The sequence below is a fragment of the Aquarana catesbeiana genome, linkage group LG02, assembly GCF_042186555.1.
Source record: "Aquarana catesbeiana isolate 2022-GZ linkage group LG02, ASM4218655v1, whole genome shotgun sequence".
Taxonomy (NCBI): Eukaryota; Metazoa; Chordata; class Amphibia; order Anura; family Ranidae; genus Aquarana; species Aquarana catesbeiana.
The window spans coordinates 811,641,653-811,930,010 of NC_133325.1; the positions used below are offsets into that span (position 1 = coordinate 811,641,653).

The following is a 288,358-nucleotide window of genomic DNA, read 5'->3' on the forward strand; positions in this document are numbered from 1 at the left end:
AACAAAAAATACCCATCATGTCCGGAAGGCTTCCAAAGAGAGACAGACGCTCACAGGCCACTAAAAGAGGGTAATCAGCCTCTGAAATAATATTTAACAGCAGGGACCGTTCCTGCACTGAACAAGAGTAACTGTGAGGGGTTACTGTGTTCTGCCACCACCAACACCTAAGGCCCAATTTTTCAGCAGAGTATATGGTGCAATCCATATAGTATATATACTGCAATTCAATGTATATAGTGCAGTCCATATAGTATATATACTGCAGTTCAGAGTATATAGTGCAGTCCGTATAGTATATATACTGCAGTTCAGAGTATATAGTACAGTCCCTATAGTATATATACTGCAGTTCAGCATATATAGTGCAGTCTGTATAGTGTATATATACTGCAGTTCAGAGTATATAGTGCCCTCAGTGTAGTATATATAATACAGTGCAGGGTATATAGTGCAGTGTATAATATATAATATCGTGTATTGAAGTGGTTAAGGGGGGCCCTATGACAGAATTAAGAAAAAACAGCATGGATTCCCCCATCCATACCAGGCCTTTTGGGTCTGGTATGGATTTTAGGGGGGCCCACGCCATTTTTTAAAAAGAAAAATTGACGTGGAGTTCACCTTAATATCCATACCAGACCCAAAGGGCCTGGGGGGAATCCACGCTGTTTTTTAAAATGATTTTTTATGTATATCGCAGGGATCTGGCAATACATTAGAGCCTTGAGCAATTTTAAATTACATTTTTCCTTTAGAAATGTCATTTTGCTGCAGTACTTTTCTAAACATGGGAAAAATGTGCTACTTTACAGACAAACTAAGGGGAGCCCCCAGGCATGATATTTAAAGGAATATTGCATTTTTATTGTTTCACTTTAAGCATCATTAAAATCACTGCTCCTGAAAAAACGGCCTTTTTAAAAACTTTTTTAGCATTGATACATGTCCCCTGGGGCAGGATCCTTGCCCCCAAACACTTTTTTTGGCAATAACTTGCATATAAGCCTTTGAAATGAGCACTTTTGATTTTTCACGTTCGCGTCCCATAGACTTTAATGGTGTTCGCACAAATTTTTTGTCTGTTCACAAGTTCTGGTGCGAACCAAACCGGGGGGTGTTTGGCTCATCCCTACTGCACATTTCAAAGAAGTGAAATCAGTGGGCCATTAATGAGAAAGAATGTCCTACCTACTTACTTGACTGTTCTTGTCTGTGGTCATGTGAACCCCCTGCAGCTGACCACATGATCCAGCAACATGGAAAAATTATCTTCCACGTGATGGTGAAGGATAGCAATGGTTGGAAAACTGCCCCTGTGGTAAAACAAAAGTCACAAATTGATGGAAAAGGGCAATATCCACCAGCTGAAATGACAGAAGCTGTAAAGTTAAGTCAGCAATTTTACCAAGCTGGTATTGAGATGATGAGTATGAGGTGAGCTAGAGATGTACTTTTCCTTTTGTTCCAGTAGCTGGGACATAGAAACCTGCCTGCTCAAAGCTGGAAATGGCAGGGCATTGATGGCTGAATCTCAACATGGTTGTAGCCTACACTTGCCCCCTCCCTTCATGTACTGATACTGAGCTTCTACCCCCCCCCCCCCCCCCAAGAAGTGCTGTAAGGAAAACCTCTGACACTCCTTGAACTACTTTCATCCCTATCATTTGAGGTTGATGATAGTTAATCTTGTATAGGAGGAGGGGTGGAAATGGAGGAGCTTGAAGTAGCAGAAGAGTAGAGTGGTTCTTTTACTCTCTATCACTAGTCTTAGTAAATTGCAATCAGAACAAAATTTGGATACTTTACTCATCTCTCTTATCCTAGTAGAGATTGTGGTCTCCTCAGGTCAGTCAAAGCTCTTCATGTTTGTTAATGATTGTCAGGAAGGTGGGAGGATTATCAGGGTGGTATACCAATGAGTCCTAGGGGAAGGAAATAAGATGGAAAGGAGGTGGAACTGAAGCAGAAGTCGGTATTATTGGTATAAGAATATTTTATTGATAATACACAAGAAAAAAAAAATTATGTATGTTAATCAATAACCCCTTCCCGACCGGCGCACACCGATGTACGTCGGCAGAATGGCACGGCTGGGCAAACAGGTATGTCCATTTGAATTTCCCGCCATGCCATTGCGTGCGCGCCGCCGGCCGGGAGCTCCGTGAGTCGGGTGCTGAAGCATGAACTGGGAGATGCTGATGTAAACAAGCATCTCCCCATTCTGCCTAGTGACAGTGTCACTGGATCTCTGCTCCTTGTCATCGGGAGCAGAGATTGATCAGTGACTGTCACACGCAGCCCAACCCCCCACAGTTAGAAAACACTCCCAGTACTGATTTAACCCCTCCCCGCCCCCTAGTGGTTAACCCCTTCACTGCCAGTGTCATTTACACAGGAATCAATGCATTTTTATAGCACTGATTGCTGTATAAATGACAATGGTCTCAAATATGTGTCAAAAATGTCCGACATGTCCGCCATAATGTCGCAGTCACAATAAAAATTGCTGATCGCCGTCATTACTAGTAAAGAAAAAATTATGAATAAAACTGCCATAAATCTATCCCCTATTTTGTAGACGCTATAACTTTTGCGCAAACCAATCAATAAACACTTATTGCGATTTTTTTTACCAAAAATATGTAGAAGAATACGTATCAGCCTAAACTGAGGGTAAAAAAAGTTTTTTTATATATTTTTGGTGGATATTTATTATAGCAAAAAGTAAAAAATAATGCGTTTTGTTCAAAATTGTCGCTCTTATTTTGTTTATAGCGCAAAAAATAAAAATCGCAGAGGTGATAAAATACCACTAAAAGAAAGCTCTATTTGTGGGAAAAAAAGGACGTCAATTTTGTTTGGGAGCCACGTCGCATGACCGCGCAATTGTCAGTTAAAGCGACGCAGTGCCGAATCGCAAAAAGTGCTCTGGTCAGGAAGGGGGTAAATTCTTCCGGGGCTGAAGCGGTTAGTAAAGATCTACTGTATCTTCCAAGGTGGTTGTCAGATAAAAAATAATATATTGTATATAGAAAGTAAAAAAACTGTTGAATAATACGACTAAGCACAAATAAAAGCAGAAAACATTCAGATACAGCCACCAATGGTCACCAATCCTTCAAGTCACTTGTCAACCTTGAGCTAGAGATTTAAGCTGGCCCTAGATGGCTCAAATTTCAACCAATGCCTGCTGAATCAGCTGAAATTGGAGAAGTTGGTGGCCCTGAAAGTTCAACCAGTTTGAGTTTCTTTACATACTGTGTGCTTTGTTCTCATACAATTTCCAGGCTGACAATCTGGGGAGATGTTTCAATTCCTGTCATTATAGTAAGTTGGTTCCATTTCCATCTCCATCTGATCACTTCTCCTTGTCTTCCTCACACTCCCATTCTTCTCATTCTTCATCTTCCTCAGATCATTGACTATAAAGATGAGGAGAACAGTGTAGAGGACAAAGACCGCACTGGGTGACAGGAGGTGACGTATCCCAGACCAAACTTCTCCTAAATGGAGATAATGGGGTACAATGAGAGAGTTGTACAGAATAGTAAATATTATACATGAAATCCAGTCAGATCTTCAGTACAGCAGTGTCAGTATAACACGACAGAACAAAATATTAGAGGGCTGCACCATCTTTAATGCATCATTTAGGGTGTGCCCCCAAATCTTTGTTAGTATAACAGGACAGTCACAAAGGTAACAGGGCAGAGATTCTGGTTGTCTTGATAAGGACATAGCCGGCCATTTAATAACTCATCTAGTAAACATGGAGGATAGAAGAAGGTCAGATTATCATCACACAATGACAGGGGGCCAAGTGAGGACATGACTATGTGAGAGAATCGCCAGCCATTGTTCTATGTTTAACCAGTTGGCTCTGAGCGGCCGCATATTTTCATGTAATAGCGCCAGCAGTGCTGTGCTGAGAGCGCGTGCTGTGCGCACTTCTGGTACAGTAACCGGCGGCCACGGAAAGTTCCCAATCGCTCCTTGCAATCGGGAGTCTTCCGATCATGTGGCCGCCATGACAGCCAATCACAGTGGTCACATGGCCAAAAGCCCTGCCCCTACCAGAATAGCAAACCCCAGTGATAACTAGCAACATAGGGTTAAACCTTATAAGCCATAGCAGGGTCCCACATACAGCATGGTGGGTTATGTTTAGTGGGTTTGCTGATATCATGGTATGTTCTTTCCTTTAGTTTTCTATGTAAGGTGTTTTTTGACTATATGGCTGTGTGTTAATGGAATAGAATTATTTTTAGATAAGTGATATGTTTTTGTTCTAGGTTCTCAGTTGCAGTCTGTCCAGCTGTGTTTTCATATTTCTTTTGGATTACACCAGTGGTGGCATCCATAGGGGGCACAAGGGCGTCGCCCCCCCCCCCCTCCAGGCAGTCACAAAAAAAGTCAAACATTTTTTTTTTTAAACTGGCCCTTTAAAAAAAAATACAAAAAAAGTCCTTAAAGCGGAGTTCCACACAAAAATGGAACTTCCGCTTTTCGGAACCCTCCCCCCTCCGGTGTCACATTTGGCACCTTTCAGGGGGGAGGGGGTTGCAGATACCTGTCTAAGACAGGTATTTGCACCCATCTCCGGCATAGACTCCCATGGGAATCTATGCCTCTTCCTGTCCCTCCGCGCTGTCTCCTGGGAAACACACAGGTCCCAGGAGATAGCGGGGACCAGTTAAAATGCGCAGCGCGACTCGCGCATGCGCAGTAGGGAACCGGGAAGTGAAGCCGCAACGCTTCACTTCCTGATTCCCTCACCTAGGATGGCGGTGGCAGCTGCCGAGAACCGAGCGGATTCTCGGCGTCGGCTGCTGACATCGCTGGACTCTGGGACAGGTAAGTGGCCATTTATTAAAAGTCAGCAGCTGCAGTATTTGTAGCTGCTGGCTTTTAATATTTTTTTTTTTAGGCGGTTTAGGTGGACTCCCTCTTTAAGTGCACTGTGTTCGGACGCTGGACACAGTGCGACACCGGACTCTTATGGCACTTATGGGAAGCGCCACGTCAATGCAATCACGAGATTGCAGACGCCGCACTTCATTTGCAGGCATTTATTCTGCCTTGCGGCACTTTCCGAAACGCAGAGTAGCTTCCACCCAGCGCTCATAGTATCTATTACTACAGCTGGGTGGTTTGACTGACATCTGAGTTAGATGTCACTTCCTGTTTTCTCTCTCCCATTGAGCCCGGGAGAGAGAAAACCGGAAGTATGAGAGCGGACTCCTCCATCGCTGCTGCCAGTGCCCATGTGAAGGAGACACTGCGGGAGAGGACAACGCAGCTAGGTAAGTAAGAGAAGGGGGTTTAAATGGGACACACGCTGCATTTGGACACAGGATGCATTTAATGGGACACACTCTGCATTTGGACACAGGCTGGATTTAATGGGACACACTCTGCATTTGCACACAGGATGCATTTGGACACAGGATGCATTTAATGGGACACACTCTGCATTTGGACACAGGCTGGATTTAATGGGACACACTTTGCATTTGCACACAGGATGCATTTGGACACAGGATGCATTTAATGGGAAACACGCTGCATTTGGAAACAGGCTGCTTTTAATGGGACACAGGCTGCATTTGGACACAGGCTGCATTTAATGGGACACACTCTGCATTTGGACACAGGATGCATTTAATGGGACACACTCTGCATTTGGACACAGGATGCATTTAATGGGACACACTCTGCATTTGGACACAGGATGCATTTGGAAACAGGATGCATTTGGACACAGGATGCATTTAATGGGACACACTCTGCATTTGGACACAGCATGCATTTGGACATGGGATGCATTTAATGGGACACACTTGGACACAGGCTGCATTTGGACACAGAATGCATTTGGACACAGGATGCATTTGGACACAGGATGCATTTGGACACAGGCTGCATTTGGTGGGGCACACGCTGCATTTTATGGGACACAGGCTGCATTTGATCGGACACAGGCTGCATTTGATCGCACACAGGCTGCATTTGGTGGGACAGAGGCTGCATTTGATGTGACACAGGCTGCATTTTATCTGACACAGGCTGCATCTAAGGAGGGACTCCGCTGGGGGCACCTGATGGCATCTGGTGGCAGGCGATGTGGCTAGTGACACGCTCAGGACTCCCACTGATTCTGCATTATGGCAAGTTGAATGATTTCCTTTTATATTACAATGTAATAATAGAAATAATGCGCTTCAATCATCCTGACAATATAACAACCATGGTGCCGGGATGATTGAAGTGCCAACACCAGGTGTTTGGAGTATCTTTATCTGCTGATTGTTAAACTTTCTAGAATACACATTTCTATTGTTGTGTAGGATCTGGGCCTGCTGTCCCTCCATCCCTCTCTCCCTCTTCCTCCATCCCTTGTTCATCTCAGACGCTAACCACACCACCTTAGAGCCACGCCAACTATTTTGCTAAAACCACGCCCATTTTCACTAAGTGGCAGGGGTCAAAAAGGAAGCGTGGGGTCTGGGGTCCCCCATCCTAAAACTTCACCAGCCGCCACTGGATTACACACTTTTGTAGATACCGGAGACTCCAGAGTGAAAAGCATAATTGGTCGGCCCCTTTTTTTCAGGTATGTGAACTAAAGATGACTAGAATCCCCAGCCATGTAAACACTGGAGGGGGGATAGTTAAAAAAAACATTCCCACCATGGGAGGGTGCCTTGTCAGCAGGGACAACCCTAGCAAAGCACCTTGTCAAGATGTTAATGAGGGCAACAGTCTCTTCCCTGGCTTAGTTGTTATGGAGGTCTGCAGGCAGGAGGCTTATTCACATTTAGAAGCCCCAATAAAATTGAGGGGGCATCCAGATACCACCCTCCCTCTTTGTGAATAAGTAAGGGGTGTGTGATACCCTACTCATTAACAAACACATTGTAGAGTGTACTGGCCGCTCTGTTGGATAGCAGCTGATATATACAAAGGGGCGGGTCTTCTGGGTGATATAATTTACCATATATGGATATGACCTTATTTGGTCAATGACATCATGGGATCTGAGTTATTCCTGGGATCTGACAGATTTCTAATCTATAATGGATTAAATAAGAGTTGATAGATGGGACCCAGCAGGGAAAGGACACACATCACTCACCTGGACAAGCGTCTTGTGTCTGATTGGTAGATCTCTCACTGATGTCATTCATGGAAGAACATCTGATATTCCAGGAATCGGGCGGTGACACAGGAGGCACAGTGACACGGACTGTCCGCTCTGAGCTGGTGACATTATATACCTCCAATTCTCCACTCACAGTCAGGTAGATGGAGTTGTCAGTCCCCTTCTCCACCCAGCAGGAGATCTCAGCACTGCCATTCTGGAGACACCTCACATCCAGGACTGGATCTAATACCGGATCTAAGAGACACAGAGATGGAGAGATCTGTAACATGGCACTATAATGAAATATGATTTCCCCAATACCCCATCCACCCCAATCCAATACAGTCATAAAAAGTCACAGAAATCCTGAAATATCTTTGCTGCAGAAACTTTTATTGCAAGATCCTAAAGGGGCCAATTGTGTGATCGGGATTCCTAGGCTTTGGTTGATCTCTACAGGAGGGGACCACCAGCCAATAAAAATCTACTCCTTCCTTGGGGGCGTGGCTGGCCATGGAGCAAGATGGCTGCCTAACAACCCAGCTCTGCTCAGCCCCGGGACAAACAGCGGTTCCCAGCACTTACCAGCAGCAGCTCCCTCTCCCTGATAAACCGGAGGGAAGCTCTCGTCCTCAGCGACTGGGTTGTATGTCCAAGAAGAAATACCTCAGCCTCCACAAGCTGCACTGTCTCACCGACTATTTCCTACAGCCAGCCATACAATCATCCAAAGATGGCGCTGGCACTTCGCCTCATGATTCCTCACAGGACACAGGCGTCATGCAGTGACCTGCAGACAATTCGGAGCCCATGGAAAGTCTCACATCAGAGCCTGCCTCTCCCCAGCAATCACCTTCAGATAGAGGAAAGCGGGCTGCACTATCCCCAGCACTTTCCCCTGCTAAGGAATCTCTGCTTAAGAAGCAGCACTGGGATGTCCAGACATGCACAAATCCTGAGGAAAGTCACTCAGACTCCCTAGCAGCCCTCCCTGCCAGTGACCAGCCAACATCTGAGCACAAACTAAAGCTCATTCTGCTCTCTCTGCAAAGAGACTTTCGTAATGAACTGTGCTCCTCTATTTCTACCTTACACAAAAGGAAATGATTGGGTAGAGGAATGCACAACCGACCTGGAAAAAGTGGTGACAAAACATACCTCAGTTTATGATGAAATGGCAGACGCCTATGACCATCACACTGAAGAAATCCGATTCCTCCAAGTGATAGTGGCTGATTTCGAGGATCGCTCCAGGGGGAATAATATCAAATTTAGGGGCATACCAGAAACCATTAAACCTCCAGAACTAATTACTTACCTACATCACCTATTCCTCCTGCTCCTCCCTCAGCTAAGTCAAGCTGACATGACCATTGACCATGCACACAGAATCGCCAAACCCAACCATCTGCCTGCATCGTCCCACGAGATGTACTGGTGTGCATTCACTTTTTTCCAATTAAGGAACATATAATGGGGAAAACCCATTCCATCTCCTCATTACCTGAGCCCTACTCCTCAGTCTCCTTGTATACGGATATCTCTGCTGCTACAACTCAAAAGCGCAGAGAATTTGCACAAGTCACCGCAGTCCTTCGAAACCAAAATGTCCAATACAAATGGGGCTTTCCGGCGAAACTGATAGTGACTTTCCAGAATCAATCTATCGCTTTGTTTTTTTATAATCTTTATTTTATAAATTTTTCCATTTTACACAAAACATAAGAAAACAATTTGGAAAATCTGATAAAGACACCCATAAACCATTACCAAAACATATATTGATTCATAATTCTATATTCTTTATGTAGTCTATATTTGTGTCTTTTATTTTCTCAACCAACATGTATCCATCCAAGATCCCAAAATTGTTTGTTCAGACTCATACAAACTAAAAAAAAAACATTAACCCACATAACCCTACCAAAAAAAGTAAAAAGTAAAACCCTACAGTATTGCTTTATATATAATTTGATAATATTGTGTAGGGACATTTGGACACAGGCTGCATTTAATGGGACACACTCTGCATTTGGACACAGGCTGCATTTAATGGGACACACTCTGCATTTGGACACACGCTGCATTTGGACACAGGATGCATTTAATGGGACACAGGCTGCATTTGGACACAGGCTGAATTTAATGGGACACACTCTGCATTTGGATACAGGATGCATTTGGACACAGGATGCATTTAATGGAACACACTCTGCATTTGGACACAGGATGCATTTGGACACAGGATGCATTTGGACACAGGATGCATTTAATGGAACACACTCTGCATTTGGACACATGATGCATTTGGACACAGGATGCATTTGGACACAGGATGCATTTAATGGAACACACTCTGCATTTGGACACAGGATGCATTTGGACACAGGATGCATTTAATGGAACACACTCTGCATTTGGACACAGGCTGCATTTGGTCACAGGCTGCATTTGGTCAGAGACTGCATTTGGTCACAGGCTGCATTTGGTGGGACACAGGCTGCATTTTAATGGGACACAGGCTGCATTTGATCGGACACAAGCTGCATTTGATCGGACACAGGCTGCATTTGATCAGACACATGCTGCATTTTTTGTGACACAGGCTGCATTTTACCTGACATAGGCTGCATTTGGTGGGACAGAGGCTGCATTTTATGTGACACAGGCTGCATTTGATCGGACACAGGCTGCATTTGGTGGGACAGAGGCTGCATTTGGTGGGACAGAGGATGCATTTTATGTGACGCAGCCTGCATTTGATGTGATTCAGGCTGCATTTCATGGGACACAGGCTGCATTTGATGGGAAACAGGCTGCATCTAAGCAGGGACTCTGCTGGGGGCACCTGATGTAAGGACGGACTCCGCTGGGAACACCTGATGGCATCTGGTGGCAGGTGACATGGCTAGTAACACGCTCAGGGCCCCCACTGATTCTACATTATGGCAAGTTGAATGATTTCCTTTTATATTACAATGTAATAATAGAAATAATGTGCTTCAATCATCCTGACACCATAACAACCATGGTGCCGGGATGATTGAAGTGCTAACACCAGGTGTTTGGAATATCTTTATCTGCTGATTGTTCAACTTTCTAGAATACACATTTCTATTGTTGTGTAGGATCTGGGCCTGCTGTCCCTCCACCCCTCTCTCCCTCTCCCTCCATCCCTTGTTCATCCCAGACACTAGCCACACCACCTTAGAGCCATGCCAACTATTTTGCTAAAACCACGCCCATTTTCACTAAGTGGCAGGGGTCAAAAAGGAAGGGCGGGGTCTGGTGTCCCCCATCCTAAAACTTCACCAGCCGCCACTGGATTACACAATTTTGTAGATGCCGGAGACTCCAGAGTGAAAAGCATAGTTGGTGAGCCCCTTTTTTTCAGGTATGTGAGCTAAAGATGACTAGAATCCCCAGCCATGTAAACACTGGAGGGGGGATAGTTAAAAAAAACATTCCCACCATGGGAGGGTGCCTTGTCAGCAGGGACAACCCTAGCAAAGCACCTTGTCAAGATGTTAATGAGGACAACAGTCTCTTCCCTGGCTTAGTGGTTGTGGAGGTCTGCAGGCAGGAGGCTTATTCACATTTAGAAGCCCCCAATAAAATTGAGGGGGCACCCAGATACCACCCTTCATCTTTGTGAATAAGTAAGGGGTATCACATCATGGGATCTCAGTTATTCCTGGGATCTGACAGATTTCTAATCTATAATAGATTAAATAAGAGTTGATCGATGGGACCCAGCAGGGAAAGGACACACGTCACTCACCTGGACAAGCGTCTTGTGTCTGATTGGTAGATCTCTCACTTATGTTGTTCTTTGCTGAACATCTAATATTCCAGGAATCAGGCAGTGACACAGAAGGCACAGTGACACGGACTGTCCGCTCTGAGCTGGTGACATTATATACCTCCAATTCTCCACTCACAGTCAGGTAGATGGAGGGGTCAGTCCCCTTCTCCACCCAGCAGGAGATCTCAGCGCTGCCATTCTGGAGACACCTCACATCCAGGACTGGATCTGATACCGGAACTAAGAGACACAGAGATGGGGAGATCTGTAACATGGCACTATAATGAAATATGATTTCCCCAATACCCCGTCCACCCCAATCTATTACAGTCATAAAAAAGTTCCAGAAATCCTGAAATATCTTTGCTGCAGAAACTTTTATTGCAAGATCCTAAGGGGGCCAATTGTGTGATCGGAGTCCTAGGCTTTGGTTGATCTCTACAGTAGGGCACCACCAGCCAATAAAAATCTACTCCTTCTGGGTGGGCGTGGCCAGCCATGGAGCAAGATGGCTGTTTAACCACCCAGCTCTGCTCAGTCCCGGGACAAACAGAGGCTCCCAGCTCTTACCAGCAGCAGCTCCCTCTCCCTGATACACTGGAGGGGAGCCCTCATCCTCAGCGACTGGACGGTATGTCCAAGAAGAAATACCTCAGCCTCCACAAGCTGCGCCACCTCACTGACTATTTTCCACAGCCAACCATGCAATCATCCAAAGATGTCGCCGGCGCGATGCTTCATGATTCCTCACAGGACACAGGCCTCATGCAGGGACCTGCAGACAATTCTGAGTCCATGGAAAGTCTCACATCAGAGCCTGCCTCTCCCCAGCAATCACCTGCAGATAGAGGTAAGCGGGCTGCACTGTCCCCAGCATTTTCCCCTGCTAAGGGACCTCTGCTTAAGCAGAGCACTGGGATGTCCAGACATGCACAAACCCTGAGGAAAGTCACTCAGACTCTCTAGCAGCCCTCCCTGCCAGTGACCAGCCAGCATCTGAGCACAAACTAAAGTTCATTCTGCTCTCTCTGCAAAGAGACGTTTGTAATGAACTGCACTCCTCTATTTCTACCTTACACAAAATAAATGATTGGGTAGAGGAGCGCACAACCGACCTGGAAAAAGTAGTGACAAAACATACCTCAGTCTATAACAAAATAGCGGACGTCTATGACCATCACACTGAAGAAATACGATTCCTCCAAGTGAAAGTGGCTGATTTAGAGGATCGCTCCAGGAGGAATAATATCAAATTTAGGGGCATACCAGAAACCATTAAACCCCCAGAACTAATTACTTATCTACATCAGCTATTCCTCCTGCTCCTCCCTCAGCTAAGTCAAGCTGACATGACCATTGACCATGCACACAGAATCGCCAAACCCAACCATCTGCCTGCATTGTCCCACGAGACCTGAGCCCTACTCCGTAGTCTCCTTGTATACGGATATCTCTGCTGCTACAGCTCAAAAGCGCAGAGAATTCGCACAAGTCACCGCAGTCCTTCGAAACCATAATGTCCAATACAAATGGGGCTTTCTGGCTAAACTGATAGTGACTTCCCAGAATCAATCTATCGCTTTCTATTTTTTATAATCTTTATTTTATGAATTTTTTCATTTTACACACAACATAAGAAAAGAAAACAATTTTGAAAATCTGATAAAGACACCCATAAGCCATTACCAAAACATATATTGATTCATAGTTCTATATCCTTTATGTAGTCTATATTTGTGTCTTTTTTTTTTTTCAAAAAGTTTTTATTGGATTTTGCAGGTTAACAAGCAATACATAACATACATCTCAATAGTCAAGGGCACAAGCATGTAATCGGTATTCATATTGCAGTGTTACAAGCTAGTAAAACACGTATGGAGTGTAAATCTCCTAGTGAGAGGGGAGGAAATGCGTAAAGAGAGACATGTATATTAGCATTTACACATGGTCCGTTGCTGTGAGATGTTAGGGAGTGTCTATATAACTAATTTAAACTAGTAATAAAAATGTTGAACCTATCAATTAATAACGTAGATATCACCTGGTAAGACGATAGGCAGTAAGTGCTAAAATCGGGTAGAGCGTGAGGATTACATCCACACCGACAGGGGTCAATCCCGGTTCCATTCACCCCTAAAGGCACCTTCGCTGTGAATGGGCCGGGAAGCAGGAAGGGTAGGTAAGACAATCTAAAGTTGACTGTGTGGAGAGATTTAGTCTAGATTCCCGATAGGAAGTTAAATTGGTAGGGTGATAACGATGGTGGTAGTTAGAAGGACTTAGAGGACGTATACTATTATCTGCAAGGTGAGGATAATAAGAGTGAGTTGTGGGGGTAGGTATGGAGAGCGCTTGAAGTTAAGGTAATTATCAGGTCGAAACAGTTGAGGAAGAGTGAGGTGTGAGAGGGGAAAGGGGAATGCAAAGTGGGAAGACTCAGAGCGAAAGACAGCTGACTTCTGTCAGGGAGGGTGTGTCAGTATTGTAGGTGGTGTGGTCTGTGTTTGGGATTGTCTATAATGTGACCAGAATGCCCACCTGGTATGAAATTTGGTAGGGTTGTCGTTGGCTTGGCATATGAGTTTTTCCATGTCTGCTATCATGTCTACCCGACGGATCCAGTCATAGGGCAGGGTGAGGGTGTGGTAGGGAGCGATTTGCATGCCAGTTTGAAAATTGCTAGTGTGGCACCAATGAAGGGGTGTGATGCCAAGTCTGTGGGTACATTTCTGTGGTTAATCCAGGGCGAGTTAGGAATAGGGAGACTCAAAAAGGAGTCCTCCAGAGTAATCCAGTCTTTGGAAAGGCGGTGTACGTGCCAATCCACCAGTCTGGTCAGGTGACAGGCCCAATGGTATTTTTGAAGGTCTGGGAGACCCAGGCCCCCTAACCGTTTGGGTAGGACCAGCCTGTCCCAACTAAGTCGTGGATTTTTGGAGGCCCAAATGAAGGTCCTACAAATACGTTTATAGGACGAGAAGTAAGCAAGCCAGTATTTTAATCGGTATTGCTTGGAGAAGGTACAGGATTCTGGGCAAAATATTCATTTTTAGTATGGCGATCCTGCCCAGCCAAGAGAAAGAACCCAGATGCCATTTCATGAGGTCGTTTTGGATGGACAGGATCAGTGGCAAAAAGTTTTTGGCATATAGGTCACGTAGATTGGTTGTGATTTTGATTCCTAGATAAGAAATTTTGGATTTTGCCCATCCAAACGTGAAGTTATTTTTACATAATTTTACAGTTTCGTTCCTCAGGGTGAAATTGAGGGCCTTTGATTTCTAAAAATTGATTTGGAGGTTGGAGAGGGTTTTTAAAAGTGAAAAGTCAGCCAACAGGTTGGGGATGGTTGTGATGGGATCTGTCAGAAAAAGCAAAATGTCATAAGCGTAAGCTGCCATTTTATACTGACTACGATGGATGTCTATGCCTCTGATGGCGGGGTTTTCTCTCAATCTACGGAGCATGGGTTCCATGGTCAATATAAATATTAGGGGCGACAGGGGGCAGCCCTGACCGGTTCAATTGGATACAGAGAAGGCGTCCGACAGCCCGCCGTTGATCCTGAGTCTGGCCGTCGGGAAGGAGTATAAAGCTAAAATAATTTGTAGCATGTGGGGTGGTAGGCCTATGGCCTGCAACGTGGCTGTCATATAGTCCCAGGCTACCCTGTCGAACGCCTTCTCTGCATCCAAGGAGAGGAAGAAGCCCTGTGTAGATGTTTTGGTAAGCCAATGGTGGATGTTCAGGGCTTTGGTGGTGTTGTCTCTATCTTCGCGGCCAGGGATAAAACTGACCTGGTCAAGCGAGATCAGAGTGGGGATGAAGGGTAGAATACGATTGGCTAATGCTTTTGCATAGAGTTTTAGGTCCACAATCAAAAGTGAAATGGGGCGGTAATTGGTTACCAGTGTGGGGTCCTTGCCCTGCTTGGGAATAAGCGTTATATGGGCTTCGAGCATGTCTTTATTTGCAGCTGAGTCTGGTATAAGGTTGTTGAGGGCTTTGTCCAGATGTGGAATGAGAGTATTTGGGAAAGATTTGTAGTAGCTGACCGATAGACCATCTGTGCCAGGGCTTTTGCCCATCTTCATTTGTTTTAAAGCAGTGAGAAGTTCTTCCACTGAAAGGGGAAGATCCAGCGTTTGTGCGTCATCTAGAGATAGAGGGGTTGGGCCATATTGTGCTAAGAAGTCTGTGATGGTCATCAGGCGGTCTACTGTAGAGTCAGTAACTTGGGCCGATGGAAGGCTGTAAAGTTTGGAGAAATATTGGGTGAATTGTGACAAAATGCCCTCATTGGTAACAACAGCGTCACTGGCGGGATTATTGATTTTATGGATGGTGTGAGGCTTTTTTGGTTTGGAGAGCCCTCGCCAGGAGCTTACTGGCTTTGTTGCCAAATTCATAATATATTTTTTGCGTCATCACAAACTTGCGTTTTAGTGTGTTATTAAGGGTATCTAGGAGCTCTTCTCTGGCCTGAGTCAGTTCGTTCAGCAATGAAGTAGCGAGGGAAGCTTTGTATGTCTGTTTGAGCGTGCAAATACGCGCTGTCAGTTCCGCAATTTGAGCATTCTTGAGTTTGTTACGTTGTGCTGCTTTGGACAACAGTTCGCCATGAATGACACATTTCTGTGCGGCCCACGTGACCGTGCATGCGACGTCGTGTGTAGAATTGTTCGTAAAATAGTCTGAAAGGCACGTGGTTAATCTGCGAACGTTAGTCTCTTTGGTCAGCAGGGAACTGTCAAGGCGCCAGATACGCGTATTTGTGTGGAATGCGGGTAGTTGTAAGGTCATGGAGATGGAGCTGTGGTCAGATATTATGGAAGGGTCAATTGTTGCTGTGGTGAGATACGTCAGATCGTTCTGGGAGAGGAAAAACTGATCTAATCTGGAATACTTATTGTGTGGCGGGGAGAAGAAAGTAAAATCTTTTTCTTTGGGGTGTAACGTACGCCATGTGTCGTGGAGTAATAAGTTGCTAAGTTGCAGTTTAATCACCCGTAAGGCCCGGTAAGTTAGGGAAGATGATCCATTTGATGTGTCGATAGAAGGGGTTAGTGAAACATTAAAATCACCTCCAACAATGAGGGTTCCGGATTGGAAGCTGGAGAGTAACTGGAAAGTGTTGCGAAAAAAGGTGACCTGGCCGGAGTTGGGGGCGTAAATGTTTGCGATTGTAAGGTGCATCTGATGCAGGGTGCCTTTGATAAAAAGGAATCTGCCTAGTGGGTCCTTTTGTATGTCAGTTACCTGAAAGGGGCAGTGTTTAGAGATCAGGATGGTTACACCCTTAGATTTTGCCTCGGAATTGGAGGAGTGATAGGCTGTGGGGAAGTAGATGTTCTGTAGCTTGGGGATGGAAATGAGTTTCCTGTATGAGTGCTATTTGAGCTTTAGTTTGTTTTAAGGAGTAGAGGAGTTTAGACCGTTTTTCCGGAGTGTTGAGACCCCTAACATTGAGAGAGTATAGTTTGAGTGTGTGTGGTTGTGACTTTGTGGTACCTGGGAGAGAGCCGGAGTCTGATGTGGCCGCCATTGATGGAGGGTAGGGAAGTAGGTGAGGGGTGGGGGGCGAGGAGTGGGGTCAGTAGTGCTAGAAATACGTGCAAATTAAGTGCGTGGGTTGCAGGGAGGAAACCGAAGAGGTGTTGATCTATATGTCCAACAACCTCAAATATTAGGGATCGGTTTGGTACAGAACGTGTACGGAGTGTGAGTCTCTGGAAGGGGATACAGCACCCCGACACAAATCTGTGTGGGGGTCGAACAAAACCAGAACAGTGGAGGGAGAGTGAGATTAGGGGTCAGGCGAGAGAAGACGATCAGTCACCACAGGATAGTGTGTAGAAGTGATGGAGGTATTAAAGCCTATGATTGACCATTAGGGTCATATGTTGATGTCTTTGGTGAAGACGTAGTAAGATTCAATGATCCTAGGACAGTGGTGGGTGAGCAAGCACATAGCAAAATAATGGGGGTGGGTGTCATTAAGAGATATGTCGTGGGACCGACCACCCGCCTTGACCTGTAGGAGAGGGCAGACTACTGTCTATACCGTCTCCCCTAGGTCAGCAAGTGCCACTAGGCCAGGCGGGGGGTGACGGTGTAGGCAGGGAGCATGGTCCAGGGTACGATAAACAGGTACACTTGGAGCTGTTACCTTAAAACATTGAGTTCAAAACTCCATGGCGTCATACCTCAGGGTGTTACATTCAATTTTTAGGAATGTAGTGACAATAAGAGGATAGTGAGCAGTCCTATAATCAACAGTGAGTGTTCTGTTCTAAGACAAACATTACCACGAGTAAAAGAGATATGGAGTGGAGGCCGATATATCAAAGTAACATTACCGGTATAGTCCATCTGAAGTAGAAGGTGGGACACGGGCAGCCGAAGAGTGACGTCAGTAGCAGACCGCGGAGAGGCAACGAGTGTGTGTCACTCGTTGAGCATAGTCCTGTGTATTGTGGGTGAGTCTTTAGTTAACGGTGGGCTGCCCTTGGCGACTCCGGAATAGCGGGTGAGACGAGCGGAGCGATGCAACGTTGGTGTGTCACTGAGGCAAGGGGGTCCTTGTAGAGGCTTGAATGAAGGACGTCTCAGGAGTGTCCCAGTGGTCTGGCGGTGCTTGTGAGGCTTTGCGGATCGCGTGAGGCGGTGCAGTCTGGTAAATGCAGTTCCAGGTAGTGTAGTTCTGTAGATTCCGGCTGTTAACGAGTTGCGCCGGCTCCTATAGTGGGGAGTGGTAATGCGTAACGATGAGGCAATAGGCTGTGTCGTATGGATGAATTGATGTACTTCAGGCATTGTAAAGGTGGCCCGTAAGGGTGCAGGGAACATGTGAGAGAGGCTCTTCAGGAGATTCCCAGACCCTGGGTGAACTGAGACCAGAACAATGTAGAAAAAGTGATAAAATCTGAACACATAACAAGTCTAAAAACAGGAAAAGACCAAAAGGGGGTCTAACTGAGAAAACATGGTTGAATAGCAGGGACATTTCTAGTGGAGTTTAGCAGTCTCTGCGAGCTCTCCTGGACTGCGGCGAGGTAGTGGGGCTTGCATCTCGGGGTCCGGCACGGTAGATGGTGTGGTTCCTGAGGGTAGAAGGAGAGCGTCTCCTACGATATCTGGAGTTTTGGGTATCCATGGGTTCGTCCCTGAGCATATCACCTTTTGATGTTGAGGAGCGGAACGCCGCATAACAGTTGGGTACCGAGACCAGAGGGAGACCAAGCGTGGCACAGAAGTGAGGCAGGTCTTCGGGTATCTTGAGGACAGCTGAACGGCCATGGGCGGATGCCGCAAGGCAAAATGGGAACTTCCATTTGTAGATAATGTTTTTCTCTCAAAGGACATCTAGTAGGGGCTTCAAGTCACGTCTATGCTGCAGGGTAATGCCAGAGAGATCCTGGTAGATATGAATAGGAAATCCTTTGTGGAGGATTTGCTGTCTGCCCCTGGCTGGTTTAATGATCTCTTCTTTTAACTTGAAGTCCACGATGCAGCATATTATGTCCCGTGGGGGGTCACTCTCCCTGCCTTTGGGGCGCAATGCGCGGTGGATTCTTTCCATGGCAAAGGGAGTTTTAGGGGGTTGGTGAAGTAGGCTGTTGAAGAGGCTCACAACAGCCTGCGAGATTTGATCTCCCTCAATGGATTCCAGCATTCCTCTAATTCTTAAGTTGTGCCTCCGACCCCTGTTGTCGAGGTCTTCAAGGTGGCGCTGCATGTCTTGCATCTGCAGTGTGTGGGAGTCTATGGTTTCAGTGATCGAGTGCAGGGCTGTGTCATGGCGTTCTGTCACTCTCTCTACTACTTGCACTCGATCATTGAGGGCATGCAGATCCAGCCTCAGTTCAGAAATGGCGGCAGAAAGTGTATCTTTAATATCATCTGCTATTGAGCGTAAGTCTTGTATGTTTAAGGGGGGGTGAGGTCTGAGTTCAATCCCAGCGTCCCCCCTATTTGAATGAGTGGGCAGAGGAGTCGGTGGTGTTGGATTGTCCCGCTGTGGTGGCTGCGAATGAGAGTGAGTGGGTCAGTGGCGGGAAGGCGCCATGTTGCTTCTGCCGGCCCTGAACATCTACGGTATGTGCTGGCCTTGTGACCCTGTTAAATCCCTGAGGGATTGAGATCAGGAGGCAGAGGAGGTCCGTGATGCTGTCCCCATTATTTAAGGTTGGTTCGGGGTGAAGTTACCTCAGTTTTCAGGTAGTTATCTCCTGTGGCAGACGGAGCTCCGGGATTACACGTCTGTCTCCATGCCAGGTCAGGCCACGTCCCCCTATATTTGTGTCTTTTATTTTCTCAACCAACATGTATCCATCCAAGATCCCAAAATTGTTTGTCCAGACTCATACAAACTAAAAAAAAAACATTAACCCACATAACCCTACCAAAAAAGTAAAAAGTAAAACCCTACAGTATTGCTCTACATATAATTTGATAATCTTGCGTAGGTTCTGAACTCCTCCCATTGTTGCCATGTCTTTAAGGTTTGTTCTCTGAGACCTGCTTCTGACTTTATCATCATCTCCAGAGACTGCATCTCGCTCATCTCACACATCCATTCCCCGATTGAGGAATCTACCCCCTTCCTCCAATTTCGAGCTATGACTGTACGCGCTGCTGTTAACTAGAGATGAGCTCGATGTTCGGGTCGAACGTACGTTAGACTCGAACATCGGGTGTCCGCTTGTTCGCGGAAGAACGAACATTATGGGGCCTGCTTATATGCATGCTTTGGCCAATCCCAGCACCCTCTGCTAAGAGAATCATAATTGGCCAAAGGCAGAGTGCCTTTGGCCAATCATGGCTCAGGGGGACGTAAGTCCAAGCCCACACTAAATAAGGCTGCCTACACAGCGGCCCTGTGTAGTGTTGTTGGTGTGGACTGAGATATAGTGTGATTTAGATTAACAACTTGCCGACCGCCTCATGCACATATACTGCAGCAGAATGGCATGGGCAGGCAGAGTAACGTATGGGTATTTTAATCCCCTCCCGCGGGCAAGGGCGTGACTGTGCCCCCCGGTGCCCGTGGCGGTCGGCATTGTTCCAGGAGGGATCCGTGCAGAGAGGGAGGCCACTGATTCATGGCCACAATATCGCGATCGCTCTTGATGAATGAGAAGCTTCCTCTTCTAATGAAATGTAAACAGAAGCAGAGGAAGTGATGTCATCTCGCCTCGTGCAGCCTTTTCGTTCCGGCGCCCGAGGAGAGAAGACATCAATGTGAGTTTGCACCAATACTACACTAACACTAGTACACATAGGCACATAAACCCCCCCGATCACCCCCCCTGCACCCCCTGTCACAGTGACACCAATAGCAGTTTTTATTTTTTTACTGATCACTACACTAGTGGTAGGCCCCTTTAGGTCTAGGGTACCCCCCTATCCCCCCTAATAAGGTTTAACCCCTTGATCACCCCCCGTCGCCAGTGTCACTAAGCAATCTTTTTTCTGGTTGCCGTATTAGTGTCACAGGTGATGCTAGGTAGCCAGGTAAGTATTTAGGTTCACCGTCAGCTTTTTATAGCATCAGGTACCCCCATATACTACCTAATAAAGGTTTTAACCCCCTGATTGCCCCCTAGTTAACCCTTTCACCAGTGATCACCGTATAACTGTTACGGGTGACGCTGGTTAGTTAGTTAGTTTGTTTTTTATACCCGCCGCTCATTACCTAAAAAAAGTTTAACCCCCTGATCACCCGGCGGGTGATATCAGTTAGGTTTTAGGGTCAGATAGGGTCTGCGTAGCCACAGGCAGCGTCAGGTTAGCGCCAGTACTGCTAACACCCACGCACGCAGCATACACCTCCCTTAGTGGTATAGTGTCTGAACGGATCGATATCTGATCCGATCAGATCTATACTAGCGTCCCCAGCAGTTTAGGGTTCCCAAAAACGCAGTGTTAGCGGGATCAGCCCAGATACCTGGGCTGATCCCAGGTATCCTGAATAATAATAATACCTGCTAGCACCTGCGTTTTGCCCCTCTGCCCAGCCCACCCAAGTGCAGTATCGATCGATCACTGTCACTTACAAAACACTAAACACATAACTGCAGCATTCGCAGAGTCAGGCCTGATCCCTGCGATCACTAACAGTTTTTTTGGTAGCGTTTAATACAGTTGCTGACAGTCAGGAGCTTTTTTACCTGTGAGTCTCATTACTGTACCAGTAAATTTAGAGCCCCAAATGGCAAATCGAAGGTACACTAGTGAAGAGGCCTACACGTTTCTGAGCATGACAGATAGTGAAGAGGAAGTCACTCATCTGTCAGATTCAGGCTCAGAATACGATCCTGTAGACAACAGCGGCTCCATGACAGATAGCTCTGACGATGGAGTTGTGGTCCCTGCCAAGGTCAGGCATACCAGACCCCGATCTTCTTCTGCTGTTGAGGTGCAAGAATCGCAGGTCCCTCGTATAGAGCAGAGCAGTACTAGCGCCGCTATTCCTTCTGGCGAACTGGCAGGCACCAGCGGCCTAGTACACCCTGGTCGTACATCCAGCACTGCAGTAACACTTGGTGACGTGGCGAGTCCCATAAGTGCAGTTCAAGCTGGCGAGGTGGCAAGCACAAGTAGTGTCCCGCTGCCACCAAGAAGACGAACACAGGCCCGTCGTGCCCATAGTGCCCTTCCTGCTGCATTCGCCATTCCTAATTGGGAACCGACCACTTCTGCAGCACCCGTACTTCCCCCATTCACTGGCCAACTCGGAATTCAGGTGGAAACAGTTGATTTTACGTCACTTTATTTTTATTCACTGTTTTTCACGAAAGATCTCTATAGATCTATTGTGGACCAAAGCAATTTGTATGCTGGTCAACACATCGCCACTATTCCCCAGTCCTCCCTTGCCAGAGATTGGAAACCAATTACTGTTTCCGAATTTAAGACCTTTCTGGGCCTTTCCCTCAACCTGGGCATAGTTAAAATGACTAAGTTGCAGTCATATTGGTCCACTGACCCAATTCACCAGACGCCCATGTTCTCTGCCTCAAAGAAACAAGGAAAAGGGGCGATTCTGAATATGTATCAATAAAACATTTATTATGAAAAACAATATCCACTCACATGGAAGACTGCACATCTGCGTTAAAGCATGTCTCTGGATGGGAGGAGAGGAGAGGGACTGCAAGCCTCAGAATGTCCATAAACCGCTGGCAACACGTCAAATCCGATGAGGATGATGTGAGGTGGTGGGGCACAGCGGTTTTCTCCTTGGCCTCATAAGAGCAGCACACAGAGCTGAGATGAGATGGCTGGTACGATCATCCAGGCACGTGTGTGTTCCAGGAGAGGGGGAAAGAATACACCAGGTCCTGTCACAGGCAGTGCTGTGATGAGTAATCCTCCCGTCTGGTATCTGAGGTGTAAGGATAACACGGCCGTGAGAGGGGAACCAGAACGAGGCTTGGCAAGCACAGCAGAGCATGGTGTGGAGCCGTGATGTCACAAATGTGCGATGCGTTTCCAAGTATACACGCTATGGATGGTAAACATAGCAGCACTCCTTTATCAAGCATGGGGTGTGTGGATCTGGGCACAATCTTATAGTCTCAACAGGGGGAGGGGCCAGATAAAAACACACTTGGTTTAAAACATTGTAAGGCACAAAAGCTGGAGTACAAACAGCATATTAAGAAACATTGAAAATGAACATGGCAGAAAAATACTCAGTAAAACAATGCATAGAAGAAATGGAAATAAAAAAAAATATATATATACAAATTAATAAAATAAAATAATGAAAAATAAATTAATAGACCACCAGATACATAGGTGAGTATAAGTAATAGGGTTTAAATATAAGCGGTACGGGGTACATATATTAAGTAAGAGGAGGTAAAAAGGCCCATATAAATATGAAGAATGGGGTTCATTTGAATAAGAGAACCCGTATATTAGCCATTAAAGTTTAAAAGAAGGGGGGGCTCGGATAAAAACAAGGTAATGAATGAATATATTATATACTATATTATATAGTATACATGAAAAATGTAGGGAATGTAAAAAAAAAAGAATATATATATATATTGATAATGGTCACTATATAATATGAGAGAAGGGGGGGGAGAGGAAAAACGGGGGTGAGGGGGAGGGGTGGGAAAAAGGGGAGGGTTAGAGGGGGGGTTGGGGAAAGAGAACAAAGGGAAAGAGAAAAGGAGGGGGGAGGGAAAGGAGGGGGTGAAAGGGGGAGGGGGATTGTAGGCTGATACTTACTGAAAGAGACCGAACCAAGCACCCCCATATATTTAAAGAGAAAGACACAATGTGTGAAAAAAAGATACCTGTAGTTAAAAATGACAAAAAATGAGTGAATAAAAGCTCCATAAAGACATCCAAGCTAATAATGATAACTATGGCACAGTAAAAAGTTATAAAACCGTGGTAATTTCAATAGCCTCATTTAAACCACCGGGCGAGAGGACATCAAGAGTGTAGATCCAGAATGTCCCCCTTGCGCACAGTTTTTTAAAATGTTCTGCTGCAGTAAGTGATTTGGAAATTTGCTCGATCACCCAAACTTTTAGGCCAATGGTGGATTTTTTATGGTGCTCAGCGAAATGTCGTGGAACGCTGTGCATATCCTTGCCACCCTCAATGAGCCTACAGTGTTGGCCGAAATGTTGTCTAAGGGGGCAGATCGTTTGACCAACATAAATTAGACCACAGGGGCATGTGAGGCCATATACCACAAAGTCAGAAGAGCAATTGTAAAACTGATCTAACATTTAGGTTTTTCCTTTTGAGAGAAATAATTTTTGACCATGTTCAATGAAAGAACAGGTTTTGCAATGTTTTTTTTACACTGGTACATACCAACTAGAGGTATGAGAACTGTGGGATTGATACATGTATTAGTGGTTTTAATTTTGCTGGGGGCAATTTTATTTTTAAGGTTGGGGGCTTTTCAGTATGTAACTCTTGGTGCTAGGGGAAGGGTAGTTTTGAGGAGGGGATCTTGTAACAAGATATCCCAATGTTTGTTCAGAATGTTCTCCATTTTTTTATATTGGAGGTGGAAAGTGGTAATGAATCTGGTAGAGTGATCTATTTTATCTTTTTCTTTTGTGGTGGGTTTTCCTTTTGCATGCAAAGCACATGCTTAATCTACCAACCCCTTTGGTATTCTTTGTCAGCAAACTTTTGTTTAAGTGAGATACTAGATATAGCATAGTCGCTATCCAGAGTGCAGTTGTTTCTTAAGCGAAAATTGTCCTTTGGGTATATTTTTAGTCCATTTTGGGTAATGGCAGCTGGCAAAATGTAAAAAGGAGTTACCTGCCGTAGGTTTGGTGTAATTCTTTGCTATTATATTCTCGCCTACGTGGCCTAATTCCAAATCGAGGAAGGCCAGGTTGGTTGGATCAGAGACATGGGTGAATGTTAGTCCGTACGGGTTGTGGTTGCAATGATCCACAAAAGAGGCAATGAGGTTGCGGGGACCATCCCAGATGACTATTATATCATCGATATAAAGTCCAAAAAAACAAGATTAGATGAGTTGGGGTTGTTGTGCCAAATTAAGTTTTTTTCCCAGTAACCCATGGCTAGATTAGCATAGGATGGAGTGAAATTGGCTCCCATAGCAGTCCCTTGGATCTGTAGGAAACATTCATCGTCAAAAGTAAAATAATTGTGGGTTAAACAGAAATTAGTGGCCTCCAAAATAAAGGCAACTTGTCTGGGGTTAATATTTAAACCCTACACTCAAATATGTATCTGGTGGTCTATTAATTTATTTTTCATTATTTTATTTTATTAATTTGTATTATATATTTATATATATATATATATATATATATATATATATATATATATATATATATATATTTCCATTTCTTCTATGCATTGTTTTACTGAGTATTTTTCTGCCATGTTCATTTTCAATGTTTCTTAATATGCTGTTTGTACTCCAGCTTTTGTGCCTTACAGTGTTTTAAACCAGGTGTGTTTTTATCTGGCCCCTCCCCCTGTTGAGACTATAAGATTGTGCCCAGATCCACACACCCCATGCTTGATAAAGGAGTGCTGCTCTGTTTACCATCCATAGCGTGTATACTCGGAAACGCGTCGCACATTTGTGACATCACGGCTCCACACCATGCTCTGCTGTGCTTGCCAAGCCTCGTTCTGGTTCCCCTCTCACAGGCCGTGTTATCCTTACATCTCAGATACCAGACGGGACGATTACTCATCACAGTACTGCCTGTGACAGGACCCGGTGTCTTCTTTCCCCTCTCCTGGAACCCACACGTGCCTGGATGATCGTACCAGCCATCTATGTGCTGCTCTTATGAGGCCAAGGAGAAAACCGCTGTGCCCCACAACCTCACATCATCCTCATCGGATTTGACGTGTTGCCAGCCGTTTATGGACATGCTGAGGCTTGCAGTCCCTCTCCTCTCCTCCCATCCAGAGACATGCTTTAACGCAGATGTGCAGTCTTCCATGTGAGTGGACATTGTTTTTTATAATAAATGTTTTATTAATACATATTCAGAAGCGCCCCTTTTCCTTGTTTCTTCTCAGCTTTTTTTGGACCTTGCTATTAGTCCCTTCGGTGGCAGCCCTGACAGACCCGTTTTTATATATATATATATATTATTTTGTTTACTCCCCATCAAGTTGTCTGCGTTGATGAGTCCCTGATTAAGTTTTCTGGCCGCTTGTCTTTCAAACATTATCTTCCCAGCAAGCATGCCAGATACGGGGTCAAGATGTATAAGCTCTGTGACAGGGCCACAGGCTATACATGTAGTTTTATGGTTTACGAGGGAAGAGAGTCACGTAGAGCTGGAGAACTGTCCAGATTACATGGGGAGCGCTGGTAAGATTGTGTGGGACTTGGTGTCATCCTTATTTGGAAAGGGGTACCACTTGTATGTGGACAATTATTACACAAGCGTGCCACTTTTTAGTCACTTGTTTGATCTTCAGATTGGAGCATGTGGCACCATGCGACATAATCACCAGGGCTTTCCCCAGCGGCTTGTAGATTCCCGTCTTAGGCTGGGGGAGAGAGCCTGCTTGAGATGTAATAACTTGCTCGCTATGAAGAATGTTTTCATTCTTACCTCCCTTCATGCAGACACGACGGTCCAAATTCCTACGGCGACTGGTGTTGTGGAGAAACCCCTCTGTGTCCACGAATATAACCAAAATATGGGAGGGGTGGACCTCAACGACCAGTTGTTGGCGCCTTACCTAGTTGCCCACAAGGCCAGACGCTGATATAAAAAAGTGTCTGTTTATTTATTTCAATTGGCTTTGCTGAACGCTCATGTGCTATACAGAGCTTCAGGACAGACTGGATCCTTCCTTAAATTCCAGGAAGAGATCGTCAGAGCCCTTCTGTTTTCAGACGGTGCTCCACCTCACCTTCCCCAACCAAATGCAGTAAGCTGGCTGCATGAGAGGCATTTTCCTTATGTCCTCCCGAGTACCTCTACCCAATGAGCCCCCCAAAGAAGATGTTGTGTCTGTAGAAAGCGTGGATATAGGCGTGACACCCGCTATTATTGTCCCTCCTGTCCTGACAATCCTGGTCTTTGCATTGGTGAATGTTTTGAACGCTACCATACACTAGTTAAGTATTAGCGTAGGGTACAGCACTGCACAGACTAGGCACACTTTCACAGGGTCTCCCAAGATGCCATCGCATTTTGAGAGACCCGAACCTGGGACCATTACAGTTACAACAGTTATGCCCTGTACACACGGTCGGACATTCCGACGGAATATGTGCGATCGGAGCTTGTTGTCGGAAATTCCGACCGTGTGTGGGCTCCAACTGACTTTTTCCATCGGAATTTCCAACACACAAAGTTTGAGAGCTTGCTACAAAATTTTCCGACAACAAAATCCGATCCTTTAAATTCCGATTGTGTGTAGACAAATCGACGGACAAAGTGCCACGCATGCTCAGAATAAATTAAGGGACGAAAGATATTGGCTACTGCCCCGTTTATAGTACCGACGTACGTGTGTTACGCCACCGCGTTCAGAACGATCAGATTTTCCAACAACTTTGTGTGACCGTGTGTATGCAAGACAAGTTTGAGCCAACATCCGTCGGAAAAAATCCGATGGATTTTGTTGTCATAATGTCCGATCAATGTCCGACTGTGTGTACAGGGCATTACAGTTATAAAAAAAAAAGTAAAAACACAATAAAATATATAAAATAAAAAAAACAAAAATAGTTGTTGTTTTATTGTTCTCTCTCTATTCTCTCTCTTCTCTCTCTATTGTTCTGCTTTTTTACTGTTTCTATCCTATTCTGCAATGTTTTATTGTTATTATGTTTTATCATGTTTGCTTTTTAGGTATGTAATTTTTTATACTTTACTGTTTACTGTGTTTTATTGTTAACCATTTTTTTGTTTTCAGGTACGCCATTCAGCTGCAGCGCAGATTTATTTATCTTGACAACAACAGCGTTTGCTCCCACGATACATAAAGCTGTGACTCCAGCGCTGTCGGAGGTGATTTCACCACCACAGTAAAAAAAAAGCATGTATGCCGAAGCATGGGGGACAGCAGGGGTGGAGGAGCAATTTGCTCCTAACTTTTGGGGCGGTGTCCCTATGCTTCGGCATATATATATATATATATTTTAGGCACAGATTGCGTTAAAAAATGTTTTATTTTTTACTATGGTTTTTTTGTATTTGCTTTGCAGGTATGGTAAGTCTTACTGTTATACTGTAATGTTACTTTGTTTTATTGTTATACATCATTTGCTTAGCAGGTACGCCATTCAGTTGCAGCACGGATTTGTTTATTTTGATAGCAACGGCGTTTGCTCCCACGATACATAAAGCCGTGACTCCAGCGCTGTAGGAGGTGATTTCACCACCACAGTTAAAAACAATAAAGTAAAAAGTGCGCTAAAGCGCTGATATGAACTAGTAAATAAATACTGTAAGTGACAAATACTAGAAGATGACCAAATAATATAGCTGCAATTATTGTGTATGTGAACTGATATCACACAAAAAGTGTTGTATATATTCAGAATGTATAATGCGCTAATATTAACCTCCCAATATACCACGGTGTAATCTCCTATTAGTTAATCAGTGAATCTTGTGCAAAATAATAAAATGGAGCCTATTATAAATAACATAACATCCTTCACCATAACAAAATCCTATAACTAAATATCAATGTGATAATAAATTATTGAACATAATAAAAAAGAAAGAAAGATGAGATATATTAATGTGATGAACCACACTGCACAGATATCTCAATAGGACAGCATACCGCTGTGAAGAAATGTAACGTCTTTGGTGATTGATGAATATAGACAGGTTTCATTGAGTAATCCCCAGTGATAGATGGCTTGCTCATATATTCAGCTGCTCATTAGCATGGGCTGGCTTCTGGCTTTCAAAGAACTTCTGCAGTATGAAACAACAAAAAAAGAAACCATTGCACAGGTAGTATAATATATATTCTCTACACTTTTCAGCAGAATAAATCGCATATGGTAAGGTCAGTTGCATACAGCTAAGAGCTGGAATTTACTCACACACCAACAGTGCACACACAGCACTGCTCGTCACTGGCTCCTCCCACATTGGTGCGGAAAAGTGTGAGTGAAGTTTACTCTTAGCTTATAGAGAATATATATTATACTACCTGCGCAATGGTCTCGTTTTTTGTTGTTTCATACTGCAGAAGTTCTTTGAAAGCCAGAAGCCAGCCCATGCTAATGAGCAGCTGAATATATGAGCAAGCCATCTATCACTGGGGATTACTAAATGAAACCCGTCTATATTCATCAATCACCAAAGACGTTACATTTCTTCACAGCGGTATGCTGTCCTATTGAGATATATTAATGTGGTGAACCACAGTGCACAGATATCTCATCTTTCTTTCTTTCTTTTTTATTGTGTTCAATAATGAAGGATGTTATGTTATTTATCCCTTTCATGACTAAGCCTATTTTTGAAATTTGTTGTTTACAAGTTAAAATCCGTATTTTTTGCTAGAAAATGACTTAGAGTTCCCAAACATTATATATATTGTTTTAGCAGAGAATCTAGAGAATAAAATGGCGATTGTTGCAATATTTTTTATCACACGGTATTTGTGCAGCGGTGTTTTAAACGCAAATTTTTGGAAAAGGGACACATTCATGAATTTTAAAAAATCCAAACAGTAAAGTTACCCCAATTTTTTTGTATAATGTGAAAGATGATATTACGCCGAGTAAATAGATACCAAACATGTCACCCTTTATAATTGCACGCACTCGTGGAATGGCGACAAACTACGGTACCTATGAATTTCCATAGGCGACGCATTCAAAATTTTTTACGGTTACCAGGTTTGAGCTACAGAGGAGGTCTAGTACTAGAATTATTGCTCTCGCTCTGACGATCGCAGCGATACCTCACATGTGTGGTTTGAATACCGTTTACATATGCGGGTGCGACTTCCGTATGCGTTTTCTTCGCTGCGCGAGCTCGCGGGGACAGGGGCACTTTAAACATTTTTATTTATTTATTTATTTATTTATTTATTTTATTTATTTTTTTACTTTAAAATTGTGTTTAAAAAAATTTTTTTTTTTTTTTTACTTTTATTGCTGTCACAAGGAATGTAAACATCCCTTGTGACAGTAATAGGTGGTGACAGGTACTCTTTATGGAGGGATGGGGGGTCTAAAAGACCCCCCATCCCTCCTTTACACTTCAAAGTATTCAGATCGCCGAAAACGGCGATTCTGAACACTGTGTACTTTTTTAAATTCGGCGCCATTGGCAGCCGAGTAAACGGGAAGTGACGTCATGACGTCACTTCCGCGTTTACAACAAGAAGGCTGGAACGAAGCTGCTCACAGCTTCGTTCCAGCCCGCCCCCAGCCGCCGAAGATTCCCGATTGGACAACGGGGCTCCCGATCGCACAGGAGTCCCGGTAACAGCGGCGGGAGGCGGCGGGAGGGGGGGATGTCCCCTCCCGCTCCTCCGGTATAACAACCGAGCGGCTTTTAGCCGCATCGGTTGTTATACACGGGTAGCCGATCGCCCGCTGGAAACAACGGTACTGGGATGATGCCTGCAGCTGCGGGTATCATCCCAGTATAACCCCGGAAAGCCGAGTACGCATATGTGCGTACGGTCAACGGGAAGGGGTTAAAATAGGTTCCATTTGATTATTTTGCACATGATTCACTGATTAACTATTAGGAGGTTACACCGTAGTATATTGGGAGGTTAATATTAGTACAGTTAAAAACAAAGTGGTGCATGTATGCCCATCATTAGAAGTGGGTGGATGAAGGGAGGTATTCTAATGGTGGGCATACCCACCGATCAATCTCTTTTTTTCGTTCAGCCCACAGGCTGCATGAAAAAAAGATTACAATATATGCCCAAAAAGGACCAGCAACGTACTGGTATGTTGCTGGACTATGAGTGGTTATACCAGAATGATGCCTGCGGGTTGAGGTATCATCTTTTTTCAGCCAGCGGTCGGCTTTCATGTAAAAGCAATCTAGACTGCTTTTACAAGCACTGGGAGGGAATGTCCCCCCTCCCACCGTCTTCCATGGTTTTCTCTGGCTCTCCTGTCCCAACAGTAGGGATGAGCTTCAAAGTGCTGTTGTTCTTCTTCTGATCCTATTAATACCACAGGCAGGCAGATTGAAGTATTTACAGTTAGTATACTGTGTACCCTGCACAGTTCCACCTATAACTACCTGAAGACAAGTGCTGGTGTTCTTCTTCTAAACTTATTTATACCACAGGTAGGCATTCTGCTAGCTGCAGTATAATCAGTATATATATATATATACATCCCAGTTTTGTGCAGCTACATCTCGCTGCAGGCCATTAGTATGTCTGGAAGGCCAACAAGGAGAGGCAGACAGTCACAAGCCAATAAAACAGGGCAAGCAGGCTCTGTGTCTAGAGGCAACAGTGCTAGTCGTGGACACGGTGCATCCCCATTAGCATGTGGCTGTGGGACATGCTTGTCCTTTTTTTCGGCAGCTGGCCGTGTTGAGCCGCAACATGCGGAAGACTTGGTAGAGTGGATGATCAAGACTCATCCTCCTCATCCTCTCTCACCCAGGCTCAGTGTACTTTGTCTGGCAAAGCAGCTACCAACGCAGCCTCTTCCCTCGGCTTAATGGCATCAGTCACTGTTTGACCACAGTGTTGGGTACATGCTCTAGGTGGATGCCCAGCGTTTTGAAGGCTCTGATGATGGTACTCAGCTATAAGAAGGCAGTAACGTGAGCCCAGACAGAGTGGGTGCCCAAAAAGGACAGCAATCTGGCAGTCATGTTTCCCCAGCTGCAGCATACTGCCAGGTTTGCTCCAGTGATGAGGAGGGAGGGGATGATGAGGTCACTGACTCCACGTGGGTGCCTGATAGGAGAGAGGAGGAGGAGGAGGCACATCACCAACGAGGCAGGATGCCCTCCAGGGGCCAGCCTAAGGGCAGCACACTGACTGCATCACACCGCACAGCTCCGCATGTGCAGGGTGCTGCTGTCTCTGCACGTTATTCCAAAAGTTCTTTGGTGTGGGCCTTTTTTGAGATGAGTGCATCAGATGCCACCGCTTCTATTTGCAACATATGTCTCAAAGCGTATCTCCCATGGCCAAAACATCACCCGCTTGGGCACCACATGCTTGACATATGTTGACATGCTATGCAGTTCATTGGCAAGCGTACCTAAAAGACCCACACCAAAGAACAAAGAGGACCTCTCCTTGCTCCTCATCAGCTGGGATCTCCAACCCCACTATACCTTCAGTCCTCTCTGAGACCTGCACTGAGAGGAATGAAGGTGTAGAATTAGGTGTGTCACAGCCAAGTACTTGCGGGCAATCTGCTATCAGTACACCGACGTCAGATTGTACCAGACAAATTTCCCTGCCCCAGCTGCTAGACCGCCGAAAGAAGTTCGCTCCCAGCCATCCACATGCCCAGCGGTTGAATGCTAGCTTGGCTAAATTGCTAGCACTTCAACTGCTGCCTTTTCAGTTGGTGGACTCTGCCCCCTTCCGTGAGTTTGTGAAATGTGCGGTTCCCTCAGTGGCAGGTTTCCAAACACCACTTTTTCTCATGGAAGGATATTCCGGCTCTCTACCGGCATGTGGAAGGCAATGTCTTGACCTTGCTGGACAGGGTGGTCAGCGGTAAGGTGCATATTACCGCTGACTCATGGTCCAGCAGGCATGGACAGGGATGTTACCTATCTTTCACGGATCATTGGGTGACTCTGCTGGCAGCTGGGAAGGATGCAGGAAAAGGTGCATTTGTGTTGGAGGTTGTTCCGCCACCACGCCTCCAAAATGCTACGACTGGTGATTCTGACACACCTCTCTCCTCCACCCCCTCCTCCTCTTCTTCCTCCATGGCCTCTTCCTATGCTTTGTCCTCAGAACCAGTGGTGCTCCGTAGGCGTTCAAGGTGCTACACAAGTACGCAGGCCAAAAGATGCCATGCGGTGCTTGAGCTGGGTTGCTTGGGGGACAGGAGCAACACTGGGGCAGAGATTCTGTCAGCTCTGTAGGGGCAGGCTCAGAGGTGGTTGACACCATGTCAGCTTAAGGCAGGAATGGTGGTTTACAACAATGGCACCAACCTCCTCTCCGCTGTCCTACAGGGACAACCGACCCATGTGCTTTGTTTGGCTCATGTCCTTAACTTGGTGGTGCAGCGGTTCTTGGGCAGGTACCCGGGCTTACAGGATGTTCTGAGGCAGGCCAGGAAAGTCTGTATGCATTTCATATAATGCCAGTGCTCGGCTGGTGGACCTCCAAAAGGAATTTAACCTTCCCAAGAACCGCCTAATCTGTGACATGCTCACCAGGTGGAACTCAACGTTGGCTATGATGCAGCGGCTGCTCACGCAGCAGAGGGCCATCAATGAGTACCTGTGTGACTATGGCACCAGGACAGGGTCAGGGGAGCTTGGTATTTTTTCCCCACGCCAGTGATCAGGGATGCATGCACTGTCCTGTCACCATTTGAGGAGGCCACGAGGATGGTGAGCAGTGACAGTGCATGTATCAGTGACACTGTCCCCCTTGTCCACCTGTTGGAGCACACGCTGCGTGGAATAATGGACAGGGCACTTGAGGCAGAACAGAGGCAGGAAGAGAAGGACTTCCTTAGCTCTCAAGGCCCCCTTTATCCAGACAGTGTTCCTGCATGCCCGCCGATCACACAGGAAGAGGAGGAGGAGAAGGATTGTGTCAGCATAGAGGTGGAGCCTGGCACTCAGCATCAGCAGCAGTCCATAAGGGATCATTTACAGTCTCAAGAAACCCATGGACTTGTACGTGGCTGGGAGGAGGTGGCTGTGGATCATGTCCTCCTTCGTGATCCAGAGGACTCCGGACCAAATGCCTCAGCAAACCTACGCTACATGGCCTCCCTGATCCTGCAAAGCGTGTGGGAGGATCCTCATATTTGTGGTATCAAGGAGAGGGATCAGTACTGGCTGGCCACCCTCCTTGATCCATGTTACAAGGGTAAGGTTGCAGACCTTATCTTGCCGTCGCAGAGGGAGCAGAGGATAAAACATCTTTGGGAGGCCTTGCAGAAAGGTCTGTGCAACGTGTTTCCACAGACTGGGAGGTTACAAACTCCTGTTTCTGGACAACATGGTGCTGAGGCTTCGGTCAGTCAAAGAAGGAGCGGTGGAGAAGGTGGCTATCAGACTTCTCTCTTACCAGACCAGTGCGTCCACTTGGGCAGAGGGTAGGCTCTCTTACGCGTCCAACTTGCGCCCCCTGGTAGAGTATACAGGAAGCACAGGAGTACGGAGTGGTATGGGAGCCTGATAACAGAGTCCAGATGCAGGTGGATGAGCAATCCTTAAGCAGCAAGGTGCAGGCTGGAACACAGGCAACAAGACTGAACAGGGTGGTCAGGAGACAGGCTGGGTTCGGCAATAGGCAGGCAACGAGGTACAATGGAACAGGCAGAAGAATAGTCAGACAGGCCAGCGGTCAGGTGCAGGCAGAGTTCAGAGGAGTCCAGGAGACAAGCTGGGTTAGTCAGGAGATCTTGGTTTACAGGTACAGGAAACAGGTACAAGGAATGGCAGAGCTGTTGATCAGGCAGCACTGATCAGAGAGTGAGGCCAGCTTAAATAGACAGATTGGCGCCAAACGGCGCTTGCGCGCATGCACCGGCACGCACAGGCACACGCACCCACCCGCACGCGCACCCGCACACCGGCACACACACCAGGCCTGACCGGAAGATGCATACCAGTGCCACAAGGAGCACGCGCAATAGGACCAACAGGAATGCACGCGCCAACGCACCCCGACGCACACCACCGTGAGCACCCTGCCTACCGAGGTGGGCTCTCTGACAGTGGCCGTCTGACCGATGCGTTCAGACAATTTTTTAGTCCTCAGCCCCAAGGTATGATCGGTTCCAGCAACCATCGCCAGCATCTGTTTTACATGGTGCAGGAATACCTAGGGGCAAGATCTGACTTGGGCACCTTTCCCACCGAAAATCCTCTGGGTTACTGGGTCTTGAGGATGGATCACTGGCCAGAGCTTGCACAGTATGCAATTGAGCTACTGGACTGAGCTGCATCCAGCGTTCTTTCGGAACGCACATTCAGTGCTGCTGGAGGCTTTGTAACCGATCACAGGGTGCGTCTGTCCACCGACTCGGTCGATCGACTGACCTTCATAAAAATGAATCAGTCTTGGATCACCACCAGCTACCAAGCACGTGATGCTGATGTAACGAATAATTTTTTTTGAAATGTCAGATCCCTTCAAGACTGCCCATGCTGATGCTGAGTGACTATCCTGTTATGCTGAGTAATTATCCTCTTCCTCCTCAATGATCATGCTGAGAGCTTGTAAGAACATTTTTGGTTCTGGGCACCGCCACCAGTGCCTAATGCCTAAATTTTCAGCCCCTGTTTAACAGTGGCGTGTAATTACAATTTTTGATGCAATATTTTGCAAAGAGTGTTTATTGCTGTGCTCAATTAGAGTATCTGTGAGGGGTTGCAGTGTTTTGGCACCAGCACCAGTGCCTAAGGCCCAATTTTTCAGCCCGTTTAACAGGGGCGTGTAATTACAATTTATGATGCAATACTTTGCAGGAGGGTTCGTTCCTGCGCTCCAACTAGAGTATCTGTGAGGGGTTGCAGTGTTGTGGCACCAGTGCTTAAGGCCCAATTTTTCTGCCCCTGTTCAACAATGGCATGTAATTACAATTCTTGATCTAATATTTCACAGCAGAGCACGTTCCTGCGCCCACCAAGAGTAACTGTGAGGACTTACAATGTTGTGGCAACACCAACACCTAAGGCCCCAATTTCTGCTGAGTATAAAGGGCAGGCCCCTACTTTCAAACATCCAACTTACAAACGACTCCTACTTGCAAACGGAAGGAGACAACAGGAAGTGAGATGAAATCTACCCCTAGGAAGGAAAATTCTCTCCTGTAAGAGTTAATATGGGAAAAATGTGTCTCCTCTAGGGATGAGCCGAACACCCCCCTGTTCGGTTCACACCAGAACATGCGAACAGGCAAAAAATTTGTTCGAACACGCAGACACCGTTACAGTCTATGGGACTCGAACATGAATAATCAAAAGTGCTAATTTTAAAGGCCTATATGCAAGTTATTGTCATAAAAAGTGTTTGGGGACTCGGGTCCTGCCCCAGGGGACATGGATCAATGCAAAAAGAAGTTTTAAAAACTGCCGTTTTTTCGGGAGCAGTGATTTTAATAATGCTTAAAGTGAAACAATAAAAGTGTAATATTACTTTAAATTTCGTACCTGGGGGGTGTCTATAGTATGCCTGTAAAGGGGCGCATGTTTCCTGTGTTTAGAACAGTCTGACAGCAAAATGACATTTCAAAGGAAAAAAAGTCATTTAAAATACTCGCGGCTATTAATGAATTGCCGGTCCGACAATACACATAAAAGTTCATTGATAAAAACTGCATGGGAATTCCCCACAGGGTAAGCCCAAACCAAAATTTTAAAAAAAATGGTGTGGGGGTCCCCCTAATTTTCATACCTGGCCCTTCAGGTCTTTTATGGATATTAAGGGGAACCCCACGCCAAAATTTAAAAAAAGAAATAAAAAAAAATGGCGTGGGGGTCCCCCTAATTTCCATACCTGGCCCTTCAGGTCTTTTATGGATATTAAGGGGAACCCCGCGCCAAAAATTAAAAAAAAATGGTGTGGGGGTCCCCCTCAAAATCCATACCAAACCCTTCAGGTCTGGTATGGATTTTATGGGGAACCCCACACCAAAATTTTAAAAAAAATGGCGTGGGGTCCCCCCATAAATTCACACCAGACCCTTACTTATCCGAGCACGCAACCTGGCAGGCCGCAGGAAAAGAGGGGGGGATGCGAGAGCGCCCCCCCTCCTGAACTGTACCAGTCCACATGCCCTCAACATTGGGAGGGTGCTTTGGGATCCCTCCCAAAGCACCTTGTCCCCATGTTGATGGGGACAGGAGCCTCATCCCCACAACCCTTGCCCTGTGGTTGTGGGGGTCTGCGGGCGGGGGGCTTATCGTAATCTGGAAGCCCCCTTTAATAAGGGGACCCCCAGATCCTGCCTCCCCATGTGAAATGTTAAAATGTTAAAAATGACAAGAGACAGTTTTTGACAGTTCCTTTATTTCAAGTCTTCTTCTTTCCATCTTCTTTCTTCTTCCTTCTATCTTCCTCCATCTTCTTCTTCCTCTGGTTCTTCCTCCGATCCTCTGCTTCTTGCTCCAGTGTTCTCGTCCGGCATCTTCCTCTGTGGCGTCTTCTTCCCTTGTTCGTTCTCGAGCCGCTCCACATCCACTGTGTGGCGCTTCTCGTCTTCTGACACTTCTTAAATAACAGAGGGTGGGGCCACCCGGTGACCCCGCCCCCTCTGATGGGTGGGGACTTCTCTGCGGCATTCCCAGGGGAATAGGCGGTGACATGGATATATCTGGGGATAAATCTGGGGATATGGATAGATCTGGGGTCTATTATGAATGTAAACATCCCATGTGACGGTAATAGGGGGTGACAGTTCCTCTTTATGGAGAGATCTGGGGTCTATAATGAATGTAAACCTCCCATGTGACAGTAATAGGAGGTGACAGGTCCTCTTTATGGAGAGATCTGGGGTCTATAATGAATGTAAACATCCCATGTGACAGTAATAGGAGGTGACAGGTCCTCTTTATGGAGAGATCTGGGTCTATAATGAATGTAAACATCCCATGTGACAGTAATAGGAGGTGACAGGTCCTCTTTATGGAGAGATCTGGGGTCTATAATGAATGTAAACATCCCATGTGACTGTAATAGGAGGTGACGGGTCCTCTTTATGGAGAGATCTGGGGTCTATAATGAATGTAAACATCCCATGTGACAGTAATAAGAGGTGACAGGTCCTCTTTATGGAGAGATCTGGGGTCTATAATGAATGTAAACATCCCATGTGACAGTAATAGGAGGTGACAGGTCCTCTTTATGGAGAGATCTGGGGTCTATAATGAATGTAAACATCCCATGTGACAGTAATAGGGGGTGACAGGTCCTCTTTATGGAGAGATCTGTGGTCTATAATGAATGTAAACATCCCATGTGACAGTAATAGGAGGTGACAGGTCCTCTTTATGGAGAGATCTGGGGTCTATAAAGAATGTAAACATCCCATGTGACAGTAATAGGAGGTGACGGGTCCTCTTTATGGAGAGATCTGGGGTCTATAATGAATGTAAACATCCCATGTGACAGTAATAGGAGGTGACAGGTCCTCTTTATGGAGAGATCTGGGGTCTATAATGAATGTAAACATCCCATGTGACAGTAATAGGAGGTGACAGGTCCTCTTTATGGAGAGATCTGGGGTCTATAATGAATGTAAACATCCCATGTGACAGTAATAGGAGGTGACGGGTCCTCTTTATGGAGAGATCTGGGGTCTATAATGAATGTAAACATCCCATGTGACAGTAATAGGAGGTGACAGGTCCTCTTTATGGAGAGATCTGGGGTCTATAATGAATGTAAACATCCCATGTGACAGTAATAGGAGGTGACAGGTCCTCTTTATGGAGAGATCTGGGGTCTATAATGAATGTAAACATCCCATGTGACAGTAATAGGAGGTGACAGGTCCTCTTTATGGAGAGATCTGGGGTCTATAATGAATGTAAACATCCCATGTGACAGTAATAGGAGGTGACGGGTCCTCTTTATGGAGAGATCTGGGGTCTATAATGAATGTAAACATCCCATGTGACAGTAATAGGAGGTGACAGGTCCTCTTTATGGAGAGATCTGGGGTCTATAATGAATGTAAACATCCCATGTGACAGTAATAGGAGGTGACAGGTCCTCTTTATGGAGACATCTGGGGTCTATAATGAATGTAAACATCCCATGTGACAGTAATAGGAGGTGACAGGTCCTCTTTATGGAGAGATCTGGGGTCTATAATGAATGTAAACATCCCATGTGACAGTAATAGGAGGTGACGGGTCCTCTTTATGGAGAGATCTGGGGTCTATAATGAATGCAAACATCCCATGTGACAGTAATAAATAGATATAAAGACACAGGGAGGACACTGCTAGGACTGGGGGTGGGGGTTGGATGGACTTACCTTCTACATGGACGATGTAATCATCTCTCTGTATATAGCGTCCTCTACTGTATATATTCACACTGTATCTCCCGTCATTCTCCGGAGTCACATTGGATATGATCAGACTTCCATTCTCTGATATTCTTGTATTGGGGAAATATCTGAGATCAGACACGTCACAATTTCTGTGTTCAGCTATTTTAATCCAGAGTTCAGAAGATTTCTTATAGTGCCAGGTAATCCAGTCACATCTCTCTGTATCTGTATGGTTGAGGGTGAGATGACGTCTGATGGGGATGAGAAGGTCAGATCCCGGCCGGGTGAATATTTTCTCCTCATCACCATTTCCTGTACAGACAGAATACAGATCCCAGTCAGGTCACAGTGTACACTCCCCTCCCCCCTCATATAACATATATCCCTCTGTAAGGATCCCAGAAATATTCAGATTAGATCTGTCAGATTCCTCCGGGTCTTCCTGGGATTCCTCTGTTTTATTACCATCTCAGATCATTGAGGAATCTCCTCTGACACCCCAATACTCTCTGTTCCCAAACCAAAGACTAGGTTGGATGGTAAAGTAAGGGCTCAGCTTAGAGCAAGGACGGAGGTATCCTGTATCACTACACAGTGGCATATACTGTGGATGTGTGAGACCCCAAGAGGGGGTGAAGGATCTGGTGAGTGCAGACACTTTAGGAGAACAGATAAGGCACACACTCAATGTTTATTCATTGAAAAGCCCACCACAAAGGATCTCTTCACTGGAACTACATCATCTTATTACAGTCACATGTTCACCTGTTTATTCACACTAGCACTTTATATTTGTATATTGATTAAACTTTGTATATATGGGATTGCATATGTTTATTAATACTTAGACATATTGCACTTTATTCACAGATTTATTATAATACAAGTGGTATTGAGTCAGGTATATTGCCGGACACTCATCCACACTCAGGAGTTTATATATTAGGTTCATATTGGATTAACAGTTGTATCTGTTTTGGGCTAGAAAACACCCATTGACTATATATTATTGTTTGTTTGAGTCAGGGAACAGCACACACCTGAACTCAATCAGGTCTGCAACGGCGCCATTTCTAAACATTTTCTTGGGGCCCCCCAACCGATCTTCTACAAATACCAAATAGCAGAAAGACTCAAATCTGTTTACTGCAGCAGATCAGCAGCAATTGGTTGTCAGAGGATCCATCATATTATTACCGATCACTGATTGGTTGTTAGAGGTTACAACACATCATTACTGCTCACTGAGAGACGTAATTCAGGAGATGACCAGAGACTGCGGATCTAATACAGGAGATGACCAGAGACTGCAGATCTAATACAGGAGATGACCAGAGACTGCAAATCTAATACAGGAGATGACCAGAGACTGCAAATCTAATACAGGAGATGACCAGAGACTACGGATCTAATACAGGAGATGACCAGAGACTGCAAATCTAATACAAGAGATGACCAGGGACTGCAAATCTTATACAGGAGATGACCAGAGACTGCAGATCTAATACAGGAGATGACCAGAGACTGCAAATCTAATACAGGAGATGATCAGAGACTGCAGATCTAATACAGGAGATGACCAGAGACTGCAAATCTAATACAGGAGATGACCAGAGACTGCAAATCTAATACAGGAGATGACCAGAGACTGCAGATCTAATACAGGAGATGACCAGAGACTGCAAATCTAATACAGGAGATGATCAGAGACTGCAAATCTAATACAGGAGATGACCAGAGACTGCGGATCTAATACAGGCGATGACCAGAGACTGCAGATCTAATACAGGAGATGACCAGAGACTGCAAATCTAATACAGGAGATGATCAGAGACTGCAAATCTAATACAGGAGATGATCAGAGACTGCGGATCTAATTCAGGCGATGACCAGAGACTGCAGATCTAATACAGGAGATGACCAGAGACTGCAAATCTAATACAGGAGATGATCAGAGACTGCGGATCTAATACAGGAGATGACCAGAGACTGCAAATCTAATACAAGAGATGACCAGAGACTGCAAATCTAATACAGAAGATGATCAGAGGCTGCGGATCTAATACAGGAGATGACCAGAGTACAGGAGGTGATCAACTAAGTAACCATTTTTATATTTTACCTATCAGCAGTTTACAGCTATACTGTTCATTAGGGATGAGCTTTGAGTTCGAGTTGAACATCGGCTGTTCGCCAATTCGCCGAACAGCGAACAATTTGGGGTGTTCGCTGCAAATTCGAATGCCGCGGAACACCCTTTAAAAGTCTATGGGAGAAATCAAAAGTGCTAATTTTAAAGGCTTATATGCATGGTATTGTCCTAAAAAGTGTTTGGGGACCTGGGTCCTGCCCCAGGGGACATGGATCAATGCAAAAAAAAGTTTTAAAAATGCAGTTTTTTCGGGAGCAGTGATTTTAATAATGCTTAAAATTAAACAATACAAGTGTAATATCCCTTTAAATTTAATACCAGTGGGGTGTCTATAGTATGCCTGTAAAGGGGCGCATGTTTCCCGTGTTTAGAACAGTCTGACAACAAAGTGACATTTCAAAGGAAAAAAGTCATTTAAAACTACTTGCGGCTATTAATGAATTGCCGCTCCGACAATACATATAAAAGTTCATTGATGAAAACGGCATGGGAATTCCCCACAGGGGAACCCCGAACCAAAATTAAACAAATGACGTGGGGGTCCCCCTAAATTCCATACCAGGCCCTTCAGGTCTGGTATGGATATTAAGGGGAACCCCAGCCAAAATTTAAAAAAAAATGACGTGGGGGTCCCCCTAAATTCCATACCAGGCCCTTCAGGTCTGGTATGCATATTAAGGGGAACCCTGTGGCAAAATTTTTAAAAAAACGGCGTGGGGTCCACCCAAAAATCCATACCAGAACCTTATTCGAGCACACAACCTGGCAAGCCACAGGAAAAGAGGGGTAACGAGAGAGCGCCCCCACTCCTGAACCATACCAGGCCACATGCCCTCAACATTGGGAGGGTGCTTTGGGGTAGCCCCCCAAAACACCTTGTCCCCATGTTGATGAGGACAAGGGCCTCATCCCCACAACCCTGGCCAGTGGTTGTGGGGGTCTGCGGGCGGGGGGGCTTATCGGAATCTGGAAGCCCCCTTTAACAAGGGGACCCCCAGATCCTGGCCCTCCCCCTGTGTGAAATGATAAGGGGGTACCCCTACCATTTCACTAAAAAAGTGTCAAAAATGTTAAAAATGACAAGAGACAGTTTTTGACAATTCCTTTATTTACTGTAAATGCTTCTTCTTTCTTCTAACTTCTTTCTTCCTTCATCTTCTTCTTCTTCTTCTGGTTCTTCTGGCTCTTCTGGTTCTTCCTCCGGTGTTCTCGTCCAGCATCTCCTCTGCGGCGTCTTCTTCCCTTCTTCTCCTCGGGCCACTCCGCATCCATAGCATGGAGGGAGGCTCCCGCTCTTCTCTTCATCTTCTTCTCTTCTTCATCTTCTTCTCTCCATCTTCTTCTCCGGGCCTCTCCGCATCCATGCTGGCATGGAGGGAGGCTCCCGCTGTGTGACGCTTCTCTTCTTCTGATGGTTCTTAAATAATGGGGGGGGCACCCGGTGACCCCGCCCCCTCTGATGCACAGGGACATGACAGGACTTCCCTTTGGCATTCCCTGTGACGCCACAGGGAAGTCCCGTCAAGTCACCGCGTGTCTGAGGGGGCGGGATCACCCGGTGGCCCCGCCCCCGTTATTTAAGAACCGTCAGAAGAGGAGAAGCGTCACACAGCAGGAGCCTCCCACCATGCCAGCATGGATGCGGAGCTGCCCGGAGAAGAAGATGAAGAAGAGAAGAAGATGAAGAAGAGAAGAAGATGAAGAGAAGAGCGGGAGCCTTCCTCCATGCCATGGATGCGGAGTGGCCCAAGGAGAAGAAGGGAAGAAGACGCCGCGGAGGAGATGCTGGACGAGAACACCGGAGGAAGAACCAGAAGAGCCAGAAGAACCAGAAGAAGAAGAAGAAGGAGGAAGAAACCAAAGGAAGATAGAAGAAAGAAGAAGCATTTAAATAAAGGAATTGTCAAAAACTGACAGTTTTTTAGTGAAATGGTATTTCACACAGGGGGAGGGCCAGGATCTGGGGGTCCAGATTCCGATAAGCCCCCCGCCCGCAGACCCCCACAACCACCGGCCAAGGGTTGTGGGGATGAGGCCCTTGTCCTCATCAACATGGGGACAAGGTGTTTTGGGGGGCTACCCCAAAGCACCCTCCCAATGTTGAGGGCATGTGACCTGGTACGGTTCAGGAGGAGGGGCGCTCTCTCGTCCCTCTCTTTTCCTGCGGCCTGCCAGGTTGTGTGCTCGGATAAGGGTCTGGTATGGATCTTTGGGGGGACCCCACGCCGTTTTTTTTTTTTTTTTATTTGGCACGGGGTTCCCCTTAATATCCATACCAGACCTGAAGGGCCTGGTATGGAATTTAGGGGGACCCCCACGTCATTTTTTTTTCTAATTTTGGTTCGGGGTTCCCTGTGGGGAATTCCCATGCCATTTTTATCAATGAACTTTTATGTGTATTGTTGGACCGGCAATTCATTAATAGCCGCGAGTAGTTTTAAATGACTTTTTTTCCTTTGAAATGTCATTTTGCTGTCAGACTGTTCTAAACACGGGAAACATGCGCCCCTTTACAGGCATACTATAGACACCCCCACAGGTACGAAATTTAAAGGGATATTACACTTTTATTGTTTCAGTTTAAGCATTATTAAAATCACTGCTCCTGAAAAAACAGCCGTTTTTAAAACTTTTTTTTGCATTGATCCATGTCCCCTGGGGCAGGACCCGGGTCCCCAAACATGTTTTATGACAATAACTTGCATATAAGCCTTTAAAATTAGCACTTTTGATTATTTATGTTCGTGTCCCATAGACTATAACGGTGTTCGCATGTTCGAACAAACTTTTTTCCTGTTCGCATGTTCTGGTGCGAACTGAACAAGGGGGTGTCCGGCTCATCCCTACTGTTCATAAACAGGTCAGTGTTAGGATAACAGTCAACAAGCAGTCTATTGGGAGAAGGACCTACCTAGCCAGCCAGGCTCACCACCAGCTCCCATTGATTCAGGGATGGTGCTCTCAGAGGTCCAGGTGCGGGGCCCCCAGGCATCAAGGTGCGGGGCCCTCAGGGGTCCAGGTTCGGGGCCCTCAGACATCAATGTGCTGGGCCCTCAGACATCAAGGTGAAGGGGCCCTCAGGGGTCCAGGTTCGGGGCCTTCAGGGGTCCAGGTGCGGGGCCCTCAGACATCAATGTATGGGGCCCTCAAACATCAAAGTGCGGGGCCCTCAGGGGTCCAGGTTCAGGGCCCAGGGCAGCTTCCCCTTTTGCTCTGCATTAAAGACGGCCCTGCATAGCTCCCAACTGTCCCTGAATTTGAGGCACTGTACCTGATTTGGAGCAATGTCCTTCTGTCCCTCTTTCCTCCTCATTTGTCCCTCATTTTGGTCTGTTCTATATAATTGTATATAAAATGTACTATTTAACTTTCTAAAAGTGTTTCTCAGGGCTAAACCTTTCATCCAAATCCTAAATTGCTGCATTTGTAAATTTGAATCGCCCATATAAAAGAATAGTAGTGGTAAAAGAAGCCCTTGTGGGTTTAACTAATCTATTTTTGGGGGTCAATTCTTCTTTAACCATTTCAGCCCCAGAAGGATTTGCCCCCTTAGAGACCAGAGCATTTTTTGCGATATGGCATTGCGTCGCTTTAACTGACAATTGCGCGGTTGTGCGACGTTGTACCCAAACAAATTGACGTCCTTTTTTTCCCACAAATAGAGCTTTCTTTTGGTGGTATTTGATCACCTCTGTGGTTTTTATTTTTTGCGCTATAAACAAAAAAAGACCGACAATTTAAAAAAAATATATATATTTTACTTTTTACTATAATAAATATCCAATAAAATGTATAAAAAAAACATATTTCTTCCAGTTTAGGCTGATATATATTCTTCTACATATTTTTGGTAAAGAAATTGCAATAAGTGTATATTGATTGGTTTGTGCAAAAGTTATTGCATCTACAAAATAGGGAATAGATTTATGGCATTTTTATTATTTTTTTTTTTTACTAGTAATGTCGGTGATCAGCGATTTTTTGTGTAACTGAATGTAGTTTACCCCGCCCTGTGTCATTATGCAAAGAAGGGGGATTGTCTCCTGAGTGTTTATCGCTTTGTACCTGTATTTGAATAAACAGTTTTATGCTTCTCCTCACCCTACACTGATGTCTCGACAAGTGACTGGGTGGGCTAAGGGACCTTGGATCATGCTGGTACCAGGCAAAGGAAGCTCTTCTTGAGTATGAGGTCTGTCACATTGGTTGCAGTGGTGGGATTGTGCTTCCTTGCAGTGAACACGTCCAAATCAACACCTGGACCCAAGGTCCAGATTGCAGGAGAGCCATGGGACTGTTGTACTGGAGGCTGATCACAGACCCTGGCTTTGGGAGTGATCTGGAGTGGCGATTGGAGGAAATAATGGAGTACAGTGACCGAAGCCTGAATGTCTCGGAAGTGCTCTGGGTACAGGAAGATTTTGAGTTTCTGGTCGTTCAGGAATGGGAGCTGGAGATCACCTACAGACGGCTGCTAGACTCTGCTTAGCAGCAGGGCGGGGCTCCCTTTGCCTGGGACTATCCAGAAGTACCAGCTGACAGTCCTGAAATCACGGCTGAAGTGTCGACAATGGAGCAGAGTAACAGATTGCTTTGCTCACCTCCACCTCCAGCTTTGGAAGAGGAGGTCTTCTGGTGGATCCACTAAGTTTTAACTCATCTGGACAAACCTGTTTTCACATAGGATGAGCTTGGATGGAGAAATATGTTTGTCCAGCAGTTGGATAAGGGTACGGGAGATGGAGCAGCTGGCTCATCTTCCCATTTGCAGTTCAAGGGCTCAGGAAAAGAGGAAGCTGTCCTCATTCCCCAGCCACAGATCACAGAAAGTATGGCTTTAATTGACTTTTCATTGAATGATGTAACATTCACTGATATTCAAACTGAAGTGCTAACAACTAGAGATGGGCCGAACGAGCCCCTGTTCAGTTCACACCAGAACTTTCAAACATCGCAAAAGTTCAGAACCGAATAACGAACCCCATTGAAATCTATGGGACCCGAACATGAAAAATCAAAAGTGCCCATTTTGAAGGCTTCTATGCAAGTAATTGGGCATACAATGGTTATGGGGGTCCGGGTCCTGCCCTGTGGGACATGTATTGATAAAAAAAGTTTTTACATTTTTTATTTTTAAATGAGCAGTGATTTATTGATGCTTAAAGTGAAGCATAAAAATGAAAAATTCCTTTCAATATAGTGCCTGGGGGGTCCCCATAGTCTACCTGTAAAGTTTCACATCTGTATCATGTATAGAACCTGCTGCAGCAATAATTGCATTTATAAAGCCTAATAAATGACTAGGGATGAGCTTGATGTTCGGGTCGAACATACGTTCAGCTCGAACATCGGGTGTTTGCCCATTCGCCGAAGAGTGAACATTACGGGGTGTTAGCGGCAAATTTTAGCGCTGCGGAGCACCCCATGATGCACTGCGAGATCGCAGTGCATTTCTGTATGATGATTGGGAAAAGCATGCACCTGACCTGCATGCTTTGGCCAATCCCAGCGCCCTCTGCTAAGAGAGCCATAATTGGCCTTTGGCCAATCATGGCTCAGGGGGACTAAGTCCACATCCCACGCTATATAAGGCTGCCTACACGGTGGCCCTGTGTAGTGTTGGTGTGGATGCAGAGATAGCTTGATTTAGATTAAACAGGCAGGTTATTCAGTTAGTGTATTTGATATATATATATATATATATATAATATATATATATATATATATATATATATATATATATATATATATATATATATATACCCTGTGTCCCCGAAAATATTACCTAGCGTGATGGTCAGTGATGGCTGCAATATAAGCCCTACCCCCCAAATAAGCCCTACCCTGATCCCCGAAAATAAGCCCTACCCTGAAAATAAGACCTACAAGGACTTTAACTAGGGCTTATTTGGGGAGTAGGGCTTATATTGCAGCCATCACTGACAATCACGCTAGGTCTTATTTTCGGGGAAAAAGGGTATATATATACATATATATATATATATATATATATATATATATATATATATATATATATATACTCTGCATTAGGGATGAGCCGAACACCCCCCTGTTCGGTTCGCACCAGAACATGCGAACAGGAAAAAAGTTCGTTCGAACACGCGAACACCGTTAAAGTCTATGGGACACGAACATGAATAATCAAAAGTGCTAATTTTAAAGGCTAATATGCAAGTTATTGTCATAAAAAGTGTTTGGGGACCTGGGTCCTGCCCCAGGGGACATGGATCAATGCAAAAAAAGTTTTAAAAATGGCCGTTTTTTCGGGAGCAGTGATTTTAATAATGCTTAAAGTCAAACAATAAAAGTGTAATATCCCTTTAAATTTCGTACCTGGGGGGTGTCTATAGTATGGCTGTAAAGGGGCGCATGTTTCCTGTGTTTAGAACAGTCTGACAGCAAAATGACATTTTGAAGGAAAAAACTCATTTAAAACTACCCGCGGCTATTGCATTGCCGACAATACACATATAAGTTCATTGATAAAAACGGCATGGGAATTCCCCAAAGGGGAACCCCGAACCAAAATTAAAAAAAAAAAATTACCTGGGGGTCACCCTAAATTCCATATCAGGCCGTTCAGGTCTGGTATGGATATTAAGGGGAACCCCGGCCAAAATTAAAAAAAAAAAATGACGTGGGGTTCCCCCTAAATTCCATACCAGACCCTTCAGGTCTGGTATGGATTTTAAGGGGAACCCCGCGCCAAAAAAAAAAAAAAAAAACGGCGTGGGGTCCCCCCAAAAATCCATACCAGACCCTTATCCGAGCACGCAACCTGGCAGGCCGCAGGAAAAGAGGGGGGGATGAGAGTGCGGCCCCCCTCCCTCCTGAACCGTACCAGGCCACATGCCCTCAACATTGGGAGGGTGCTTTGGGGTAGCCCCCCAAAACACCTTGTCCCCATGTTGATGAGGACAAGGGCCTCATCCCCACAACCCTGGCCGGTGGTTGTGGGGGTCTGCGGGCGGGGGGCTTATCGGAATCTGGAAGCCCCCTTTAACAAGGTGACCCCCAGATCCCGGCCCCCCCCCTGTGTGAAATGGTAAGGGGGTACATAAGTACCCCTACCATTTCACGAAAAAAGTGTCAAAAATGTTAAAAATGACAAGAGACAGTTTTTGACAATTCCTTTATTTAAATGCTTCTTCTTTCTTCTATCTTCCTTCATCTTCTGGTTCTTCTGGTTCTTCTGGTTCTTCTGGCTCTTCTGGTTCTTCCTCCGGCATTCTCGTCCAGCATCTCCTCCGTGGCGTCTTCTATCTTCTTCTCCTCAGGTCGCTCCGCACCCATGGCATGGGGGAGGGCTCCCGCTCTTCTCTTCTTCTTTTCTTCTCCTCTTCTCTTCTTCATTTTCTTCTCTGGGCCGCTCCGCAATCCATGCTGGCATGGAGGGAGGCTCCCGCTGTGTGACGGCGCTCCTCGTCTGACAGTTCTTAAATAACGGGGGGGGGGGGGCCTCCCGGTGACCCCGCCCCCCTCTGACACACGGTGACTTGACGGGACTTCCCTGTGACGTCACGGGGAATGCCACAGGGAAATCCCGTCATGTCCCGTGCGTCAGAGGGGGGCGGGGTCACCGGGTGGCCCCGCCCCCCGTTATTTAAGAAATGTCAGACGAGGAGTGCCATCACACAGCGGGAGCCTCCCTCCATGCCAGCATGGGTTGCGGAGCGGCCCGGAGAAGAAAATGAAGAAGAGAAGAAGATGAAGAAGATGAAGAGAAGAGCGGGAGCCTCCCCCCATGCCATGGGTGCGGAGCGGCCCGAGGAGAAGAAGATAGAAGACGCCGCGGAGGAGATGCTGGACGAGAACGCCGGAGGAAGAACCAGAAGAGCCAGAAGAACCAGAAGATGAAGGAAGATAGAAGAAAGAAGAAGCATTTAAATAAAGGAATTGTCAAAAACTGTCTCTTGTCATTTTTAACATTTTTGACAGTTTTTTAGTGAAATGGTAGGGGTAAGAACCCCCTTACCATTTCACACAGGGGGGGGGCCGGGATCTGGGGGTCCCCTTGTTAAAGGGGGCTTCCAGATTCCGATAAGCCCCCCACCCACAGACCCCCACAACCACCGGCCAGGGTTGTGGGGATGAGGCCCTTGTCCTCATCAACATGGGGACAAGGTGTTTTGGGGGGCTACCCCAAAGCACCCTCCCAATGTTGAGGGCATGTGGCCTGGTACGGTTCAGGAGGGGGGGGGCCGCACTCTTGTCCCCCCCTCTTTTCCTGCGGCCTGCCAGGTTGCGTGCTCGGATAAGGGTCTGGTATGGATTTTTGGGGGGACCCCACGCCGTTTTTTTGTTTTTTTTTGGCGCGGGGTTCCCCTTAAAATCCATACCAGACCTGAAGGGCCTGGTATGGAATTTAGGGGGACTCCCACGTCATTTTTTTTTTTTTAATTTTGGTTCGGGGTTCCCCTTTGGGGAATTCCCATGCCGTTTTTATCAATGAACTTCTATGTGTATTGTCGGCAATGCAATAGCCGCGGGTAGTTTTAAATGAGTTTTTTCCTTCAAAATGTCATTTTGCTGTCAGACTGTTCTAAACACAGGAAACATGCGCCCCTTTACAGGCATACTATAGACACCCCCCAGGTACGAAATTTAAAGGGATATTACACTTTTATTGTTTGACTTTAAGCATTATTAAAATCACTGCTCCTGAAAAAACGGCCGTTTTTAAAACTTTTTTTTGCATTGATCCATGTCCCCTGGGGCAGGACCCAGGTCCCCAAACACTTTTTATGACAATAACTTGCATATTAGCCTTTAAAATTAGCACTTTTGATTTCTCCCATAGACTTTTAAAGGGTGTTCCGTGGCATTCGAATTTGCCGCGAACACCCCAAATTGTTCGCTGTTCGGCGAACTTGCGAACAGCCAATGTTCGAGTCGAACATGAGTTCGACTCGAACTCGAAGCTCATCCCTACTCTGCATCCAGTGTAGCCTATATCTACAGTGCATTCTATGGTGTACTGTCTCTAATACAGTGTGTACAGTGTCTACTACACTTCTGGTGGTGTACACAGTACACAATACAGTGCATCCCTAATAGGGAGGAGCCGAACACCCCCCCGGTTCGGTTCGCAGCAGGACCTGCGAACGGACCGAAAGTTCGCGCAAACTTTAGGACCCCATTAAAGTCTATGGGACTCGAATGTTCGAAATCAAAAGTGCTAATTTTAAAGGCTAATATGCAAGTTATTGTCCTAAAAAGGGTTTGGGGACCCGGGTCCTGCCCCAGGGCACATATATTAATGCAAAAAAAAGTTTTTAAAACGGCCGTTTTTTCGGGAGCAGTGATTTTAATGATGCTTAAAGTGAAAAAAGAGTGAAATATTTCTTTAAATATCGTACCTGGAGGGTGTCTATAGTATGCCTGTAAAGTGGCGCGTGTTTCGCGTATTTAGAACAGTCCCTGCACAAAATGACATTTCTAAAGGAATAAAAGTCATTTAAAACTGCTTACGGGTTTAATGTAATGTCGGGTCCTGGCAATATGGATGAAAATCAGTGAGACAAACGGCATGGGTACCCCCCAGTCCATTACCAGGCCCTTTGGGTCTTGTATGGATATTAAGGGGAACCCCGCACCCAAATTAAAAAAAGGAAAGGTGTGTGGCCCCCAGGCCCTATATACTCTGAACAGCAGTATACTGGCGGTGCAAACAAGACAGGGACTGTAGATTTGTTCTTATGTAGAATCTGTTTGTAATTTGGAACAGGTACATTTTTAAAGTGTAGCTCCAGCCAAAAAATCTATTTTAAGCTTTTTGGATAACATAGGGAAGGGTTATCACCCCTGTGACATTTGTTTTGCTGTCTGTGCTCCTCTTCAGAAGATTTCACCTCACTTTTTGTCCCAATGACAAATGTTTTTTGAAAATTTGGGGTTTTTAGTGAAACAAGGATTGGTGATAAAGCATCAGTGAAGAGGAGACACGTTTTTCCCATATTAACTCTTACAGGAGAGAATTTCCCTTCCTAGGGGTAGATTTCATCTCACTTCCTGTTGTCTCCTTCCGTTTGCAAGTAGGAGTCGTTTGTAAGTTGGATATTTGAAAGTAGGGGCCTGCCCTATATACTCTGCAGAAATTGGGGCCTTAGGTGTTGGTGTTGCCAAAACACTGTAAGCCTTCACAGTTACTCTTGGTGAGTGCAGGAACGTGCCCTGCTGTGAAATATTAGATGAAGAATTGTAATTACATCCCCCTGTTGAACAGGGTCAGAAAAATTGGGCCTTTGGTGGTGGTGGTGGTGCCACAACACTGTAAGTCCTCACAGTTACTCTTGGTGGGCGCAGGAATGGGCCCTGCTGTGAAATATTAGATGAAGAATTGTAATGACATCCCCCTGTTGAACAGGGTCAGAAAAATTGGGCCTTTGGTGGTGGTGGTGGTGCCACAACACTGTAAGTCCTCACAGTTACTCTTGGTGGGCGCAGGAATGGGCCCTGCTGTGAAATATTAGATCAAGAATTGTAATTACATGTCCCTGTTGAACAGGGACAGAAAAATTGGGCCTTAGGCACTGGTGCCACGACACTGCAACCCCTCATAGATACTATAGTTGGTGTGCAGGAATGAGCCCTGCTGCAAAGTATTGCATCAAATATTGTAATTATATGCCCCTGTTAAATAGGGGCTGAAAATTTGGGCCTTGGGCATTGGTGCTGGTGCCACAACACTGCAACCCCTCACAGATACTCTAGTTGGAGCGCAGGAATGAGCCCTGCTGCAAAGTATTGCATCAAAAATTGTAATTACATGCCCCTGTTTAACAGGGGCTGACAAATTGGGCCTTGGCCACTGGTGCTGGTGCCCAGAACCAAAAATGTTCCTACAAGCTATCAGCCGGATCATTAAGGAGGTAGAGGATAGTCACTCAGCATAACAGGATAGTCACTCAGCATCAGCATAGGCAGTCTTGAAGGGATCTCACATTTAAAAAAAACCAAACGGTTACATCAGCATCAGGTGCTTGGTAGCTGGTTATCCAAGACTGATTCATTTTTTTAAGGTCAGCCGATCGACCGATTCGGTGGACAAGCGCACCCTGTGATCGGTTACAAAGCCGATTACAAAGCTGTTACTTGTTGGGCCTCTTGGGAGCTGGACTCCAGACATTTTTGTGTTGGCCTGCTGATACTAACTGCAATATGTTTTACTTATTAATAAAAGCCTAAACAAGCTAATGGCAGCGCTAATAAAATGATTGATCATAAACAGAGCAATCTAAAGAAATATAAATATATAACTTATAAGTAATAAAGTCCGTGTACACTTTATATTGCTAGCGTGGATGATTCTGAATGAGTCCTTTAAACAGCTTATGAAGTGTATTAATCAAGGATAGCTGCATTCATTCTATACTGTGTTTCACATCACACGTGTTTGGAAGAAAGAGTGTGTAGCTCCACTCTAACGCGTTTCATCACTGATGACATCATCAGAGTGATAATGATGATGTCATGAGTGATGAAACGCGTCAAGGTGGAGCTACACGATGTACATACACCAGGTTATCCAAGGAAAATCAGAAGGCTCCTATCATAAGCAGCAGGAGACGCTTTTGTTAGCCTGATGTATACTGTGAACACCGCTTGTCTAATATTTTAATCTTGTAAGTGTACACCCTGAAGGGGGGTATTCCCTTCCTTTTTTTATCGTTTAATAACATTTTAGAAATGGGATTACGCTATGTTTGCCCCTCTTTTCTGTTTTGGTTTGAAACACTGAATCATTTGTAAGTTGATCGTCCACTGAGGGAGAACATTGACGGTGATTCCCATGGTTTATGACTACATGCCAAAATCAAGTTTGGATCTGGTAAGAGTTTCTACAAGAGGCGGTGTTTTTGCACACCCCCCCTCTTTCTTCCGAGCACGTGTGATGTGAAACACAGTATAGAATGAATGCAGCTATCCTTGATTAATACACTTCATAAGCTGTTTAAAGGACTCATTCAGAATCATCCACGCTAGCAATATAAAGTGTACACTGACTTTATTACTTATAAGTTATATATTTATATTTCTTTAGATTGCTCTGTTTATGATCAATCATTTTATTAGCGCTGCCATTAGCTTGTTTAGGCTTTTATTAATATTTCAGCAGTGTTATTTCTAGTTTTAGAGGTATGATTTTAGGCAGCTGCTGTTTCCATTAATTTTGGGTTATTTACATTTACTCTGCCTGCAACTCATTTCCTCAAGCGCTTGTTGTTGAATATGACATTGGGCCTTGTCATATTCAGGTTTATCATGTTTTACTTATTGTACAGCAATGATCATGAGGTTGGTTGGTTTCTATGTGTCTGTGGCCGAAAGAACGCTGGATGCAGGACAGGCCAGTAGCTCAATTGCATACTGTGCAATCTCTGGCCAGTGATCCATCCTCAAGACCCAGTAACCCAGAGGATTTTCAGTGGAGAAAAAAAATTGTCTGAACACATCGGTCAGACGGCCACTTTCTCCACCGCTCCTTCTGCGACTGACCAAAGCCTCAGCAACACGTTGTCCAGGAGGAAGGGGAATTGCAACCTCCCAGTCTCTGGGAACGCGTTGCACAGACCTTTCTGCAAGGCCTCCCGAAGATGTTTCATCCTCTGCTCCCTCTGCGATGGCAAGATAAGGTCCGCAACCTTACCCTTGTAACGTGGATCAAGGAGGGTGGCCAGCCAGTAATCATCCATCCCCTTGATACCACGAACACGAGGATCCTTCCGCAGGCTTTGCAGGATCAGGGAGGCCATGCAGCGTAGGTTTGCTGAGGCATTCGGTCCAGAGTCCTCTTGGTCACTAAGGACGACATGATCCGCAGCCACCTCCTCCCAGCCACGTACAAGTCCATGGGTTTCTTCGGACTGTAAATGATCCCTTGAAGACTGCTGCTGAGTGCCAGGCTCCACCTCCATGCTGGCACAATCCTCCTCCTCCTCGTTCTCTTCCTGTGTGATCGGCGGGCACGCAGGAACACTGTCTGGATAAAGGGGGCCTTGAGAGGTATAGAAGTCCTCCTCTTCCTCCCTCTGTTCTGCCTCAAGTCCCCTGTCCATTATTCCACGCAGCGTGTGCTCCAACAGATGGACAAGAGGGACAGTGTCCCTAATGCATGTACTGTCACTGCTGACCATCTTCATGGCCTCCTTATGGTGACAGGACAGTGCATGCATCCCTGATCATAGCTCACTGGCGTGGGGAAAAAAAAACAAGGTCCCCTGACCCTGTCCTGGTGCCATAGTCGCATAGGTACTCATTGATGGCCCTCTGCTGCGTGTGCAGCCGCTGCAGCATGGCCAACGTTGAGTTCCACCTGGTGGTCATGTCACAGATTAGGCGTTTCTTTGGCAGGTTAAATTCTTTTTGGAGGTCAGCCACCTGAGCACTGGCATTATATGATCTGCGGAAATCTACACAGATTTTACTGGCCTGCCTCAGGACATCCTGTAAGCCCGGGTACCTGCCGAAGAACCGCTGCACGACCGAGTTAAGGACATGAGCCAAACAGGGCACTTGAGTCAGTTGTCCCTGTCAGAGGGCAGAGAGGAGGTTGGTGCCATTGTTGCAAACCACCATTCCTGCCTTAAGTTGGCGTGGCATCAACCCCTCTGAACCTGCCTCTGCAGAGCTGACAGAATCTCTGCCCCAGTGAGACTCCTGTCCCCCAAGCACACCAGCTCAAGCACCGCATGGCATCTTTTTGCCTGCATGCTTGCGTAGCCCCTTGAACGCCTACGGAGCACCGCTGGTTCCGAGGACAAATCAGCACAGGAAGAGGCCATGGAGGAAGATGAAGAGGGGTGGAGGAGAGAGGTGTGGCAGAATCACCACTAGTAGAATTTTGGAGTCATGGTGGCGGAACAACCTCCAACACTACTGCACTCTGTCCTGCATCCTTCCCAGTTGCCAGAAGAGTCACCCAGTGCGCAGTGAAAGATAGGTAACGTCCCTGTTTATGCCTGCTGGACCATAAGTCAGCAGTAATATGCACCTTACCGCTGACCGCCCTGTCCAGCGAGGCCAAGACATTGCCTTCCACATGCCGGTAGACAGCCGGAATCGCCTTCCATGAGAAAAAGTGGCGTTTGGGAACCTGCCACTGAGGAACCACACATTCCACAAACTGGGTCTTTTAGGTACGCTTGCCAATGAACTGCATGGCAGGTCGACATATGTCTAGTCAAGCATGTGGTGCCCAAGCGGGTGATGTTTTGGCCACGTGAGATACGATTGAGACATATGTTGCAAATAGCAGCGGTGGGATCTGATGCACTTGTCTCAAAAAAGGCCCACACCAAAGAACTTTTGGAATAACGCGCAGAGACAGCAGTGCCCTGCACATGCGGAGCTCTACGGTGTGATGCAGTCGGTGTGCTTCCCTTTAGCTGGCCCCTGAAGGGCATCCTGCCTCATTGGAGATGTGCCTCCTCCTCCTCCTCTCTCCCATCAGGCACCCACGTGCAGTCAGTGACCTTATCATCCCCTCCCTCCTCATCACTGGAGCAAACCTGGCAGTATGCTGCAGCTGGGGGAACATGACTGCCAGATTGCTGTCCTTCTTGGGCACCCCCTCTCTCTGGGTTCACGTTACTGCCTTCCTCTAGCTGGGTATCATCATTGGAGCCTTCAAAACGCTGGGCATCCTCCTGGAGCATGTACCCAACACTGTGGTCAAACAGTTCGGGGGACTCCTCAGGAGGACATGGTGGGGCTAGGGAAGGAGTGACTGATGCCATTGAGCCGAGGGAAGAGGCCGCGTTGGCAGCTGATTTGCCAGACAAAGTACCCTGAGCCTGGGTGAGAGAGGATGAGGACTCTACCAAGTTTTCTGCATGTTGTGGCTCAGCATGGCCAGCTGCCGAAAAAAAGGGCAAAAATGTCCTATGACCACGTGCTGATGAAGATGCACCGTGTCCATGACCAGCACTGTTGCCTCTAGACACAGAGCCTGCTTGCCCTGTTTTATTGGCTTGTGACTGTCTGCCTCTCCTTGTTGGCCTTCCAGACATACTAATGGCCTGCAGTGAGATGTAGCTGCACTAAGCTGGGATATATATATATATATATATATATATATACTGAAGCTAGCAAAATCACCTGCCTGCCTGTAGTATGAGAACAGCACCAATCTTCTACAGGTAGCTTTAGCTGAACACTGTGCAGAGGTCGCACTACACTAACTTGTAGCTATAGCTGAAGACTGTGCAGAGGTCGCACTACACTAACTTGTAGCTTTAGCTGAACACTGTGCAGAGGTCGCAGTACATTAACTTGTAGTTTTAGCTGAACACTGTGCAGAGGACACACTACACTAACTGTAAATTCTGCAGCTGCCTGTGGTACTAATACGATTAGAAGAACACCACCAATTTTCTTCAGGTAGCTTTAGGTGCACACTGTGCAGAGGACGCACTACGCTAACTATAAATACTGCAGCTGCCTGCGGTACTAATAGGATCAGAAGAACACCACCAATTTTCTTCAGGTAGCTGTAAATACTGTAAAAAACACCTGCCTGCCTGTCAGTAGGAAGAGAATAACAGGAACGGATCTAGCTAAACTGAATACAGTGTATAATTTTATATATATATATATATATATATATATATATATATATATATATATATATATATACACACATACATACATACAACACCTAGGATGCATATATATATAACTGACTCGCCTGACTACTCTATCTAGCTTAAATCAAATGACACTGTCTCTCTGTCTCTCTCCGCCGTCGCTGCAACACACTACACAAAGCCGCCACACAGGCGGCCTTATATAGTGTGGGGCGTGTACTAAACTCCCTGAGCCATAATTGGCCAAAGCCACCCTGGCTTTGGCCAATTACGGCCCTCTGTGCAGACGGCGCTGTTATTGACCAAGCATGCGGCTCATAGTGCATGCTTGGCCAATCATCAGCCAGCAATGCACTACGATACCGCAGTGAATTATGGGCCGTGACGCGCCACTCAAATTTGGCGTGAACGGCCCATAACGCTCAAAATTCGATGAATGGTCGAACATGGATTCAACTCAAACTCGAAGCTCATCCCTAATCCCTAGTACAATTGCTAATACAGTGCAGGCTGTGTACACAGTATCTAATACAGTGTGTACAGTTTTTACTACACTTTTGGTGGTGTACACAGTACACAATACAGTGCAACCGTAGTACAGTTTCTAATACAGTGCAGGCTGTGTACACAGCATCTAATACAGTGTGTAGAGTTTCTACTACACTTCTGGTGGTGTACACAGTATCTATTACAGTGTAGTGTGGTGTTGCAAAACAAAATATACATCATGTCCGGAAGGCCACCAAGGAGAGGCAGACGCTCACAGGCCACTAAAAGAGGGCAAGCAGGCTCTGTGTCTACAGTCAACAGTGCTGGTCGCAGACACGGTGCATCCTCTGCAGGTGGCCGTGGGGCACGCTTGTCCTTTTTTTCTGCTGCTGGCGGTGTTATTGAGCCAGAACATGCAGAAGAGTTGGTGGAGTGGATAACAAAGCTGTCCTCATCCTCTGTCACCCAGGCTCAGAGTAGTTTGCCTTCCAATGCAACTGCCAAAGCGGCCTATTCCACCGGCTCCTTGTCCACAGTCACTCCTTCCATAGCCCCACCATCATGCACGGAGGAGTCCCCAAAACCATTCGACCACAGTGTCAGGTACATGCTGCTGGAGGATGCACAGCGATTTGAAGGCTCCTAAGTTGGTTCCCAGGTTGAGGAAGGGAGTAACATGAGCCTAGAGACAGGGGGTGCCCAAGAAGTACAAGAAACAGGCAGTCATGTTCCCTCAGCTGCAGCATACTGCAAGTTTGCTCCAGTGATGAGGAGGGGGGGATTATGAGGTCACTAACTCTACTTGGGTGCCTGATAGAAGAGAGGAGGAGGCACAACTCCAACGAGGAAGGATGTCCTCTAGGGGGCAGCTTAAGGGCAGCCACCCTATTGCATCACACCGCAGAGCAGGGCACTGCTGACTCCCTGCTGACTTTTAAAAATTCCTTGGTGTGGGCCTTTTTTGAAACGTGTGCAGCAGATCACACCATTGCTGTTTGCAACCTATGACTGAAGCGGATCAAACGTTGGCGCTTGGGCACCACATGCTTGACCAGACATTTGACGACCTGCCATGCAGTTAATTTGCAACAGCACTTGAAAGACCCACATCAAAGAAAAAAGGTGGACTTCTCCTTGCTCCTCATCTGGGATCTCCAACCCCACTATATCCTCAGTCCTCTCTGAAACCTGCACTGAGAGGAATGAAGGTGGAAGGTAGACTCTGCCCCCTTTTGTGAATTTGTGGAATGCGCTGTACCTCAATGGCAGGTTTCAAAATGCCATTTATTTTCACGGAAGGCCATTCTGGCTCTCTACCAGCATGTGGAAGACAATGTTTTGGCCTCGTTGGACAGGGCGGTCAGCAGTAAGGACCATATTACTCATGGTCCAGCAGGCATGGACAGGGATGTTACCTTTCCTTCACGGCACACTGGGTAACTCTGCTGGCAGCTGGGAAGGATGGAGGACAGGGTTCAGTAATGTTGGAGCTTGTTTCGTCACCACGCCTCCAAAATGTTAGTGGTGATTCTGCCACAGCTCTCTCCTCCACCCTCCTCTTCTCCTTCCTCTATGGCCTCTTCTGCAGATTTGTCCTCTGAACCAGTGGTGCTCCGTAAGCGTTCAAGGGGCTGCACAAGCACGCAGGCAAAAAAGATGCCATGCGGTGCTTGAGTTGGTCTGCTTAGGGGACAGGAGCCACACTGGGGCAGAGATTCTTTCAGCTCTGCAGGAGCAGGCTCAGAGGAGATTGATGCCACGCCAGCTTCAGCCGCCAGGAATGGTTGTATGTGAAAATGGCACCAACCTTCCCTCCGCCCTCCGACAAGCACACTTGACCCATGTTTGGCACTGAATTTGGTGGTGCAGCAGTTCTTGAGCAGGTACCCAGGCTTACAGAATCTCCTGAGGCAGGCCAGAAAAGTCTGTGGTCATTTCCGCCGGTCATACAATGCCAGTGCTCGGCTGGCTGACATTCAAAGGGAATGCAACCTGCCCACCAACCGCCTCATTTGTGACATGCCCACCAGGTGGAACTCAACGTTGGCAATGCTGCAGCGGCTGCACACGCAGCAGAGGGCCATCAATGAGTATCTGTGTGAGTATGGCACCAGGACAGGGTCAGGGGAGCTTGGCTGTTTTTCGCCACGCCAGTGGCCACTAATCAAGGATGCATGCACTGTCCTGTCACCATTGGAGGAGGCCACAAGGATGTGAGCAGCAACAATGCATGCATCGGTGATACTGTCCCTCTTGTCTTCATGTTGAAGCACACGCTTCGTGGAATAATGGACAGGGCACTTGAGCCAGAACAGCGGGAGGAAGAGGAGGACTTCCTTACCGGAGGAGGAGGAGGAAGAGGAGGACTTCCTTACCAGAGGAGGAGGAGGAGGAGGAAGACTTCCGAGGAGGCGACTCAACAGCAGTCTTCAAGGGATGTTTTTCAGTCCCCAGAAATCCAAGGAGTTGTACATGGCTGGGGGAGGTTGTTACGGATCTTGTGACCCAGAGAACTCAGAATCGAATACCTCTTCAAACTTACGCTGCATGGCCTCCCTGATTCTGCAAAGCCTATGAAAGGACCCTAGGATTCGTGGTATAAAGGAGAGGGATCATTACTGGCTGGCAACCCTTCTTGATCCACGTTACAAGGGTAAAATTGCAGAACTCATCCTGCCTTCGCAGAGGGAGCAGAGGATGAAACATCTTCAGGAGGCCTTGAAGAAAGGTTTGTGCAATGCATTTTCAGACCCTGGGAGGTTACAACTTCCTGGTGCTGGACAACATGTTTCTGAGGCATTGTTCAGTCAGAGAAAAGAGTGGTGGAGAAGGTGGCCGGCTGACTGATGCCTTTAAACAATTTTTCAGTCCTCAGTGCCAAGGTCTGATCGGTTCAAGCAACCATCGCCAGCATCTGCATTACATGGTGCAGGAATATCTAGGGGCAAGAGCAGACTTAGAGAACTTTCCAACAGAGCATCCATAGGGTTACTGGGTCTTAAGGATGGACCACTGGCCAGAACTTGCACAGTATGCAATTGAGCTACTGGCCTGTCCTGCATCCAGCATTCTTTCGGAACGCACATTCAGTGCTGCTGGAGGGTTTGTAACGGATCATAGAGTGTGCCTGTTCACAGACTCTGTTGATTGGCTCGCATTTATAAAAATGAATCAGTCCTGGATCAGCAGCTATCAAGCACCCGATGCTGATGTAACTGAATGAATTTTCTATGGATGTGGGATCCCTTGAAGACTGCCTATGCTGAGTGACTATCCTATTCCTCCTCAATCTTGATGATTCTAGCTTCCAACAATATTTTTGGTTTAGGGCACCACCACTACCACCCAAGGCCCAATTTTTCTGCACCTGTTTATCAGGGGCGTGCAATTAAACTTTTTGATCTAATATTTCACAGCAGGGCCCATTCCTGCGCCCAACAAGAGAATCTGTAAGGGGTTACAGTGTTGAGGCACCACCACCATCCAAGGCCCAATTTTTCTGCCCCGTTTAACAGGGCCATGTAATTTCAGTTTTTGATATATTTTAACCCAGGGCCTGTTCCTGCGCCCAACAAGAGGATCTGGGAAGGGTTACAGTGTTGTGGCACCACCACCACCCAAGGCCCAGTTTTTCTGCCCCTGTTTAACAGGGCCATGTGATTCCAAATCTTGATCTAATATTTCACAGCAGGGCCCGTTCCTGCGCTAACCAAGAGTAACTGTGAGGGCTTACAATGTTCTGGTACCACCAACATATAAGGCCCAAATTTCTGCAGAGTATATAGGGCAGGCATATAGTATATATACTGCTGTTCAGAGTAAATAGTGCCTGGGGGCCCACACACCATTTTGAAAAAAAATTGGGTGCAGGGTTCCCCTTAATATCCATACCAGACCCAAAGGGCCTGGTAATGGACTGGGGGGGAACCCATGCCATTTTTTCAATGATTTTCACCTATATTGCCGAGACACGACAATACATTTCAGCCACGAGTAGTTTTAAATGACTTTTTTTCCTTTAGAAATGTTATTTTGCTGTGGTATTGTTCTAAACACGGGAAAAATGCACTACGTTACAGGCATACTATAGACACCCCCCAGGCACAATATTTAAAGTAAAAAGAAAAAACTGCGCTATTTCACCTAAAAACAACAAGCTGCAACTTAAAAGTGATATACACACCAACAGAATTAATAAACAAATAAAGCTGCGCTAATAGTAAAGGGTCAAATGTATCAACAAATGAAAACGAAAAAACAGTATTGATTAATATATAAAAAATGCAGTAAGTGAAAAATGTGGAAAGAAACCCTTTTCATAAAGGTTCTGAAAGGTTAAGTGCTATTACTCCCTATAACAGGCATGTCCAAAGTCCTGCCCGTGGGCCAATCGCGGCCCGCGTTCCGTTTTTGGACGACTAACCTGCTATTTTTGACATGTATATCTTTTGTGGCCCCCAACGAATCCCCAAGCGCCAGGGGCCATAAAAGATGTACATGCTGGTTGCCTTGGAGGGGACAGGGAGGGGGCGGGACCAGTGCTCTACAGGAGTATTTCCTGTTTACACGGTGACCTCTGTAAAAGGAAGTCCCGTCTCCTGCGCTGCCATTGGATGACTGTTCTGTCCATCACAGGAGGCGGGACTTTCTATTAAAGAGGCCACCGATAAAACAGGAGTTTCTCCTGTATGTCTGTCGGCGATTGTCCCGCCCCCTCCCTGTCTCCTCCAAGGCTGAAGATGTGCACGAATCAGGCTGCGCTGATGAGTCTGCATTGAGGGCAAGGGGGTGCTGCATTCAGGGCAACTGGGGTGCTGCACTCAGGGCAACGGGGGTGCTGCATTCAGGACAAGGGGGGTGCTGCATTCATGACAACGGGGGTGCTGCATTCATGACAAGGGGGGTGCTGCATTCAGGACAATGGGGGTGCTGCATTCATGACAACGCTTGTGCTGCATTCAGGGCAAGGGGGGTGCTGCATTCATGACAATGGGGGTGCTGCATTCATGACAATGGGGGTGCTGCATTCAGGGCAAGGAGGGTGCTGCATTCAGGACAACAGGGGTACTGCATTCAGGACAAGTGGTGTGCTGCATTCAGGAAAAGGGGGGTGCTGCATTCAGGACAAGGGGTGTGCTGCATTCAGGACAAGGGGGTGCTGCATTCAGGACAAGTGGTGTGCTGCATTCAGGACAATGGGGGGTGCTGCATTCAGGACAAGGGGGTTCTGCATTCAGGGCACGGGGGTACTGCATTCAGGACAAGGGATGTGCTGCATTCAGGACAAGGGGTGTGCTGCATTCAGGACAAGGGGTGTGCTGCATTCAGGACAAGGGGGTGCTGCATTCAGGGCATGGGGGGTGCTGCATTCAGGACAAGGGGGTGCTGCATTCAGGACAAGGGGGGTGCTGCATTCAGGACAAGGGGTGTGCTGCATTCAGGACAAGGGGGGTGCTGCATTCATGACAACGGGGGTGCTGCATTCATGACAATGGGGTAATGTATTCAGGACAACAGGGGTGCTGCATTCAGGACAATGGGGGTTCTGAATTCAGGGCACGAGGGTGCTGCATTCAGGACAAGGGGGTGCTGCATTCAGGACAAGGGGTGTGCTGCATTCAGGACAAGGGGTGTGCTGCATTCAGGACAAGGGGGGTGCTGCATTCAGGACATGGGGGTGCTGCATTCAGGACAAGGGGGGTGCTGCATTCAGGACAAGGGGGGTGCTCCATTCAGGACAAGGGGGGTGCTCCATTCAGGACAAGGGGGTTCTGCATTCAGGGCATGGGGGGTGCTGCAATCAGGACAAGGGGTGTGCTGCATTCAGGACAAGGGGTGTGCTGCAATCAGGACAAGGGGTGTGCTGCATTCAGGACAATGGGGGGTGCTGCATTCAGGACAAGGGATGTGCTGCATTCAGGACAAGGGGTGTGCTGCATTCAGGACAAGGGGGTGCTGCATTCAGGGCATGGGGGGTGCTGCATTCAGAACAAGGGGGTGCTGCATTCAGGACAAGGGGGATGCTGCATTCAGGACAAGGGGGGTGCTGCATTCAGGACAAGGGGGGTGCTGCATTCATGACAACGGGGGTGCTGCATTCATGACAATGGGGTGTTGTATTCAGGACAACAGGGGTGCTGCATTCAGGACAACGGGGGTTCTGAATTCAGGGCACGAGGGTGCTGCATTCAGGACAAGGGGGTGCTGCATTCAGGACAAGGGGGGTGCTGCATTCAGGACAAGGGGGTGCTGCATTCAGGACAAGGGGGTGCTGCATTCAGGACAAGGGGTGTGCTGCATTCAGGACAAGGGGGGTGCTGCATTCAGGACAAGGGGGTGCTGCATTCAGGACAAGGGGGTGCTGCATTCAGGACAAGGGGGGTGCTCCATTCAGGACAAGGGGGTGCTCCATTCAGGACAAGGGGGTTCCGCATTCAGGGCATGGGGGGTGCTGCAATCAGGACAAGGGGTGTGCTGCATTCAGGACAAGGGGTGTGCTGCAATCAGGACAAGGGGTGTGCTGCATTCAGGACAACGGGGGTGCTGCATTCATGACAATGGGGTGTTGTATTCAGGACAACAGGGGTGCTGCATTCAGGACAACGGGGGTTCTGAATTCAGGGCACGAGGGTGCTGCATTCAGGACAAGGGGGTGCTGCATTCAGGACAAGGGGGGTGCTGCATTCAGGACAAGGGGGTGCTGCATTCAGGACAAGGGGGTGCTGCATTCAGGACAAGGGGTGTGCTGCATTCAGGACAAGGGGTGTGCTGCATTCAGGACAAGGGGGGTGCTGCATTCAGGACAAGGGGGTGCTGCATTCAGGACAAGGGGGTGCTGCATTCAGGACAAGGGGGGTGCTCCATTCAGGACAAGGGGGTGCTCCATTCAGGACAAGGGGGTTCCGCATTCAGGGCATGGGGGGTGCTGCAATCAGGACAAGGGGTGTGCTGCATTCAGGACAAGGGGTGTGCTGCAATCAGGACAAGGGGTGTGCTGCATTCAGGACAAGGGGGGTGCTGCATTCAGGACAAGGGGGTGCTGCATTCAGGACAAGGGGGTGCTGCATTCAGGACAAGGGGGTTCTGCATTCAGGGCACGGGGGGTGCTGCATTCAGGACAAGGGGTGTGCTGCATTCAGGACAAGGGGGGTGCTGCATTCAGGACAAGGGGGGTGCTGCATTCAGGACAAGGGGGTTCTGCATTCAGGGCTCGGGGGGTGCTGCATTCAGGACAAGGGGTGTGCTGCATTCAGGACAAGGGGGGTGCTGCATTCAGGACAAGGGGGTGTTGCATTCAGGACAATGGGGGTGCTGCACTCAGGGCACGGAGGGTGCTGCATTCAGGACAAGGGGGTTGCTGCATTCAAGGCATGGGGGGTGATTCATTCAGGACAATGGGGGTGCTGCATTCAGGACACGGGGGGCGCTGCAATTATGGCACTTGTGAGGCTGCATTGATGGGCACTGACCCTTATTTTGCTTCACAGTTCTTTGTTTAAAATTTAAGATTTTTTCCTGAATCTTCCCTCTTAACCACTTGAGCCCCGGACCATTATGCTGTCTAAGGACCAGAGGTCTTTTTCCAATTTGGCACTGCGTCGCTTTAACTGCTAATTGCGCGGTCATGCAATGCTGTACCCAAACGAAATTTGCGTCCTTTTCTTCCCACAAATAGAGCTTTCTTTTGATGGTATTTGGTCACCTCTGCGGTTTTTATTTTTTGCGCTATAAACGGAAAAAGACCGAAAATTTTGAAAAAAAATGATATTTTCTACTTTTTGTTATAAAAAAATCCAATAAACTCAATTTTAGTCATACATTTAGGCCAAAATGTATTCGGCCACATGTCTTTGGTAAAAAAAATGTCAATAAGCGTATATTTATTGGTTTGCGCAAAAGTTATAGCGTCTACAAACTAGGGTACATTTTCTGGAATTTACACAGCTTTTAGTTTATGACTGCCTATGTCATTTCTTGAGGTGCTAAAATGGCAGGGCAGTACAACCCCCCCCCAAATGACCCCATTTTTGAAAGTAGACACCCCAAGGAAATTGCTGAGAGGCATGTTGAACCCATTGAATATTTTTTTTTTGTCCCAAGTGATTGAATAATGACAACAAAAAAAAAAAATATTTACAAAAAGTTGTCACTAAATGATATATTGCTCACACAGGCCATGGGTCTATGTGGAATTGCACCCCAAAATACATTCAGCTGCTTCTCCTGAGTACGGGGATACCACATGTGTGGGACTTTTTGGGAGCCTAGCTGCGTATGGGGCCCCGAAAACCAATCACCGCCTTCAGGATTTCTAAGGGTGTAAATTTTTGATTTCACTCTTCACTGCCTATCACAGTTTCGGAGGCCATGGAATGCCCAGGTGGCACAACCCCCCCCCCCCCAAATGACCCCATTTTAAAAAGTAGACACCCCAAGCTATTTGCTGAGAGGCATGTTGAGTCCGTGGAATATTTTATATTTTGACACAAGTTGCGGGAAAGTGACACTTTTTTTTTTTTTTTTTGCACAAAGTTGTCACTAAATGATATATTGCTCACACAGGCCATGGGCATATGTGGAATTGCACCCCAAAATACATTTAGCTGCTTCTCCTGAGTATGGGGATACCACATGTGTGGGACTTTTTGGGAGCCTAGCCACGTACGGGGCCCCGAAAACCAATCACCGCCTTCAGGATTTCTAAGGGTGTAAATTTTTGATTTCACTCTTCACTGCCTATCACAGTTTCAGAGGCCATGGAATGCCCAGGTGGCACAAACCCCCCCAAATGACCCCATTTTGGAAAGTAGACACCCCAAGCTATTTGTTGAGAGGCATGGTGAGTATTTTGCAGCTCTCATTTGTTTTTGAAAATTAAGAAAGACAAGAAAAAACTTTTTTTTTTTCTTTTTTCAATTTTTAAAACTTTGTGACAAAAAGTGAGGTCTGCAAAATACTCACTATACCTCTCAGCAAATAGCTTGGGGTGTCTACTTTCCAAAATGGGGTCATTTGGCGGGGTTTTGTGCCACCTGGGCATTCCATGGCCTCCGAAACTGTGATAGGCAGTGAAGAGTGAAATCAAAAATTTACACCCTTAGAAAGCCTGAAGGCGGTGCTTGGTTTTCAGGGTCCCGTACGTGGCTAGGCTCCAAAAAGTCTCACACATGTGGTATCCCCATACTCAGGAGAAGCAGCAGAATGTATTTTGGGGTGTAATTTCACATATTCCCATGGCCTGTGTGAGCAATATATCATTTAGTGACAACTTTGTGCAAAAAAAAATTGTCTCTTTCCCGCAACTTGTGTCACAATATAAAATATTCCATGGACTCGACATGCCTCTCAGCAAATAGCTTGGGGTGTCTACTTTCCAAAATGGGGTCATTTGGGGGGGATTTGAACTGTCCTGGCATTTTATGCACAACATCTAGAAGCTTATGTCACACATCACCCACTCTTCTAACCACTTGAAGACAAAGCCCTTTCTGACACTTTTTGTTTACATGAAAAAGTTTTTTTTTTTGCAAGAAAATTACTTTGAACCCCCAAACATTATATATTTTTTTAAAGCAAATGCCCTACAAATTAAAATGGTGGGTGTTTCATTTTTTTTTTCACACAGTATTTGCGCAGCGATATTTCAAACGCATTTTTTGGGGAAAAAACACACTTTTTTAAATTTTAATGCACAAAAACACACTATATTGCCCAAATGTTTGATGACATAAAAAAGATGATCTTAGGCCGAGTACATGGATACCAAACATGACATGTTTTACAATTGCGCACAAACGTGCAGTGGCAACAAAATAAATACATTTTTAAAAGCCTTTAAAAGCCTTTACAGGTTACCACTTTAGATTTACAGAGGAGGTCTACTGCTAAAATTACTGCCCTCGATCTGACCTTCGCGGTGATACCTCACATACATGGTGCAATTGCTGTTTATGTTTGACGACAGACCGCCGCTTGCGTTCGCCTTAGCGTGAGAGCAGGGGGCGACAGGGGTGCTTTTTTTTTCTTTATTTTTTTTTTGCTTTTTTATCTTATTTTGAAACTGTTCCTTTCATTTTTTTTTAATCATTTTTATTGTTATCTCAGGGAATGTAAATATCCCCTATGATAGCAATAGGTAGTGACAGGTACTCTTTTTTGAAAAAATTGGGGTCTATTAGACCCTAGATCTCTCCTCTGCCCTCAAAGCATCTGACCACACCAAGATCGGTGTGATAAAATGCTTTCCCAATTTCCCAATGGCGCTGTTTACATCCGGCGAAATCTAAGTCATGAAATGCTCGTAGCTTCCGGTTTCTTAGGCCATAGAGATGTTTGGAGCCACTCTGGTCTCTGATCAGCTCTATGGTCAGCTGGCTGAATCACCGGCTGCATTCTCAGGTTCCCTGTTGAGACAGGAGAGCCAGAGAAAAACATGGAAGACGGGGGGGGGGGGGCATTCCCTCCCACGGCTTGTAAAAGCAGTCTAGAGGCTAATTAGCCACTAGGATTGCTTTTACATGAAAGCTGACCGCTGGCTGAAAAGAATGATAGCAAGATGATACCTAAACCTGCAGGCATCATTCTGGTATAACCACTCAAAGTCGTGAATGGCGTACCTGAAGACAAAAAAATGGTTAACAATAAAACACAGTAAACGGTAAAGTATAAAAAATTGCATACCTGAAAAGCAAACATGGTAAAACATAATAACAATAAAACATTGCAGAATAGAATACAGTAAAAAAGAGCAGAACAATAGAGAGAGAGAATAGAGAGAGAGAGAACAATAAAACGACAACTATTATTTTTTATTTCATATATTTTTTTTTACACTTTTTTTGTAACTAACTTTTATAACTGTAACCGGTTCCAGGTTCGGGTCTCTCAAAATGCGATGGCATCTTGGGAGACCCTGTGAAAGTGTGCCTAGTCTGTGGAATGCTGTACCCTACGCTAATACTCAACTAGTGAATGGTAGCGTTCAAAACATTCACCAATGCAAAGACCAGGATTGTCAGGACAGGAGGGACAATAATAGCGGGTGTCACGCCTATATCCGCGCTTGCTGCAGACACGACATCTTTTTTGGGGGTTCGTTGGGTAGGAGTACTCGGGAGGACATAAAGAAAATGCCTCTCATGCAGCCGACTGCATTTGGTTGGGGATGTGAATGGGGGAAGTACGGGCGCTGCAGAAGTGGTGGGTTCCCAATTAGGATTGGCGAATGCAGCAGGAAGGGCACTATGGGCACGACGGGCCTGTGTTTGTCTTCTTGGTGGCAGCGGGACACTACTTGTGCTTGCCACCTCACCAGCTTGAACTGCACTTATGGGACTCGCCACGTCACCAAGTGTTACTGCAGTGCTGGTTTGACTACGACCGGGGTGTACTAGGCCGCTGGCGCTTGCCAGTTCACCAAAACGCTACCAAAAAAACTGTTAGCGATCGCAGGGATCAGGCCTGACTCTGCGAACGCTGCAGTTATGTGTTTAGTGTTTTGTAAGTGACAGTGATTAATCAATACTGCACTTGGGTGGGCTGGGCCAGGCGGAGGGGCAAAACGCAGGTGCTAGCAGGTATCTGGGCTGATCCCGCTAACACTGCGTTTTTGGGAACCCTAAACTGCTGGGGACGCTAGTATAGATCTGATTGGATCAGATATTGATCCGATCAGATACTATACCACTAAGGGAGGTGTACGGTGCGTGCATGGGTGTTAGCGGTACTGGTGCTAACCTGACGCTGCTTGGGGCTGGTGCTTGCCAGTTCACCAAAATGCTACCAAAAAAACTGTTAGCGATCGCAAGGATCAGGCCTGACTCTGCGAACGCTGCAGTTATGCGTTTAGTGTTTTGTAAGTGACAGTGATCGATCGATACTACACTTGGGTGGGCTGGGCTGGGCCGGGCGGAGGGGCAAAACGCAGGTGCTAGCAGGTATCTGGGCTGATCCCGCTAACACTGCGTTTTTGGGAACCCTAAACTGCTGGGGACGCTAGTATAGATCTGATCGGATCAGATATTGATCCGTTCAGATACTATACCACTAAGGGAGGCATATGCTGCGTGCGTGGGTGTTAGCGGTACTGGTGCTAATCTGACGCTGCCTGGGGTGACGCATATTACCGCCGGGTGATCAGGGGGCTAAACCTTTATTCGGTAATAAACGGCGGGTGCCCTGACACTATAAAAAATAAACGAACTAACCAGCGTCACCCGTAACAGTTATACGGTGATCAGTGGTGAAAGGGTTAACTAGGGGGCCATCAAAGGGTTAAAACATTTATTAGATAGTATATGGGGGTCCCTGTCGCTATAAAACGCTGACAGCGAACCTAAATATTTACGTCCCTAACTAGCGTCACCAGCGACACTAATACAGCGATCAGAAAAATGATCGCTTAGTGACACTGGTGATGGGGGGTGATCAAGGGGTTAAAACTTTATTAGGGTGGGTTAGGGGGTACCCTAGACCTAAAGGGGGCTAACAGTAACTGTCCCACCACAGTAACTGTCACAAACTGACACCAATGCAGTAATCAGAAAAAAAAAAACTGCTTGGTGTCAGTTTGTGACGGGGGGGTGATTGGGGGTGATCGGGGGGCGATCGGGGGGGGGATCGGGGTGTTTTGTGTGCCTGGCATGTTCTACTGTATGTGTGTGTGTTGTGCACTCACATTGATGTCTTCTCTGCTCAGCGCCGGACCATAAAATACCGAGCCGAGGAGAGATGACATCTTTTACTTTGCTGCTGTTTAGCATACAGCAGCAAAGGAATGTTCCCATTGGCCGGCGGCGATCGCGAGGGGGGGCCACGAACGGATGGCCTCCCCCTCACCTCCGATCGCCAGGGGACAAAAGAGGACCGCCTCGGGCACCGGGGGGGGGTCTGATCGGACCCCCCACCCGCGGAAAGGGAAATCACGTGTATGTACGTGACTTTGCCTGCCCGTGCAGCCTTGTCGATGTACATCGGCGTGAGGCGGTCCTTAAGTGTTTAAAGTGAAGGTGCGTGTTATACGCCAATAAATACGGTATATCCAAATAACACGCCCGAGATCATCTCTTCACCACACACAGTCACAAAAGCAAGAGAATTCTTGTTGGGCCGTGTATTGGTCGGACTAACACACTCAGACCGAATTTTAATGGTTCACAGAATGTCAGGCAAAATGGTCGGCCCTCACGCATGTTCACTTCACCAAATCTGGCCCCCCTTGAAAAAAGTTTGGACACCCCTGCCCTATAACCATTCAAAGTTAAACCATCAAATTGTGTTTACAAATAAATGTAACCAAATACATAAATTGGTAAAATACACAGCAAATAATAAAAAGTCTCTTCATGTGTGTCCAAGAGGCATGAATGCAGCAACACCCTGTGAAAAATCTTCCATAGACAAGGGACACTGTGAATCCACCACCATTCAGAATGAAGGCTTAGCAGCTTCTCAGAAAATAATAGCTTGTCACCCAGCCTGGGTAATTACGATCCTCCCACCACAGGGAATGGCTAGCAAGCCTAGCATTCCTGGGGCTCCAACCCAGATCCTGTATTATCACCTCCATATAATGTTCTTACATACCTTTGCCTGGATATAGAAGAGCCCACAGGAGGAGGACACGGAGGGAGAACATTGCTACAGTCGGGGTTTCTGGTCTGTGTGAAATAATGAAAAGTTATAGATTTACAGAAAACTCAAACAGGAAGAAGACTCTGTATTGCAAAACTTGTGTTTCCTTTATATATCTATATATATATATATATATCTTTATATATCGGGGACTTTCTTGGTAAGATATCTGTGCTGAGTTCCTGGCTACTCACACCTCTGAAATCTTATCAGTTTGTTCCTCTTGTGATGAACGGTCTTCTCACTTTAGATCCCACAGTAGGTCCATTTGTTTCTCCGGCTCCCCCAATCACATACAGGTGGATATCCTCCATGGGTGACCAGTTGGTACAGAGTAAATAAAGTACTTGGAACCTTTCCCTGTGGCTCCTGTTTGCGACTACCCAATGACCACATGTTTATCCCCAAACATTTTGGCAATTGTCAAACGTCAGGGGTAGTCTATTTGTTGCAGTGTGAATGTGGTTGCTACTATGTGGACAAGACTATTCAAAAATTCTGGAGGCATATATCTATCGCCACATACAAAGTATGAGACAAAGTGACCCTGAACATATGTCCATGCTGGCTGCTACCCTGAGTGTCATTCTTGGCCCTGGATCGAGTCCACCTCAGTCCACGGCGTGGGGACTTCAACAAGTCCCTCCTCCAAGGCTCCAACATGAACGGTGGTGGATCTCTGATCTGAATTCCACTTTGCCCCAGTCCTCAATGAGGCCTTTAACTTCAAGCCATTTCTTCAGGGTTTCATCTCTGGAGGTTTTGAAAAGGACCTCTGATCTACACATGTAGGACTTTTCACTGTGGTCTCTATATCTGGGATGTATATAAATTTTTAATTATATCTCAACACCAGAGTAAATTTAGGGCAGGCAGCCACTAAAATCCTCTTTGTGGCCCCCATATCCTTCTATATACAGAACAAACAACGAAGGAGGATAGCGCAAAGGTTGGTACAGAAGACACACCTTGGGGGGAGAAAGGAATGTCACAAAATATGCATAAAAATATATAGAATAAAGGTCCTGGATAATCAGATATGGAGTTCATAAAGTCCAATTGAGTGCTATGGCAACACTAGTGGCAGCTCACTTTAGAGTGAAGCAATTCTCTGGAAGACAAATGGAAAGACAACATGGTGCGCCAGACTAAGTGTAGCAGAAATATCAAAAGGGGCTTTATTAAGAACATCAGCCAATGTCAGGGAAATGGCCAAAGGAGGACTGGCAATTCCACCCAAGACAATCATGGCCACCATGGTGCACAGTGTGACTGATGTGGACAGTACTTCTGGGTCTATTTAACCACTTGCTGACCGCTGCACGCCGATATACGTCGGTAGAATGACAGTGGTGGGCAAATGGGCGTACCTGTATATCCCCTTTAATTCGCAGGCTAGTGGGTGTGCGCCACCGGCGGAGCGCACGCGTTCCCACCTCGTACCGCATGACCATGCTCGCCGGTCCCGCGGACTCAATGTCCGCCGGTGTCCCATGATTGTGGCACGGAGAGGCAGATCAGGGAGATGCCTATGTAAACAAGGCATTTCCCTGTTCTGCCTAGCAACATATCAGAGATCTACTGCCCCCTGTCATCGGAAGCAGTGATCTCTGTCATGTTGTTGTGAGACCATCCCCCCTACAGCTAGAATCACTCCCTAGGACACACTTAACCCCTTGATCACCCCCTAGTGTTTAACCCCTTCCCTGCCAGTGTTATTTACACAGTAATCAGTGCATTTTTATAGCACCGATCGCTGTATAAATGGACAATGTCACAGTCACGATAAAAATCGCAGATCGCCGCCATTACTAGTAAAGAAAAATAATAATAAAAATGCCATAAATCTATCCCCTATTTTGTAGACGCTATAACTTTTGCGCAAACCAATCAATATACCATATATACTCGAGTATAAGCTGAGTTTTTCAGCACATTTTTTTGTGCTGAAAATGTCCCCCTCAGCTTATACTCGAGTCTGTGTCCATCTGCAGCCTTGTGCGCCTGATCTCCCTGCGTTGTGACGTCAGTCTATTCGGCGGCCGTGCAGTGTAACAAAGCCCCGCCTCCTCCTCGTCCGTGATAGGCGGAACACTGACTCACTGCTGGGAAACTGAGTCAGCGTTCCGTCACGGGTGAGGATGAGGAGGAGGCGGGGCTTTGTTACACCACACGGCCTCAGATGGACACAGTGAGGCACAGAAAGGCACACAGAGGGACACAGTGAGGCACAGTGAGGCATGCAGATGGACACAGATGGACACAGTGAAGCATGCAGATGGACACAGTGAGGCACAGTGAGGCATGCAGATGGACACAGAGAGGCACACAGAGGGACACAGTGAGGCACAGAGAGGCAAGCAGATGGACACAGTGAGGCACAGAGAGGCACGCAGATGGACACAGTGAAGCATGCAGATGGACACAGGTGGACACAGGGAGGCATGCAGATGGACACAGTGAGGCACAGTGAGGCATGCAGATGGACACAGTGAGGCACGCATATGGACACAGTGAGGCATGCAGATGGACACAGATGGACACAGTGAGGCATGCAGATGGACACAGTGAGGCACGCATATGGACACAGTGAGGCATGCAGATGGACACAGATGGACACAGTGAGGCATGCAGATAGACACAGTGAGGCACAGTGAGGCACGCATTTGGACACTGTGAGGCATGCAGATGGACACAGATGGACACAGTGAAGCATGCAGATGGAAACAGTGAGGCACAGTGAGGCACGCATATGGACACAGTAAGGCATGCAGATGGACACAGTGAGGCTGCAGATGGGCATTGTTGACCCTCTTTTCCACTTACATTAGCTGCTGCATTTCTCACCCTAGGCTTATACTCGAGTCAAAAAGTTTTCCCAGTTTTTTGTGGTAAAATTAGGTGCCTCGGCTTATATTCAGGTCGGCTTATACTCGAGTATATACGGTACACTTATTACGATTTTTTTTTACCAAAAATATGTAAAAGAATACATATCAGCCTAAACTGAGAAATACATTTGTTTTTTATATATTTTTTGGGGATATTTATTATATCAAAAAGTAAAAAATAGAGCTTTTTTTCGAAATTGTCGCGATTTTTTTATTTATAGAGCCAAAAATAAAAACCGCAGAGGTGATCAAATACCATCAAAAGAAAGCTCTATTTGTGGGGAACAAAATACATCAATTTTTTTTGGGTGCAACATCACATGACCATGTAATTGTCAGTTAAAGCAACACAGTGCCGTTTCGGCAAAAGTGCTCTGGTCAGGAAGGGGGTAAATCCTTCCGGGGCTGAAGTGGTTAAGCCTGCTGTTGGAGCCACCCCTTTCTGGATTATTGTCAGTTCTCCAATGTTTCCTGTGCTCCTGTGTCTCAGTGATTCTGTTCCCTGTTACCGACCCGGCTTGTTTGACTTCTGCTTCTGATCCGCTCCTGATTGAACTCTGGCTTGCACCACCGACTACACTCCTGTTCACTCCTTCATCTGTACTTCGTCTCTGGCATTTCTGGACTCATCTCTTGTGTATGATCCTTGGCTTGTCTTCAGTTCCTGCTACTGGTTTGCCCCTACTGACATCTTCTGCCTGGCACCCCACGCTCAGTGGCTCTGTGGGTCATCCCAGCAACTACCAGTGCACTCCAAGTGACCGGCTTATCATCAACAACACCTGGCAAACCATGCACCTTTGGGCATTGCTCCCTCTGTACAACTCCCAGGGGAGCACTGCACTTAGCCACAAGGGGCGCCCTCTCAACAATCGGCCTCTTCCTTGGAACCTGACAGTATAATCCAGCCATATGTCTGAGGCCAATGGAAGCACGTCCCCTTTGGAGCCTCTATGCCAACAAGTTTCCACCCTAACACAAGCAGTGCAACAATTATAGGAGGGCTACTTTCAGTTGGAAGGTTGTCTGCAGCACCTGTCAGCACCATTTGTCAGCGCCACCTGCTCTGTCGGATCAAGGCTCACCCTCTGCCAGCGCTGTGTGAGCAGCTTCTGCTACGAAACGCACCACCTCTATCCATACAGTAGTGGTCCCACCACCCAAAACCCGGGTGCCAACCCCTGAGCGCTTTACTGGGGACCGAAAGAAGTTCCGCTCCTTTAAAAATGCCTGTTTACTGTATCTGGCCCTGCAACCGCACACCTTCTCCATCGAGTCCATCAAGGTGGGTTTCGTGGTGTCACTGTTGGTCGTTGAACCCCAGGCTTGGGCCCACGGCCTGTTGGAGCAAAAGATCCCTGTCATCAATTCCCTGGATGCATTCTTTGAGGCCATGGCTCAACTGTATGATGGCCCACAGCAGGTGGCCACCGCTGAATCCACCCTGCATACTCTGCAACAAGGGCGGCGGCCGGTGGAAGATTATACGGTGGACTTCCGCAAAGTGGTCCTCTGACACAGGCTGGAATAAGCCGGCATTGAGGTACCAGTACCGTCAGGGCCTGTCGGAGCCACTTAAGGACGAGCTAGCGAGATTAGAGACTCCCGCCACTTTGGAAGGTCTCATTTAAGTTGCCATCCAGCTTGACAGGTGTTTGCGGGAGCGACAGTCTGAAAGCGCTCAAGCTTTCAGGACCACCTGGATGCTACCAAAGGTCGCTCCTCCCCCAGCAGCAGTGCCCAAATCCCCAGCTTCTGCAGAGTTGGAGCCTATGCAGAGTGGCCTGGTCCGGTCAGCTCTGTCTGCTGAGGAGAAGCTCAGGCAAAGACAAGCTAATCTCGTCCTATACTGTGGGAGCTTCGGCCACTTCCTCCCCAATTGCCCTATCCGTCCCAATAAGCCATCTCCACACATCCCTGTTCTCTCCCAAGTGGCTGCAACTTCACCTACTCACCTGGTTCTCCTTGTTTCCCTGCAGGTGGCAATAAAGGTGATCCGACTTTTGGCAATAGTTGATTCGGGGGCCTGCAGTTGTTTCCTGGACCACGCACTGGCAACAAAATACAACATCCCCCTTCTTCTTAAGGAAAAGCACCTGATCGTCCACCTGGCTGACGGCTCCGAGCCCCGTTTTGGACCGGTCACCCAAGCCACTACTCCTCTCCTCGTGTCCACTGAGTCTGGCCAGCACGAGTTCCTCAGGTTTGATATTTTAAATTTACCCATGTTCCTGGTTATCCTGGGTATCCCATGGCTGCAGGCACACAATCCTCACATCAACTGGTCCAGCAGGGAGATCTGCTTCTCCTCTCCATACTGCCAGCAGAATTGCCTTCACCCCCATCATCGGGACCCCACCTGACTTCAGCCCAACGCCCACCAGGAGGTGCCTACAGTCTACCAGGAGTTCCTGGACATCTTTGACCCCAAGAGTGCAGATGCTCTTCCCCCACAATGGCCATACGACTGCCCCATTGAACTTTTGCCAGGCTCTGAGATACCCTTTGGTCGAATATTCCCCCTCTTGGAAAAGGAGCTTGAGACCCTGCGGCTGTGTCTGGATGACAACCCAAATAAGGGGTTCATCCATCCTTCTTCCTCTCCTGTGGGCGCTGGCATATTTTTTGTGGGAAAAAAGGACCACTCCCTCAGACCCTGCATAGACTAAATAGAGCTCAAAAAAATTACAATTAAGAATTGCTACCAGCTCCCTCTCATCCCAGAACTTTTCCAGAGATTCCTTAATGCCTGGGTCTTCACCAAACTGGACCTACAACCTGATCCGCATCCGAGAGGGTGATGAGTGGAAAACAGTGTTCCGAACTTGGTTCGGACACTTCGAATACCTGGTCATGCCCTTTAGTCTCTGCAACACACCTGCCACTTTCCAGCACCTGGTGAATTACATTTTCTGGGAGTTACTGGACCATTTTCTTATCGTTTACCTAGATGACATCCTTATCTTTTCGGATACTTTGGATTTCCATAGGTCTCATGTAAAAAAAGGTGCTAGCCACCCTGAGGATACACGGACTGTTCGCAAAAGCCGAAAAGTGCAATTTTGAGAAGGAATTTGTCCAGTTTTTAGGCCTCATTATTTTTACCAAAGGGATCGCCATGGACCCCCAAAAAGGTCAAAGCCATCGTGGACTGGCCAGCCCCAATGGATAAAAAGGGTGTGCAGAGGTTCGTTGTCATCGCCAACTTCTATAGGAAATTCATAAAGGACTTCTCCACCGTTATTTCACCAATTACCCAAGCAACCTGAAAGCATGTACGCTTCCAATGGTCCTTCGAGGCTCAGGTCGCCTTCGACACCCTGAAGTCCCTGTTCACTTCTGCTTCAACCCTTCAGCACCCTGACCCTGCACTACCCTATGTTCTGGAAGTTTATGCCTCAGAAATAGTTACAGGAGCCATTCTGTCACACCACCAGGGGCCCAAGGCACTTCTCCATCCCAAAGCTTTCTCCTCCCGCAAGATGAGCCAACCAGAAAAGAATTATAATGTGGGGGATCGAGAGCTTCTTGCTATAAAAACAGCCCTGGAAGAATGGAGGTTTGCACCAGAACTTGCGAACAGAGCAAAACTTTGCATGAACATTAGAACCCCATTGAAGTCTATGGGACTCGACCGTTCAAAATCAAAAGTGCTAATTTTAAAGGCTAATTTGCATGGTATTGTCCTACCATACATGCCCCAGGGGACATGTATCAATGCAAAAAAGTTTTAAAAACAGCCGTGATTTTAATAATGCTTAAAGTGAAACAATAATGCCCCGTACACATGGTCGGACATTGATCGGACATTCCAACAACAAAATCCTAGGATTTTTTCCAACGGATGTTGGCTCAAACTTGTCTTGTCGGTCATACAAAGCTGTCGGAAATTCGATCATTCTGAGCGCGGTGACGTAAAATGCGTATGTCGGGACTATGAACGGGGCAGTAGCCAATAGCTTTCATCTCTTTATTTATTCTGAGCATGCGTGGCACTTTGGGTGTCGGATTTGTGTACACACGATCGGAATTTCCGACAACGGATTTTGTTGTCAGAAAATTTTATAGCCTGCTCTCAAACTTTGTGTGTCGGAAAATCCGATGGAAAATGTGTGATGGAGCCCACACACGGTTGGAATTTCCGACAACAAGGTTCTATCACACATTTTCCGTTGGAAAATCGACCGTGTGTACGGGGCATTAAAGTGTAATATTCCTTTAAATTTCGTACCTGGGGGGTATCTATAGTATGCCTGTAAAGGGGCGTATGTTTCCCATGTTTAGAACAATTCCTGCACAAAATGACATTTCAAAGGAACAAAAGTAATTTAAAACTACTCGCAGCTATTAATGAATTGATAAAAAGTTCATTGATAAAAACGGCATGGGAATTCCCCACAGGGGAACCCCGAACCAAAATTTAAAAAAAAACTGGCGTTGGGGTCCCCCTAAATTCCATACCAGCCCCTTCAGGTCTGGTATGGATATTAAGGGGAACCCCGTGCCAAAATTTAACAAAAAATTGCGTGGGGGTCCCCCTCAAAATTCATACCAGACTTGGATTTTAAGGGGAACGCCACGCCAAAATTTAAAAACAAAATGGCTTGGGGTCCCCACAAAGATCCATATCAGACCCTTATCCGAGCACGCAACCTGGCAGGCCACAGGAAAAGAGGGGGGGACGAGAGAGCGCCCCCCCTCCTGAACCATACCAGGCTACATGCCCTCAGCATTGGGAGGGTGCTTTGGGGTAGCCCCCCAAAGCACCTTGTCCCCATGTTGATGAGGACAAGGGCCTCATCCTCACAACCCTTGGCTGGTAGTTGTGGGGGTCTTATTGGAATCTGAGAAGCCCCCTTTAACAAAGGGACCCCCAGATCCCAGCCCCCCTGTGTGGAATGGTACCATTTCACAAAAAAACTGTCAAAGATGGTAAAAATGACAAGAGACAGTTTTTGACAATTCCTTTATTTAAATGCTTCTTCTTTCCATTTTCTTTCTTCTATCTTCTTTCTTCTATCTTCCTCCGGTTGCTTCCTCCATCTTCTTCCTCCGATCCTCTTCTTCTTGCTCTGGTGTTCTCGTCCAGCTTCTTCCTCCGCGGCGTCTTCCTCCCTTCTTCGTTCTCGGGCCGCTCCGCATCCATGATGGGAGGCTCCCGCTGTGTGACGCTTCTTGTCTTCTGACACTTCTTAAATAACGGAGGGTGGGGCCACGGGAAACATGCGCCCCTTTACAGGCATACTATAGACACCCCCTAGGTATGAAATTTAAAGGGATATTACACTTTTATTGTTTCACTTTAAGCATTATAAAAATCACTGCTCCTGAAAAAATGGCCGTTTTTAAAACTTTTTTTTGCATTGATACATGTCCCCTGGGGCAGGACCCAGGTCCCCAAACCCTTTTTAGGACAATACCATGAAAATTAGCCTTTAAAATTAGCACTTTTGATTTCTCCCATAGACTTTTAATGGGTGTTCCGCGGCTTTCGAATTTGCCCAAAATTGTTTGCTGTTCGGCGAACTGGCGAACAGCCGATGTTTGAGTTGAACATGAGTTCGACTCGAACTCGAAGCTCATCCCTACACCTGATGCTAGCCTGACAAAACAGAACTTTCTATTTCTTTAACAGGATTTCCAATCTACTATGGAGCAAGCCGCAGCCCAATGCCCGGAGTTATAGACCTCTGTACTAAGAAGCTAGGAGGGGTTCATATGGCACAAGATCTTCGATCCACAACAGGCTAGGCCACAGGTCCTAAGAACCTTTCACAACCACCAGCTAGCCAGTCACTTCAGAGTTAAAAAGACTACCAAACTCATGTATTTTCAATTGGTTTTTATTGAACAAAAATGCAAGTTACAATAATGTAATCGTCATCACAAAGCAATGGTATTCAGAAGTAACAAGTGCTTTCTATTAACTTCAGGCATATAAAATACCAACAGTGAGATCAATACTATAACTCAAATCTCAATTGAAGGGTTATTTTTACATAATGCAGAGAGTACAAAAAGAAAGAAAAAAAAACACAAAGGGCTTTAAAAAGAAGGGAAAACTAAAGCGAACAAACAGACACCATAAAATACCAAGGACTTCTAATTCCGAGAGATGAGGTATTAGGTAGCCTCCGGACTAAATGTTCTTTAATAGGAATTCACAAAGCCAACGGCTCCAGTTATCATAAAAAATGTTAGTAGACTCCATGCCATAAGCTAATATTCATTTAAATTGGGCAGAATTCTGTACCTTTTTGATTGTTTCTGACACGTTAGGAGCTATGTTAGTGTGAGGTACCTGTGATAGGTAATGTCCGAAGTGGAGCTTGTGTGCTGAGGATTCGTGCAAAAACTTAGTCAGGCAGATCAGGTTGGCAACAGATCAGGCAAAGCGGTACACGATCGAAATCCAGAGACTGGTCAGGCAGGCAAAGGTCATACATGAGCTGGCGGTGAAGTACAAAATCAGCAGGCTAGAGAGTAGTCAGGAATTCAGGCAGAAGTTCATATACAGTATTCAGCGTCACAAAGCAATCGCAACATCCAGGGAGCTAGTCCACACAAACAGGCACTGAGAGATAGGAAGTGCTGCTATTTATGGGCTGCTTTGATTGTAGATTGTTCACAGCTGTCAGTGAGAGAATATAGCTATAACTCCAGAGCTCTTCTGTGGCACAATTAAGACTGCAGCTGTGGGTTTGAATATACCCAGGTACATAACAGTTAGATTTCCAAAGAGATGCTATGGTCATACGGGCTGCAGTGAGGATTTGGTTAATTAGAAAGCGAAATTGCTTTGGGATATTTCCCAGTTTTTGATGAAGGAGAGCCATCTCTGGTAATGGGGAGATGAAAAAGCCTGTAACCCTTGAGATCAGAGAAAACATTCCATTCCAGAAGCTGCGTAAACAGCTACATTTCCAGAATATATGGAATATAGTCCCTATGTCTCCACACCCTCTCCAACACTTAGCTTCAGAGTTAGGCCTCTTTCACACGGGGCAGATCAGTCATGATCCGCCCCGTGAACATCCGCTTGCTCAGCGGGGATAGCTCCGCCGATCCCCGCTGAGCAGGAAGATGACAGGTGCATCGCTGCACACTGTGCAGCGACGGACCTGTCAGAGCGCCGCTCTCCCCTATGGGGGGATCGGATGATGACGGTCCGTAGTGTCCGTCGTCATCCGATCCGATCCGAAAACGGAGGAAAAAGTAGGTTTTTCCTCCGTTACACTTTTCGGATCGGAGCGGGTCGGATGTCAGCGGACATGTCACCGCTGACATCCGACGCTCCATAGGGATGACTGTATGTCCGTTTTTCATCCGAAAACGGATGGATGAAAAACGGACATACGGATCATCCGTGTGAAAGAGGGAAGATTTTGGACAGCCTAAATGAAACAAGATAGCTTCTGTTTGTCATTTTTTAAAAGTTATCCCAATGATTGACACACCTGGAAGCCTTAAAGGTAGCTCAGGTAGCTCCCCTAGCTTGTTTCCATTCTATACTGCTGAACAAAATTCCTAGATCCCTTTCCCATGACAACATATGGGCTGTTTTGGTGCCTTCATCCTTAGTCTGTAAAAGGGCATAAAATCATGAGATGCCTCCTTTTTTATATGGTCTATCCTGTAGCTCATGCCATAGCTCTCTATTTACTGCAATGGACCTTATATCTCTGTCAGTGAGTAGGTGTTTTACCTGGAGGGTTTCGTAGTGGTTATATGTTGGGTTTGTTGCATTAATGTCTTTAATTGATGTTATCCCGCAAGAGAGCCAAGGTTGAATTTTTTATAGAGGGTATTATATATTCTAATATGGGGCAGTAATATGGAGCTGCATGTTTTTGTTATTTTTCTTATGGTGGATCAAGTTCCAGGCGTACATAGAAGCCTGGATAGCTGGGAGATCGGGCATGTGTATTGGAAGACCAGTTCTAGAGGCTAGTAGTAAGGAAGTAAGATCTGAAGAGGCCGTTGAGGCCTTTTCCAATGTGACTAGTGGCGGAACTACCGCCATAGCGACCCACGCGGGCCCGCAGCCGAGTGGGGCCCGGTGAATTGGTATGCAAGTGAGCGGGCGGCGGGTGAGCTGCCAAGCTGCCCATCCGCCCGGCGCTCATACAGTCACATTGACTGTGTGAGCGGATGCAGCTGGGCAGCTCGGCGGGTGGGTGAGAGAATGGATGGGAAGCTGCCATCTGAGAGGCTCGGTGGGTGGACTGGCCAATCAGCGTGTGGTGGAGCAGAGATATGACATCATCTCTCGCCGCCCGTTGCCCGCCCTGCATCCCGGCAGTTCTGCCCTCACTCACTGTGCAGGAGCAGAGAGATTATATCATCTCTCTGCTGCCTGACTCAGACTGGGACACAGGAAGTGACAATCCCCATTCCCCACCTTAGCAGGAAAGTGACAATCTGCAACTTGTGGCAGGTGATGTGGCTAGTGGGCAATCCGCAATGTGTGGCAGGTGATGTGGCAAGTGGACAATCCGCAATGTGTGGCAGGTGATGTGGCAAGTGGACAATCCGCAATGTGTGGCAGGTGACTTTGCAAGTGGACAATCCACAACTTGTGGCAAGTGGACAATCTGCAACTTGTGGCAGGTGACGTGGCAAGTGGACAATCTGCAACTTGTGACAAGTGAAAATCTGCATCTGGTGGCAGGCGACGGTGGCAAGTGACACGCTCAGGGCTCCCACTGATTCTGCATTATGGTGAGTTGAATTGTTTCATTTTATATAACAATGTAATAATAGAAATAATGTGTTCCAATCATCCTGACACCATACCAACCATGGTGCCATGATGATTGAAGCGCCAACATCAGCCATTGCCCCGATAAATTGCCCCCCCCGAGAATAGACTCTGGATCTGCCCCTGGGTGAGGATGAGGAATGTAAGTTTACTGTTAAGCCTCCCGGGCCACGCGAGTCCGGCCGTGTCCTGACACATGCAGCCGCATACAGAAGGAGGCAGGAGCAGAGTGGGCAGGAGCAGAGTGGGCGGGAGCAGAGTGGGCGGGAGCAGAGTGGGCGGGGCAGAACGCTCAAGCACGCCTGTGAAGGGACATGGTTTTCGGCACATGAGGAGGCTCCGGAGTCTGGACAGGAGGTAGAAAGGGGCGGGGAGGCTGTCATCTGTTTTGCACTGTTTTGCTATTTTTGTGAAGAAAATATTTGCTATATTTTTTCATTAGGATAATTTCGGCACAAAGAGAGGGGGAGCAATGCCAGGTTCAAGGGTGCAGAATGTTCCTAAGACCTTAAGAATAAACTTGTCTGTTGTCTTATTTCTCCCCTATTTGTCTTGTATTTACACAGAAGTTTAATCAGAACAGAAATTGGTTAGAAGGTATGGAGGTCAGCAATGTGTGTCCTTCAGGGGCTGCATATAGTATACTGCATACTTTGTTGTTCGAAATTAATATAAGCTGTTGCCTGGGTACTGTGCCACATGGGTGTGGTAATCTGTTGTTTAGTGGCATTACTTTATTTTTTTTGTGGTGGGGGAGCTTTTTGCAGGGGGGGGCATACAACATTTTGCTATGGGGCCCTGTGATTTCTAGTTACGCCCCTGAATGTGACCCAATGCTTATCAGAAGGGGGATCAAACCAAGCATGACGTTGTTCTAGTAGTACTGCTATATGATAGTTTTCCAATGCTGGGATTAAAAGTTGGACAACGTTGTCACAGGGGATATTAAAAACAAATGGGAGCCGCGGCTACACACCCGTCATACACATCATTCAAACAGTTTCCCTATATAGTAGGGTATAATAATATTGAGGGTGTCCAGCCCAGTTGGAATAGCGATTTAGTAGTGGGAGGTGTTCCTAATGCAGAGTATCCAATGGGACAAGGACAGTTCTTATACCGATGGTATTTTTGTAGTATAGAGGTGATGTAAGTGGGTGAGCGATCTGACTATCCGATAAATTATAATGATGTAAACCACAGATGGATCGATCTCTCAGGGAGGTTGTATAGACCACAGCTGATAAACAGATTGCAAGACAGGCGCTTTCCAAATTGCAGCAGGGGAAGTTGTAGATTCATCTACATAGGCAGCAAAGTAAATGTCCATGGAGACAACAATAAAGAAATACAGAGAAAACTAACATACGTTTTGAGAGTGCTGAGTGGAATGGAAGGATCTCACTAACCGCACTGTGTCCGTCGTCAGGCTGTGGTAATCCATTGTGTTTGAGTCTCTCTGTGGACATATGCCGCTTTATGGCTCAGTTGGAGTGTAGATTGATAAGGAGCCGTCCCTCGCTGTGGAGCTGCTGAAGAGCCATTGCCTCAGTATGGTGCGTGGCTGCAAGGGGAGACTGACATCAGCTGTTGGATCCGTGTTGGGATAAGTCAGATCGAATTGCGCGCGGCTCCCAATGACGTGCTGACGTCACACCACTGACGCGTTTCACCAGCCAATGGATGCTAGTTTCTTCAGAGCAAGGAGGGGTCAATTGTGGTGGGCTTAAATAGCTGGTAGAGGCTGCAGTTACTGCTTATATCCACTAGATGTCAACCTAAGCCCCTCGTGTGTAAATCATTCAGCAAAGGAAACATACACATTAAGTACATTGTTAGAATAATGATAATGACTAATATGAGATGAGGACAGGGACTTAAAGGGAAGGAATAGGGAGGAAAGGAAAGGATAAGAATGAAAAAGGGGGGGATGGGAAAAGAAAAAAAGAGGGGGGAAAGGGGGGAGGAGGAGGGAAAATAGAAAGGGGGAGGGGAAAGTAGGAAAATTGAATGGGGAAAGAGAGGGGGGGGTAATAAAAGGGTGGAGGGGAAAGTGGGAAAATTGGGAGGGAGGGAGAGGGAAAGGGGAGGGGTGAACAAATAGGGAGAGAATGGTATGATGACTTAAAAGCAGCCATGGAAAGAGTGAATATCTTAGTTGTTCAAGATAATGATCATATCGGGGATTTTACCCCCAAATTTAAGAAAAAATTTTTATGTTTCTAGAAAGGGTTGTAAACTACATTCGGTGTTCAACCCCTTAGGGATTAAAGAATCCAGATCATACGTCCACATTTTCTCCTTTTGCAAGAGGATAGTGTCAAAATCCCCCCTTCTAGGGGGCAGATTAAGCACATAAATCCCTTTAACTGTGAGACCCGCTGGGTTGCTATCGTGGAATTTGGCAAAATGTACTGGAATAGGTCTGTCATCATCCTTGTTCTTTTTCTTATTCCTAATGCCACTGATGTGTTCACCAATCCTAATTCGGAGTTGACGTTTGGCTTTTCCTATGTAGTTTTTATTACAAGGACACGTGAGCATATATATGACACGTGTCGTTGAACAATTAATAAATTGTGTAATTCGATAGTCATTACCTCCCCTTGGGTTAGCAAATACATCAGTGTGGTGCACATATTTGCATATGTTGCAGTGTCCGCATGCATGCATGCCTGGAGGGGGTCTTCTCTCGGTAAGCCAGTTTTTATTAATCGTTCTTGTATACTTTGAGTGGACCAGAACATCGCCCAGATTCCGTGCCCTTTTGGCTGTAAGTAGTGGTCTAGGGCTGATTATGTTAGTGATGAGGGGTGCCGATTTAAGAATATGCCAGTGTCTGTTTAGGATCTCCTGGACTTTAGTCCATTGCGAACCAAACCTAGTAATGATTCTAGGGAAATCACACTCTAGTTTGTCAGTTTCTTGGGGGTTCTTCTGTATAGTTAGGAGGTCTTCACGTTTCGTTTTGAATGCATTATTTTTAGCTTTTTTAAGGGAATTATGTGAGTACCCTCTTTTCCTAAATCTTTTATACATCTCATGTGCTTCAATTAGGAATTGATCCTCCTCCGAGCAGTTTCGCCTGATCCTTAAAAATTGTCCCGTGGGTATTCCCCTGATCAGCGATTTTGGATGATGACTCTGTGCCAGGAGGAGGGTATTGGCTGCTGTTTCCTTTCGGAAAGTACTTGTTACTATCCTATTTCCACATCTGGTGATTTGTAAATCAAGGAACGAGAGGGCATCAGCAGAGTAGGAATAGGTTAAATGAATGTTCCTTTCGTTAGTATTTAATTGGGACAGAAATTCCAAAAGTTGTTCTGCTGTGCCCTCCCATACCATGAGCACGTCGTCGATGTACCTTAACCACAATGCACAGTGGTCAAGGTACATCGAGGACTTATACACAACCTCCTCCTCCCATAGTCCGAGGTGGAGACAGGCGTATGAAGGAGCCCAAGGGGCACCCATGCTGGTGCCTCTTATTTGTTGATAAAACCTCCCAAGAAATTGAAAGAAGTTATTGCCCAACATGAATTCAAGTAATTCAATAATGAATTCATTATGGGCTCCCAGTGATGGATGGTGGGTGTCTAGAAAAGTTTTAGTAGCTTGGATACCCCACTGGTGGGGGATTGATGTGTATAGACTTTCCACATCTATCCCCACCAGTAGGGCATTTGGAGACAAGGAGAAATGGGACAGTTTAGAGAGTATGTCTCTATTGTCCCGGACAAAAGATAGTAATTCAGTCACCATGCCTTTGATCATCGAATCCACAAATTTACCCACTCTTTCAAGGGGACCCTTGATAGCTGAAACAATGGGTCTCCCTGGGGGGTTGGTTAAAGATTTATGCAATTTGGGGATTATATAGAATGTTGGGATTGTTATGTCTTCCACTCTGAGGTATAGGTATTCCTTTTTGGTAAGTAGGCCGGTTTCCATAGCTAATTTTAGTTTGGTGTTCAAAGTGTCAACTAGGGCAGGAAAGGGGGTCCCAGTCAGTTTTTGATAGGTCGAGGTATCATTCAGCAGTCTAAGTGCTTCACCCTCATAGATTTTTTCACTAAGTAGGACCACATTACCGTGCATAGACAAGTGTAGCGCTATAGATTTTAAGAAGCTCTCTCGCGGGAGACTCCACTGCCTGCCATAATTTTACTTGAAGCGCTTTTTTTTACTACTGAAATGTAAGTTGTTTACTTATTTTAATAAATTTGCTTTACAAAACGGTATTATGCTATGTGGCCCCCCTTCCTTTATTTTCATATGGGCTATCCCTCTGAGATGATCTACGGGAAGGTTTGCCATCCATTTTAAAGATAGTTCCGTCAGGAGTCTGGATATGTTTGGAGTTTTGTCGCCATCCAGTTAAGAGGTCCTTCTTTTTGATTGCCTGTTGGTGATACAAGCTAGATTGACTCATTGAACGTACGTTCCTATGAGTTCAATCCTTCTGGTAAGCCTTCACTTTTCTCTATGTGGAGGGTCCATCACACATACATCTTTGCATGCGTTATCCACGTAGTGAATAAGGAATTATATACCTTTTGGACTAACATCAGTCTTTTGCAGTCTAAGAAACACCCGAGGAACATCAGAGACTTTACTTGTTAATTTGTCACACTTTGAATTTATTGTTGATCGACATAGACTTTTTTTCATTTTCATAAATTTATATAAGTTACATCATTAAGCTTCTTAAAACATATAGCGCTACACTTGTCTATGCACTTAAATTTTGACAAAATCCTTGTTTGTTGTGTGAGCTGCTGTCCTGTTGGGTAAGCGCAGGGTTAAACTTTTCTCTTCTTTGTTTATAAGGACCACATTACCGCCCTTATCACTTCTTTTTATCACCAAATTGGGGGCTTCCTGTAATTCCCGTAGTGCTTTTCGCTCAGGGCCAGTTAAGTTGTTAGGTCCCAACCATTCCCAATTTATCCTCTCAAGATCATGTTTAACTTGATCAAGAAATAGTTGAAGCCATTTATGCTTGGATAAGGCTGGAATTTTTGTGGATTTGATTCTCAAATTTGATTTCCTTCTGATTGGGTGACTAGTTTCGGTTTCCGAGTCGCTATTGGGGTTTTCCTCCAATAGAGATATTAGGTTGTTAATGGCCTCTCTTTCCTCTTTATCTAGATTGGATTCTGGGGTAGACGTATTATCGGAGTCTTTTTGATGCCAGAGTTTGAAGAGGACTTTTCTAAGGAATAAGTTAATATCCTTAAACACTTCAAATTCATTCATGGGCGCGGTGGGGGAAAAAAGATAGTCCCTTTTGGAGAAGTTCAATATGATTGGAATCCAATTGGAAGTCAGATAAATTGATTATGTTCATATCCATAGAGGCTGAGCTAGGAATTTTATTCAATGTCTTTTCTGACTCTTTAGTCTCCCACTGCGCCGATTCTGAGCTGTGTTTCGGTCCCCTCCTCTTCCTTCTGTGTTTCCCCTTCCTACTCCCCTGGGATGACTCTTTTCCACTAGTTGCTTTGGGAAATCCACTGCTATGTTGCCCTGAAGTTCCTCTAAAAAAGTGACAGATTTTTTAGAAATTTCTTTATCCAGGTCACTATCTGAGGAGGAACCTGTTCTATTCCTACTAGTACGTTGTGGATGTCTAGAGTTTCTTGAGGAGGATCTACTTCTATTTGGCAAAGTAGGGTTAAAGATATCTCCCCCCTCCCAATCAGTGATATTTTGTCTAAATTTTTCTTGTTTGGTATGTTTAAGATTTTTTTGTATTCTTTCTATTTCTTTCTTAATGAACTCATTGTTTTTTTCAAAGTCAGGTTCATCCTTAAGGGGTTCAAGGGCCTTTGCACTAATCTCTAATTCTCCTCTAACCTCCTGGAGTTGTATTTCTTCTTCAGACACTATGATTTTCATTAATGCTAAGCCTCTATTCAGACATTCCTCTTTCCACACTTCCAAGAATCTAGGGGTGTGGAGATGTTCGGCGGGAGTTATTCTCTCCCTCAATCCTCTAGGGATGATGTTGTGAGAGATGTGCGATTTTAAAGAGGAAATATCCCATTTACGATTCAAAAATTTAATCATAAGTTTCTTATGATTTTTGAAAAGTTTACGTGTTGATTCCCCCTCTGTTTCATCACTCTTTCCATCAATAGAGAAGGCTGTATCAATCTCATCATCTAAATCTCGATCAATCATATATGCCATATGTGTACTTATGTGTAAGGTTTGTGTAATAAAACCGTCTGTCACTCAGCTAAATCACTGATATTAGTGCAGTGATGGTGGGATCCCCAAGGCAAAGAAAGGGCAAAAAACGCCCCAAAATTACAGACAAGAAAACAGAGGTTTTGCCTGGATCAACCAGTTAATTTTAAGAGTAAATGGCCAATTTTAGCGGGTAAGTATAAACCAATCATACAGACCAAAGCCTGGGTGCAGTTCAGGTTGCCCTTTTATGCATATAGGGAAAAAAAGAGAAAAAAAGGAATTTCTCTGAAGAGGGTCAACAAAGAACACTAATGTAAATACAAAACCAGCTTTATTAATTACCAAAAAATAATAAACCAATTATCAATACAAAAAGTGAAAAACAGCAATATGGACAGACGGTTACCACAAACCAATTAAAAGTTGGACAACGTTGTCACAGGGGATATTAAAAACAGATGGGAGCCACGGCTACACACCCGTCATACACATCATTCAAACGGTTTCCCTATATAGTAGGGTATAATAATATTGAGGGGGTCCAGCCCAGTTGGAATAGCGATTTAGTAGTGGGAGGTGTTCCTAATGCAGAGTATCCAATGGGACAGGGACAGTTCTTATACCGATGGTATATTTGTAGTATAGCGGTGATGTAAGTGGGTGAGCGATCTGACTATCCGATAAATTATAATGATGTAAACCACAGATGGATCGATCTCTCAGGGAATCAGTGCACACAGAGGTTGTATAGACCACAGCTGATAAACAGATTGCAAGACAGGCGCTTTCCAAATTGCATCAGGGGAAGTTGTAGATTCATCTACATAGGCAGCAAAGTAAATGTCCATGGAGACCATGAAGGAACATTCATTTAACCTATTCCTACTCTGCTGATGCCCTCTCGTTCCTTGATTTACAAATCACCAGATGTGGAAATAGGATAGTAACAAGTACTTTCCGAAAGGAAACAGCAGCCAATACCCTCCTCCTGGCACAGAGTCATCATCCAAAATCGCTGATCAGGGGAATACCCACGGGACAATTTTTAAGGATCAGGCGAAACTGCTCGGAGGAGGATCAATTCCTAATTGAAGCACATGAGATGTATAAAAGATTTAGGAAAAGAGGGTACTCACATAATTCCCTTAAAAAAGCTAAAAATAATGCATTCAAAACGAAACGTGAAGACCTCCTAACTATACAGAAGAACCCCCAAGAAACTGACAAACTAGAGTGTGATTTCCCTAGAATCATTACTAGGTTTGGTTCGCAATGGACTAAAGTCCAGGAGATCCTAAACAGACACTGGCATATTCTTAAATCGGCACCCCTCATCACTAACATAATCAGCCCTAGACCACTACTTACAGCCAAAAGGGCACGGAATCTGGGCGATGTTCTGGTCCACTCAAAGTATACAAGAACGATTAATAAAAACTGGCTTACCGAGAGAAGACCCCCTCCAGGCATGCATGCATGCGGACACTGCAACATATGCAAATATGTGCACCACACTGATGTATTTGCTAACCCAAGGGGAGGTAATGACTATCGAATTAAACAATTTATTAATTGTTCAACGACACGTGTCATATATATGCTCACGTGTCCTTGGAATAAAAACTACATAGGAAAAGCCAAACGTCAACTCCGAATTAGGATTGGTGAACACATCAGTGGCATTAGGAATAAGAAAAAGAACAAGGATGATGACAGACCTATTCCAGTACATTTTGCCAAATTCCACGATAGCAACCCAGCGGGTCTCACAGTTAAAGGGATTTATGTGCTTAATCTGCCCCCTAGAAGGGGGGATTTTGACACTATCCTCCTGCAAAAGGAGAAAATGTGGATGTATTATCTGGATTCTTTAATCCCTAAGGGGTTGAACACCGAATGTAGTTTACAACCCTTTCTAGAAACAGAAAAATGTTTTCTTAAATTTGGGGGTAAAATCCCCAATATGATCATTATCTTGAACAACTAAGATATTCACTCTTTCCATGGCTGCTTTTAAGTCATCATACCATTCTCTCCCTATTTGTTCACCCCTCCCCTTTCCCTCTCCCTCCCTCCCAATTTTCCCACTTTCCCCTCCCCCTTTTATTTTCCCTCCTCTCCCCTCCCCCCCTTCTCTTTCCCCATTCAATTTTCCTACTTTCCCCCCCTTCTATTTTCCCTCCCCCCCTCCCCCCTCCCCCCTTTTTTCTTTTCCCACCCCCCCCCTTTTTCATTCTTATCCTTTCCTTTCCTCCCTATTCCTTCCCTTTAAGTCCCTGTCCTCATCTCGTAATAGTCATTATCATTATTCTAACAATGTACTTAATGTGTATGTTTCCTTTGCTGAATGATTTACACACGAGGGGCTTAGGTTGACATCTAGTGGATATAAGCAGTAACTGCAGCCTCTACCAGCTATTTAAGCCCACCACAATTGACCCCTCCTTGCTCTGAAGAAACTAGCATCCATTGGCTGGTGAAACGCGTCAGTGGTGTGACGTCAGCACGTCATTGGGAGCCGCGCGCAATTCGATCTGACTTATCCCAACACGGATCCAACAGCTGATGTCAGTCTCCCCTTGCAGCCACGCACCATACTGAGGCAATGGCTCTTCAGCGGCTCCACAGCGAGGGACGGCTCCTTATCAATCTACACTCCAACTGAGCCATAAAGCGGCATATGTCCACAGAGAGACTCAAACACAATGGATTACCACAGCCTGACAACGGACACAGTGCGGTTAGTGAGATCCTTCCATTCCACTCAGCACTCTCAAAACGTATGTTAGTTTTCTCTGTATTTCTTTATTGTTGTCTCCATGGACATTTACTTTGCTGCCTATGTAGATGAATCTACAACTTCCCCTGCTGCAATTTGGAAAGCGCCTGTCTTGCAATCTGTTTATCAGCTGTGGTCTATACAACCTCTGTGTGCACTGATTCCCTGAGAGATCGATCCATCTGTGGTTTACATCATTATAATTTATCGGATAGTCAGATCGCTCACCCACTTACATCACCTCTATACTACAAATATACCATCGGTATAAGAACTGTCCCTGTCCCATTGGATACTCTGCATTAGGAACACCTCCCACTACTAAATCGCTATTCCAACTGGGCTGGACACCCTCAATATTATTATACCCTACTATATAGGGAAACAGTTTGAATGATGTGTATGACGGGTGTGTAGCCGCGGCTCCCTTTTGTTTTTAATATCCCCTGTGACAACGTTGTCCAACTTTTAATTGGTTTGTGGTAACCGTCTGTCCATATTGCTGTTTTTCACTTTTTGTATTGCTAATTGGTTTATTATTTTTTGGTAATTAATAAAGCTGGTTTTGTATTTACATTAGTGTTCTTTGTTGACCCTCTTCAGAGAAATTCCTTTTTTTCTCTTTTTTTCCCTATATGCATAAAAGGGCAACCTGAACTGCACCCAGGCTTTGGTCTGTATGATTGGTTTATACTTACCCGCTAAAATTGGCCATTTACTCTTAAAATTAACTGGTTGATCCAGGCAAAACCTCTGCTTTCTAGCCCTCATAGACAGCTTCGGAGAACCAGCCATTGAAACAGCGCTTACCTGGGGATGAATAAGAAGGAGAAAGCGCTACAGAAACCGGGGGTACAGCCGGAGATAGAGCACTTCTTCCCCCGCACAAGAGCCGCAGTGTCTAGGAGACAGACAACGGAGTAACGTGACACGATAGCAGGCGGGGAGAGACACAACAAGGGGGTATTGGAGCAGACCAGCGGGGAGACTGGTGAGACGCTGGAGCACGCTCCTCCTATTCCACTAGCTCAACTAGGCATGGATCAGGGAACGCAGAGTGAGACTGAGGTGGGGAACACTTGAACCCCCAGGAACAACAAGGAAAAAGTCTTCTGCCCTCCAGAGATCCGGACTTAAAAGCGATATTTCAGGCTCTCCCCACTCGAGCAGATATAGAGACTATGGTGACTCGCTTTGAGGAAATACTCCAGCGGGAGATGAAGCTGGTTCAAACAGAGGTAAAGCATCTATCTGAGAAACTTAAGGCCTCTTTCACACGGGGCGGATCAGTGATGATCCGCCCCGTGAACATCCGCTGGCTCAGCGGGGATCACTCCGCCGATCCCCGCTGAGCAGGAAGATGACAGGTGCATCGCTGCACGCTGTGCAGCGACGGACCTGTCAGAGCGCCACTCTCCCCTATGGGGGATCGGATGATGACGGACCGTAGTGTCCGTCGTCACCCGATCCGATCCGAAAACGGATGGAAAAGTAGGTTTTTCCTCCGTTACACTTTTCGGATCGGAGCAGGGTCGGATGTCAGCGGACATGTCACCGCTGACATCCGACGCTCCATAGGGATGAATGTATGTCCGTTTTTCATCCGAAAACGGAAGGATGAAAAACGGACATACGGATCGTCCGTGTGAAAGAGCCCTAAGTGTGAAGAATATTCTATGATTTCCATAGAGAAGCATGTCCTGCACCTGGAACAGGTACAAAATGAACAAATTCTCCATGTTTCTAGTATGCAGTTACAGTTGGAGAAATTTGAGGACCGTAGTTGCTGCCAAAACTTGCAGTTCAGGGGGATCCCTGAAGCCATAGGACGGGACGTAATGCAGACTACGGTCCTAGCAATATGCCAAAAGTTAGCGGTCCCTGCTCCCCCCCCAGGCTTTGGAATTTGAGAGAGTTCATAGAGTTTTGGGTCCCCCCTCAGTAAATGTGAATAGACCAAGAGATGTCATATGCCGTTTCCATCGTTTTGCGCATAAATAGCTAATTAGCCGTAAGGCGTGAGAGGCAGGAGACAAAGAACAAGATGGAGCCATAGTGAAAGTATTACCTGACTTATCACGTGCTACCTTGCAGCGAAGGGCAATGTTGCACCCACTCTTGGACAAAATTAAATCAGTGGGGGGGACATATCGGTGGGGTTACCCAATTTCGTTGACTATAAAGAAAAACTCTCTGACCTTTACTTTGCGGCACCTGGTAGAGCTCCCAGATTTATTTCTCTTTCTAGGGGTGGAGGCCTTTGAGACCCCTAATTGGCTGCAACCAATATTAGCACCCCTGAGAAATAAGGACTCTTTAGGGGGAGGAGGATCTAAAGTACCAGAAGGGGATAGGGAAGCAAGATAGAACCCCCCTAAAACTACAGAGAAGACAAGGTGCAAGATTCCCCTCCCCCTGGACTGAATTGTTTTCTTTTTTTTTTTTTTCTCTCTGGGTATAAGCAGGCGCCCTCAGAAGAACAGAAGAACAGAGATGTCAGTTTTCTTAATTACCAGGGATTTAAGGGATGACTCTGGACTTTCTTCTCCCCCAGTTTTTTTAGGGTTTTTTTTTTTTGGGAGGTTGGGGGGTTTCACGATTGGTGTGGTGATGTTGGGTTTGTGGTTATAAAAAGGGAGAAAATGTACAGAAAGGGTAATATGGTATAATAAGGTATAATGTATTTTGTATTTTGCACTCTAGGTCTGATTTACATTTTGAAGGATACACTCATATTGGTGCCACAAGTTAGATAGGCACCTATGAAAAGGCACGTTTTTTTTTTTTTTTTCTTTCTGGGAGGCGGGGGGGGGGGGGGGGTTTCATGATTGGTGTGGTGATACTTGGTTTTTGGTGATAAAAAGGGGGAAAATGTATAAAAAGTGTAATAATGTATACAGTATTATGTTTTTTTGAACTTTGGGTCTGATTTACATTTTGAAGGATACACTCATATTGGTGCCACAAGCTAGATAGGCACCTATGAAAAGGGAATTTTTTTTGGGGGGGGGTGGGGGTTGGGTCCAGATTATGATTATTAAGCTACATAAAGAGGCCTGAGGTTTAAAATAAAATAAAAATAATTGTAGATGTACCCTGGGGAGATGGAGGGGGATGGGGGACAAGGAGGGGGGGGAGGGAGACAACGGCAATGATAGGATACAGGGAGGGAGGGGACTTTGTGGGGGGTGGTTTGCCTCTCACCGAGATGGAGGGAGTTAGGGTAACCTCCATAAATGCAAAAGGACTTAATGCCCCAGAAAAATGGAAGAAGCTTCTTAATGAGCTGAAGCGATCCCGGACAGATGTGGCATTTGTGCAGGAAACGCATTTTAAGACGGGCAGACTCCTGTTTCTTCAAAATAGATTTTTTTCCTGTACATAGCATGCACAGAATCAGACATCAAAATCTAGAGGGGTGTCCATTTTGATTTCCAACCGGGTATCCTGGTCTCTTATAGATAAATGGTTGGATGTAAATGGATGCTTCTTATTCTTAAAGGGACACATTGGGGGCGTGAAGGTTACACTGGCCACTGTGTATGCACCAAATACGCACTAAGATATATGGATATATGGTGGGTGTTACATGCAGGAGAGAAAGATTACACGTTCTTTTTCAACCCGCATCAACGGTACTCCCGCATAGATCTTTTCCTGGTGCCGCACTATTTATTAGCGTCGGTATGTGAAGTGACTATAGGAAACATAACGTGGTCAGATCATGCGCCTGTGATGCTCCAGATCTCCCTGTCGGGCTCTCGGCTCCCTCCCCGGAGTGGCGATGGCGCTTGAATGAAAGTTTGCTGCACATCTCTGAGGTCCGAGAAGATGTAGCAAAAGAATTGGAAGCATATTTTAGGACGAATGACACCCCAGGGAGTGATCCGGGCATGATAATGGAGGCACAAAAGGTAGTAAAGAGGGGAGTGTTGATCAAACATGGCTCCCGACTTAAGAAAGCACGGGAGGCAAAAATAGTAAAGTTAGCAGAAGAAATTCAGATCTTGGAGTCACAACATAAGAAAGTCCAGACACTGCTTTTAGGGAAAGAGCTTTGTACATCTGAGGAGACAAATGACTGACCTCCTTCCATACAAAGCCAAAGCAGCAATACAGTCAGGTAAGAAAGTTCTGTATGAACTGGGAGATAAATGTAGTAAAATGTTGGCAGGCAAGCTTAAAGAAAAGGGAAGGTCAGCATACGTACCCCATATAAAGGGTGAGAATGGACAGATGATCTCCTTACCTAAAGACATAGCTCAGAGATTTAGAGAGTATTACTCTTCGCTCTATAATCTGACATCAATACCAGCATCTCGAGATAGTATGGAGGAGTATCTCTCCTCAGCACGTCTCCTTAGGTTGTCATCTCTGGACTGTAATAGCTTGGAGGCCCCCATAACGATTGAGGAATTAAACGTAGTGATAAAAACAGTCAAACATGGGAAGGCGCCAGGCCCCGGATGGATTTACAATCCAATACTATAAGAACTTTTTCCCATTACTGGGTAGATATATGACAAAGGCCTTCAATGAGATTGGACGGGCGGCCGCTCTCCCCATGGATGCACTTATGGCGCACATATCGGTTATTCCAAATAAAGGAAAGGATCCTGCAGAGTGCGGGAGCTACCGCCCAATCTCATTGTTGAATAAAGACTTCAAATGTTTCACCAAATTGCTCATCCCGCGTCTTCAGCCGCTATGGAACCAGTCGGTACATTTGGACCAGGTTGGGTTTATCCCTACCCGGGAGGCGAGGGATAATACCATTAAGGTACTCAACCTGGTCCATCATGCCAATAAGACAAAAAACCCCTCTATCTTTCTGAGCACGGACACAGAAAAAGCGTTTGATAGGGTCAGTTGGCGATTTATGTTTGGAGTGCTGAGGCTGATGGGACTGGGAGAGCATATGTTGCGTTGGATTGCCGGGGTGTATGCCTACCCCCAGGCCCGGGTTAAAGTGAATGGGGTATACTCAGAGCCGATTAAAATATCAAACGGAACGCGGCAGGGATGTCCACTTTCCCCTATGTTATTCGCCCTATCTTTAGAACCAATACTTAATAAAATCAGGCAAAACCCAGACATCCAGGGACTCCAAATAGGGGACCGTAATTATAAAATCTCAGCTTACGCAGATGATCTGTTGTTTTCTCTGTCTAGTCCACGCGTTTCACTGCTGAATCTGATGAAGGAAGTTGAAGGATATAGTGTATTAGCGAATTTAAAAATCAATTACGCGAAATCAGAGGCGATGGGCGTGGCTCTCCCCCTAGTGGTACAGCAAACCATACAACCTAATTTTAACTTTAAATGGGTTGGGACGGCATTAAAATATCTGGGCACATACATTCCGTCAAGAATAGAGAAGATATTTGAGGTAAATTTCCCTCCGTTATATAAGGCAGTTCGCTCCCTACTAGATAAATGGCAACATGGACTCCATTCATGGTTTGGCAGTTCTAACATTATTAAAATGAGTATTTTGCCAACATTTTTATATCTTTTTTCAAGCCTTACCGATAGACATTCCAACTGCCTTTTTCCACCGAGTCGACACGCTTTTTACAAAATTTATATGGGCAAATAAGCGACCGAGGATTAGTAGAAGTCGAATGACTATACCGAAACAATATGGCGGCCTGGCAGTCCCAGATGTAGCTAAATACTATCAGGCAGTACATGTCGGTAGGGTCATTGACTGGTGTAGACATACAGAATTTAAATTATGGACAGAATTGGAACAAGAATTTAGTGTGGTACCCTTACGAAGAGCGATTTGGTGCTATGCAGCACTACCGGTTTCCCTTAAAAAACACCCTTTTATAGGCCCGGCACTGCGAATAGGTTTTAAAATCTGTCAGAATCCCAAATATTCATCAATACATTCCCCACTGTTTCCAATATTGGGGAATAGGGATGATCTTGGAGTTCGAGTCGAACACATATTCGACTCGAACATTGGCTGTTCGCAAGTTCGCCGAACAGCGAACAATTTGGGGTGTTCGCGGCAAATTCGAATGCCACGGAACACCCTTTAAAAGTCTATGGGAGAAATCAAAAAAATTTTTAAAGGCTTATATGCAAGTTATTGTCATAAAAAGTGTTTGGGGACCTGGGTCCTGCCCCAGGGGACATGGATCAATGCAAAACAAAGTTTTAAAAACGGCCATTTTTTCAGGAGCAGTGATTTTAATAATGCTTAAAGTCAAACAATAAAAGTGTAATATCCCTTTAAATTTCGTAGCTGGGGGGTGTCTATAGTGTGCCTGTAAAGGGGCGCATGTTTCCTGTGTTTAGAACAGTCTGACAGCAAAATTACATTTGAAAGGAAAAAAGCCATTTAAAACTACCCGCGGCTATTGCATTGCCGACAATACACATAGAAGTTCATTGATAAAACGGCATGGGAATTCCCCACAGGGGGACCCCTAACCATAATTTAAAAAAAAAATGACATGGAGGTCCCCCTAAATTCCATACCAGACCCTTCAGGTCTGGGGGTCTGCGGGCAGGGGGCTTATCGGAATCTGGAAGCCCCCTTTAACAAGGGGACCCCCAGATCCCGCCCCCCCTGGGTGAAATGGTAAAGGGGTACTTACCCCTACCATTTCACTAAAAAACTGTCAAACTGTTAAAAATGACAAGAGACAGTTTTTGACAATTCCTTTATTTAAATGCTTCTTCTTTCTTCTTTTTTCTATCTTCCTTCATCTTCTTCTTCTGGCTCTTCTGGTTCTTCCTCCGGCGTTCTCGTCCAGCATCCCCTCCGCGGCATCTTCTATCTTCTTCTCCTCGGGCCGCTCCGCATCCATGGCATGGGGGGAGGCTCCCGCTCTTCTCTTCATCCTCTTCTTCATCTTCTTCTTTTCTTCTCTTCTTCATTTTCTTCTCTGGGCCGCTCCGCACCCATGCTGGCATGGAGGGAGGCTCCCGCTGTGTGACGATGTCTCCTCTTCTGACGGTTCTTAAATAACGGGGGGTGGGGCCACCCGGTGACCCCGCCCCCATCTGACGCACGGAGTATGACGGGACTTCCCTGTGGCATTCCCCGTGACGTCACAGGGAAGTCCCGTCAAGTCACCGTGCGTCAGAGGGGGCGGGGTCACCGGGTGGCCCCGCCCCCCCATTATTTAAGAACCGTCAGACGATGGGGGATGCCATCACACAGTGGGAGCCTCCCTCCATGCCAGCATGGGTGCGGAGTGGCCCAGAGAAGAAAATGAAGAAGAGAAGAAGAGAAGAAAAGAAGAAGATGAAGAAGAGAAGAGGATGAAGAGAAGAGCGGGAGCCTCCCCCCATGCCATGGATGCGGAGCGGCCCGAGGAGAAGAAGATAGAAGACGCCGCGGAGGGGATGCTGGACGAGAACGCCAGAGGAAGAGCCAGAAGAACCAGAAGAAGAAGATGAAGGAAGATAGAAGAAAGAAGAAAGAAGAAGCATTTAAATAAAGGAATTGTCAAAAACTGTCTCTTGTCATTTTTAACAGTTTGACAGTTTTTTAGTGAAATGGTAGGGGTAAGTACCCCTTTACCGGAGAAGAAAATGAAGAAGAGAAGAAGAGAAGAAGAGAAGAAGAAAGGAAGAAGAGAAGAAGATGAAGAGAAGAACGGGAGCCTCCCCCATGTCATGGGTGCGGAGCGGCCCAAGGAGAAGAAGATAGAAGACACCGCGGAGGAGATGCTGGACGAGAACGCCGGAGGAAGAACCAGAAGAGCCAGAAGAACCAGAAGAAGAAGAAGAAGATGAAGGAAGATAGAAGAAAGAAGAAGCATTTAAATAAAGGAATTGTCAAGAACTGTCTCTTGTCATTTTTAACATTTTTGATAGTTTTTTAGTGAAAAGGTAGGGGTACAAAAACCCCCTTACCATTTCACACAGGGGGGGGCCGGGATCTGGGGGTCCCCTTGTTAAAGGGGGCTTCCAGATTCCGATAAGCCCCCCGCCCGCAAACCCCCACAACCACCGGCCAGGGTTGTGGGGATGAGGCCCTTGTCCTCATCAACATGGGGACAAGGTGTTTTGGGGGGCTACCCCAAAGCACCCTCCCAATGTTGAGGGCATGTGGCCTGGTACGGTTCAGGAGGGGGGGGCGTTCTCTCTTGCATGCTCGGATAAGGGTCTGGTATGGATTCTTGGGGGACCCCACGCCGTTTTTTTTTTTTTTTTTTGGCGCGGGGTTCCCCTTAAAATCCATACCAGACCTGAAGGGCCTGGTATGGAAGTTAGGGGGACCCCCACGTCATTTTTTTAAAAAATTTTGGCCGGGGTTCCCCTTAATATCCATACCAGACCTGAAGGGCCTGGCATGGAATTTAGTGGGACCCCCACGTCATTTTTTTTTTTTTATTTTGGTTCGGGGTTTCCCTGTGGGGAATTCCCATGCCGTTTTTTATCAATGAACTTCTATATGTATTGTCGGACCGGCAATGCAATAGCCGCGGGTAGTTTTAAATGGCTTTTTTCCTTTCAAATGTCATTTTGCTGTCAGACTGTTCTAAACACGGGAAACATGCGCCCCTTTACAGGCATACTATACACACCCCCCAGCTATGAAATTTAAAGGGATATTACACTTTTATTGTTTGACTTTAAGCATTATTAAAATCACTGCTCCTGAAAAAACAGACGTTTTTAAAACTTTTTTTTGCATTGATCCATGTCCCCTGGGGTAGGACCCAGGTCCCCAAACACTTTTTATGACAATAACTTGCATATAAGCCTTTAAAATTAGCACTTTTGATTATTCATGTTCGTGTCCCATAGACTTTAACGGTGTTCGCGTGTTCGAACAAACTTTTTTCCTGTTCGCATGTTCTGGTGCGAACCGAACAGGGGGGTGTTCGGCTCATCCCTATTGGGGAACCCAAGTTTTGGGCCAGGAATGGAGAAAGGGGCATTCCAGGGTATTCGGGAGAGGGGATATACTCAGGTATCACTTTTTTTGCAATCTGACGCATGGCCTACAGTTGCCTCATTGACACAATTGGGGGGCCGATTTGAAATAAACTTTTGGCAGGCATTACAACTCCGCCACTTCTTTGAGTCATTGGGACCAGCGATAAATTATAGACGAGAACTGACAAGGTTCGAACTATACTGAGAAGAGAAAGAGCCCCTTGCCCGAACAATATCTAAGATATACACAATGTTAATTGCCCCCCCAGATAACTTTGAGATGCCAGGAATGGGAAAGTGGGAAAGGGACCTAAATAGGATTTTTACACCAGTTCAACGTCAGAAGATAACATATCTTTCGTTGAATTCATCAGTCTGTACGCGAACCCAAGAACTAAATTATAAGCTACTTACAAGGTGGTATTACACCCCAGTTAAGCTTCATAGGTTTTTCCCTGAAGCTTCAGATCAATGTAGGAGATGCAGCTGGGGACGGGGGACTCTATTCCAAATATTTTGGGCGTGTCCTAAGATTGGGCAATTTTTGGTTGGAAGTACAAAGGATTGCCCAAACATTTACAACTTTCCCACTTTCGGACGATCCTGCCTTTTTCCTGTTGCATCTCTCACAAATACCACTACAGACATATAAAAACTCGGTCTTATGTCATATGGTTAACGAGGCCAAGGCGTGTATCGCCCGATGCTGGAAAGACCCCAGGCCACCATCGATTACAGTATGGCTCAATAAAGTGAGAAATGTGGGGGCCATAGAAGATCTTGTGTTCTCGGCCCAGAATAGAAAAGAGCAATACATTAAAATTTGGACAACATGGAACTTATTTGTATATTCAGAAGAAGGAAAGAGATTGTTGGGGGATACCATAGGGCAATGAGTCCGCCTGTCTTGGAAGTTTACAATATTATGGAGGTTCCCTACCCTCCACGAGCAGAGGGGAGTAGGGAAGGATGGGTATAGGAGGGGGAAGGGGGAGGGTTTTTTTTTCCTTTTCTTTTTTCTTTGGGGTGGGGATATTCTATGAAAATTAAAAAATTAAAGGGAGGAATAAGTTATACCCTGGTGGCCAGGAGAGGAAGAAAAAGAGAACAAAAGGGGAAGAGGGTTTATAGGAGAGATGATAGGTGTGCTTAAAGTTTAATATGTATATTTTGAGAGTCATATGCAGAGAAATATGTCAATTGTATATATATTCATAGTTGACAAGAAAGGAACTATGTGTTCACGTAACTTACAGCATGTAATGTATTATTTGCTCCTCCCTTGGGTATAAATAAAGAATATTAAAAAAAATATATATATATTACTTCACGCATTGCACTACATTGTTGCACAGAGTCACTTTATTAATAATAAGTTGTGTCACTAAAGCATTTTATGTATGTGGTCTTCTACAGATATATTTCAGAGTGTGTATGGAAAGGCAGAGGGAATTATTAACTAGTAATTTACATGTTGCACCATATTGAGTCACTTTATTGTTAATTAGCGGTGTCACTAGAGAACCTTACATATGTGGTTTGCTACAGATATAGTCAACAGTGTGTATGAATATGTAGAAATACACAGGGAATCATTTATTGGTATAAGTTAGCACAGCACATTTTTCTTTTACTTACCATATATACTTGAGTATATACGGTATATGGTACAAAACACAGCCATGCACCTATAGCCTGGTCTGACCTCATTTTCCACATCTGAGTCCCTGGTCATCCAAGTAGTCAATCTATCCTCACGCGGAGTGCCATCATTCCATATCCCGACAATGAGGACGACACCCATCTCCAGGAACAAAAGACTTTTTATGGTGATCAAATTTTTTTTTAACACATGTGTGAAAATAATAAAAACAAGATATAGTTCTGCTCTTCACATTGAATGCAGAAGGTTTATAAGTCAAGTAAATCAGCATAGGTAATGAGATCCCATCCCAGACTGGGAGGACACAGAATACATTATACATGAAATGACCAATAGGACGGGGAGATTTTCAGTTCAGGAGCTAAACAGTTAACCATTTCTTTTCAGGAAAATTAGCAGAGATAGATACTATTTTGTGGCTTTCACTAATATCCAAAGAAGGTAAAAGGTCCATTAGTTTCATAAGTTACTGGCAGTTCTTATGACCATACAGTTGTTATTGAGTTTTATAAAGAGAAATTATCAATATGTGCTGGGAGAAGGTTAAGCAGCGGGCAAATTATATATATATATATATATATATATATATATATATATATATATATATATATACAAAATGTCACATAAATGTCTCTCACAAGATGAGGGCAAAGCCTTGCAAATCCACAAATCCAGCACAGTAGATGTTTCAGTAGCAGTCATCATAGTAAGTTGGTTCCATTTCCATCTCCATCTGATCTCTTCTTCTTGTGCTCCTCTCACTCCGATTCTTCTCATTCTTCATCTTCCTCAGGTCATTGACCATAAAGATGAGGAGCCCAGTGTAGAGGACAAAGACCACACCGGATGACAGGAAGTGACCCCAACCTGAAGACATCTCAGACTGACTTTCTTCTAAATGGAGATAATGGGGTACAATGAGAGAGTTGTACAGAATAGTAATATTATGTATCAAACCCGGTCAGATGTTCAGTACAGCAGTGTCAGTATAACAGGACAGTCACACTGGTAACAGGGCAGAGATTCTGGTTGTCTTGATAAGGACGTAGCCGGGCATTTAATAACTCATCCAGTAAACATGGAGAATAGAAGGAGGTCAGATTATCATCACACAATGACAGCGGGCCGGGTGAGGACATGACTATGTGAGAGAGTCACCAAACATCACATCACCCCAACAAACACTTCCAATAGTATATGAACCCTCTATAAAGCTGTGATGATAATGAGATCTGAGCACCCCAAAACGGTGCGGACAAACCCAGGACAGCCTTGTTGGAGAACAGTGAGAGTTTTTAGAGAAGACACCCAGCCAATGACCTTCCCCAAACCATATAACCCCAGGACCACATCTACACAGCCCTTAATGAACACATCTTACAGGGTTAATAAAATGATGCTTTTAGCGATAAGCCAGAGCACTATTAATCAAGGTATATCTTAAACACCTTTAAGAGGATTTCCACTTTTGCCACCAAATTGGTATAATATTATTATTCACGATTTATATAGCACCAACAGTTTACGCAGCGCTTTACAATGTAGAGGGGGGACAGCACAATTACAGTTCAATACAGAAGATACAGGAGGGCCCAGCTAATAGAGCTTACATTCTAAAGGGAGGGGGTGGTGGTACAAAAGGTAATAGATGTGGGGAATGATTTGATGGGGGTGGCTCGGGGACAGTTGTTATGTGGGTGTGGAATAGGCTTCCCTGAATAAATGAGTTTTCAGGGATGTCTTAAAGGTGGACAGGTTCGGGGCTGATCGGAGTTACCCGGGCAGGGAGTTCCAGAGGATGGGAGAAGCTCTGGAGAAGTCCTGAAGGCGAGCATGAGAGGAGGTAACAAGGGAGCTAGAGAGCAGGAGGTCCTGGCAGGAGCGGAGGGGATGATTTGGGCGATATCTGCAGATGAGGTTGGTGATGTAGCTGGGGCGATGTTGTGAATGGCCTTGTATGTTGTGGTTAGTATTTTGAAATTTACACGGTGGGGTAGGGGAAGCCAGTGAAAGGATTGGCAGAGAGGAGCAGCAGTCACGGATCCGTTAGTGAGGTGTATTAGTCTAGCAGCAGCATTCATAATAGACTGAAGGGGGAGGAGCCTGTGTAAGGGTCGGCTATTAAGGAGAGAGTTGCAGTAGTCAAGGCGGGAAATAACCAAGGAGTGAATAAGTTGCTTTGTGGTATCATTGGTCAGGAAGGGTGGAATTCTGGAGATGTTGCGGACTTTAAGGTGGCAGGATTTAGCCAGTGATTGGATATGGGGGCTGAAGGAGAGGTCAGAGTCAAAGATTACACCCAGGACCCTGGCATGTGTGGAGGGACCAATGGTTGTGTTGTTGATATTAATGGTGAAGTCACAGGAGGGGGACCGTGAAGGAGGAAATATAACAAGCTCAGTTTTAGAAAGATTGAGTTTGAGGAAGTGGTGTGACATCCATACCAATATGTAATTCAGTAAGGTTGAGATCCGTGAGGAGATCAAGGGGGTGAATTTAGGAGTGGAGAGAAAGATCTGGGTGTCATTGGCATAGAGGTGGTATTGAAAGCCATGGGAGGTTATCAACTGGCCCAGGGAAGAGGTATAGAGTTAGAATAGGAGGGGCCCAAGGACGGAGCCTTGGGGTACCCCAACAAAAAGAGGACTAGGAGCTGAGGAGCTGGAGTTGTAAGTGACACTGAAAGTGCGCTGAGATAGGTAGGAGAAGAACCAAGATAAAGCAGAATCACGGAGGCCAAGGGAGTGTAGTTTGCTGAGGAGAAGCAGGTGGTCAACTGTGTCAAAGCCAGCACAGAGTTCTAAGAGTATGAGTATGGAGTAATGGCCATTGGTTTTAGCAGTTAGTAGGTCATTGGTGAGTTTTAGTAGGGCAGTTTCAGTGGAATGTTGTGGATGGAAGCCAGACTGTAGGGGGTCGAGAAGGTTGTTGTCTGTGAGGTAGCGACTCATTCGGTCATGGACAAGGTGTTCGATTAGCTTGGAGGCAAATGGGAGCAGGGAGATGGGTCTTAAGTTATTCAAACAGGTGGGGTCTAGTGAAGGTTTTTTAAGTATGGGGGTAACCAGTGCATGTTTGAACAGGGAAGGAAAGGTTCTGGAGGAGAGGGAGAGGCTGAAGATGTGGGTTAGGGGGTTGAGGGCGGGAAGGTGGTCGCAGTAATTGAGAGGGGACAGGGTCCAGGGGACAGGTAGTGAGGTGGGCCATGGAGAGGAGTTTATCAACTTTATTGGTGGTAACTGGGCAAAGGAGGAGAGTATTGAGTGTGGTGTTGGACCTGATGTGTTGGGTAGGGGAGGAACTTGAATGCTGGATATCTCCTTGCGAATTGAAATGGATGGCAATCTATTGAGTGGTAAGCGTGTTGGGGGGGGGGGGTGAAGTAAGGAATTAAGGGTAGAAAAGAGTTAATGAGGTTTGGAAGAGAGGGTTTTGATGAGAGTGTTGTAGTAGGTTTTTTTAGCAGTGTAGAGGCAGGAGTTGTATTTGAGAAGGGCAGATTTGTAGAGGTTAAGAACTTGCAGGGATTTATATTGATGCCATGCTCGCTCAAGAGCATGGCTGCGTCTCTTGAGACTTCTGGTGTCGTCTGTTTGCCAGGGTTGTGGCAGATGGGGCCTGGTTCTGCATGTATAATACTGATGTTATACTTGTTACATGTCCTCATTCACACAGTAAACTAGTATTGGACAAACAGTTCAGGCCGAGCAAAAGTTGAGCACGATCTTTGCCCATTTGGGTTTTGCCACGTCCTTAACAACGGATGGGTCATCAGCTGTCAGTGGGCTTTCCCGATGACAGCTGAAAGAAAAAATGCCGGTAAGAAAAAAATGGCATGGTGTGTAAAAATGGTATGACTGTGTAAGGAAGTAGTCATCATTGGAAGACTAAAGTCACCTATATTATGGGGTACAGGGGGAGGATTGGACACATTTCTCTATCTGAGGGATCTACACATAAGGGAGACCTCATGATTCGTCTCCATCCACTCAGATCATAATTCTGTGTGAATCCCCCAGGAAAGCAGAAGTTGCAGATTACGGTCAGGTGAAGGAACACAAGATACTACGACCTGTAATATTTATATTAGTTCAGGTCCAGACTTCAAGGGGAGAGTCTTCCTATAGGAAGAGGAGCAGACATGGCACCGAGTGTGAGGAGGAGTGAAGTTTATACTTGATCACTTGTGGTGGAGAGGACTTTCTCTGAGGACTTTCTTCTATGTATTGATATTATTTGAGGGGAATGTTTATGTGGGATGTGCAGTGGGGAATATTGTACATAATTTTTTGGCAATGTTTTTTTTTTTTTTTTTTATTATGTTTGTTACAATTTGTGCTGTTTAGTTTATTATGTAAGTGAATGGTGACCTCACTCTTGGTTAAAGAGTTTACTACCACTTGTACCTACAGGTAAGTCTATAATAAGACGTACCTGTAGGTACTATGACTATCTCCTAAACTTGCACAGTTTAGGTGATATTTAAAATGCATGCAGCCGATGACATCACCGGCTTACAGTGCCGGACCTTTAGAGCCTGTGCCAAAAATGGTGGCTCCCACGCGCATGTGCGGGAGTGACGTCATTGAGCCCCCGGCCACTCATGTAGCCAAAGGCCACAAACCTGGAAGGAAGACCGGGGGGAGATCTCAGCCATCACAGCGGTGACATTGCAGCACTGGAGGGCTTCGTTCTAAGGTAAGTCTATCATAATGTGCAAGTATGCAATGCATACTTGCACATTATGACATTGCCTTATAGGAATTTTTATTTTTAATCACCTACAGTTTACTACTGATTTAAGGACTTTTCGGTGTCTGCACCCCATTGGCAGCTGTCCAGTGTAATAACTAGTGTTGGGCAAACTCATGCTTGGGCCGGACATTGGCTTTTTGCCTGTTCGGCAAACATCCAAATTATCAGGGCGTTCGATCGTTTGTTTGGCCTGCTGAGTGACCACAATGCACTGGGCCAATGCACAGTACATTGGAAGCCCTGATTGGCTGAAGCAATCAAAGTTTTGCCCAATCAGGGCACATAGCACTGTCAGAGACATGATTGGACACTGTCATGTTGACTGAATCCAATCATGGCTCATTGCTCTTAGTCCCGCCCCACTCTATAAAACTATTCTTCCCACAGTGGCCATTTGTAGTGTGATATCGGAGTGGAGAGAGATAGAACAGCACTAACTACTAGACAGTTATGCCCCGTACACACGATCGGAAATTCGTCCAGTAAAAGACTGATGAGAGCTTTTGGTCGGAAAATGCGTCCGTGTGTATGCTCCATCAGACTTTTGCTGGCCGAATTCCCACCAGCAAAAGATTGAAAGCAGGTTCTCTATTTTTCGGTTGGAAAAAGTTCCTATTCGAAAATGCGTTCTTCTGTAGCAATTCCGACGCGCAAAATTCCTACACATGCTCGGAAACAATTCGATGCATGCTCGGAAGCATTGAACTTCATTTTCTCAGCTCATCGTAGTGTTGTACATCACTGCGTTCTTGACGGTCAAAAGTTCAGAGAACTTTTGTGTGACCCGTGTGTATGCCATGTGGGAGGTTTCTATGCTTGTGGTAGATGTGTCCCCTGCAGGCACTCCAAGGGAAACATTAAAAAACGAAAAAATTTTTTAGCTTCGGCCACTAATAAAGAGTATGAGATCAAACAGCTAATCACATGCGATACTATTGGGGTGGTCTATTGGAGTGCAGTTGTGGGCTCCAGTATGTTGGTAGAACCTCAAGACCCTTACATGTTAGATTGGCCGAACATGTCAACAATATTAAGAAAGGCCTTAAGACCCACAATGTGTCCAGACATTTCAAGACCTTTCACCAACAAAACCCTAAGTGTCTGAAATTCTGGGGCATTGAAAGGGTCACAAAGCACTGGAGAGGGGGAAATTTTATCAGACAATTAAGTAAGAGAGAATCCCATTGGATTTATGAAACAAGAGTAATGTTCCCCGATGGGTTAAATGTAGAGTTCGACACTAATTGCTTTATCTCTGATCGGTAGGAATTTTTATATATTTTTATTAAATGATCATAATCTTATCTGATTTTTTATATATCTTTTTGATATTGTCTTTTTGGAGCAGTCGGTGGTCGTGGATGACGGATAGTGATAATAATAATTTTTAATTTTTTAATTTTGGAAATTGATTATTTTAAAATTAAAATTATTTTTTATGCGATCTAGGTGCTTTTGTCTGTTCTGTCAAGATTACACTTTGTATTGTGTGTCTTAATGTTTTCTATCACCAGATCATATATATACATTTTAAATCCTATTTTAATAGAGTATGTGCAGATATGAGCTTTTACAATCTGACTGGGTTCCGTTTACTCCAAATGATATGTGAGGAGACACTTCCGGAATCGGCTCCCATCAGATATACGTCATCCCCTGTTGTTTGTGTTGCCATAACAACTCACCTCTTTATAGCGCGGGTGCCCACGTAGTCACGATATCTGCTGAGGAAGTCCCCGCCCACTGGGACGCAACGCGTCCAGAACGTGACGTCGTGACGTCATCCGCGGCTACCGCGCATGCTCCACCGCTTGCACACACTCTGCTGTTTGTATTCACTGTTACCGTCCTGGCACTTGTGAAGTGCCTGCTATGTAAGTGTGTTTTTTTTTATTCCTATAATAAAGTATGTTATACGGAGAGCACTATGTCTGTCCCTTTTTGTTTATATGAATCACGCTGACCCCCTGCTACGTGGCTATCTGGAGGAGTCTCTTGTCATTGGACTGAACCTTCACTTTGTTGATCCCTATGGGAATGCTCGCTTGACTCTTTATTGAAGGGTCCTGGTTACCAGGTGAGAGGCCATTCGGTATATGGTGAAGGGTCCTTCTATCAGTCACACATCATTGCTGTGAAAATCACGTTTGCCTGGTGGATTCATATATAATATCTGGACACTATTTGTGCTCTGTATTTTTTAAAGGACAATACCCTATTGTTATCTTCTTCATCCCTGGATGTTTTTTATTTTTTGTTTTTGTTTTAGCGCTGCACCCATTTTACTTATCTGTCTAGAGGGATTTGATCATTTGACCCTGGTGTTCAGCTGCTTTCTGGCTTTTGCATACATGCGCTGATATATTTTGTTATACCGTGTGTATGCAAGCCAAGATTAAGGGAAATTCTGTTGGAAAAACCATCCAAGATTTTTCCGACTAAAAATCCATTCATGTGAACAGCATTAGTGTGATATTCTGATTCCATTGTCAGTGTAGAATATCAGTTTAGTGTGTATCTAGTGATAGTTCAGTCAATGTGAATGTAGTGGGTCCGTTCATTTTTACTTTATTGTCAGTTTATTTTGTCAGGGCAGATCTGCTGTAGTATATTGCAGTGCATCAATGCATGTTTAACACAGTATATTTCAGTGCGTTATTGCACGTTTACTGAAGAAAATTGCAGTACGTCAGTGCACATTTAATGCAGCATATTTCAGTGCATTGGTTTACGTTTTACTGCAGTATATTGCAGTGTGTTAGTGCACGTTTATCGCAATATATTTCAGTTCATTATTGCATGTTAATCATAGTCTATTGTAGTGCGTTAGTACATGTTTGATGCAGTATATGTCAGTGTGTTATTGCACATCTACCACAGTGCATTAGTGCATGTTTAACACAGTATATTTCAGTGCATTGCTGCGCTTTTACCACAGTATATTGTAGTGCGTTAGTGCACGTTTAATGCAGTATATTTTAGTGCATTGCTGCACGTTTATTGCAGTGCATCAGTGCACATTGAAATTGGAGTTCCACCTATTTCAAAATCAGCAGCTACAAAAAAGTGTAGCTGCTGACTTTTAATAACTGAACACTCACCTGTCCCATGGTCCAGCAATGTGGGCGAACGAAGCCCTGCTCCTCTCCCCCTGCTCTCTGCGGTGTCGGCATTGTAACTGTGGGCGCCCTGGCTGTGGCTTCACAGCCGGGTAAGCTCCCTGTGATGTGTCCAAGAGGATTGCAGGGAGGGAGGGGGGAGAGGTGAACTTCCTTCCAGCGCTGTGGAGCCCCGGGAGGAAGTGGGAGCTGGATGCCTCTAAAAAGAGTGTATCTGCTCCCCACCTAAAAAAAATTACATGTCAAATGTGGTAAGTCAGGGGGTCACCATCACTTAAAGCGGAAGTTCTATTTTTGGGTGGTATACACAGTATATTTCATCGCATTATTGCATGTGTAACGCAGTATATTTATTTGCAGTTTATTGCAGTGCATTAGTGCACGTTAGGGATGAGCCCGCGCTGGTTTGAGACGAACATAAGTTCAAATCGAACATCGGGTGTTCATTTGCTCACAAAAAAATTATTAAAAAGTCCTTCTGCTGACTGCTGTCTCTTGGCTGGGACAGCTGTTATATAGGCAAGGGCGGGGCAACCCGGTGATGTAACTGTATGACCCTGCCCCCTTCTGACGTCAGGGAAGCCTCCCATTTCCTTTTCTACTTTTCGGGTGTACCCCTACCCATTCACATAAGGGGGGGCAGGATCTGGGGGCCCTCTTGTTAAAGTAGGCTTCCAGATTCCAATAAGCCCCCTGCCCACAGACCCCCACAACCACCGGGCCAGGGTTGTGAAGATGAGGCCCTTGTCCCCATCAACATAGGGACAAGGTGCTTTGGGGGGACCCCAAGGCACCCTACCCATGTTGAGGGCATGTGGCCTGGTACGGTTCAGGAGGGGGGGTGGGGCGCTCGCTCGTCCCCCCTATCCTGACCTGCCAGGTTGCATGCTCGGATAAGGGTCTGGTATGGATTTTGGGGGAACCCCAACGCCATTTTTAAAAAAAAATTAGTTCCCCTTAATATCCATAACCAGACCAGAAAGTGGAGGGACCGCACACCTTTTTTTTAAAATGGTTTTTTATCTATATTGCCGGGAGCATTACAGCCGCAAGCAATTTTGAATTACATTTTTTCCTTTAGAAATGTCATTTTGCTGCGGTACTGTAATAAACATGGGAAAGATGCTCTACTTAATAGGCAGACTCAGGGGACCCCCCAGGCATGATATTTAAAGGAATATTTCATTTTTATTTTTTCACTTTAAAGCGGAGCTGCAGCTGCTGACTTTTAATAATCGGACACTTACCTGTTCCAGGGTCCAGCGATGCGGGGGATCGAAGCCCCGCTCGTCTCCCCCTCTGCTCTGTGGCACCGGCATTGTAACTGTGGGTGCCCAGCTGCGGCTTCACAGCCAGACACCCACTGTGCATGCGCGAGCCGTGCCGAGCGCCGTGACTGGCCGTGCAGTCACCTGGGACCTATGATGTGTCCCAGATGATTGCCTAGAGGGAGGGGGCAGAGCCGATTTCCCTTCCGGTGCCGAGGGAAGTGACGTAAGGAGCCGAGGTGAGTAAGGAGGTAGATTATGAGGGACCCCCTAGCAGCAGGCATTAAGAGGTGAGTAAAAGTAGGTGATGAGGAGGTCACTGATGTGACTTGGGTTCCGGATAGAGTAGAGGAGGATAGTGAGGGTGAGGCACAACCCCAAAGAGGCAGCCATCATGGAAGAGTAGAGAGCAGCCATCCTATTCCATCACATTGTGAAGCTGTTATCTCCCGGTCCACTTCCCACAGCTCAGCTGTCTGGGCCTTTTTTAGCACATGTGCAGACGATCACACTGTTGAAACTTGCAAACTTTGCCTCAAACAATTCAAGCTGGGCAAAATCACAAGCCATTTGGGTACCACATGCTTGACAAGGCATTTAACCTCCCACCACCCAGCCCAAGCTTGTCAAAGCTGCTGGCTTTACAACTCCTGCCTTTCCATCTGGTGGATTCTGCCCCTTTCTTGAATTTGCAGAATGTGCTGTAGCACAATGGCAGGTTCCCATTCACTATTTCTTTGCACGTAAGGCCATTCCAGCTCTGTACTATCACATGGAAGGCAATGTTGTGGCATCGTTGAGCAAGGCAGTCAGCAGCATGGTCCACGTTATTGCTGACACGTGGTCCAGCAAGCATGGTCAGGGACACTATATTTCATTCACAGCACAATGGTTAACTCTGCTTGCAACTCGGAAAGATGCAGGACAAGGCTTAGTGCTGCAGCTTGTTGTGCCGCCATGTCTCCATACAGCTAGTGGTGATGATGCAAGATTTGTCATTTCCAACCCCTCCTTCTCTCTCTCCTTCATGCCCTCCTCTGATGATTTGTCCTATGAACCACCAGTACCCCCTAAGCAGTCAAGGGGCCATTAAATGAGTCAGGTGCAATGCAGTGCCTCAGCTGATCTGTCTAGGGGACAGGAGCTACACCAGAGCATAGATTCTTGCAGCTCTGCATGGGCAGGCCCAGAGGTGGTTCATGCCATGTCAGCTGGAGCCAGGAATGGTGGTGTATGATAATGGCACAAACCTCCTGTCCGCCCTCAGACAGGGAAAATGGACACATGTGCCATGCCTGGCACATGTCCTCAATTTGGTGGTGCAGCATTTCTTAAGTAGGTACCCAGGGTTGGAAGATCTGCTAAAGCAGGCCAGAAGAATGTGCAGCCATTTCAGGCAGTTATACACAGGCAGTGCTTGGTTGGCTGAAATTCAGCGGGAATTCCACCTGCCCGTAAACTGTCTGTTTTGTGATATGCTCACCATGTTGAACTGAACTTTTCCACTGCTGCAGCGGCTGCACATGCAGCAAAGGGCCGTCAACAAGTACTTATGTAAGTATGGCACAATGACAGGCTCAGGCCAGCTCAGCTTTTTTTCCCCACGCCAATGGCTGTTGATAAAGGATGCATGCACTGTACTGCCACCATTTGAGGAGGCCACAAGGATGGTGAGCCTAGCATGGATAGAGGAAGGGCAGTGGGAGGAAGAGGTGGACTTCCTTTCCTATCAAGGCCCACTTTATGCAGACACCATTGTTCCTACACTACAGAATACACAGGAGGAGAGGGAGGAGGAGGAGTATTCTGGCAGTTTTGATGGCATTGAAGCAGAGGAAGACATACATCAACCCTTAACCACTTAAGCCCCGGACCATTTGGTTGGCCAAAGACCAGATCACATTTTGCGATTCGGCACTGCGTCGCTTTAACTGACAATTGTGCGGTTGTACGACGTGGCTCCCAAACAAAATTGACGTCCTTTTTTTCTTTACAAATAGAGCTTTCTTTTGGTGGTATTTGATCACCTCTGCGTTTTTTTTCTTGCTCTATAAACAAAAATAGAGCGACAATTTTGAAAAAAATGCATTTTTTACTTTTTGCTTTCATAAATATCCCCAAAAAATATATAAAAAAAATTGTTTTTCCTCAGTTTAGGCCAATATGTATTCTTCTACATATTTTGGTAAAAAAATCACAATAAGCGTTTATTAATTGGTTTGCGCAAAAGTTGTAGCGTCTACAAAATAGGCGTTTCTTTTATGGCATTTTTATTAATAATTTTTTTTTTACTAGTAATGATCTGCGATTTTTATCATGACTGTGACATTATGGCGCACACATCGGACAATTTTGGCACATTTTTGGGACCATTGTCATTTTTACAGCGATCAGTGCTATAAAATTGCACTTTACGTGGTTATGTGTGTCCTAGGGAGTGATTCTGTTAGGGGGCGTGGCTATCTGTGACACATCACTGATCATAGCTCCTGATTACAGGGGAAAATAATACTGGGAGTATGCTATAGGCCCCCAAACCTGAGGGAGGAAGTGGAGACGGATCTCCTATCACAAATTGGATTAGCAGCAAGAATGGGAAGTGTTATCATAATGGGGGATTTTAATTATCCAGACATAGACTGGGCGGAGGGAACCGCACATTCATTTAAGGCTCGCCAGTTCCTTAATGTCTTGCAGGACAATTTTATGGGTCAGATGGTAGACGCACCAACTAGAAATAAAACATTACTGGATCTACTGATTACCAACAATACAGACCTGATAACAGATGTGGAAATACGGGGCAATTTAGGTAACAGTGATCACAGGTCAATTCGTTTCAGTATAAATCACACAAATAGGAAACATGAAGGGAATACAAAGACACTGAATTTCAAAAGAGCCAACTTCCCTAAACTACAAACCTTGCTAAAAGGCATAAACTGGGATAAAATATTAGAAACAAAGAATACGGAGGAGAGATGGGTTTGCTTTAAGAGCATATTAAATAAGGGCATTAGCCAATGTATCCCATTGGGTAATAAATTTAAAAGAGCAAACAAAAGTCCTGGATGGCTTAACTCCAATGTAAAAATGCATATAAAAGCAAAGGAGAAGGCCTTCAAAAAATACAAGGTTGAGGGATCATCCTCAGCATTCAGACTTTATAAAGAATGCAACAGGATATGTAAAGGTGCAATTAGGACAGCTAAGATAGAACATGAAAGACACATAGCGGAGGAGAGCAAAAAAAATCCCAAGAAATTCTTTAAGTATGTAAACAGTAAAAAAGGGAGGACAGACCATATTGGCCCCATAAAGAATGAGGAAGGACATCTGGTTACAAAGGATGGGGAGATGGCGAAGGTATTGAATTTATTCTTCTCCTCAGTCTTCACGAGTGAATCGGGGGGCTTCAGTAACCAAAACTGCAGTGTTTATCCTCATGACACAACACAGGAAGCACCTCCATGGTTAACAGAGGACGGAATTAAAATTAGACTTGAGAAACTTAACATTAATAAATCACCGGGACCAGATGGCTTGCATCCGAGGGTACTTAGGGAACTCAGTCAAGTGATTGCCAGACCGTTGTTCCTAATTTTTACAGATAGTCTACTGACTGGAATGGTACCAGCTGATTGGAGAAAAGCCAATGTAGCACCTATATTTAAAAAGGGCCCAAAATACATCCCTGGGAATTACAGACCAGTTAGCCTAACATCGATAGTATGTAAACTCTTGGAGGGGATGATAAGGGACTATATACAGGATTTTAGTAATACGAACAATATCATTAGCAGTAATCAGCATGGATTCATGAAGAATCGTTCTTGCCAAACCAATCTATTAACCTTCTATGAGGAGGTGAGTTGCCATCTAGATAAAGGAAGGCCTGTAGACGTGGTGTATCTGGATTTTGCAAAAGCATTTGACACAGTTCCCCATAAACGTTTACTGTACAAAATAAGGTCTGTTGGCATGGACCATAGGGTGAGTACATGGATTGAAAACTGGCTACAAGGGCGAGTTCAGAGGGTGGTGATAAATGGGGAGTACTCAGAATGGTCAGGGGTGGGTAGTGGGGTGCCCCAGGGTTCTGTGCTGGGACCAATCCTATTTAATTTGTTCATAAACGATCTGGAGGATGGGATAAACAGTTCAATCTCTGTATTTGCAGACGATACTAAGCTAAGCAGGGCAATAACTTCTCCGCAGGACGTGGAAACCTTGCAAAAAGACCTGAACAAATTAATGGGGTGGGCGACTACATGGCAAATGAGGTTCAATGTAGAAAAATGTAAAATAATGCATTTGGGTGGCAAAAATATGAATGCAATCTATACACTGGGGGGAGAACCTCTGGGGGAATCTAGGATGGAAAAGGACCTGGGGGTCCTAGTGGATGATAGGCTCAGCAATGGCAGGCAATGCCAAGCTGCTGCTAACAAAGCAAACAGAATATTGGCATGCATTAAAAGGGGGATCAACTCCAGAGATAAAACGATAATTCTCCCGCTCTACAAGACTCTGGTCCGGCCGCACCTAGAGTATGCGGTCCAGTTCTGGGCACCAGTCCTCAGGAAGGATGTACTGGAAATGGAGCGAGTACAAAGAAGGGCAACAAAGCTAATAAAGGGTCTGGAGGATCTTAGTTATGAGGAAAGGTTGCGAGCACTGAACTTATTCTCTCTGGAGAAGAGACGCTTGAGAGGGGATATGATTTCAATTTACAAATACCGGACTGGTGACCCCTCAATAGGGATAAAACTTTTTCGCAGAAGAGAGTTTACCAAGACTCGTGGCCACTCATTAAAATTAGAAGAAAAGAGGTTTAATCTTAAACTACGTAGAGGGTTCTTTACTGTAAGAGCGGCAAGGATGTGGAATTCCCTTCCACAGGCGGTGGTCTCAGCGGGGAGCATTGATAGCTTCAAGAAACTATTAGATGAGCACCTGAATGACCACAACATACAGGGATATACAATGCAATACTGACACATAATCACACACATAGGTTGGACTTGATGGACTTGTGTCTTTTTTCAACCTCACCTACTATGTAACTATGTAACTATGATCAGTGACCGTGTCACTAGGCAGAACGGGGAGATGCTTGTTTACAGTAGCATCTCCCCGTTCTTCAGCTCTGTGAGATGATCGCGGGACCCACGATCCTACTCACGGAGCTCGCGGCGGGGTCGTGCGTGCGCTGCACGCACGTGACCACACGAAGGCAAATTTAGAGGGACGTACCTGTACGCCCATTTGACCAGCCGTGCCATTCTGCCGACGTAAATGTACATGCGACGGTCGGCAAGTGGTTAAAAGATGATTTTCCATCCCCAGAACCCTTGGGAGTAGTACGTGGCTGGGAGGAGGCAGTTCCAGATACTGTAATCCTCAGTGACCCCAAGGAGTCTGCTTCTCATGCCTCCCCAAACTTGAGGTGCATGGACTCCCTCATTCTTAAAAGCCTGCGAAAGGACCCAAGAATACATGGCATCAAGGAGAAGGATAACTATTGGTTGGCAACCCTCCTTGATCACCATTATAAGGGGAAAGTCTGGGAACTCATTTAGTCCCCACAAAGGGAGCAGAAGGTGAAATTTCTTGAGGACACCTTAAAGAGGAGTTTATGTAATGCCTTTCCAGACTCTGGTAGGTTACAGACTTGTGGAAATTTAGTTTTGAGGCTTCTGTTGGTCAAGTGAGGAGCGGTGGAGAAAGGGGCTGCCTCAGTGATGCTTTTTAAAACATTTTTAGGCCTCGGCGCCCATGGCTGTCAGCTTCCATATCCCATCGGCAGCGTCTGCATGATATGGTGGGAGATTATCTATCCACTGGGTTACTGGGTCATGAGATTAGACCACTGGCTAGAACTTGGCCATTATGCAATTGAGCTGCTGGAATGCACTGCATCCAGCATGCTTTCTGAATGGGCATTCAGTGCTGCCAGAGGTTTTGTAACAGATAAGAGAGTACATCTGTCTACAGACTCCGTGGGCCGGCTGATATTTATCAAAATGAATTAGTCCTGGATTAGCAGCAGCTATAAAGTCCCTGATGTCGATGTTGCCAATTAACCACTTGCCGACCGCCTAACGCAGATATACTGCGGCAGAATGGCACGGGCAGGCAAAATCACGTACCGGTGCACGAGGTGGTCAGCATCATTAGGGGAGCGATCCGTGCTGAAGGGGAGGCCACTCATTCATGGCCACCCCCTCGCGAGCACTCCCAACGAATGACAATCTTCCTCTGCTGCTGTATTGTAAACAGCGGCAGAGGAAGGGATGTCATCTCTCCTCGAGTCGGTCTTTTCGTTCCGGTGCCGAGGAGAGAAGACATCGAAGTAAGTCAGCACAACACTACACTAACAGTAGAACACTCTAGGCCAGTGATGGTGAACCTTGGCACTCCAGATGTTTTGGAACTACATTTCCCATGATGCTCAACTACACTGCAGAGTGCAAGAGCATCATGGGAAATGTAGTTCAAAAACATCTGGAGTGCCAAGGTTCGCCATCACTGCTCTAGGCACACTTTTCACACCCCAATCACCCCCCGATCACCCCCCTGTACCCCCTGTCACAGTGACACCAATAGCAGTTTTTTTTTTTGATTATTGCATTGGTGTCATTTTGTGACAGCCCCTTTAGGTCTAGGATACCCCCCTAACCCCCCTAATAAAGTTTTAACCCCTTGATCACCCCCGTCGCCAGTGTCACTAAGTGATCGTTTTTCTGATCGCTGTATTAGTGTCACAGGTGATGCTAGGTAGACAGGTAAGTATTTAGGTTCGTCGTCAGTGTTTTATAGTGACAGGGACCCCCATATACTACCTAATAAAGGTTTTAACCCCCTGATTGCCCCCTAGTTAACCCCTTCATCAGTGATCGCCGTATAACTGTTACGGGTGACGCTGGTTAGTTAGTTTATTTTTTATAGTGTCAGGGCACCCGCCGTTTATTACCTAATAAAGGTTTAACCCCCTGATCGCCCGGCGGTGATATAAGTTAGATTTTAGGGTCAGATAAGGTCTGCGTCGCCCCAGGCAGTGTCATGTTAGCGCCAGTACCGCTAACACCCATGCACGCAGCATACACCTCCCTTAGTGGAATAGTATCTGAACAGATCGATATCTGATCCGATCAGATCTGTACTAGTGTCCCCAGCAATTTAGGGTCCCCAAAAATGCAGTGTTAGCGGGATCAGCCCAGATACCTGCTAGCACCTGCGTTTTGCCCCTCCGCCCGGCCCAGCCCAGCCCACCCAAGTGCAGTATCGATCGATCACTGTCACTTACAAAACACTAAACACACATAACTGCAGCGTTCGCAGAGTCAGGCCTGATCCCTGCGAGGTGGCTGCGGACCATGTCGTCCTTAGTGACCCAGAGGACTCCGGACCGAATGCCTCAGCAAACCTACGCTGCATGGCCTCCCTTATCCTGCAAAGCCTGCGTAAGGATCCTCGTATTCGTGGTATCAAGGAGAAGGACCAATACTGGCTGGCAACCCTCCTTGATCTACGTTACAAGGGTAAGGTTGCGGACTTCATCTTGCCATCCCAAAGGGAGCAGAGGATGAAACATCTTCGGGTGACCTTGCAGAAAGTTCTGTGCAATGCGTTCCCAGAGACTGGGAGGTTACAAACTCCTGTTTCTGGACAACGTGTTTCTGAGGCTTCGGTCAGTCAAAGAAGGAGCGGTGGAGAAGGTGGCCGTCTGACCGATGCGTTCAGACAATTTTTTGGTCCGCAGCCCCAAGGTATGATCGGTTCCAGCAACCATCGCCAGCGTCTGTTTTACATGGAGCAGGAATACCTAGGGGCAAGATCTGACTTGGACACCTTTCCCACCGAAAATCCTCTGGGTTACTGGGTCTTGAGGATGGATCACTGGCCAGAGCTTGCACAGTATGCAATTGAGCTACTGGCCTGTCCTGCATCCAGCGTTCTTTCGGAACGCACATTCAGTGCTGCTGGAGGCGTGGTAACCGATCACAGGGTGCGTCTGTCCACCGACTCGGTCGATCGACTGACCTTCATAAAAATGAATCAGTCTTGGATCACCACCAGCTACCAAGCACCTGATGCTGATGTAACCGAATCATTTTTTTTGAAATCTCAGATCCCTTCAAAGACTGCCTATGCTGATGCTGAGTGACTATCCTGAGTAATTATCCTCTTCCTCCTCAATCATCACGCTGATAGCTTGTAAGAACATTTTTGGTTCTGGGCGCCACCACCAGTGCCTAAGGCCCAATTTTTCAGCCCCTGTTTAACAGGGACGTGTAATTACAATTTTTGATGCAATACTTTGCAGCAGGGCTCGTTTCTGCGTTACAACTAGAGTATCTGTGAGGGGTTGCAGTGTTGTGGCACCAGCACCACCACCACCACCAAAGGCCCAGTTTTTCTTCCCCTGTTCAACAGGGGCATGTAATTACAATTCTTGATCTAATATTTCACAGCAGGGCCCTGTGAGGGCTTACAGTGTTGTGGCCACAACAACACCTAAGGCCCAAATTTCTGCTGAGTATATAGGGCAGGACCCTACTTTCAAACATCTAACTAACAAACAACTCCTACTTGCAAACGGAAGGAGACAACAGGAAGTGAGATGAAATCTACCCCTAGGAAGGGAAATTCTCTCCTGTAAGAGTTAATATGGGAAAAACATTTCTCCTTTCCACTGATGCTTTCCAATCCTTGTCCACAAAAAACCCCAAATTTTCAAAAAACATTTGTCATTGGGACAAAAAGTGAGGTGAAATCTTCTGAAGAGGAGGACAGACAGCAAAACAAATGTCACAGGGGTGATAACCCCTCCCTATGTTTTCCAAAAAGCTTAAAAAAGATTTTTTGGCTGGAGCTAAACACGTTAAAAATGTACCCGTTCAAAATTACAAACAGATTCTACTTAACAACAAACCTACAGTCCCTGTCTTGTTTGCACCGCCTGTATACTGCTTTTCAGAGTATATAGGGCCTGGTGGCCCCACACCTTTCCTTATTTTAATTTGGGTGCGGGGTTCCCCTTAATATCCATACAAGACCCAAAGGGCCTGGTAATGGACTGGGGGGTACCCATGGTGTTTGTCTCACTGATTTTCATCCATATTGCCAGGACCCGACATTACATTAAACCCGCAAGCAGTTTTAAATGAGATTTTTTCCTTTAAAAATGACATTTTGTGCAGGGACTGTTCTAAACACAGGAAACACGCGCCACTTTACAGGCATACTATAGACACCCCCCAGGTACGATATTTAAAGGAATATTTCACTCTTTTTTTTTACTTTAAGCATCATTAAAATCACTGCTCCCGAAAAAAACGGCCGTTTTTAAAAGTTTTTTTTGCATTGATACATGTCCCCTGGGGTAGGACCCGGGTCCCCAAACCCTTTTTAGGACAATACCATGCAAATTAGCCTTTAAAATGAGCACTTTTGATTTCGAACGTTCGAGTCCCATAGACGTCAATGGGGTTCTAACGTTCGTGCGAATTTTCGGTCCGTTCGCAGGTTCTGGTGCGAACCGAACTGGGGGGTGTTCGGCTCATCCCTTGTTGTGAGTTTATGACCTCTGTTCTTAGACATATTGGACTTGGAAGGCATATGATACACTGGATCTCGAGCATTTATTCATTACCGACAGCCCGGGTCAAAGCGAATGGAGTCCTGTCCGACCCTTTCTCCATCTCCAATGGTACCAGGCAGGGTTGCCCTTTGTCACCCCTTCTCTTTGCCCTAGTACTTGAGCCCTTCCTATGCACGATACGCCGGAATTCGGATATTTCGGGAATTACTATTGGTAAGGCTCAGTACAAGATCTCGGCTTATGCAAACGATCTTTTATTTTCTCTGACTAACCCAGTCATATCCCTTCCTAATTTAATTAAAGAATTCTAGAACTATGGAATCATGTCTAATCTCAAAATAAATTTTGACAAGTCGACAGCGATGGGCGTTAACATGGCGACAGAGCCACTTTACCTACCTGGGAACCAATATGCCAAGAGATTTGAAGCGCACATTCAAATTAAATTTCCCTCCAGTGCTGGCCAAGGTAAAAGGGATGTTAGAGGAGTGGGACAAGGGTCTCCACTCCTGGTTCGGGAGATGCAATCTCCTTAAAATGTGCATTCTCCTGAAATTTCTTTACTTATTTCAAGCACTACCAATTAGGATACCCCCCTATATTTTAAACAAATACACTCATTGTTCATAAAATTTGTGTGGTCACAAACGAAACCCAGAATACACTGACGTTACTTGACCCTACCAAAACATTATGGAGGTTTGTCCCTCCCTGACGCGAAACACTACTACCAAGCAGTACATTTAGGGAGAATAATAGACTGGAACAGACATGAACAAACTAAGCTATGGGTACAAATGCAACGCACCCAGGTAAGTGTCCCACTAAAGGGAGCTATCTGGTGCTATGAGCAACTCCCCCATGACATGACTTTGCATCCTACTGTGGGCGCCACACTGTCTGTGGGTTCAACAGTAGTAAAGGCCACCACCCTATCCTCAAGACAATCTCCCTTATTCCCCATCCTGGGCAATCCGGCGTTCACACCGGGACTAGACCACTTAGAATATGAAACACTGTGGATGGCAGGTAAGGATTGCGCACTACATTATATAGAAGGGGACAAATGGACATCGATTCACTCACTGACAAGTGACACGGGTGGTTTTCAGTTATCATTCTGGAAGGCGATCCGTTTGCATCATTTCATTCACTCACTACCTGACCCTATACATTTTAAACGTGACCTGACAACCCTAGAAGACTATTGTAGGACTGAAGGTACATTACCCCAGGTACTCTCCAAAACATATTCTCTACTCAACACACCAGCGGAACAACCTGCTCTGCTGTATATGCAGAAATGGGAAGATGACCTACAGTGTAATTTCACAGATGTACAAAAACAAAACATACTTCAATTCTCTCTGAAGTCATCCATCTGCACAAAAATTCAGGAGACAAATGATAAGATTCTAACTAGATGGTATTATACATCCCAGTTGTTACACAGATTCTTCCCTAATACATCTGATAGGTGCTGGAGGTGTCAGACAGATAAAGAGACCCTTCTCCATATCTTCTGGAGTTGCCCATTGCTACAACACTTCTGGACGACAATTGCGACAATCACTCAGAAATTCACAGATCACACAATTCAAAAAGACCCTTATATGGAGCAAGACAGCAATAAAAAACTGCCAGAAGGTCTTAAGCCGCGTACACACGGTCGGACTTTTCAGCTACAAAAGTCCGACAGCCTGTCCGACAGACTTTCGACGGACTTTTGTCAGACTTTTTCCGGACTTTTGGCGGACTTGTGGCAGACTTTCTTACGAACGGACTTGCCTACATACGATCACACAAAAGTCCGACGGATTTGTACGTGATGACGTACACCGGACTAAAATAAGGAAGTTGCTAGCCAGTAGCCAATAGCTGCCCTAGCGTGGGTTTTTGTCCGTCGGACTAGCACACAGACGAACGATTTCTGGGTCTGGCGTAGTTAAGACGTAAAGATTTGAAGCATGTTTCAAATCTAAAGTCCGTCAGATTTGAGGCTGGAAAAGTCCACTGAAAGTCCGGAGAAGCACACACACGATCGGATTGTCAGCCAGCTTTAGTCCGTCGGCGTCCGTCGGACTTTTGTAGACGAAAAGTCCAACCGTGTGTACGCGGCATTACTCTTCTTATCTCTGTTATAATATTTTATAACAAGTCTTAGCTGGAATTGGGCTTCATCTACAAATGTCCTGGTAGATTTTCTAGGGAAAAATAGAACGTCTCACAATTATAAATTATGAGATTATAAAGCAGCTCATTCTGGTGTCCTCCTCACATTATGTACTTGTATGAGGTCTTCTACTGAATGTTGGGTCTCTGTTCAAGTTTTTTATCTCTGTCCCTCTGCATAAAAACTGTATTTTATATTAGGACTTGTTCTGTGGTGTGGTCAGTGGTGAAGGGTTGGTTGCCAGTGTCCAGGGTTCCCTCCTAGGTAGGGGTGACACAAGTCCAAAACCACCCAAGATATCCTGCCTGAAAGATATCAAAGCTGACAGCAAATCATAGGTGTTGGAGGCATTGCCCACCCCGCAACTGCATGTATGCAATGGTCATGCTGTGGGGTGGGGGATACCTCCACTACCCATTATTGGCTGTCAGCTTCTCTGTGCCCTCTAAGAACTTTTCACCCAGGGAAACCAACCCTGTGACCCCATCCATGATACACCTCTGGGTGGGACCTATATGGGAAGGGAAAAGGCTCTGATGGAAGCTGATCATTCTGTTATGTTATGCATTTTATGGATTGTAATCTTTGTGTCTGGAATATTTTATCTCTCAGTAAAATCTTTAGTAGTAAATTCAGCCTGGAGACATTTCTCTCATTCACCTGCACAGGAGATGTTGATGGATCTACTTAGATTATTGATCTGATTGGTGGCATCACAGCGGAGGGTTCCGGAGACCGGAGGAGGAGGAGTTACCCGGCTGTGTGAGGAGTTGCTCCCAACTGTCCCTGATTTGGAACAAAGTCCTTCTGTCCCCCTCATTTGTCCCTCATTTTGGTCTGATCTATATAATCTAAACCTTTCATCCAAATTCTAAATAGCTGCATTTGTAAATATCAAAAGCCAATATAAAGGAATAGTAGTGGTGAAAAAAGCACTTGTGGGTTTAACTAATATTTTTTTTTGTAGACTTCTCCATTAAGGGGGCGTGTCTTATGGCCACATACTTTTGCTAATAGGTGTCCCTCATTCCCATCTCAAAACGTTGATGTCTCCTCCACCATGTCTCCTCCAACATTGCTCCTCAACTGTGTCTCCTCCACTATGTCCTTCCATGTCAGATGTCAGGAACATGTTATCAGCCATCAGGCTAAGACCTGCTGTTATTTGCTGACAGAGAGCATCCATAGGCAAGGCCCTCCTTTCAGGCTCCATTTGGCTGAATGGTACTGTCACCTACCTGTATGCAGACCCTGAGATGATGAGGAAGGTCTCTTGTACAGTTCCCATCTGAGAACTTCTGGATGTTGAGACAGGGTCTACAGGGTTGAAGGAAAGGCACAAGTGTCAAGGTGTAGACACTGTGAGCAGGAACTTGGGAGCGCTGATATCTGATGAATCGGATGTAAAGCTGACAATTCACTGTGGAGATGCCAAGTTCAGTTGAAGGTGGAGCCAGGTGAAAAGCCTGGTTTGGTAATAGCCATGTAGAAATACAGCAGGACGTGAAAAGAATCAGAGTCAGGAAGAGGCAGAAGTTGGCAACAATACTGAACAAAAACATCTCAGTACCGGGATTTGGGCTGTCAGTTTAAGACTAGGCAAATCTCACCTGAGACAGTCCTGGCCTGAGAAGCGATGGTGATTGGCCAGCTAATCAATGTTCACCTTTAAAACACCTGTGTCAAAACACCACCAGTGCTTGTGGTAGCATACCTACCTTTGTGTGTTTGTGCTTGACCCAGCTGACATCTTCTCTGATCTACTTATGTATGACCCGGCTTGTTCTGACCCTGCTCTTCCTTGCTGCTGATTCCGTACCATTTGAATTTGGATTGTCACACTGACCAACCTAAAAGGCAGTTACATTTTTAATGCCAAGTCTGGGGTTGATGGAGCTCCCCCTCGAAGAAGGGGGGTAATGTCTGTACCAGGGCTGTCCTTTTAAGACTGAACAAATCTCACCTAAGACACCCCTGTCCGGTAAGTGATAGTGATTGGTTTAGCTGTTCCTGGTACAAAAGGACACTGTGGGGGAGACACGTGGAGGAAACAAGGCGGAGTTGACATGGTGAAGGAGAAATGATAAAGGAACATGGTGAAGGAGACAAAGGCAGAGAGACACATTTCTGGAACATGTTGGAAGCAGACATGATGGAGGAGACACAGTGGAGGAGACATTGCGGTAAAGAATATGCGGTGGAGGGGACACAGTGGAGGGGACATGATGCAAGAGGCATGATGGAGGAGACACATTGGACATGGTGGGGGAGACACAGTGGAGGGAACATAGTGGAGGAGAAGCAGTGTAGGGGCATGGTAAAGGAGACAAGGTGGAGGAGACACCGTAGAGGAGACATGATGGAGGGAACATTGTAGAGAAGACATGGTGGAGTAAACACAGTGGAGGAGACATAACGGAGAAGACACGATGGAGGAACATGGTTGAAGAGACAAACTGAAGGAGACATGAAGGAGCAGACACAGTGGAGAAGATGTGGTAGAGGAGATATGTTGGAGGGGACATGGTTGAGATAATAAGATGGAGGGGACATGGTGGAGGAGACCTGATGGGGGAAACACAGTGGAGAGGACATCGTGGAGGAGATATGGTGAGGGAAATGGGTGGGGGGGACATGAAAAAAGGGTATATGGTGGGGGAGGCATGGCGGAGCTGATTTATTAAGGGAGTAGAGCACAATCACTCTACAAGGTGAATTTTAAGTTAACTTATTGAATGAAGTAAAGATAGGTGAAAATTTATTTTGCAAAGATAATCCAATCATCTGCAAGTAAAAAAAAGACAGGATATTTCCTTACACCCATTCACTGAGATAAGTGGAATTAACTGTACAAAGTGAAGATGCTCAACTTCTTTAGTAAATCCACCTAATGAGACACTTTATTGAATATGATGAACCCAAAGGATTGATATATCGATAGAGATCTCTACTGCTTTATTTCAGACAATTAAATACAATTTCCTTTATGGATGGAGATGGTGAATTAGATGATTCTTTATAAATTTACTTTCTCTACAGATAACTTGATGACCTGAAACTTAAAGAAAACATAATTTCAATGAAGAGTGGAGACGGGGGGGGGGGGGGGGGGTTAGTCCTATTTCCCAGATTGGAGACAAATATATATTGTCAGGACTTTTATTCAGGGGGAACGCAGTTCCGGGAACCTCCAGCACTAAATGTGTGTAATGGAAGGGATGCTGGGGGGTCTATTGTTGCTGTCTGATGGGGGGTCTATTGTCACAGGGGATCTATTGTTTCTGGCTGGTCTATTATAGCTGGGAGGTTTATTGTTGCTAATGGGGGATCTATTGTTGTTGTGGGGTCTTATGTTGCTGGAGAGGTGTATTGTTGCTTGCTGCAAGGAGATCAATCGTTGCTGGTGGAGGTCTATTGTTACTGGGGGTATTTTGTTGTGGGGGGGTCTGTTGTTGCTGGGAGGGATCTACTGGTGAGGGGGAGGTCTACTGTTGCTGGGAGATCAGTTGTTGCTGTAAAAGGTCTATTGTTGCAGGGGTGGATCTATTGTTACTGAGGAGTCTATTGTTGCTGAGAATTCTATTGTTGGGAGGAGGGGTCTATTATTGCTGGGAGGATCTACTGTTGCTGGGAGGGGTACATTGCTTCTTGGGGATCTATTGCTGCTGGGATACAAATTATAATTCATACAAATTACATAGCACCCCAAAATGAATGGTTCTGTATTCTCTAAAATGGGGAGTACTTGGAGGTGGGTAGGGGCTGGAACCAAGGGACGGTGCCCGGAGGTGGGTAGGGGGCAGGGACAAGGGGTGACTTGGAAGGGGGAGGGGTATCTACACCTGCTCTCTTAGAAAAAAAATCCCTGAATATTGTCATCTACAGACATTTCTCCATCCACTTCTGATGTCTCCTCACCTGGACAGGTGACCCCGGCTCTGCTCTCCTCCGACTGGCTGACCCCATTCTTCACAGTACAGGTGATGTTCCAGGGCCCCGGCGACTCCACAATGGCTGTAATGTGATTGGCGGATGTGGAATATCTCTCCTGGGATCCTCCAATCACAGATAGATGGATATTCGGCTTAGTCCCCGCCTCCACTCTGCAGGAGATCTCAGCGCTATCATTCTGGAGACATGAGACATGGAGGAGCGGAACCGATACTGGAACTGAGAGAGACAATCATTTGCATTGATCAGATCCAATATATACACAGCATGCCCTTCCCCCATCCTTACCTATAATCAGGTGTGCAGACATCTTCCTGGAGACTGGAGGAGATAGATTGTGTCTGTGTGCACCCCTCCCCCAACACTAAATCCCCCCACTAACATGACACCCATTTTCTTCAGTCATGTGACCCCCATCAGGGTTGTCACCCCACACAACTTTTATTTACTGACAAAACATTTAGAATCTACAGAAGAAGCTCATTATATTACTGACAACCTGAAATATGACAGAAACTCCTATTAGAAACTTCTGTTTCCTAAGAGGTGAAACCTGATTGGTTGGTGTTGGCAGAAGCTCCGCCCTCCATTGGGGATCTGTCACCCCACCATCAATGGTCACATCTACCACATGGGGACCCCGAGCAGAAGGCACAGCACAGTTCAGATCACAGCAACTTCAGGAGGGCTGAGCACTACAGATGTGAATCCACAGGGAATGGTGAGGATGGGGCAGTAATCAGAGGACATTGTACATACGTCTCTCCCAGATCTTCTACTATATAATGTATGGATAGAAAGACACGGGGAGGACACTGCTAGGACTGGGGGTGGGAGTTGGATGGACTTACCTTCTACATGGACGATGTATATAAAGACACGGAGCGGGGAGGACACTGCTAGGACTGGGGGTGGGTTTTGGATGGACTTACCTTCTACATGGACGGTGTATATAAAGACAAGGAGTGGGGAGGACACTGCTAGGACTGGGGGTGGGGGTTGGATGGACTTACCTTCTACATGGACGGTGTATATAAAGACACGGAGCGGGGAGGACACTGCTAGGACTGGGGGTGGGGGTTGGGTGGACTTACCTTCTACATGGACGATGTATATAAAGACACGGAGCGGGGAGGACACTGCTAGGACTGGGGGTGGGGGTTGGATGGACTTACCTTCTACATGGACGATGTATATAAAGACACGGAGCAGGGAGGACACTGCTAGGACTGGGGGTGGGGGTTGGATGGACTTACCTTCTACATGGACGATGTATATAAAGACATGGAGCGGGGAGGACACTGCTAGGACTGGGGGTGGGGGTTGGATGAACTTACCTTCTACATGGACGGTGTAATAATCTGTCTGTATAAGGCCTCCTGTAGAGTTGTATAAATACACAATGTATATCCCGTCATTCTCCAGAGTCACATTGGATATGATCAGACTTCCATTCTCTGATAATCTTATATTGGAGAAGAGTTTGTTCTCATATTTCTTCAGTCTACATTGCCAGTGTAGAAATATTATGGGGACAATGTATCTGGTTGGGCCTATATAATTCCATTCAATCCGGTCACATCTCCTTGTATCTGTATTGTTGAGGGTGAGATGACGTCTGATGGGGAGGAGAAGGTCAGATCCCGGCCGGGTGAATATTTCCTCCCGAACATTTCCTGTACAGACAGAATACAGATCCCAGTCAGGTCACAGTGTACGCTCCCCTCCCCCCTCATATAACACACATTGATGTAGAACCATCTGGAATCTCATGAGACTAATGAATAAAAAAATCCAACATCTGGATCAGTGGGAGGGGCTTGTTGTCTAGTACCCGGGAGCTGTGATGGGCACTAAGCCCCACCCCCTATCCCTCCTTGTCCGCCCTTTGGGTGTGGGGGGTGGGGCAGGCTGGTTTCCTCATGCACATTGGTGCCGCACATGAGGGCCACACGTGTGACGTCATTCTTCTGCGTCACTGTGTTGGCGTGCTTTCCGCCATCTTGACTGATTCATGTGTGGGGGGCGGTTCTTGGCTCCAATTTCTTGGCGGCGGACTCCTCCCACTATTTATCATGCCAGCGTGATGCTGGGAGAGGCCCGGGGGGGAGACATGTGAAGAGCGAAAACATTTGTTTTGTTTCCATTCGTTATTTACATAAATTAGTTTAATCCGTTTCATTCGTTTTCAGAATTCGCTTTGTTCATATTCAAATCAATTCAAACTTTCTAATTCAAATTCGGATCAATTCAAAAAGTTTTTCAAATCAATTTCAAATAGTATTCAAATTTGAAAAGTATTCAAATTGTTTTCCAATTTCCAAAAAAAAAAATAGAATAGAAAATAAAACAATAGAATATAATAGAATGAAATAGAATAAATAAATAAATAATAGTATTAAATTGAATAATTATAACCATCTTCTGAAATTCAAATAGAATACAAAAGAACATAATTAAAAAAAAATAGAATACAAATAATATAACCATTTTCAAATAGAATCAATTTGAATAAAATAGAAAAGAATAGAGTAGAATAGAATATTCTATTTTTTTCTATTCTATTATTTTCTATTCTATTCTATTTGAAATTCAAATTTTGCCAGATGGTTATATTCATTCTACTCTATTCTGTTGTTTGTTTTCTATACTATTCTGTTATTTTCTATTCTATTCTAATCTATTCTTTTCTATTCAAATTCAAAACTGATTCTATTTGAATTTTGGGAAATAGTTATATTCTTTCTATTATTTTCTATAGTTTATTTTATTCTTTTCTTTTCTAAAAAGTGTCAAAAGTGTCCGATCTGTCTGCCGTAATGTCGCAGTCCCAATAAAAATTGCAGATCACTGCCATTACTAATAAAAAAAATTATAATAAAAAATGGCATAAATCTATCCCCTATGTTGTAGACGCTATCATTTCTGTGCAAACCAATCAATAAACACTTATTGCAATTTTTACCAAAAATATGTAGAAGAATACGTATCGGCCTAAACTGAGGACGAAATTTGTATTTTTTATATATTTTTGAGGGATATTTAATAGAGCAAAGTTCTGGGGAAAAAATTACGTCAATTCTGTTTGGGTACAACGTCACACGACCGCGCAATTGTCAGTTAAAGCGACACCGTGCCGAATCACAAAAAATGGCCTGGTCATGAAGGGGGGTAAATCCTTCTGGTCCGTAAGTTGTTAAATTCAGGACTATTGTAATTCGGATACATCTGAATTTCCGAAAAATGAAAATTCATCCGAATTTCAATCCGGAATGAAACAAACGGCACCCGTCTACCCGGGGGACATGTCGGTGTCATATATACATCCCCACTAGGGATGAGCTTCGTGTTCGAGTCGAACCCATGTTTGACTTGAACATCGTCTGTTCGCCCGTTCGCCGAATTGCAAATGATATGGGCCGTTCGTGCCAAATTCGTGTGGCGCGTCACGGCCCATAATTCACTGCGGCATTGCAGTGCATTGCTGGCTGATAATTGCACGGCGGCCCTGTGTAGTGTGTGTTCCGGCGTTGAAAGAGATAGACAGAGAGACAGAGAGAGAGACAGTGACATTTGATTTGAGTTAGATAGATTAGGCAGAACAGTCAGTCAGTTAGCTGCACTTACAGTGTATTGTGTATATATATGCATCCCAGGTGTTGCATATATATATATATATATATACACTGTATTCAGTTTAGCTAGATCCATTCCTGTTATCTTCCTACTGACAGGCAGGCTTGTCTTGTTACAGTATTTACAGCTACCTGAAGAAAATTACTGGTGTTCTTTTGATCCTATTAGTACCACAGTCAGGCAGCTAGACTATTTACATTTAGTGCAGTGCGTCCTCCTCACAGTGTTCAGCTAAACCTACAAGTTAGTGGGGTGCGTCCACCTCACAGTGTTCAGCTAAAGCTACCTGTAGAAGGTTGGTGGTGTTCTCATACTACAGGCAGTCAGTTGATTTTGCTAGCTGCAGTATCAGTACATATATATATATATATATATATATATATATATATATATATATATATATATCCCAGCTTAGTGCAGCTACAGGCCATTAGTATGTCTGGAAGGCCAAGAAGGAGAGGCAGACAGTCACAAGCCAATAAGAGAGGGCAAGCAGGCTCTGTGTCTAGTGCTGGTCGTGGAGATGGTGCATCCTCATCAGCACGTGGCCGTGGGACACGCTTGGCTTTTTTTTCGGCAGCTGGCCGTGTTGAGCCGCAACATGCGGAAGACTTGGTCGAGTGGATGACCAAGCCATCCTCATCCTCCTCATCCTCTCTCACCCATGCCCAGGCTACTTTGTCTGGCAAAGCAGTGGCCTCTTCCCTCGGCTCAATGTCATCAGTGACTCCTTCCCTAGCCCCACCATGTCCTCCTGAGGAGTCCCTCGAACTGTTTGACCACAGTGTTGGGTACATGCTCCAGGAGGATGCCCAGCGTTTGGAAGGCTCTGATGATGATACTGAGCTCGATGAAGGCAGTAACATGAGCACGGACAGAGGGGGTGCCCAAGAAGGACAGCAATCTGGCAGTCATGCTCCCCCTGCTGCAGCATACTGCCAGGTTTGCTCCAGTGATGAGGAGGGAGGGGATGATGAGGTCACTGACTCAACGTGGGTGCCTGATAGGAGAGAGGAGGAGGAGGAGGAGGCGGCACATCACCAACGAGGCAGGATGCCCTCCAGGGGCCAGCCTAAGGGCAGCACATTGACTGCATCACACCCCAAAGCTCCACATGTGCAGGGCGCTGCAGTCTCTGCGCGTTATTCAAAAAGTTCTTTGGTGTGGGCCTTTTTTGAGATGAGTGCATCAGATCGCACCGCTGCTATTTGCAACATATGTCTCAAGCGTATCTCGCGTGGCCAAAACATCTCCCGCTTGGGTACCACATGCTTGACCAGACATATGTTGACCTGCCATGCAGTTCGTTGGCAAGCGTATCTAAAAGACCCACACCAAAGAACAAAGAGGACCTCTCCTTGCTCCTCATCAGCTGAGATTTCCAACCCCACTAGACCTTCAGTCCTCTCTGAGACCTGCACTGAGAGGAATGAAGGTGTAGAATTAGGTGTGTCACAGCCAAGTACTTGTGGACAATCTGCTTTTGGTACACCGACGTCAGATTGTACCAGGGAAATTTCCCTGCCCCAGCTGCTGCACCGCCGAAAGAAGTTTGCTCCCAGCCATCCACATGCCCAGCGGTTGAATGCTAGCTTGGCAAAATTGCTAGCACTTCAACTGCTGCCTTTTCAGTTGGTAGACTCTGCCCCCTTCCGTGAGTTTGTGGAATGTGCGGTTCCTCAGTGGCAGGTACCCAAACACCACTTTTTCTCACGGAAGGCGATTCCGGCTCTCTACCGGCATGTGGAAGGCAATTTCCATGCCTCGCTGGACAGGGTGGTCAGCGGTAAGGTGCATATTACCACTGACTCATGGTCCAGCAGGCATGGACAGGGACGTTACCTAAGTTTCATGGTGCATTGGGTGACTCTGCTGGCAGCTGGGAAGGATGCAGGACAAGGTGCAGTAGTGTTGGAGGTTGTTCCACCACCACGCCTCCAAAATGCTAATGATTGTGACACACCTCTCTCCTCCACCCCCTCCTCTTCTTCTTCCTCCATGGCCTCTTCCTGTGCTTTGTCCTCGGAACCAGCGGTTCTCTGTAGCCGTTCAAGGGGCTACGCAAGTACGCAGGCCAAAAGATGCCATGCGGTGCTTGAGCTGGTGTGCTTGGGGGACAGGAGCCACACTGGGGCAGAGGTTCTGTCAGCTCTGCAGGGGCAGGTTCAGAGGTGGTTGACGCCACGCCAACTTAAGGCAGGAATGGTGGTTTGCGACAATGGCACCAACCTCCTCTCTGCCCTCCGACAGGGACAAATGACCCATGTGCCCTGTTTGGCTCACGTCCTTAACTTGGTGGTGCAGCGGTTCTTGGGCAGGTACCCGGGCTTACAGGATGTCCCTGAGGCAGGCCAGGAAAGTCTGTGTGCATTTCCGCCGGTCATATAATGCCAGTGCTCGGCTGACGGACCTCCAAAAAGGAGTTTAACCTGCCCAAGAACCGCCTAATCTGTGACATGCCCACCAGGTGGAACTCAACGTTGGCCATGCTGCAGCGGCTGCACACGCAGCAGAGGGCCATCAATGAGTACCTGTGTGACTATGGCACTAGGACAGGGTCAGGGGAGCTTGGTTTTTTTTCCCCACGCCAGTGGGCCATGATCAGGGATGCATGCACTGTCCTGTCACCATTTGAGGAGGCCACGAGGATGGTGAGCAGTGACAGTGCATGCATCAGTGACACTGTCCCCCTTGTCCACCTGTTGGAGCACACGCTGCATGGAATAATGGACAGGGCACTTGAGGCAGAACAGAGGCAGGAAGAGGAGGACTTCCTTAGCTCTCAAGGCCCCCTTTATCCAGACAGTGTTCCTGCGTGCCCGCCGATCACACAGGAAGAGGACGAGGAGGAAGAGGAGGAGGAGAAGATTGTGTCAGTATGGAGGTGGAGCCTGGCACTCAGCATCAGCAGCAGTCTTTAAGGGATCAGTCCCAAGAAACACATGGACTTGTACGTGGCTGGGAGGAGGTGGCTGTGGACCATGTCGTCCTTAGTGACCCAGAGGACTCCGGACCGAATGCCTCAGCAAACCTACGCTGCATGGCCTCCCTGATCCTGCAAAGCCTGCGTAAGGATCCTCGTATTCGTGGTATCAAGGAGAAGGACCAATACTGGCTGGCAACCCTCCTTGATCCACGTTACAAGGGTAAGGTTGCGGACCTTATCTTGCCATCGCAGAGGGAGCAGAGGATGAAACATCTTCGGGAGGCCTTGCAGAAAGGTCTGTGCAACGCGTTCCCAGAGACTGGGAGGTTACAAACTCCTGTTTCTGGACAACGTGTTGCTGAGGCTTCGGTCAGTCAAAGAAGGAGCGGTGGAGAAGGTGGCCGTCTGACCGATGCGTTCAGACAATTTTTTGATCCGCAGCCCCAAGGTATGATCGGTTCCAGCAACCATCGCCAGCGTCTGTTTTACATGGTGCAGGAATACCTAGGGGCAAGATCAGACTTGGACACCTTTCCCACCGAAAATCCTCTGGGTTACTGGGTGTTGAGGATGGATCACTGGCCAGAGCTTGCACAGTATGCAATTGAGCTACTGGCCTGTCCTGCATCCAGCGTTCTTTCGGAACGCACATTCAGTGCTGCTGGAGGCGTGGTAACCAATCACAGGGTGCGTCTGTCCACCGACTCAGTCGATCGACTGACCTTCATAAAAATGAATCAGTCTTGGATCACCACCAGCTACCAAGCACCTGATGCTGATGTAACCGAATAATTTTTTTTGAAATCTCAGATCCCTTCAAAGACTGCCTATGCTGATGCTGAGTGACTATCCCTGAGTAATTATCCTCTTCCTCCTCAATCATCACGCTGATAGCTTGTAAGAACATTTTTGGTTCTGGGCGCCATCACCAGTGCCTAAGGCACAATTTTTCAGCCCCTGTTTAACAGGGGCATGTAATTACAATTTTTGATGCAATACTTTGCAGCAGGGCTCGTTCCTGCGTTCCAACTAGAGTGTCTGTGAGGGGTTGCAGTGTTGTGGCACCAGCACCACCACCACCAAAGGCCCAGTTTTTCTGCCCCTGTTCAACAGGGGCATGTAATTACAATTCTTGATCTAATATTTCACAGCAGGGCCCTGTGAGGGCTTACAGTGTTGTGGCCACAACAACACCTAAGGCCCAAATTTCTGCTGAGTATATAGGGCAGGCCCCTACTTTCAAACATCTAACTTACAAACGACTCCTACTTGCAAACGGAAGGAGACAACAGGAAGTGAGATGAAATCTACCCCTAGGATGGGAAATTCTCTCCTGTAAGAGTTAATATGGGAAAAACATTTCTCCTTTCCACTGATGCTTTCCAATCCTTGTTCCACAAAAAAAACCCCAAATTTTCAAAAAACATTTGTCATTGGGACAAAAGTGAGGTGAAATCTTCTAAAGAGGAGGAAAGACAGCAAAACAAATGTCACAGGGGTGATAACCCTTCCCTATGTTTTCCAAAAAGCTTAAAAAAGATTTTTTGGCTGGAGCTAAACACGTTAAAAATGTACCCGTTCAAAATGACAAACAGATTCTACTTAACAACAAACCTACAGTCCCTGTCTTGTTTGCAACGCCTGTATACTGCTGTTCAGAGTATATAGGGCCTGGTGGCCCCACACCTTTCCTTATTTTAATTTGGGTGCGGGGTTCCCCTTAATATCCATACAAGACCCGAAAGGCCTGGTAATTGACTGGGGGGTACCCATGGTGTTTGTCTCACTGATTTTCATCCATATTGCCAGGACCGGACATTACATTAAACCCGCAAGCCGTTTTAAATGAGATTTTATCCTTTAAAAATGACATTTGGTGCAGGGACTGTTCTAAACACGGGAAACACGCGCCACTTTACAGGCATACTATAGACACCCCCCCAGGTACGATATTTAAAGGAATATTTCACTTTTTTTTTTTTTTTTTAACTTTAAGCATCATTAAAATCACTGCTCCCGAAAAAACAGCCGTTTTTAAAAGTTTTTTTTTGCATTGATACATGTCCCCTGGGGTAGGACCCGGGTCCCCAAACCCTTTTTAGGACAATACCATGCAAATTAAGTTTGATTTCGAACGTTCGAGTCCCATAGACGTCAATGGGGTTCTAACGTTCGTGCAAACTTTCGGTCCGTTCGCAGGTTCTGGTGCGAACCGAACCGGGGGGTGTTCGGCTCATCCCTAATACATTCTAAGGATGATGGTACCTACTAACGATACAATACCCCTTTATTCTAACTTGGTGGTATTCATTTGATTATTTAACTGTTATCAATATCTGATTATTTTGTTCAATTTATTATTTTTTATTTTGAATGAGAATGAATTTAATTTCCTTTGTGTCTTCTGGTTTCATCCACCCTTTTCTGCAGCCATCATCATGCATCCGGCACAGGGGGGCCCCCACATTTTGTTGGGGGCCTTTTTCCTCCCATGCTGCAACTTTGATTGCCTGGGGCACCACGCAACAGCCATGTGAGGACATTCCATGTGTCGGGGGTTTTAGTTTCTCCTTATGGAAGACTACTCCCCTGTGGGGGTTTTTCTTCCTTTGCCCCTGCTTTGGACTGGTGAGTAGGTTTTCTCCATCTTATCCACCCAGCCCTTTAAACATCATCATTTTATAGAACACCATTTTTCCAAAATCTATCTATTTATTTTTGTATAATTTTTTTTTTTACAGACAACCCTTCGATTCCTGCTGTGTATATCTTTTTACACTGTCAGCGGTCGTTGTTGCTTTGTGTGTGTCCCGTGCTGTGGGGAGATGGGGCCTTTGTTGATTGCTCCCTCCCAACTCAGTATGGGACGACTTTTGTTGACACTGTCAGCAAAGATGTTTTCTTTCTGGCTTTGGATTGCAAGGGGGTAGGCGTGGCTTAACGTTTACCGACCGCGCTCCCCCCACATTCTGTCTGACACACGCCGTCTCCATATGAGCGGCGCTCAGAGAATGACATCACCGCGGTCACGTGATGCGGCGTCTTCTTTTGATGCTCTGCGGGGCTCTGGCGGCGAACAAGCACCAGCCTTATAAGGAGAATGCCGGGAACCCCAGAGCCATCAGTCCTATCTGATGACACGTCGTCTGAGGAGCAACACACCATCCTGCTCTCATCCTTAACAATAGAGGGGTAATCCTCTCTCTCTTTGGCTGTTTTTGTGGATCTTGGACTGCTTTAGGTTCAACAGTGGGGGAGACACACAGCACATCTTGGTAAGCTGGATCATAATTTTTTATTTGAGGATATTTAACCACTTTAGCCCCGGACCATTATGCTGCATAAGGACCAGAGGACTTTTTCCAATTTGGCACTGCGTCGCTTTAACTGCTAATTGTGCGGTCATGCAATGCTGTACCCAAACAAAATTTGCGTCCTTTTCTTCCCACAAATAGAGCTTTCTTTTGATGGTATTTGATCACCTCTGCCGTTTTTATTTTTTGCGCTATAAACAGAAAAAGACCGAAAATGTTGAAAAAAATGATATTTTCTACTTTTTGTTATAAAAAAAATCCAATAAACTCAATTTTAGTCATACATTTAGGCCAAAATGTATTTGGCCACATGTCTTTGGTAAAAAAAATGTCAATAAGCGTATATTTATTGGTTTGCGCAAAAGTTATAGCGTCTACAAACTAGGGTACATTTTCTGGAATTTACACAGCTTTTAGTTTATGACTGCCTATGTCATTTCTTGAGGTGCTAAAATGGCAGGGCAGTACAAAACCCCCACAAATGACCCCATTTTGGAAAGTAGACACACCAAGGAAATTGCTGAGAGGCATGTTGAGCCCGTTGAATATTTATTTTTTTGTCCCAAGTGATTGAATAATGACAAAACAAAAAATTTACAAAAAGTTGTCACTAAATGATATATTGCTCACATAGGCCATGGGCGTATGTGGAATTGCACCCCAAAATACATTCAGCTGCTTCTCCTGAGTACGGGGATACCACATGTGTGGGACTTTTTGGGAGCCTAGCCGCGTACGGGGCCCCGAAAACCAATCACTGCCTTCAGGATTTCTAAGGGTGTAAATTTTTGATTTCACTCTTCACTGCCTATCACAGTTTCGAAGGCCATGGAATGCCCAGGTGGCACAAACCCCCCCCCCCAAATGACCCCATTTTGGAAAGTAGACACCCCAAGCTATTTGCTGAGAGGCATGGTAAGTATTTTGCAGCTCTCATTTGTTTTTGAAAATGAAGAAAGACAAGAAAAAACATTTTTTTTCTTTTTTCAATTTCCAAAACTTTGTGACAAAAAATGAGGTCTGCAAAATACTCACTATACCTCTCAGCAAATAGCTTGGGGTGTCTACTTTCCAAAATGAGGTCATTTGGGGGGGGGGGGGTTGTGCCACCTGGGCATTCCATGGCCTCCGAAACTGTGATAGGCAGTGAAGAGTGAAATCAAAAATTTACGCCCTTAGAAAGCCTGAATGCGGTGCTTGGTTTTCGGGGTCCCGTACGCGGCTAGGCTCCCAAAAAGTCTCACACATGTGGTATCCCCGTACTCAGGAGAAGCAGCAGAATGTATTTTGGGGTGTAATTTCACATATTCTCATGGCATGTTTGAGCAGAATATCATTTAGTGACAACTTTGTGCAAAAAAAAAAAAATTGTCTCTTTCCCGCAACTTGTGTCACAATATAAAATATTCCATGGACTCGACATGCCTCTCAGCAAATAGCTTGGGGTGTCTACTTTCCATAATGGGGTCATTTGGGGGGGTTTTGAACTGTCCTGGCATTTTATGCACAACATTTAGAAGCTTATGTCACACATCACCCACTCTTCTAACCACTTGAAGACAAAGCCCTTTCTGACACTTTTTGTTTACATGAAAAAATTTTTTTTTTTTGCAAGAAAATTACTTTGAACCCCCAAACATTATATATATTTTTAAAGCAAATGCCCTACAGATTAAAATGGTGGGTGTTTCATTTTTTTTTTCACACAGTATTTGCGCAGCGATTTTTCAAAGGCATTTTTTGTGGAAAAAACACACTTTTTTTAATTTTAATGCACTAAAACACACTATATTGCCCAAATGTTTGATGGAATAAAAAAGATGATCTTAGGCCGAGTACATGGATACCAAACATGACATGCTTTAAAATGTGCAGTGGCGACAAACTAAATACATTTTTAAAAGCCTTTAAAAGCCTTTACAGGTTACCACTTTAGATTTACAGAGGAGGTCTACTGCTAAAATTAAATAGTGACAGAACTGCGCTTTAGGGCTTGGCTATAAGGTCAGAAAACACAGGTTGCTGCCTCCCTTTCCACAAAGTCCCTATAAGGTTCTTTGCACAATCTATACTGGTGAAAAGTTAGGGTATATTGGCGCTACCTATAAGCATAATACACTGGGATAGCCTAACAGTATATCCCCCCTTACTTATAGTGATGAATCTATAAGGTGTGTAGATTATCTAAATTCCCCTTATGGTATAAATAATACCCCAGCAACCAATTATATGCCTCCTAATCAAAAAATTATGGTAGATATGTAACACACGTCAAGTGTCGCACACCATAAAGGGTCCTACAGCGTCTAGAAAAAAGACCAGAGGCTATATTCCATTGTGTGCATTTACTAAAAACCATATATCAATGCGGTGATGTATATGCAACCTATATGCACATCACCGCATTGATATATGGTTTTTAGTAAATGCACACAATGGAATATAGCCTCTGGTCTTTTTTCTAGACGCTGTAGGACCCTTTATGGTGTGCGACACTTGACGTGTGTTACATATCTACCATAATTTTTTGATTAGGAGGTATATAATTGGTTGCTGGGGTATTATTTATACCATAAGGGGAATTTAGATAATCTACACACCTTATAGATTCATCACTATAAGTAAGGGGGGATATACTGTTAGGCTATCCCAGTGTACTACTGCTAAAATTACTGCCCTCAATCTGACGTTCGCGGTGACACCTCACATGCATGGTGCAATTGCTGTTTACATTTGACGCCAGACCGACGCTTGCGTTCGCCTTTGCGCGAGAGCAGGGGGGCAGGGGTGCTTTTTTTTTATCTTATTTTTAAACTGTTCCTTTCATTTTTTTTTTTAATCATTTTTATTGTTATCTCGGGGAATGTAAATATCCCCTATGATAGCAATAGGTAGTGACAGGTACTCTTTTTTTGAAAAAATTGGGGTCTATTAGACCCTAGATCTCTCCTCTGCCCTCAAAGCATCTGACCACACCAAGATCGGTGTGATAAAATGCTTTCCCAATTTCCCAATGGCGCTGTTTACATCCAGCGAAATCTAAGTCATGAAATGCTCGTAGCTTCCGGTTTTTTAGGCCATAGAGATGTTTGGAGCCACTCTGGTCTCTGATCAGCTCTATGGTCAGCTGGCTGAATCACCGGCTGCATTCTCAGGTTTCCTGTTGAGACAGGAGAGCCAGAGAAAAACACGGAAGACGGTGGGGGGGGGTCATTCCATCCCACTGCTTGTAAAAGCAGTCTAGAGGCTAATTAGCCGCTAGGATTGCTTTTACACGAAAGCCGACTACTGGCTGAAAAGAATGATACCAAGATGATACCTAAACCTGCAGGCATCATTCTGGTATAACCACTCAAAGTCGTGAATGGCGTACCTGAAGAAAAAAAAATGGTTAACAATAAAACACAGTAAACGGTAAAGTATAAAAAATTGCATACCTGAAAAGCAAATATGATAAAACATAATAACAATAAAACATTGCAGAATAGAATACAGTAAAAAAGAGCAGAACAAGAGAGAGAGAATAGAGAGAGAGAACAATAAAACGACAACTATTTTTTTTTTATTTTATATATTTTATTTTTTACACTTTTTTTTGTAACTGTAACTCTTATGACTGTAACCGGTTCCAGGTTCGGGTCTCTCAAAATGCGATGGCATCTTGGGAGACCCTGTGAAAGTGTGCCTAGTCTGTGCAATGCTGTACCCTACACTAATACTCAACTAGTGAATGGTAGCGTTCAAAACATTCACCAATGCAAAGACCAGGATTGTCAGGACAGGAGGGACAATAATAGCGGGTGTCACGTCTATATCCGCGCTTGCTGCAGACACAACATCTTTTTTGGGGGGGGTTCGTTGGGTAGGGGTACTCGGGAGGACATAAAGAAAATGCCTCTCATGCATCCGACTGCATTTGGTTGGGGATGTGAATGGGGGAAGTACGGGCGCTGCAGAAGCGGTGGGTTCCCAATTAGGATTGGCAAATGCAGCAAGAAGGGCACTATGGGCACGACGGGTCTGTGTTTGTCTTCTTTTTGGTGGCAGCGGGACACTACTTGTGCTTGCCACCTCACCAGCTTGAACTGCACTTATGGGACTCGCCACGTCACCAAGTGTTACTGCAGTGCTGGTTTGACTATGACCGGGGTGTACTAGGCCGCTGGTGCTTGCCAGTTCACCAAAACGCTACCAAAAAAACTGTTAGCGATCGCAGGGATCAGGCCTGACTCTGCGAACGCTGCAGTTATGTGTTTAGTGTTTTGTAAGTGACAGTGATCGATCGATACTGCACTTGGGTGGGCTGGGTGGAGGGGCAAAACGCAGGTGCTAGCAGGTATCTGGGCTGATCCCACTAACACTGCATTTTTGGGAACCCTAAACTGCTGGGGACGCTAGTATAGATCTGATCGGATCAGATATTGATCCGATCAGATACTATACCACTAAGGGAGGTGTACGGTGCGTGCGTGGGTGTTAGCGGTACTGGCGCTAACCTGACGCTGCCTGGGGCTGGTGCTTGCCAGTTCACCAAAATGCTACCAAAAGAACTGTTAGCGATCGCAGGGATCAGGCCTGACTCTGCAAACACTGCAGTTATGCGTTTAGTGTTTTGTAAGTGACAGTGATCGATCGATACTACACTTGGGTGGGCCGGGCGGAGGGGCAAAACGCAGGTGCTAGCAGGTATCTGGGCTGATCCCGCTAACACTGCATTTTTGAGAACCCTAAACTGCTGGGGACGCTAGTATAGATCTGATCAGATCAGATATTGATCCGTTCAGATACTATACCACTAAGGGAGGCGTATGCTGCGTGCGTGGGTGTTAGCGGTACTGGCGCTAATCTGACGCTGCCTGGGGCGACGCATATCATCGCTGGGTGATCAGGGGGCTAAATCTTTATTAGGTAATAAACGGCGGGTGCCCTGACACTATAAATAATAAACGAACTAACCAGCGTCACCCGTAACGGTTATACAGTGATCAGTGGTGAAAGGGTTAACTAGGGGGCAATCAAGGGGTTAAAACATTTATTAGGTAGTATATGGGGGTCCCTGTCGCTATAAAACGCTGACGGCGAACCTAAATATTTAGGTCCCTAACTAGCGTCACCAGTGACACTAATACAGCGATCAGAAAAATGATCGCTTAGTGACACTGGCGATCACTGGGGTGATCAAGGGGTTAAAACTTTATTGGGGGGGTTAGGGGGGTATCCTAGACCTAAAGGGGGCTAACACTAACTGCCCTAACACAGTAACTGTCACAAACTGACACCAATACAGTAATCAGAAAAAAATTAAATAAATAAAAAAACTGCTTGGTGTCGGTGTGACAGGGGGGGGGTTAGGGGGTGATCGGTGGGGATCTGGGGGTAAAGGGGGGTGTTTTTTGTGCCTGGCATGTTCTACTGTATGTGTGTGTTGTGCACTCACATTGAAGTCTTCTCTCCTCGGCGCCGGAATGGAAAATACCGAGCCGAGGAGAGATGACATCATTTCCTTTGCTGCTGTTTAGCATACAGCAGCAAAGGAATGATTTGATTGGCCAGTGGCGATCGCGAGGGGGGGCCACGAATGGATGGTCTCCCCCTCATCTCTGATCGCCGCTGGTCAGAAGCGGACTGCCTCGGGCACCGGGGGGGACCCCCCCCCACGGGAGGCAGATCACGTATATGTACGTGATTCTGCCTGCCCGTGCCATTCTGGCGATGTACATCGGCGTGAGGCGGTCCTTAAGTGGTTAAACATTATGTTTCTTTTGAGTAGTTGAAATTCTGGCCTCCTCTTGTTGAGAGGTGCCTCTCTCTGTTTCTTTGGACGATCTCCCCACCTTGATTGAGATTTCAGTCATTATCATTTATCTTTTATTGAACCTTATGAAGCTTGATTCCTCCTTTTTTTGTTAATTGGCAAATATGGTTTTTACATCTTGGGGAATCCTCCCCTTGATTTTCTTAAATATTTTTATTTTCTATTTTTCATTCATTTTTCTTTTTTTTTTTATTTATATTTTATATTTTTCAGACAATCCCTATACTCATTTTTTCCATCATCCTTCAAGTTTGGGATTTCCTACTTTACCCCAAGTGGTTTGAATTCTGCCCCCTCTTTGAAGTAATTTATACCACATACTTCACGGTCGGGACGTCGCAGATTGCAAATTTCCATGTAAGATAGGCTTTGTCGTTTTTTTTTTTTCCATGCTTTACCAATTGCTGTGTGTTCCCCTAATAGATTTCCACATCACTGCCGTCTGCAATCCTTGATTAAGCGTTGTTTTGCCTCTTCAATTTGGCGCCTCTTTTGGATTTCAATATCCGGGGGTTCTTTTGCATGATCAAAGGTGTATACAGATTGGGTGGATGTCTGATGAACCATTGGAAACTTTCATGTCAATCATTATTTTTGTAAGTTCTCTATGTAGTCCAGTACAGGCTCCATATGCGTTTTATGATACATATGTATACTTACATGATATTTTGTACCTTTCAGAAATGGTAAAAATTATCCCTGAGGAAGATTGTATAATTAACCATTTCGAAGCGCGTTGGATTTGATTTTTTGTAATTACTGTAATACACTACAATTGTGTTGTCTTTATATTATTTCTGTACAAACTGTTTTTAATTCTCTTTGTAAAATAAAATTTATAGTTTTTAATTTAACTTTTTCAAAGTGACTTTTGCCCTTAAAATCCCACTAGCATTAGGTCTTTTTTGTACTATTTAGGGATGGTGGCAATTTCTCACACCAACTTCTGAGAGTCTATCCTTTCTCAAATTCTAGGGGTGGATAATACACCCATATCCTCACTTTTGACTCCCAGCTCTAGATGTGAACCCCAAATCTAGATATATATATATAAAAAGTTGTTTTGAAAATTTCAGGGATGGCCCTCAATTAACGGAAATACTTCCGTCCTCTCGCTTTTCCAAACTTGACCTTTTTAATAAGGGGCCATATTGAAGTTTTATTCATCAACTTTGCCTCTTCTGTAGTTATCCAGGATGGGGGACCTCTTAGGTGAGAACTGGGAGGAACTTATCTCTACTATCCAAAGCAACTATCAAGCAAAAGAACAAATTAAAACTGATTTGACTTCACTTTTTTACAGTCTTACCAAAGTACTTGAGAAGAAATGTGCACTACACTGGCACATACAATCTCTAGAAAGATACATTCAAGAGAATATTAATCCAATAGGATTAAGGATTCATTTTTTTCTGATTTTGGATCATATTTCAAATGACCTAAAGAAACATTGGGAATCCAAACTCAATGATTGTTCTAAAAATTTGATGTTACTTTTACAAGATGAATATAAACTACAATTGAATACCTTAGACTCAGAGATTAGTGCTCTCTGTAATCATTTGATTCCCCTAAAGACACACGAAGACTATATAGGCCTCGAAGAAAAATTGAGGGAACATCTTAGGACCTTTAGTAAGGCCATCCTCCAGAAGACAGAAAATAAATTTTGGAGGGACAAAAATGCCTTTGGGGAAAATTGAGCTTATAGATGGCACCTGTGACAGACCTTGCCGGAGTGTTCCACAAGGAGGGAGCCATGTGACGGGGGTCGCTGGTGGGGCACAGGGTGAGTGAGAGCCCCGCTGTGATCTGTGCTAGTCAGAGACTCAATGCTGTATATATGTGTATATAGAATGTGTACTGTTTGCTGTGCTACTTTGGGGTGGGGCTGTATTCCAATGTTCCATTGTGTTTGTCTGCCTTGGATCACAGGAAGTGTATTTCTGTGAGGAAAGAGGGAGGGGGGATTCCTCCAGCAGCCCCCCTGTTAAGACTGTTTACTGATGAGAAGTTAAGCACACCTGACCTGTGTGTCCATTGTTATTGGACAGTTTAACCCGCCCTGTTTTCCAAGGGTGGGGGGGAAATGTTTTGAAGTGGGATCTGTATAACATGTGTTTTTTTGAATAAAGATTCATTCCTGCTTGGAACCTGAAGACAGAGCTGTGTCTCGTTTTTGGGTGGATTATTTGTATGGGTTCCTTGTTTGGCTGATTGGAGTGTTCGGTAGCTGCCTTTGTGTTTGAAATGTCCTAAACGACTTTAACCCCTTTCATACTCGGGGTGTCGTTACACTGGTGGCAGCAGTGGGATCATTCCCACAGCCCAGAAGGACAGCTACAAGAGGACACAGGCCAATGGAAGCACAGTATGAACGGCTAAAGTGCTCTACCCTCAAGGACTTACTGGAGAACCGGGGCCGACCGGCCAACAACCGTAAGAAGAGGGACATTATCGCAGAACTAGTCGAAATGGATAGAGCCGAAAGACCCAACATAGCCGAAAGGCCCAGCATAACAGACAGGACCCCCGAAGAGGCAAGTTTTGATCGGGCTGTTAACATAAGACTGGCACATTATGGCCCTAACCCTACAGCGGAGATCATAGACCGAGTTATAGCGGCTGTGGATGCAAATTGGCTACAGCAAAGAGGTGCTGCAGCAGCGGGAGACACAGCAGCACCAACTGAAAGGAGAAAGGTACATTTTGCTGCTTTTAAAAATTTCATTGAAGCAGAAGGGGAGATTGATGGGTACCTTGCAGATTTTGAACGGCAATGTGCCCTACACCGGGTGCCCACAGAGGAATGGGTTACCATTTTGTCTGGGAAATTGTCCGGCCGGGCCAGTGAAGCGTTCAGGGCCATCCCAGACAAGGATATTATGAACTATGGGCTTGTAAAAGAAGCACTTTTGGCCAGGTATGCCGTCACACCAGAAGCATACCGGAGGCGGTTCAGAGAGACGAGCAAGCAGACTGGAGATTCATATACCGAGTGGGCATGCCGCCTACACCACACGGCATCCCACTGGGTCGCTGGATGCCGAGCAGTATCCGGGGAAGAGGTGCTGCAGCTGTTCCTGCTGGAGCACTTCTTTGACAAGCTGTTCCCAGAAGTCAGAGAGTGGGTCCGGGATCGAAAACCTTGCACCTTGTCTGAAGCAGCTCGCCTGGCGGATGAATACACAGACGCCCGCAAACTGGATAACCATGTGGTCAAGACAACAGCTCGGGTGGATTATCGATCAGCGGTACCCCCTCCAGCTGGTGCCTACAAACCACAGTTATACCGCCCTACAGCACCACCTCCAGTGGCCACTTATTCTCGGCAGCCCAGGTTCAACTCCCAGGACTACTCACAACCCCTCAGGTGTTTCGGGTGTAAACAGCTAGGGCACAAAAAGCCAGACTGTCCGTTGAATCCAGCCAGGCAGTCCCACTCATGGAGAAAGCCAGCAGGGGGGAATCCCCGCACATCCATGCCTGCGGCTCACTGCATTGAGGAGGAAGAACGTTGGGGCGTCCTGCACGAGGCTGATCTAGTACAAGCAGCTAGCCAGGACAACAGGCAGCAACACAGGCAGACCGTCCGGGTTAATGGAAAGGTAGCCAATGGCCTACGTGATACTGGTGCCACCATGACCCTACTACGGAAGAACCTCATCCCAGAGAGCCAACACACCGGGGACACTGTAGTCGTAAGGGTAGCAGGAGGCACCATTTTCCGGCTACCCGTTGCCCGTGTTCACCTGGATTGGGGGGTTGGTTCGGGACACGTGAATGTAGGGGTGATGAAGGATTTGCCAGCTGATGTACTACTGGGGAATGATTTGGCCCCCCTCATTTCTGCTTATGCCCCGATAGGCCCCGCTGAAGCCAACCGAGTGACTACCCGTGCCTAGATCCCCAACAGCATGATGGCGTGAGCCCAGTCACCCTGTCTTCTCTCCAGCAGCTGAAAAGACTACAGGGAGAAGGGCCAGTCCAGGCCTCTCCCCAGCGGCGGGCGTGTTCTCCGAGAGAGGCAGAGGTTGGCTGGGTAAGTAATGATCTGTTTGGAACAATTTGTTTGGGGTACGGTGTGGATACCAGCATTAGAGGACTGGAACTACTGACTAACTTCGGAGTCAACCCGTCTGGGGTCTCCTCCTGTGTTAGTCTCCTGCCGAAAGGGGAGAATTGTGACAGACCTTGCCGGAGTGTTCCACAAGGAGGGAGCCATGTGACGGGGGTCGCTGGTGGGGCACAGGGTGAGTGAGAGCCCCGCTGTGATCTGTGCTAGTCAGAGACTCAATGCTGTATATATGTGTATATAGAATGTGTACTGTTTGCTGTGCTACTTTGGGGTGGGGCTGTATTCCAATGTTCCATTGTGTTTGTCTGCCTTGGATCACAGGAAGTGTATTTCTGTGAGGAAAGAGGGAGGGGGGATTCCTCCAGCAGCCCCCCTGTTAAGACTGTTTACTGATGAGAAGTTAAGCACACCTGACCTGTGTGTCCATTGTTATTGGACAGTTTAACCCGCCCTGTTTTCCAAGGGTGGGGGGGAAATGTTTTGAAGTGGGATCTGTATAACATGTGTTTTTTTGAATAAAGATTCATTCCTGCTTGGAACCTGAAGACAGAGCTGTGTCTCGTTTTTGGGTGGATTATTTGTATGGGTTCCTTGTTTGGCTGATTGGAGTGTTCGGTAGCTGCCTTTGTGTTTGGGTTTGAAATGTCCTAAACGACTTTAACCCCTTTCATACTCGGGGTGTCGTTACAGCACCAAAATAAAAATTTCAAAAATAAACCCAAGAAATCCTCCAGAAACCAGGATAAAAATGATTATAGTTCAGACACAACCTCTAATGCTTCTTCCTCAGCCTCTTCCCTTACAGATCGTACTCTCAGGAAAAGGAAGGGTCCCTTTGCCAAACCACAGGAAATGGATGGTGAACTTCGACAGATTAATAAGAAACGAAGTGCAGATGCTCCACATACATCACGGGGAGGCAAAGTGAACAGTTCTCCTAGACATACCAATGTTAATACTCGGCTCATCCCTACTCTGTAGCTCCTGCTGGATTTTGCTTCTAATTCCATTGGGGGAGGGGCCGTTTGTAGATGGACATTTTATGGTTACACAACCAATCACATTGCTATAATCTTTTTTTATGGAATATAAACTGAAGGACTTATGAATAAAAGGTTGTGGAACGAATCATTGGAGTTTCCATGATTTCTTATATGGAAATTCGCTTTGATATACAAGTGCTTTGAATTAAAAGCATGTTTCTGGAACGAATTATGCTTGCAATCCAAGGATTTACTGTATTTATATTTTCTGTAAATGAGGAGCAAAGGGTATTACGTGCTTCATACTCATCCAAATGTGGGGCTGGATATCTGGGAGTCCTCTTATTTAACCCTTTTATGCCTAAGGGTTACATTTTTTTTTGCTAGAAAATTACTTAGAACCCCCAAACATATATATATATATATATATATATATATATATATATATATATATATATATATATATATATATATATATATATATATATATATACATACATACATACATATTTTTTTTTAGAAAAGACCCTAGAGAAAAAAATGGCAATCATTGCAATATTATGTCACACAGTATTTGCACAGCGGTCTTTCAAATGCAATTTTTTGGGAAAAAAGACACTTTCATAAATAAAAAAAAACAAAACAGTAAAGTTAGCCCGATTTTTTTTTTTGTAGAATATTAAAGATGATGTTAAATAGATACCTAACATGTGATGCTTTACAATTGCGCACATTCGTGGAATGGCGACAAACTACAGTACCTAAAAATATCCATAGGTGACACATTAAAGGTTAGAGTTACAGAGGAGTGAAGAGAACATCAGCAAAGGTCTATGGGGGTGATGAATGGCCAGATGGAGCAAAGAAAATCCCAAATTCACAGATGGATGGTTTCACCAGATCTGGCGAGTGGTAGAAAGAAGACCACAAGTGTGCAAAGATTTTACATCAGTGTTGGGGCCATCACCAGAAGTAGAGGAGGCTTACCAAAACTACTTGACCTGAAATGGCGTACGCCAAACAAGTAAAAAAGGCTTAATAACTGCTGATTCTGAGAAGTACGTCTTGTCAGATGTCATCAACATATGGTGGAGAAAGGGGTAACAGCACGGCTTCCTCACCCATGGACAATCCAACATAAGCCAAAGGTATAATATATATGCCATGCAAGGAACAAAGAAAACTCACATAGCGTGATAACGTTTTAAAACACTAATTTATTAAAATAATAAAAACAGACTCACATTTTGGAAGAACGAACAAAGCTCAAATATCATATAGCGGCGATCGTGAGGGGTCCACCCGACATGTTTCAGCTAAAAAGCCATCATCTGGGGTATGGACCACCCTCACCTCACCTCTCTATAAACAAGAAATGACCCCCACTGGGAGTATCCACATACCGGAAGTGCAAAGAGTGAAAATCACTTCCGGTTTCAAGGGTCATGAAATAACTGGTTTAATGACTATAATAAGGACAAATTACAGAGCAAGGACCAATATACCACTGGGAAATGTTATTTAAAATTATTAAGCAGCGCCCTGAATCAGTCCACCTAACCGGAAATGATCAGAGCGCAAGCCAAGCCTCACTTTCAGTGCCAGGAGGCATTTCCTGTATGGGCACAACAAGAAAACGTCTTATCCAGAAAAACGTTGTTACGTCATTCCACTCGGCATGGCGGCGTCAATGCCAGCCAGCCTGCTCCTCAAGCCTCACTATCATGTAAATCACACTTCCCATCTAATAGAGAAGGTGAGGCGCCGCTGCGCTCCACAGGGTGGAACCAAGCCTCAATCTGAGGCAGGCCACAACCTCCAGAGTGTCAGCAGAAAAGGAACTATAAATCAATGTACTAGAGAGGGGCACTTATATTAAAATATAAAAAAAGGGAAAGAAAATTTGATACACAAAGCTGATGCCCTAAAATGCCGTTACCCTGAAAAAGATAATAAAAGGGCATCTTATTAACGTTTATTAGTGTTCAGTATTGAAATCATAAAACGGGACATCAAAGGGACACTGCCAATGGGGGGCATCAAATTGTATACATAACCAAAAATGTATATTACGTATTGAAATAAGTACTGATCACCCCAGACTCCATACCGTATTTAAAACAACCAATAATTACCTTGAATGGTAAAGATATAGCAGGGATCTTTATTAACTAGATAGTGAAAAGTAGATCATATTTGTATTCAAGCTTGAATAATGAAAGAGTTGATGTCCCACTCCACGTTAATACCCTGCGGAAAATGGGACCCCAACTCATATACCCAATATGTCTCTAAGCGCGAGACACCTCTGAGAATCGACCCACCCCGCCAGGGTGGCACGTACCTATCAATAATGAGAAATTGAGTCCCCACAGGGTTCCGATCGTGAACTTCCCTGTAGTGCCTAGGGACAGTGTGTTTAGTACTGCCCACTTTAATGAGATTGATGTGTTCCGAAACCCATGTGGTAAAAGATCTGATGGTCCGGCCAACATATTGCTTGCCACAAGGGCAAGTTAGGAGGTAAACTATTCCCGTGGTGGCACACGTACAGAACTGTTTAATCCTATAAGAACGGCCTGTTACGGTAGAAGAAAAACTGTGACTGGCCTTTCTGCCGCAGGTGTTAAATTTACAGACCAAGCACTTTTTACAGGGATAAAATCCAATCAAATTATGAAAGAAAGATGGTCTCCCCGGTGGGTTAATGACATTAGGTGCCAACCTATTCTGGAGAGATGGGACACCTTTGAGCACCACCTTCGGGGTCTTGGGCAACAAAGGTCCCAAGATTTTATCAGTTTTTAAAACGTCCCAGTGGTTTTCAAAGATTTTCTTAACATGCTTGTGCTGCATGGAGAAAGACGTGAGAAAGGACCATTTGAATTTGTCATTTGATTGTCGAGGTCTATCCTCTAATAGTAACTGGCGATCTATTGCACAAGCATTTTCAATCTCATTATCTAGATCCACAGAGTTATAGCCCTTCTCCAGGAACCTATCTTTCAAGGTTGTAGCCTGAACCCTAAAGGTGTCTAAGTCAGTACAATTCCTACGTAGTCGTAAAAATTGACTTTTAGGAACAGACCTGATCCAGGAACTGTGATGGCAACTATCAGTCGATATATACCCGTTCCTGTCGGTAGATTTAAAATAAGTACTGAATGTGAATGTATGCTCACTTCTTTCGATGACAAGATCTAGAAAGTGGATTGAGGTGGTACTAGTCTCAAAAGATAAGGTAATACCCCTATCATTGTTATTCAAGGTTGTAAAGAAATCAACCAAACCATCATGGCTACCCGTCCACAGGAGGAGGATGTCGTCTATGTACCGGGCCCACAACAAAAGGTGTGGGTTCTCCATGGCATTGACAACATCCTCCTCCCACTTGACCATGAACAGGTTGGCCAGGCTGAGAGCAAATTTTGCTCCCATAGCCACCCCTACAAAGGCGGTTGGATTGTCCTATTGAATAAATCTGATCACATGGATGAAATGCATCGCATTTTGGGAGATCGAGAGACCTATATAGAATTACCAAAAAATCCCACACATGAGTATAAAAAGGAATTGAAGAACCTAGTAGCTAGAGGTTTTGATTCTTGTATTTTGAATAAAAAAAGAGAGATCCTTTCTAGTACCCCTCGCCCCACGTATCCCAGTTATATATTACCTGCCCAAAGTCCACAAGGACCCTCTCCACCCCCCAGGTCGACCCATAATTAGTGGTATCGACTCGGTCACCTCTAAAATTGGGAAATACATTGATTTTTTTCTACAGCCATCCGTTCTTAAGATGCCATCCTATTTAAAAGACACCAAGGATGTGATTAAATTGTTATCGAATGTTTCCCATTCTGGTGACCTCATCATGGCCACTGCGGACGTTGCGTCCCTTTATACCTGCATTCCACACCGTAAAGGTGTGGATGCGGTACATTGTTTTATAAATAGGGATGCCTCCCTTGCTTCACCCCAGATAGACTTTATCGTTGATTTAATTGAGTGTGCAACGCAACACAATTATTTCTGGTTCGATGGTAAATTCTATCTCCAACATAAAGGGGTGGCTATGGGAGCAAAATTTGCTCCCAGCCTGGCCAACCTGTTCACGGCCAAGTGGGAGGAGGATGTCATCTATGCCATGGAGAACCCACACCTTTTGTTGTGGGCTCGGTACGTAGACAACATCCTCCTCCTGTGGACGGGTAGCCATGATGGTTTGGTTGATTTCTTTACAACCTTGAATAACAATGATAGGGGTATTACCTTATCTTTTGAGACTAGTACCACCTCAATCCACTTTCTAGATCTTGTCATCGAAAGAAGTGAGCATACATTCACATTCAGTACTTATTTTAAATCTACCGACAGGAACGGGTATATATCGACTGATAGTTGCCATCACAGTTCCTGGATCAGGTCTGTTCCTAAAAGTCAATTTTTACGACTACGTAGGAATTGTACTGACCTAGACACCTTTAGGGTTCAGGCTACAACCTTGAAAGATAGGTTCCTGGAGAAGGGCTATAACTCTGTGGATCTAGATAATGAGATTGAAAATGCTTGTGCAACAGATCGCCAGTTACTATTGGAGGATAGACCTCGACAATCAAATGATGAATTCAAATGGTCCTTTCTGACGTCTTTCTCCATGCAGCACAAGCATGTTAAGAAAATCTTTGAAAACCACTGGGACGTTTTAAAAACTGATAAAATCTTGGGACCTTTGTTGCCCAAGACCCGAAGGTGGTGTTCAAAGGTGTCCCATCTCTCCGGAATAGGTTGGCACCTAATGTCATTAACCCACCGGGGAGACCATCTTTCTTTTATAATTTGATTGGATTTTATCCCTGTAAAAAGTGCTTGGTCTGTAAATTTAACACCTGCGGCAGAAAGGCCAGTCACAGTTTTTCTTCTACCGTAACAGGCCATTCCTATAGGATTAAACAGTTCTGTACGTGTGCCACCACGGGAATAGTTTACCTCCTAACTTGCCCTTGTGGCAAGCAATATGTTGGCTGGACCATCAGATCTTTTACCACACGGGTTTCGGAACACATCAATCTCATTAAAGCGGGCAGTACTAAACACACTGTCCCTAGGCACTACAGGGAAGTTCACGATCGGAACCCTGTGGGGACTCAATTTCTCATTATTGATAGGTATGTTCCGCCCTGGCGGGGTGGGTCGATTCTCAGAGGTGTCTTGCGCTTAGAGACATATTAGGTATATGAGTTGGGGTCCCATTTTCCGCAGGGTATTAACGTGGAGTGGGACATCAACTCTTTCATTAATCAAGCTTGAATACAAATATGATCTCCTTTTCACTATCTAGTTAATAAAGATCACTGCTATATCTTTACCATTCAAGGTGATTATTGGTTGTTTTAAATACGGTATGGAGTCTGGGGTGATCAGTACTTATTTCAATACGTAATATACATTTTTGGTTATGTATACAATTTGATGCCCCCCATTGGCAGTGTCCATTTGACGTCCCGTTTTATGATTTCAATACTGAACACTAATAAACGTTAATAAGATGCCCTTTTATTATCTTTTTCAGGGTAACGGCATTTTAGGGCATCAGCTTTGTGTATCAAATTTTCTTTCCCTTTTTTATATTTTAATATAAGTGCCCCTCTCTAGTGCATTGATTTATAGTTCCTTTTCTGCTGACACTCTGGAGGTTGTGGCCTGCCTCAGATTGAGGCTTGGTTCCACCCTGTGGAGCGCAGCGGCGCCTCACCTTCTCTATTAGATGGGAAGTGTGATTTACATGATAGTGAGGCTTGAGGAGCAGGCTGGCTGGCATTGACGCCGCCACGCCAAGTGGAATGATGTCACAACGTTTTTCCCGATAAGACGTTTTCTTGTTGTGCCCATACAGGAAATACCTCCTGGCACTGAAAGTGAGGCTTGGCTTGCGCTCTGATCATTTCCGGTTAGGCGGACTGATTCAGGGCGCTGCTTATTAATTTTAAATAACATTTCCCATTTCTAATTCCCTAATTTTTAAAGTAAGTGGTATATTGGTCCTTGCTCTGTAATTTGTCCTTATTATAGTCATTAAACCAGTTATTTCATGACCCTTGAAACCGGAAGTGATTTTCACTCTTTGCACTTCCGGTATGTGGACACTCCCAGTGGGGGTCATTTCTTGTTTATAGAGCGGTGAGGTGAGGGTGGTCCATACCCCAGATGACGGCTTTTTAGCTGAAACATGTCAGGTGGACCCCTCACGATCGCCACTATATGATGTTTGAGCTTTGTTCGTTCTTCCAAAATGTGAGTCTTTTTTTATTATTTTAATAAATTAGTGTTTTAAAACGTTATCACGCTATGTGAGTTTTCTTTGCTCCTTGCATGGCATATATATTATACGTTTGGCTTATGTTGGATTGTCCATGGGTGAGGAAGCCGTGCTGTTACCCCTTTCTCCACCATATGTTGATGACATCTGACAAGACGTACTTCTCAGAATCAGCGGTTATTAAGCCTTTTTGATTTGTTTGGCGTACGCCATTTCAGGTCAAGTAGTTTCAGTAAGCCTCCTCTACTTCTGGTGATGACCCCGGCACTGATGTAAAATCTTTGCACACTTGTGGTCTTCTTTCTACCACTCGCCAGATCTGGTGAAACCATCCATCTGTGAATTTGGGATTTTCTTTGCTCCATCTGGCCATTCATCACCCCCATAGACCTTTGCTGACGTTCTCTTCACTATTTTTCTACACATTTTTTTATATATTTAACATGGACTGTTATGTTTTATGATTTTTTGGTATTTGGTTCATAGAACCAGCATGGGTTTCTTACTAATCACTGGTATATCTGCTAACTAAGTACTATTATTGTCTATTTAACCACTTGACGACCGCCTCACGCCGATGTACGTCGGCAAGGCGGCACGGACAGGCAAAATCACGTACAGGGTACGTGATTTGCCTTCCGCGGGTGGGGGGTCCGATCGGACCCCCCCCGCCGCCCGAGGCGGTCCCGTTCTGTCCCCCGGCGATCAGAGACGAGGGGGAGGCCATCCGTTCGTGGCCCCCCCCTCGCGATCGCCGCCGGCCAATGGGAACACTCCTTTGCTGCTGTATGCTAAACAGCAGCAAAGGAAGTGATGTAATCTCCCCTCGGGTCGGTAGTTTCCGTTCCGGCCCGAGGAGAGAAGACATGTGAGTGAGTGCACCAACACACACACACACAGTAGAACATGCCAGGCACACATTACACCCCGATCCCCCCCCCGATCGCCCCCCGATCCCCCCCCAATCACCCCCCCCCCCTGTCACAAACTGACACCAGCAGTTTTTTTTTTTTTTTTTCTGATTACTGCTGTGTCAGTTTGTGACAGTTACTGTGTTAGCACAGTTACTGTTACCCCCCTGTAGGTCTAGGGTACCCCCCTAACCCCCCCTAATAAAGTTTTAACCCCTTGATCACCCCCTGTCACCAGTGTCGCTAAGCGATCATTTTTCTGATCGCTGTATTAGTGTCGCTGGTGACGCTAGTTAGTGAGGTAAATATTTAGGTTCGCCGTCAGCGTTTTATAGCGTCAGGGACCCCCATATACTACCTAATAAATGTTTTAACCCCTTGATTGCCCCCTAGTTAACCCTTTCACCACTGATCACTGTATAACCGTTACGGTTGACGCTGGTTAGTTTGTTTTTTTTTTATAGTGTCAGGGCACCCGCCGTTTATTACCGAATAAAGGTTTAGCCCCCCGATCGCCCGGCGGTGATATGCGTCGCCCCAGGCAGCGTCAGATTAGCGCCAGAACCGCTAACACCCACGCACACAGCATACGCCTCCCTTAGTGGTATAGTATCTGATCGCATCAATATCTAATCCGATCAGATCTATACTAGCGTCCCCAGCAGTTTAGGGTTCCCAAAAACGCAGTGTTAGCGGGATCAGCCCAGATACCTGCTAGCACCTGCGTTTTGCCCCTCCGCCCAGCCCACCCAAGTGCAGTATCGATCGATCACTGTCACTTACAAAACACTAAACGCATAACTGCAGCGTTCGCAGAGTCAGGCCTGATCCCTGCGATCGCTAACAGTTTTTTTGGTAGCATTTTGGTGAACTGGCAAGCACCAGCCCCAGGCAGCGTCAGGTTAGCGCCAGTACCGCTAACACCCACGCACGCACCGTACACCTCCCTTAGTGGTATAGTATCTGAACGGATCAATATCTGATCCGATCAGATCTATACTAGCGTCACCAGCAGTTTAGGGTTCCCAAAAACGCAGTGTTAGCGGGATCAGCCCAGATACCTGCTAGCACCTGCGTTTTGCCCCTCCGCCCGGCCCAGCCCAGCGCACCCAAGTGCAGTATCGATCGATCACTGTCACTTACAGAACACTAAACGCATAACTGCAGCGTTCGCAGAGTCAGGTCTGATCCCTGCGATCGCTAACAGTTTTTTTTGTAGCGTTTTGGTGAACTGGCAAGCACCAGCCCCAGGCAGCGTCAGGTTAGCGCCAGTACCGCTAACACCCACGCACGCACCGTACACCTCCCTTAGTGGTATAGTATCTGATCGCATCAATATCTGATCCGATCAGATCTATACTAGCGTCACCAGCAGTTTAGGGTTCCCAAAAACGCAGTGTTAGCGGGATCAGCCCAGATACCTGCTAGCACCTGCGTTTTGCCCCTCCGCCCGGCCCAGCCCACCCAAGTGCAGTATCGATTGATCACTGTCACTTACAAAACACTTAACGCATAACTGCAGCGTTCACAGAGTCAGGCCTGATCCCTGCGATCGCTAACAGTTTTTTGGCAGCGTTTTGGGGAACTGGCAAGCGCCAGCGGCCTAGTACACCCCGGTCGTAGTCAAACCAGCGCTGCAGTAACACTTGGTGACGTGGCGAGTCCCATAAGTGCAGTTCAAGCTGGTGAGGTGGCAAGCACAAGTAGTGTCCCGCTGCCACCAAAAAGACAAACACAGGCCCGTCGTGCCCATAATGCCCTTCCTGCTGCATTCGCCAATCCTAATTGGGAACCCACCACTTCTGCAGCACCCGTACTTCCCCCATTCACATCCCCAACCAAATGCAGTCGGCTGCATGAGAGGCATTTTCTTTATGTCCTCCCGAGTACCCCTACCCAACGAACCCCCCCAAAAAAGATGTCGTGTCTGCAGGAAGCGCGGATATAGGCGTGACACCCGCTATTATTGTCCCTCCTGTCCTGACAATCCTGGTCTTTGCATTGGTGAATATTTTGAACGCTACCATGCACTAGTTGAGTATTAGTGTAGGGTACAGCATTGCACAGACTAGGCACACTTTCACAGGGTCTCCCAAGATGCCATCGCATTTTGAGAGACCCGAACCTGGAACCGGTTACCGTTATAAAAGTTAGTTACAAAAAAAGTGTAAAAAAAAAAAAAAATATGAAATAAAAAAAAAATAGTTGTCGTTTTATTGTTCTCTCTCTCTCTATTCTCTCTCTCTATTGTTCTGCTCTTTTTTACTGTATTCTATTCTGCAATGTTTTATTGTTATTGTTATTGTTATTATGTTTTATCATGTTTGTTTTTCAGGTGTGTAATTATTTATACTTTACTGTTTACTGTGCTTTATTGTTAACCATTTTTTTGTCTTCAGGTACGCCATTCACGACTTTGAGTGGTTATACCAGAATGATGCCTGCAGGTTTAGGTATCATCTTGGTATCATTCTTTTCAGCCAGCGGTCGGCTTTCATGTAAAAGCAATCCTAGCGGCTAATTAGCCTCTAGACTGCCTTTACAAGCCGTGGGAGGGAATGCCCCCCCCACCCCCACCGTCTTCCGTGTTTTTCTCTGGCTCTCCTGTCTCAACAGGGAACCTGAGAATGCAGCCGGTGATTCAGCCAGCTGACCATAGAGCTGATCAGAGACCAGAGTGGCTCCAAACATCTCTATGGCCTAAGAAACCGGAAGCTACGAGTATTTCATGACTTAGATTTCGCCGGATGTAAATAGCGCCATTGGGAAATTGGGGAAGCATTTTATCACACCGATCTTGGTGTGGTCAGATGCTTTGAGGGCAGAGGAGAGATCTAGGGTCTAATAGACCACAATTTTTTCAAAAAAGAGTACCTGTCACTACCTATTGCTATCATAGGGGATATTTACATTCCCCGAGATAACAATAAAAATGATTAAAAAAAAAAATATGAAAGGAACAGTTTAAAAGTAAGATTAAAAAAGCAAAAAAATAATAAAGAAAAAAAAAAAAAAAAAAAAAAAAAAAGCACCCCTGTCGCCCCCTGCTCTCGCGCTAAGGCGAACGCAAGCGGCGGTCTGGCGTCATATGTAAACAGCAATTGCACCATGCATGTGAGGTATCACCGCGAAGGCCAGATCGAGTGCAGTAATTTTTCCAGTAGACCTCCTCTGTAAATCTAAAGTGGTAACCTGTAAAGGCTTTTGAAGGCTTTTAAACATGTATTTATTTTGTTGCCACTGCACGTTTGTGCGCAATTTTAAAGCATGTCATGTTTGGTATCCATGTACTCGGCCTAAGATCATCTTTTTTATTTCATCAAACATTTGGGCAATATAGTGTGTTTTAGTGCATTAAAATTTAAAAAAGTGTGTTTTTTCCCCAAAAAATGCGTTTGAAAAATCGCTGCGCAATTACTGTGTGAAAAAAAAAAATGAAACACCCACCATTTTAATCTGTAGGGCATTTGCTTTAAAAAAATATATAATGTTTGGGGGTTCAAAGTAATTTTTTTGCAAAAAAAAAAAACTTTTTCATGTAAACAATAAGTGTCAGAAAGGGCTTTGTCTTCAAGTGGTTAGAAGAGTGAGTGATGTGTGACATAAGCTTCTAAATGTTGTGCATAAAATGCCAGGACAGTTCAAACCCCCCCAAATGACCCCATTTTGGAAAGTAGACACCCCAAGCTATTTGCTGAGAGGCATGTCGAGTCCATGGAATATTTTATATTGCGACACAAGTTGCGGGAAAGAGACAAATTTTTTTTTTTTTTTTTTTTTTTGCACAAAGTTGTCACTAAATGATATATTGCTCAAACATGCCATGGGAATATGTGAAATTACACCCCAAAATACATTCTGCTGCTTCTCCTGAGTACGGGGATACCACATGTGTGAGACTTTTTGGGAGCCTAGCCGCGTACGGGACCCCGAAAACCAATCACCGCCTTCAGGCTTTCTAAGGGCGTGAATTTTTGATTTCACTCTTCACTGCCTATCACAGTTTCGGAGGCCATGGAATGCCCAGGTGGCACAAAACCCCCCCAAATGACCCCATTTTGGAAAGTAGACACCCCAAGCTATTTGCTGAGAGGTATAGTGAGTATTTTGCAGACCTCACTTTTTGTCACAAAGTTTTGAAAATTGAAAAAAGAAAAAAAAAATGTTTTTTCTTGTCTTTCTTCATTTTCAAAAACAAATGAGAGCTGCAAAATACTCACCATGCCTCTCAGCAAATAGCTTGGGGTGTCTACTTTCCAAAATGGGGTCATTTGGGGGGGTTTTATGCCACCTGGGCATTCCATGGCCTCCGAAACTGTGATAGGCAGTAAAGAGTGAAATCAAAAATTTTCACCCTTAGAAATCCTGAAGGCAGTGATTGGTTTTCGGGGTCCCGTACGCGGCTAGGCTCCCAAAAAGTCCCACACATGTGGTATCCCCATACTCAGGAGAAGCAGCTAAATGTATTTTGGGGTGCAATTCCACATATGCCCATGGCCTGTGTGAGCAATATATCATTTAGTGACAACTTTATGAAAAAAAAAAAAAAAAAAAGTGTCACTTTCCCGCAACTTGTGTCGCAATATAAAATATTCCATGGACTCGACATGCCTCTCAGCAAATAGCTTGGGGTGTCTACTTTCCAAAATGGGGTCATTTTTGGGGGGTTTTGTGCCACCTGGGCATTCCATGGCCTCCGAAACTGTGATAGGCAGTGAAGAGTGAAAGCAAAAATTTACACCCTTAGAAATCCTGAAGGCGGTGATTGGTTTTCGGGGCCCCGTACGCGGCTAGGCTCCCAAAAAGTCCCACACATGTGGTATCCCCATACTCAGGAGAAGCAGCTGAATGTATTTTGGGGTGCAATTCCACATAGGCCCATGGCCTGTGTGAGCAATATATCATTTAGTGACAACTTTTTGTAAATATTTTTTTTTTTTTTGTCATTTTTCAATCACTTGGGACAAAAAAAATAAATATTCAATGGGTTCAACATGCCTCTCAGCAATTTCCTTGGGGTGTCTACTTTCCAAAATGGGGTCATTTGTGGGGGTTTTGTACTGCCCTGCCATTTTAGCACCTCAAGAAATGACATAGGCAGTCATAAACTAAAAGCTGTGTAAATTCCAGAAAATGTACCCTAGTTTGTAGACGCTATAACTTTTGCGCAAACCAATAAATATATGCTTATTGACATTTTTTTTACCAAAGACATGTGGCCGAATACATTTTGGCCTAAATGTATGACTAAAATTTAGTTTATTGGATTTTTTTTATAACAAAAAGTAGAAAATATCATTTTTTTTCAAAATTTTCGGTCTTTTTCAGTTCATAGCGCAAAAAATAAAAACCGCAGAGGTGATCAAATACCATCAAAAGAAAGCTCTATTTGTGGGAAGAAAAGGACGCAAATTTCGTTTGGGTACAGCATTGCATGACCGCGCAATTAGCAGTTAAAGCGACGCAGTGCCAAATTGGAAAAATTTAGGCAGCATAATGGTCCGGGGCTCAAGTGTTTAATTTTTCATGTGATCAACACTGTTTAATTATTTGGCATTATCCATATTCATGGTCATACATGTTTTGATAGTATTCACTTTTTATATGCACTTATGTATTGCGATACACATGTTTGTGGATGTGGAATATAGCGCTACACTTTTATTTCTTTGATTTAATTTTTTGCCTTGAGTCTATAGGTGTGTTGGCTGCTATTCTACCGTTCTTTGGCTTAAACGCAGCGCTGTACTTAATTTTCATTTTAGAGTTACAGAGGAGGTCTAGTGCTAGAATTTTTGCTCTCACTCTGTGTGATTTGAACACCGTTTACATTTGCGGGTGCGTCCCCCGTGAGTACGAGGGGACAGGGGTGCTTTCATTTTTTTTTTTTTTCTTATTTATATATTTATTTATTTTTACATGATTTTTTTTACATTGTCCCTGACATCCCTGACATTCTAATCACTTTTATTGCTGCCACAAGCATTGTAAACATCCCATGGCACAGTAATAATCTCTTGGAATGTTAGGGGTCTGGGTACTGCATTAAAACGGCAGACTATTTTTACCTCATTGAAGAGATTTTCACCCTCTGTAGTTTGCCTCCAAGAAACCCAATTACTTCCTCATACTTTCCATTATTTAAAGAAAAAACAGGTTAAAACACAATTTCACTCAACATATACATCATACTCTAGAGGTGTATCCATTCTAATAGCCAACACAATTGATTTCCAATGTAGACAGGTCAGGAAGGATAGTAGGGGCCAATATATTTTTTTGGACTGTCTACTGGCTGGACAAAAATGTGTATTGGCAAATATTTATATTCCACCACCATATTCCCTTAAATCCTGAAGGAATTTATCGTGTTTGTATCCGATAGACCAGATAGTCTATGTATGATAACTGGTGATTTTATTAACTATATGGACCCATCAATGGATAAATTCTCTCCACTGCATAAGCGATATCCACAGGGGGCCACGGCCTTTGCTAAATATATAGCAGAAATGGGGTTGCTTGATTTTTGGAGATTGCGAAATCCAACTAGTAGACAATTTTCATGCTTCTCAAGTACACATAACGGAAAATTGTATCAAATACTTACCAGAATTTTCCTTTCCTGATGCCAAACCCTGGCAGCATATTAGTGATAGAGCTCCGCCTCTTGACCACTCCCTCAAGTCCAGTGAATAGCATAAATTAAGGCATGGTTAGCCGCCACCCCATTCTTTGTAACAAGCCACATACCGGAACGCACATGGGTTGGCTCATATGCTGCCATGGTTTGGCGTCAGGAAAAGAAAATTATGGTATTTGATACAATTTTCCGTTTTCCTGACGCCAACATGGCAGCATACTAGTGATAAATAACTAGCTGATAGGGTGGGATATATTTGTCAAACCAATCTTCTAATTAGGATGAGACAGAGGACTGAATAGTCCTTCCTACAAAGTCCCCTGATGACAAGGCCCCCGCATCTATTCCATCAAGTTTGAGTAGAAATGTTGGAGCGACCACGATACCCCTATACAGATGGGCACCATAGAGTCTCTTGAATGTGTTGCCAATGAGGCTTTAACCGCTCTGGTAGAGTGCTCCGCCGCCACTGACGGAGGCTTGCGACTTATATTCTTATATATACAACCCAAGCCTGCTAGGATCCAGGCAGTAACCTCTTTCCCTTGATGATTCCCAGCTGGAATGACAAAAGGTTTATTTAGATGACCTGAAAGGGACAATTGTGGAGACATAATCCTTTAAAGTTCTGAAAATGAACAGTACGTGTAACTTTCCTGTGTGATGGTCTGGAAAGTTAGGCAATGTCCAGCTGTCTGTTAAATAGCAGTCTGTTGCTACATTTGATGCAGGATGATCTACAGATCCAACTCTACTCTTTCTGGAAATAACACATATATATATATATATATATATATATATATATATATATATATATATATATATATATATATATATATATATATATATATATATATATATATATATATATATATATATATATATATTTTTTTTTTTTTTTTTACTTTGAAGCTCCAAGAGCTTGAATCTCTGATAACCTTCTGCTTAAAGTTCTTGCAATTGATACTGCCTTGTAAGTGCTAGCCTGAACCGAACATTGCTCTGTTGGAACAAATGATTAAACTGATATGAGATCCAGCAATAGATCTTTCTTCCTTGGTGACCGACTCTTCAAGACTGTCCTCAAACGTTGTGCAAACTTAAGGATTCTTGGCCCATTCAAATGTGTTATTGCCAATATAGCCCACACTCGTCAGCTATGTGAGGATAGGCTAAGGCCTGGAGGAAGTATAGAACAACTGACACTTGAAGAAAACTTGTTCCAGAATTAGACCTAGATAAGTAAGTAGAATGTCTCCTCGCACACAACAAAGTAGAGATCACTCTGGAGTGAAACTGGAGCAACCGGAGTTGCCCATCCTCCCCCTTTATTGTCCCTGCTTGAAGCCCCAGTCTGCATATGTTATACAGGGGAAATGTCTTCTCTATCCTGAAATAAATGGCAAGGGAAAATCGAGGGCCTCCTGGTCAGTATGGAGCACTGGCTATGACAACTATGTTATCCCTTGACAGCCTCAAGAGGAATCTCATTTATGGGAAATGTTAGGGAAAAATATATAGGTTAGATTGTAGTCCCAGGGAGAGACCAGAGCATCTGCCCCTTGCGCCTTGGGGTACAGACAAAATCAGACCAAAGTTTGTGATTACTGTGGAAAAAGAGGAGGTCTGTCTGTGGTAGGCCCCACCTGTGGACCAGCTCAGAGAAGACCTGGGTCGTAGACCCACTCGTTGTACTCTGGGAAGCTTGTACTTGTTCAAAATAAACTGCTGGGAGGTAAACTGCTTTCGAAATTTTGCTGGTGATCTTCCTCCCCAGGCATTAAGGGTTTCACCTCTCTCAATAGCATATTGCTGTGAGTTTAATCCTGGAGCTGAATATAGGTGACTGCTGCCCTGTTGCTAAACTGCAAGTAGTAAGGCCAAAGTGCTAAAAGGGCTGTTTGAACCCCCAGCACATTCAAGGTTATCCTCCTTGGCTGAGAATCTCTGCTTGCCTTGACCGAAAGTCCTTCGCAGTGCATGTTCCCAGCTGTCTTGCAGACATGATTCGTAGCCATTCTCCAGTCTGACGGTCCTAACAGGCCAAGACTTCCTTAAGGTCTTTCCATCACCGCGGACCGCTACTCATACTGAGTAATACCTATTAACTGTGTTATATCCTGTTTCCCCCCTTGCACTTGGAATTCTAGTTGAAATTTGTGCAGGTGCCCATGCACCCCAGGAATCATCTATATGCATGATGACGTTGTGCCCAGATGACTGAGGCACTGAGAAGTCATCAAACAAGCGGAAATATTCGTCCTCAGAATTCTGTTCCTGACTGTCACCACTTCCTCTGATGGAAATAAAACAGAGGAAATAGAGCATCCCCAGGTACACCAACCATTGGGAAGGAGAAAGGCTGGCTTTGCTTTCCCTCTAAAGTGTGAGGATAGGATAGGCATCCTGATGATCCAGCAACAGCCTCCAGCCATGTGGTTATACTGTTTAATGGACTCCGTCTTAAATATCTCAAAGAGGGCCCAAAAGGGTTTGACCTCTTCCGATCTGCAACTGGACACTAACCAACATCCCCTGTGAACTCCAAACAGGATTGGGTAGAAAACCTGCAATCCCTCTTGAGTCTGAGGTGTCTGTAAGCATTGTAGCAGCCCACCCGCTGTTGTGGTGGACTTGGCAGCTCCATGGGAGAGAAATGGTCTGGAGGAGGAGCAGTGAGGAATCTCCCGAAGTGACCATGAGTGTCTGATACCTTCATCCAAGGCTCTGTACAGCATGCCGTCCAGAAACCTGTGAAGCGTGCCTTCTAGGTCTTACCTTAAGAGTGTGGGTATGCACTTGTGTGACTGGCTCGCTGATTTTCCCAGAAGTCTGCACTAAAATACAAGTCAGATTTTTTGGCATCCACTGCTACAAAAATATAAAATTTTTTGCAAAATACTCCCAATAGGAAATCATGTCTAAAGGGATGCAGACCCGGCCACTGTCCTGCAGGTGCAGCAGCTGGTTGATAATTATTAAACCATTCCCATTAGACTCACCCAGTACATGGTCTGGATATTGCTGGCCTGCCGGAACTTGCAGATGCTACAGTATGTAGGAGCAGGCAGGGATGGACTGACCATTCGGGCACTCGGGCACTGCCCGAGGGCCCCATGCCCTAAGGGGCCCCATCAGGGTTACCAGCCTCAATAAAACCAGGGACAGTATGTAAAAATCTGTGTTTTTTTAAAAATCCCAAGATTATAGCTGCCCCGCCTCTCCAGTACCTTTTCAGTGTGTGTATGTGTATTCTGTGTGTGTATACTGCGTGTGTATATTGTGTGTCTGTGTGTGTATACTGAATGTGTGTGTGTATACTGTGTGTGTATACTGTGTGGCCCCATAATCTATTGCCTGGGGGCCCCATAATCTCCTATTGCCTGAGGGCCCCATAATCGCCTATTGCCCGGGGGCCCCATGAGTTGTCAGTCCGCCCCTGGGAGCAGGTTGACTATTAGCTTGTTCAGGGTACGACAGCCTGTTTATACGGGCATTTTTCTCAAACCCCTTCCATTCTTCCCCACTTTTGTTTCTAAGAAGCAATACGCAGTCCAGGGTCTCAACCATATGGCCTCCCTAGCTGCCAAAGTGCTAGAGTGCTCCTCCAGTGGTTATACAAGCAACTAGGGGGACTTCCTGGTCAGCCTCCCTATTTTTGAGTAGCAGACTGCTGCATCTATAATATATGTAGCAAGGACCCAGGACTTCTTCAGTCCAATGAGAACCTCCAGAGCTATGAGTTGTCGACCTCCCTCCACATAAAGTGGGTCAAAAGGCATAGTAGGTGCAGTGCAAAGTAGATTCATAGGTGCCAGACACCTAGGGTGTGCCACCTGTCCAGGATTCAGCCGGACAGTTCCGGTTTTGAATCATGTGTCAGGGTTTCAGTCCACCTGAGACCCAGACATATTACCTGGACCCGGCTGTGGTTCCCCAAGTTACCGAGATAGTCATACACAAATCTGTTGCTGCCGCAGGTGGCTGTTTGGCCTCACTGAAGGGTGATGATGTCAGCAAGGGCAATTTGGCCACACCCACTAGCGTGCTCTGAGTGCTACATTACCACTCTCCTTGGGGCACCCAAATATGTCTGTGTAATGCTAACCCAGTAAACTCCCGGACTTCTACAGGACAGCTACGCAGGGAAAAGCATCCAGCAAAATGCCACATCTGCACGGATAAGAGCGCTGTCTCCTATAGCAACAGTCTCCAACAGTTTCCAATAAAGTATAACAGTTGCTTCAGGTAATTAAGTCGAGTTCAAAACAGAATCTTGTGCCACTCTTATCAATAATAAAGACATTTGGCATTACCTGTTAGCTGTATACTCCTCCAGGCAGTGTCTACTCACCTCCTGGGTATAGATACTGCGCCACGGGCCCTGCGGGACTCTTGTTGGGGCACTGGCTCTGGGGAAGAGGAGCAGAGACGTCTTCCTTGGATCTTTTCTCCTGAGTTGGAGCGCCATTTTTTTTTCTTTTTATACTGGGCATGGTCATACTGCTTGCTGAAGTCCCCATCTGATCTTCCAATGGGACCCTTTGGGCGGGTGGCTGGGCTGAGGTCAGACAAGGAATCTCCTACTACCTTCTTCAGTAATTATGAGACTTGCGCAGTGTCCTGCTCCCTGCCTACTGCAGACTCCTTTAGACAGTCTTTGCACACCAATTTATTGGATAGGGGGACTGCGCCACAAGCCCAGCCTGATCTCTTGCTGGGACGCCTGTATTGCTCTGGAGAAGAGGAGGCGCGACATGCTCTTTTGAATCTTTTGACCGGGAGCGACGCCTGGAGCTATGCTCCTTTGGAGAATGCCTGGCCTCTCTTGTTCTTTAACTCCGAGAGCTTGAGGAGCTGAAACATATCAAAGCAAACCGCTTTAGAGGGCACTCTTTTAAGGGCACCTGAAAACTTACCAAGTGGTGGTCCCCCTACCTTAAGTATTGAGGGTCTTACATAAGTGGTGGCTGACTCATGGTAGTAGGGAATAAGGGACGGCCAGCGGAAAAAGAGAGATAGCTGAAAAGAGAAACGGAAGGATGGAGATTGCCAGTAATCTTCTAACATGAAAGTCTGAAAACTACAACAAAGTAAACAGCTGAAAAAAACCAAAGGAAAAGAATGTACCCTTTTTTTTTTTAAAGTACAGAAAACTTACCTACCAGTAGATGGCGACACAGAAGGTTGCTGAAACTGGATCCAGGAACAAACTTCACAGTCTGACGACAGTCAGGAGGCTGTATATTGCCCATCCCACAGCAGCCCACTGACACTCTTAGATGATCCTGGGACAGGCAGAACCTGCCCCCAGACTCCTCCAGTTGTTTGTGGGCAAAACTAATCACTTTGCCCAGAACCAAAATGGCGCCCAGAGCTTCTGTCGATCAGTGCTCATGTGCGGACTGGGCGCAGCCCTATGACATCATTGAGAGCACCCTAGGCCAATAAATATGGCACTGGGCGGCCGCCACATGCCTATAGGGAGACCCTGACACCTACTGCATGGTGCAGCCGACTCCTCACTCACCCGGAACCTACTAAAAACCAAATAAGAAAGGAGAAGAGCAGGAACTGAATAAAACAGGTAAAGACATAGCCTAACGGACAAGGAAGCCCCTAGAAAAGGAAATGACAGGCTGGCCCCCCCAAAGTTCCTGGAACCAAGTCATGCTGCATGGCAGATTTTGTTCCTAAAGAGGAAACACTGTAGGGACCCATCAAGACCACACAGACGAGGGTCTCTCAGGCTTATTAGTGCGATGTTAGCAGCCCAAACACTGAGACTACGCACTGGGAGAGGCTTGAACCCAGCCGGTTACTGCTCAGCGGCAGGGTGGGGGACATAAAATTCTTTACTTCATCACTAGATCGTGGAGGTATGAGGAAAATAGAAGAATGGGGTGGAGGCTAACCATGCCTTCATTTATGCTATTCACTGGTCCTGAGGGAGTGTTCAAGAGGCGGAGCTCTGTCACTAGTATGTTGCCATGTTGGCGTCAGGAAAATACTTTATCTAGAATAGACTTGGCACTGGGATCCCACTCCTTATTGCCTTATATTAGTGAAATTAAATATGAGGCCAGAGGTATATCGGATCACTCTCCTTTGATTCTATCTTTCTCATTCAGGACTAATGTGGGGGATAGGTTATGGAAGGTGAACCCTTATTGGATCTCACTCTTCCCCCCCGATGATATTAAATTAGAGCTTATTACATTTCAGCAAATGAACAATTTTACTGTATCGCCCTTAATATACTGGGATGCACAGAAAGCTTACCTTAGAGGCCTTATTTCACAAATTTAAAAAAAAAATAAGCAATTAAAGGCTTGGGAAAAAACTCTTGCTGACAGTATGTTTCAAGCTGAAGTATTATATATAACTAATCCCAATAAAATCAATCATACATAATGGATAAATAGCCAAGAAAAATATTCACAAGTAGCCATAAAAAAAGCAGAAAATAAAAGGTTTTTTTTACAGTAACCTTATTTTGAGGAGGGAGAAGGAACTGGACGTATATTGGCTTCTGTAGTAAAGGCACAGCTACCAACATCCGTTATTACAGAAATTCATACTTGTGAATATGGGAAGACCAATAATACTCTAGAGATACTGGAAGTGTTTCGGGCTTTCTATCAGAAGTTATATACAAGTAGGACAAAAGATCATAAGGACATGAAAAAGTTCTTTGAGTCCATTAATTTGCCAAGGGTACCAGATGATGATAGGGAGATACTGGAGGAACCATTAACACTAGATGAATTGAGGTGGCCCATTTATCCAATAATAAATCTCCTGGGTCAGATGGCCTACCAGGAGAAATATATAAAACATACGGAGATGTATTACTACCTGATCTCCTAATGGTTTTTAATCATGCCTATGAGGTAGGGTCCCTGCCTCCCTCGATGAAAGAGTCGGTGATTATTTCTATTTTGAAACCAGGTAAAGACCAAACAAAACCCGATGCATACCGCCCTATCTCTCTGTTGACATCGGACGTTAAACTTTTGGCAAAGATAATGGCAATTAGACTCTCAAAGTATATCGATAAATTAATAGACCAATCAGGTTTTATTCCAAATAGATCAGTAGCCAATAATATTAGACGTTTATTCCTAAACTTACAGGTACCCATAGATAATACTGGAAACAGAGCTATTATGTCGTTGGACGCTTCCAAGGCATTTGATAGTATTGAGTGGAACTATCTATGGGCCTCCCTAAAATATTTTGGAATAGGACCAAAATGTATTAAGTGGATACAACTGTTATATAATTCCCCGAGTGCAAGAGTACAGATTAATGGGTCAATCTCATCACCTTTTTTTTGAAGAGAGGAACAAGACAGGGTTGTCCCCTTTCTCCCCTCCTTTTTGCACTGGCCGTGGTACCCCTGGCGGAGGCTATTCGGGAAAACCCGGATATTGTGGGATTCCAGAGATGTGCGGGCGAAGAAAATATAGCCCTCTTCACTGATGATGCTCTAATGTTTCTAGGGGATACACATAAGTCTCTGTCCAAAGTTATCTCACTTATTGACCATTTTGGTACATTCTCAGGATTTAATATTAACTGGAATAAATAAGTAATAATGCTGGTTGACCCGATGGACCCGATACAACTGATACAACTGGGGTCTCCATACCAGAGTCACCAGATGAAGCATGTTATGTCATTTAAGTATCTGACGTGATAATCACTCCAAAGATTACATAGACAAAAACGTATCGCCTCTTCTAGGTAAATTTAGGCAACAAAGTAAAACCTGGAGCAAATTTCCATTGACTATGATAGGGAGAGCAAATCTGGTGAAGATGGTGTGGCTCCCCCAATTGTTGTTCTTACTACACAATTCTCCAGTTTGGTTGACATCAAAATTGTTTAGGACAATAGACGCTATATTTAGAGACCTTATTTGGAAACATGGTAAACCAAGAATTAAACTTGAAACCCTCCAACAGGCAAAAGATAGAGGTGGAATAGGGGTTCCTAACTCTAGACTGTACTTTTTTGCAGCACAACTTCAACATTGGTCTGGGTGGGAGGAGATAGATGACCAAGACCCCATACAGAATATAATAATGACTGAGTTTAATCCTTTACCATTAGTTCAGCGAATAGTCTCCCACAGATTATATGAGAAGAGAAAATTTCCAACTTTTTTTCTGATCCATAAACTGTGGGAGACAATACGCATTATCACGCACCATAAGGGATATACAAGACATATGCCAATATGGGAGAATTTTTGTTTACCCGAGTTAAATAAAATACCAGAATTTTCAGATTGGAAAAGAGCTGGGATAAGATTGCTCCATCAGCTATTTGAAGGGGATACTTTACTGCCTTTTAGTATACTGAAAGAACGTTTCCAAACATCAAAGATTAACTTTTATCAGTACATTCAGATTCACCATGCTTTACAAAGCCAAGCTTTAACATTTCAACTTATATATAACCAATATAATCCATCAGAAATCTTACTGAAAGCAACTACAGTAAGGCTTATTAAACGAGGACTAATAGGGGATCTTTACCATATTTTATTAATTACAGTGAAGGCAGATGGACAGGCTAAGAGTCTTATGCCCTGTACACACGGTCGGACTTTCCGACAGGATATGTGTGATCGGAGCTTGTTATCGGATATTCTGACCGTGTGTGGGCTCCATTGGACTTTTTCCATCGGAATTTCACAAAGACACAAAGTTTGAGAGCATGCTATAAAATTTTCCGACAACAAAATCCGATCCTTTAAATTCCGATCGTGTGCAGACAAATCCGACGGACAAAGTGCCACGCATGCTCAAAATAAATTAACAGACAAAAGCTATTGGCTACTGCCCCGTTTATAGTCCCGACGTTCATGCTTTACGTCAACGCGTTCAGAACGATCGGATCTTCCGACAACTTTGTGCGACCGTGTGTATGCAAGACAAGTTTGAGTCAACATCCATCGGAAAAAAATTATGGATTTTGTTGTCGGAATGTCCGATCAATGTCCGACCGTGTGTACAGGGCATTATTCGTTGGCAAAAGGATCTGATAGATCTTAATGGGGATGAGTGGACTCGTGCTATGGAGATCCTTCTTGAGGTATCTATTTCACCATCTCAACAATTAACTCAGCTTTTCATTCTACACAGAACTCACAATACCCCACAAAAATTATTTGCGTGGGGAAAAAATGCATCGCCTCTATGTCCGCGATGTTTAGCTTCTAATGGCTCCCTTGTTCATATGCTTTGGCGATGTCCCAAACTCCGTAGATATTGGGAGAAAGTTTTTATGACCCTAAATACAATTTTGAGAACAGAAATAACAAATACTCCTAAATGATCACTACTGGGAATAATTCCAGATGGAATTCTACCTGTAGATATGCATGTAATGGGGACTAGATCTCTTTATTTAGCCCGTAAACCTCTTCTACAAAAATGGACAGCTAAGGTCACATAGTCACATTGTCCCCAACACATTTTCCGACAACTTTGTGCGACCGTGTGTATGTAAGACAAGTTTGAGCCAACATCCGCCGGAAAAAACTATGGATTTTGCTGTCGGAATGTCCGAACAAAGTCCGACTGTGTGTACAGGGCATAATAGGTGGTGACAGGTCCTCTTTATGGAGAGATCTGGGGTCTATAATGAATGTAAACATCCCATGTGACAGTAATAGATGGTGACAGGTCCTCTTTATGGAGAGATCTGGGGTCTATAATGAATGTAAACATCCCATGTGACAGTAATAGGTGGTGACAGGTCCTCTTTATGGAGAGATCTGGGGTCTATAATGAATGTAAACATCCCATGTGACAGTAATAGGCGGTGACAGGTCCTCTTTATGGAGAGATCTGGGGTCTATAATGAATGTAAACATCCCATGTGACAGTAATAGGCGGTGACAGATCCTCTTTTTTGGAGAGATCTGGGGTCTATAATGAATGTAAACATCCCATGTGACAGTAATAGAAGGTGACAGGTCCTCTTTATGGAGAGATCTGGGGTCTATTATGAATGTAAACATCCCATGTGACAGTAATAGGAGGTGACAGGTCCTCTTTATGGAGAGATCTGGGGTCTATAATGAATGTAAACATCCCATGTGACAGTAATAGGAAGTGACAGGTCCTCTTTATGGAGAGATCTGGGGTCTATAATGAATGTAAACATCCCATGTGACAGTAATAGGAGGTGACAGGTCCTCTTTATGGAGAGATCTGGGGTCTATAATGAATGTAAACATCCCATGCGACAGTAATAGGTGATGACAGGTCCTCTTTATGGAGAGATCTGGGGTCTATAATGAATGTAAACATCCCATGCGACAGTAATAGGAGGTGACAGGTCCTCTTTATGGAGAGATCTGGGGTCTATAATGAATGTAAACATCCCATGCGACAGTAATAGGTGGTGACAGGTCCTCTTTATGGAGAGATCTGGGGTCTATAATGAATGTAAACATCCCATGTGACAGTAATAGGAGGTGACAGGTCCTCTTTATGGAGAGATCTGGGGTCTATAATGAATGTAAACATCCCATGTGACAGTAATAGGAGGTGACGGGTCCTCTTTATGGAGAGATCTGGGGTCTATAATGAATATAAACATCCCATGTGACAGTAATAGGAGGTGACGGGTCCTCTTTATGGAGAGATCTGGGGTCTATAATGAATGTAAACATCCCATGTGACAGTAATAGGAGGTGACAGGTCCTCTTTATGGAGAGATCTGGGTCTATAATGAATGTAAACATCCCATGTGACAGTAATAAGAGGTGACAGGTCCTCTTTATGGAGAGATCTGGGGCCTATAATGAATGTAAACATCCCATGTGACAGTAATAGGTGGTGACAGGTCCTCTTTATGGAGAGATCTGGGGTCTATAATGAATGTAAACATCCCATGTGACAGTAATAGGTGGTGACAGGTCCTCTTTATGGAGAGATCTGGGGTCTATAATGAATGTAAACATCCCATGTGACAGTAATAGGAGGTGACAGGTCCTCTTTATGGAGAGATCTGGGGTCTATAATGAATGTAAACATCCCATGTGACAGTAATAGGTGGTGACAGGTCCTCTTTATGGAGAGATCTGGGGTCTATAATGAATGTAAACATCCCATGTGACAGTAATAGGAGGTGACAGGTCCTCTTTATGGAGAGATCTGGGGTCTATAATGAATGTAAACATCACATGTGACAGTAATAGAAGGTGACAGGTCCTCTTTATTGAGAGATCTGGGGTCTATAATGAATGTAAACATCCCATGTGACAGTAATAGGAGATGAGAGGTCCTCTTTATGGAGAGATCTGGGGTCTATAATGAATGTAAACATCCCATGTGACAGTAATAGGAGGTGACAGGTCCTCTTTATGGAGAGATCTGGGGTCTATAATGAATGTAAACATCCCATGTGACAGTAATAGGAGATGAGAGGTCCTCTTTATGGAGAGATCTGGGGTCTATAATGTAAACATCCCATGTGACAGTAATAGGAGGTGACAGGTCCTCTTTATGGAGAGATCTGGGGTCTATAATGAATGTAAACATCCCATGTGACAGTAATAGGAGGTGACAGGTCCTCTTTATGGAGAGATCTGGGGTCTATAATGAATGTAAACATCCCATGTGACAGTAATAGGAGGTGACAGGTCCTCTTTATGGAGAGATCTGGGGTCTATAATGAATGTAAACATCCCATGTGACAGTAATAGATGGTGACAGGTCCTCTTTATGGAGAGATCTGGGGTCTATAATGTAAACATCCCATGTGACAGTAATAGGAGGTGACAGGTCCTCTTTATGGAGAGATCTGGGGTCTTTAACCACTTGACGACCGCCTCACGCTGATTTACGTCAGCAGAATGGCACGGGCAGGCAAAATCACGTACCTGAGAGGTGAGGGGGAGGCCATCCATTCGTGGCCACCCCCTCCCGATCGCTCCCGGCGAATGAAAATGCTTCCTCTCCCTCTGTAATGTAAACAGAGGGAGAGGAAGTGATGTCATCTCTCCTCGAGCCGGTCTTTTCGATCCGGCGCCGAGGAGAGAAGACATCAAGTAAGTCTGCACAACACTACACTAACAGTAGAACACGCCAGGCACACTAGTCACCCCCCTTCACCCCTCGATCACCCCCCTGTACCCCCTGTCACACTGACACCAATAGCAGTTTTTATTTTTTTTGCATTGGTGTCAGTTTGTGACAGTTATAAGTGTTAGGGCAGTTAGGTTAGCCCCCTTTAGGTCTAGGGTACCCCCCCTAGGTCCAGGGTACCCCCCTAACCCCCCCTAATAAAGGTTAACCCCGTGATCAACCCCCATTGCCAGTGTCGCTAAGCGATCGTTTTTCTGATCGCTGTATTAGTGACACAGGTGACGCTAGTTAGGGAGGTAAGTATTTAGGTTCGCTGTCAGTGTTTTATAGCGACAGGGACCCCCCATATACTACCTAATAAAGGTTTAACCCCCTGATTGCCCCCTAGTTAACCCTTTCACCACTGATCACCGTATAAGTGTTACGGGTGACGCTGGTTAGTTAGTTTGTTTTTTATAGTTTTTTATAGTTTATCATAGTTTTAGGGCACCCGCCGTTTATTACCTTATAAAGGTTTAACCCCCTAATTGCCCGGCGGTGATATAAGTTACGTTTTTAGGGTCAGATAAAGTCTGCGTCGCCCCAGGCAGCGTCAGATTAGTGCCAGTACCGCTAACACCCACGCACGCAGCATACGCCTCCCTTAGTGCTATAGTATCTGAACGGATCGATATCTGATCTGATCAGATCTATACTCCCCAGCAGTTTAGGGTTCCCATAAACGCAGTGTTAGCGGGATCAGCCCAGATACCTGCTAGCACCTGCGTTTTGCCCCTCGGCCCAGCCCACCCAAGTGCAGTATCGATCGATCACTGACACTTACAAAACACTAAGCACACAACTGCAGCGTTCGCAGAGTCAGGCCTGATCCCTGCGATCGCTAACAGTTTTTTGGTAGCGTTTTGATACAGTCGCTGACAGTCAGGAGCTTTTTTGCCTGTGAGTCTCACTAGTGTACCAGTAAATTTAGAGCCCAAAATGGCAAATCGAAGGTACAGTAGTGAAGAGGCCTACACGTTTCTGAGCATGACAGATAGTGAAGAGGAAGTCACTCATCTGTCAGATTCAGGCACAGAATACGATCCTGTAGAGGACAGCGGCTCCATGACAGATAGCTCTGACGACGGAGTTGTGGTCCCTGCCAAGGTCAGGCGTACCAGACCCCGAACTTCTTCTTCTGTCCTTGAAGTGCAAGAACCGCAGGGCTCTCATATGGAGCAGAGAAGTACTAGTGCCGCTATTCCTTCTGGTGAACTGGCAAGCACCAGCAGCCTAGTACACCCTGGTCGTACATCCAGCACTGCAGTATCACGTGGTGACGTGGCGAGTCCCATAAGTGCAGTTAAAGCTGGTGAGGTGGCAAGCACAAGTAGTGTCCCGCTGCCACCAAGAAGACAAAGACAGGCCCGTCGTGCCCATAGTGCCCTTCCTGCTGCATTCGCCAATCCGAATTGGGAGCCCACCACTTCTGCAGCACCCGTACTTCCCCCATTCACTGGCCAACCCGGAATTCAGGTGGAAACAGTTGATTTTACGCCACTGGATTTTTATTCGCTGTTTTTCACCGAAGATCTCTATAGATCTATTGTGGACCAAAGCAATTTATACGCTGGTCAACACATCGCCGCTAATCCCCAGTCCTCCCTTGCCAGAGATTGGAGACCAATTACGGTCTCCAAATTTAAGACCTTTCTGGGCCTTTCCCTCAACATGGGCTTGAATAAAAAGAGTAAGTTGCGGTCATATTGGTCCACTGACCCAATTTACCATATGCCCGTGTTCTCGATACGAGCAGATTTTGCGGTTCATGCACTTCAATGACAATGAACTCTGTCGTCCTCGTGGAGACCCTGAATATGATCAGCTCTACAAAATTCGGCCCCTCGTAAACCACTTCAACCAACATTTTGCAGGCTTGTTTACTCCCCATCAAGTTGTCTGCGTTGTCTGCGTTGATGAGTCCCTGATTAAGTTTTTCTGGCCACTTGTCATTCAAACAGTACCTTCCCAGCAAGCGTGCCAGATACGGGGTCAAGATGTATAAGCTCTGTGACAGGGCCACAGGCTATACATGTAGTTTTATGGTTTACGAGGGTAAAGATAGTCACGTAGAGCCAACAAACTGCCCTGACTACATGGGAAGCGCTGGCAAGATAGTGTGGGACTTGGTGGCAGCCTTATTTGGAAAGGGGTACCACTTGTACGTGGACAATTATTACACGAGCATGCCACTTTTTAGTCACCTTTTTGATCAACAGATTGGAGCATGTGGCACCGTGCGACCTAATCGCCGGGGCTTTCCCCAGCGGCTTGTAGATTAGGCTGGGGGAGAGAGCCTGCTTGCAGTGTAATAATTTGCTCGCTATGAAGTGGAGGGACAATAAGAAGGTTTTCGTTCTTACCTCCCTTCATGCAAACACAATGACCCAAATTACTACGGCGACTGGTGTTGTGGAGAAACCCCTCTGTGTCCACGAATATAACCAAAATATGGGAGGGGTGGACCTCAACGACCAGTTGTTGGCGCCATACCTAGTTGCCCGTAAGGCCAGACGCTGGTACAAAAAAGTGTCTGTTTTTTTTATTTCAATTGGCTTTGCTGAATGCTCATGTGCTATACAGAGCTTGAGGACGGACTGGATCCTTCCTTAAATTCCAGGAAGAGATTGTCAGAGCCCTTCTGTATCCAGATGGTGCTCCACCTCACCTTCCCCAACCAAATGCAGTAAGCTGGCTGCATGAGAGGCATTTTCAATATGTCCTCCCGAGTACCCCTACCAAACGAGCCCCCCAAAAAAGATGTCGTGTCTGCAGCAAGCGCAGATATAGGCGTGACACCCGCTATTATTGTCCTGACAATCCTGGTCTTTGCATTGGTGAATGTTTTGAACGCTACCATTCACTAGTTGAGTATTAGCGTAGGGTACAGCACTGCACAGACTAGGACACACTTTCACAGGGTCTCCCAAGATGCCATCGCATTTTGAGAGACCCAAACCTGGTACCAGTTAAAAAAGTTAAAGTTACAAAAAAAAGTGTAAAAAAAAAAATATAAAATAAAAAAACCAAAAATAGTTGTCGTTTTATTGTTCTCTCTCTATTGTTCTGCTCTTTTTTATTGTATTCTATACTGCAATGTTTTATTGTTATGTTTTTATCATGTTTGCTTTATAGGTATGCAATTTTTTTATACTTTGTTTTTTTATTGTTAACCACTTTTTTGTTTTCAGGTACGCCATTCAGCTGCAGAGCGGATTTATTTATCTTGACAGCAACAGCGTTTGCTCCCACTATACATAAAGCCATGACTCCAGCGCTGTCGGAGGTGATTTCACCACCACAGTTACATACTTCAGCATATATGCCAAAGTATGGGGGCAGCAGTGGGTGGAGGAGGGATTTGCTCCTGCCTTTTGCGGGAGGATGCCCCCATGCTTCGGCATATATATATATATTTTAGGTAGGCACAGGTTGCGTTAAATGTTTTATTTTTTACTATTTTTTTTGTATTTGCTTTGCAGGTATGGTAAGTATTACTGTTATACTGTAATGTTACTTTGTTTTTTTGTTAACCATCATTTGCTTAGCAGGTACGCCATTCAGTTGCAGCATGGATTTATTTATCTTGACAGCAACAGCGTTTGCTCCCACGATACATAAAGCCGTGACTCCAGCGCTGTCGGAGGTGATTTCACCACCACAGTTACATACTTCAGCATATATGCCAAAGCATGGGGGCAGCAGTAGGTGGAGGAGCGATTTGCTTCTGCCTTTTGCGGGAGGATGCCCCCATGCTTCGGCATTAGGGATGAGCTTCGAGTTCGAGTCAAACTCATGTTCGACTCGAACATTGGCTGTTCGCAAGTTCGCAGAACAACGAACAATTTGGGGTGTTCGTGGCAAATTCGAATGCCGCGGAACACCCTTTAACAGTCTATGGGAGAAATCAAAAGTGCTAATTTTAAAGGCTTATATGCAAGTTATTGTCATAAAAAGTGTTTGGGGACCCGGGTCCTGCCCCAGGGGACATGGATCAATGCAAGAAAAAAAGTTTTAAAAACGGCCGTTTTTTCAGGAGCAGTGATTTTAATAATGCTTAAAGTCAAACAATAAAAGTGTAATATCCCTTTAAAGTTCGTAGCTGGGGGGGTGTCTATAGTATGCCTGTAAAGGGGCGCATGTTTCCCGTGTTTAGAACAGTCTGACAGCAAAATGACATTTCGAAGGTAAAAAACGATTTAAAACTACTCGCGGCTATTGCATTGCCGACAATACACATAGAAGTTCATTGATAAAAACGGCATGGGAATTCCCCACAGGGGAACCCGAACCAAAATGAAAAAAAAAAAAAATGACGTGGGAGTCCCCCTAAATTCCATACCAGGCCCTTCAGGTCTGGTATGGATATTAAGGGGAACCCCGGCCAAAATTTAAAAAAAAATGACGTGGGGTTCCCCCTAAATTCCATACCAGACCCTTAAGGTCTGGTATGGATTTTAAGGGGAACCCCGCACCAAAAAAAAAAAAAAAACGGCGTGGGGTCCCCCAATAATCCATACCAGACCCTTATCTGAGCACGCAACCTGGCAGGCCGCAGGAAAAGAGGGGGGACGAGAGTGCGACCCCCCCCTCCTGAACCATACCAGGCCACATGCCAAACACCTTGTCCTCATGTTGATGAGGACAAGGGTCTTGTCCCCACAACCCTGGCCGGTGGTTGTGGGGGTCTGCGGGCGGGGGGCTTATCGGAATCTGGAAGCCCCCTTTAACAAGGGGACCCCCAGATCCCGCCCCCCCCTGTGTGAAATGGTAAGGGGGTACTTACCCCTACCATTTCACTAAAAAACTGTCAAAAATGTTAAAAATGACAAGAGACAGTTTTTGACAATTCCTTTATTTAAATGCTTCTTCTCTCTTCTATCTTCCTTCATCTTCTTCTTTTTCTGGTTCTTCCTCTGGCATTCTCATCCAGCATCTCGTCCGCGGCATCTTCTATCTTCTTCTCCTCGGGCCGCTCCGCACCCATGGCATGGGGGGAGGCTCCCGCTCTTCTCTTCATCTTCTTCATCATCTTCTTCTCTTCTTCCTTCTTCTCTTCTTCATTTTCTTCTTTGGGCCGCTCCGCATCCATGCTGACATGGAGGGAGGCTCCCGCTGTGTGTCGGCATCTCCTCGTCTGACGGTTCTTAAATAACGGGGGCGGGGACACCTGGTGACCCCGCCCCCCTTTGATGCACGGGACATGATGGGACTTCCCTGTGGCATTCCCCATGATGTCACAGGGAAGTCCAGTCAAGTCACCGTGCGTCAAAGGGGGGCGGGGTCATCGGGTGGCCCCACCCCTGTTATTTAAGAACCGTCAGACAAGGAGGCGCCGTCACACAGCGGGAGCCTCCTTCCATGCCAGCATGGGTGCGGAGCGGCCCGGAGAAGAAGAGAAGAAGAGAAGAAGAGAAGAAGAGAAGAAGAGAAGAAAAGAAGAAAAGAAGAGAAGAAGATGAAGAAAAGAGCGGGAGCCTCCCCCCATGCCATGGGTGCGGAGCGGCCTGAGGAGAAGAAGATAGAAGACGCCGCAGAGGAGATGCTGGACGAGAACGCCGGATGAAGAACCAGAAGAGCCAGAAGAACCAGAAGAAGAAGATGAAGGAAGATAGAAGAAAGAAGAAGCATTTAAATAAAGGAATTGTCAAAAACTGTCTCTTGTCATTTTTAACATTTTTGACAGTTTTTAGTGAAATGGTAGGTGGCAAGTACCCCCTTACCATTTATCACAGGGGCGGGGCCGGGATCTGGGGGTCCCCTTGTTAAAGGGGGCTTCCAGATTCCGATAAGCCCCCTGCTCGCAGACCCCCACAACCACCGGCCAGGGTTGTGGGGATGAGGCCCTTGTCCACATCAACATTGGGACAAGGTGTTTTGGGGGGCTACCCCAAAGCACCCTCCCAATGTTGAGGGCATGTGGCTTGGTACGGTTCAGGAGGGGGGGCGCACTCTCGTCCCCCCCTCTTTTCCTGTGGCCTGCCAGGTTGCATGCTCGGATAAGGGTCTGGTATGGATTTTTGGGGGGATCCCACGCTGTTTTTTTTTTGTTTTTTTTGGCCGGGGTTCCCCTTAATATCCATACCAGACCTGAAGGGCCTGGTATGGAATTTAGGAGGACTCCCACGTCATTTTTTTTTTCAATTTTGGTTCGGGGTTCCCCTGTGGGGAATTCCCATGCCGTTTTTATCAATGAACTTCTATGTGTATTGTCGGCAATGCAATAGCCGCGGGTAGTTTTAAATGGGTTTTTTCCTTCGAAATGTCATTTTGCTGTCAGACTGTTCTAAACACAGGAAACATGCGCCCCTTTACAGGCATACTATAGACACCCCCCAGCTACGAAATTTAAAGGGATATTACACTTTTATTGTTTGACTTTAAGCATTATTAAAATCACTGCTCCTGAAAAAACTGCCATTTTTAAAACTTTTTTCTGCATTGATCCATGTGCCCTGGGGCAGGACCCAGGTCCCCAAACACTTTTTATGACAATAACTTGCATATAAGCCTTTAAAATTAGCACTTTTGATTATTCATGTTCGTGTCCCATAGACTTTAACGGTGTTTGCGTGTTCGAACAAACTTTTTTCCTGTTCGCATGTTCTGGTGCGAACCGAACAGGGGGGTGTTCGGCTCATCCCTATTCGGCATATATAAATTAGAAGTGGGTGGATGAAGGGAGGTATTCTAATGGTGGGCATACCCACCGATCAATGTCTTTTTTTCGTTCAGCCCACAGGCTGCATGAAAAAAAAAGTTTACAATATATGCCCAACAAGGACCAGCAACGTACTGGTATGTTGCTGGAATTTGAGTGGTTATACCAGAATGATGCCTGCAGGTTTAGGTATCATCTTGGTATCATTCTTTTCAGCCAGCGGTCGGCTTTCATGTAAAAGCAATCCTAGCAGCTAATTAGCCTCTGGACTGCTTTTACAAGCAGTGGGAGGGAATGCCCCCCCCCCCACCGTCTTCTATGTTTTTCTCTGGCGCTCCTGTCCCAACAGGGAACCTGAGAATGCAGCCGGTGATTCAGCCAGCTGACCATAGAGCTGATCAGAGACCAGAATGGCTCCAAACATCTCTATGGCCTAAGAAACCAGAAGCTACGAGCATTTCATGACTTAGATTTCGCCGGATGTAAACAGCGCCATTGGGAAATAGGGAAAGCATTTTATCACACTGATCTTGGTGTGGTCAGATGCTTTGAGGGCAGAGGAGAGATCTAGGGTCTAATAGACCCCAATTTTTTCAAAAAAGAGTACCTGTCACTACCTATTGCTATCATAGGGGATATTTACATTCCCTGAGATAACAATAAAAATGATTTTAAAAAAATAAAAATGAAAGGAACAGTTTCAAAATAAGATAAAAAAGCAAAAAAATAATAATAATAATAAAAAAAAAGCACCCCTGTCCCCCCCCCTGCTCTCACGCAAAGGCGAACGCAAGCGTCGGTCTAGCGTCAAATGTAAACAGCAATTGCACCATGCATGTGAGGTATCACCGCGAAGGTCAGATCGAGGGCAGTAAATTTAGCAGTAGACCTCCTCTGTAAATCTAAAGTGGTAACCTGTAAAGGCTTTTAAAGGCTTTTAAAAATGTATTTAGTTTGTCGCCACTGCACGTTTGTGCGCAATTTTAAAGCATGTCATGTTTGGTATCCATGTACTCGGCCTAAGATCATCTTTTTTATTTCATCAAACATTTGGATTTTGCATTAAAATTTCAAAAAGTGTGTTTTTTCCCCAAAAAATGCGTTTGAAAAATCGCTGCGCAAATACTATGTGAAAAAAAAGAAACACCCGCCATTTTAATCTGTAGGGCATTTGCTTTAAAAAAATATATAATGTTCGGGAGTTCAAAGTAATTTTCTTGCAAAAAAAAAAATTTTTTCATGTAAACAAAAAGTGTCAGAAAGGGCTTTGTCTTCAAGTGGTTAGAAGAGTGGGTGATGTGTGACATAAGCTTCTAAATGTCGTGCATAAAATGCCAGGACAGTTCAAAACCCCCCCAAATGACCTTATTTTGGAAAGTAGACACCCCAAGCTATTTGCTGAGAGGCATGTCGAGACCATGGAATATTTTATATTGTGACACAAGTTGCAGGAAAAAGACAATTTTTTTTTTTTTTTTGCACAAAGTTGTCACTAAATGATATATTGCTCAAACATGCCATGGGAATATGTGAAATTACACCCCAAAATAAATTCTGTTGCTTCTCCTGAGTACGGGGATACCACATGCGTGAGACTTTTTGGGAGCCTAGCCACGTACGGGACCCGGAAACCAAGCACTGCCTTCAGGCTTTCTAAGGGCGTAAATTTTTTATTTCACTCTTCACTGCCTATCACAGTTTTGGAGGCCATGGAATGCCCAGATGGCACAAACCCCCCCAAATGACCCCATTTTGGAAAATAGACACCCAAAGCTATTTGCTGAGAGGTATAGTGAGTATTTTGAAGACCTCACTTTTTGTCACTAACTTTTGAAAATTGAAAAAAGAAAAAAAAAAAAAATTTTTCTTGCCTTTCTTCATTTTCAAAAACAAATGAGAGCTGCAAAATACTCACCATGCCTCTCAGCAAATAGCTTGGGGTGTCTACTTTCCAAAATGGGGTCATTTTGGTGGTATTTGTGCTATCTTGGCATTTTATGGCCTTCGAAACTGTGAGTGAGTGAGGAGTGAAATCAAAAATTTACGCCCTTAGAAATCCTGAAGGCAGTGATTGGATTTCGGGGCCCCGTATGAAGCTAGGCTCCCAAAAAGTGCCACACATGTGGTATCCCCGTACTCAGGAGAAGCAGCAGAATGTATTTTGGGGTGTAATTCCACATATGCCAATGGCATGTTTGAGCAATATATCATTTAGTGACAAGTTTGTGCAAAAAAAAAAAAAAATTGTCACTTTCCCGCAACTTGTGTCAAAATATAAAATATTCCATGGACTCAACATGCCTCTCAGAAAATAGCTTGGGGTGTCTACTTTCCAAAATGGGGTCATTTGGGGTGGTTTTGTGCCATCTGAGCATTTTATGGCCTTCAAAACTGTGATAGGTAGTGAGTAGTGAAATCAAAAATGTATGCCCTTAGAAATCCTGAAGGCAGTGATTGGTTTTCAGGGCCCCGTACGCAGCTAGGCTCCCAAAAAGTCCCACACATGTGGTATCCCCGTACTCAGGAGAAGCGGCTAAATGTATTTTGGGGTGCAATTCCACATAGGCCCATGGCCTGTGTGAGCAATATATCATTTAGTAACAACTTTGTGCAAAAAAAAAAAATTGTCACTTTCCCGCAACTTGTATCAAAAAATAAAATATTCCATAGATTCAACATGCCTCTCAGCAAATAGTTTGGGGTGTCTACTTTCCAAAATGGGGTCATTTGGGGTGGTTTTGTGCCATCTGGGCATTTTATGGCCTTCAAAACTGTGATAGGTAGTGAGTAGTGAAATCAAAAATGTATGCCCTTAGAAATCCTGAAGGCAGTGATTGGTTTTCGGGGCCCCGTACGCAGCTAGGCTCCCAAAAAGTCCCACACAGTGGTATCCCCGTACTCAGGAGAAGCAGCTTCATGTATTTTGGGGTGCAATTCCACATAGGCCCATGGCCTGTGTGAGCAATATATCATTTAGTGACAACTTTTTGTAAATATATATATATTTTTTTGTCATTATTCAATCACTTGGGACAAAAAAAAAAAATATTCAATGGGTTCAACATGCCTCTCAGCAATTTCCTTGGGGTGTCTACTTTTCAAAATGGGGTCATTTGGGGGGGGGGGGGGGGTTGTACTGCCCTGCCATTTTAGCACCTCAAGAAACGACATAGGCAGTCATAAACTACAAGCTGTGTAAATTCCAGAAAATGTACCCTAGTTTGTAGACGCTATAACTTTTGCGCAAACCAATAAATATACGCTTATTGACATTTTTTTTACCAAAGACATGTGGCCGAATACATTTTGGCCTAAATGTATGACTAAAATTGAGTTTATTGGATTTTTTTTATAACAAAAAGTAGAAAATATCATTTTTTTTCAAAATTTTCGGTCTTTTTCCTTTTATAGCGCAAAAAATAAAAACGGCAGAGGTGATCAAATACCATCAAAAGAAAGCTCTATTTGTGGGAAGAAAAGGACGCAAATTTTGTTTGGGTACAGCATTGCATGACTGCGCAATTAGCAGTTAAAGCGATGCAGTGCCAAATTGGAAAAAGTCCTCTGGTCCTTAAGCAGCATAATGCTCCGGTCCTTAAGTGGATAATGAATGTAAATATCCCATGTGACAGTAATAGGGAGTGACAGGTCCTCTTTATGGAGAGATCTGGGGTCTATAATAAATGTAAACATCCCAGGTGACAGTAATAAATAGATATAAGGACACGGGGAGGACTGGGGGTGGGGGTTGGATGGACTTACCTTCTACATGGACGGTGTAATCATCTGTCTGTATATGGTGTCCTGTAGAGTTGTATATAATCACACTGTATCTCCCATCATTCTCCGGAGTCACATTGGATATGATCAGACTTCCATTCTCTGATATTCTTGTATTGGGGAGATCTCTGAGATAAGACAGATGACAATTTCTGTGTTCAGCTATTTTAATCCAGAGTCCAGAAGATTTCTTATAGAGCCAGGTAATCCAGTCACATCTCTCTGTATCTGTATGGTTGAGGGTGAGATGACGTCTGATGGGGATGAGAAAGTCAGATCCCGGCCGGGTGAATATTTTCTCCTCATCACCATTTCCTGTACAGACAGAATACAGATCTCAGTCAGGTCACAGTGTACTCCCCTCCCCCCTCATATAACATATATCCCTCTATAAGGATCCCAGAAATATTCAGATTAGATCTGTCAGAGTCCTCCGGGTCTTCCTGGGATTCCTCTGTTTTCTTACATCTCAGATCATTGAGGAATCTCCTCCGACACCCCAATACTCTCTGTTCCCATACCAAAGCCTTGTTTGGATGGTAAAGTAAGGGCTCAGTTTAGAGCAAGGACGGAGGTATCCTGTATCACTACACAGTGGCATATACTGTGGATGTGTGAGACCCCAATGGGGGGTGAAGGATCTGGTGAGTGCAGACACTTTAGGAGAACAGATAAGGCACACACTCAATGTTTATTCATTGAAAAGCCCACCAGAAGAGATCCCTTCACTGGAACTACATTGTTATTACAGTCATATATTAACCTGTTTATTCACACTAGCACTTTATATTTGTATATTGATTAAACTTTGTATATATGGGATTGCATATGCTTATTAATTAGTAGACATATTGCACTTTATTCACAGATTTATTATAATACAAGTGGTATTGAGTCAGGTATATTGCCGGACACTCATCCACACACAGTTGTATCTGACTAGAAAACACCCATTGACTATATATTATTGTTTGTTTAAGTCAGGGAACAGCACACACCTGAACTCAATCAGGTCTGCAACGGCGCCAAACCAATCTTCTACAAATACCAAATAGCAGAAAGACTCAAATCTGTTTACTGCAGCAGATCAGCAGCAATTGGTTGTCAGAGGATCCATCATATTATTACCGATCACTGATTGGTTGTTAGAGGTTACAACACATCATTACTGCTCACTGAGAGACGTAATACAGGAGATGACCAGAGACTGCAAATCTAATACAGGAGATGACCAGAGACTGCAAATCTAATAGAGGAGATGACCAGAGACTGCAGATCTAATACAGGAGATGATCAGAGACTGCAGATCTAATACAGGAGATGACCAGAGACTGCAGATCTAATACAGGAGATGACCAGAGACTGCAAATCAAATAGAGGAGATGACCAGAGACTGCAAATCTAATACAGGAGATGACCAGAGACTGCAAATCTAATACAGGAGATGATCAGAGATTGCAAATCTAATACAGGAGATGACCAGAGACTGCAGATCTAATACAGGAGATGACCAGAGACTGCAGATCTAATACAGGAGATGACCAGAGACTGCGGATCTAATACAGGAGATGACCAGAGACTGCAAATCTAATACAGGAGATGACCAGAGACTGCAAATCTAATACAGGAGATGATCAGAGATTGCAAATCTAATACAGGAGATGACCAGAGACTGCAGATCTAATACAGGAGATGACCAGAGACTACGGATCTAATACAGGAGATGACCAGAGACTGCGGATCTAATACAGGAGATGACCAGAGACTGCAAATCTAATACAGGAGATGACCAGAGACTGCAAATCTAATACACGAGATGACCAGAGACTGCGGATCTAATACAGGAGATGACCAGAGACTGCAAATCTAATACAGGAGATGATCAGAGACTGCAAATCTAATACAGGAGATGATCAGAGACTGCAAATCTAATACACGAGATGACCAGAGACTGCAAATCTAATACAGGAGATGACCAGAGACTGCAAATCTAATACAGGAGATGACCAGAGACTGCAAATCTAATACAGGAGATGATCAGAGACTGCAAATCTAATACAGGAGATGACCAGAGACTGCGGATCTAATACAGGAGATGATCAGAGACTGTAAATCTGATACAGGAGATGACCAGAGACTGCAAATCTAATACAGGAGATGATCAGAGACTGCAAATCTAATACAGGAGATGACCAGAGACTGCGGATCTAATACAGGAGATGATCAGAGACTGTAAATCTGATACAGGAGATGACCAGAGACTGCAAATCTAATACAGGAGATGACCAGAGACTGCGGATCTAATACAGGAGATGACCAGAAACTGCGGATCTAATACAGGAGATGATCAGAGTACAGGAGGCGATCAACTAAACAGGTCAGTCTTAGGATAACAGTCAACAAGCAGTCTATTGGGAGAAGGACCTACCTAGCCAGCCAGGCGCTCCACCCGCTCTCATTGATTCAGGGATGGTGCTCTCAGGGGTCCAGGTTCGGGGCCCTCAGACATCAATGTGCGGGGCCCTCAGACATCAAGGGGCGGGGCCCTCAGACATCAAGGGGCGGGGCCCTTAGGGGTCCAGGTTCGGGGGCCCAGGGCAGCTGCCCCTTTTGCCCTGCATTAAAGATGGCCCTACATAGCTCCCAACTGTCCCTGATTTTGAGGGACTGTACCTGATTTGGAGCAATGTCCTTCTGTCCCTCTTTCCTCCTCATTTGTCCCTCATTTTGGTCTGTTCTATATAATTGTATATAAAATGTACTATTTATCTTTCAAAAAGTGTTTCTCAGGGCTAAACCTTTCATCCAAATCCTAAATTGCTGCATTTGTAAATTTGAATCGCCCATATAAAAGAATAGTAGTGGTAAAAGAAGCCCTTGTGGGTTTAACTAATCTATTTTTGGGGGTCAATTCTTCTTTAACCATTTCAGCCCCGGAAGGATTTGCCCCCTTAGAGACCAGAGCATTTGTTGTGATTAAGCACTGCGTCGCTTTAACTGAAAATTGCACGGTCGTGTGACGTTGTACCCAAACAAATTGACGTCCTTTTTTCCCCCACAATTAGAGCTTTCTTTTCATGGTATTTGATAGTGTCTGTGGTTTTTATTTTTTGAGCTATAAACAAAAAAGGACCGACAATTTAAAAAAAATATGTATACATTTTACTTTTTGCTATAATAAATATCCAATAAAATGTATTAAAAAAACAAATTTCTTCCAGTTTAGTAGAAAAACAAACCCCAGTGTCTCTACTGGGATCAAAAAAGTGGCTACTTTGGCAACAAATAGTCAACACCTGGGTATGTATCTAAAAATGACAAAATGTATTATTTAATCTAAGAACGTGCTATAACAATCATAAAATGCACCTATAAAAAATGAAAGCAGCTGCACACTGTATGCTTCGCCGGGTGCTCCCGTGGGAGGTCACCAAAGCAAGCAAAATTAAGGTGAACACTAACAGGAAAAAAGAGAAAAAACATGCACATAGAAATACAAAATCATAAAGACATAAAGACAACCACAACACAGACGGTCCGGACACCAGTCTGCCATTCACAGTGGAATTGAAGTGCGATAAATTCGCATTGATGCACACAACATATGTTGTTTCTTTTGATTCTTAGATTGAATAATACATTTTGTCATTTTTAGATACATACCCAGGTGTTGACTATTTGCTGCCGAAGTAGCCACTTTTTTGATCCCAGTAGAGACACTGGGGTTTGTTTTTCTGTTATATGCCTTGCTCTCTGGCTATAGCAACATTGCCACACTTTGGTAAGCCTCATTAGGGTATATATTGATTACCCTTCACCAGGGTTATGTATTCAGTAGGACCAGGTTTTTCTTTTTTCTCCCCTTGGTTGCATGTTCTTCCAGTTTAGGCCGATATATATTCTTCTACATATTTTTGGTAAAGAAATTGCAATAAGTGTATATTGATTGGTTTGCGCAAAAGTTATTGCGTCTACAAAATAGGTAATAGATTTATGGCATTTTTATTACTATTTTTTTTTTACTAGTAACGGTGGTGATCAGTGATTTTTAGTGGGACTGCAACTTTGCGGCAGACAGATTGGACACTTTTGACACATTTTTGGGACCATTGTCATTTATAGCTATAGATAGCCACTGATTACTGTGTAAATGTCACTGTCAGGGAAGAGGTTAACACTAGGGGGCGATCAAGGGGTTAAATGTGTTCCCTAGTGTGTGTTTCTAACTGTCTCTCCTCTCCTGACAGAAGGGAGATCTGTCTGTTTACATTGACAGACCTCCGTTCAGTCTCTCTCAGGAGTGATTGCGGCCGCCAGCCACATGCATCGGCTCTGTCATTGCGCCGCGCGCCCCCTAGAGCTCTTAAAGCGGCCAACGTACCATGATGGTGATTCACACTGGGGAGCCAACCTGCCGCCGTATAACTGTGACGGCTGGTCCTTAAGCGGTATGGGGGCTTAGCAGGGGGCGTGTCCTATGTCTTCATACTTCTGCTAGTAGGTGTCTCTCATTCCCATCTCAAAAAGTTGGGAGATATGTTTTATTGGTTGAATCCCTCTTGTGTAGCCATTGTGTTCTGACAGTGGAAGAGTTCCCCGCCATCAGAATACAATGATGACTGCTGGAGGCTATAGTCACTGGCAGTGATTGTACAAAAAAACCCCACAACAAGCTGGTTGTTCTGAAGTCAATCGATAGATCAAGTTCAGTACAATCAGCCTGTCCTTGGATGGCTTGAAATTGGCTGAACTGGCTGAATTTTGATCTGGCATGCAGACAATCCTGTATCCTGTGTGTGGAGTTCTGAACTCTCGGTGAGGGGAGCAGGGGCGGACTGATAACTCATGGGGCCCCCAGGCAATAGGAGATTATGGGGCCCCCAGACAATCAGATTATGGGGCCACACAGTATACACACACACAGTATACAATCACACAGTATACACAGACAGATGTAAAAAAAACCCCACAGATTTATACATACTTTCCCTGGTTTTACCGAGGCTGGCAACCATGATGGGGCCCCCTAGTGGCCCAGGGTCCTCAGGCAGTGCCCGAGTGGCTCAATGGTCAGTCCGCCCCTGGACGGGAGTCACTTTGGGCCGGGGGCTTGTGGAACCCAGCCTACCTTAGAAATCTCTGGAGAGGGGGGCGTGATGACGTAACGTACGTCACGGAGGGAGGGAGGAGAGCGTGTCACCTAGAGGAGGAAGCGGGCTCTCCCAGGATCTCCGCCGTAAGCGATCCCTCCCCAAATGGATGAGCAGCGCCGAGAGGGCCATGTAAGGTTCCAGGAAAGGAACGAAGACCCCTGGAGGTCATGGCAGAGCAGACCCATAAAGAGGAGAGGACGAACGAGTCTCCACACACCTCACGGCGCGGCTGAGCGTTCCCTAGGAGGAAGAAGGGAGGCGGCGGCACTGACAAGCTCAGAAGTGGACGGTGATCGTAAGAGGTTGAGTCGGTCTGTGGTTCCCTCCCCCCCACCCCCTCCCCTGTGCCTCTCTCTAGGCGAGACACCAGATAGAACGGAGAGTATCTAGCAACGAGCATCTGACGCCCAGGACTCTGGTAAAGTACAAGCATTTTTTTCTTCCTTGCCTGCCCAGTCTTGTTGTATATTGACACAGCGAAACGAGGGAATCGGAGGGAGACAGGAGAAGGTAATGAAGTAATAAACTACCTGCCAATTTAAACAAAGGAACCTGTATGTATCTGAAACATTGAAAGATGGGATAAGCTGTATAGTGTCTTATATTGAGGAGAATGTGACAAAAAAGGAGAATAATATAAGAGGCAAGGAGTCTCTGGTATACACCCCATTTAAGAAAAGTTAAAGACACCACTGGCAAATTGTATGGTCTGTTTGTGCGGGAGGATTGCAGTAAAGATACCTATTGAAAGGGGGGGTAAAGAAGGTTTGAAGTGAGAAGAGACGGACTGAAAACACCTTTAAGTGGGGGAACAGGTGAGACTCTTGTGGCTGATAAGAAACTGCACTTCCCAGACCTGTAACGTAGCCTGCTAGGTGAAGATACTGATCTGTACGCACAAGAGACTTCAGGGGAATAAATATATCCCCCCCCCCTCCTTTTCCCTTATCATTTTTATCCTTTCCCTTTTTGTTTTTTTCTCTCCCCCCTGTCCCTCCGGTGGCCTCTCCCATAAGGGGAGATAGTGGGGCAAATTTAAAACTGGGGAGGCAAACAGGTGGGAAAGGAGAGAGGGGAACAATGAGCAAAACAGCAGCTAAGTCGGGAAAAGGGGGAGTACCGAAAACCCCGAAGGACAAAACAGCCGGCAGTACAATAAAACAATATATGTCCCAAGGAGCCAGTCCAAGAGGGGGAGATCTAGAGGCCCAAGGAGGATCAGGGGCAGGGAGTAGAGGGGGAACCCCAAATAAAGTAGAAGATAAAAAGGCGCAATCAAGGGAGAACTCTTTAATAGAAGGTGAGATGGAAATGAGTCGGGGAGCAGACAGAAGATCAAGTACCCAGATGATCTCTAAAGAGGAACTGAGTAACATGCTCCAAAAAATGGAGAATGCAATAAAATTGGAAATCGGCCTGGTGAGAGCAGACCTGGGAAGCCTCCTAGAAAGAGTAGAATTAACCGAGAAAAAAATGGATGAATTAGACCTGGAGTTGAGGAATCTTAAAGAGCAATTAAAGACATCTAGACAAAATCAGAAGATAATTCTATATAAAATAGAGGACCAGGAAAATCGCGATAGGAGACAGAATTTAAGACTCCGCTCTGTTCCGGAAAATAAAGAAGATCTTAGGAAGATTGCCTCTATAATTTTGGGCCCACTCTTTTGGGAGAGGAGGCTGCAGAATTTCCCAAGATAGAAAGGATCCATCGAATTGGAAGATTATATAATCAAGATACCCAGAGACCTAGAGATGTAATAATCAGATTTAGGTTTTTTGAGGATAAAGCCGCAATTCTATCGAAGACGAGATTCAAGCCCCCTCTAAATTTTGAGGGATCTGAAATCCAGGTGTATTCGGATCTTGCACCCGAAACGCTAGCAAGGAGAAGGCTCTTGAAAGCCTTGTTAGACCTGATGAGAGGTCAGAATATAAAATACAGCTGGGGGTTCCCAGCCTGCTTAATGGGATATAGGGATGGAAGATCAGCAAGGTTAAGGTTCCCTGAAGAATTGAAGGACTTTTGTGATAAATTGGACATACAGGTGCCAAGGTTACCAGGCTGGGAGGAAGAGTAATCTGGACTCGCTTGGGGGGGGGGGGAGTGTGGGTGGGGTGTCTGAGGGATAGGTAGAAGAAAAGGGGGACGCTAGAAAATAATAAGGTGTATTGTTTGGGTGAGGGGTTGAGCGGTGGAGAAAATGGGGGAGGGATCAGCGTTGGTGTTGGTTTACCCCTTCCTGTAAATATCATCATATAGGAAGGGGCGGGTGACACGCTCGAAGTCCCACCTCAAATGGGGGGCCAAAAGGTGGCTGGGGGGAGGGATGGGAGGGGGGGAGGGATGGGAGGGGGGGTGGGAGGGAGAAGGGAAGGGAGTCTGTGCATAGGGGTAAAAAAATCTAAGGTTAACACAGTAAAGCAAGTTCAATCCAAGAAATATGTAATGAGATGAGGAAGCTAAATTTTATGACCTATAATGTTAGAGGCCTTAATACGCCCAGGAAACGACATAAGATTCTGGAGGAATTGGGGAGATATAAAGCGGATGTGGTGTTTCTTCAAGAAACCCATTTGACATATAGCTCTAACATTAAGCTGGGGTCAAAAAATTTTCCAAACTGGTTCTATGGGGATACAGTAATCAAAAGGGCAAGAGGAGTGGCAATAGGATTAGCAAAGGAGGTGAAATTTAAAGAAGAGGGAAGACTAACGGACCCAGGGGGTAGGTTTCTCTTCTTGAAAGGCTCCCTTGAGGGATGGGAATGTACATTGGCCAATGTGTATGCGCCAAATAAGGAGACTAGTGGATTTTTGGTAAACACTTTGGAAAAATTAATGGAATTCAAAAAGGGGGGACTAATCTTGATGGGGGATTTAAACCTCTGTATGAATCCAGAGTTAGATAGTACGTCGTGTGCGCTGGGGAAGATGAACGGGAATCTGAAAAAGCTACAAGGGAAGTTCCATTCCTGTCAGTTGGTGGATCTATGGAGGATTATGAATCCTAATATGAAGGATTTCTCGTTCTACTCCCCAGTGCACGGGACGTACTCAAGGATTGACTACATTTGGATTGAGCATTCACTCCTGGATAGAGCTGTAGAATCTAAGATAGGAGCCATAACATTGTCGGACCACGCTCCAATTAGTATGGAATTGTATGTTTCCAGTACCCAAAGAGTTCCAGTAACTTGGAGATTAAATGAAGAGCTAATACAGGACGAAACAAACCTAAGAATAGTAGAACATGAGTTAAAACAATACTTTCTAATAAATGACACAGGAGAGATCTCTGGGTCCACCCTGTGGGAGGCCCATAAGGCCTATATTAGGGGGATTTTAATAAAACTGGGAGCTAAGAGGAAAAGAGAAACAGGGGAAGAAATTAAAAAATTAACACAAGAAATATATGAATTGGAGAAGGAACACAAGAAAGGGATAGGCCAAGATAAGAGGGTGTATCAAAAATTAATCCTAAAAAGAGAAGAACTAAAAAATCTGATAGATAGAGAAACAAAAAAAGTATTTGATAAAGTGGCAAAAGAAAGATACCAGAGTAGGAATAAGAGCAGCCGTTTGTTAGCTAAAATCCTGCGGAGAAAGAAAGCTAGAAATTATATAGGAAGAATTCAAAATAGCAAAGGAGGTATGGTCTATACAACAAAAGAAATAGGTGAATCCTTTAGGAATTACTATAAGGAGTTATATACAGTAGGGAAAAATAAGACTCAGGACAGATCCCATTAGACCAAGATAAAAGAATTATTGAAAAAAGTAAACCTCCCTAAGATCACGGAGAACTGTAAGGAAAACTTAGAAAGCCCCATAACAATAGAAGAGATTAATATAGCATTGGGGGAGTCAGCTTCAGGGAAAAGTCCGGGTCCTGATGGATTCACATCCCTATATTATAAAAAATTCAAAGACATACTAACCGCTAGACTATGCGAATACATGAATGGGTTGGACAAGGATTTTGCGCTGAGCAGGGAGGCGCTTAAAGCCGAGATTACGGTTATACCAAAAGAAGGGAAAAATGCTACGATCTGCTCTAGCTATAGGCCAATATCATTGATTAATACAGACGTAAAACTATTTGCTAGAATTCTAGCCAATCGGTTGAAAGAAGGGATAAGTGAATGGATACACCCAGACCAAGTGGGGTTTGTCCCAAAAAGAGAAGGGAGGGACAATGGGGTGCGTACTCTTCTCCTTCTGCAGAATATTAAAGATAGGGGGCCCCCAGGTCTACTCTTGTCTATAGACGCAGAAAAAGCGTTTGACAGAGTAGACTGGGGGTTCCTGTTCCAAACCCTTAAACACCTGGGACTGGGTCCGAGGATGATGGGATGGATACGTGCCCTGTATAATCACCCTACGGCCTCGATAAAAATCAATGGGTCCTTATCAGCCACTTTCGAAATGGAAAATGGGACAAGACAGGGGTGCCCCCTGTCTCCCCTGCTCTTTGTGCTCTCTTTGGAGCCGCTGCTCTCGACGATTAGAGAAGACCCGGATATAGGCGGATTTTGGGTTGGAGATGAGGAGCACAAGGTCGCAGCTTTTGCTGATGACGTGCTGCTCTTCATAGCCAACCCGAGAATTACAATGCCAAAGGTGCTGAAAGTACTCGGACAGTATGCGGATGTGTCTAATTTTAAGATAAATTTGGCAAAATCCGAAATACTGAACATTAATATAGGTAAAAAAGAAGAAAGTAAGTTAAAAAAAGAATTCCAATTTATATGAAAAAAAGAAATAAATTATTTGGGTATAAAACTAGCAAACTCATTAGGGAAGATTTATAAATTCAATTTCATTCCCCTACTTAATGAATTAAAAGCGGAAAGTAAAAGGATAATGGGGAAACCACTATCGTGGTTTGGTCGCATTAATGCTATAAAAATTATTCTGTTACCAAAAATCATTTATAAGCTACAGATTCTTCCATTGGCAATACCCCAGTTTTATTTAAAGAAACTTAATTCAACTATAATGAAAATAGTTTGGAAGGGTAGAAGGGCAAGAGTCTCTTTTGAGATTATTAAACAGGAAAAAAAAAAAGGAGGTTTGGCGGTTCCTGACATTCAGGGTTATTACAGGGCAATATTGGTGTCGAGGGCGATCGAGTGGGTCAGGGATAACAAACACAAAAGATGGGTGAATATAGAAAATAAATTAAGTAAGACACAATTAGGACACATAATTTGGAACCCTCCACATTATAGATTTTTAGATAGAGACACACATACACTGACGAAGGTGGTTATTAGAGCGTGGGACACAATATATAAACAAATAAACAAGATATTTAATTCTCCTTTAATTTCACTTAGGGAAAATGATTATTTTGCACCAGGGAAAATAAAAATAGGTGGTAACTGGATTAAAAAGGAAAATGCACAGTTAGGAGACATAATAAAAGAAGGAAAGATTGCTCCTTTTCACGATTTAAAACACAATAGAGAAGCTTGGGTGTTAGATGCATGGAGATACCTCCAGTTAAGCCACTTTGTCGATCGCCTTCTGCAGCCAATAAGGTCTGGGAAGGAGCTCTCGGAGCTGGAGAGGCTATGTTTGGCGAGTAACACTAAAGGTATAATATCCAAAATATACAAAATGGGGCTGAAGGCGGGTGGGTGGAAGGTGCCTCCATACATTATAAAATGGGAAAGGGAACTAGGAACGCAGATAGATAGCAATACTTTAAAGAAAATATTAGAACTGGCCCATCGTTCGTCTATCGACACCAGTGTTGCTGAAATGAATTACAAAATCTTGGCAGATTGGTATGTTACCCCTGACAAGGTATGTAAATACCAAAGTGATAAGACATCGGAGTGTTGGAGGGGATGTAAGGGGGTTGGCAATATGGCCCACATATGGTGGAACTGCCCAGAAATCAAAAGGTATTGGGAAAAAATATTAGTGTTTATCAAGGAAATAACAAAGATAGAAGTAAAAGCAGACCCCTGGACAGTACTACATCACGGTATAGGAGGGGAGGTTAAAAAGTATAAAGAGTCTCTGGTCCCACATTTGCTGAATGCGGCAAAAAAAAACTATACCAAAAAAGTGACAGAAGGTGGAAAGTCCATCAATATGGGACTGGGTTAATGAAGTGGAAGGTATACGCCTGATGGAAGAAGAGAGTTATGGGAGGGATGGCGACATAAAGGAGGAGAACAACAACTGGCAGTGCTGGAAGAAATTTAAAAATCAATGGAGTATAACCGAGGGATTGAAAATTAGCCTTAAGTAATAAGATTAAAATTAACCAAGGATGCACAGACAAGGGGTTGGAGGGGGAGAGTGGGAGGGTGGGTATAGGGGGTAAGGGTGAAGGGGTAGGGTTTTTGGGAGTATATGGGGATGCCGAGGTAAAAGAGATAGGTATAGACCTAGACCTTTAGTAGGAATCTCTTCTCCTTTCTTAATAAGGTTTTATGTTTCCGGTTTTGGATAATAAATGTTTTGTATATTTGCTAATAAAGCTACAATGATGTGAAAAGTTGAAGAGACATGGATGACACTAACAAGGTGGATTAAGTCTCTTATAAGATTCACTTAGATAGCAAAAGAAAAAAAAAAAAAAAAAAGGAAATCTCTGGAGACTCCTTGTCCAGCTCCCCCCACCCAATCCTATATGTAAGTCACCCTGTGTCTATTAGGGGCACAGGATGACCAAGAACCCCAGTCGGGTCTGCACTAACCAGACTCACCTTACAACCACACCGGACCCAGCATTTCCTTTTACCCCTGTTATCCTGGGTCTTATATGTGTGGTTTGTGTTGAAAGAATGAAGGGGCTCTGTCACTTGGGACAGTAACATTTCTGAGCAATATCCCTCAAGAAATATATAAAGATAAATGAATTCCACCTTTCTGACTGCTGGAATATTGTAAGAGCTTAGTCTCATGGATTGTTGTATATTTTTACTAGATCATTTGAGGTGTATCCCATTGTTCTATTGTTTCTGTATGCCTTGGGAGCAAAGTATTATGGGATGTATATGCTTATGTGAATTAGCTGGGAGAGGGGAGGGTGGATTTCTCCAGCAGCTCCTCCTGTCTGTGTGTCTCTTGTTACTGAATGTAGTTTACCCCGCCTTGTGTCATTATTAAAGATGTGGGATTGTCTCCTGAGTAGAGATGAGCCCCCTGTTCGGTTCGCACCAGAACATGCGAACAGGAAAAAAGTTCGCTCGAACACGCGAAGTCTATGGGACACGAACATGAATAATCAAAAGTGCTAATTTTAAAGGCTTATATGCAAGTTATTGTCATAAAAAGTGTTTGGGGACCTGGGTCCTGCCCCAGGGGACATGGATCAATGCAAAAAAAAGTTTTAAAAATGGACGTTTTTTCGGGAGCAGTGATTTTAATAATGCTTTAAGTCAAACAATAAAAGTGTAATATCCCTTTAAATTTCGTAGCTGGGGGGTGTCTATAGTATGCCTGTAAAGGGGCGCATGTTTCCCATGTTTAGAACAGTCTGACAGCAAAATGACATTTTGAAGGAAAAAACTCATTTAAAACTACCCGCGTCTATTGCATTGCCGACAATACACATAGAAGTTCATTGATAAAAACGGCATGGGAATTCCCCACAGGGAAACCCCGAACCAAAATAAAAAAAAATGACGTGGGAGTCCCCCTAAATTCCATACCAGGCCCTTCAGGTCTGGTATGGATATTAAGGGGAACCCCGGCCAAAATTTTTAAAAAAATGACGTGGGGTTCCCCCTAAATTCCATACCAGACCCTTCTATGGGTTTTAAGGGGAACCCCACGCCAAAAAAAACGGCGTGGGGTCCCCCAAAAAACCAATACCAGACCCTTATCCGAGCATGCAACCTGGCAGGCCGCAGAAAAAGAGGGGGGGATGAGAGTGCGCCCCCCCTCCTGAACCGTACCAGGCCACATGCCCTCAACATTGGGAGGGTGCTTTGGGGTAGCCCCCCAAAACACCTTGTCCCCATGTTGATGAGGACAAGGGCCTCATCCCCACAACCCTGGCCGGTGGTTGTGGGGGTCTGCGGGTGGGGGGCTTATCGGAATCTGGAAGCCCCCTTTAACAAGGGGACCCCCAGATCCCGCCCCCCCCGTGTGAAATGGTAAGGGGGTACTTACCCCTACCATTTTACTAAAAAACTGTCAAAAATTTTAAAAATGACAAGAGACAGTTTTTGACAATTCCTTTATTTAAATGCCTCTTCTTTCTTCTATCTTCCTTCATCTTCTTCTGGTTCTTCTGGCTCTTCTGGCTCTTCTGGTTCTTCCTCCGGCGTTCTCGTCCAGCATCTCCTCCGCGGCGTATTCTATCTTCTTCTCCTCGGGCCACTCCGCACCCATTGCATGGGGGGAGGCTCCTGCTCTTCTCTTCATCTTCTTCATCCTCTTCTCTACTTCCTTCTTTTCTTCTTCTCCTCTTCATTTTCTTCTCCGGGCCGCTCCGCACCCATGCTGGCATGGAGGGAGGCTCCCGCTGTGTGACGGCGTCTCCTCGTCTGACAGTTCTTAAATAACGGGGGTGGGGCCACCCGGTGACCCCGCCCCTCTCTGACGCACGGCGATTTGACGGGACTTCCCTGTGACGTCACAGGGAATGCCACAGGGAAGGGGGCTTCCAGATTCCGATAAGCCCCCCGCCTGCAGACCCCCACAACCACCGGCCAGGGTTGGGGGGATGAGGCCCTTGTCCTCATCAACATGCGGACAAGGTGTTTTGGGGGGCTACCCCAAAGCACCCTCCCAATGTAGAGGGCATGTGGCCTGGTACGGTTCAGGAGGGGGGCGCACTCTCGTCCCCCCCTCTTTTCCTGCGGCCTGCCAGGTTGCGTGCTCAGATAAGGGTCTGGTATGGAATTTAGGGGGAACCCCACGTCATTTTTTTTTTTTTTTAATTTTGGCCGGGGTTCCCCTTAATATCCATACCAGACCTGAAGGGCCTGGTATGGAATTTAGGGGGACTCCCACGTCATTTTTTTTTTAATTTTGGTTCGGGGTTCCCTGTGGGGAATTCCCATGCCGTTTTTATCAATGAACTTCTATGTGTATTGTCGGCAATGCAATAGCCGCGGGTAGTTTTAAATGGGTTTTTTCCTTCAAAATGTCATTTTGCTCTCAGACTGTTCTAAACACGGGAAACATGCGCCCCTTTACAGGCATACTATAGACACCCCCCCAGCTACGAAATTTAAAGGGATATTACACTTTTATTGTTTGACTTAAAGCATTATTAAAATCACTGCTCCCGAAAAAACGTCCGTTTTTAAAACTTTTTTTTGCATTGATCCATGTCCCCTGGGACAGAACCCGGGTCCCCAAACACTTTTTATGACAATAACTTGCATATAAGCCTTTAAAATTAGCACTTTCGATTTCTCCCATAGACTTTTAAAGGGTGTTCTGCGGCATTCGAATTTGCAGCGAACACCCCAAATTGTTCGCTGCTCGGCAAACTTGCGAACAGCCAATGTTCGTGTCGAACATGAGTTCGACTCAAACTCGAAGCTCATCCCTACTCCTGAGTGTATATCTCTTTGTACCTGTATTTGAATAAACAGTTTTATGCTTCTCCTCACCCTTCACTGATGCCTCGACAAGTGACTGGGTGGGCTAAGGGACCTTGGATCGTGCTGGTACCAGACAAAGGAAGCTTTTACGGCGGACATACTCTTCTTGAGTACGGGGTCTGTCACATTGGTTGCAGTTAAGGGATTGTGCTTCCTTGCAGTGAACACGTCCAAATCAATACCGGGGCCCAAGGTTCAGATTGCAGGAGAGCCATGGGACTGTTGTACTGGAGGCTGATCACAGACCCTGGCTTTGGGAGTTATCTGGAGTGGCGTATGGAGGAAATCATAAGGTACAGTGACCGAAGCCTGAATGTCTCGGAAGTGCTCTGGGTACAGGAAGATTTGGAGTTTCTGGCCGTTCAGGAATGGGAGCTGGAGATTACCTACAGACGGCTGCTGGACTCTGCTTATCAGCAGGGCGGGGCTCCCTTTGCCTGGGACTACCCAGAAGTACCAGCTGACAGTCCTGAAATCACGGGTGAAGTGTCGACAATTTAGCAGAGTAACAGTGTGCTTTGCTCACCTTCACCTCCAGCTTTGGAAGAGGAGGTCTTCTAGTGGATCCACTAAGTTTTAACTCATCTGGACGAACCTGTTTTCACACAGGACGAGCTTGGAAGGCGAAATATGTTTGTCCAGCAGCCAGATAAGAGTACGGGAGATGGAGCAGCTGGCTCATATTCCCATTTGCAGTTCAAGGGCTCGGGAAAAGAGGAAGCTGTCCTCATTCCCCAGCCACGGATCACAGAAAGTATGGCTTTAATTGACTTTTCATTGACTGATGTAACATTTACTGAAATTAAAACTGAAGTGCTAACAACTAGAGATGGGCCGAACGACCCCCTGTTCAGTTCACACAAGAACTTTCAAACATCGCAAAAGTTCAGAACCGAATAATGAACCCCATAGAAATCTATGGGACCCGAACGTGAAAAATCAAAAGTACCCATTTTGAAGGCTTCTATGCAAGTAATTGGGCATACAATGGTTATGGGGGTCCGGGTCCTGCCCTGTGGGACATGTATTGATAAAAAAAAAGTTTTTACATTTTTTTATTTTTAAATGAGCAGTGATTTATTGATGCTTAAAGTGAAAGCATAAAAATGAAAAATTATTTTCAATATAGTGCCTGGGGGGTCCCCATAGTCTACCTGTAAAGTGTCACATCTGTATAATGTATAGAGCCTGCTGCAAAATAATTGCATTTATAAAGCCTAATAAATGACTAGGGATGAGCTTGATGTTCGGGTCGAACATACGTTCAACTCGAACATCGGGTGTTTGCCCATTCGCGAATAGCTAACATTACAGGGTGTTAGCGGCAAATTTTAGCACTGCGGAGCACCCCATCGATCTCGCAGTGCATTGCTGTATGATGATTGGGCAAAGCATGTACCTGACCTTCGTGCTTTGGCCAATCCCAGCGCCCTCTGCTAAGAGAGCCATAATTGGCCTTTGGCCAATCATGGCTCAGGGGGACCAAGTCCACGTCCTACACTATATAAGGCTGCCTACACGGTGGCCCTGTGTAGTGTTGGTGTGGATGGAGAGATAGCTTGCTTTAGATTAAGCAGGCAGGTTAGTTAGTGGCAGTGTATTTGAGAGTCTCTCTCTCTCTCTCTCTCTCTCTTTCTCTCTCTCTCTCTCTCTCTCTCTCTCTCGAGAGAGAGATATTACAGTCAGTCTAGTGTGTATATATACACATATATACTCTGCATCCAGTGTAGCCTATATCTACAGTGCATTCTATGGTGTACTGTCTCTAATACAGTGTGTACAGTGTCTACTACACTTCTGGTGGTGTACACAGTACACAATACAGTGCATCCCTAGTAGGGATGAGCCAAACACCCCCTGGTTCGATTCGCACCAGAACCTGCAAACAGACCGAAAGTTTGTGCAAACTTTAGGACCCCGTTAAAGTCTGTGGGACTCGAACGTTTGAAATCAAAAGTGCTAATTTTAAAGGCTAATATGCAAGTTATTGTCCTAAAAAGGGTTTGGGGACCCGGGTCCTGCCCCAGGGGACATGGATCAATGCAAAAAAAAGTTTTAAAAACGGCAGTTTTTTCGGGAGCAGTGATTTTGATGATGCTTAAAGTGAAAAAAAAAAAGTGAAATATTCCTTTAAATATCGTACCTGGGGGATGTCTATAGTATGTCTGTAAAGTGGCACGTGTTTCCCGTGTTTAGAACAGTCCCTGCACCAAATGTCATTTTTAAAGGAATAAAAGTCATTTAAAACTGCTTGCGGCTTTAATGTAATGTCGGGTCCTGGCAATATGGATGAAAATCAGTGAAACAGCATGGGTACCCCCCCTCCATTACCAGACCCTTCGGGTCTTGTATGGATATTAAGGGGAACCCCACACTCAAATTAAAAAAAGGAAAGGCATTGGGGGCCCCAGGCCCTATATACTCTGAACAGCAGTATACAGGAGGTGCAAACAAGACAGGGACTGTAGGTTTGTTGTTAAGTAGAATCTGTTTGTAATTTTGAACGGGTACATTTTTAACATGTAGCTCCAGCCAAAATATATATTTTTAAGCTTTTTGGAAAACATAGAGAAGGGTTATCACCCCTGTGACATTTGTTTTGCTGTCTGTGCTCCTCTTCAGAAGATTTCACCTCACTTTTTGTCCCAACGACAAATGTTTTTTGACAATTTGGGGTTTTTAGTGAAACAAGGATTGGAGATAAAGCATCAGTGGAAAGGAGAAACGTTTTTCCCATGTTAACTCTTACAGGAGAGAAAATTTGGCTTCCTAGGGGTAGATTTCATCTCACTTCCTGTTGTCTCCTTCCGTTTGGAAGTAGGAGTCGTTTGTAAGCTGGATGTTTGAAAGTAGGGGCCTGCCCTATATACTCTGCAGAAATTTGGGCCTTAGGTGTTGGTGTTGCCACAACACTGGAAGCCCTCACAGGGCCCTGCTGTGAAATATTAGATCAAGAATTGTAATTACATGCCCCTGTTGAACAGGGGCAGAAAAATTGGGCCTTAGGCACTGGTGCCACAACACTGCAACCCCTCACAGATACTCTAGTTGGAGCACAGGAACGAGCCCTGCTGCAAAGTATTGCATCAAAAATTGTAATTACACGCCCCTGTTAAACAGGGGCAGAAAAATTGGGCCTTGGCCACTGGTGGCAACGCCCAGAACCAAAAATGTTCTTACAAGCTATCAGCATGAAAATTGAGGAGGAAGAGGATTGTCACTCAGCATAACAGTATAGTCACTCAGCATCAGCATAGGCAGTCTTGAAGGGATCTCACATTAAAAAGAAATCAATCGGTTACATCAACATCATGTTCTTGGTAGCTGGTGATCCAAGACTGATTCATTTTTATGAAGGTCAGCCGATCGACCGATTCAGTGGACAGGCGCACCCTGTGGTGATCGGTTTCAAAGCCTCCAGCAGCACTGAATGTGCATTCCAAAAGAACGCTGGATGCAGGACAGGCCAGTAGATCAATTGCATACTGTGCAAGCTCTGGCCAGTGACCCATCCTCAAGACCCAGTAACCCAGAGGATTTTCAGTGGGAAAGGTGTCCAAGTCAGATCTTGCCCCTAGGTATTCCTGCACCATGTAAAACAGACGCTGGCGATGGTTGCTGGAACCGATCATACCTTGGGGCTGCGGACTAAAAAATTGTCTGAACGCATCGGTCAGACAGCCACCTTCTCCACAGCTCCTTCTGTGACTGACCGAAGCCTCAGCAACACGTTGTCCAGGAGGACCAGGAAATTGTAACCTCCCAGGTAGGGATGAGCTTCGAGTTCGAGTCGAACTCATGTTCGACTCGAACATCGGCTGTTCGCAAGTTCGCTGAACAGCGAACAATTTGGGGTGTTCGCGGCAAATTCGAATGGTGCGGAACACCCTTTAAAAGTCTATGGGAGAAATCAAAAGTGCTAATTTTAAAGGCTTATATGCATGGTATTGTCATAAAAAGTGTTTGGGGACCTGGGTCCTGCCCCAGGGGACATGTATCAATGCAAAAAAAAGTTTTAAAAATGGCTGTTTTTTCGGGAGCAGTGATTTTAATAATGCTTAAAGTGAAACAATAAAAGTGTAATATCCCTTTAAATTTCGTACCTGGGGGGTGTGTCTATAGTATGCCTGTAAAGGGGCGCATGTTTCCCTTGTTTAGAACAGTCTGACAGCAAAATGACATTTCAAAGGAAAAAAAAGTCATTTAAAACTACTCGCGGCTATTAATGCATTGCCGGTCCGACAATACACACAGAAGTTCATTCATAAAAACGGCATGGAAATTCCCCACAGGGGAACCCCGAACCAAAATTAAAAAAAAAAAAAAAAAATGACGTGGTGGGTCCCCCTACATTCCATACCAGGCCCTTCAGGTCTGGTATGGATATTAAGGGGAACCCCGCGCCAAAATAAAAAAAAAATGGCATGGGGTCCCCCAAAAATCCATACCAGACCTCTATCCGAGCACGCAACCTGGCAGGCCGCAGGAAAAGAGGGGGGGACGAGAGAGCGCCCCCCCTCCTGAACCGTACCAGGCCACATGCCCTCAACATTGGGAGGGTGCTTTGGGGTAGCCCCCCAAAACAACTTGTCCCCATGTTGATGAGGACAAGGGCCTCATCGCCACAACCCTGGCTGGTGGTTGTGGGTGTCTGTGGGCAGGGGGCTTATCGGAATCTGGAAGCCCCCTTTAACAAGGGGACCCCCAGATCCCAGACCTCCCCCCTGTGTGAAATGGTAAGGGGGTACTTACCCCTACCATTTCACTAAAAAACTGTCAAAAATGTTAAAAATGACAAGAGACAGTTTTTGACAATTCCTTTATTTAAATGCTTCTTCTTTCTTCTATCTTCCTTCATCTTCTTCTGGTTCTTCTGGCTCTTCTGGTTCTTCCTCCGGTGTTCTCGTCCAGCATCTCCTCCGTGGTGTCTTCTTCCCTTCTTCTCCTCGGGCCACTCTGCATCCATGGCATGGAGGGAGGCTCCCGCTCTTCTCTTCTTTTCTTCATCTTCTTCTCTTCTTCATCTTCTTCTCCGGGCTGCTCCGCATCCATGGTGGCATGGAGGGAGGCTCCCGCTGTGTGACGCTTCTCCTCTTCTGATGGTACTTAAATAACGGGGGTGGGGCTACCCGGTGACCCCGTCCCCTCTGACGCACGGGTACATGACGGGACTTCCCTGTGGCATTCCCCGTGACACCACAGGGAAGTCCCGTCAAGTCACCGTGCGTCAGAGGGGGGCGGGGTCACTGGGTGGCCCCGCCCCCCGTTATTTAAGAACCGCCAGAAGAGAAGAAGCGTTACACAGCTGGAGCCTCCCAAAGATGTTTCATCCTCTGCTCCCTCTGCGGTGGCAAGATAATGGCAGCAACCTTACCCTTCTAACGTGGATCAAGGAGGGTTGCCAACCAGTAATCATCCCTCCCCTTGATACCACGAATACGAGGATCCTTCCGCAGGCTTTGCAGGATCAGGGAGGCCATGCAGCGTAGGTTTGCTGAGGCATTCGGTCCGTAGTCCTCTTGGTCATTAAGCCAAGTCCATGGGTTTCTTCGGACTGTAAATGATCCTTTGAAGACTGCTGCTGATGCTAAGGGCTCCACCTCCATTCTGACACAATCCTCCTCCTCCTTGTCCTCTTCCTGTGTGATCGACGGGCACGCAGTAACACTGTCTGGATAAAGGGGGCCTTGAGAGGTATAGAAGTCCTCCTCTTCCTCCCTCTGTTCTGCCTCAAGTGCCCTGTCCATTATTCCACGCAGCGTGTGCTCCAACAGATGGACAAGGGGGACAGTGTACCTGATGCATGCACTGTCACTGCTCACCATCCTCGTGGCCTCCTCAAATGATGACAGGACAGTGCATGCATCCCTGATCATAGCCCACTGGCGTGGGGGAAAAAAAACAAGGTCCCCTGACCCTGTCCTGGTGCCATAGTTGCCCAGGTACTCATTGATGGCCCTCTGCTGCGTGTGCAGCCGCTGCAGCATGGCCGACGTTGAGTTCCACCTGGTGGGCATGTCACAGATTAGGCGGTTCTTGGGCAGGTTAAATTCCTTTTGGAGGTCCGCCAGCCGAGCACTGGCATTATATGACTTGCAGAAATGCACACAAAAATATTTGGATAAATTTGGAGACAACGAACGGATTGAAGCAGAGATATCTTCCCTGTTCTTCAAACTGTCAAAAAACCTAGAGAAGAAGTCTCTTCTCTTCTGGCATACCAAATCCTTTCAAGATTATATAACAAATAATATCAACCCATTGGGACTCCGTGTCCAGATCTTCCCTACTTTGGAAGACCTGGACACGGACTTCAAATCAACATGGGAAAATATACTACAAACATGCTCACGCAATCTTATGGAAGCATTAATTGACGAATATACAAAAAGAACCAAAACATTAGATATGGAAATTATTAAAATCTGTGAACACCTAAAAGAACTTAAAAAACACACCAGTCATAAACAAAGAGAAAAAACTCAAAATTCATCTGGAATCTTTTAATAAAGATATCCTTATTAAAAAGAACCAAAAATTTCAGAGAGATAAGAATGCATTTGAAGCTGGGAAGGCATATAAATGGAACCAAAATAGGAACATAAATAGAAACACTAATACAAGATCAAATTTTCACTCGACTAAACCCTCATCCCACAACCTTCCTTCCACCACTTCTAAACTAAAACCTACACTCGGCACCAAACGCCAATTCCAAGGCGATTCTTCACAAGATCACCTACCCAAAAAACAAGTTTCAGAAAGGACACCCATATCCTCACACATTAACTCTGTAACTCTTGATAAACCTACTGACGTGTCCATATCTCACCAGGCACCACAGCAACATATACCCCCTACTAGTCAAGACATCACCAAGACACAGAAGCTGAATCGTAACAACTCATCTTTTTTAGACCAAGTACTGGCAGGTGTAAAACCACCTCCACCCAAGCTCAACACCTATACACAAATGACACTATAGAAGTTCACCCCAACACACCCAAACACATCGATTTCGACCTCAGTATTATCAATTTATCATCATACCCCCTATCGACGGGTGAAATAGCTGTTCTAAAGAAAGGCCTAAACTTCTGTCCTAATCACAATCTTGACAAATTTGAGCTCTATAAAGATCTTCAGCTATTTTCCGTAAAGTGATCCTTAAAAAACTCTATCAAAAACAGGATACCACAATGAGTATCATCCCTCACGAGACCCAAGCCTTGGACCAGCTAATTGCTCTCCTAGAGGAGAGCGATACAACTGATCTAATTGATCAAATAGACCTCTCCCAAATCCTACAATCCATAGAAAAATTGGATATGGCTGATCAAACCCTTCCAACAATGTTGAAATTAAAGAAAAAATCCGACCTCTGCCCACCACCTAGCACCTGCCCAAATGCAGCAGCCTTCTTGAAACTCATAAACAATGATCTAGATAAACTTAAAATACAAATGAAAGGACCTTCCAATCTAAGTCCAGAAGAGTCAGACGCATTAACCTCCCTAGCTACTAACAATAAAATCACCATAAAACCATCTGACAAGGGAGGAAACATAGTTGTCTTAAATACTTATACTTATTGAAAGCTACTTCGCCCCCTGGCCTTAACGATGCAATTTGTTTTAAACCATTCCTCAAGGGTTTCAACTCCAGGGGAATGGAAAAATAAAACATTAATACATTGAATCCTCTACATCTATTGGCAACATTAAGAGAATATCACCTGTTCCTAAGTTGCATCAACTATATACTTGCAATCACGTTTAAATACTGTGGAATAACTTTATACTTGAGATACGCTGTAAACGTTGTGGAACAATACTATACTTGAAATATGCTGTAAACTTTTGAGTTGTCTGACCCAATGCATACATGTCTTGAAAACAAACAAGACCCTAAATTCACCAAAATTAATCCATATATTTTTTGACAATGTTTTTCCCTATTGCAAAACATTTCTTGTACCTCCTTTATTTCTCGTATTTTCTTATAATACCTTTAAATACAAAAGTAAGCAAATATGTATGCATTCATGCAGGTAACTCAGGAGGATCACTGTGACAATACCTCTAAGTATCAAATTTCCTGTGAATGCCTGTTAAGCTGGGTAACCACAACCAGCAAATTGATGTATTGACCCTTGTCTTTTGATCTATGATTTGTCTGCTCTATCAAAACCATCAAGCTTATATGCAAATATTAATATAAAAAGATCTAACTTGTCCACCGATTTGAACCAAACGACTAACAAACATGTGTGCTGTTAAGCTAAACTGTATAATGTCATAAACCTTATTGATGAAAATGCCTCAATGTACCTGTATATAGTCTATGTTATGTATGCTATCGCATAGCCTCTAAAAGAGTTACATACAATTAACCAGTCCTTTTGTTTGCCCACAAATCTATCATGCCAAATTTGTTTGCTGTTTTCTGCTTAATTCTCTCTGTGCATAACCGATAACCTTTATGATGTATTTACACCTTTTTTGTCTTAAGATCTTTAATAACCTCTATAACATGCCAATAGATCCTTGTTTATCTCACCCTCTCGAGCCCTGTCCGGGTGCGCCTGCTTGTAGCGGTTGCCCGGCACGGAAAGCCGCCCAGAAAGCTTATCTGGGCGGCACCGTAGGAGGTTACCAGGGCGACGCTACACCTACGCCCACTACCTCCATATTACCACTCCGGCGGACATGCGCAGTCCGCCGGTGAGGCATTCCGTGCCGGTGGGACGGGTGTGCGTGAAGTCGCCCCAACGTAATTGCGTTCGCGCATGCCCGCCTCAGGGAGCAATATTGAGGCTTTCCAGCGTCACCAACCAGCTGAGCGCAATGATTGCGCCGGCTGATTGGGACTCGTCTTATATATAGACCGACCCCACTTATTCCCAGCTTAGGCGTTGTACCTGCCTGGTGCTGGGATGTGGGGCTGGCCGACCTTTAATATCATCTAAGCTAAGGTATTGAACTACTCTCTTTTACCACTGAAATGCTGGACTTATCCCTTCACTTTTCAAACTTATTTTCTACTGGTATAAATACTGTTTGTGTGCCATCAATGCTTTATTCCCCCCTAAGCTTAAAAGCTATCTAGAAATATGTTACTATTATGTGCTGTCACTGTAACATTTTGAATAACCCTATGGGAATCTGGAATGTTCCATCCATATATATATTTTATGTTTACCTTTTGATATATATTGTTACTGCAATATTATAAATAAATCTATAATATCCTGCAACTTCCCACATAATTATATATATATATATATATATATATATATATACACACACACACATACACACACACACATACACACACAATCTAGATGAACTCTTCCTTTTCAATTATGCCCTTGAAGAAGGATTGAAATAGAATGTATTCCGAAACGCGTCGGACCTGAAAAGAGTTCATCATATATGTGCTATCTTTTAACAGAAACAGATAAGAAATTGTTCAAAATTATGTTTACCACATAATGTGTCTTTGTGGTTTGTGATGCCTATAATGTTTAATATATGAGAATTTTTGAATCAATAAAAATACTGTTTTATTCTTCACATTAGTGTGTACATTTTACAAAAAACTGTATGCAAGTGCCAGAAAAATCCACTTAGGGGAACCCCATTTTCTTTGAATGTAATTTTTGGATGTGGCACGGCCTCCCCCCCATTAACCTAGGAGAGCTAGTTACTCTCTCTTATTGCAGAAATGCACACAGACTTTCCTGGCCTGCCTCAGGACATCCTGTAAGCCCGGGTACCTGCCCAAGAACTCCAAAGTTAAGGGCGTGAGCCAAACAGGGCACATGGGTCAGTTGTCCCTGTTGGAGTGTGGAGAGGAAGTTGGTGCCATTGTCGCAAACCACCATACCTGCCTTAAGCTGGCATGGCGTCAACCACCTCTGAACCTGCCCCTGCAGAGCTGACAGAATCTCTGCCCCAGTGTGGCTCCTGTCCCCCAAGCACAACAGCTCAAGCACCGCATGGCATCTTTTTGCCTGCATACTTGCGTAGCCTCTTGAACGCCTACGGAGCACCGCTGGTTACAAGGACAAATCAGCACAGGAAGAGGCCATGGAGGAAGAAGAAGAGGAGGAGGTGGAGGAGAGAGGTGTGGCAGAATCACCACTAGTAGAATTTGGGAGGCGTGGTGTTGGAACAACCTCCAACACTACTGCACCCTGTCCTGCATCCTTCCCAGCTGTCAGAAGAGTCTCCCAGTGCACGGTGAAAGATAGGCAACATCCCTGTCCATGCCTGCTGGACCATGAGTCAGTGGTAATATGCACCTTACCGCTGACCGCCCTGTCCAGCGAGGCCAAGACATTGCCTTCCACATGCCAGTAGAGAGCCGTAATCGCCTTCTGTGAGAAAAAGTGGTGTTTGGGAACCTGCCACTGAGGAACCGAACATTCCACAAACTCACGGAAGGGGGCAGAGTCTACCAACTGAAAAGGCAGCAGTTGAAGTGCTAGCAATTTAGCCAAGCTAGCATTCAACTGCTGGGCATGTGGATGGCTGGGAGCGAACTTCTTTCGGTGGTGCAGCAGCTGGGGCAGGGAAATTTGCCTGGTACAATCTGATGTTAGTGTACGGATAGCAGATTTCCCGCAAGAACTTGGCTGTGACACACCTAATTCTACACCTTCATTCCTCTCAGTGCAGGTTTCAGAGAGGACTGAAGGTATAGTGGGGTTGGAGACCCCAGCTGATAAGGAGCAAGGAGAGGTCTGCTTTGTTCTTTGGTGTGGGTCTTTTAGGTACGCTTGCCAATGAACTGCATGGCTGGTCGACATATATCTGGTCAAGCATGTGGTGCCCAAGCGGGAGATGTTTTGGCCACGCGAGATACGCTTGAGACATATGTTGCAAATAGCAGTGGTGGGATCTGATGCATTCGTCTCAAAAAAGGCCCACACCAAAGAACTTTTGGAATAATGAGCAGAGACAGCAGCGCCCAGCACATGCGGAGCTCTGCAGTGTGATGCAGTCAGTGTGCTGCCCTTAAGCTGGCCCCTGGAGGGCATCCTGCCTCATTGGAGATGTGCCTCCTCCTCCTCTCTCCTATCAGGCACCCACGTGGAGTCAGTGACCTCATCATCCCCTCCCTCCTCATCACTGGAGCAAAGCTGGCAGTATGCTGCAGCAGGGGGAAAATGACTGCCAGATTGCGGTCCTTCTTGGGCACCCCCTCTCTCTGGGTTCACATTACTGCCTTCCTCTAGCTGAGTACCATCATCGGAGCCTTCAAAACGCTGAGCATGTACCCAACACTGTGGTCAAACAGTTCGGGGGACTCCTCAGGAGGACATAGTGGGGCTAGGGAAGGAGTGACTGATGCCAATGAGCCTAGGGAAGAGGCCGCGTTGGCAGCTGCTTTGCCAGACAAAGTACCCTGAGCTTGGGTGAGAGAGGATGAGGAGGATGAGGACGGCTTGGTCATCCACTCTACCAAGTCTTCTGCATGTTGCTGCTCAACACGGCCAGCTGCCAAAAAAAAAGGACAAGCGTTTCCCACGGCCACGTGCTGATGAGGATGCACCGTCTCCGCGACCAGCACTGGTGCCTCTAGACACAGAGCCTGCTTGCCCTCTTTTATTGGCTTGTGACTGTCTGCCTCTCCTTGTTGGCCTTCCAGACATACTAATGGCCTGCAGTGAGATGTAGCTGCACAAAGCTGGGATGTATATATATACTGATACTGCAGCTAGCAGAATCAACTGCCTGCCTGTAGTATTATTAGTATGAGAACACCAGCAATTGTCTTCAGGTAGCTTTAGGTTTACACTGTGAAGAGGACACAGTACACTAACTGTAAATACTGTAGCTGCCTGCCTGTGGTACTAATAGGATCAGAAAAACACCAATTTTCTTCAGGTAGCTTTAGGTGCACACTGTGCAGAGGACGCACTACACTAACTGTAAATACTGTAGCTGCCTGCCTGTGGTATTAATAGGATCAGAACAGCAGCAATTGTCTTCAGGAAGCTTTAGGTGCACACTGTGCAGAGGACGCAGTACACTAACTGTAAATACTGCGGCTGCCTGCCTGTGGTACTAATAGGATCAGAAGAACACCAGCAATTTTCTTCAGGTAGCTTTAGGTGCACACTGTGCAGAGGACACAGTACACTAACTGTAAATACTGCAGATGCCTGTGGTACCAATAGGATCAGAAGAACACCACCAATTTTCTTCAGGCAGCTGTAAATACTGTAAAAACACCTGCCTGCCTGTTAGTAGGAAGAGAATAACAGGAACGGATCTAGCTAAACTGAATACAGTGTATAATAAATAAATTATATACTACACACTACACAGGGCCGCCACGCAGGTGGCCTTATATAGTGTGGGGCGTGTACTAACCCCGAGCCATAATTGGCCAAACCCACCGTGACTATGGCCAATTACGGCTCTCTGTACAGACGGCGCTGTGATTGGCCAAGCATGCGGGTCATAGTGCATGCTTGGCCAATTATCAGCCAGTAATGCACTGCGATGCCGCAGTGAATTATAGGCCATGACGCGCCACTCGAATTTGGCATGAACGGCCCATAACGTTTGAAATTCTACAAATGGTCAAACATGCGATGTTTGAGTCAAACATGGGTTTCGACTCGAACTCGAAGCTCATCCCTAATCCCTAGTACATTTGCTAATACAGTGCAGACAGTGTACACAGTATCTAATACAGTGTGTGCAGTTTTTACTACACTTTTGGTGGTGTACACAATACAGTGCAGCCGTAGTACAGTTTCTACTTCATTTCTGGTGGTATACACAGTACACGTACACAATACAGTGCATCCATAGTACAGTTGCTAATACAGTGCAGGCGGTGTACACAGTATCTAATACAGTGTGTAGAGTTTCTACTACACTTCTGGTGGTGTACACAGTATCTAATACAGTGTAGTGTGGTGTTGCAAAACAAAATATACATCATGTCCGGAAGGCCACCAAGGAGAGGCAGATGCTCACAGGCCACTAAAAGAGGGCAAGCAAGCTCTGTGTCTACAGTCAACAGTGCTGGTCACGGACATGGTGCATCCTCTTCAGGTGGCAGTGGGCCACGCTTGTCCTTTTTTTCTGCTGCTGGCCGTGTTATTGAGCCACAACATGCAGAAGAGTTGGTGGAGTGGATAACAAAGCTGTCCTCATCCTCCTCATCCTCTGTCACCCAGGCTCAGAGTAGTTTGCCTTCCAATGCAACTGCCCAAGCGGCCTATTCCACCGGCTCCTTGTCCACAGTCACTCCTTCCATAGCCCCACCATCATGCACCAAGGAGTCCCCAAAACTATTCAACCACAGTGTCAGGTACATGCTGCTGGAGGATGCGCAGCGATTTGAAAGCTCCTATGTTGGTTCCCAGGTTGAGGAAGGGAGTAAAGTGAGCCTAGAGAGGGGGTGCCCAAGAAGTACAAGAAACTGGCAGTCATGTTCCCTCAGCTGCAGCATACTGCCAAGTTTGCTCCAGTGATGAGGAGGGAGGAGATGTTGAGGTCACTGACTCTACTTGGGTGCCTGATAGAAGAGAGGAGGAGGAGACATAACTCCAATGAGGCAGGATGTCCTCTAGGGGGCAGCTTAAGGGCAGCCACCCTATTGCATTACACCGCGGAGCTCCACAGGTGCAGGGCACTGCTGACTCCCTGCTGACTTTTAAAAGTTCTTTGGTGTGGGCCTTTTTTGACACATGTCCAGCAGATCACACCATTGCTGTTTGCAACCCATGTCTGAAGTGGATCAAACGTGGCCACAACAGCAGCTACTTGGCCACCACATGCTTGACCAGACATATGATGACCTGCCATGCAGTGCATTGGCAACAGCACTTGAAAGACCCACATCAAAGTGTTGTGGATTACATTTTATATTTAGAATATTTAGAATTATGAGAATTTCTTTGAGGCCTCAAAAGAAAGCAGATGAACCATGATTATTGCAGTTATTGAACTGTTTCCCTTTTGGAGACCTTTAGAACAAAATAGACATTCTCATGTTTTTCCAAGTTTTTCTACTATATCAAATATTGAAGACTTTTACAAGCATGTATTGTGAGGAAAACTCGATGGAACAATGGCTGCTCTCGTCACAAAACAAGGAGATATTTACATGGTATTAGTTAATAAACGAAAACTACCCTTACAGCCAAAAGAAACAAGGTTATACAGACTATTTTCACATAGAAATAACCTCATCTGGCCTAAACCTATTGTGTTCAAGTGAGGGGCTGTTTAAATAGCTAACACCTTGGCTAACAAAACCCATTGTGTGAATTTTTAGGAACTGTTTAGACAAACAAGTCATCTCTAAACATCCAGTGGGAAAGATTTGAAATTGGTGCAAGTCAAAAATATTTTAAAAGTATCTATAAGGTTATTATAAGTCATTTCAAACTATCTATGACATTGTAGGTCACAGAGACATATTATAATTTTGGCATCTGCGGACCCAACAACTTTGGTATAAAAAAATATATATGAAAGTGTGATTTTATAAGTAGAAGTGTTTGAAGAAACTAATTAGTATTAGGAAAAACATATCATTATGATTATAACTATATAAGACGGTAGCCTATGTTTAGATAAACAATTATTCATTGGATATGCCAGAATTTTACATGTATCCAGATGGATAATCATTTTTATGTAGCATTGATTAATATATATAACAACATGGGTCTTCATAGATAGACCAGTTTTTATAGACATACATTTAGAGAGACACAGATATATAACCAGTTATGTAAAAATGATTAATCAAGATTATACTGAGTGTATTTTACATTAGACTGATTACCAGAATATTTAAAGGTATATACTATCCTTACCATTATACACAATATGAAAATAGAACGTATTAACTTAAAAGGATAGACTCAGGGGGGCAGGAGGCGGAGCCTAGCGGAGCAGACATGCATTGTTAGAGCTCCACACAGCTGAGGAGAGAAGAGAAGGACAAAGTGGAGCCTGCAGGCTCAAAAGGTATCCATTTGAACCTTTTTGTCCCTGGGAACAAACTGTGAAAGTTTGGGCAGGAAATATGGTACTGGGAGGAAACCGTGGCAGAAATAAAAATCACCTCACAAAGAGCTCACAGGCACTCACTGCAGCTGAAGCAGCTCCAGTCACCTCACAAGATACAGCATCAGGGCGCTCTCACAGACAGAAAATGTCACAGCAAGACTCTCCATTTGAGTCAGATACAGAACAAATCCTCTCACAAACTTCTCCACAAGCCTCCTCAGTATCCCCGGTAATATTATTACAATTTGAAAAGATGCTTCATAAGGCTTTAAAACAAACCTCAGACCAAATAACAAAAAGCCTAACCAAAGAAATAAGAGAGCTGGGAAACCGCACCGCAGCCTTAGAAATAAAAATGGATGAAATTGAAATTACAACCCAAGAAAATATAACAGAATTGGAACAATTAAAAAAAGAGAATTTAATACTTCAAACTAAGCTCGAAGATTACGAAAATAGAGCCAGACGTTCAAACTTGCGCATAAGGGGAATACCTGAAACTGTGACAGACCTGCAATCTACTATTACTGCTCTATTACAAGAACTAAAGCCAGATATCCCTATTGAACGTTTAGAACTGGACAGAGTACACAGAGCCCTCACAGCCAAAAAGAAAAATGGACCCCCACGTGATATAATCACAAAATTTCATTATTACAGAACGAAAGAACAAATACTAATTGCTGCAAGAGAAAAAAAGGAACTTAATTTTCAAGGACACAATTATCAAATTTTTGCTGACCTATCCCAACTTACTATTACTAAAAGACGATCCATGAAACCCCAACTAATGGAACTGCAACGCCACAACATTATGTATCAATGGGGCTTCCCCTTTTCAGTCAGATTTAACTACCAAGGTACAATTTACAGAAGCAGATCAGCAGATGAACTACAACAAACCCTTTTAAAATTAAATCTGACAGAACCCACAAGCAGCAACTCTTCCACACGCAGAAGAATGGCGTCATCTTCACCTTCAGGCAGCACCCAGAAAATTTCAGAACAAAATGGGAATCATCATTCTCACAAAAGAGGCCGTTATGCCACATCATCCATGGACCAAGAAGATTCAATGGACTGACATCCTAATTCCTGATATCTCTTCATTTATTATACTAAGAGATGGTTCTCTATAAAAAACCTGTATTTATAACTGAATGTAACTGCATTCTGATAGTCACACACTGTGTGGGATCATGTTACATTCCAGTTATATTTCTTATTACTTCTGATTCATATAGCCTTAGAATATATAAGTGAAATAAGGAAATTCTTGTTCAGTTATATATTATCAGGTAATAACAATAGATTTATTACTTTTTAGGACAAATATGTTCAATAATCCAGAAGTAATGGAAGCTTTTTCTTTCTTTTCTTAAAACAAATATATTATTACCTAACTAGTTCCTAGAATTATGTTTTTGTTTATTCTAATCTGAAGCAATACAACCTCAATTTTATGAGTTAACATATCTAAACAGTTACGTATGAATAAAATATGTAATTGTTTACTCTAAAAGGGTTAAAATCCCAAAATAATTCAAACTATCTTCATCAATACCAAAGTTATTAACAGTACCTTTCTAACTGAATTATTTAGCCTAGGGCAAGACTAACCATATACAACCACCCTGGAATAAATAATTTCAACAAAAACTATATTCTGCACTTCAATTAATGAAACATCATTTTGATGTCTTTTGACATAGCACTTCTCTCCTGTAAGCGGAAGATCCGTGTACCCCCATTAGCCCTCCTCATTCTCCCAACCATATTATGTGGGAGTGTGACGAAGGCACTTATTCCCCTGAGAGAGATATTTATTCTCTTTCACGGGTAAATTGTGATTACTTGCAAAAAATAATTTATACAATGTATCATCTAATCTCATATGTTTTTTGTTTACTCTTTACTCCAGAATTCACTGGTTTCTTTTCTATCTATTCATCTCTTCAGTCCACACAGGTTGATCTGCGCAGTCAGCTCTGCATAACAAAAAGTAAGTCAAAACTATTTGAGCTATTGCCATGGCACCACTGAATATACTTTCCCTGAATGTTCAGGGAATAAATGTCCCACAAAAAAGGACCAAAGCCTTCCGTACTTTCCATAACAAGAAGGCTCACATAGTATGCCTCCAAGAAACACACTTCACCAAAGATTCTACTCCAAAATATATTTCTCCTTTTTATCAACAAATTTACACGGCTTCTGCCTGTACCAAGCAAAGGGGAACTAATTGCATTTCACCGATCCACACCATTCACCTTATCATCAGAAATTAAAGACCCAGAAGGTAGATACCTGATACTCATGGGTTATATAATGGATACAGCAATCACGGTGATTTCCTACTACGCTCCTAACAAACAACCTACACCATTCCACTCACATATATTACAAGTGATTAATACACACAAAATAGGAACAGTGATAATGTGTGGGGATTCGAACCAGGTCCTCCTCCCATTTCTAGATAAATCACCTTTTACACCATCCAAAATAACCTCTAGATTACCTTTTTCTCAACTTCTTTCCAAATACAATCTGGTAGATTCATGGAGAGAAAGTAACCCAATGAAAAAGAAATTCACTTATTTCTCGCACCCTCATCAAACCTTCACCAGAATAGATCATATTTTTCTAACAATAGGAATGATACCAGAAATTATTGCATCAGATATAATTCCGATTCCGTGGTCTGACCATAATGCAGTATACACTACTATAGCCTCAGCCATACCAAAAGCGCATGACCCAACGTGGTACTTACCGGACATAATGCTCAAACACCCACTACATCAGATGGCCATTGAACAAGCTTTAAAGGAATACATATCAATTAATAATACAACAGACATCTCCCCAATAACACTGTGGGAAGCTCATAAGCCTGTCTTGCGTGGTACAATACAAAGACAAATGGCACTATTTAAACGGGAACGCAAAAATCTAGCAAAAAAACTAGAACTCAATTTTAATGCAGCCTACATATCATTTCAAGATAATCCATCTCAGAGTACAAAATCTCATCTGGAAAAATCTAGATTGGAATACGATCTATTTCTCACTGAGTCAGTTGATAAATCCCTCAAACGCTCCAAACACAATTTCTACATGAATACAAACAAACCAGGTACATCTTTGGCTCGGGCATTAAATTCAACTAACAAATCTTTCAAACCAATACGTTTGAAATTATCAAAAAATGTTTACAGTTGTAATCCAGTTAAAATAGTCCATAAATTTCACTCACATCTCGCAACTTTATACAAGACAAACAATGAATTTAATCCTACAGAAGCTGAATCCTTCTTCTCAAAAATAACCTTACCTGAGTTATCTCAGAATCAAAAAAGCAGTTTGGATGAGCCTATAACTATAGATGAAGTTGCTAACGCCATAAAAGACCTAAAACTTAACAAAAGACCAGGCCCAGACGGCTACTCGGCTTTATACTATAAAACATTCTCAGAAATACTCTCTCCCATTCTCACTGAAACTTTTAACAAACTTCTAGATGGACATTCTTTTCGGCAAGAAACACTAATGGCAATTGTTTGTATGATCCCAAAACCCCTTTCTGATGATACTTCCTGTGTGAATTATCGGCCTATCTCTCTGTTAAACCTCGATATTAAATTATTAGCAAAAATAATAGCAAAACGCCTCAATAGCATTATAGGAAAATTAATACATAGAGATCAAGTAGGCTTCATGCCAAATAGATAGGCAGGCGATAATATACGCAGGGCAGTGTTATTGGCACATATTGCTAAAAAACGGAAAATCCCTTTATGTTTTCTATCTCTCGATATTAAGAGGGCATTTGACACAGTATCCTGGCAATATATGCAATATTCATTACAAAAATGGGGTTTTGGACCCCACTTTTTAACATGGATCAAAGCATTATATAATAAACCCAAAGCCTATATAAAATATGCTGGATACAAATCTGAAGCCTTTAATATCGAAAGAGGTACCCGACAGGGTTGCCCATTATCTCCCTTATTATTTGCCCTTATACTCGAACCCATGGCCCAATACATCAGAACAAGCCAAACTATAACTGGCATTGAAGTAGGAGGTATTACACACAAATTATGTATATTTGCAGACGATATATTACTTTTTCTATCATCACCACAGGTCTCTGGTCCTAACTTAATACCAGCTCTTGATGGATTTGCAGCCCTATCCGGCCTTATGATTAATCCTAAGAAATGCCTAGTGCTTAATATTTCACTCACAAACATGGAATTGATCCCGGCTAGGGCTGCACTCCCATTCACATGGGCAGAAAAATCAATCCCATATCTTGGAATTCATATAACAGCATCTCATTCTGACTTATTCTCAACCAATTATCCTCCTGTATTAAGACAGATGACAAATCTAATAAAACAATGGTCGCAACTTCCTTTATCCTGGATAGGGAAGATTAATGCAATCAAAATGACTATTCTACCCAAATTGCTTTATCTATTCAGAGTCCTCCCTATTCCAATTCCTTCCTATTTTTTGAGAATAGTACAAAAAAGAGCAACTTCGTTTATATGGGGCTCTTCTAAACCACGTATACCTATACACACACTACATCTTCCCAAAAATAAAGGAGGCCTGGGATACCCTAATTTTACTAACTACTACAGAGCAGCACATTTGGCCAGTCTGTCCAAATACCATGCAAAACAGGAAATCCCATTATGGGTATTTATAGAGGCTTCAGAAAATGACCCTCTATTAATATCAAATTTATTATGGCTTGATCCTAAAGACCGCTTTAAAATTCATAATCCCATAACTAAACACTTCTTATCTCTCTGGGATAAACAAAACCAAATATCAGTTACAATCTCCACACAATCCTCTCCTTTCTTTTATCAGAAATCCAGCCTTTTATCCGGCATGGATCTACCCAAATTCTTTTAAAGCTTGGACAACATCAGGCATTCAGACACTAAATGACTTCATAGCATCTAAATCATTCCTTTCATTCCCATCGCTTAGAGAAAAATATGATCTACCAAACTCTGAGATATTTAGATATCTCCAAATCAAAAATTTCTATACACCATTCCTAAAGGGGGATACACCATTATCCCAATTATCCATTTTTGAATCAATCTGTACAAAAGATCCATTTGCTAAAGGTACAATTTCATCACTTTATAATCAATTATATGGAGTAGCAAATCTTAATAGACCCTCTTACGTTCAGAGGTGGGAGGAGGACCTGGGACAAACTTTAGAAGACACGGACTGGTCTAACATATGGCTCACATCTAAGTCATCTTCACCCAACATCTTAGCACTGGAGACAAATTATAAAGTCCTAACTCGCTGGTACCTTGTACCCGCTAGAGTGGCAAAATATTCATCTAATACCTCAGCTCTTTGTTTTCGAGGATGCCCAGAAATAGGCACATATTTACACATATGGTGGACGTGCCCAGTAATCCAAACCTTCTGGAAGGAAGTCTTCATGATTGCATCTAAAATATTTAAAAAAATAATACAACCAGATCCATATTTAACTTTACTTAATCTAAAACCGGAATGGTTAACACTCTCTCAATTCAAACTTATGATCCAACTAATAACGGCTGCAAAACAAACAGTGGCCAAGGCATGGAAATCTCCTACATTGGTACTAGCAGAAACAATTCACAGAATGAATAATACAATGTCCCATGCTAAGATGGTAGCCATCGATCAAAATCAAATTCCAAAATTTGAAAAACTTTGGCATCCTTGGATAAAACAACAGTTCCTGTCAAACTTCAATGACTCTGTCCTGTTGCCATGGTAACAGATTAAATGACTTACAGAGACACCCATTCTAAGGCTTCAAAGAGAACTAAAAAGAATAATAAACTGACGAGCGGGACAACCTTGTGGACCATACCTCTACCTTTCAACCCTTTTTCTTCTTTCTCTTTCCTTTTCTCCACCTTACGATTAAAGCTCATTATCAGAATTTATTTGACCTATATACACTCTACTTGCAAACAATATGTATAGTAGGTATAAATCATTTAAATACCTACAAAAGTAACTAAGGAAATGATATATATCTTTAATTTAGGTTTACGTGAACCCAATGTTTAATATTTGAAATTTCATGATATTTACCTATATAAACCCTACTGTAAAACAATGAGCTTACTTTATAGATCCTTGTAAACTTACTTTATGTATCTTTATAACATTGTATACTCAATAAACTTCTTTTGACAAGGAAAAGGATAGACTCAAAACACACGTGAGACACCTGGTGGTTGAAGGTGGTATTATTTGAACTCACTAAATTTGCGAGAAAGGTAAATGATTACGTTTATAACCAATAGAAAAGAAGCCACGTCCTTTTGGGCAGAGCCATTATAATTTTTATGGTCTTATTATCTGAAATGGTATTTAGAGGCAAGTAAGATGCGAGGAAAGGAAAAAGGGGGAAAAAGATGGAGAGGAAGTGAGTTCAGGGGGAGAGCTCAGGGGGAAGCTCAGGGATCCATCCTGAGGGGGGACACTGGGGAGATACACACACTCCCAGACTGGCACTCATGCACCATGCATGAATACATATCTTACATTCATGAAGATTCCTCAACACCTAATACTTAGAACTCGGAGGTCACAAGAAGTAAATCCTCTTTAAGAGTATCCATTTTGAAACTACGGCAGCCATCTTAGCTCTGGTAACCAGCCAATAGGAACAGTAGCCATCCTGGAATGAGTAATTATGTCATGTTGATTTTATCTTGTATGTTCTCTCAAATATTGATACGTTCTCTCAAATATTGATGTATTGAATATTATACAATTGATAATCATTATCCCGAATCAATAACCGATTCAAATTCAAATTTTTCATTATATTTTTCTTTTTGCATAGTTGCCACATTTATTGACAAAACAAACGTCTAATTTATTTCACATTGTTAACCACTTACTTACCTGCAGTATAGTAACGGTTGGACGTGTGAAATACAGACATTCTGTTTAATTGTCAAGTTCACAAGGTTATTGATTCTACAGAGAAGTTATCTTGGTGGTATTATGTCAAAGGGACGGTACGCCCATTTTTGCAAGTGTTTTTATTGATTTTCAAGACGTTCGTGTAACGCTAACGGTATCTTAATTTCATGTGATTATTTGTGTTTGTTAACCAATAAATGACTATTTTGTATGCTCACATGTCTCCGTGAATAAGTTTCACATGCATAGACTGTGTCATATAGATTGATTTTGTACCTTAAAAATATCTTCGTTAAAAATTACTTGATAATAATTATTGTGCGGGAAACCTGTCCCTAAAATGGCACATACTTATTATTACTTATTATTCACGACAAAAGAAAAAAGGCAGACTTCTCCTTGCTCCTCATCTGGGATCTCCAACCCCACTATACCTTCAGTCCTCTCAAAAACCTGCACTGAGAGGAATGAAGGTATAGCAATAGGTGTCCCAAGTACTTGCAGCCAATCTGCTAGCAGTACACCGCCATCTGATTTTAGCAGGCAAATTTCCCTACCCCAGTTGCTGAACCGTAAAAAGAAATTTTGTCCCAGCCATCCACATGCTCAGCGTCTGAATGCTAGCTTGGCCAAAGTTCTAGCACTGCAACTGCTGCCTTTTCAGCTGTTAGACTCTGCCCCCTTTCGTGAATTTGTGGAATGCGCTGTACCTCAATGGCACCAACGTTCCCTCCACCCTCCGACAAGCACACTTGACCCATGTTTGGCACATGTCCTGAATTTGGTGGTGCAGCAGTTCTTGAGCAGGTACCCAGGCTTACAGAATCTCCTGAGGCAGGCCAGAAAAGTCTGTGGTCATTTCGGCCAGTCATACAATGTCAATGCTCGGCTGGCTGACATTCAAAGGGAATGCAACCTGCCCACCAACCGCCTCATTTGTGACATGCCCACCAGGTGGAACTCAACGTTGGCAATGCTTCAGTGGCTGCACATGCAGCAGAGGGCTATCAATGAGTACCTGAGTATGGCACCAGGACAGGGTCAGGGAAGCTTGGCTTTTTTTCACCACGCCAGTGGCCACTGATCAAGGATGCATGCACTGTCCTGTCACCATTGGAGAAGGCCACAAGGATGTGAGCAGCAAAAATGCATGCATCGGTGATACTGTTGCTCTTGTCTTCCTGTTGGAGCACACGCTTTGTGGAATAATGGACAGGGCACTTGAGCCAGAACAGGGGGAGGAAAAGGGGGACTTCCTTACCGGAGGGGGAGGAGGAGGAGGAAGAGGAGGACTTCCTTACCGGAGGAGGAGGAGGAAGAGGAGGACTTCCGAGGAGGCGACTCAGCAGCAGTCTTCAAGGGATGTTTTTCAGTCCCCAGAAATCCAAGGAGTTGTACGTGGCTGGGAGGAGGTTGTTACGGATCATGTGACCCAGAGGACTCAGAATCGAATACCTCTTCAAACTTATGCTGCATGGCCTCCCTGATTCTGCAAAGCTTCTGAAAGGACCCTAGGATTCGTGGTATCAAGGAGAGGGATCATTACTGGCTGGCAACCCTTCTTGATCCACGTTACAAGGGTAAGGTTTCAGAACTCATCCTGCCTTCGCAGAGGGAGCAGAGGATGAAACATCTTCAGGAGGCCTTGAAGAAAGGTTTGTGCAATGCATTTCCAGACCCTGGGAGGTTACAATTTCCTGGTGCTGGACAACATGTTTCTGAGGCATTGTTCAGTCAGAGGAAGAGCGGTGGAGAAGGTGGCCGGCTGACCAATGCCAAACAATTTTTCTGTCCTCAGTGTCAAGGTCTGATTGGTTCAAACAACCATCTCCAGCATCTGCATTACATGATGCAGGTAATATCTAGGGGCAAGATCAGACTTGGAGACCTTTCCAACAGAGCATCCACTAGGTTACTGGGTCTTAAGGATGGACCACTGGCCAGAACTTGCTCAATATGCAATTGAGCTACTGGCCTGTCTTGCATCCAGTGTTCTTTCTGAACGCACATTCAGTGCTGCTGGAGGGTTTTTAACGGATCATAGAGTGCGCCTTTCCACAGACTCTGTTGATAGGCTCACATTTATAAAAATGAATCAGTCCTGGATCAGCAGCTATCAAGCACCTGATGCTGATGTAACTGATTGAATTTTCCATGGATGTGGGAAACCTTGAAGACTGTATATACTGAGTGACTATTCTATTCCTCCTCAATCTTGATGATTCTAGCTTCCAACAATATTTTTGGTTTAGGGCACCACCACTACCACCCAAGGCCCAATTTTTCTGCTCCTGTTTAACGGGGGCGTGTAATTACAATTTTGATCTAATATTTTACAGCAGGGCTCATTCCTGCACCCAACAAGAGAATCTGTGAGGGGTTACAGTGTTGTGGCACCACCACCATCCAAGGCCCAATTTTTCTGCCCCTGTTTAACAGGCCCATGTTATTCCAAATCTTGATCTAATATTTCACAGCAGGGCCCGTTCCTGCACCCACCAAGAGGATCTGTGAGGGCTTACAGTGTTGTGGCACCACCAACACCTAAGGCCCAATTTTCTGCAGAGTATATAGGGCAGGCATATAGTATATATACTGCTGTTCAGAGTATATAGTGCCTGGGGGCCCCCACACCATTGTGGGGTTCCCCTTAATATCCATACCAGACCCAAAGGGCCTGGTAATGGACTGGGGGGAACCCATGCCATTTTTTTCAATGATTTTCATCTATATTGCCTAGACACGACAATACATTACAGCTGCGAGTAGTTTTAAATGACTTTTTTTCTTTTAGAAATGTCATTTTGCTGTGGTATTGTTTTAAACATGGGAAAAATGCACTACTATAGACACCCCCCAAGCACAATATTTAAAGTAAAAAGAAAAAACTGCGCTATTTCACCTAAAAACAACAAGCTGCAACTTAAAAGTGATATACACACCAACAGAATTAATAAACAAATAAAACTGCACTAATAATGAAGGGTCAAATGTATCAACAAATGAAAACTAAATAACATTATTGATTAATATATAAAAAAATGCAATAAGTGAAAAAGAAATCCTTTTCATAAAGGTTCTGAAAGGTTAAGTGCTATTACTCCCTATAACAGGCATGTCCAAAGTCCTGCCCACAGGCCAACCGTGGCCCGCGTTCCGGTTTCGGATGGCCCACCTGGTAATTTTGACATGTATATCTTTTGTGGCCCCCAACGAATCCCCAAGCACCAGGGGCCACAAAAGATGCACATGCTGGTTGCCTTGGAGGGGACAGGGAGGGGGCGGGACCAGTGCTGTACAGGAGTATTTCCTGTTTACACGGCAACCTCTGTAAAAGGAAGTCCTGTCTCCTGCGCTGCCATTGGATGACTGTTCTGTCCATCACAGGAGGCGGGACTTTCTATTAAAACAGGAGTTTCTCCTGTATGTCTGTCAGCAATCATCCCGCCCCTCCCTGTCTCCTCCAAGGCTGAAGATGTGCATGAATCAGGCTGCGCTGATGAGTCTACATTCAGGGCAAGGGGGGTGCTACATTCAGGGCAACTGGGGTGCTGCATTCATGACAGGGGGGTGCTGCATTCAGGACAAGGGGGGGTGCTGCATTCAGGACAAGGGGGGGTGCTGCATTCAGGACACGGGGGGTGCTGCATTCAGGACACGGGGGGTGCTGCATTCAGGACACGGGGGGTGCTGCATTCAGGACAAGGGGGGTGCTGCATTCAGGAAAAGGAGGGTGCTGCATTCAGGAAAAGGAGGGTGCTGCATTCAGGAAAAGGGGGGGTGCTGCATTCAGGAAAAGGGGGGGTGCTGCATTCAGGAAAAGGAGGGTGCTGCATTCAGGAAAAGGAGGGTGCTGCATTCAGGACAAGGGGGGTGCTACATTCAGGACAATGGGGGTGCTACATTCAGGACAATGGGGGTGCTACATTCAGGACAATGGGGGTGCTGCATTCAGGAAAGGGGGGTGCTGCATTCAGGAAAAGGGGGGTGCTGCATTCAGGAAAAGGGGGGTGCTGCATTCATGACAATGGGGGTGCTGCATTCATGACAATGGGGGTGCTGCATTCGGGGCATGGGGGTGCTGCATTCAGGACAAGGGGGTGCTGCATTCAGGACAACGGGGGGTGCTGCATTCATGACGAGGGGTGTGCTGCATTCATGACAACAGGGGTTCTGCATTCAGGACAAGGGGTGTGCTGCATTAAGGGGGTGCTGCATTCAGGACACGGGGGGTGCTGCATTCAGGGCATGGGGGGGTGCTGCATTCAGGGCACGGGGGGGTGCTGCATTCAGGGCAGGGGGGTGCTGCATTCAGGGCAAGGGGTGTGCTGCATTCAGGAAAAGGGGGGTGCTGCATTCACGACAACGGGGGGGTGCTGCATTCAGGGCACAGGGGGTGCTGCATTCAGGACAAGGGGTGTGCTGCATTCAGGAAAAGAGGGGTGCTGCATTCATGACAATGGGGGGTGCTGCATTCATGACAATGGGGGGTGCTGCATTCATGGCATGGGGGGTGCTGCATTCATGGCATGGGGGGTGCTGCATTCAGGAAAAGGGGGGTGCTGCATTCAGGAAAAGGGGGGGTGCTGCATTGAGGACAATGGGGGTGCTGCATTCAGGACAAGGGGGCGCTGCATTCAGGAATAGGGGGCGCTGCATTCATGACAACGGGGGGTGCTGTATTCATGGCTTGGGGGGTGCTGCATTCAGGACGAGGGGTGTGCTGCATTCATGACAAGGGGGTGCTGCATTCATGACAATGGTGGTGCTGCATTCATGACCCCCATTCAGGGCATGGGGGTGCTGCATTCAGGACAAGGGGGGTGCTGCATTCAGGACAAGGGGGTGCTGCATTCAGGACAAGGGGGTGCTGCATTCAGGACAAGGGGGGTGCTGCATTCAAGACAAGGGGGGTGCTGCATTGAAAAAAGTTTGGACACCCCTGCCATATAACCAACATGGCAGCAGCAAGCCAAGTGCTCACATCTGTAGGCCAAAAGGATGTGAGCACTTGGCTTGCTGCTGCCATGTTGGTTTGATTTCTGAGAGGTTCTTTCCCACGTGTCCTCATTGGATTGTGAGCAGGTTATCTCCAATCTACAGAAATCAACATCACCAGAATCCACCCACCGCAATACAAGCTTGTTTGACACGTAGAGCATATGCCCTGGTGTGTTCAAACATTCTGGTAAGCCTCCTCTACTCATGGTGGTGGTTTGATCACAGTCACTTATTTGGTTCTAAGGATAGACATGTTTTCACTGAGTGGAACTGTTTGTTGCTGAACGCCACAATTTTATAACTATAGACTTGGATTATATACATACTGACGTTTTGGGTGCAGCATTTCCGGTATTGACATCATTATCAATACTTCCTATGTGTATCACGTACAGATTGATATTATTTTGTGTTTATTCACTTTGTTACTTTGTATGAAAATTGTACATTTTTTATTCACTGTTTTTTCATGCTATTGGGCATATAGCCCACTTCCCTATAGCGCTACACTTTTATTTGCACCTTTTTTTTTGCCATTTATCTAATTTGGTGTATTAGCTGCTTGTTATTTGGAGTAGCGCGAGATTATTTGCTATATCGCATTGATCCATGTCCCCTGGGGCAGGACCCAGGTCCCCAAACACTTTTTATGACAATAACTTGCTCATAAGCCTTTAAAATGAGCACTTAGAATGTGATGTTTCATGTTTGTGTCCTATAGACTTTAACGGTGTTCGCGTGTTGAAAAAAATTGTTTGCCTGTTCACATTTTCTGCTACGAACCGAACCGGGGGGTGTTCGGCTCATCCCTACTGACTGTCTAGTAGCACTGAACAGAGCCCTTTTCTATCTCTCTCCATGCCAATATCACACTGAAAATGATAATTGGGTGTGGGGCGGGACTAAGAGCAATGAGCCATGATTGGATAGAGTCATCATTACTTTCTGCAATCGTGGCTCTGACAGTGCTCTGTGCCCTGATTGGGCAAAGCTTTCATTGCTTCAGCCAATCAGGGCTTCCAATGCACTGTGCGGTGGTGTAGTGCATTGTGGTCATTCTGTGGACTGAACAAATGGTCGAACGCCCCAATAATTCGGTTTTGTCGTCCAACGGGCGAACAGCCAGTGTTCACCCAACACGAAATGTTAGTTTTCATGGAAGTGTGACTGAAGATACAAAGTACACATTTTATTCTATCATTTGTCTGCTTTATAATGACACATTACATCCCTGATACAAAGCATGGCTAGTTATTTACAGATCAGATAAATGATTTTTTTTACAATTTTATGCATTTTTTAATTCAATATTCTTTAAAATTGGCATATAAAAAAAAGAAAATAAAAAAGTTTAGAGATTAATTTTAAAACAATAAAAAATGGATAATACTTTATCACCTTTATATAATGTTCTTACATACCTCTGCCTGGATATAGAAGAGCCCACAGGAGGAGGACACGGAGGGAGAACATTGCTACAGTCGGGGTTTCTAGTCTGTGTGAAATAATGAAAAGTTATAGATTTACAGAAAACTCAAACAGGAAGAAGATTCTGTATTGCAAAACTTGTGTTTCCTCTTTATATCTCTGGGACTTTCTTGGTAAGATATCTGTGCTGAGTTCCTGGCTACTCACACCTCTGAAATCTTATCAGTTTGTTCCTCTTGTGATGAACGGTCTTCTCACTTCAGATCCCACAGTGGGTCCATTTGTTTCTCCGGCTCCCCCAATCACATACAGGTGGATATTCCTCCATGGGTGACCAGTTGGTACAGAGTAAGTAAAGTACTTGGAACCTTTCCCTGTGGCCCCTGTTCACACTGCCAATTTATTGACATGAGTAGGCATTTGCGACTACCCAATGACCACATGTTTATCCCCAAACATTTTGGCAATTGTCAAACGTCAGGGGTAGTCTATTTGTTGCAGTGTGAACGTGGTTGCTACTATGTGGACAAGACTATTCAAAAATTCTGGAGGCATATATCTATCGCCACATACAAAGTATGAGACAAAGTGACCCTGAACATATGTCCATGCTGGCTGCTACCCCGAGTGTCATTCTTGGCCCTGGATCGAGTCCACCTCAGTCCACGGGGTGGGGACTTCAACAAGTCCCTCCTCCAACATGAACGGTGGTGGATCTCTGATCTGAATTCCACTTTGCCCCAGTCCTCAATGAGGTCTTTAACTTCAAGCCATTTCTTCAGGGTTTCATCTCTGGAGGTTTTGAAAAGGACCTCTGATCTACACATGTAGGACTTCTCACTGTGGTCTCTATATCTGGGATGTATATAAGTTTTTAATTATATCTCAACACCAGAGTAAATTTAGGGTAGGCAGCCACTAAAATCCTCTTTGTTCTGTATATAGAAGGATATAGGGGCCACAAACAACAAAGGAGGATAGCGCAAAGGTTGGTACAGAAGACACACTTTGGGGGGAGAAAGGAATGTCAAAATATGCATAAAAAATATATAGAATAAAGGTCCTGGATAATCAGATATGGAGTTCATAAAGTCCACTTGAGTGCTATGGCAACACTAGTGGCAGCTCCCTTTAGAGTAAAGCAATTCTCTGGAAGACAAATGGAAAGACAACATGGTGCGCCAAATACCAAAAGGGGCTTTATTAAGAACATCAGCCAATGTCAGGGAAATGGCCGAAGAAGGACAATTCCACCCAAGACAATCATGGCCACTATGGTGCACAGTGTGACTGATGTGGGCAGTACTTTTGGGTCTATTTAACCACTTGCCGACCGCTGCATGGCGATATACGTTGGCAGAATTACAGCGGTGGGCAAATGGGCGTATCTGTATGTTCCCTTTAATTTGCAGGCTATTGGGCGTGCGTGCGTACCATGTGACCGTGCTCGTGGGTCCCGCAAACTCAATGTCCCCCGGTGTCCCACAAATGTGGCACAGAGAGGCAAATCGGGGAGATGCCCATGTAAACAAGCAACATGACAGGGATCTACAGCTCCCTGTCATCGGGAACAGTGATCTCTGTCATGTTGTTGTGAGACCATCCCCCCTACAGTTAGAATCACTCCCTAGGACACACTTAACCCCTTGATCACCCCCTAGTGTTTAACCCATTCCCTGCCAGTGTTATTTACACAGTAATCAGTGCATTTTTATAGCACTGATCGCTGTATAAATGACAATGGTCCCAAAATAGTGTCAAAAGTATCCGATGTGTTGGCCACAATGTCGCAGTCACGATAAAAATCGCAGATCGCCGCCATTACTAGTAAAAAAAATAATAATAAAAATTTCATAAATCTACCCCCTATTTTGTAGATGCTATAACTTTTGCGCAAACCAATCAGTATACCGTATATACTCGAGTATAAGCTGAGTTTTTCAGCAAATTTTTTTTGTGCTGAAAATGCCCCCCTCGGCTTATACTCGATTCTTTGTCCATCTGCAGCTTTATGCACCTGATCTCCCTGCGTTGTAACGTCAGTCTAGTCGGCGGCCGTGCAGTGTAACAAAGCCCCGCCTCCTCCTCATCCGTGATAGGCTGAACACTGACTCACTGCTGGGAGACTGAGTCAGTGTTCCATCACGGATGAGGATGATGAGGAGGAGTAGGAGGAGGAGGTGGGGCTTCATTACACCACATGGCCTCCAACTAGACTGCATATCACAGCGCCAGTGTAGCAGTAAAAACGGTATGAAGATCATAAGGCTGCAGATGGACACAGCGGTACATGAGGCACAGATCAGGTAGGGAGACTGGCACAGTTAGGCATGAAAATGGACACAGTGAGGCACACAGATGGACACAGTGAGGCACGCAGATGGACACAGTGAGGCACAGAGAGGCACGCAGATGGACACAGTGAGGCACGCAGATGGACACAGTGAGGCACGCAGATGGACACAGATGGACACAGTGAGGCACGCAGATGGACACAGTGAGGCACAGAGAGGCACGCAGATGGACACAGTGAGGCACGCAGATGGACACAGTGAGGCACGCAGATGGACACAGTGAGGCACGCAGATGGACACGGTGAGGCACAGTGAGGCATGCAGATGGACACAGTGAGGCACGCAGATGGACACAGTGAGGCACGCAGATGGACACAGTGAGGCATGCAGATGGACACAGTGAGGCACACAGATGGACACAGTGAGGCACGCAGATGGACACAGTGAGGCACGCAGATGGACACAGTGAGGCACGCAGATGGACACAGTGAGGCACGCAGATGGACACAGTGAGGCACAGTGAGGCATGCAGATGGACACAGTGAGGAACGCAGAGGGGCATTGTTGACCCTCTTTTCCACTTACAGTAGCTGCTGCATTTCTCACCCTAGGCTTATACTCGAGTCAAAAAGTTTTCCCATTTTTTTGTGGTAAAATTAGGTGCCTCGGCTTATATTCAGGTCGGCTTATACTCGAATATATACGGTACACTTATTACGATTTTTTTTTACCAAAAATATGTAAAAGAATACATATCGGCCAAAACTGAGAAAAAAAATTAGGGATAATTATTATACCAAAAAGTCAAAAAATATAGCTTTTTTTTCAAAATTGTCGCTCTTTTTTTATTTATAGCGCAAAAAATAAAAACCGCAGAGGTGATCAAATACCACCAAATGAAAGCTCTATTTGTGGGGAACAAAGCACACTAATTTTGTTTAAGTGCAACGTCACATGACCGCGCAATTGTCAGTTAAAGCAACACAGTGCCGTATCGGAAAAAGTGCTCCGGTCAGGAAGGGGGTAAATCCATCTGGGGATGAAGTGGTTAAGCCTGCTGTTGGAGCCACCCCTTTCTGGATTAACATCGGCTCCCCAATGTTTCCTGTGCTCCTGTGTCTCTGTGATTCTGTTCCCTGTTACCGACCCGGCTTGTTTGACTTCTGCTTTTGATCCGCTACTGATTGAACTCTTGCTTGCACCACCGACTTTTCTCCTGTTCACTCCTTCATCTGTACATCGTCTCTGGCATTTCTGGATTGATCTCTTGTGTATGATCCCTGGCTTGTCTTCAGTTCCTGCTACCAGTTTTCCCCTACTGACATCTTCTGCCTGGCACCCCACGCTCAGTGGCTCTGCGGGTCGTCCCAGCAACTACCAGTGCACTCCAAGTGACCGGCTCATCATCAACACCTGGCAAACCATGCACCTTTGGGCACTGCTCCCTCTGTATCACTCCCAGGGGAGCACTGCACTTAGCCGCAAGGGGCACCCTATCAACAATTGGCCTCTTCCTTGGAACCTGACAGTATAATCCAGCCATATGTCTGAGGCCAATGGAGGCATGTCCCCTTTGGAGGCTCTGTGCCAACAAGTTTCCACCCTAACACAAGCAGTGCAACAATTACAGGAGGGCTACTTTCAGTTGAAAGGTTGTCTGCAGCACCTGTCAGCGCCATTTGTCAGCACCACCTGCTCTGTCGGATGAAGGCTTACCCTCTGCCAGCGCTGTGTGAGCAACTTCTGCTCCAAAACGCACCACCTCTACCCATACAGTAGTGGTCCCACCACCCGAGCCCCGGGTGCCAACCCCTGAGCGCTTTACTGGGGACCGAAAGAAGTTCAGCTCCTTTAAAAATGCCTGTTTACTGTATTTGGCCCTGCAACCGCACACCTTCTCCATTGAGTCCATCAAGGTGGGTTTCATGTTGTCGCTGTTGGTCGTGGAACCCCAGGCACGGGCCCACGGCCTGTTAGAGCAAAAGATCCCTGTCATCAATTCCCTGGATGCATTCTTTGAGGCCATGGCTCAACTTATGATGGCCAACAGTGGGTGGCCACCGCTGAATCCACCCTGCAACAAGGGTAGCGGCCGGTGGAAGATTATACGGTGGACTTCCGCAAAGTGGTCCACTGACACAGGCTGGAATGAGCTGGCATTGAGGTACCAGTACCGTCAGGGCCTGTTGGAGCCACTCAAGGATGAGCTAGCAAGAGTAGAGACTCCCGCCACCTTGGAAGGTCTCATTCAAGTTGCCATCCAGCTCGACATGTGCTTGCAGGAGCGACGGTCTGAAAGCGCTCAAGCTTTCAGGACCACCTGGATGCTACCAAAGGTCACTCCTCCCCCAGCAGAAATGCCCAAATCCCCAGCTCCTGCAGAGTTGGAGCCTATGCAGATTGGCCTGGTCCGGTCAGCTCTGTCTGCTGAGGAGAAGCTCAGGCAAAGACAAGCTAATCTTGGCCTATACTGTGGGAGCATCGGCCACTTCCTCCCCAATTACCATATCCATCCCAGTAAGCCATCTCCACACATCCCTGTTCTCTCCAAAGTGGCTGCAACCTCACCTACTCACCTGGTTCTCCCTGTTTTCCTGCAGGTGGCAGAAGAGGTGATCTGACTTCTGGCAATAGTTGATTCGGGGGCCTGCAGTTGTTTCCTGGACCAGGCACTGGCAACAAAATACAACATCCCCCTTCTTAAGGAACAGCACCTGACCGTCCACCTGGCTGACCAGTCACCCAAGCCACTACTCCACTACTAAGTCCACTGAGTCTGGCCAGCACGAGTTCCTCAGATTTGATATTTTAAATTCACCCATGTTCCCGGATATCCTGGGTATCCCATGGCTGCAGGCACACAATCCTCACAACAACTGGTCCAGCAGGGAGATCTGCTCCTCTTTTCCATACTGCCAGCAGCATTGCCTTTGCACCAAACATCGGGACCCCGCCTGACTTCAGCCCAACACCCACCAGGAGGTGCCTACAGTCTACCCAGAGTTCCTGGACATCGTTGACACCAAGAGTGCTGATGCTCTTCCCCCACAATGGCCATATGACTGCCCCATTGAACTTTTGCCAGGCTCTGAGATACCCTTTGGTCGAATATTCCCCCTCTTGGAAAAGGAGCTTGAGACCCTGCGGCTCTATCTGGATGACAACCTAAAGAAGGGGTTTATCCGTCCTTCCTTCTCTCCTGTGGGCGCTGGCATATTCTTTGTGGGGAAAAAAACAGTCCCTCAGACCCTGCATAGACTACATGAAGCTCAAAAAAATTACAATTAAGAATTGTGACCAGCTCCCTCTTATCCCAGAACTTTTCCAGAGATTCCGTAACGCCTGGGTCTTCACCCAACTGGACCTATGCGGGGCCTACAACCTGATCCGCATCCGAGAGGGTGATGGGTGGAAAACAGCGTTCCAAACTCGGTTTGGACACTTTGAATACCTGGTCATGCCCCTTTAGTCTCTGCAACACACCTGCCACTTTCCAACACCTTGTGAATTACATTTTCCGGGAGTTACTGGACCATTTTTTTATTGTTTACCTAGATGACATCCTTATCTTTTCGGATACTTTGGATTTCCATAGGTCTCATGTAATAAAGGTGCTAGCCACCCTCCGGAGACACGGACTGTTCGCAAAAGCCAAAAAGTGCAATTTTGAGAAAGAATCCGTCCAGTTTTTAGGCCTCATTATTTTTACCAAAGGGATCGCTATGGACCCCCAAAAAGGTCAAAGCCATCGTGGACTGGCCAGCCCCAATGGATAAAAAGTGTGTGCAGAGGTTTGTTGTCATCGCCAACTTCTATAGGAAATTAATAAAGGATTTCTCCACCGTTATTTCACCAATTACCCAAGCAGCCTGAAAGCATGTACGCTACCAATGGTCCTTTGAGGCTCAAGTCGCCTTTGACACACTGAAGTCCCTGTTCACTTCTGCTTCGATCCTTCAGCACCCTGACCCTGCACTACCCTATGTTCTGGAAGTTTATGCCTCAAAAATTTTTACAGGAGCCATTCTGTCACAGCGCCAGGGGCCCAAGGCACTTCTCCATCCCATAGCTTTCTCCTCCCACAAGATGAGCCAACCAGAAAAGAATTATAATGTGGGGTATCGAGAGCTTCTCGCTATAAAAACAGCCCAGGAAGAATGGAGGTACCTCCTAGAGGGAGCCAGTCATCCTATTATGATCTATACAGATCATAAAATTATAGAACACCTCCGGTCTGCCAAAGAGGTTAAGACCTCGCCAGGCTCATTGGGCCTTATTCTTTTCTCGCTTCCAGATCCATATCACCTACCGGCCGGGATCTAAAAATGGCAAAGCAGATGCCTTATCACGCATGTTACCTGATACCTCAGAGGAGGCTACACCTGATACTAGCCTGACAAAACAGAACTTTTTATTTCTTCAACAGGATCTCCAATCTACTATGGAGCAAGCCGCAGCCCAATGCCCAGAGTTAGAGACCTCTGTACTAAGAAGCCAGGAGGGGTTCATATGGCACAAGGTCTTCGATCCACAACAGGCTAGGCCACAGGTCCTAAGAACCTTTCACTACCACCAGCTAGCCAGTCACTTCGGAGTTAAAAAGACTACCAAACTTACGTCTTTTCAATTGGTTTTTATTGAACAAAAATGCAAGTTACAATAATGCAATCGTCATCCCAACATGTATAATAAGTAATGGTATTCAGAAGTAACAAGTGCTTTCTATTAACTTCAGGCATATAAAATACCAACAGTGAGATCAATACTATAACCCAAATCTCAATTGAAGGCTTATTTTTACATAATGCAGAGAGTACAAAAAGAAAGAAAAAAAAACACATAAAGGGTTTTAAAAAGAAGGGAAAACTAAAGCAAACAAACAGACAAAGGTAAAATACCAAGGACTTCTCATTCTGAGAGACGAGGTATTATGTAGTCTCTGCACTAAATGTTCTTTAATGGAAATTCACAAAGCCAACAAAAAAACAAGAAAAATAGCCCTGGGTCTTTAAATGAGGTGAGAGAGGTTTAGCCAATGTCCACAATGAACACTGAGACAAAATCAATTTATTCATTTCAAAATGTTATGTAACGGAGCGGTAACAACAATTATTGTGAGTTACCAGGCATAATAGCCAATGTACACAACATAGATGAACGTAAATATACAAAGATTTATTACAAATGTTATACATCAATGAGCAACAATAAAACTTGAAAGTTACTGGGTCAGTAAATACACATACAAAATAAGATGATAAAATGTACATACATGTGGACAGGGAAGTATGTGAACATAATGCAGACATCAATAATACCCAGCATGTACCGGCATAAAACAAGCATCAATAAAGCCCTATGCATTTCGCGAGACCCTGCTCGCTTCTTCAGGGGCGGATGCACGAATGTTGTATCGAAGTCTGAGATAAATTGCCAAACGCTGGATATCAAGATGGCAGCAGTGTGATGCATCCAGCTCGGGAGCTGAGGAGGCGGAACAAAACAAAGGCCACAATAGGGGAACATCCGGAGGATCAGCACGGTCTGGATAGGGGTATTTCTCACTGCGGTCTCCACTTAGCCCCTTAAAATTGTGTCTGGAAAATGTCTCAATGGAGTGAAAAACATCCAATGGTTGTCGGTTTGTTGTTGGTTAGAGATGTGACCGCTCTATCCAATCGCCAAGTAGTGAATCAGAATCCCAGCCGTGCTGAACGTCCAGATATACCCACAAGACCCCGAAGGCTACGCCCCCAGCGTCATGTACGGGCGGTGACGCATGGGCGTCCAAAAGACATCCACCATCAAAGGGGGGTGCACAGATGCATACACAAATGTCTATTGAAGCCGCACCTGAAATCGGCAAAAGTAGTGCAGGAACTACTTTAGCAAATTGGTTCGGCGCCACAAAAAAAATGTGGCATCGATTGGAACAGTGCCATTGCTGCCAATAGTCATGCGATTTGATCTCTCAAATCGCATGACAAATTGCTCCAATGTAAACATAGGCTTCTGCACACCTGCAAGTTAATGATAAAGGTGGAATCTTATATATATATATATATATATATATATATATATATATATATATATATATATATATATACCAGCTGTGAAGAATTGCAGGTAATGAATTCAGCTAGTGGATAGGCAGTGTTGTATTTGTCAGCTTTAGTTCACATTGGTGCGATTTGACTTGCCAAAGCGGTGACAATTACACTGTTTTCACTTTGGGGTGCAATTTGTATTGATATCAGTGCAGAAACCTGCACAGATGTCTCTGAAATTCCCCCTGCAGTCAGGACTGACATGCGGGAATGAAAGTGTGTAATTTCTGCTGAACGATTTCCTCAAACTGGACCTTTTGTTTTTGTCATTCACCTGCTGCTAACCCAGGGACACCATTTTTTATCGAACGCCTTTAAATATCATAAGTAGAAATACAAATTTGCATATCTATAAGTGTGACATGTTGGGTATCTATTTACTCAGCGTAACTTCATCTTTCACATTATGCAAAAACATTGGGCTAACTTTCTTGTTTTTTTTTAAAGCCCAAAACTGTTTTTTTTTCCTAAAAAAAATGCATTCGAAAAATTGCTGCGCAAATACCGTCCAGCATCTTACTCCGCGGCGTCTTGTTCCCTTCTTCTCCTTGGGCTGCTCCGCATCCATGATGGCATGGAGGGAGGCTCCCGTAGTGTGACGCTTCTCCTGTTCTGACGGTTCTTAAATAACGGAGGGCGGGGCCACCCGGTGACCCCGCCCCCTCTGACATCACGGGGAATGCCACAGGGAAGTCCCCGTGCATCAGAGGGGGGCGGGGTTTACTGGGTGGCTCCGCCCTCCGTTATTTAAGAACCGTCAGAAGACGAGAAGTGTCACACAGCGGGAGCCTCCCTCCATGCCATCATGGATGCGGAGCGGCCCGATGAGAAGAAGGGAACAAGATGCCACGGAGGAAGATGCTGGACGAGAACACCGGAGGAAGAACCAGAAAAACCAGAAGAAGAAGATGGAGGAAGAAACCAAAGGAAGATAGAAGATAGAAGAAAGAAGAAGCATTTAAATAAAGGAATTGTCAAAAACTGTCTCTTGTCATTTTTAACATTTTTGACACTTTTTTTGTGAAATGGTAGAGGTACTTTTGTACCTCCTTACCATTTCACACAGGGGGGGAGGGCTGGAATCTGGGGGTCCCCTTGTTAAAGGGGGCTTCCAGATTCCGATAAGCCCCCCGCCCGCAGACCCCCACAACCACCAGGCAAGGGTTGTGGGGATGAGGCCCTTGTCCTCATCGACATGGGGACAGGGTGTTTTGGGGGGCTACCCCAAAGTACCCTCCCAATGTTGAGGGCATGTGGCCTGGTACGGTTCAGGAGGGGGGCGCTCTCTCATCCCCCCTCTTTTCCTGCGACCTGCCAGGTTGCATGCTCAGATAAGGGTCTGGTATGGATTTTTGGGGAGACCCCACGCCATTTTTTAAAAAAATGTTGGCGCGGGGTTCCCCTTAAAATCCATACCAGACCTGAAGGGTCTGGTATAGATTTTGAGGGGGACCCTGCTCCATTTTTTTTTTAAATTTTGGCAGGGGTTCCCCTTAATATCCATACCAGACCTGAAGGGCCTGGTATGGCATTTAGGGGGACCCCTTCCACGTAATTTTTTTCAAATTTTGGTTCTGGGTTCCCCTGTGGGGAATTCCCATGCCGTTTTTATCAATGAACTGTTATGTGTATTGTCGGACCGACAATTCATTAATAGCCGCAAGTAGTTTTAAATGACTTTTTTCCTTTGAAATGTAATTTTGCTGTCAGACTTTTTTAAACATGGGAAACATGCGCCCCTTTACAGGCATACTATAGACACCCCCCAGGTATGAAATTTAAAGGGATATTACACTTTTATTGTTTCACTCAAAGCATTATTAAAATCACTGCTCCCGAAAAAAAAAAAAAAAAAAAAATTTGGCAATGATCCATGTCCCCTGGGGCAGGACCCGGGTCTCCAAACACTTTTTATGGCAAAGAACTTGCATATAAGCCTTCATTGAGAACTTTGGATTTTGCAGGTTTGAGCCCCATTGACTTCCACTATTCCAGCATATGTGATCTGACAGGCATTATTGCCGCAATAGCGCTGCTTTCCATTTGCATTAGCGCTGACTTTCTGAGAGTTGAAGTCTTTCTGGCCTTTTCTGAGAGTTATTTTTTGGTACTGCAGGAGAATTTTTTTAGCGCTATAGTAAATGACCCCCATTGTGTATAAGATGATGAATATATTGAGAAACCTAAATCATGAAGAGTATATGAATATATTCTATACTGTGAGCTGCAGCTGGCAGGACATATCCAGTACTAGCACTTACTTGTTGGTTCCGAACCTTTCCTGCATGTGTTGGCAGCAATCTAGAGATCACCTAAAGATCCTCAGGAAGCTGCACCTTTATTTAATAGAGTTAAATGCCTATTAGTCACAGGTGCTCATCTCCACCCCACATCCTCCTCCTGCAACTGGAGACCCGACAGCAAAATTAGCGTGTTGACGTGGCCCTCTCGGCGTTCCGGAAGGCGATGCTCCGGCAACAGCCATCAGCCCCGACGCAATATGCGTGACGTCATGACGTTTCACGCATGTGCAGGTCAAACCTCGCACGCGCGAAACCCCTAAACGTCCGGCAGTGATCCAGGTACACCGCCGACACGGAGAGGTGGCCCAAATAAGAATGGGTCCCACCGTGGAAGCACATGTGTGGGGAGACGCCGGGCAACCGCGTCTCCCCACTGTGCCGGGCAGCCGAGTGGAAAAGAGGGACCAGCCCAAAGGTGACAAGAGAGACGTGGCGCTCCATGCGGGACACACATCATAAATAATGTGTGTACCGAAAGGCAACCATGATTGTGAAAATTGTATTAGTTGGTGTGTGTAATATATTGATGCGATTTTGTTATCTAATTTGAAGAGTACAAGATCGACCCGAATATAAGCTGAGGCACCTAATTTTACCACAAAAAACTGGGAAAACTTATTGACGCGAGTAGTGGAAAAGAGGGTCAACAATGACCATCTGCAGCCTCACTGTGCCCATTTGCAGCCATAGGTCCCCTGAACTTCAAACTCGGTAGTTAAGGGTTCCTAGATGCCCCCTAGCTGAAGCCAAAATTTGGAGTCTCTGGACCCAAAGGGTCCCGAAATTACATTGCTGCAGATGGACACAGTTGACTGACTTTGGGGCCCCTTATCTCGGGGCCACTTGGTGCTAGGAACCCCAAATTTGGTGTGCAAACCAAGTGGAACTAGCACTACAACATATCCAGCTGGGATTCCTAGCACCAAGTGGCCCGAGATACGGGGCCCCAAAGTCAATTTAGAAAATGTCAAGCACTTTTCTGCAGCAGAGAACGACATTTTTCAAACTGACTTTGGGGCCCATATCTCGGGGCCACTTGGTGATACGAACCATAGCTTTGGATATGTTGTAGTGCTAGTTCCACTGGGTTTGCACATAAAATTTGGGGTTCCTAGCACCAGGTGGTCCCGAGATACGGGGCCCCAAAGTTGGTTCGGTAAATGTCATTCTTTGCACCAGAAAAGTGCTTGACTCGAGTATAAGCCGAGGGGGACACTTTCAGCACAAAAAAAATGTACTGAAAAACTCAGCTTATACTCGAGTATATACGGTATATTGATGCGATTTTATCTAATTTGAAGAGCTAGAGGTATATTAGGTCCCACCAATCCAAATGAAACAAAAAGGAAGGAGAAATATTGTCTATTTATTTATTCCTCCTAGACTTGGCTACCTAGCTCTGTCTATTTTGACCGATTAACGGTTCCCTTAAATTTAGGCTAATTCTGCCTATTGCAGATCCCTTCGTGTATAACCTAAATAGGTAACTGGAAGGGAAATTATCTGTTGTGTTTTCAAAGAATTGGGATATACCTCTACTCTTATTGCAACCAGGGGCGGATCCGGGGGGGGGGGGGGCAACGGGGCAATTGCCCCCCCCCCAACATAGTACTGACTGCAAGGCTTTCTCCCTCCGCCACCTCACCAGATTTGCGTTACGAGGCTTCTAAATGCAGCTGAAGGGACTTTATTTCTGCTTCCCCTGGCTCTCCCAAAGTCCCAGGTGGCCTAAAATATATTCCCTGGGCCCCATCAGTTCATTTAGAGGGGGCCAGTGGCATCACTATGGGGGTCTGGAAGTGATGTGACACCGGGGCCACTGCTACACGCTGGCAGATTTGCAGCACAGCGGTGCGAGTGTCACTTCACTTCCCTGTCAGTGATCTCCACCCGACAGGAGGTTCCTAGTCCTGGCTGGTGTGACGTCATGATTCAGAGGCAGCAGGATTGAAGACAAGATGGACTTGTAGCCAGAGCTCAGTGCACTGCAAGTGAGTTAGCACTTAGCTAAGGAATTGTTATGTTAATTAGCTACGGCGGGCATTCTTATGTTAATGAGTTAACACCTTGTGAAGAGGTTAACGCTTTGGGGGAGGGGAGGGGGGTTAAATAATTTATGTTGGTAATTGTAATATGGCACATGGAGGGGGTAAATGTACTCACTGATGTATTACTGACCAGTGGCAATTAACCCCTCTGTGCAGCATTAATGACAGTGGCACTATCAATGTTAATTAACCCCTTTTATGCTACAGCATGAAGGGGTTTATAAACACTGCCACTAGTGCCACTAATGCAGCACAAAGGGGTTGATTAATTGCCACTGGTCAGTAATACATCAGTGAGTACATTAACCTCCTCCATGTGTCATATTACAATTACCAATCATCATCATGATAATCACACAGTACAGGTGCGTTGAGCCACAGCCCCTGTATTGTGTGATTATCATGATAATGATGATATAGAATGACAGAAAAATTCATCTTTAGGCTTCATTTACACAGGGCGTGCAGCAGACATGCGTCTAACATGCAGGGCTTTATTTTACTGGCTTGGGGATGCATAAAGTGTTACATGCATCCCAATGCCAGCATCCCATTTATTTCTACTGTGACACACAGCCGCTATATCCCAATATGTCATGCGTGTGGATCCCAGAATGCAGGCAGGGTTTATTCAAGGACCCGCACCAGCATGTCATATTGGGATATAGCGGCTGTGTGTCTCAGTAGAAATAAATGGGATAAAACCACCCCGCTAGCGGCCAAATAGCGGCGCTAAAAATAGTGCCGCTTTACCGCCGACGCCCGCCCAGTGTGAAAGTAGCCTTATTTCCTGGCAGTGCCCCTCCCGAGACTAGACTCTGGATCCGCCCCTGATTGCAACTCGTATATGTTAGGAGGGGAATGGGTGTTTAACCACCAAAAAGAAGAACAACAAAGTGAAGTAACACATGCAAGAGTTGACACAGCTGCAAACCCCAAAAAGCATTGCAAAATTAGTGGAAAAGATTCCCCAGGGGGCATTTAAGCAGCAAAATATTTCTGAAATCATTTTAGTAAAAATAATGGAAAATTGTTATCACTTACCGTAATTTTCCTTTCCTGGCCCATCCTCATGTCAGCACATAACGGGTTAACACCTCCTTTGGAGCCCCCAATGACCACATGTTCCAAGCTGAATATAAAAGACAGCCCCTCCCCCAACTAAGATGTTCGATAATTTAGCCTGCGACAGGCCACTAGGGAGGGAGTCCTGTGCTGAGTTGAGGATGGGCCAGGAAAGGAAAATTATGGTAAGTTATAACAATTTTCCATTTTCCTGGCCCATCCTCCTGTCAGCACATAACGGGATATACCCAAGCCAATATAGGGTGGGAGAGAACAAATGAAAAGAGATACTGACAATCAAAGAAAAGCTGCTAAAGCCAGAAAGAATTGATCTCTCTTGTCCCAAACTTGCTGGTCGCATATTTAGTTTGCAAAATGGATGAATGAAGACCGCATCAGACCTTCAAGCTAGCCCTTACCTATATCTTCCAAGCAATCCTGGCATAACTGCCCCAAAGGCTGCCACCCCTCTAGTCAAATAGGCTTGCAATTGTTTCAGAGCAGAAAATCTATCACCCTGGTAACCCAAGAGTGGATGACTCTTGAGGGCCTGATGGCTAAATGAAAAGATTTTACACTTTCCTCTTTTGACCAAGTACACTGTTAGTAACTCGACAATGTGTAAGAAAACTGAAGTCTTCCTGTTGTGCACTCAGTGACTCTCATGTGAAAACTCCAGAAAAACCGGGAAGTAGTCCCTCTGAAATTGGATACCACTTTAAAATTGAACTTTGGAGATCGATGTGGTATACCTATCTCTGGTAAAAAGGAAAAAGAAAAAGCCACCAAAGGGTCCTTACCGGAAAGTGTTGCAATCTTCAATATCTGTCTGAAGTAGTTACTGTCAGAACTAGTTTTACCGTGAGGTACTTCAATGGAAATGAAACCTATTGGAGCAAAAGGGTGCTCTCAGATCCAAGCCCAAGTCCCACAGAGGGAACCAGGATTTCCCTCAAGGTCATATGGATCGTCATCTGGAAGAAGCATCTGGTCACTGGCTTTTGCACCCATCTGCAGCCTGTGAAAAGATAAAGTAGAGATCTGTACCTTAAATGGATTTGTATGCCAGACCAACCTCTAGCGCTGACTGTAAAATGTCAAGGATTTTGGCTAGATCAGGGAACACTGGAGATAAAGCTTTTGCTGAGCAGACAAAACAGACTTCTTTCATATCCTCTCATATGTAACGTTCATGGATGATCTTCTGGTCACCAGGGTCTGAACAACCTCAGATGAGAATCCCTGGACCTCTAGTGTAGCCTATTCCATAGCCAGGCTATTAAAAGTAGGCTTATTGTATTGGGGAGCTGTTACTGACCTTGCCATAAAGCATTTAATTTGGCCAGAGACAAAGATCAAACAGAGAATTCCAAGGCACTGTGAACCTCTTGTATGACAGAGTCTTTGCATTGGTATCCTGTTGCAATTATCAGAAAAAGACTTTTAGTGTCCCTTTTTAGGCAATGTAGGCTACTACTGTCTTGTTGTCAACCCCTTGAAAATATAGAAAAGCTTGCAATGCTAGAAAAAGGCTTTTTTTTCATTCAAGATACTTGGGGACTCTGCACTTCACCGCGCTCCAATGACCTTGCACTTGTCGCTTCAGATGGTGGACTCCCCAGCCCCAGAGACTGGCATAAGGCTTCATAATCATCCTATCGCCTGGGCTGAGAGGCATGTCTCCGAAAGAAGCGCAGTTGCGATGTCCAAAATTTTAGTTCTTGTTTAATTTGTATAGGCACAAAGATTTTCTGATCCATAGATGGCCCAGCTCATAGGCTAAAGAAGGTAAATTGAAACGCCCTCATGTGCCATCTGGCCCAAGGTACCACCACTGCCAACAAGATCTTCAAATAGATTCCTGGGGCTGTGACAATTCTGTAAAAGGCAGACAACTGGAAGTGACCTCTGGCCACCGCAAATCTTACACGCCTCTGGTGTTTGGCATTGATCGTATGAGTCGGAAGTGTGGAAGTATGAGTCGGCAAGTCGAATGATTCCAAATGGTCCTCCTGCTGAACTGTACCTGTGACTGTCTGCATGGACTCCATCTTGAACCTCTTGATGTATATGAACACATTCCATTCCTTCAAACTGAAACAGGTCAGGAGGCTTCTGCCTTAGGTACTAGAAAAACTGGGAAAACAGGCCCCCAGATGATTCTATGTTTTTGGCATCACTGGCTTGATGGCCTTGTAGCAGTATAAAAATTTTGCAAACATTTTCTCTTCTGAGATCGGTTCTCCATTGCCCACCCACCTGTCTTCTGGACCCACTGGTCTTTGGTGATTGTTGTCCAAACCCTCCAGAAGGAAGCTACAACCATCTACTTCACTTAGGCCCCCTGGCCCCAAATGGAAGAGACTGGTTGGGCACACCTTTAAAATAGACTTTCCAGCCATCTTAGCAGCTTGCTCTGGACTTAGTTCATGTCAAAAGTAACTTTGAGATACCTCCATTGTGATCTCTTAAATCTGCAGCCTGTCCTATAAGATTTGACCTCCTGCACCCTCTGAAGTTCAGTGGGCTTGAGTGAAGGATGGCAGCTTCCTCTTACTAGTCTGTGGCCACCGTCCAGACTTTTTCTCATGTCATTCGCTTAATTGCGTTGTTCAGCGTTTGGACGAACAATAACCTACCATTATAGGAAATGTCGAAGGCTTGTGTAGAAGGTCCGCCTGCCCTCCAGTGGTATAACCACAATGCTCTCACAGCAGTGACTGAGTGCGCCAGTGCTTGTACTAGGTCTATTGAAAGCATCAACCAAAAGTCAGTAGCCAGGTTCCACTCTTTCCAGAAACTGTGTCAAATCTTGCAGCTTCCAATGTTGAATGTAATGCCATTTCTGAAGTTAATATATCGAAGTTGCTGGTTGGCGGGCAAAATCTGTCACTGTATAGAGTCTGAGCAAGCCTGATGGCCAGATCACCACAGTTTCTGCATTCCAGATATGTTTCTGCATGAGTGTTTTTGATGCATTCCCAATGCGTTTTGCCACTTTCCCGATGTGTTCCTATAAAGAAACAATGCAACCTTCTACTCTTGTTGACGGCATTAGAATGCGCTGTACTGGTGTGAAGTAATTGGAATCAAAGGTAAACACTATCCATGCGTTCTTGATGCAGAAATAAAAAACACACTGGACTGCATCTGGTGTGAACAAGTCCATTGAAGGCAACCAAATTATAAAAAGGCAAAGACACTTGCTGCACCGGACACAAGAGGGCAGCAACCACCCCTGGAAGTGCAGTGCATAAACATACAGCAGCCATTTTATCTGGATAAAGCTTAGGGAACCATTACTGTAAATTGGTCTTCTGAAGAGGTCTCTGTCATTCTCCATCAACGAGCGATTTATGCTCTATCATTGTTGGGAAAAGACTAACCTCCAACGAGCGATTTACACTTTGTCATTATGAGAAAAGGCCATCCTCCATCATGAGTGATTTACGCTCTGCAATTCTGGGAAAAGGCCATCCTCCATCATGAGCGATTTACGCTCTGCCATTCTGGGAAAAGGCCATCCTCCATCATGAGCGATTCACGCTCTGCTATTCTGGGAAAAGGCCATCCTCCATCATGAGCGATTTACGCTCTGCTATTCTGGGAAAAGGCCATCCTCCATCATGAGCCATTCACGCTCTGCAATTCTGGGAAAAGGCCATCCTCCATCATGAACCATTCACGCTCTGCAATTCTGGGAAAAGGCCATCCTCCATCATGAGCGATTTACGCTCTGCTATTCTGGGAAAAGGCCATCCTCCATCATGAGCGATTTACGCTCTGCTATTCTGGGAAAAGGCCATCCTCCATCATGAGCCATTCACGCTCTGCAATTCTGGGAAAAGGCCATCCTCCATCATGAGCGATTTACGCTCTGCTATTCTGGGAAAAGGCCATCCTCCATCATGAGCCATTCACACTCTGCAATTCTGGGAAAAGGCCATCCTCCATCATGAGCCATTCACGCTCTGCAATTCTGGGAAAAGGCCATCCTCCATCATGAACCATTCACGCTCTGCAATTCTGGGAAAAGGCCATCCTCCATCATGAGCGATTTACGCTCTGCTATTCTGGGAAAAGGCCATCCTCCATCATGAGCGATTTACGCTCTGCTATTCTGGGAAAAGGCCATCCTCCATCATGAGCCATTCACGCTCTGCAATTCTGGGAAAAGGCCATCCTCCATCATGAGCGATTTACGCTCTGCTATTCTGGGAAAAGGCCATCTTCCATCATGAGCCATTCACACTCTGCAATTCTGGGAAAAGGCCATCCTCCATCATGAGCCATTCACACTCTGCAATTCTGGGAAAAGGCCATCCTCCATCATGAGCCATTCACGCTCTGCAATTCTGGGAAAAGGCCATCCTCCATCATGAGCGATTCACGCTCTGCCATTCTGGGAAAAGGCCATCCTCCATCATGAGGGATTTATGCTCTGCCATTATAGGAAAAGGCCATCCTTTCTGAACGAGCGATTTACGCTCTGCCGTTATTTGAAAAGGCCATCCTCCATCAGCGATTTATGATCTGAAATTTTTGGAAAAGACCATCTTTCATGAATGAGTGATTTAGGCTCTATCGTTATGGGTGCTGCATGTGGCGTGGATATTTGCAGCATACTTTCTGCTATAGCCGCCTTAATAGGACTTAGAATTTTGCACAACCACGATCCTTGTGAGGCATCCTGTGCAATTTCATTGCTCTGCCACTGCAGACTGCATGCTGGCCCAAAATGCACCCCGAATTTGGCAAGGCATCTTCTACCATGCTGGCATAAACGCATGTGCCAATTTCCTGGATCATGTTCCTTCACAGAGTAAGTGGAAACAACTCATTTAGAGTTTATTGACCACATGCTTAATGAATGTGACAACCTGTTAGGTGTCGTCATCCTGCGATCATTGGCGGGTCTTATGTTTTTTGGAGCGTTTGCGTTCAGGGTTTCTGCTCCTAAAATAATGCAAAACACCTCAATTTGAATATTTTCCTTGAGCACTCTTTCAAGAACCGTGTCCCACGTCGCCCCTTCCTACCTTTGCTAATCTTCTGTGCCACTAACAGGTGTGGCAAGCTCATATTTGCACAAAATATATGGCGAAAAGCATCTTACCTCTCACCAAAAAACATGGAACCCTGTCTCTTTAAGAGCCATCTGCCTTCATCCACTCACCTCAGGAGTCTCTGCAGGTGAGCTTCAGGCAGCATTTCCAAAGGCAGACAGTCAGAGTCAGAAAAAAAACAGCCAGACTGTCAAACCCACAGAAGTACACAGCATAGCAGAGGAGCCAGGACAGACATCCAGAGACAGACAGGAGACTCAGCCAGAATCTGAGGGAAGTCCTTTACCTGGCAGGACTGCAGAGAGGGAGAGAGAATCCCTCCCAACTGCAGACCTCCAAGATCATTTACACCATTGCATGGCGACTGGTGGTTCCCATCCTGTGCAGCCCATCTCCCCGCCCCCTGTGACACCATTCACAGCCGCTCTCAGACTGACAATAAAGCCAGGAGAGCAGTGCGGTGCGCTGCATATAAAAAGACAGGAAAAAAAAACCAAAGGGAGAGGCAATGATGACATTGCAGAGCTCTTATAATACCCACCTGTACAATATATCAATTCTGTTTAAGCATCATTTTGCCCGCAGCCTTGGCACAAGGCACCTCAGATTTTAGAAAGATTTACTTTCAGCATTCTGGGTCCTCCAACTCCATGAGAGGCTGAACATGGAGGGGGAAGTTCGACAGGGGGGATACAGCAAACAAATTACTTACCAACTGCAATCAGCATGTGGCCTGGAGCATGACCAAAAAAAGAACATCTTAGTTGGGGGAGGGGCTGTCTTTTATATTTAGCTTGGAACATGTGGTCATTGGGGGCTCCAAAGGAGGTGTTAACCCGTTATGTGCTGATGGGAGGATGGGCCAGGAAATTATTTAATTCAACAATAGAATGCATTACATAGATACAATCAATATCGCATAAAAGTTCCAGTAGTCGACACAAGCAACAACAAAGGACCATCTCCCATGGCAATCAATTCATTAAAAAAATGTTTTCTAATTTAACAGTTACATCGTATCAATACTATCCATATGAATCCCCATGAATACCCCAATGCATTTCAACCCTTTTTCCTCTTCTGGTCTTCTTCGGGGGGTTTTTAAATTCTAAAGAGATACATCAAAAAGTTCCATTAAGGATTTTCTACAACATACAAAACATGATAGATCATTTCATGATATTTTAAAGGTTTTGAAAGTACATCTCCATGCATATGATGAAGTACTTACCATTTGGGCATGGGAGGGTGGGCCTGTGTCGCATAGTTAGAATTAATAAAAAACGTTGCGTCCCACAATGTTTGCTCATTCCCTCTGTGCGTGTCTATAGTCCACGGAGCTTGCAAGGAGCCACGCATTTGGACCCAGTGGGGGAGGTGTAGGGCGAGGCACCTGTAATTTGAGATTTATAAAAATGAGTATGTGGTCAGCAGATGTCGGGTGAGTGTTCCGTATTGTCCTATATGGCCAGACTGCTTAATATTCAAAACAAATAATAGGGAGGTCTCAACTAATATTGTCCCTTTGCTCATATTTTAGTAATTTTCGGATTTCAATTGTAATATGTGAATATATGATAGGTTGGACTGAGTGTATAGAGTACTTGATGAGAAAAATCACTTTAAACAAACTCTATATCCTCATACATCTCCTTACAAAGGTGATGATACTGAGTGGTGAGGTAGTGGGTGAAAAAAACTAGGTGATGGTATCTGTGTGAGAAAATATGGCATAAATAACATGTTATTGATATGTGCCAGAAACACGGGATCTATGGGTTGAAATGTAACATAAATCAAGTGTTATTGATATGTGCCAAAAACAAAACAAAAACGTGTAAAAAGGTGCCAAACAACTGAATAGGGGAAAAAAAAATCCCGTGCAAAGTGAAATAGTGTGAAGTGCCTAATAAAGGAATGTCTAAGGTTATAAACAAGTGGTGAAAATAATATTATTGTTACTTGTTATTAGACTATGTGTATAAGATGTCAATATGATAAATATATTGATAAACCTAAAACATGAAGAGTATATGAATATATTCTATACTGTGAGCTGCAGCTGGCAGGACATATCCAGTACTAGCACTTACTTGTTGGTTCCGAACCTTTCCTGCATGTGTTGGCAGCAATCTAGAGATCACCTAAAGATCCTCAGGAAGCTGCACCTTTATTTAATAGAGTTAAATGCCTATTAGTCACAGGTGCTCATCTCCACCCCACATCCTCCCCCTGCAACTGGAGACCCGACCGCAAAATTAGCGGTGTTGACGTGGCCCCCTCGGCGTTCCGGAAGGCGATGCTCCGGCAACAGCCGTCAGCCCCGACGCAATATGCATGACGTCATGACGTTTCACGCATGCACAGGTCAAACCTCACACGCGCAAAACCCCTAAATGTCCGGCTGTGATCCAGGAACGCCGTCGGCGCAGAGAGGAGCTCCCTCCAGTGGCCCAAACAAGAATGGGTCCCACCGTGGAAGCACATGTGTGGGGAGACGTGCCGGGAAGCCGAGTGGAAAAGAGGGACCAACCCAAAGGTGACAAGAGAGACGTGGCGCTCCATGTGGGACACACATCATAAATAATGTGTGTACTGAAAGGCAACCATGATTGTTAAAATTGTATTAGTTGGTGTGTGTAATATATTGATGCAATTTTGTTATCTAATTTGAAGAGCTAGAGGTATATTAGATCCCACCAATCCAAATGAAACAAAAAGGAGGTAGAAATATTGTCTATTTCACCCGTGGAGTTTCTTCCTCCTAGACTTGGCTACCCAGCTCTGTCTATTTTGACAGATTAACGGTTCCCTTAAATTTAGGCTAATTCTGCCTATTGCAGATCCCTTCGTGTATAACCTAAATAGGTAACTGGAAGCGAAACTATCTGCTGTGTTTTCAAAGAATTGGGATATACCTCTACTCTTATTGCAACTCGTATATGTTAGGAGGGGAACGGGTGTTTAACCACCAAAAAGAAGAACAACAAAGTGAAGTAACACATGCAAGAGGTGACACAGCTGCAAACCCCAAAAAGCATTGCAACATTAGTGGAAAAGTTTCCCCAGGGGGCTTTTAAGCAGCAAAATATTTCTGAAACCATGTTAGTAAAAATATTATTTAATTCAGACATAGAATGCATTACATAGATACAATCAATGTCACAAGCAACAAGAACAACAGTAACAACTTTAGGTGATCTCTAGATTGCTGCCAACACATGCAGGAAAGGTTCAGAACCAACAAGTAAGTGCTAGTACTGGATATGTCCTGCCAGCTGCAGCTCATTGCATAGAATATATTCATATACTCTTCATGATTTAGGTTTCTCGATATATTTATCATATTGACATCTTATACACATAGTCTAATAACAAGTAACAATAATATTATTTTCACCACTTGTTTATAACCTTAGACATTCCTTTATTAGGCACTTCACACTATTTCACTTTCCACAGGATTTTTTTTCCCTATTCACATGTTTGGAAGCTTTTTACACATTTTTGTTTTGTTTCTGGCACATATCAATAACATGTTATTTATGCCATATTTTCTCACACAGATACCATCACCTAGTTTTTTTCACACACTACCTCACCACTCAGTATCATCACCTTTGTAAGGAGATGTATGAGGATATAGAGTTTTTTTAAAGTGATTTTTCTCATCAAGTACTCTATACACTCAGTCCAACCTATCATATATTCACATATTACAATTTAAATCCAAAAATTACTAAAATATGAGCAAAGGGACAATATTAGTTGAGACCTCCCTATTATTTGTTTTGAATATTAAGCAGTCTGGCCATATAGGACAATACGGAACACTCACCCGACATCCGCTGACCGCATACTAATTTTTATAAATATCAAATTACAGGTGCCTCGCCCTACACCTCCCCCACTGGGTCCAAATGCGTGGCTCCTTGCAAGCCCCATGGACTATAGACACGCCCAGAGGGGACAGAGGAAATGAGCAAACATTGTGGGACCACCGCACGCAATGGTTTTTATTAATTCTAACTATGCGACACAGGCCCACCCTCCCATCCCCAAATAGTAAGTACTTCATCATATGTATGGAGATGTACTTTCAAAACCTTTAAAATATCATGAAATGATCTATCATGTTTTGTATGTTGTAGAAAATCCTTAATGGAACTTTTTGATGTATCTCTTTAGAATTTAAAAACCCCCTGAAGAAGACCAGAAGAGGAAAAAGGGTTGAAATGCATTGGGGTATTCATGGGGATTCATTTGGATAGTATTGATAAACTGGGGGTCATTTACTATAGCGCCAAAAAATTATCCTGCAGTACCAAAAAATAACTCTCAAAAAAGGCCAGAAAGACTTCAACTCTCAGAAAGTCAGCACTAATGCAAATGGAAAGCAGCGCTATTACGGCAATAATGCCTGTCAGATCACATATGCTGGAATAGCAATGGGGCTCAAACCTGCAAAATCCAAAGTTCTCACTGAAGGCTTATATGCAAGTTCTTTGTCATAAAAAGTGTTTGGGGACCTGGGTCCTGCCCCAGGGGACATGTATCAATGCCAATTTTTTTTTTTAAAAACGGACGTTTTTTCGGGAGCAGTGATTTTAATAATGCTTTGAGTGAAACAATAAAAATGTAATATTCCTTTAAATTTCGTAGCTCTGGGGTGTCTATAGTATGCTTGTAAAGGGGCGCATGTTTCCCGTGTTTAGAACAGTCTGACAGCAAAATGATATTTCAAAGGAAAAAAAGTCATTTAAAACTACTCGCGGCTATTAATGAATTGCCGGTCCGAAAATACACATAAAAGTTCATTGATAAAAACGGCATAGGAATTCCCCACAGGGGAACCCTGGCCAAAATTTAAAAAAAAAAATGGCGTGGGGTCCCCCTCAAAATCTATCCCAGACCTTTCAGGTCTGGTATGGGTTATAAGGGGAACCCCACGCCAAAATGTAAAAAAAAATGGTGTGGGGTCCCCCCAAAAATCCATACCACACCCTTATCCAAGCATGCAACCTGGCAGGCCGCAGGAAAAGAGGAGGGGGATGAGAGAGGGCCCCCCCTCCTGAACCATACCAGGCCACATGCCCTCAACATTGGGAGGGTGCTTTGGGGTAGCCCCCCAAAACACCTTGTCACCATGTTGATGGGGACAAGGGCTTCATCCCCACAACCCTTGGCCGGTGGTTGTGGGGGTCTGCAGGTGAGGGGCTTATCAGAATCTGTTAGCCTCCTTAACAAGGGGACCCCCAGATCCCAGCCCTCCCCCCTGTGTGAAATGGTAAGGGGGTACCATTTCACAAAAAAAGTGTCAAAAATGTTAAAAATGACAAGAGACAGTTTTTGACAATTCCTTTATTTAAATTCTTCTTTCTTCTATCTGTTATCTTCTATCCTCCTTCGGTTTCTTCCTCCATCTTCTTCTTCTTCTTCTTCTTCTGGTTCTTCCTCTGGTGTTCTCGTCCGGCGTCTTGTTCCCTTCTTCTCCTCAGGCCGCTCCGCATCCATGATGGCATGGTGGGAGGCACCCGCTGTGTGACGCTTCTTGTCTTCTGACAGTTCTTAAATAATGGAGGGCGGGGCCACCCGGTGACCCCGCCCCCCTCTGACATCACAGGGAATGCCACAGGGAAGTCCCCGAGCATCAGAGGGGGGCGGGGTCACTGGGTGGCCCCGCCCCCTCTGATGCACGGGGACTTCCCTCTGGCCTTCCCAATGATGTCAGAGGGGGGCGGGGTCACCGGGTGGCCCCGCCCTCCATTATTTAAGAACCGTCAGAAGACAAGAAGCGTCACACAGCGGGAGCCTCCCACCATGCCATCATGGATGCGGAGCGGCCCGAGGAGAAGAAGGGAACGCCGCAGAGGAAGTTGCCGGACGAGAACACCAGAGGAAGAACCAGAAGAAGAAGAAGAAGAAGAAGAAGATGGAGGAAGAAACCGAAGGAAGATAGAAGAAAGAAGAATTTAAATAAAGGAATTCTCAAAAACTGTCTCTTGTCATTTTTAACATTTTTGACAGTTTTTTTGTGAAATGGTAGAGGTACTTTTGTACCCCCTTACAATTTCACACAGGGGGGAGGGCCGGGATCTGAGGGTCCCCTTGTTAAAGGGGGCTTCCAGATTCTGATAAGCCCCCCTGCCCGCAGACCCCCACAACCACCGGGCAAGGGTTGTGGAGATGAGGCCATTGTCCCCATCAACATGGGGACAAAGTGTTTTGGGGGGCTACCCCAAAGCACCCTCCCAATGTTGAGGGCATGTGGCCTGGTACGGTTCAGGAGGGGGGGCGCTCTCTCGTCCACCCCTCTTTTCCTGCGGCCTGCCAGGTTGCGTGCTTGGATAAGGGTCTGGTATGGATTTTTGGGGGACCCTACACCATTTTTTATTTTACTTTTGGCGCAGGGTTCCCCTTAATATCCATACCAGACCTTTTGAGGGGGACCCCACGTCATTTTTTTTTAAACTTTGGCCAGGGTTCCCCTTAATTACCATACCAGACCTGAAGGGCCTGGTATGGAATTTAGGACCCCCACGTCATTTTTTTTTTTTAATTTTGGTTCGGGGTTCTCCTGTGGGGAAATCCCATGCTGTTTTTATCAATGAACTTTTATGTGTATTGTCAGACCGGCAATTCATTAATAGCTGCGAGTAGTTTTAAATGACTTTTTTTTTCCTTTTCATTTTGCTGTCAGACTGTTCTAAACACGGGAAACATGCGCCCCTTTACAGGCATACTATAGACACCCCCAAGTATAAAATTTAAAGGAATATTACACTATTATTGTTTCACTTTAAGCATTATTAAAATCACTGCTCCCGAAAAAACAGCCATTTTCAAAACTTTTTTGCATTGACACATGTCCCCTGGGGCAGGACCCGGGTCCCCAAACACTTTTTATGACAATAACTTGCATATTAACCCTTAAAATTAGCACTTTTGATTATTCATGTTCATGTCCCATAGACTTTAATGGTGTTCGCACTAATTTTTTGTCTGTTCACATGTTCTGCTGCTAACCGAACAGGGGGGATGTTCAGCCCATCCCTAATTATCATTGAGAATCATGGGGTACAACTTGTCAAGCAACTCGGAGGTCCAAAGTTGCCAAACTGTGAAACAAGTCATATATATTTTAATAGAAAGGAGCTCTCATTTATATTGCATTTACATCAGCAGAACAAATGCAGGAAGTGATGTGTGCACATGGGCCAGAAGCAAATGTGTGGGGATGCCAAACAAATCAATAAACCCCACCCACACCAAATCTAACTACCACATCCACCCCCCCATTGATTAACCACAAGTACATATCATACCCTTATCCAGAAAATGAGCAGCACCTCCTCTTTGCTAAAGAGGGACCTCGCCATGTCCACCTAGATGGAGATCCTGACCAGCACAGGGACTTCCGGGTGATTACAATGACTTATTTCTGGATCAGAAGGCGAAACCACACTCTTTTGATCGCTGCTGCGAATATTTGATCGCAACCCCTATTAGAATTGTATTATTTTTGTTTATTTGCAGATATGCAAATTTGTATTTCTACTTATGATATTTAAAGGCGTTTGATAAAAAATGGTGTCCCTGGGTTAGTAGCAGGTGAATGACAAAAACAAAAGGCCCAGTTTGAGCCTTGGTTCACACTGACAGAGGGAGGAAATTGTTCAGCTGAAATCACACAATTTAATTCCCGCATGTCAGTCCCGACTGCAGGAGGAATTTCAGAGACATCTGTGCAGGTTTCTGCACTGATATCAATATAAATTGCACCCCAAAGTCGCATCAATTAAAACAGTGCAATTGTCACCGCTTTGACATGTCAAATCGCACCAATGTAACTAAAGCTGACACATACAAAACTGTCTATCCACCAGCTGAATTCATTACCTGCAATTCTCCACAGCTGTTATATATAAAGATTCCACCTTTATCATTTACTTGCAGGTGTGCAGAAGCCTAGGTTTACATTGGAGCGATTTGTCATGCGATTTGAGAGATCAAATCGCATGACTATTGGCAGCAATGGCACTGTTCCAATCGATGCGGCACCAATTTTGTGGCACCGCACCAATTTGCTAAAGTAGTTCCTGCACTACTTTTGCCGATTTCAGGTGTGACTTCAATAGACATTTGTGTATGAAGCCACACGGATGTCTATCAAGTCGCACCTGAAATCACGCTGACCTTGCTACTTTGAAATCGTGCTACTTCAAGTGAAAAGCGCAATTTCAAAGTAGCATCAATGTGAACCAGGGCAAAGAGATTAGTTTTTTGGTGCACAAATACATATTGAAGTAAAATATAAGAGATATTGCACTTTCCCAAAATCACCACCCACAAAAACTAAAGAGAAAGAAAAAGTAGAAGAAAAAAAAAACACCACAACAAAGCTCAATAATGTACTTTTACTTTACCAGCAGAAAAAAAAATTTACATTCATTTACTAGCTTCAAAAAAATTTGGACAGGATATATAGTGCTACATTTAGCAATGGGATTTTAAGGGCCCTGCTCATAGGAGCTTACAATCTAAAATTTGACAAAACCTTAGAGTGGACACAGCTTTAATTTCAGCGTATAACGGGCAACACATCACATTTTTATCTGCAAGATTATAGAAACATACTTAACAGCCATTCTTAAAAAGCATTCCAACATAATATTACAAAAGACATATTCAAAACACCCACCACCAGCCCACAATCCACACATACATACATTGGTGACCAGGTTCTGCTGGAAGCTGCATTTCGGTGTACACGATTAAACAACAAGATCAAAAAGAGTAGGTCAGCAGATGCTTCCAAACGATGTTTGCATGATCAGACAGGAACAATACACGCACAACATTGACAGCATGGCCACATAAACCCACTTTTGATTGAAAAAATGCACAAGAATTTCATCAAATATCCCTAGATGGGCATTTGTCAATATGCACAATATCATTCCTTTTCCCCCACAAATCATAGCAAAAAACCTGACCTTCTCAGGCCAAACGAACCCCCCTACTGCAGGCCTTTATATAAGAGAGGTTGTATTGTTAGCACACTGACACACCCAATAGAAGTACACGCCCACCAGTATCTTTCAATCTATCTCCCATAGGCACACTAAACCTTGTGGACAGCCTTCCCAGAAGCTTTTCTAGCTGCAAAGGGTGGGCCAAATCAAATTTTAACCCTACGGACTAGGACTGGGCTGCCATTAAAGTTCATGTGTGTGTGAAGGCAGGTGTCCCAATACTTTTGGCTAAATAGTGTATCTGGAAAAGACTTACAATGGTGGTGGAACCCTCCTACACATAAATACTACATTTAGACATAGTTATAGGACCTGGGAGATGAGACAACTTCTCTACATGAAGCAACATGGTTGGGATTTGAACCCATATACTCAGAGATACTAAGCAGAAGTTCTAACCTCTAAGCCACAGAGCTGCCACATGTGAGACCCTCCTACACATAACTACACATAAATACACCAAAATACTGCATTTCTATGGACATACAAGTGATGGAATTACATTACTCAAGAGTTATTCTTCTTGATTTATTCTGTGATATTTGGTGTTTTTTTGTGGGTGAGAGAAGAATATGACCCTCAAATGTTTGGGAATTACATTTTTTTTTTTTGCCACTCAGCTTGTTTTAAGTAGTGAGACAACCATCAACTTTTCCATTCATGTACGTCTCTCTTTTCCTTCACATCACTGTGGCTATTTTTCATACCAATCTATAAAATTTAGGAATAAACAAGGAAGGGGTAGGAACGGTACAGATCTCCCATAATGTAGTATTCTTCCTATCTCAAATATAAACCCCTCCCTTCCTTCTCTCTTCCCACACTTATATTAAAATAAAAAACAACCTTTATTATATTCTCTCAATTACGCTTTTCCCTTATAATTCATTTCAGCTGTTTTTGCATCTATCGCCGAGCTGTGGGTAAGGTTCATAATCTTTTTTATCGTACTAAAATCAACCAGTGTCCCCAAATCCTTTTCCCATTGTTTGATATAAGTGGGCTTCTCTATTTCATCTTCTTCTAGTAACAATTTATATAATTTTGATATAGTGTTTTTTGTATTTTCTAACGTGCATAATTTTTCCAATCCCGTCAGTTCTTCTCCTGATCTTATAGGTTGTGGTAGTTTTCTAATAAACCTTTCTAACTGTGCATACCGCCATCCATTAATCACCCATGTTTCTGTATTCTGTTGCATCTCGTGAATTGTTCTAATTTTCCCTTTTTTCATTATCTCTCTTAGTTCCACCTTATCTTTCTTTATCCATTTCCCCCCTATACTCACTTTCCCCGGTGCAAAAAACTCGTTATCATTTACTCTTATAAGTGGTGAGTTATAAGTCTTATTTAACTGTTTATAAGTTCTACCCCACATCCTAATTACCACCCGTGTTAACCCATGTGTATTTTCATCTATCGTTCTGTGTTGGGGGGGTTCCAGATAATTGCCCCTAACTGTGCCTTACTATAAAATTTTTCTAAATTTACCCATCTTTTTTCTTGATTATCCCTTGCCCATTCTATCGCTCGTGACGAGATTATTGCGTTGTAGTATGTTACAATATCCGGAGCCGCCAAACCCCCTTTCTTTTTTCCTTTTCTTAGCATCTTTGAAGATACCCTCGGCTTTTTATTTTTCCAAATAACATTTGTTAGTATTGTTTTTAGTTTTCTGAGGTAATATGTTGGTAGACCTATAGGTAACATTTGGAATTTATATATAATTTTTGGAAGCAGGGTCATTTTTATGGCGTTTATCCGGCCTATCCAAGAAATTGGTCTAATCTGTATTTTTTTGCCCTCTTTCCTGATTTCATCCAGTAGGGGGATGTAGTTCTTTTTGTATATTTTATCCAGGGAATTAGCTAGTTTTACTCCTAAATATTTTATTTCTTTTTTCCATATAAATTGATATTTCTTCCTCAAATTTTCCTCTTCTGCTTTTCTTAGGTTTATGTTTAGGATTTCAGATTTTCCCATATTAATCTTAAAATTTGAAAGCTCTCCATATTGTTCTATCATTCTAATTAATTTTGGCAGGGTACATTCTGGTTTGATTATATAGAAGAGCACGTCATCGGCGAATGCCGATAACTTGTGCTCTTCATTGCCCACTTTTGGCCCTTTAATATCGGGGTCGTTTCTTAGTGTTGCAAGAAAGGGCTCTAATGAAAGGATGAAAAGGAGAGCAGACCGGGGGCCCCATCCTCTTTTATTTTTTGTAGAAGGAGCAGTGTTCGCACCCCATGGTCCATCCCCTCTCTTCCAGCCACAAACCCTGTTTGATCAGGGTGGACCAATGAGTTCATTAGCCCCTTCATCCTCTTTGCCAATATTTTTGCGTAGATCTTTATATCTACGTTTAGTAGCGATATGGGTCTGTAGCTGGAACAGAGGGTCACATCCTTTCCTTCCTTTGGGATTACCGTGATCAGAGCCGTTTGTGCCTCTCTGCTCAGTTCAAAGTCTTTTCCTAACCCATTCATATATTGACACATCTTCGGTATTAGGATATCCTTAAATTTTTTATAGTAATTTGCAGTAAATCCGTCTGGTCCTGGGCTTTTCCCTTGTGCTGCCTCTGATATTGCTTCCTTTACTTCTTCTTCCGAAATTGCTACCTCCAAAACTTCACTATCACTCTCCTGCATCTTGGGTATCCCCGCGCTCTTTAAGAATCCCCTTATCTTTTTTTTTTTCTTTAACCTTTCTTGCTCCCCGTTTTGCTCTCCTGCATACAACTCTTTATAATAGTTTCTAAATGCCTCTCCTATTTCTTTTGTTTCATGAACCATTGAGCCCTGCTTAGTCTGTATCCTGCCTATAAAATTACGAGTTTTTTTTCCCCTTAACATTCTGGCCAGATGTTTCCCTGTTTTATCCCCCCACTGATATCTCTCTTTCTCAATTAGGAAGTATTTTTCTTTTGTTTCCTGATCAATCAATCTTTTCAATTCATCCCTTTTATCTATCAACCTTTGGTATATTTCTTTATGGAGTCCTCTCTGTTTTTTGTGTTCTTGTTCTATATTAAGTATTTCAGTCGTAAGATTTCCCATTCTGTTATTCCTTTCTTTTTTTTTCCTGGCTCCCTCTTTTATTAGTATTCCCCTTATGTACACTTTATGGGCCTCCCACACCACAGCCCCCGAGACATCTCCCGTTTCATTTATCCTAAAGTACTGTTTAAGTTCATCTTCCACCCTTTGAGCCACCCCCTCATCGGACAACAGATCCTCATTTATTCTCCATAAGGGTGTTTTTCTCTGCGTTTGGGATATTCGCAATTTCATTTCTACAGGGGCGTGGTCTGACAGTGTGATGATTCCTATTTTTGCTTCAGTGGCCCTTTCTAACAACCTGTGTTCCAATAGTATGTAGTCCAGCCTGGAATACGTCCGGTGTACAGGGGAGTAAAACGTATAGTCTCTTGTTCTACCATTCAAAATTCGTCATATATCCACCAGTTGATTCTCATGTAACTTCTGTCTAAACCTTCTGAGCTGCTCGTTGTTCATCCCCTGCACACCGGACGCACTATCCAGCGCTGGCTCTAGACACACGTTAAGGTCCCCCATCACTATCAGACCCCCTTTCCTGAAGTTTGTTAGTTTCTCCAGTGTACTTATCAGGAATTTAACTGTGTTTTTATTGGGGGCGTAAATACTTGCAATAGTGCATTCCAACTCTCCCAAAGATCCCTTTAAAAAAAGGAATCTTCCTTCCGTATCCTGCATTCTTCCATCTAATTTAAATTGTACTTCTTTTGCCATTCCTATTGCCACTCCTCTTGCTCTATTGGATATTGTGTCTCCATAATACCATGTCGGGAAATTTTTAGACCATAATCTGCTGTTCGATTCATATGTCAGATGAGTTTCTTGTAATGACACTATTCCTGCTCCCTGCTCTTTCAATTCTCTTAATAAGTTGTATCTTTTAGAGGGTGAATTCAGGCCTTTAACGTTATATGTCAAAAATTTAAGAGTTGTCATGTTTATCCCATGCCTGATTGCTACGCTTCTCTAGCTTAATTCGAGTTATATATATTTTTTTCCTTTGCACCTTGTGTTCCCCCCACCCCTCTCCTCCCCCCACCTCCTCCCCCTCTCCCCCTCCCCCATCCCCAAGTTGGCCCCTCAGGGCCCCTAAGGTCATCAAGGATCTCCATCTGAGCCCTTTCTGAACCCCCTGATCAAGAGGTGGAGCTCCGAGTATTCAACTTCCTCCCACTCCTCAGAGTAACTATTGGAGTGGAGTGGCCTGCCTATTCCATTCTTCTTTTGTCTTGACTTGGTTTTCTTTTCTATTATTATCCCATCCCCCCCCCCTCTCCCCCCGGCTGAAAGCTTGGTAAGTCCCCTAGTCTTCTGATGTCCAGCCTGGTAATTCCGGAACCTGTATGTCTAGTCTTTTACAAAATTTTTCTAATTCCTCCGGAAATCGTAATTTAGCAGACCTCCCTTCCTTATATCCTTTCAAACAGGCTGGGAATCCCCATGTATATTTGATGTTTTGTGTTTTCATTATTTCCAGTAGGGGTTTCAACAATCTTCTTCTTACTAGGGTTTCTTGCGCTAGGTCTGCATAGGTCTGGATTTCCACTCCCTCGACCATAATTGGTGGTTTTCCTTTCAGTTTCTTCCAAATTTCCCATTTGTCTTCGTAGAACCTAAATCTAACAATAATGTCCCTTGGTCGTTCTGTCCTTGCTTCCCTGGCATAACCCACTCAGTGTATCCTCTCTATCTTTAGACAGTCCTCCCCTTCTCTATCAATCAAGGGCCGGAAAATTGTGTTGATCAATTTCTTCAGATCTTCTTCCTCTTTTTCTGGGACTGAGTGAATCCTAATGTTCTTCCGTCTGTTCCTGTTCTCCTGGTCTTCCAACTTGTATTGTAACATCTTTTGATTTTTCTGTGTTTCTTTCACTTGCTGTCTTAAGCTTTCTATTTCTTGCTTTTGTTTTTCGGTAATTTTTTCCGTGTACTTCACTCTTTCTAATATATGTCCCAGGTCTCTCAGATTTTGAATATCCATTTTTATCGAGTTTTCCATTTTCCGGAGCAGTTCACTCATCTCTCCCTTGGTTAGTGTGGAGGTCCCTATTGCTTCCCCTTCGATTCCACTTACATCCTGGTCCCCCTCTGTTGATAGATCATCTCTAGAGTGTTCTGGGGTGTCTCCTGTTTTTTTATCAGATCCCTTTTTTTTTTCTGTTTTGTTTTGGCTTTGTCTACCAGACTCCGTGCTCCTAGGACTTGCTCCTTGTGTCATATATTGTTTTAGTGTACTGACTGTTGGTTTATCTTTTGGGGATTTAGGGGCGTTCCCCCTTGTTACTTTCGTTGTGTTTTTATTCATTTTATCTCCCTTTCTTGGCCCCCTAATTCGCTTCCCCAGCCTGGTTTTCTTAATTTCCCTCCACTTCCGTGAAGGGAGGCCCTAGGACTTAAAAAGCCTACTTAGAGGGTTTTTTACAGGTTATAGGAAAGGAAACAGAAAAAGAAGGGGGGAGGAGGGCGAAGGGAGGGGGGGTGGCATGGGGATTCCCCAACTTAATTGGTTAACTCTCTCCCTCTGGCTTTCTCCCTACCAACAACCCCCCTTCCCTTTCCCCTTTGGGGGACTTGTTTGATATATGATGTAGTGTCTTTGTTACTGCTATTACTTAGTTGTTCCTCTGTTGTGCTCCTTGGTTTAATTGATACTGTTGGGGGGTCCTACCAGATTACCGTCCTTTTCCAGCCCCGGCTTGTGCGCTTTGTGTTATTCCACCCCCGTTTAAGTGTGGGCTACTTTATTCTTGCACTCACTTGATATGTATAGGGAGCAACTACAAAAGCAGAAAAAAACCTTTGGAAGTCCATATAGTTGAATGCACCTCCCCCTTATTGTTACTCAATCCTCCTTTTCCAGTATCAATTCAAATCCTTTTTTAAGCACATCAATCACATGTGTCAGTTAGCTCTTGGTTCCAATTTAGGTCTTCTTTGCTTAATTATTGGCCAAACCACTCCGCTCTCCTCTCTTCTACACCAACTTTATTTTGTCTGTCTCATATGTTTGACCCATCAGGCTTTGATAATCAGTAGTATGTTTTACATATGGTCAAAAAGCAGTCCCAACCATTTAAAGTACCATTAAGGACACCAGCCTATATACACTGTGTACTTAGCTCCGTAATTGTTACCTTATTTCTGCTCTTCATTGGGATATTTCTTCCCCTCTCATGGGGTAGCGATACTTACAGCCTTTAGGATTATTTCATTCAGCCGAGTGGGGAGGTATGCTGTAACCCCGGAAGGCAGGGGGGGGGGAGGGGGTTCAATGTCTCGCCGTGCCAAATGTCACTCCTGAGTGCGCTGTCTCCGCTGCATCAGATGTTCTCCAGCTTATCTCCCGTTCTGTCTGATGCTATCATGTAGCGGCGATTGCTATCTTTCCTCCTGCGGGGGGACGGTGCCTCTCATCCCACTGCCTGTATACCAGCTTCCCGCGGCTTCGGCGTCTCTGCGTCCTTCTCTGCTCTCGGCAGCCAGCTGACACTCTGGAGCTCCTCCCTCCGTGACGAATGTTACGTCCTCACGTCTTCTCCTCCCATCTCCCCGCGATATGGGGAATTACATTTTGATTTCTGATGTTGGTACACATATCACATTTTTTGGGCTCAAATTATGAATATTTGGAAATAATAAAAAGCACAAAAAAATGTGATTCATTTTAAATTTGCATCAGCAATGGTATTGTTTGTGGATTATAAAGACACCTGTGTGAGTTTGGGGTGAAGATTGTTGTGAGATGGAGAGTAACAAGTGAAAGTGACAGAGAAAAATATATTTTACCAAAACATCAAAACATTCCACATTCTAGTATTCTTACAAACAAAATAATTTAATTAGAAGCAACAATGTTGCAAAGGAAAGTCACAGAAAGATACATTTCATCTCAACATTAAAAGGTTTTTTGTGAAAGTTAGAATTGTTCCATTAGAATCAATGACTGAAACTTGATTTGGACTAGATCTCAGAATGGGGGAGAGGGGATGATGGGATTATTACGGTGCCACCAATGAAATAGAACAATTTTCTTATAAAATCATTTAGTTTATTTTATTGACATCAAAAACATCTAAAATGTTTACAAGAAAAGGTACAAAAACACAAAACAAAAACAAAAGTACAGTTCAAGTAAGTGACTGTCACCAATGATGTTGAAAGGTGATCATAGTCTTTTGTTCCCAACTAGTTTCGCCAAAACATTGGCTTCATCAGGGGAATGTGTAAATGTACTGCAGAGAGTAAAACCACTATAACAAAGAAAAGATGCAATATTAGATCAACATAATCTTGTAACGCTGAAGGCAAACCATCGCATCGCAGAGCGGTCAAATTGCCGCCCACCCATATCCCCCAGTCTTCCCACCCCCCACACCCAGAACATACCATGCAGGCTCCAAAACGCAAGGGGGACACCACCGAAACACTGGGAATGGAAGTCACACTCAGCCCAGTATTTGGCTACAGGGGAATTAGAGGGCGCCTAAAAAGAGAAGTTTAGCATATAAGTATTGAAAAATTCTTTTAATTTGTTTAACAAAAGGGACCTCAGCCTCAATTACCTACCCTAATTATATGCAAAACCAAGGCGCTCGATGTTGCATGAAAGGGATTCACAGTGCAGTCAGTGCATGTGAAAAAATCGCATGAATGCGGTCAAAAGGACTGTAAAACAGATTTAAAAAGAATAGTGTAAAGGGAATGATATTAACACACTATAAATATATCCAATTGATGTCAAATTGAGGGACACAATAAATATATTAAATATACTGGGTGAGGCTTACCGGAAAGGCATACAGTTGAAAATAAGAATGCATCCTATAAATGAGGTTCCGCCAGTATGTTGGCTAAATGTTGGAACCTCCACAGTAATGCCCCATACACACGGTCGGATTTTCACACAAAGTTGGACAGCAGGAGATAAAATTTTCCGACAACAAAATCCGATCGCCTCAATTCCGACCGTGTGTGGCCTGTTCCGATGCACAAAGTGCCAGGCATGCTCAGAAGAAATTCCAAGACGGAACAACTCGTTCTGGTAAAGTTAGCGTTCACAATGGATACAGCACTTTCGTCACGCTGCAATGTTAAAAATGGTTTAATACAGCGCACTCTCTTCTTCTTTATAATGTGACAAGAATTAAGTCGTTTTGCTGCTCATATTCACACACACTTCTCACAAACTTTTATTTGTGTTTTTTTAGTGGGATTCCCTGAATATATTGTTATTAGTTGTCACATCAGACAGTTTTATATTCATTTTTTTTTTTTTTTTTGGATTTTCAGCCTTTTTTTTTCTTTAATGTTTGGATTTTTTCCAAGGCTGATCTTTGTTCAATGTTATTTTTATTTTTACTCCAGAATATTTTTGTGTGTGTTTTGTGTGTCAAGTTACCACAACACCATTGATATCTTTTATTATTTAATCTCCAGGAGATTGTTTGGTGTTGGTGTCCCTTGTTCATTTCACATTGTATATTTGAAATGTACCTGAATCCTCACAAACAAACTGTCATTTTTGAAGTAAAACACATAGGAGAGTATAATTCAAAACAAAATCTTTTATTAAGGGCTCAGAACCAAACAAAGAGGAAGGCAACACTGGATCAACATGAGAAATTAGCGAAGCCTTGGACCCCCACGGCAGACATCAATTCTTCAACATCAAAATTGGTGGCCTGAGGAGTCCATATGTAAGGGAGGGCAGTCTGGTCCAGAATTTGCAGAGATCCGGATAGCAGCAGATGACATCTGTGTCCCCAGGCTGTGGTACCACAAGAGGCTGCATTTTTTGGCCGACCAGACTGAACCCAGGCCGATCACTGTCTGGTCTTCCTTCCACGCTTCCTTCCGGGCTGTGGCTGTGCAGTTGGAGATGTGGCAGGAGGAGGAGTAGGACCTTGAGGAGGAGGAGGACTGGGAGGACCTGGAGGAGGACTGGGGGGACCTGGAGGAGAGGGAGGAGGAGGAGGAGGACCTGCAGGAGGAGGAGGAGGACCATCACAAAGGTGTGTCTGAGGTGTCATTTGGCCCCTCATACCTTTCTCAAGAGCCTCCAATATGAGGGCCTCACACATGACTTGTTGGCCTTCCTCCATCCTCTGCATTTTATATGCAATGAAGGCAGCAATGTTCTCCTCCATGGTGTGGGGTGCTCCCAGGACCTCTGTAGCCCTCCAAAAGAATCCTATAGCAGCCTCCTCTAGGGCACTCCTCCTACTGCCACTTTCTCTTTTCAGGGGGGGTGGAGGGACCTGCAGATCAGCCAGCCGGCTCGGCCCGGCCACCTCCTGGCTGAGACTTCCCTGTGTATGAAAAAGGGACATGGTTTTAGTTGTTGCTTCATCAATCACAATCCTAAATTAGTACTCCCAACTAACATCTAGTTAACATCATTGATTGGACAAGCAGAAATATTTAGAGGAATGCTATACCTGGCTCAATCTGGGCTCCTTCACATGTGGCCTGGAAGGCCCAGGTTGGGCATCAGAAGCCTCAGCCGGGGGGGGAAGGAAGCGTGGAAGGAAGACTGGAGAGGGATGGCCTGGGTTCAGTCTGGCCTGCCAGAAAGTGCAGCCTGTCATAGTACAACATCCTGGGGACATAGATGTCATCTGCTGCTCCGGATCTCTGTGAATCCTGGACTTTCTTGCGCTCCCTTAGATATGTGCTCCTCAGGCAACCAATTAATATCTTTAAATAGGTGATGTCTGCCGTGGGGATCACCTGCTTCACAATTTCACACAATTGCTCCAGTGCTGCCTTTCTCTTTGCTTGGTTCTTGAAATGGGGGTGTTTAATCTCCCACAGACAGGGCAGCTCCCTTAGCATCTCTAGGAATACTGACATGAAGTCATTATCTTTGAGTAGCATATCCATGTTCACTGCAAGACACAACACAAGACAAAGCCTAATGTCAGACAAAACTCTCCTAATCTTGTTACAATATAGGCCTCAATCTAGAAGCAGTATAGGCACAAGTTTGTCTCGTACCTTCGTTCTTACGATCGTACACAGATCGTACGTAATACGCACGCGTGTTACGCTTTATACACACTGCGCATGTATGTAACTCCACCCGCCCCTGACATTCTTTCTAGTCTATTCCCCGCCCCTTTTCGTTCGGCGCAGTGGGTAAAGAGCATGATGGCGGAGTTAGAGCAGGTGTGTGCTAATTATAGCAACGAGGAGGAGGAGGAGGAAAGCCCGGATCCGGACACGTCCCGATCCAGAAGGAGACGTTTTAAGGCCACAAATATGTCCTTTGGGGAGATGTTGGAGATGGTCGACATCATGAGGAAGTCCGACTATGACGGAAAGTATGGGCCTTACCCCAACGTCAACATCAGAAAGGCCAAGATCATGGCGAAAGTGATCAAAAGCCTTCACAGGAATTTCGGGGTACGAAGATCGAAAGATCAGCTCAGGAAGCGGTGGTCGGACCTAAAGTTGAGAGAGCCAGAGCAGTACCGAAAGATCCGGAGAGTGCTGCAAAAAAGTAAGTTGTTGTGCTGTGTTCCTATTCTTTCTGTCTTTATTACGTTCGTGCTGCTCCATATGCTTTTATTTATTGTAACGTTTAAAAGGGCAACTTTAATGTTCATGGGCCCATTATTCGTATCAAACATTTTTCTTTCGGCCTCTAGAACACCATTGTTTAGGCCATATGCATTTTCCCACATTTTTTTTGGGCCTACTTGGATGCCAAATATTTGTTTGTGTAGATGGGTTTGTTACTAGAATGAAATGCCAACTAGATTGTGTGTAAGGAGAGGACACTGAGCAGCTGTTTTCACATCTGGACACTGGAGCACTAGTGTGGGACACAAGAACACAATTTTTATTAGGGGGCCACACAGGTGCTCCAGTGTATACTATAGGGGGGCTACATCTGTGAAGGTTGTACTAAACAGGTAAAGTATTGCAGCTTGACAAAGGCCAATAAAAAAAAGACATCTTGGAACTCGGCTAAAATTGACAATTGTACCCCACTTCCAAGCAATGTTTCCTATTTCTAGTTCTGCCATCAAATATCTGTATGCTAATTATACCATTTTTGTTTTACATAGGGGAGAAAAGACTCGGAGGACACCCCTCATCTGAGGAGACCAGAGACCCCCCACCTCTGGAAGAAGGTGAAATACCCCAAACCCAAGCTGAGCAGGAGGAAGAAGAAGATGTGGTGGAGATTGGCACCACAACAGGTGAGTGTCTGCGACCACAGGCTCAGGTAAAAGAGATGGATGGTGGCAGATTTTTGAGACCTGTTTTTTTTTTCTTTATCTCTTTTTAGGTGATCGTGATGTGAGGGATAGAGAATGCTTTACTTCAGAAAGTGCCCAGATCCTGATCGGGGAGATCATGGGGTGTAATGCCGAACTGCAAAACATCCAGCAAAAAATCCATGATGTTATTAAAAAAAATAATAACATCATTGATGTTTTGGGGCGAATTTAAAACCCCACACAATCACTTTTTGGATTGTGGTCCAATCTTTTAAATTTTTTTGCAATGTTTTGAAAAGCCAAATTTGGAGAATGCACACAGTGTGCCAACATGTGCTATCTGCCATCACGGGAGATCAATGGACGCGTTTTGGGGGTGCAACCCCTTCCTCAATTCTAAAGTCGCGTTGAGGAAGGGCTTGCTCCCCCAAAACATGTCCCTTGATCCCCCCTGATGGCAGATAGCACATGTTGACATTCGTAAATTGGTGTGCATCTTCCAAATTTGGCTTTTCCAGGGGTGATTTCCCCCCATCTGAACGCTATATCAAACCCAGTTCCTAAATACTGATGTCTGATATAGCCTTCAGGTTTTACCTAATGTGAACTTTGTAAGTTCAAGTTTTTTGGCTTTCTTGTTGGTTTTACACAGGCCTGTTTTATCTGAAATGGACATTTCGAATTTTGATAATGCTACTGCAAAAATTGTTATACAACAAACATGTTGGTTTGTTTTAAAAACCTTTGGTAAATGCACATGTGATTGTGCAGGTATAAAAAAGTGGCTTACTCAAGAATGTGTGGATTATTGTCTCAACACTACAACACTTTTGGGGTGACGTAATAGCTGTTTTATGCAAAAATGGGGGTTATTTCCTAAGGGCAAATCCTCTTTGCACTACAAGTGCAGTTTCAGTGCAGTTGCAAGTACACTTGTAGTGAAATGTGTTTTTGCATTTAGGAAATAACAGCCAACAGTGCTTTGTATAAGGTTACCTAATCACGACATTTTCTGCACTCAAAACATTTATGTCAGGGTCAGCTAAAACAAACACAAGCAGTAAATGTCCACAAAGAATTTCTTTTTTTTTTTTTTATTATAAAAAGGCTTCACATATTGTCTGGCATATTGATAGCCCCCCTACCCACAAAGAACTCCAGGTAGCGTAACCGGACATTACGGGCACTCAGGGAGGGCAAGCCAGGACGGCCACTTTCAAGCGCCGTCAGTGTGGTTTGATGTAGGATTCTGGCCTCAGGCCCAACTGAGCCAGCATAGTTGGCTGAATGTTTCCGTAAAAAGTTATGGAGAACACAGCACGCAAGTATTATATGGTTCAGTTTATACTCCGCCATATGGATAGGTGTCAGAAATAGGCGGAACCGGCTGGCCAGGATTCCAAATGTGTTCTCCACCACTCTTCGGGCTCTGGCCAGCTGGTAATTAAAAACCCTCTGTTCCGGGGTGAGGGTCCTCATTGGGAATGGCCGCATCAGGTGGTCCCCCAGCGCAAATGCTTCATCAGCAACGAACACAAATGGGAGTCCTTCCACATTGTCCTCTGGAGCTGGCAAGTCCAAGCTGCCATTCTGGAGATGCCTGTAGAACTCCGTCTGGGCGATGACTCCACCATCGGACATCCGGACATTCTTCCCCACATCCACATACAAGAAGTCGTAATTAGCCGACACCACCGCCAACATCACTATACTATTAAACCCCTTGTAATTATAATAGTACGACCCCGAGTTGGGTGGTGGGACGATGTGGACGTGTTTCCCATCAATTGCCCCTCCGCAGTTAGGAAAGTCCCACCGCTCGGCAAAGTGGGAGGCCACAGTCTGCCATTCCTGTGGCGTGGAAGGAAACTGTTGAGGAAAAAACAATAAACATTACTATTTTTACTCTGAAACATGGCAAGCAGATTAGACACAAACATTATGGGGCAACCTCCAGATAGCATTTATTAAGGGGAATTTAACAAGGCCAAAGTATAAGGTACACCTATCGTATTCCCCCTCCCCCCCTCTCATGGGCCATTTCTAACATTATGGGGTGTGTGGAAATCTTGGACAGGTAACCCTCTTCACTTCATTGAGAGATGAATGCCTAAATAATGGGTCTTACTTTGAACAGACCCTCCTTAGTTACACTATTGGCAGACCACTGGACAGGTAAGAAGTGTCATAATACAAAGATATAAATACACATTGTACACATTTGAGGACATTTGGACATTCTGCTATTACCTATCAAGATAATAATAGAATACAGAATAATAGAATAGAAAACTTTAAACAGTACCATTGGAAAGTATACAGGCAGGCCCTTGCGCTACATGCTTTGGGGAATTCATCCATAAATCTGAGCACAGAAGAGATGGGTATAGTGTGTATGGGTTTGGCAAAGTCAGCAGATAGATGATTGAGGATAGAGAATTGGGATCAGCTGACTTAGCAGTTGGGGGAGGGAGGGTTATTAAAAATGATTTGGGGACACCACAAAAAAAAAGTCTCTGGCACTCTGCCTGAATTTAAATCAAAAATAACATTTCAAAACATTTTAGGGGGTGTTTGGGGTAAAGCACTACTATGGAGCTGATAAAATACATTGTTAAGTGACTACATGAGGTGAATATAGGGCAGGAGACACCATGCTGGGGAGGTTATTGAAGGGCAAATATGTATGAAGGACATAAAATAATAATGACATAAAAATCCAGCATGCATGAGGACAAAGGGGACATTCACAGCATATTACAATCATGGTAATTAGGGAATGAGGAAAGAAATACAAGATATTAGCAAACATTCAATACAATAAAATGTGATATTAAAGGATAAAAATCTTACCTTCATATACTCCTTCTGCAGGACCTGGATGATGGCAGAACAGGTCTCTGGGATAATGATCCCCAGAGCCTGTGGGGAGATGCCTGTCGAGAACCTGCAGACTTCTCCCTGTGGCCAAATACCGCAAGGTAGCGACCAACCTCTGCTCCAGAGTGATGGCTTGCCTCATGCAGGTATCCTGCCTGCTAATATAGGGGGTCAGCGAAGCCAACAAACGGTGAAAAACGGGGTCCGTCATCCGGAGAAAGTTCCTGAAATCATCAGGATTATTCTCACAGGTCTCACGGAGCAAAGGCATATGAGAGAACTGGTCACGCTGAAGCAACCAATTCTTGGTCCATGAACTCCTCCCCACCCTGTTCATGGACTGGACTTGTGTCAAGGTCAGGACCCCAACACCAAGCCCCCACACAGTACGAACTCTACGAGGAGTACGCATACGAAACATGGCTAGAAAACGGTCGGCTGCTCAGAACGAAGTAACAGAACGCACTGAAGAACAGCAAGGCCTGTGAAGAGCGACCTGAAAAACAGTAACGAACGAACAGGAATACAATGACTACCTAAAGTCACGCGGAACTTGCTGCACGCACTGAAGAGCAGATACAAACCCACAAGCACAAACTGAACGGCAGAAAACGATCTGAAAGCCACGAGTCTGAAAAAGCGCGAATCGTCTCTCACCAAACTTTTACTAACACGAGATTAGCAAAAGGAGCCCAAAGGGTGCCGCGCTTGGTTCTGAACCGGCCTTTTCTAGTCTCGTCGTACGTGGTGTACGTGACCGCGTGGTTGGCGATCGGAAATTACGACAACTTTGTGCGACCATGTGTAGGCAAAACAAGTTTGAGCCAACATCCTTCGGAAAAAATCCTAGGATTTTATTGTCGGAATGTCCGAACAAAGTCAGACCGTGTGTACGCCCTATAAGTCCTTCTGATAACACCAGCTATTGTAGATGATCTAAAAGTCAATACATATGACAAAAAAGCTGTCAGCAAGAAAATTCAGCCAATACAGCCGTATGTGGCAATATAGTGACAGATACTTGCTGTGATGAAAAGACTTGTAAGATCTATTACCTTTCACATATGTAGCCAGCTCCCCATGATGGTCCCGCAGCGAAGGAATAAAAGTTGTGAAAGTAAGACTGCCTTTTAAAACCCCCACCTGATCAGCATGATAAAAATCAGCTGGTCAGGAGCGGACGAAAGGCGGACGGGGCGCATGCGCAGTAGCCAGAGTCATCTGCCTACATATCCCATGAGTCCGAGCGTGGGTCTTGCGTTTTGGAGCCTGCATGGTATGTTCTGGGTGTGGGGGGTGGGAAGACTGGGGGATATGGGTGGGCGGCAATTTGGCTGCTCTGCGATGCGATGGTTTGCCTTCAGCGTTACAAGATTATGTTGATCTAATATTGCGTCTTTTCTTTGTTATAGTGGTTTTACTCTCTGCAGTACATTTACACATTCCCCTGATGAAGCCAATGTTTTGGCGAAACTAGTTGGGAACAAAAGACTATGATCACCTTTCAACATCATTGGTGACGGTCACTTACTTGAACTGTACTTTTGTTTTTGTTTTGTGTTTTTGTACCTTTTCTTGTAAACATTTTAGATGTTTTTGATATCAATAAAATAAACTAAATGATTTTATAAGAAAATTGTTCTATTTCATTGGTGGCACCGTAATAATCCCATCATCCCCTCTCCCCCATTCTGAGATCTTTTCAGGTGCCGTATCTAGTAGGACACACCACCCACCACCTTGATTTGGACTAAAATAGAGCAGATTTTCATTTAAAAAAAATGCTCTCTAATTAGCTCTCATTTTGGTATTTACTATAGCGCTGGGTAAAAAAGACACTTGAGTTAAAATGAGAGTTATTTTCAGGTCTGAGCATGCTCAGTTGTGTTGACACCTAATTGTCCAAAACGGGGAATTTTTCACTTCTCAGACTTTTAAAGATATTTCAGCGTAGAAATCACTTTTTCACACAGTTTAAAAGCAGATTAAATTTAAATAATATACCACATATTTCAGTACCATTTAGGCAATTATATCATGCTCTAAACATTATTTCCATGTGCACTACTCCAGGTTTTAGCAGAGTAAGGGTTTGGGCGCTATTTGGTTTCAGGGAACTATAGTAAATTCGATTTTGGGAGTATTTTCTCACCAGCGCTATAGTGAATACCGTTTTCACGGTAATTAGCGCTAATTAGCGCCACAGCTCTATAGTAAATGACCCCCATTGTGTAATCTTATTAAACCTCCTCCATTATTACAATCCTGCCTCCATTCTCCTGTTCCAGCAGTTGTGCCCGGAGTCTATACGACTGCACAGTCCAGTAGGCATCAGGGATTGACCGAGCACAATCGGTGATCAGCAATTGGTAGCAGGGTCAGACACGCCCCATGTTTTTCCTTGCTATACAGATCTGTGTATGGACAATTTTTCTGAGGGGTGGGGTGGGCCTCTGATGAGGGGTTTGGCAGTTACTCAGCTCTGCCAGCATAGAGAACTGGAGCAGGAGGATAGAAAGCTACAAAAAAAATATATTTTAAAGCATTTCCATGTAAAAATGATCCAAAAATCATAATACATGGGTGGTCTCTGAATGCAGTATTGGCAGTACACTTTACTCTGTACCAATTTCAATAAATGGTTTTCTGGTAATACATGGGGGTTGAGCAAAAGAAAGGAAAAAAGAGGTTTCATACTTCAGCTGGTTTACTTTTCAGAGTTTGATAAATCGGTTTAATGTCCATTTTTCTCGCACTTGCTGTATAATGGCCATACACAGTCAGCCTTGGTGAGACCACGGATGCCTGGTGAGGTGGAGGGCTGAGGGACCCCTGTTGGGGTGGAGGGCTGAGGGACCCCTGGTGGGGTGGAGGGCTGAGGGACCCCTGTTGGGGTGGAGGGCTGAGGGACCCCTGATGGGGTGGAGGGCTGAGGGACGCCTGGCTGGGTGGAGGGCTGAGGGACCCCTGGCGGGGTGGAGGGCAGAGGGGCACCTGGCGGGGTGGAGGTCAGAGGGACCCCTGGCGGGGTGGACGTCTGAGGGACCCCTGGTGGGGTGGAGGTCTGAGGGACGCCTGGTGGGGTGGAGGGCAGAGGGACGGATGAGAAGTCAATAGAACGGTAAAAATATTGGGTAATTTAGAGGGGGTGACCAAGCTTTGACTTAGAATCAGAGTTCTGCCTTAAGAAGGGCCCCATGATGACTTTTTTTTTCCTCCTCAGACCTGAACCTCCAGTTGGATCAACTTCCTCATAATTTAATCGTCTTGGAGGGCAACAGCTTCACGGTGACGTGCCAGGTACTAAACCGCACCCTGCCGGAGTCCCGCCTGTCCCTGGAGTGGCTGGTGTGGCGGGCAGGAGAATCGGAGAGGAGAACTTTGGCTAGGTTATCCACTGAAGCCATCACTTTGCCGCCCCCTGAGGAGGAGGATAGGGGGAACCCCGACCTGCCCAGCTGTCTCTTCCTATCCCAGCCGACTCCGGGCCTCTACACCCTCACCCTCCATACTGCCGAGGAGCAAGACAGTGGGGCCTACAGCTGCCGTGTACAGGAATGGCTGCAGGATCCAGGGCGCCAATGGTACAAGAGGGCCGAGGACCGCTCAGCCGCCACCTATGTCAGTGTGCGACAGCCTGGTGGGTTTACATGGTGGACTGCGAGGAGGCGGGATCATTATATGGGGCACAGAGGACGTTCTATAGGGGTTAAGAGGCTAAAAAACAGCTTTACATACAGGACACGTCTCACCGGAAATATTGTAGTGGAGATTAATTGCTGCTAAAATATATTGCCATTGATTACAGCTTCTAGTTGGTGAGCAAAATTACACAGTTACTGATTGCTCTTCCTGAGTGATTTGTAGTAAGGGAAAAGATAACGTATTCACTTCCTCTTCTTTCTAGAACCTTCTAGATTTCCGATCTATCCAGTACTTCCTATTTTCTCATCCTCACTATCTCTGAGTATTTCCTCATCCTTCTTTTACAAGACTCCCGTAGGCTCCTTCAGGGTTGTAGATCATTTTTCTTGTACATCTTCCGCTCCTGTACAGCCCCCCCAGCACAGATCTCTCCCTTCTTAGTACAGATCGCCCCCCAGTAAAATCCCCCCTAATTACAGCTCACCCCCAGCACAGATCTCTCCCTTCTTAGTACAGATCTGCCCCACCTTAGTACAGATCACCCCCAGTAAAATCCCCCCTCTTAGTGCAGCTCACCCCCAGCACAGATCTGCCCCTCCTTAGTACAGCTCACCCCCTATAAATATCCCCCCCTTAGTACAGCTCACCCCCAGCACAGATCTGCCCCTCCTTAGTACCCTTATTACAGCTCACCCCCAGTAAAGATTCCCCCCTTTAGTACAGATCCCCTCCTTAGTACAGCTCACCCCAAGTACAACCCCCTCAATAAAGATCTCCCCACTTACTACAGCTTATCCCCCAATAAAGATCCCCCCTTAGTGCAGCTCACCGCCAGCACAGATCTGCCCCTCCTTAGTACAGCTCATCCCCAGCACAGATCTGCCCCTCCTTAGTACCCTTAGTACAACTCACCCCCAGTAAAGATTCCCCCCCTTTAGTACAGATCCCCTCCTTAGTACAGCTCACCCCCAGTAATGATCCCCCATTAGTACAGCTGACCCCCAATAAAGATTCCCCTTAGTACAGCTAACCCCCAATACAGATTTCCCCCTCTTTAGTACAGCTCACCCCCAGAATAGATCTATCCCAATAGGCTGACCCCCAGTAAAGACCCCCCTCCCTAGTACAGCCCACCCCCAGTACATATTCCCCCCCCCACTTTTAGTACAGCTGACCCCCAGCACAGATCTCCCCCTCTTTTTAGTACAGCTCACCCCCAGCACAGATCTATTCCTCCTTAGTACAGCTGACCCCCAGTAAAGATCCCCCCTCCCTGGTACAGCCCACCCCCAGTACATATTCCCCCCCTACCTTAGTACAGCTCACCCCTAGCACAGATCTGCACCTTGGTGGCCGCCCTGGACCTGTGTGACCCACCTCCATTGAGAGCCAGTCACACTTGCTTGTCATGCAAATTGGATTCGGTAAAAACATCACATATGTGACCCCGGCCTCAGAGTGCGGGGAAGCCCTTCCCTGGCTGTGTCATGTGACCGAGTCCCAAGGAGGGGGATCAAGAAATATTCCTTTGCTCAGATCTGACACGGGGAGCTGCAGTTCAGACACCAGGAGTGGCAGCTGCAATGGGTAGGGGGCTGTCAGTGTTAGCTCTAGGGGGGGCCCCTTTATCCCTGAGTGTTCAGGAAAGGAGGGGATATGGATGAGAGACGAGTGTTCATTAAAAGAGAGGGACCAAGGAGAGGAGAGTGTTCAGGAAAGGAGGCGATACCAGGGAAAGAAAAGTCTTCAGGATAGAAAGGAGAGAAGAATGTATAGAGAAGGAGAGACGAGTGTTCAGGAAAGGTGGAGAACCAAGTTGAGGAGAGTGTTCAGGAAAGGTGGGGATAACTAGAAGAGAAGAGTGTTCAGCGGTGGAAGTGGACCTCAGGAAATCTCTCCAGTAAATGATGGATACAAACATGAAGGGGCCTCTGGGAGCCGAGTGGAGGAAGGATGGGGGGATATGAAAGGGGCGATGGGGAAGTTTCAGTAAACTCTAAGAAAATCTGAAATGCTGTATTGGAATCATAACCCGAAAGTCAGTTCTAGAAAGAGAAACCACAAAAGAGGATGTGACTTCATATCTCTTCCTGAATGAGGCTGATGATAGAAATACAAACCACACAATATATTCTAATGATGAGGAAAGGTTTTACTACAATCTTTATGTACAACCGTTGTAATGAAATGACCGGTCTTCACCCTTACTAGGCATGTGGACATACTTTTCCTCTGCTCTCTGCTGTCATTAGACATCATAGAGCTGCATCTAAAGGCACAGAGCTGATTGGATCGGCTCTGTGCCATGATGTTGCTGTGATGACCACTCCCAGCTCCCAGCACTCCACAATGTAATACTGTTTACATTGGAGAGACCTCCCCTTCTCACAATGGAGTAAGGGAATCCTCCATTCATTAAATTCCCCGGGTTGTTCAGAGAAGGTGGCAATTCTAGGTGGGGGGGGTGGGTAGTGGGAGTTTAAAGAGCCACTGACTCTTGTGGAATTGTTTTGGGGTATTTAAAGTGCCAGCCTCCAATGATAGGGGTGTAAATGGAAGTGTGGTTTTTGTGGGGGGGTGGTGGTTAAATACCACCGACTACCAATGGTGTGGAATTTTATAAAGTGCCTTTGATCACCATGATGGGGGATGAGGTTTATTAAAATATCACCAGTGGGTGGTGGAGGGTTGGTGAGAATGAAGTATGGGTCATGGTTGGGTTCAGGGATCAGTTTGGGGAACCATGGCACCATCTTTGAGGTTTTGTGGTTCTGATGAAGTTCTTATCTTCTCTTTTGTCTGCAGAAGCCGCTCTTCCCCTTGACGTCAATCCTCAGAACATGTCGGTGATGGACGGTGAGCACGTCGCCCTGGACTGCGCCATCCTCTCCCGCTCCCGGCCCGAGTCCCAGCTGGCCGTGTCCTGGTCCTTCCATGGTGGAAGCCGGAGCGTGGAGCTGGAGACCATCCTAAGTACGGACCGCTCCGGGGTGTGGAGCCCGCTCAGTCTACGCTGAGAGGGCTGACTACAGCAGATCCAACTGTCCCCAACCGCCTTCAAGCTGCGCGTTCCTCAGGTCACAGCAGGGGATTCTGGGAACTTCTCCTGCTCTGTACAGGAGTGGATGATGGGAGCTCGCGGTGACTGGTATCTACTGGCTCAGGATGAAGCTCTGATTGGATCGGTCACTGTGAAGGGAAAAGATATGATGGGAATATATATTTGGGGCAATCATCAAATAATCTCAACTCTGGCAAAACAGATATACCAAAAGTATTGGGCCGCCTGCCTTTACACACAAATTAACTTTAATGGCATCCCAGTCTTAGTCCGTAGGGTTCAATATTGATTGGCTCCACCCTTTGCAGCTATAACAGCTTCAACTCTTCTGGGAAGGCCGTCCACAAGGTTTAGGAGGGTGTCTATGGGGTATGTTAGACCGTTCTTCCAGAAGAGTATTTGTGAGGTCAGGCACTGATGTTGGACAGGAAGGCCTGGCTCGCAGTCTCCGCTCTAATTCATCCCAAAGGTGTTCTATATCGGGATTGAGGTCAGCACTCTGAAGGCCAGTCAAGTTCCTCCACCGCAAACTCGCTCATCCATGTCTTTATGGACCTTGCTTTGTGTACTGCTCCAAATCATTGGGTGGAGGGGGGATTATGGTGTGGGGGGAGGGGGGTTATGGTGTGGGGGAGGGGGATTATGATTTGGGGTTGTTATTCAGAGGTTGGGCTTGGCCCCTTAGTTCCAGTGAAGGGAACTCTTAAGGCGTCAGCATACCAAGACATTTTGGACAATTTCATGCTCCCAACTTTGTGGGAACAGTTTGGGGATGACCCCTTCCTGTTCCTACATGACTGCCCACCAGAGCACAAAGCAAGGTCCATAAAGACATGGAGGAGCGAGTTTGTGGTGGGAATAAATATAAAGTGTAAATTATGGGTCAGGTGAGTTGTAATTCTGTTCAGATGGTCTAGTAATCCCACACACCCCGGCTACGTTTTATAGCCAGAGGGCAATACCATGATTCAGCACCCTACGTGAGTACTTCTCTCAAGAGCCCCCCTGGCCCTGTATAGGCTCCTGGACTGAAATTACTTCTACCGATTTTAACTGCACGCTGTGAGCTGCTCACCATGTGCATTAGAAGCTGCACCAGGGAGGGAAACCTATAAGCAGAGTAAACTCCAGCTTTGTATGAGGTTTGTATAGCCGGGGCGTTGTCTCCTGTGTGTGATTGAGGAGAACATCAGACGCGGGTCAGAGGGTCCCTCTCTATCTCAGTGGGGCGGTGTGGGTGACGGTGCTGAGGCTGTCAGGCCTGCTTTGTGATTGGATACAGCTGGTCCTGTGGAAATTCGCTTACCCAGCGAGTCTGATGGAGACTTTTTTCCTACCGTTTGAATTAAAATGCACAAGTCTGAGCTGCACCACATTCAAATTCTACACACAACGTATCATATCCAAGAGGAAAAATGTCATATATTGCAGATCACCAGTCCTTATCCTGGAAAACCAGTGCAACCACCACATTTCTCTTTATTTTATAATAATATTAATAATAATCTTTTTATTTATGTTAAATATACATTATAACTATATAATACAAGTATTACATTTTATTATTTAATAAAAAAACTATAATAATCATTATAAACCCCTATGGGGAGATTTACTAAAACTGGAGCGTGCAGAACCTGGTGAAGCTGTGCATGGGAGCCAATCAGCTTCTACCTTCAGCCTGTTCAATTAAGCTTTGGCTATGATGATATTTTATTATGGTGATATTTTATTATGATGATATTTTATTATGATATTTTGGGTTTTATTTACTAAAACTGGAGAGTGCACAATCAGCCCCATAATAAAATATTATCATCATTTTATTATATTCTTTATTATTTCTATATAAATATATATTTTCACTGTATATTTAGCATATATTTAATGCAAGTACATACATGCAATTATTAAAATAATGATCATATTTTACTATGAGTATTTTTCTATTTTTAAATTGTTCTATGTATTTACATAACTATAGTGATAACAATTGTATTTTTCTTTTTTTTTTGTAATGTAAATACATAAAATTACATTTTTTGAGCCTTATATTCGATATTATGTATGATAAATATACATTAGAAATCTATAATTATAAAAAAAATATAATTATAAACATTGTAAAAATATTTGTTTATTTTTTAAATTGTTGTCCTATTATTTATTAATAATGTTATTGTTATATTTGACATGATATTTTTTAAATGTTATTTAATGTTGTAGTTAATGATATTATAATAATTTTAATTATTTTCTTTTTAATATAAAATAAATTATATATTCAAGTGACAATAAATAAGTGTGTGTATTTTGTTTGTATGTGTGTATATTATAATATATCTATCTATCTATCTATCTATCTATCTATCTATCTATCTATCTATCTATCTATCTATCTATCTATCTATCTATCTATCTATCTATCTATCTATCTATCTCTATCTCTATCATCTCTATCTCTATCTATCTCTATCATCTCTATCCTCTATCATCTCTATCTTCTCTATCTCTATCATCTCTATCCTCTTTATCTCTATCTCTATCATCTCTATCCTCTCTATCTCTATCTCTATCTCTATCATCTCTATCATCTCTATCTCTATCTATCTCTATCTCTATCTCTATCATCTCTATCTCTATCTATCTCTATCATCTCTATCCTCTCTATCTCTATCATCTCTATCCTCTTTATCTCTATCTCTATCATCTCTATCCTCTCTATCTCTATCTCTATCATCTCTATCATCTCTATCTCTATCTATCTCTATCCTCTCTATCTCTATCTCTATCATCTCTATCTCTATCGTCTCTCATCTCTATCATCTCTATCTCTATCGTCTCTATCTCTATCGTCCCTCATCTCTATCTCTATCTCTATCTCTATCATCTCTATCGTCTCTATCTCTATCGTCTCTATCTCTATCGTCTCTATCTCTATCATCTCTATCATCTCTATCTCTATCGTCTCTATCTCTATCGTCTCTATCTCTATCATCTCCATCTCTATCGTCTCTATCTCTATCGTCCCTCATCTCTATCTCTATCTCTATCATGTCTATCGTCTCTCATCTCTATCTCTATCGTCTCTATCTCTATCGTCTCTATCTCTATCATCTCTATCATCTCTATCTCTATCGTCTCTATCTCTATCATCTCCATCTCTATCGTCTCTATCTCTATCGTCTCTCATCTCTATCTCTATCATCTCTATCTCTATCATCTCTATCCTCTCTATCTCTATCTCTATCATCTCTATCTCTATCTCTATCATCTCTATCTCTATCATCTCTATCTCTATCATCTCTCATCTCTATCTCTCTCATCTCTCATCTCTATCGTCTCTCATCTCTATCCTCTCTCATCTCTATCCTCTCTCATCTCTATCCTCTCTCATCTCTATCCTCTATCATCTCTCATCTCTCATCTCTATCTCTATCGTCTCTATCTCTATCGTCTCTATCTCTATCGTCTCTCATCTCTATCGTCTCTCATCTCTATCCTCTCTCATCTCTATCCTCTATCATCTCTCATCTCTATCTCTATCGTCTCTATCTCTATCGTCTCTATCTCTATCGTCTCTCATCTCTATCGTCTCTCATCTCTATCCTCTCTCATCTCTATCCTCTCTCATCTCTATCCTCTCTCATCTCTATCGTCTCTCATCTCTATCCTCTCTCATCTCTATCCTCTCTCATCTCTATCGTCTCTATCTCTATCGTCTCTATCTCTATCGTCTCTCATCTCTATCCTCTCTCATCTCTATCGTCTCTCATCTCTATCCTCTCTCATCTCTATCGTCTGTCATCTCTATCGTCTCTCATCTCTATCCTCTCTCATCTCTATCCTCTCTCATCTCTATCGTCTCTATCTCTATCGTCTCTCATCTCTATCCTCTCTCATCTCTATCCTCTCTCATCTCTATCTCTATCATCTCTCATCTCTATCTCTCTCATCTCTATCTCTATCTCTCTCATCTCTACCTCTATCTCTATCATCTCTATCTCTATTATCTCTATCTCTATCATCTCTATCTCTATCATCTCTATCCTCTCTCATCTCTATCGTCTCTATCTCTATCGTCTCTATCTCTATCTCTCTCATCTCTATCCTCTCTCATCTCTATCTCTATCTCTATCATCTCTATCTCTATTATCTCTATCTCTATCTCTATCTCTATCGTCTCTCATCTCTATCTCTATCTCTATCATCTCTATCTCTATTATCTCTATCTCTATCTCTATCGTCTCTCATCTCTATTGTCTCTCATCTCTATCCTCTCTCATCTCTATCCTCTCTCATCTCTATCCTCTCTCATCTCTATCCTCTATCATCTCTCATCTCTATCTCTATCATCTCTATCTCTATCGTCTCTCATCTCTATTGTCTCTCATCTCTATCCTCTCTCATCTCTATCCTCTTTCATCTCTATCGTCTCTCATCTCTATCGTCTCTCATTTCTATCGTCTCTCATCTCTATCCTCTCTCATCTCTATCGTCTCTCATCTCTATCGTCTCTATCTCTATCGTCTCTATCTCTATCGTCTCTATCTCTATCATCTCTCATCTCTATCTCTATCGTCTCTATCTCTATCATCTCTCATCTCTATTGTCTCTCATCTCTATCCTCTCTCATCTCTATCCTCTCTCATCTCTTTCGTCTCTCATCTCTATCGTCTCTCATTTCTATCGTCTCTCATCTCTATCCTCTCTCATCTCTATCTCTATCATCTCTATCTCTATCATCTCTATCTCTTATACACACACTTATTTATTTTCACTTGAATATATAATTTATTTTATAGTAAATAGAATAAAATTACTATAATATCATTAACTCCAACATAAATAACATTTAAAAATATCCTATATAATATTAATAGGAAAACAATTAAAAAAAAAAAAGTACAAAAACTGTTTGTAATTATATTTTTAATTATAACTATAGATTTCTAATGTATATTTATCATACGTAATATCAAATTAATGTGTATGTGTGTGTGTATATGCATATGTGTATATATATATATATATATATATATATATATATATATATATATAAAGTGTATCCACAACCAATCAGAATAAGATGCCTGACTGTGTGTTCCCTCCCCCGCGGAGTCTGACCTGCAGTCCGTCATCTGCTCCAATGACGCCCTCTTCTACCTGGTCTTCTTCTACCCCTTCCCCATCTTCGGGATCCTCATCATCACCATCCTTCTGGTGCGCTTCCGGAGCTGGCCCTCCAGCAAGACGGGGGAGGGGAAGAACGGCGTGCCCCTCCTGTGGATCAAAGAGCCGCACCTCAACTACTCGCCCACCTGCCTGGAGCCGCCCGTCCTCAGCATCCACCCGGGCACCATAGACTAAAGAGGAACTCTGCCCCATACGCTGTGCTCTCCAGGATGGGCCGAAGTCATTGGGGGGGTGGTGAACCACAGAGGCCGTTGGGGGATATTTTGTGCTGTGCACTGAAAAAAAAACCCTTCTTTGTTGGCGAGAGCCAAAAATCCTGTCTGTGCGCTTTACAGAAAGAGGGGCGCAAAGGACTGTGGGACGTGGTGGCTTCTCTCTGAGCTTCCTCCTTTACGCATTTCGTCGCCATGTGTGTACGGTGGGATCTCACAGTTGGACGCCCCCGGGACTCATCTTGCTGGGAGCACTCATCTTATTGGACAGGGGGGAGGGGAGGGGTGGGCGGTTTCCTCAAGCAGCAGGAGATTGTATTGACTTTGAAAGCACACTTCACCCCAGGCAAGAGATGTTTAGTGTGGCCCTTGGGGGGGTCCCCGCTGGGATAGCCAGGTGTTGCTGACGCTGTGTCTGTATAGCAGCTCTTCCTGTGAATCCTTCTGCCTGTGGATCGTTTTTTTTATATGTAAATCTTGTTTTTATCCCGTGATATTTCCTGTTATGTTTTTATTTGTTGCGCTATGGGATTGTGGGTAACTGCTGGATTTCTGGTGGTGACCGCCATCCTTGACCGGGGTGGGGGTGGGGTGGGGGGGTCCAGTCTATAATGCACTCCAAGAGTGAAAGTGTTTTAATGGAAGGGTTTCGCTGACTCCACCTTCTTTCTGAAATCCGCCCGGTCTTCCTACGGTGGACGGCCATCTTGTATCCGGAGGGTCCGTATCCCGAGTCTTTGCCCATTTTTCTTGCAGGTTCTCTACAAAACATTTGATTTGCACCGTTTTTACAGAAATTTTCTATGCGCACTTCTTGCCTCCCCCCATACAGCGCCCACGAAGAGTCTTCCTTTTTATATACGGATACATTTCAGTTCTGCCATTGGATAAGACGGGGATTGTACATAACTATGGGCCATCGCCACACACCACAAACGGGGGAAGGGGGGGCCTTGTATAGCTGAGCTGCCATAACTCACCGGTGCCGCTTACTACAGTGCGTGCACTTCTCCCCCTCCCCCCACCACATGCCAGAGTGGAGTTCTGGTTGGTTAGAGGTGAGCGGAGAGTCGGGGCCCCAATGTTGGTGAGCGGAGAGTCGGCGCCCCAATGTTGGTGAGCGGAGAGTTGGTTCCCCAATGTTGGTGAGCACCGGGGGGGCATGTAGCCATCACCCCCCACCTTCATTTTGTGGTATATTGCACTGACGATGTTTTTTTTATGACCTTCATTTGAGAACAGTAAAGTTTTGTGTCTGTTTCCTGCTTGTTCGGGTGTCTTTATTCCGATGGGGTTTGCAGGGGGACACTAGTGATGTATAGGGGCACAGCTCTGCAGGAGGACACTAGTGACGTAGGGGCACAGCTCTGCAGGGGGACACTAGTGACGTAGGGGGCACAGCTCTGCAGGGGGACACTAGTGACGTAGGGGGCACAGCTCTGCAGGAGGACACTAGTGACGTAGGGGGCACAGCTCTGCAGGGGGACACTAGTGACGTAGGGGGCACAGCTCTGCAGGGGGACACTAGTGACGTGGGGGCACAGCTCTGCAGGGGGACACTAGTGACGTAGGGGGCACAGCTCTGCAGGAGGACACTAGTGACGTAGGGGGCACAGCTCTGCAGGGGGACACTAGTGACATGGGAACTCAGCTCTGCAGGAGGACACTAGTGACGTAGGGGGCACAGCTCTGCAGGGGGACACTAGTGACATGGGAACTCAGCTCTGCAGGAGGACACTAGTGACGTAGGGGGCACAGCTCTGCAGGGGGACACTAGTGACATGGGAACTCAGCTCTGCAGGAGGACACAAGTGACATAGGAACTCGGCGCTGAAGGAGGACACTAGTGACGTAGGGGGCACAGCTCTGCAGGACACTAGTGACGTAGGGGGCACAGCTCTGCACGAGGACACTAGTGACGTAGGGGACACAGCTCTGCAGGGGGACACTAGTGACGTAGGGGCATAGCTCCGCAGGGGGAACACAAGTGACATAGGAACTTGGCTGTGAAGGAGGACACTAGTGACGTAGGGGGCACAGCTCTGCAGGAGGACACTAGTGACGTAGGGGCACAGCTCTGCAGGGGGACACTAGTGACGTAGGGGGCACAGCTCTGCAGGAGGACACTAGTGACTTAGGGGCACAGCTCTGCAGGGGGACACTAGTGACGTAGGGACACTAGTGACGTAGGGGGCACAGCTCTGCAGGGGGACTCTAGTGACGTAGGGGGCACAGCTCTGCAGGGGGACACTAGTGACTTAGGGGCACAGCTCTGCAGGGGGACACTAGTGACGTAGGGACACTAGTGACGTAGGGGGCACAGCTCTGCAGGGGGACACTAGTGACGTAGGGGGCACAGCTCTGCAGGGGGACACTAGTGACATGGAGGCACAGCTCTGCAGGGGGACACTAGTGATGTAGGGGGCACAGCTCTGCAGGAGGACACTAGTGACATAGGGGCACAGCTCTGCAGGAGGACACTAGTGACGTAGGGGCACAGCACTGCAGGAGGACACTAGTGACGTAGGGGCACAGCACTGCAGGAGGACACTAGTGACGTAGGGGGCACAGCTCTGCAGGAGGACACTAGTGACATAGTGGCCAGCAGGAGGCACATGCTGAGGCCATCTGACTCACCTCCATGTAAAGATTCTTCAGGCAACATAACAAAAAGAATAACAAGTAACAGCACACATAAATGAGCAAATATATGATGGTAATAAACCGAGTTAAGGAGCTTTTATGCTCCATAGTGTGAGTATCTTGCAGCATCTTACTCGAAATCAAGGAGATTAAACTGAAGCAGAATAGAAGATAGACAAGGACGCAAGAAGGAATTAAAAACTGAACAGATTTTTTGACTCAAAGACAATAGCAGACTTGTATAGAAGTAGCCTGTCTCCATCCTACGTGACGTCCTCTGAGGCATGGTGTAACCACAGCTTGGAGGTCCTGATGTAGCACAGTAAGGTAGCTGCTAAGCCCTGGTGTAGGCACGTGCTGGACCCACTTCAGTGACATCAGGTAGTGGCATATGCAGCTGCTCTTTGAATTTATGGAAGATCATAGGGCAAAGGCAGCACATTTCAAAGGTAACGCCCTCTTTGTCAAGCCTGCACATAATAGGCGACACAAATGAGAGATGCGCTAAGTTGAGCAGCACAATACCACTATTAATGGTATGCTGTAGGCCTGTAGTGGTATAGGGTTGCTCCACTCAATATCTCTCTGGTCTATAAATCTCTGTGTCGCCATAAGCAGGCTTGACAAAGAGGGAATTACCTTTCAAACACGTTGGCTTTGCCCTAAGGTAAGTCGCCTTCCATAAGTTCAGAGAGTGGCCACAGACACCGGTATCTGACAGTCGCTGAACCTGGGGCAGCTACCTTCCTGTGCTGCATCAGGACCTCCTGCCTGCTGTCACTTAGGGCGTCCCTTAGAATGGAGACAGGCTACTTCCACTTAGGTGTGCTATTGTTTTTCAGTAAATCTGCTCAGTTTTTTTTACTCCCTCCTGTATCCCCGTCTATCTTCCATTCTGCCTCAGCTAATGTAACTCTGCAAGAGAGAAGATCAGCGACATAGGCACTGATATATAGTTATTATCTTATATTATTTATTTATTTTATACAAGTGTATATTTTATGTAACACTTAAAAGATTTTTCAATATTTATTGAACAAAAAATGTTTTCCCTGAAGTTTTTATTGCTCAGATCAGCTGAATTTGCGGCATGTACAGGATATTGATTTGCGCACCATGTAAAAGTCAATTCTTAGAAGTGGTTTCTGATCCATTTCTGGCCTGGAGGGAAGTGGTGGTAGCTGAAAATTAATGGTTAAAAAATGTCACATATAAAACATAACTATACACCTCAATGTGGCTTCCTCTTGCAGATCATTGTGCTGAAATCATCATTAGCAGGAGGTGGTGCGATCCCCAAGTGACCCCTATACCAGTGTACGGTCCCTGTCTTGAGCTGGAGCGCACCTCAATAAATCTAGTGTTTTGCAACTACCCTGTGACAAGCTTTGTTTATAGTTTTTGTTTTTTATGTTCTGTGCTCGTAGGTTTCTTCTAAGCTTTGGGCATTGATTATATCTGCCTGGTGCTGTTGACTCCAGTTTTCTTATTCGATTTCCTTTAGATTTACCTATAACTATGTAGTGCGAGTGGCCAGCCTGATTTAATACCAGTTGAAAGTGTTTAGGTTTGACCTCATTTTATATGGTTTTGGTAAATCTAAAGGAAAACTGTGCAAGAAAATTGTATAATATATGGTCACCGTTCGCCAATTACTGAGAGGTTTCTCCCAGTGGTGTGAGCTGAGGGGAGAAGATAATATTTGAAGGAACCTTCTAGAAAGGGTCTTCCATCCCAGGCCTTTGCTTGGAGAAAATTTCAAGATGAAAAGTCTTTGTCTTTCCCCCCTGGTGAGGGTTACATCATGAGGTTTTTTTATCTTGGGGTCTGGTCCCAGCTGGGGACCGGAGGTTAAGCCCAAGGGTTCTAAGCCGGCCTGAGTTGGGGCCTAGACAATCTGGAAGATTGATGCCTGTGTTGGAGCATCTTCAGAGGTGTCTTTTGTGCAGAAGAATGTCTTGGAAGCTGAGGTTGGATGAACATTCCATGGAGACCTCATTACTGAGGTCTTTAGGATACCTGTGACTGTTTGCATGGGATCAGAGGGTACTACTAAATTTGTAGCTGTTCTTAAAGATTCTCTTGTACCCATTGTAATCTCTTGTCCCCATACCTCTGTCAGATCACAGCGCTGTATATTGTATGTATCTAATGCTACATACAACTTGTACAGTGATGATGGCAGTCACATTGCTAAGTTATGGAAATAGTTTGTGTTGGCCAGCTTGGCCCAAACTATCCAAAATAACACGCAACCTAGTCAGGCTTTAAGGTAGCTTTTGGTGTTTTTTTTTTAAAGTGTAATTATGTAATCTTGGGGCCCCCAGGATGTTTTGTCATAATTTAGAAGTATGCAGAGAATACCTGTACATTATGGGAGACATACCTAGCACAGCGATCCTCTCCAATGCTGTGTCCTCAAAGCTCCCCTCCTTCACCAGTGCTTTGATCTTTACCTGGCCACCTTCCAGGTTTTGAGTCTTCTGCCATCTTGATTGGTTGGCCTGGGATGACTTAACTCTTTCCTAAGTGCATGGGAGTTACATTGCCCAAGAATCATGCCAAGAATGTACACCGCCGTCAGGCAGGGAGCAGCATTTACGGCAGAAATGACATGCATGGTCTCTTCTATAATGGAAAGTCTACCTGTTAGCATCTCTCAACTGACTTCAGCTTTAAAGATGTAATGGTTTTTAACTATCTCTGGAGGGTGATGAAGCTTCTCTTTTGTCCTGGACCTGTTCTTGTGCCAAAAAAGCTCCCTCATTAGCTGAGAACATGATGGTAGATGTTGGGGAACCCAACCCTTTCATACAAATGGATATATGAGAAAAAAGGTTTGGGACTTTATGTGAAGCATGCAGCCAGGGAGGCAAAACAACATAATACTAATGATGATGTCTGGTGGATAAACCATATTTGTGACCATATATCTTGCATAATACCAGCATACATACAATATAATATAGTAAAGCAAGGAAACTTTAATTCCATAACATAGTCGCAAAGTAACATAATGGCATAGCAGCATAATATAATCAGAGTGGTAAAATAATGAAAACACCAGACTCATTGTTGCGTGTCTCCACAGTAATAACATGATAAATATTGGTAGAGTCCAAACGAGCATATTATAGATAATGTATAAAAATAGTATGAGAGGCATCTAATTGCTTGACGCATTTTGCGGCTATGTTGCCACTCTTTAGAGCAGATGCGGTTTAGTTGTCTATAAAGGTATTAAGGTAAATATTAGATTGGGTATTATATAGAGAGAATAGTACAGGAAAAAAATTCTTCTCTTCCTTTCATACAAATTTTTTTTTTTTTTAATTATTTCAACTGGGTTTTGTTTAATTTAAAGGAAAGTACTTTTAGGTGTATATGACGTGCGCTTCCAATTACAGTGGTAGGTGGCTGCTGTCTGCCACAAGCCATAGGATCACCAAATTTATTTACAAAGTCATGTGATACTCATATTGTTAGGGTCAGGCTTGAAGACCAGCAACTATAGCAGTAGAGCGCCTCCCACCAACCAGCAGGATAGGTACACAAGGTGGTTACCCTGGCAGATAATGCGGGCTCATCTGAGGTGCGGGGGTCTGAGCACTAATCGATATTCTCCAGAACTCCTGATGGAGAAGATGGGTTTTGCTGTGTGTTAAGCCCCATACACACTATCAGATTTTCTGCATAGTTTTTCCTTCAGATTTACCAAAACCATGTAGTCCAAGGGCCTGCCTGATTGCATACACATTGAAAATCCTAAGGTTTGACCTCATATTATATGGTTTTGGTAAATCTGAAGGAAAAACTCTGCAGAAAATCTGATAGTGTGTATGGGGCTTAAGTCCCAGGTTGCAGTCCTCAGGATTGCCCCACCAGGAGGTGAGCAAGTCGGGTCCAGGAGTGTGTGTGTGTATGTATATATAAAAATATAATTGGGTATGTTTCAAGCAGAAGCATAGTCAAAAAACAAGCCAAAGGTCAGTAACAAGTGCTTGCAGGTTGGGATCATGGGGAAGTGTAGTTGAGGAACAAGCCAAAGGTCAGTAATGAGTGGTAGTGAAGATGAGGACAAATGTAGGTATGAAAAGGAGCAAGATATCTGCTGGAGAGGGTACAATAATCTGGCAAACAGGAAGTGCAGATTCATGGCTTAAATCAGGAAGTTCATGGAAGGAGCAAAGAGTTCAAGGTTCACCAAAAACAAGGTAAGATTATCCCAGTGTTCAGATGGGATGCTGTCTGGTATCTCAGTTGGCTCAGCAAGAAGGGCTACTGCTGGATGCAGCAAATGTTGTGGGTTCAGATCACAGTCCTGACACGTGTATATCAACAACGTCATGTGATCACCATGTGCTCAGCTCTTTAATGGACTCCTGTTGATGGTCGTTCTTGTGAAATGCAGCGTTGATATGGAAAATGCCATGTTTGACATGCTTTGCCTTTTAGTTTATGTGCACCTTAGTAAGACATGCTGCACATAAAGAAATGTTTTAAATGTAGAAAAAAATGAT

The 288,358-nt window shown here is 44.8% G+C and overlaps 2 protein-coding genes across 3 annotated transcripts; one reads left to right on the forward strand and one right to left on the reverse strand.

Moving 5' to 3' along the window:
- Positions 1-101,524: 101,524 nt before the first annotated feature.
- LOC141129516 (uncharacterized) lies at positions 101,525-227,065 on the reverse strand. Of its 2 annotated transcripts, none has more exons than XM_073617597.1 (5): positions 226,987-227,065; positions 183,779-184,111; positions 127,919-128,257; positions 126,549-126,800; positions 101,525-102,602 (listed from the first exon to the last, which is right to left on the reverse strand). In XM_073617597.1, exons 1-5 carry the CDS (start codon positions 227,036-227,038, stop codon positions 102,397-102,399), a joined length of 1,182 nt encoding a protein of 393 aa, XP_073473698.1. In that variant the 5' UTR covers positions 227,039-227,065; the 3' UTR covers positions 101,525-102,396. The 2 variants fall into 2 exon arrangements, with proteins under 2 accessions (XP_073473698.1, XP_073473699.1); XM_073617598.1 differs by lacking the exon at positions 101,525-102,602 and adding an exon at positions 124,300-124,480.
- Positions 227,066-232,549: 5,484 nt separating this feature from the next.
- LOC141127824 (immunoglobulin superfamily member 3-like) lies at positions 232,550-281,465 on the forward strand. The gene is given in 4 exon segments (XM_073614633.1): positions 232,550-232,688; positions 272,305-272,721; positions 275,532-275,928; positions 280,905-281,465. Coding segments are annotated over 4 exon segments (1,206 nt in total). The 3' UTR covers positions 281,158-281,465.
- The last annotated feature ends 6,893 nt before the right edge of the window (positions 281,466-288,358 follow it).

Excerpts from the sequence above, each read along its gene's own strand:
- LOC141129516 (XM_073617597.1), bottom strand. The coding sequence starts at position 227,038 with ATGTTCTCCCTCCGTGTCCTCCTCCTGTGGGCTCTTCTATATCCAGGC. Across the intron at positions 128,258-183,778 it reads TTACACCGTCCATGTAGAAG|GAAATGTTCGGGAGGAAATA; the intron begins GTAAGTCCATCC and ends CTGTCTGTACAG. Across the intron at positions 102,603-126,548 it reads AGCCGGGGTCACCTGTCCAG|AAGAAAGTCAGTCTGAGATG; the intron begins GTGAGGAGACAT and ends ATCTCCATTTAG.